Source organism: Anoplopoma fimbria, chromosome 18, assembly GCF_027596085.1.
Source record: "Anoplopoma fimbria isolate UVic2021 breed Golden Eagle Sablefish chromosome 18, Afim_UVic_2022, whole genome shotgun sequence".
NCBI classification, from domain to species: domain Eukaryota; kingdom Metazoa; phylum Chordata; class Actinopteri; order Perciformes; family Anoplopomatidae; genus Anoplopoma; species Anoplopoma fimbria.
The window spans coordinates 10,714,816-11,002,349 of NC_072466.1; the positions used below are offsets into that span (position 1 = coordinate 10,714,816).

The window sequence follows — 287,534 nt, forward strand, 5'->3', positions numbered from 1 at the left end:
TACGGGGGAGAGCCTGGTTGCCTCCTGGAAAGGGGGAGAGGGGTGTGGTGGCTTTTTAAGACTGTTTTTCAGTTGGTATTTTAAAAAAAGAAATGTTAGATTCATCCATTGTAGTAACGATGTGCATACGCTTGTGTGTGTAAAATAGGGTGAGGATTAAAGGGAGGTGGGTTTTTATGGAGTTTGTACAATAGTTGCTGTGGAAGGGAGGTTGGCAAATACTTCCTAGAGAAATCACATGAGGAGCTCCAGTCATCACGGCTGGACAGTGAGGTCTGAGGGGGGTTAGCGGATGAGGGGGGGGGGGGGTGGGGGGAGCTCATTCAGAACAGCTGAAGAAAGGAGAGGGAGGTGGGAGGAAGAGGGAGGTAGGGGTGGTCCTAACATGACATGTGTGTCAGTCTGTTGAAATGTGTGTGGATTCCTCTCTTTGGTTCATACTGGCTGAGAAGCCCTGGAAGAAAGAGAGAGAAAGACGCACAGCTTCTACCCTCAGACTGACTTTACTAGCGAAGACGGAGCCCAGAAGAAAATCTTAAAGACTTAACTGAGTGTGCACAGAAGTGAAGGAAAACAAGAGTGGGGCCAATTTTTAGAAGCCTATTTTTGATTATCTTATCTTTTTAAGAAAGTTTTTTTGGACGTTTCCAATGCTTGGAACAATAACTCTAACGGGTAAGATTCAATTCAATATTGTCTCATTAATTATATTTGTAACAATTAAGAGTTTGCTTCAACTTTGCTTGAAAATATGACTGCTTAACTTTTAAGTGCCAATTTGATTTATTAAGTTGAAACTAGTTATTTAACCCAAAGCTGTGGTGGCTCCTCAGACAATGAGTATAGCTGAGGGCATTGTTGTACTGAGGGTGTGGTTAGTTAGCATTGTGGTTTGTAGATGTCTTGGCTTGGTGGGTGATGGTTTTGCTTTGGCCCCTGCAGAGCCTCCTCATATAGAAAGTAATATATTGCTTGAATTCTGAAGTTTGCTTATTTCATCAACTTTTATTTAACCGTGTCATGAGCTTAACTTTAAAGGTGTATCATCAAGGGTTCTTTCATCATTCTTGTGCATCACCAGAAGCTTTTCAGAATGTGTACAAGAGAACATCCCTCTTTTTCATCCACTTTGCAAAGTAGCCCTGTAGTAGAGAACCTGTTTTTATCGACTGTACTATATCACAGTTAACCATCACTGGCCAAAAACAACTGCTGAGTGCCCTGACCTGTGAAGTATACATCCTCCACCACCACCAAACTTCTTGGTGGGAAAATAATTTCACACGGCGACAGCTGCCAGATAGAAATATATGAAGATGCATTTATAGAAACATTTTTGAAAGCCGGCTTTTAGCTCACATCCCTGTCTGAGTCCGCCCCCTGTGTCCCATCATGTGAAGCATTTCATTAGATTAGAGTGGGATCCTAATTCCCAGTGGGGTTATTCAGCAGCTTAACCACAGAGGGTGAGGGAGGGAGGAAAAGGGGGCGTATGAAATTAATTGCATGCCAAGACCAATTCTTCTTAAGTTCATAACTGAGAGTGATGGTTCAAACTGAGCAGCTTTGGTTTCTGCACATAAATAGAAAACCAAAGCAGTGATATGAAGAGATGTATTTCTGTGTTGACTATATTTTCCTGAATCACATCAGACTTTTACTTGATGTTAATTAGATTAATGGTGCTGCAATGGGTGTTGTTAGTGCCGGTTCCTCCGGAGCCTTGGAGAGACTTTGACCACACCTTTGATACAGAGAGGGAGCGTTGGTGTAGTGTCTGTTGGGGGGAGGGGGTGGGGAGTCTCCTTGCCCTCTTTTTTAACTGACTTCTTTTGTTTAAAGGGTTTCTGCTCCAGACTGATAATTACAGCAAGGATTTGCATATATTTAGCAAAGTTTGTAAATAGTATGTTGAAAGAATAGCTGCCATTCAGCTAACCCAGACCCCCCCCTCCCCCCAAACAACACACAAACACATACTAGTGCTGAAACCGCCACAACAGAAACATTATCTGATCTCACTGGAGACCCGAGTAGATTTACAACGATCGTTTTTTGGGGCTGTGGCGATGATATTTAATATGAGAGCATCGTTTTAACACATACTCTCACACTCACACATAAACAAAGCTCGTCTCCAGCGGGGATAAGTATTTCAACTATGAATGTTTGAGTCAGAGATATGTAACACCCTCTAAAGTGATTTCGGGCTCCGGCCCCAGGGCAGAGCCCCTGTCCCCCCAACCCCCTCAACGTCGTCCCTTCATCTCTTAACTGTCCCCTCATCGCCCCCTGTAGCCTCACCCCTCACACTCACATTCTTTCTGGTACAGTCGTTATTCAAAACACCCACCCTCCTCCACCACACATTAACTGCCCCCCACCACAAACCAAATCAATCTAGGGATGTAGTGTGCCTGTTAAAAAAAAACTTGGGCCGGAAAACAAAGATCAAAAAGACGGGAGAGATGCCAGTAGTCTGTTAAATCAACATGGTTCCTGTTTTATTATCCATGTAGATACACATCACCTCGTCTGGCTTTCTATCAGTCGAACCCCTCCTACACCCACATATTCACACACACACATAAACACACACAGACGTCTTCATTGAAAAGCGCTTTACTGCACCAGAACTACATAGAAAACAGCTTGGAGGAGCTGGTTTAATTATGTACACCAACATGAATTTGCTGCTCATACATAATTGACCTGAATTCTTTTTTTTATTTCATGTGACACAAACAAAAAGTGTACATTGTGTTTGTTGTACCTCTGGTTATACTTTTTTGCCTAACAACTGTGAAAATAACACCTATGTGAGAGAGAGCCCACTGCCATGTGACAGTGTTGTATTTTGTAAATCACCCAGCCTTTTTTTAATTTATGTTAACACTATTTTGGTAAGGTCAGCAAAGTTCTCCCAAGCTGCAGCGTGTCTTGAGAATAGAAAAGTTGACCAACCCCCTTCCTTTATTTTCGGAGGCCAGAGAGGGTTTGAATGCTATTGTGTTTGCATGAGTGTGAGCCTCGGTGTGGGGGTGGGTCCCCATCCATCCTGCTGTTGTGGAATTTGGGTCAAGGAGATTGGGACTTTTTTTTATTTAAGGAGGGGTTGTAGTAGAAGCCTGTATTGTTTGGTTTGAATCTTACATGGGCACAGTTAAGACACAGACAAACTGAAAAAACACAACAACATTCCTGAAGTGCCCTGGCATTTAAATTCAGATTATGTTTAGAGCATCCTAAAATAATTTCCCAAACACAGAGTGAACAGCATAGCTCACATTCCACTCAAGTCAAATCTATACATAAGACATGGGCGTGCCTCACTAATAACATTTGGGTATGAAGGCATGTGCTTATTTTATCATTTATCAAATTTAGTGTGAAACACTGCTGTGTGGTGTTTTTCTCCCTAATTTCGAGAAATAATATTTTTTTTCATTTTAAAGATAAAATATTTTAGGAATGCAGTGCTACTGAGTGAAGTGACATGCCTATAATTTGGGGAAAGGATGTGGACAGATGTGGGCGCTTGGTTTAACATTTTTGTGTGAGACAAGAACCAAGAGTCATCGTTCAGAGATTTAGTTACAAACTGTATCCAATGTTCATAGCAGGTATCATGATGAAAATGGTAAATGGGTACAAATACCTTGTTTATTATTTAGCATTTTTGTGAAGGCGGTACTTCCCACAGTTCTGCATGGTTTTAGGGAGTGCATGTGCTTCTTTGTGTTTCCCAGTGTGTGTAATCGGGTAAGCTGATAGCTAGGCAATAAAAGTCCTGGGAATTTGTTTTGAGAGTCCAGGGGTATCAGATGTGATGTTATCCATACTCTAATGGGATCCAAGGAGAAAGACAGAGAAGGGAAGAAGAAAAGCTTCAAACACTGGCAGGTCGTCACCCCCCTACGCCTTCCTCTGTCAAAACACAGATACACATGGCAGGCAGACGTTTTGTGTATCAGTCGCATGTGTGTTTTTGTGTCTTATCTCAGCTGATAATACAACATGTGTCTTAGATTTACAAGTACTTGGGAAATACCCATTGCAACGGTCTGCTCAATTGTTTTGCTGAAAACATTAACAGTTAAATTATTTTCATTTTGTAATATTTTCTATGGAACTCCCTTTGGGGGATTTCCGTTTTACTTGTTTCAATTCCTAAACTTTCACTTTTTGGCGTGTTTACATAACTCAGGATTAGCTGGGCAAAATTACAATCTAATTGTCTGATAATCAATTTAGTCCTCAAATGCGTGATACAATCTGCTCAGAGGATCAGGATCACAGCACATACTTTCTATACAACATATCTGATTAAATGCAGATGGCAATGAGACCCCCTTCTGTTTTTAATGGAGTTTCTCCTCCATTTTGTAATGACCATAGGGATTTTTTATTGAACACAGATTTATTTCCTAATCATTACCCAGATATAATATATTGCAAATTGCATATCTTAGTTTTTCTGTGAATATAATGTGAAAAATGTAAGTGATCTTTCTGTAACACAGTAGGAGCTGTAAAAGGAGGTAGTAAAACTGACGCAAGAAAACTCATCAATATCTTCCTCAAACTTCATCAAATACTTTTTTTTGTCATTTCAGTTGGCCAGCCTGATGGTGTGGCTCAAAAGGAGGAGGCTCCTGAGACGATGGACACCATTCAGGGTGAAGTGGCTCCTCAATTGAATGGCGAGAAATTGGAGAAAGAGTCTCCTGATGCCAATGAAATCTCAGCTGTTGAGGAAAAAGCAGTGGAGGAGAAACCTGAAGATGCCAGTGAAGTAGGCTTCAAGAAGATCTTCCGCTTTGTGGGCTTTAAGTTCACACTAAAGAAGGACAAAAATGAGGAGAAGGATCCTGTGAAGCTATTGACCGTCAAAGATAAAGAAGAGGAGGTTGGTGTGACTGATGAACCTACCAAGGAGGAAGAGACTGCCACTGCCGAGGAGAAGAGCTCAACTGAAGAAAAGGAGGCTGATACAGAGGCATCTACTGCCGAGGCGGAGGCCATTAAAGCTGACAAAGCTGAAACCAGTGATGCCCCAGCTGAAGACACAGCTGCTGAAGCTACTGATGAAGGAGCTGAGAAGGAAGGAGAAACCACCCTGTCCCCCTTCAGGAAGCTCTTCAGTGGAGGACTTTTCTCTAACCTGAGAAAAAAAGCCAGCATCAAGAAGACAAAAGAGGATGAAGACAAGGAGGCAACTGTTGAGGAGGAGACAGCTAAGACAGAAGACGCTGCTGCTGCTGAGGAAGAAAAGGAGGAGAAAGATCAGGTTGACCAAGAAACTAAGGAGGAGGCACCAGCAACTCCAGAGGAAGTGAAATCAGAGAGTACCCCAGAGTCAGAGGTCACTGTTGAAACCCCTGCTGCAGCAACTACTGACGAGGCCAAACCAGAAGAGGAAAAAGCAGAACCTAGTGCAGAAGAGGAGAAGGCTCCGGCAGAGGTAACTTCTGAGGCTGAGCTGCTGTCATCACAAGAGAAGGTCAAGCCCCAGGGAAGCCCGCTGAAGAAGCTTTTCACTGGAGCTGGCTTAAAGAAGCTCTCAAGTAAGAAACAGAAGGCCAAGAAAGACACTGAGGCGAAGCTCACTGAGTCTGGGGAGCAGGCGGAGGAGCAGCTTCAATCCTCCACTGAGTCGGCAGAGATTCCAAAAGCTGACAGTGGGCCCTCATCTCCCGAGGAGTCGGGAGAGCATGTCCTTGCTGTGGAGGTGAGCCAGAATGAATCCAGTCAAGAGACTGATGGTGAAGTTGCCTCAGATGGAGAAAAGAAAAAAGATGGCATCATTGCCTGGTCCTCCTTCAAGAAATTAGTCACACCCAAGAAGCGTGTAAAAAGGTCTTCTGAGAGCGAAGATGAAGCAACAGGTGAGAAACCAAAGTCAGCCACCTTGTCCTCTTCTGAGAGCGCCCCGTTGGCAGATAAGAGTGTTGAAGAGGAGGTCAAGGAGGATAAGTCAACTGAGGAAGAACCAAAGACAGTAAACACTGAGAAACTGGTCAGCAGCACAGAGGAGCCCAAAAAGAAAATGGACACCTCTGTCTCCTGGGAGGCTCTAATGTGTATGGGTGGACCCAAAAAAAGGACTAGGAAGACCTCTGATTCTGACGATGAGGAGACCAAGGTTGAAGAGGAATCGGCAGCAGCAGAGTTAGAAGGGGAGCAGGTGAGCAAAACTGAGGCTGCCATTGTCAGTTCCCAAAACACAGAGAGTGATGGTGAAGTTTCCTCCCCTGAACCTTTGAGCCCCCCTGCTGAGAGAGAGTCCACCTGGGACACTCTGAAACGCATGGTTATGCCAAAGAATAAGGCCAAAGTTGAGGAAAAGCCTGAGGAGACTACAGAACAAGTCCAGTCAGACAGTGAGGCACCAAAAGACGAGTCGTCATTCTCTTTGAGGAAGCTCTTCCCCGGACGCAGAAAGAAGAAGGCTGAAAAACAAGCCTCCAACGAACAAGGTGAGGAGGACTCTGACACCCCAGCTGTGGTTCCCCTGTCAGAGTATGAAGACCAGGTTGAAGCTGAACCGGAAGCACCAGCAGAACCTGCTGAAGTCCAGATTAAAGTATCCACTGAAGATAGATCCCCTTCATGGATCCCAGCCATTGTTGAAGACGGGGACGATAAACATGATCAGCTGAGTGACATTCCAGAAGAGGCGGAGAATGCTGCCACGCCAAAGTCTGTTGATACTGACATCGCAGAGGGTGAAACTGAGGACAAGGATAATCTGGCTCTCGAAGTTCCCAAATGCATGGGGCGCAGACTGTCCACGGCTGAGGTAAAACCTTTTGCTCCAGCTCCATCTGCAGAAACTACTCCTGTTTCTCAGGGACCTAAGCCTGAGAGTGCACAGGAGGTCATAGCGGCCATACAGGCCGAAATGAGTGAAATTCCACCCCAGACAGAAGTGACTGTTGAAGATGTACCAGTAGAGGTAGTTTCTGTTGAAACAGAGTATGAACCACCAACTGAGATCGCGGAGTCAAAGACAAATGCCATCCTGGAGCCACATTCTGGTGACGAGGCCATGGCTATCTGCACTGGCCTTGGAACCAAGGAGATCGCCAAAGTAGCTTTGGAGAAACCAGTGATTCCCATCGTAGAGCCTGTGGCCGTGATCAGTGATGGTGTAATCACAGAGATGTCAACAGAAGAGAAGCCAGAAATTACAGAGCAAGCAATCGTTAAAGAATCTGCCGAGTTCAATGCCCAACTGCACCAAGTTGAAACCACCGAGCTTGAGCCTGTTGTTGAAAGTTCACAGTGCGTATTGACAGACATTCAAGCAGCCGATGAGAGCCACGAACCGGAGATTGAGATGGTTGGAATCGTCAGCACGGTACAGGAGGAGTCTGAAATCATTCAGCCTACCACAGTGAGCGAGAACTCTCCCAAGGATGTCGTGAGATTCGATCCCATTACACCAACATGTGAAACAGCTGTTATAACACAGAGCATTGAAGTCACTGAGCCATTTGTAGAAACCATGGAAGTGAAAATGGATGTGGAGCAGCTTGTTGCCACCGAAGAAAATACTGTTAAAGAGGTAGTTCAATTTGTGACTGAGGAGATAGCCTCCGCCATAGGTGAAGACACAAAAGCCACCATCACAAAGGAGACTGAGCCAACCATCCCCGTAGTTGTGCCAAGTGAAACAGTTGTAATCTCCGAAACAGTGGTACTTGTGGCCCCAGTCAGTGTGGCAGCATCAGACATGGTTGCCATGGAAAATACATCGGAGGCAGTCTTCGATGAATCAATCCAAGTGCAGGGAACCGAGGAGGAGGGTCAAGTTGAAGAGACTGTTGAGGTCACGATCGCTCAAACAGCAACGCCAGAGATCAGTGAAGTCACTGAGCAGAGCAGCAAGGAAATGGAGGAAATCGTGGCGGAAGTCCAGCAGACCAGTGAAATTGAGGCTCAGAGCATCGCCATTGCCCAGGTTGTCATTCAGGAGGCCATGGATAAAGTTTCAGAAGACACGCCTGAGTCAAAAAAGCCCACCATCCCTACACCAGTCCAGGCTGTAGCAACAATAGAGGAAAAGGTTGAGCTCACCCCTGTTATCTCTGACACCCCAGTTCCTATCGTCTGCGAAGAACAAGCATCAAAGTCACCCAAGCTGCTCCATGTTGCCATGGAGGTCATTGACACAATCCCCATGGAGGTCACAGAGAGCCTTGATGCCTCTGTAGAGGAGAAGAAATCAGAAGAAGGGTTGCAGAAAGCTGTGGAGGTAAAAGTAAGTGAAGAAATTGTCGAAGTGGAAGAGGTTGTGGAGATAAAGGCAGAGAGTCAGACAGGCGGGAGCTTGAACGGGTAGAGGAGGAACAGAGCAAAGAAGACGCAGAGGTTCAGGAACCAGTAAAAGAAGCAGCTGAGGAAGTGGAACCACAATCAGAGGACTCAAAGTCAGAGGCCCCTTCAGAGCAGGACAAAGAAAAAGTGCTTGAGGTTCACATGCCAGTCCAAGTGGTCCTGCAGACAGCACAGGTGTTTGAGGAGCCGTCAGTGGAAGAGGAGGCCGCGGTAGAGTTTGGCTGCAACAGTTCCGTGGATGAAGACACCGACGTAAAGGCTAAGAGGGCTGCCACTAAAAGCAAACTCTCAACGCTGTCAGAAGAACCCCAAGCGACCGCTTCAGAGAAGGTTTCCGCTCCCAGCCAAGTCACAGAGGCAGAGACACCAGAGACAACGTCGGGAAAGTGTGCACAAGTGATGGCGCAGGTGATCGAGGTGATAGAGGAGGCCGTGAAGGAGATCGAGCCTGTGTCCACAGAGATCACAGCAGCATCATGAGCAGGTGAGACTGATCTAACAACATTATTAGTGAATTGTTTATGACAACAGTTTTTTATATCAAGAAATAAAAATGCAGGTAATTAAGGTTTTAAGTAAATGAAATAAGTGCTTTTAAGTATTTCAGTATTGTAAATTAGAGATGGAACAGTAAAGGATGAAAAAAAGGTAGTTATTTTCAAATTCCTTTGTTGGCCTATCAAACAATCTTCTCATAGTGGCTTTTTTGAGACATCAATGGGCCCCACTTTTATTAGGGAGTAGGGGAGGGGATTTGCCCACTGACCAGATGAAAAAGCTTTTGTTCAGGGTATGAGTAACCAGGGGACCTTTGATATCAAAGTAGGAATGCCGCCGTTGACCCCTTTTCTGTAGGCCGGGGTCTTAAAGGGAAGCGGTGTGTGAGGGGCAGATGAACTTGTGCTGAAAGACTGATTATGATTCCTCCGCTCCCTCCTCCTGTTTTCCATCCATCACAGGCTCAGTATGGAGTCAAGAAACCATGTCGGACTACGCATTAGTTAGATTCAATTACAAAGCCTCAAAGAGCTCAAGTGGTGTTTTTCAGTTGTTTTTACAAAATTATATATTTTGTATGTAAAGGTTAGTAAATTAATAGGCAGGAATGTTTTAGTGACACAATGCTGTTATCTGATCCAACCAATGTGGAGGAGGGAGAAACTGGGCGTAGTTCACTTTGATATTTATTAAGCTGTCATGCAGCTTTGCGGCAGAGAAAAGTCTGGAGAGGGATAGTAATGGGAGATAGCAGCAGGAAAGAGCTGGATGAGTTACAGCAGCTTAATAGCAGCAGTGGAACAGCAGCCATTTCACACTCAGTGTGTGCTGATAAACAAACCTTGAATCAGGGTTGTTTATAAAGGTATATAATATCTAAGTGACTTTTTAATGTAATATTTTGTTCATCTCTCTGGATGTATTGAGACTGTCACATACACAACATATATAGACGAGTAAGTTATGAACTGATAGCAGTCTGTCCCAATAATAATAAGCAAACGGTTGTTTCCAGCAGGTTAGGAGAAAGGCTTGAACATCCTGAATCGGTTCATCTAACTAATGTGTCAGTCACTTTTGTCCCCACTGCTGTCCCTGAATGGATGGATGGATGGGGGAATGAATAATATCATATTAGAATATAGTTATTTAATGACATTCTGGTCCGACAACATTACAAAGATGTTTCCAAATATAATCATAATCTCATATGGTTTCTTTTTTTCCAAAGAGTCTTTTTGTTTTCCTAATATCTTGTTTCTGTTCCTCTTCCCCACAGCTGAAGATACAACACTGATGCCTGGGAGACACACTGTACCAGGAAGTGAGTGATGAGAGAGAGAGAGAGAGAGAGAGAGAGAGAGAGAGAGAGAGAGATTAAGAGGCTTCTCCGTGGTAACACACTGAGACTGGGCTCCGCCCAGAAAGACTGAGTCACTGAGCAACAGCTCCACCATTCTCTCTACCTCCCCTTCCACCTGTACTCCAACCCCATCATGCAGCCCTGTCACCGCAACGTGACGTCCCACCACCAAATCCTCATCCACTCAATCACACACTTAAGCATGTCATGTGCCTCAGAAGCATCCCATCTGGCTTGTAATCAGTATGATTAATGTTCAGTGTCTCAGTCCCTTTACTTAGTCGTTTCTGCATATAACTTGAGTCTGCAACCTGGTCAAGTGTGTATCCATTCTTATGTGTGTGCGTGTGTGTTTGTCCATGTATGGTAGGGAGAGTGAGATGGGGTCAGAAGGTGGAGAGATGGAGGATTATTATCTTGTATATTGTATTTATATTTGAGTATTCTTTCAGTCTTTTATTTTTTTATTTTTTTTGTTTGGACATTGTTGCCTTGATGTTTTTAAAGTTCCCACATTAAGCTGTGATACATCGGGTATTCTTTTGAGCACCATTATGACAAATTTAATGGTTGATGCAACAAAACAAATGTGAAACTTGCATATACGTGACCAGTGTATCACAGCTTCTAATAGATTAGGACTCTGTAGCAGTTAAAACTAAACCATGGTACAAGTGTGATTCCAGTGACAGTAAGTGATGACTCTTACTGCAGAAAACAACAGGAGGGCAGAGAGTATGGAGATATCCACCACAAATGCTTTTGACACATTTTCTTGTCACTATGTGTTTTCACTCTGCACCCCAACAAAATACTTAATAAGCTTCATGTAGATAAGAAAAACAATCACTGCCTGATAAACTGTGAAAATGACATTGTTACACATTTGTTCATGTAATAATAAAATAAAATACTATTATAACACCTTCATTTGATCATGTGGCAGAGGTAGTTGGTTAACAGTGACATTCAAAGGATACATTAGCCATTTTTTTTGACACTGGAGGAGTCCGACTGGTTAGAGACGTGCATGTAAGAAACACTATCATGTGTCAAAGTGTTTAAAGGCCATGTTTCTGAGTTACTGTGTTACGTACTTAATGTCTTATTTTTGTCTGGCAAATTTAAATTGAACACCTTCCTTACTACCCTATATTTATGTTTCTTCAAAAAAAAGACAGTGTGTTGATGCCCTCTGTTGCCTACAAAAAATACTGCACCCTTTAGTCTTTAGTTGATGATGTCATTTTGGCTTCAACTGGGTGATCAAGTATGAAAATGTTCAGTCCAGTCTTATGGTACCTGCTCTTATGTCGTGTTCTTCACTCCGTATGATGGCTCAGGTGCATTAAACTGGCACTGGTTGGGGATTTAGAGAGGCACAGACACCGACTGCATGGTGCCAGGAGATAAGATAAACTCATTTAACCTTTAATTTAAAAGCAAAATCGAGTTAGGATCAATCAGGGAGTCATGGTCTTTCCATTGCTCACAGAATAAGGCAGGAGTTGCATCCAATTGAAGTCTAAGTCACAAGGTCAGAACTTCATTTGCAAGTTCATTGGCAAAGTGGGAGATGTTTTCAGGTGGAGGAACATCTGAAACATCTCTGGGGTCCAGTTTTACCACCAAAGCAAACGGGACCTTTGGCTACACTGGTATTTGTTTATGTCCTACCAAATTTACCAAACTTGCACTGTGTCAATCATTCAAACATTTTGAGAATTAACTGTGAGTGCTTCTGTATTAGATTAGATTTAGTTTTTTATTTGACACGAGCAGCTCTAGAGGCCCACTTTTCACTCAGCTTTATAACCAAACAAGAGAAAGATCTGGAAGTACGGACCCGTTAGGTCACCACATCCCTTTGTTTTGACTCTACAAAACATGTCACATCAATTCATGCTTTATGTAGAATTGTATTGATTAAAAAAGGCAGTGAGCTTAAGACTTTTGCTATTGTTGCATAATGTAAAGCATTTAATTGGGGCACCCGCCCACTTCAGCCTGCTTTTTGTAACACTTAACTGTGAACCCGTTAACATTTGTACAGATGTATACCTACTGAATGTACCTAAAATCATATTGTTGTAATATTAACCAATAACCTGCAGCCATTTAGCATAATATTCATGTAGCATGTCATTGGTCTTTTATATTTTCCAAGCTGTTAATAGTAAGGATAGAGAAACTTGTCTATATTTCATTCAATAAAGGTATAGAAAATTGGTGTGTGACTTGCATAAATCCCTGAATAATACATCAATCACTATGAAGATATCAATAACCACCGGGTCAAAGATAAAACATAATGCTGACCCTTGACCCCACACACTCTATTTAGCATTCATAAGCAGTGTTAATAAATGGTTTATAACACACTGCAATGTATTCGTCAACAACTATATATCATCTTCTGGGGCGGCTGTATAAACAGACAATGAATCTCAACATATGACCAATTGAAATGTATTTTCATAGCGAAAGTTGTAATAGCTTACAATTATAATATAGTGTGCTATAAAAATTTTTTAAAAATGGATGGACAAAATGTAATTACTAATCTCCTGAAGCCTTTTTGTTGAGGGATGAGAAAGATGAGACAAAAAGTACCAACAATTATAAAAAAACCATGTCTTTATTGTTCATTCTTCATTAAAAAAAAAAACTAAATTATTTATACAGAAGATTACTCACATTCCTGAGAACACATATTGATCACAGATGGGCATTGGGGAGAACGATCATGGGTTTGAAATAATTGTTTTGATAAATAACAGTGGACCGAAAAGACAATGACCAACTTCTCATCTTCCTGAGATACTGAGATGTTTAAACACCCACGCAAACAAACCATAAGTTACAAGACTGGTGTGACAAAAGAACAATTACAACTTGAGAGAGGAAGGATTTAGACTTTTCATACAGCTGTGCATATTTCTGAGTATCAATTGAGCTCATTTCAGTTGCCTCAAAAAAAAACTTGTATCGAGACAAACAAGAATCCTTCAGTTAGTCAATACTTAACACTCGCAAGAATAAATTCACAGGCATTTGTGTTTTTCTTCTATTTTTTTTTCACCAAAATGTGACGGTATATTGATTTATGGCAAAGATGGTCATATGAATGGAAAGCACACCACACAAATACTAGTGAAGCCACTACTTCAAATTTGACAGCCTTGTCCGTAGACCTGAGTAGACAAATAAGAAAAACAGCTCCATCTAGTGAATTGCTGGGCTCATTGCATCAAAGTACAAAAAACGCAACTTAAACTCCAATAGAACTGGGCCTCATCCTCTCTGTCACAAACCTGTACTTGAGGCTTCATGAAATAGGCTCAAAAGAAAAAAATATGCATGTTAAACATACTAGAGATGGGATTTTTTTTGTATATGTTCAGAAAAAAATACTATAATAATAAATGGATGGAAACTAGTCAATAAATCCTAGAAGACTTCTTTAATAATACTCTCTACAATACAAACATGAATGAACTTCTGGGTGGCTAAGTTAACAACTCTTCTTTAAAATAATATTACAAATAATATTATTATTAGTCCTTTTAAATGTTAAATTGTCTCTGGGATGACAAACTATCACTTCTGTGTCATTTGGTTTTTGCAGTCTAATAGGTTGGTTAGTAAGTGCAGCAAAAAAGGCAATGTTGTTGCAATAACATTACAATGCAGAATTTATTTTCCACTAGAAGGAACAATAACAATATTAAGACAGTTTTACAAGCCTCCCTCAAATATCATTCATATTAATTTTCAGGCTGTAAAGTAAAAAAAAAAAAACAGAAACAACTGAACTGAAGAAACACCTGAAGACAGTGATACTCAAAGATGTTTCAAATTTGCATAAACCTGACCATCTCAGACTGAGAGGTGCCTAGTTTAGAATTTCGTTCCTGAACAACCTGTATAATGCTTCTGTTTTCATTTGAAATTTTTCAGCATGAGAAATAATATAACAGCTTCACATTAACTCAACATGTACGTAAAGATCTTTTCACAATTTCCAGTCATCAGTAGTTCTTAGAAAGTTTCTGTAATCCCAAACAATGGCATCTTTTTATATTCACGTAACACATATGTGTCCAGACAGTCGAGTATACAGAGATATCACCCTGTCATTTCATATGTCTTATTAAAGCTAACTGTCCCTGTGTCACACCGTCATCCCTGCCTGAGTTCATATGACCTCCACGCTGACAGGTGGAGCATTCTTACTCCACCACATCTGCATCATAGAAGATTAAACATGTTTTTCTGCATATTTTCTCCCACAATGTTTTCTATAAATGACTACTGTTGCAAATACTACTTCCTTTTTCCGATTTGTTAAAGAACTAATATTAATGATTAAAGTTCTTATTATTAATACAGAGAAAATGTTTCCCTTTACACAAAATGAATAAGGAGGTTAGCCATAAGCACACATTTGGCAAGGGAAAAGACTGTAAATCCCAAATATCTTTTTTTTTTAAATTCTAACCTATTTTAGCCTATTTCTCAAAGAAATGATAATGCCCATCCCTTATATATAACATAGTTCTAAACCAAATGTAATCCTAGTTGGAAAGCTATTTGTCTACTAATATACATAAACCTTTGCAATATATAGTAATCTTTGTAGATATATCATTGTATTTAAAATTAGAAAAGCATGTCAAACTAAAATGATGGGCTTTTAGGAGTAGATTGAAGCAAATTACATAAAGACAGGATGTAATGTATTGTATCTGACAGCCTCCAATCAAGGTTTGTGTGTCTGAAGGAACACGTTAATCCTTCAGTCAGCAACCAAAGAGTTATACAACATAAGTAAAAATGACAAAGTAAAATAGAATGAAAGAGGCTCAACTGTAAACACAAGGAAGGCTCGTGCTTGTTGTGACCAATTCTTTTAGTGGCCCAACTCTTATTATGAAGAGCAAGTGTGCTTTAATTGGATGTAAGGACACAGGAACCATAATCACACTTAGCACAGTCATGAAAACAAAGTAACAACTAAACAAATAACAACTAAACGGCTGCTGAGAAAGATGCAAATACTGGTCATTACTTTACATTTCAAGTTATTCATTCTGTATAAACAACAGCCAAAACATGAATGGAAGACATTTGTTCTTTCCTGCATATCGGTCAAAGATTGTCTCAGGTCTGAATATGTTGTGTGCTTTTAGCTGGACTCATAATCTATACCTGATCTGCAGAATAAGCCTCTCATTTATGATCATGAAGAAACAACCCTTCTGTGCAGCTCTTAGTCCTCCTCATATCTAGCACAGCAAACTCATCTCACAACATGGCGTGTCCTCCGGAACTGTCTCAGCTTCCTCTTCCTCTTATACTCAACGTCTGCCTGTGCAGCTTTACCACAACTTTAGCTGTTAAGAAAAAGTAAAAAAAAAAAATTGTGGTACAGCCTGACATGTGAGAGTCCAATACCAATGTACACCAACTGTAAAATGATTAGATGACCCAAAGTAAAAGTTACTTCAAATTTCTTTGTTGGTATCTCAGCCTTGAGTCAAACTTTAACGTTATTTGCTTTTCTAATGATGTCGGACTGAACTCCAGAGCTAAAGGGGATTTACTACACTATTTCATTTACTTTTTTGTCATACTCAGGACAATAAATGTCCAAAATACTGAACCCCACCCCCCAAAAAAATTAAACTTGTAAAAAAACAACCACAAAGCTGTTTTAGTAGACTGAGGAGCTCTAACATACATACCCTGACTAACTTAACCTTTAGCTTACCTATTAACCATAATTTAAAAAATTAAAACATACATGTTAAAAAGGACAAATACACAGTTTTGGCACTACTCTACAAGGATTTCCTCAGTCTTTATGGGTTCCAGTGGGGTGCCAGAGTTGGACAAATCAGACCCGTCATCTTTGGAGAACTCTTCACGCTGGAGCAGCATCCCCGCGCCCGTGTTTCCTTGCAGCCCCACTAAACCCCCTTGAGTGAAGCACAAGTGTTTGATCACCTCATTGGGACTGGAGAAGGTGGTCGCACAAATGTTGCACTTGTAAGGCTTCGACGAGCCCAAGAACATGGCCTCCATCTGGCTGCTGTCGTCGCCTGCTGCGCACAGCTCCATGCTCTGTCGGTCCACCATGGTGTAGCTGTCGGCCCCCTGGTTCAGGCACACGTGGCGGGCTGCCTGGTTGGCCCGGCAGAAGCTCTTTCCGCAAGCGCTGCACTTGAAGGGCTTACCCGTGTGGATGTACATGTGCTCACGCCAGTGGCTCTTCTGAATGAACTTGCGCCCACAGGTGGAGCACTCGTACTTCCGCCTCTTCACTTCCCTGTCCAAGTCTGCACTCTCTAGGTTGTCGATGTCCGCAATGTCTGATGGAGGTGGTGTGTCTGCCTGAGAATTCAATCCTCCCACCCCCCAGCTGGAGGTGGACACCTCTGCTCGCGGAGAGTCCGAGTTGGTTCCTGAAACAGGCGTTTGCTCGCTGTCACTGATTATCTCTACTGCTGTAGTTGCAGCCAAGGCAGCCGACCCTGCCTTGATTCCCTTTAGGACCCCCTCTAAATCTAGCATGCTATGTTCTGCGTTCATGGCAGGTGAGAGTGCATTGCTGGGCTCCGCTGGCACCTGATGTAGAGAATGGGTGTGCTGGAGGAGATGCTCTCTTAGCAGGCTTCTCTGGGTGAATCGACTCCTGCACAGATGACAGGAGTAATGCTTCCTAAAGGAGGAGTTCCTCTTCATGATGCTGGGCTTTACATGGAGGATGGCATTGACTGAGGAACCGTCGGCACTTACCAAGTCCATTCCCCCCTCCTCGACTGTAGGCTTGGTGCCACTGGTTGAGGCCTCCATGTCATGGGGCGAGGAAGTTAACTTGGACAGTAAGGAATTGGCGTACGAAGCTGTGGCAGCTGATGTGGTTGGATACTTCCCCTCTGAGCTCAGCTGTTCCATGTCGAAAGGAGAAGAGATCTGCCGTCGAGTGGGCAACCTAGCTGACAGCCCAACCTGTTGGTCAGAGATCTGGATGCCGTAGAGGGAGGTGGAGAGGTTGATGCTGTGCTGCTCAGCGTGGGAATACACGGACTGGCTGGCCTCCTGAAGGAGCGGATAGGCGTGCAGGAATCTGACCCCCTGCTCCAGCCGTGCAGGGTCTATCAACTGGGGTGCGAGCTTGCCTGTGTACATCAGGTTGAGGAGGTAGCTGAAGATATCCGGCTGTATGTCAGCAGCCTTCAGGCGCACACAATCACTGAAAGGATACAAAATTACAGTTAAGTCGTGAATAACGATGTCTGAGGTCTTGATGATATTAGATTATGGTGTCAATTATAAAGGGCAGTGACTGTTCCTCATACTGTTACCATATGAGGAAAAATCAGCTTAAAGCTCAAGTTTAAAGTTTGTAATCTGAAAAAAAAAAGACTGTAATAAGCCCGTCCAATCAATAAAGGCCTACCTACCCGCACCAGGCACCTGAGTCTTCCACAAACTGGACAAACTTGACAGCTGAGTACTCACACTATCGTGAGTACTCAGCTGTCAAGTTAGCAGTTCGTTGTTTACGTTCAAAATAATTTTGGGGGAGTGGCTTTTGAGGGATGGATGAAGGGACAAGCTGTCACGACTTGACGATTTTCTTGTTATATTTAGGTACTTTTGTAGTTACGATGCTTGCTACTTTCATTGAAAAAGAGAAAACACAGGACTGACTTTTTCGGTTGGATGATTTTGAAGAAATCTAGTGTTCTTTTGCTAGTTTCTTAAGATTGCCAATCCTAGCATTAGGGTTATTGGTCACAGGTTGTTGGATTCTTGCATGTGAATAAATCAGTTCGGGGCCGTATGTTTTTCAGATAGGGGAATCTCGCTATAACACATTATCAGGGCAGAAAAGATACCTTGTTTTGATCTTAATGCCCTTACAGACCCTCCAATTTGTCACCTCAATTCGTTCCAATGATCAAACAATGACATTAATTGTGGGTCATCACACTAAAAAGATTTAGGTGCAGTCCAGTGCTCAACTACAGAGAAAAGAAACCCTCCATTGTTTGACAACAAGAGAAGTGAGTGTTATTTTGACATGGCATCTGTTGGTGTTGGCAGCAGAATTTGTTGTTGTGTATATTCTCTGATGTGACAACAGAAAGGTATCTTAGCTTGGTATTGAGCTTGTGTCCGATACACCTATTAATACATTCTTCCTGTACCTGTCCTGATGAATGAAGAGCATTCTGAAGTAGTTGGAGAAGGCAGCAAGGACGGCTTTATGGGCTTTGAAGAAGACATCTCCTATAGCCACAGTGCAGTCGCACAGGAAGCCAAACTCCCTCTGAGCGTTAAGCTGCTGCAGCAGGATAAGACCATGGTTGGCCAACTCCATTCTTCAACCTGCACAAAAGGCGCAAAGACACATACACACAAGCAGCAATGAGTTTCCTGTCTGGAAGGAGACCAGAGTTTATTGTGACCACAAAGTGTCAAGCTGACGGGGGTGATCTAACGACCTTGTAAAGGCTAGCTTAACACAACAGTGAAGAGTCATTTTGTGACGTTGGAGACCATTTATCTAGCACTAATGATGAAGAAAATGATGCCAATTAATGGTGCGACTTAGCAAAACAAAAACATCACAGTCTGATTTGTTTCATTGTATTGTACAAGTGGGTATTTGGACATGTTTTGCAATGTTAATAATTAAGAGTAAAAATCACTCACAACCAGAGTGGTCAGAGAGAGGGTTCTCTATTGATCTCTTATTATGAGAATACCATTCTCACATAATCCCTTTGGTCAATCTTTGACGGTTGTATGGTTAGCACTTAAGTGCAAGCTAATTACTGTGCAAAAGGGTTAATCCACTCCATATACCCCTCTTAATGCTCATCCTGCTTTAATATAGATACACTTTGAGTCAGCTTTTATGGAAATTGAGCTGCAGAGGTTTCTGCCCGCCAATTATCAGTGAGGGACACTGAAAACAAGTAGATGAAATAGAGTTTATTATCACTACAGCTCTTGTACCTTTGAAGACTGTGAGGAAACATCCTTTTGCCTGACATGTTTCAGATGGAGCCCATGTTGTCCAAACTCAATCTCAAGGGACATTTCAGAGCTATGTGCGTTCTGCTGACCAATGAGGTCGGTGTTGTTGACCTCAAGGGTCACTGGAAGACTACAAGGGCTCCGGGCCATCACATGATCAGGGTTTTGGGTGTTGACACACATTCCTAAAGCAGAACTGGTTCTACCCCCCTTCCAGTGGAGAATGAAAACAGCCTGTGGGCAGGGCGCATCTCTTTTCTCCACACCACACTGCCTAAAGCGTGAAGCTACGAAGACGGAAGATGATGGATACCTCATTAGCCAATTTAGCTCCAATAATCAGAATGAATACCTCTGCATATTCCCTGCTGGTTACAAATACACTGATAACCCCCCCTGCACATGTGTATTTCATCAGAGAGGTCAGAGTGCAAAGGCATTGGCACTGCAGCGCTCCAGGAAAAGGCTAGGTTTCCGTATCTTGTGCGAGGGGGATACAGCAACAGCGGTCACTCAAGTTGCAAAAAAACCTGGCCTCTTGTCACACATAAATTCAACATACCTGCAGTTACCAGGTTATTAGGTACAGCCACCAAATAATGTAGTCTATTACAACAGTCCTGCATTAAATCCTGCATTTTAATGAGCTCAACACTTCCTGCTTTTAGTTTCTTTAATGTGAAATAAGCGGCTTTTCGTATAGCCAGTAGACAGTAAAGTAATCATCTTTGGGTTTTGGACTGTTGGTCAGACAAAACTATTTGCAATTTAAAACACACCATGAATATATTTCACTATTTTTGTAAATTTCATAGATTATAAATCAGCCATAATTGCCACAGACTAAGTATCTCTCATTATAATGATATTTATGTCATCACGCATTGACTTAATATCAAAAATATCCCTCAAAACAATTCAGATGCACCATGGCCTGTAAAAATAATCATAAAGTTAAACAAACACCCCCCCAGAACAGTTTTAAAAAATAAGGATTATAACCTTCATGGTTGTGGATTTATTGCAGTTTTACATATATGTACATCTAATAAACAAGACATCATTTTATTAATGGTTGCACTGACCCTTTGACTCTGCTCCTAATTATTCAGCCCTGAAAGTTAATCTTATTCTGTAAATATTATAGTGAGCGTCACAGATCTTTTTTTTAAATCCAGATCTGAATTCAACACAAGACATATATACATTCTTATTACCAGTTGATCCACATCTAATTAGCAATATTTCCTTACAAATATAGCATCATACATTTTCAATAATATAAGCTTAACACTGATTTCTTATTTAAGCTTTTTTATAGCAGTCTGTATCTCTTTTAGGTGTAGTTTGGACTTTTCCCAGTTGTTTGGATGGCCCATCACTTAGTCTTTAAATGGTGGGACTTACATTGACCCAGACATGTTTGTAACTCCATAAAACTCTAGTTTGGTTTGCCTCCTACATTTTAGTCAATTGGCGTCTCCACATATCTTTTAAGATTTCTGAGAGTAGCCTTATGCATGTGTGACTGATTGGCTCTACTATTGATCAACCACACACCTACTGATCCCGTGAATTCAACTAGTATTCACATGATCCAGTCAGTTAGCCACAGTAGCCCACCATGTGTTAATCAACGTCGAGTTGTTTGCAACAATAAAGCACCGCCCCTGATGCGATGTAGACACGTGGAAGAGTTACTTCCGCAGAGAGAGATACTGTTATTCTGAATAAACACCGTTAAAGATGCGTGAGGGAGGTAAACACACTACGGGGATGAAACACGACAATAACACAAATAAAAACACAACAAATAAAGTAGATAAAGCGCTGAAACGGGCACGAGCAGGAGCGCGCCTCGGCTGTTCCTGCCTCGGGTCTCTGTCGGTTGCTATTGCTAGCGAGAGAGAAAAAAACGGACGTGCACGCGAGCGAGAGCGCGCGCACACACACACACACACACACACACACACACACACACACACACATAGAACCCACACACAAGCGCGGGGAAAGCGCGAGCGACGCAAGGGGGATGGGGTTGGTCACGAACGCGTTTCTTTTAACTTCCCCGTGACAATTACAGTTGGTCGAAGCGCACACAAGTATCCAAATAACGTCCCGCTAACGGTAAACGGGTGTGTAGGCACCAACCGTCCTACCTGCTCTCCGGTTATATCCGTGGAGTTTTGCCGTGTCGCCGTTGTTTGTTTGTTACCGGGGACTCGTCCGTCCTCTCTCTCTGGGCTCGCAGCGGCTTGTACTGTTGCTAGCATTCGTTGGCGGCGGAGAGGGTCGTCCGTCGTTGTTTTCCGGTTAGGGGTTTTACGTTACAATCACATGACTGTGGGTGAAAAACAGCCAAGAAGCAGCCGTTGTAAAAAAAAAAAAAAACCCGTTGAGCAAAGGGGCGGTTGGGTTAACGTTAATGTTCCGCACTGTTGTAACCGCCGTGAGACCAACCGTCGCTACACAGTTCTTTTTTTTTTTTTTTGACAGCCGGTGAGTTTTAAACATTAACAGCTAACGGCTACGCTGACTCACCGTGTCTGCCGTTAACCACACGTTAACGACACAGACAACCGACGTGTGCTGTTGACCCTCACCGCCTCTAACCCGAGTAACTCAATCACATCGCTTTGCCCACTGTCGTGTCACGTTTGCACCAGATTATAACAAGTTACATAGTACATTTGTATATATTCAGTGAATACTACGGCGAGGCTGTGGATGAATATTCAGATATTCTCATTGACTATATTTTAACATCTATAAAAAAAGGACGTTTCCCCCTTTAATAACTGATTAACAGACAATTAACCTATACTTCTGAATGAGATAGGAAGATAAAACAAAATGCTACAAAGTATGAGGTCTCTACTAAATCTTCTGATTAGTATGTTTCATTGGTTTACTCACTTAAGTTTTGATCTCAAAGACTAGTATTAGTAGATGTTGACAAAAACAGATAATACAAATTAGAGTTTAACGTTTCGGGTGTAATAGAGTTTAGCAGAGGCCCACAGTAAGTTACCTCAGATAGTCATGTCAAATCATTGTTAAAGCCTTGTTTTCTATTTGTTTAGTTGAAACCTTGAGTTATGATTTGGTTTCTACTGTAGCTTTATCATTTGTTCTATCATTGACACCATAATGTTGGTAACAATGTAATGTGAAAACTACAGTAAGGCCATAAGGCAAGGCAGGTTTACATGTATAGCACAATTCATACATTGAAGCTATTATAATTAGGCCTATAATAGCCCTGTAAATAGGCCTCATTATAATTATAATTCCCCAAAAATGATTAATTGTATGACAGGATTTTAAATACAGGTTACACAAATGTTCATTCTAGACAATATAGGTCAGTGGTAGACACTGGTTTGTAGTTTGTATGTGTCACTATTAGATTATTATGTTTTGATGTCAGACTATGCAGTTTGGCCAGCCCTAAACTTGTTTCTTCTTCCTTTAAATTGTGATTGTGTTGCACTCATTTCCAAGCACCGTATGTGTAAAAGAGAGCAGAAAATAGCAGAGAAATACATAAACTGATGCCAATAGCTACAAATAGTCGTACTCAATCGCTGTTGTTATGAGCTGTACAACAGCATTTAACAAACCTGAGCATAGTAACCTGGGTTCAGCAAACTGAATATCAGGGATTTTTTTTATTTTGTTTGAAAATAGTTATTATAGCCACTACCTGTAGCCTACGCTCTGAATGGGGTCTAAAGATACAGCTGTTATTTTGTGACCCCAACAATGGGTTGCCCGCCAAAAATGCCTGTTAATTGGTCAACTCAAATATCAATGGAAAACCTTATATTTTTTTAATATAAAAATAAGTATCAAAAGAGGAAAGCAGTGTAGGTCTTGGAAATATTTTTCAACCAAACCACACATTGTCTGCACAGGAAGAGTAGGAAGACCTTCGGACAAACGCACTTTGGAGTCACATCAATATTTTGTCATCAGATGTTGCCCCATAGTGTAAACACCAATTTCTTTTTCAAGACCTGTCATTACAGAGTTGCCTTTCAGCCTTAGGACAGGGAGTCCACAGGAGGACCAGATCAAGCAAGTTGTAGCTCTGTAAACGCTTACCGGTCATCAGAGAATAGGTAGAGAGTTTGTTTGTTAAGGTGAGGGGCCGGGGGGGGGGACTGAAGACATAGGAGGGGGCAGAAATGTCTATGCAGCAGGGCCTAAGGGACCCTAAAGTATCTGTCCTGTAAACAAACAATAGACCAAGATCTGATTCTATCCAAAGCAAAAAACAACAACTAATTAGCTTAAAAAAATGTAGGTCTGTGGGGGTAAAAATCTTTGAAAAGCAAGATTGATTGAGACCACTGGTAGAGTAATAATAGATGTAAATGACTACAGAACAAAAGTATGTTTTCTTTGCCGAAAGGCCCACAGCAGGGGTTTATTGAAATAAGCAGATAAACTGTTACCACATGGCTTGTTTTTATCATTAAGACCAATATATTTTTATCAATTGTTTTTGTATAATTATCCACAATTAGGGGAAGTCTGTCTGTCCTGTCTGCTTCTGTACATATGGCTTCCTTATGCCGTATTAATCCTTCTCCTGCTCCTTTTTTCTCCGAGGAGCTTATTCAAAAGACATGCAGACTGGACTTTCACATGACTGCCCTGCCACTGATTTAAACTAAATGGATTTTTCCCTGCATAATGAATTTGAAAAAATAAAGCAAAGACTGCGTAAAAAATTGGCTTAAAACGTAAAAGTATGTCGAGATTTACTCAGATTTATAATTTACATTTTAGTAGCTCGAGCCTGCTGTTGCATTAGAGGACTGCGTGGTGAGCTGAAACACCTGTTTAAACAGCCTTTAACGTTACACCCCCCCCTCCCCTCATGGCCTGTTTTGAAACCGGAGTGGTGAGTCACTCCTTTCTCGGTTTAGAAAAACAGATCCGGCCAGGCTGGGGCCCGGCGGGGGGATGGGAGGCCGGCGGTGGATGGAACACCGGAGGTGGACGCAGCTGGACTCCCACTCCCAAGGACCCCACATCCTGACAACGGCCCGCCGTGTTCCCATAGTGACCGGGGCTGATCTGAAAGTGGGAGAAAAAAAACCCAGAAAAAAACCCCACACCACCAGAATGAATTCATATGCGTATTTTTTTCAAGCGTAGTGATCGTGGGCGTAGCAAATCAATTGGTCATGTTCTTCAAAAAGAAAAAAACATTCCCGTTTACGAACTCTAGAAATGTTAACTCAATGGATGGGCCTACTTTTAAGCGCCATTGTCTTTTATACTTTTATTTTGAGACTTTAGAGGAACGTTCTCTAGATTTATAGATTGATATAATTGTATTACCACACGTTGCACACTACTATAATGGTTCATATATTGACGGATATAACCTCAATATTTAATCAGGGTCTCCAGCAAGGCTCACTAGAGTAATGCCGTCTGTTACCAACACCATAGTCTACCCCTCCTTCTTTTCCCGCCAAAAGCCTCGGGGGTGGGGGGTGGGAGTCTCGAATTCTGTCTTCGTCAGATAGAGCGAATCAATGTCTCCATGACAACCGTTGCTCTGGACGACTTGGGATGCTCGGGGTGCTGCCCTGGTGCTGACGAAACAACAAAGTGGCATGCGCAATGCGGCAGCGCGCGTTCCCTTCTTTGAACCCTTATCCACCCCAAAAATATGAATTGTGAAGTATTTAACGCTGAAGGCTCATGTGTGCTAGATACACTGAGTTACCCCCAAGTTAAACAAGGCGCGATGTATTATCTGTATTGTATCATTTAAAGTATAATGTTCACCCTCAATATGAATGGGACACACAACTTGCCAACTTTCAGTTTACACATTAACCGCTAGATGGTGACATCGCTTCCTAAATGAAACCCAGGTCTACAAACAAATATATATATTTAAATTTAAAACATTTGTTTCCAAAAAACAGAGGACTTCAAGCTTGATACGACCTGCTTTGCCGTGTAACGTCCACGGTAACACGTCGCGCTCGAGCCTCGAGCACGAGCGCGAACTTTGTTCCTGTCCCGGACATTTTATCGATAAAGTTTGAATTTGAACCGACACCACAGCTAAAAAGATGGCGGCTGATCGGACGCTGCATGGAGTTCCCCCTTCACTGTCTGCCAAAGTGGTCGGGTATGTTTACGGTTGATCAACATCTTTTTCACCCTGTTAATAATAGTAATAACGAGGCTAATTAACGTCACGCTGCTGTGTCAAAACGCTGACGACTGTCGTGTTCAAACCAGCAGCATTAGCTTATTGCTAACAGGATCATTAACGTCACTGAGTTAACACATGCTAGCATATACTGTTTACTCAGTCAACTTAAATCTATCTGATGACGGTTTACTTATACCAGCAAGTATCGTTTTGCAGTAGAAAAGTCTACAAAGTAAGGGCTAACGTTGACTTGCTAGGTTAATTAGCTTGCTAGCTTACTTGTGCATACACCTGCTAATGTTAAAACGATAATACTAAGATGTGGCAGTGTGACGTCAATGGCTATATTGTTTCTCTGCAGGTCCTTTGCCTATCTGACTGTGAGGGACAGACTGCCAACCATCCTGACTAAAGTTATAGATACAATACATCGCAACAAAAACAAGTTTTTTGAAGAATATGGAGAGGTAAGAATGGTTATTGATACATTTAATTGTTTTCTTCAACTACTTGTTTTCCTCGGCTCATTTGAAAACCTAAATTTGGTCTTGCATGTGTTTCTTCTTTTTATACAGGAAGGTATCCAGGCAGAGAAGCAAACAATAGGTCTGCTGTCTAAGATGAGGAATGAGCTGCAAACAGATAAGCCAGTTCTTGAACTAACAGACGGCCTGCCAGACACAGAGTGCTGGAATCAGTACCTGCAGAGACAGCAGAAACTGCAAGGAGACCAGGATTTCGTCAGTTGGTTCAAGTCTCCATGGCTCTACGTGGAGTGCTACATGTACCGCAGAGTACAGGAGGCCCTCTGGCTCAAGTGAGAAGTATTTGCATTTTATAATGGTATCTCTTGCTGCTATTTACTGCTTTTTTGATTATTATTATTTTTTGCAGCTATGCATTATTTCACAATATAGTAAGTCTTTGTCTATATATCATTTTTGTGACATTTGAATGCAAAATAATGGTAATTTCAGGTATGAAGTTCTGCTTTCACTCTCAGTTGTCACTTTCCTCATTATTTTAATGAAGAGATTAAAAGATATTGCATCATTAAAATTCCAATTGGTTCTTAATGATAAAAAGGTAGGTATTAGAGCCATAAGTAAATACAGTTTTTTGTTGTTCCTTTATTACCTGTTCTAGTCCTCTAGTCATGATTCTATTTGTGATTTTATTTCAGTCCTCCCATCAGTGACTATGACGTCTTTAATGAGGGAAAGACTCAGAGCTTTTTTGAGTCTCAGCAGGCTATGATGACCTTATGTACATACGTGGAGGGCGTCAACAAAAATATGGAGGAACTCTCCAGGAACCAGCTGTTTGAGCATTTCAACAAACTGCTACAGGTAAGTGTCTTTTGTACCAGCATAAGTTAAGTGAGTGATGTGTAATGTGATGAATGTATGGGGTCATACAAAATCATCTGTCCATTCTAATATTTATCCTATTCAGTGTCATACGTGGACACATTACAAATGTTAGTGTTTAACCTTTTTATTTGACTTTTTCTAGGTTTCTCTATGGGGGAACAAGTGTGATCTGTCCATCTCTGCTGGCCAAGACAACTCACAAAAGACCAGTCCAATAGATTCCCTGAACAGCCTGCAACCCTTCATCTTGGTGAATGACACTAAAATGGTATGGTCAACTCTCATATCAGCTCAGAGGTCTGGAAAATCTGAGAAAACCACTGCAGTCAGAGTGGACATTGTTCTTGACAATTCTGGCTTTGAGTTATTCACTGACTTGGTCTTAGCAGATTTCCTGGTTTCCTCCGGACTTGCCCACAAGGTCCATTTTCATGGCAAATCCTTCCCATGGTTTGTCTCTGATGTCACAGCTAACGATTTTCAGTGGACCATCCAGCAGACCATGGCGGCCAATCACAAGTGGATGTCAAAGTGTGGTGTCCAGTGGAAGAGCCACCTGAAGGAGGGTGTTTGGTCCTATCATGATCATCCTTTCTGGACACAACCCCATGAGTTTTGTGACATGGAGGCTGATGCTCCTGACCTGTATGCGACCCTGCAGGGGGCAGACCTGGTTCTGTTTAAGGGCGATCTCAACTACAGAAAGCTGACTGGGGACAGGGAGTGGGATCACACAGTGGGCTTCGATACTGCACTACGAGGTTTTGGGCCTGCACCACTGTGTAGCCTGCGGACTCTCAAAGCCAACGTTCAGGTTGGTCTGCAGCCGGGTCAAGGGGAGAAGCTCAGCTCCCAAGATCCTGATTGGATGACCAGCGGCAAATATGCTGTCATTCAGTTCCACAGCTCAAAGTCAGAACAGAAAGACTGAACTCAGGGTCTCACTGGGAAGAAGTGGATTCATAAGAACATTACTTTAAGAGGTAGCATAAAAATGAGTTACCTTTAAGCCATACGATCTTTAAGTTACATAAGGTTGTCTTTGTTCCTCATTGATAGTTAGCACTTCATCATGTTTGATACAGAAATTTACAGTAACAGAAATATTTGAGTTATGTGTTTCTCATACTTAAAATGTTAGCACTTTAGATCTTAAATGTTTCCCATGATTTTGAACACAATCGTTTACGGTGACAAAAACATCCTCCGAGGTAACAAATCAAAGTTGCTTTGTATGGCAAATAGCCTATGTGTTGTGCACACTGTATTAAGTCATAATGTTTACAGTTTATGTAGATGCTATTAACTATTTTTGAGTAAGAATTGGGCTTTATAAATCTCTGTCCAGCAATAAAAAATTTGCATGCAGTTGAGGAGAGTGCTGATAAACATTGTGTATATATAGCTTTTTTTTTTTGTTTGTTTTAACTCAGCTCAGATTGTTTTATTGTTGCATTCAGTGTCATTGATATGCATGTATCAAAACATTCAGACAGCCGTTTAAATACAGCTTAAGTAGATCATAACATTGTTTGATAGCCTTTTTGCTCAGTTTGAAAGATGGTGGACTGTTATTGGGGCAGTGTAACAATAACAGTGACAATGTGTGCTTGTTTTGTTTGAAATGGCAACCCAGACCTTCATAGATCAAAGTGGATGTTCGCACTGTTATGTCATCTAAATTCTCATCATCAGTACCTCGGAGGTGACGTTAACTGGATTATTTAACTGGGGGAATGATATCATTTTCATTAATGGGTTTGATTTAATAAAGAAATGCAGAACTGGTCTTTTTTTTTTTTTTTTTTTTTCTAACTGTCCTTCTTTACAAACATTATAGATAGATGTGAGAATAAGCAACTGGCATTGTTATCTAGTATATGAAGCCACATGGTTTATTAATTTGTTTAAAATTGTGCAGCAACACTATTTTAAGCCAATTATTCTCAAAATAATAGTATTCACTTAAGTGTGAGCAAATTCATCTGTTCACAAATAATAATTCATCAGTAGATAGCTGAATGTTCACCAGGTTTATGACATTTATGATATTTGAAACAGGTGTTGAACTTTCATGTACTCGGGGGTCGGTGTGGACCTAGAAAAACAGCATGAAATGCTGCACGTGTGCATTACAATTCCAGAATGAGCTTGAGGAAAACTGAATAGAATCATTAAGGCTGCTGACATGCTTTGTCATCTTCAGCCATTTAGGTGATTTAGTTTTTTCGTTTCTAACCCTTCATTTTCCTGCTCTCTCATTCAACAGTGTCTTCATTTTGTTCCAGGGGAAATGCAAAAAAAAAAAATATGTATCATCAGCGCTACTTGTTTTCCACTTGACCTGACATGTCCTGAAAATTGGGCTGTTTACTCAAGAAAGATGTTGCACAGAGAGGAGAAAAAGCGAAGTCCCTGTGACAAATGTTCAGGTGGTCCTCAGTGGGGAAGGTTGTTGCTTGTGATCATCTTTTTGAATTTCTGGCATTTATTGACAGTGTGTCAGCTGACTGTTTTACACAGAAATATGTAAATTCATGCCTCAAATTATTCAATGGTTTTCTTTATTATCACTTGTATAATTGCATCTGAAATCTGATACTGATCATTTGAAAAAAATATATATAATATAATATATATATATTATATATATAATATATATGAACTCTTTTTGTTTGTAGTTTTATTTAACGCCATAAATGTTGGAAAACAGTATTTAAGCCCACAAAGTTGTTTCTTTTTATCTTGATGCCTGTTCCCAAAACTTGCAAGTACTAACAGGATCCCTGACAGTCACAAACCTAGAACTTTTTTGCCAGCAAACATGAACATTGATTTCTTAAATCTTTATTTGCACAAATACTCTGCCCCTTTGCTTTGATTTGTTTGTATAAAGTGTTCTATTTTATCTGTGACTTGACCTGATAAAGTAATGATTGACTGGTCCATGTGGTCTTATAAAATCCTCCTTTCAATGATATGTCACTAGGAAAATATGATTATTTATTTTTTATATCTGTCATTTGTTTGGTAATGTTTGTTAAAGTATTTAGTTTATGTCATGCACCATCTTACTAAAATAACCATCAATTCCGTAATTTGGGATTGATTGTGTAATTATTGGCTGTTGGAATGAGATTTGACCTCCTGCTCTGTTTGCTGTGTTATGGTGACCTGGCACTAAAACACCATGGTTTGGGTATCGATTTGGTAACATCTTTAATTTGTTTATCCTCTTTTTCAACCTTTCCACTGTTCCCATTGTGTCCAATAAGCCCAGCTAGATTTCTGAGAGTCAGCGAGACGAGCAGAGAGGGAGAGAGGAGACTCAGAAGCAGATGTGAGAATGATTCACGTGTGAGAGGTGAGTAGTGTATCATGGTGGATTTGGGCTTTTTTTTAGCCGGTGTTGTTTAAAACCATCGTCCTAATGTTTCTCATTTCCAGTGATCTGATTTACTGCAGTCTCAGGTGTATTCAATAATATGTCTACAAAAATAGGCCGGTCATACGTCATACTGGTAGCTTGCTGAGTATCTGGTAAACATCTCACTGCTAGTTTACAGATGTTTTTTTTCCATGGGTGCCAGCTACCACCAGCAAAAGCTTTTCGATGTTAGAAAACATTTTATAGCGGTGTTGTGAGAGAGGGGACAGGGAAGTTATTATGGAATCACTGTTTCTCTGTCCATCTTCCTCTCTATCCCACTAGTATGGGAGGAGCCTTTTTTGATGTCTTTTTTTTTTTTTTTTTGCAGCTTGGTGGGCGGAAGCTCGAGGCAGATAGGGCAAAGGGACTGGAAGACTAGTGGACCCTTCAAGTTTCCTGACGGTCTTTGTTGGAATAAAGGCAGGAGAGAGAGAGAGAGAGAGAGAGAGAGAGAGAGAGAGAGCAGCAGCACTTGTCTCCACTCCCCCTCATAGCAATTGGGAGAGCAAGTCTAAATCATGTTGTATATCAGTGCTGTTGTGCTGTGATGTTGCTCAGGGAGAGCCCGGCGCAGAGTAGGCAGCCTTGTGGACCAGTACTCAGACCCAGGATCAGCCCAGCCCTCTCAGAACTGGAGACCCTCTCCCCGCCACATCCCTCGCCTCCACCACGTGCCCACTTCAGTGACATGTACCCTGAAGAGAGCCGGGGGTCTGGAGGGTTAGGCACTGTGGACTTCCTGGAAGGGACATACGACTATGCGGCCCCCACCCCTGCCCAAACTCCTCTTTACAGCCACTCCACCCCTGGCTACTACTCTGCTCCTCTTGACTCCCACGGACCACCCTCAGATGGCAGCCTTCAGTCTCTGGGTAGTGGGCCTACCAGCCCTCTAGTGTTTGTGCCCTCCAGCCCCAGACTCAGCCCCTTTTTGCATCCACCCAGCCACCACTATCTGGAAACCAGCTCAACACCCGTCTACAGGTGAGGAAATACAATTTTTCTTTATCACCAAAGTCGACAAAAGTGTTTGTTATGTGCTTGGAAAGAAGTTATTGTTATAGGCTCTGCATCAACAAGTATGAATCACTGCTTTCATTTTTTAAGAATTATTAAGTTAATTTGGTGAATTTTTGGCCTTTTTCTCTGCTTGAATCTGATGTTTGGTCAGTTTTGTTTGTGCTTTATAGATTATTTAACTGAGAGGAGAAGTGGAATAAATTAACAACAGGGTCAGAGCAAAGAATATTATTCATGAAGAAATAAATGATCACCCTAATTTTACTGTATTGTTTCTACTGACATGTTTTTTCTTAAGGAATTTTTGTAGGGCATTTTGCCACATAACTGTACTTAATATCTTTCACTCACAAATGATGGCATTGGCATTCTGTTCAGTCCTCACAATGCAATTATAAACAAAACATAATTATATAACAGCATTGTTTTTTTAGTCTTTTGCTTCAAACAAAACAATGCCACTATCTCCATAGAAGGGATCAAGCTTTGCCCTGGTTTCTAATTCCAGAGATTAAGGACTTTGTCAAAGACCTTGAAAAAGGAACAATACGTAAGAACAACTGAAGTACATGTACAGATTGCTTCCTGGCTCAGGTGGAAAATAGAACTCTGCTTTTGTCTCTGCCACATTTAAATTAAAAATGGTGAGGTAAAGGTTAGAATTATGATTAAGTAGTTCCTGGCTCTTACATTTTATGATAAAAGATACTTATGCGAGGCATTTTTGACAAAATGTCCAACTGTATTTATTGCAAGAAAGCTAATGTATACAATATTTCATCTGCATAACAATGTATTCTCATTGTCTATGAAGATGTATGAGATAATTAAACTGATACGAAATCCACATCCTGTGACATGTCTAATGTACCATCCAGTCAGCAGTCAGTTTCCAGAGAGGACCAGTGCGGCACCAGTGACGAGTCATACAGTCTGGGGGAGTCGGGGGCTGGAGCGGGGGCAGGGGGGTTTGAGATGGCCAAAGAGACGCGTTTCTGTGCTGTGTGCAGTGACTATGCCTCTGGGTACCACTACGGGGTGTGGTCCTGTGAGGGCTGCAAGGCCTTCTTTAAGAGGAGCATCCAGGGTAGGTAGTATGTCTGCTTCATCCATTTGTGACCAGTGGATTTTTTATTCCCAAACGTCACCTGTTTGTGAAAGATAATGACTGAATAAATGCTTGGATTTAAGTACTGTGTCTGTCATGGAGAATTATAACCATATGAAAGAACAACATTTCCAGTACAATAGCCGACTTGGTAAATGGAGCATGGTGCCCCATAAAAATAGTTTTACTGTCAGTCAACAAAAAAACATTTAGTGTGATTTAATTTAAAACATGTGGAAGTCTTAAAAACATCCACAACAGAGATTATCAGAGTTTGGATGTTAAAGGACAGTGATTTAGTGTGCCAGTAGGCTCATGGTAACTAGTCCAAGTGCCTGTAACCATAACAGAGACATGAGCAAACTGGAGCTTATAAATACGTGTCATAAATTATGATATTGTGAAACTGAGAGATTTTAAGTTAAGGAGGTAGAATTTAAATTTCATTTTAGTTTTTTCTGTTTGTATTTTCACTCACAGGTTTTTATCTATTTTTGCTCTGTGTTTGCATTTAATGTCTTTCATACTACATGTATGTACAAACTCCATGTATGGCTGCCTCTGTGTAAAGATTAATACATCTGTTGTCAGGGGCTTATAGCGATGTTTATAATAGAAGACAGGTCATAAATAAACCAATAGCCATCTCCATGGCAAAGACAGACAAACGTTTTAATTTTGTCCATCTCAGATCCATATAAAATGGGAATAGAGTGTTCCTGGCACCAAATAACATAAATCTAAACTGAACACTGGAGTGGGGGGCTTGAAGTAATAGATTTTTTTTTTTCCCATTTCAGGTCACAATGACTATATGTGCCCAGCAACCAATCAGTGTACTATTGACAGGAATCGGAGGAAGAGCTGCCAGGCTTGCCGTTTAAGGAAGTGTTACGAAGTGGGCATGATGAAAGGAGGTGGGTACACAGATTACCCATCTTTTTCAAGAGCAACCTCTTTTTTTTTAATTTGTTTTATTTTACAAATGTCCATTTGCTCTCATTTTCAAAATTTAGTTGTGTTATTATTGATTATTCTGTATTTTTTACTTGTTTTTTTGTTGGGTAAATTGTTTGATAAACCTTCTATGATTTGTTTTCTTTTTGCAGAATTGAGCTTTTCTGTATATTCTTAAAATGCAAAATAAGCTAATTTGATTGCCCTTTTCTTAACAAATTTCAAAATCGCCATCTATCAACCATGGTCTTTTGCTAAGAGGATTGGCACAACTATGAGAGTTCTGGTGGATGCAGATAAGCTTGAGACTAACTTTAATATGACCTTGAAGTGATTTCCTCTTAAGGAGTATGACTACTGATTAAAACACACCCACATTTTGTTTTCATACTTCTTGAATCACACAGGCATCCATGTAATCTGCACTGCTGGACTTTGTGGTAAAAACAGGATATGAAGTTATGTGTAAGCGATGACTTTTTGTGGTACCGTATGCAGGCATGTATGCAGCTTTTTTCTTGGTTTCTTTGTGTAATTATGTATTAAATTATGTATTGTTTAAGGTGTGCGCAAGGACCGTGGGCGTGTTTTGCGACGTGACAAACGACGGACTGGCACCAGTGACAGAGACAAGGCCTCTAAGGACCTGGAGCACAGGACAGTGCCTCCTCAGGACGGGAGGAAACGCAGCAGCAGCAGTGCTTGCGGTGGAGGAAAATCCTTGCTGACTAACATGCCTCCTGACCAGGTGCTTATTCATGTGGAGACACTTGTTTCCTTGTTCTGGTGAAAATTGTTGGCCAGGAGGAAATTTGGATCTGAAAGAAGCGGTCATCCTCTTGGGGCCATGAATATTCATATACTCACACATAATTACACAGCATGTGGCTAGTGGATTTTGAGATATGTTTATAGTCGCTTTAAAACTATTTGAAGAAAAACAGCTTATATTTTTTTCTCTGTTTCTCTGCTGCTTCCCCAGGTTCTCCTCCTGCTCCAGTGTGCCGAGCCCCCAATACTGTCTTCTCGTCAGAAGCTGAGCCAACCCTACACCGAGGTCACCATGATGAACCTGCTCACCAGCATGGCCGATAAGGAGTTAGTCCACATGATTGCCTGGGCCAAGAAGCTTCCAGGTACTGCTTAGACTGGCAAGGTAGCCACTTCACAAGTTAATACCCTTACATAGTTTTCAGCACTACAAACCCTAGTACAAAGTTACAGTAACAGACATTATCTAGAGGCTTTTGAAAGAGTGACAGATTAATGACTTGATGTTGAGATTTGTCTTTCATATTCATATTCTGGCCTTAATTCTGTTTTGGAGCAAAACCTACAAAAAAATGTAATTGTTAAGACTATCTTGAGTCTTGGTTTGGTGACATTAATGGGCCATTAACATCGAACGTATCCTGCCTGCAATGTGGTCTGGAGGGAATTATTACAGTTGGTTGTGCAACTTTTATTATCGTACAAAATGAACCAACTGTCCTTTTTACACAGCGGTTTAAGAAAAAGAAAATAACTTGTTAGAAGTTATGTCTAACAGTTTGTGTCTATAAATGTTAAGGGGGAAAAAATGTGTATAACTTCCCTAAAACTGAATCTTACATCACGTATTAGATAACATAATGACATGTGAGCATAAAGTTCAATAATCAGCTATAAACAGGTTTTTGTTAAAGTCTTACTTCTTCTTTATTTCAGGCCTGTTGTGATGTTGTGTTGACAGCTGTGTTTTTGGTGGGTCATAAGTGATGATTAAGAGGGATAATGAGTCTATGCATTGTTTTTTAGGAAAGTGTTGCATGTTATACCTTTAACAGACCTCTTGGGATCATTTTCGCAGGCGCCCCTACCCTCCAGATACACTTCTGTCTGTTGCTATCGACAAGGTACAAAAATGATTTAAAAAAAATAGCCCATTAAAGGATAAGAGATGCAGTTACTGAAAACAAACAACACTGATAAATGTCTTCCGTTCACAATGAAATAAAAGCCTCTCACTGCAAACTTAATATCCTTAAGGTTAATGACATCATCAGTCTTTGAGCCAGAACTTCCAGTTTAATAAAGTCAAATTCTTGCTTATGCTCATTGCTTTTGATAGATATGGGAGACCTTTATAGTGGAGGCACACATGAACAAACACACAAATGCAGAGCCATTACAGTGATGGTTATTACAGTCATCACCTTTGAAAGGATTGTTTGGTTAATTCCCTAGCACCCTATAGAGCCTAAATGCAGTAAAGGACAAATCACCCTTTTGCATGTACAAACACACACACACACACAAGCTCCCTAAGTAAAATCAGGTAAATCCTGATTTTTAGGTATAACAACCTTGTGCGTCACTAAAAGCCCAAAGGCACACAGTTTTAATTGCGAGGGGTCCCAACTAGGGTACAGAGCGGGACAATGGGAGTGAATTGGCTGTAATTACATCTGAATCGAGACAGCTGAGTGCCAGCGATAAGGCTTTACAAAAGTGCACAGATTGCAGGTGCCATTCCCTGCCAGAAAACAAGAGCATGCATATTTTTATTTTTGGTGCACAAAAAAAACATTTGTTAATATTCAACACCATTCTGCAGTTAACACCCACCGCTCTAATTAATCAGTAATGATACGAACACAAACAACTGTTTTCGACAGCAGATTTTTGTCTTTTTGGATGATGTCTTTATTTCAAATAACATCTGTGATCAGGATAAAACAAATATTGATTCTCATGCCGCAACATTCTCTTAAATTTCTCTAATAATTTCTCTTAGATTTTTTTTAAAAGATAAAGTAAGATACTAAAAGTTCTTGACAATCCATATTTAACTGAACGCACACAATATCATCCACAGGTTTTTATAGTCCTAATTAGGACGATGAACCACTTATATTTCCTTAGCCCACAAATGTAAAAAAATAATCATTATCATTACTCTAAAACAAACAATAATATAAATTTGATTTAAAAAATGTTCATGTGTTTTTTTATGTTCCTCAAATTTTAAACGTATGTTCCCCTGTGCTGTACAAACAATTTGTGAACTGTGAAAACAAGATGTCTTTTTTCTTATCTTGAGCGCTCTCTATCACTAATAATATGTTATTTTAACTAAGAGAAGAGCAAAAATAAGAAAACGCTTGTGAATCCCAGAAATCAATGAGTGCAACATATTTGGAACGAATTGTAGATTCCCCAAAAAACGAGTAGTCATTTGTTCTTATATCGCTTCCTGGCATGAGGCCCAATGTCAAGTGTTGTTGGTTAAAGAGCTGATCAGGCTTCAGGCTGCTATAAAAACATATTGAATCTACTCTGGGTGTGGATCTCCTTGGTCCTTTTACCAGAATGCTTGTAAGAAAACACTCTGCGTGTGTTTTTCTAGGTTTCCTGCAGCTGGGCCTCCATGACCAGGTGCAGCTGCTGGAGAGCTCCTGGCTGGAGGTCCTGATGATCGGCCTCATCTGGAGGTCCATCCACTGCCCCGGCAAACTCATCTTTGCACAGGACCTTATACTAGACAGGTAGCCTGGAATAATCACCTAACCTACCTTTCTCATACCCTATTTCTTTGTACCTGATTTTCCTCCCTATTTCTTTATCTATCTCTCACTCTCACACAGATCTTAAGAGTGATACATCAGCATTGTAGATTTTCCATTTCACACCTTTCAAGCCATTGTGCCACCCCTACGCGCCTGCCTTAGAGTAAAAGACTAATTACATGTCCCCCACGGAGAAGAGAGCAGCCTCTCTTTCACCTGCATTACCCCTCATCATTACTGTGCTTAGCTGGCAATAGGGCAGAGATTTAGTCAAGGTCTCAATGCAAGGAATGATGGAAAAGGAAGAACGATGGAGGAAGAGATGATGGGAAAGGAGGCGGAGGAGAGAGCGCTAAATGAATAACAGAGAGGACAAAAACATAGAGATGCAGACATGGATTTCTTTTTTGCAGGCACAGCCTGTTCCCTTCAGTTCCCCATGTTCAAAGTAAACAAGACGGCCAAACCCCCGTATCTACCTCGGAGTGAAAAAGACAGGGTGGTGGCATCAGAGACAAGGATGAGGGAGACATGCAGACAGACAGAGCTTTCCCCCTCTGATGTGTCTGATGGTCCCATTTGATTCAAAGTGTATTACAGAGTATTATCTCTAAAACATGGTCCCTGTGTGAGTAGTCCTCACCAAATGGACATGATGACTAAAACGCTGTGGTTCAGGGTTGACAAATTCCCTTGGCTCTCTGTTGTCCAGTTCAATCTTGCACTCTAACCACCGGACATTATCCATTTTTCTGTCACTTTTCAACTTTGCTGACAAATTGAGTGTTACAGTGATTCAGTCCATTTGTTGTTTATCTGGCTGCTCTTTGGATAGTTTTAATGGTTGCAGATGAAGTCAGGTTGGTCAAGCTACTGACGGTACACTGTAGCTCAGATCTAGGGCTTTAGTTTTGTGTGACTTTCAGAATTTGTAATACAAAAGAAAAGAGAAATAAAAACATTCCGCCATGTTTTTCTTTCATTCTGCTCTCCAGGAACGAAGGCGACTGTGTTGAAGGCATGGCTGAGATCTTCGACATGCTGTTGGCCACTGCTTCCCGCTTCCGCCTGCTCAAACTCAAACCTGAGGAGTTTGTCTGTCTCAAAGCTATCATCTTGCTTAACTCGGGTGAGGCAAGATGTGGTAGTGTGTGTGTTTACAGTTTAGTCTCCTTCTTGTGAAATATTGTCAGAGAAACTGTTAACTGATAGCAGAGACACTTCCCTAATAAAAACAGCAGTTCTCTACTATGATTATTTTAATTGCACTCCACTTTGTCGCAAGTCTACATTTTTGTTCCCGAGAGTAAATATTGAACAGTGTAAAAACTACACCCACAGAGGTATAGTGCTGAACTCTACTCAGGCACATTAGGCGGACAGAGTGTTCTGGAAAGGCCTGTACCCTCAATATGCCCGATAACTGTTCTCATGACAACATGAGGCTACACAGAGGCCTATGTTTGTCCCGGAGATTGAGATATTCTATATGGGAAACTGAGTAGACTAAAAAAATACCAACGGGATGACACACCTGGTACAGCTGCTGTGTGGGCAATACTGCATCTGTAATTAATGCTCTGCTCTTATATGCACCTGTAAGTCAGATCCTTAATCAAGTTAAAATAGTTATTTATTTATTTTTAGCTTGAAACTGTTGCAAGTTAAATGAGTTTTATCACTTTGGCACATGAGCACGTCTATATGAGAAGTATAACTCCTACTGAAGTCTCTTTTTAAGAAAAGAAAAGTCCAAATTCACAGTAAGCTGATGTTTTTCCTTTGTCAGGTGCCTTCTCTTTCTGCACAGGCACGATGGAGCCCCTCCACGACACCGCAGCAGTTCAGCACATGCTGGACATCATCACAGACACTCTCATACATCATATCAGCCAATCAGGTTGCCCGGTTCAGCAGCAGCCGAGACGGCAGGCCCAGCTGCTCCTCCTGCTCTCCCACATCAGACACATGAGGTAAAATTGAATTAGAAAAATGTCTCTTTTGTTTTTTACCATGTTAACAGTCTGTCCTTTTCAGCATATTCTGATGAAATACACAGTGGTCATTTGAAGTGCAAGGAGCTTAAAAGATGAATGCTTTAAAACGGGTTTGGTCTCTTTAGACACATACAAGGATGCTCTGTCTCATCTCCAGACTTTTAAACTTATTTCTACTTGCTGATGAGTTGTTGCAGATTTAACTATCGTAGTGTCTGAAATGGTGATTTCAGTCCTCTGTACATGTAGAGGACTATATCGAGTACTATGAAGGGAGTTTTATGGCAAATTGATAAAAACGCTCTCAGGCACTACTCACGTCATTTCCTTTATGTCCTTTGAATCAATTTTTCATGAAATGCTTAACTATATGTACATATACAACAATTTTAAGACATTTTCATAATATATTTAACCATAACCTTTTTAATGACATTTTCTTGACAAACTGTATTTAGAATTTTTTATGACATTTTTATGACATACTATACTATGAGAATTTTATAAAATTTTCATGACATTCAATCCTAAACTTTGACATTATTTTGACATTTGGATGACATTTTAGTGATAGTATAACTTTGACATTTTCATGACATACTCTACTATGACATTTTTTATGACATTTTTACAACATACTATACTATGGCATTTTTAAAAAAAAAAAAATACTATACTATGACATTTCATGACTTTTTATGACTTACTATACTATGGCTTTTTTTAGTCCATTTTTATTACAAACTATTCTATGACCTTTTTTATAATTCTCTTTAGTGACATATTACACTAGGACCTTTTTAATCATGTTTTCATGACAAATTATTTATTTTATTTATGTATGACATACGTTACTATGACATACTATTGTATGACATTTTTCATGACATATTTCTGACATAGTATACTATGATATTTTAAATGACATTTTCATGACATACTATACTATGACATTTTTTTCTTCCATTTTTATTACAAACTTTTCTGTGACATTATGAATTTTGACTTTTTTTATGACATACTATGCTTTGACATGTTTGTCATTTTTTTTTATGACAAATTACACTAGGACCTTTTTAATCACATTTTCACTTTTTAATCACATTTTCATTTCACATCTTCTTAACATACTATTGTAAGAAATTTTTCGTGACATTTAAAGACATACATTTACATCCTGTACAGCATATCTTGTTTTATGTAGAGCATTGCTCTTTTACTTCATAATTATTAAGCTGAAGAACTCTTCATTTTACTGTAGGTCATGTTTCACCTATTTTAATCACATTTGTATAACATACAGTACTATGACATTTTTTATAAAATGAGTATGACATACTACACTATCACCTTTTGAATCACTTTTATACTATGACATTTTTATGAAATTCTATATATACTATGACCTTTTTAATCACGTTTCCATAACATACTGTTCTATTATTTTTATATGACATATTTATGAGACACTATACTAGCTTTCAGGGTAGCTGTAGCTCCCCCCATTAACTGACTGGTCATAAACTGCGTATTTCCTCATCTCCCTTTTATTTACTCTTTATGCAGCAACAAAGGCATGGAGCATCTCTACAGCATGAAGTGCAAGAACAAAGTGCCTCTGTACGACCTGCTGCTTGAGATGCTTGATGCTCACCGCCTCCACCGCCCAGAAAGACCAGGTGAGCCGTGGTTCAATGCTGATGGAGAGCCTCTCTCCACCACCAGCAACGACAACATCAGCATCAGTGGCGGCGGCTCTTCTTCAGGTGGTTCCAGTTCAGGACCCAGAGACAGCCATGAGAGCCCGAGCAGAGCCCCCACCGTCCTGCAGTATGGGGGCTCCCATTCTGATTGCCCCCACATCCTATGAGACGGAGCTTAGCAAGCTTCATCTGAAGGTCATAGATATGTTTAGTACAGAATGAGGATGAAATATAATGGTTGTATCTGAATTAATTTCATGAGATAATTATTTATAAATTAATTGATTTTATAGTTGTATCGGTATATTTTTCTTTTGCAATACTCTAATTCACTACAATTTGAGCGTCAATGCAGTTAATCTTTTATGTTGCCTTTCAATATTATCTGTGATTTTGAGGCAGCCTCTAACAACTTTACAGTACAGCTTATTATTATCAAAACGGCAGGTGTTAGGTCATATTGTGGCACTCTGTTAGCTTTGAGATGATGAGCAGCTCATTTTTCTTTTTGTTTTTCCAGAACCAAAGTGCACTTCCTCTGGGCTTGAAGGGGCTATTGGGCTTTATAGTTACTTTTACATATTAGGATGATCACGCACGTAACTATGATAAAACTGATTAAAATAACTGTAATTTATTTTGTGTGTGTGTTTAAATTCCAATATTGTTAATGACTTAACAGCAGGTATTGTGTTTTCTGTGCACACACAATTTTAAAATAAGATATATTTTGGAAGAAAATTATTCAAATGATGAAATGATCACTGCCTAAAGATATCTCTTTTGAATTTTGAATGGCTAAAAATTGCACTATCAAATCCTAGAACAGTTATTACATAATGAAGGAAGCCAAGCTTAATTGTTGGGGAAATTCCCCCATCCACAGCTTTTGGTGTGTAGTTGGTTTGTTTTATGCTTACTTTTTTTCGACTTTGTCTTAAGTATGTTTGTGTGGCAGATAGACTGAGCTATGAGTGGCTCCAATCTAAAATTAATGCATATATTTTCGACTTGATGCAGTTGTTCAACATTTCCCTTCATAGCTACAACCAGTTCATGTTAATCCAATAATTCAGTGATTACATGTGGAGTCTGGCTGGATTTACACACCTCCAAAAAATGTATCACAATGTATGTGCACATATGTGATTGTTTTTATTTCCTTTGAAAAGGACAGAATTTGGACATATCTGATACGGACCTTATAAGGTCACAATTGAGGAGCTGCAACCAGCAACTATTTGGCCTTTTTGCTTGATAAATGTATAATTTCCAAACAGTTCATTGTCAAGGCTATACTCTTTAGAACTCAAACGATTCAGGAAATGAAAATGTATTTTTCCGGGAAAGAAATGCTAAACAAAAAGATGAGGTTATAGTGTAGTTTCAAGTAGTCAAATTTGGATTTTGTGCCACTGAGACGTGTATGGAAAAAAATAATGATTTGGCCACTTGAGTTGTTAAGTGTTTAGTCTAGTCAAACCTGAACTGACATGTCATTTGTTTACTGTGCATACAAATAAAAGTATTCATGGGGAAAATGTTGTTCATCACCGTGTAGGACCACAAGAGTACACAGAAGTAAATATTTCATGTTTTATTATTTGGAAAGAGTATTCTTCATGAAGTTGGCATTAGCAAACTGTACATACATAAATAACATTTTCATATTTCATAATTTTTTACAGAATCTGATCCGCAAAATAATTATCGCAGTTATTACAAAGCTCAAAATTTCATGTCGCAGCCATCAACTAAAACACTACCAGTGATTGTTTGGCTTTCTTAAAAGCAGGGGACTTTCAAGTGCATGCTCAAACAGAAAGATAAAAAAATAACTGCCTGTATTCAAAGGCATTTCAACAAACATACTCAATTGAGATCTATCATTTTTTCATATTTGTCCAAAATAATTAAATACTGAAAATAAAAACGTGAATAAAAGCCTTGGCTTTTGGGGAAATAAGTCGGCCATCTTGGCTGGACGGTTTCCGAGAAGTACCTTCGACAGTGCTCTTGTCAGTGCTATATGTTTCGATTTTAGCCTTACCACCATTTGAAGACATCATTACGAATAAATTGTTTCAAGCAGAAAACATGAAGTCCATCCTTCAGAAAGTACTCCTGTAGAGCTTATTTCTGTGCTGTTTCAGTCACTAAGTCTGAATAGCGCTTCAAATGTGTCTGTTTGAGACAAACTCTTCACAGCAGAGACTGAATGATTGCTACTCAAACTGCTAATCTACTGTACAATTTACAGGTACAATATACCACACTCATGGTGGTTCTTTAGCTTAATCAATACTAACAATCTATAAACTGATTGAACACTGAATAAATAGTAGCAGCACTGGATATCATGGACAAACAGCACGGTCGACTTTGGCTCCCAACATACAGTATATAAATAGTGCTTTGTTTTCAATGATTTCTCAGGTTTCTTCATAAACCTTAAAAAATAATATACACATTTAGGTTAAAACAACTGAAATATTTAGATTGAGGAGAGGGGTTCTCCAAATCAAGGTCCATTCATTCTGGAGAGTGGACTTAAAGGGTTGAGGTGCTTTCAGGAGAGTGGGTGTGCAATATAACAAAGAGAAGTCTTCATATCACCTCATTTTCACTTCATAATGCATGTTAGCACCCCAGCAGGGGAAGAGTTTGTTGCTTTAGGGCACTGGGTGAAGAGGAAACATTCAGTGGAGTCCTTGGCAAAGCAGTAGGTAGATATTCAGCTGCTTCTCATATGGGCGGAGGTCCATTGGTGTAGCGTAACATGGGGTGGAAGGAGCGAGCAAAGTTGTTGGCATGGTGGCAGCTGTAGTCCTCCTCTGTCATGGGCACCAGGCAGGCCAAGCCGATCAAGAGCAAAAGGAGCAGATGGACGGGAAGCGCGGCCCTGAGGACCCGCAGCAGGAAGGACTGGCCTTTTGAGGAGGAGGAGGTCGACGAGGAGACGCCACCCCGGAGGTCAGAATGGGAGGAATCGCAGCCAGCGGCGCCTGGTGATCTGCTCCGGCTGCGGGAAGACACAGAGTTCAGTTAAACACAGCAGTGAACACACCTGAGTTCACTAGTATTTGCAAATCATGTTAGTTCAAAAGTTGAATTTAAGGTTTTGTGCTCGTCTATACATTGAAAAATGATCTCACCTCATGAGTTTGAATCAGAAATGATAGTTTGATGAAGGATGATAAAGCTAGGACCGTTTTCAGTTATTGAGAAACATTAATTCAGTGTTAATTTTGATTGAGTAGTAAATTAACAGAAATATAGATTGTGAGCTATTTTAAGTGACTTGATTAATATTTCATGTGAGAATGGCTGCTTTTTCTGTTTTACATCAGCATTAAATAAAATGTGTTTGGGTTTTGAAGTTTGTTGGACAAAAACACAGATATTTTAAAGCAAATTTCATGTTAAAAGTCATACTTATAGCGCGTCATAAAAAACTTGACTTAAAAACTTGACTTAAAAACTTAAAAAATCACGAAAAAATAAATGTATCTTATACCATAAAACTTCATAGTATAGTATATTATTTAGAGAATTGTGGCATTTTTCACCTTTTCTGACAATTAATTGACTAAACAATTAACTGACAAGATAATTGTCTGATTGATTGATTGATTATCAGATATTATGTTATAAAAAAGTCATAGTATAGTGTGTTACATAAAGTCATGTTTAGTATGTCATAAAAACGTCATTAAAAAAGTCATAATAAAATGTCATAAAAACGTCAGCAGTAAAAATGTCTGAAAATAGTATAGCATATCATAATCAAGTCATAATAAAGTAGATCATAAAAAAGTCCCAGTATAGTATGTCAGACAAAATTGTGTCATAGTATAGTACGCCATAAAAATGTTTTAAAAAAAAGAATAGTATAGTATAGTATGTCATAAATGTTTTTGTCAGACTATAGTAAGCCATAAAAATGTCATGAGAAAAGTCATAGTACAACATACAGTAATTCTCATAATTGTATGACAAAAAAATGTAATAAAAAACTTAATAGGCTAGAAAGCCATAAAAATAAAATGAAAGAAGTCAAAGTATAGAACGTCATAGTAAATTATGTTATAAAAATGTTGTAAAAAAATGTCATAGTATGGGTATTTCATCAATAACGTCTTAAAAAAGTCGAACTTTTGTATGTTAAAATAAATCTCATAAAAAAGTACTTGTATCGTATGCCATTAAATAGCCATAGTATAGTTTGTCATAAAATTGTAATGAAAAATTGATTGTGTCGTATACCATAAAAAAAAAAAGAACATTTAATAAAAAAAATCATACTAATGTATTAATTTTTTTTTTAATAAAAAGTAATTATATTGTTTGGCAAAAAAAAAGTCATAATATAGTATACTTAAAAAGAATTCATAAAATGTCAGAAAAAAATGTCTGTATTTTAAGCCATAAACATTTCATTTAAAAAGTCATACTATAGCGTGTCAGAAAAAACTTAATGAAAAACTCATACGATGGTATGGTAAAAAAAAATCATGAAAAAATAAATGTATCTTATCCCATAAAACTTCATAGTATAGTATGTCATAAAAACAAATCATTAAAAAGTCATACTATAGTATGTAATAGAAAACGTCATAGTATAGTAAGCCAAAAAATGTATTGAAAAAAGTCATAGTGTAGTATGTCATAAAAAAGTAATTGTATAGTATGTCAAAACTGAAGAAAAGTTATAGTATAGCATGACATAGTGACTGTGTCATACTATTGTATGTCAACAAATGTCAAAACGGTCATAGAATCATCTATGAAACAAATAAGTTATTTTTATTTATATGCCGTAAAAAAGTCATAGTATAGTATGTCATAAAAAATGTCATAGCACAGTAAGCCCTGACAATGGAATGAAACAAGTTATGGTTTAGTATGTCATAAAAAGACAAATAAAACATCAGCGTATTATAAAAATGTCATGAAAAAAGTCATAGTATAGCTTTTTATAATAAAAAAAATTATGCTATGTCGAAAAATTTCATGAAAAAAGTAAAAGTATACTATGTCGAAATAAGTTATGTAAAGGTTTTAGTATACTTTGCAAAAAATAACTCATAGTATATTATGTCGGAAAATTTCATGAAAAAAGTCGTAGTAAAGTATGTCAAAAAGGTCATGGTATAGTAGGCATAGTATAGGATGTCAAATAATTTCATAGTGTAGTATGTCGAAAAATGTCATTAAGAAATGTCAAAGTATAATTTTTCGAAAAAAGGAATGTAAAGGTCTTCGTTTAGAATGCCTTTTAATGTCAAATTATAGTATGTTGAAAAATGTCATGAAGAAAAGTCATAGTATAGTATGTCGAAAAATTTCAGGAAAAAAAGTCAAAGTATACTTTGCCGACATATGTTATGAAAAGTTCCTACTATTGTACGTAAAAAAAAAAGTCATAAAAATGTCATAAAAAGGTCATAGTTTAGTGTGTCAAAAAAGTATATTGAGAGAGAAAAAACCTTAAAAAAGACAAAATATAGCTTATCATAAAAAAAATCATAGTAAAGTATGTCAAAAAAATTACTTATCTTTGTAAATGATATAGGAAAATAATCTGTACTTGCAACAAACCTTGCAATTCTGACATTTGAAACAGGCTAAAACAAAGGTGTTTGCAAATACGACTTTACCCATGTCTGACAAATGAATGACTGGAGAAACACTCAACAGGAAGGAAAGTAAAAATGCAGCAAATAGACCCAGATTCAACCGTCAGAGGGATTAAGAGAGCCACGAAGATGAACACAGAGCCACACATGTACAGTAGACCTACATACGCACACAAAACAGGCACAAACACACTAAGAGAACCACAAACACTCGTAGACTGTGTCTCACTGGGGGGGGACTCTCTGGCTTTAGAGCCGAGTGTGTAAGAGTTCAATGAGGCAGGAGAAATGCCAAATGCCTCGCTGCAGATTTCCACGGATAGAGCCAAGACTCAAGGGAAGGAACAGCATGTTCTTCCTGCAACTCATCCTTGAGGAGGCTCTCTCACTCTATAGCCTTACAATTTGATTCAGGCCCCCTGGATGCTACAATACGGCTGCTGTAAGCACGCATGAGCAACATGTACACATTGTGTGTGTGTGTCTTCATATATGTAGCTCATGGGGGCTGCTTTGCTAAATTTCAGTTACCAAAAGCCCATTCATTTGAGATAGAGAGTACTTGCTTTGCATATAAAGGACAACACTTTTGGCAAGACTTGTTTAGGCTGAGTCATCACCAGGCCTTTGTGGTGTTGTTGGCATTTAATGGAAATCATAGAAAGTTAAATCAGAAATGACAGAGAGTCAGAGGTGGATGAGTTAAGATGTCTGGAGAGGAAACATAGGAAACAAAGTGGGAGTTAAGGAAAAAGGAAAAAAAGCAGGAGTTATTGCATCATATCCTGCTTTCAACTATGAAGAGAATAAAACAGGAAGGAAACATGAGGAGAGAAAAACAGAGCTAAAGGAACAACGGCAGAGGGGTCACCGGGATTCAGATAATGCCATCTAGTGGAGGAGAGTGCTACAGTCACTCACAGAGGAAAGGCAAAAAGTATGACAAGACAATATTTCATGATGCCATTCAAAAAGCAGCAGGGCAAAGCAGTAAAATAAAACATTTAAAGGAGAAAGGGAGCGGCCTGATGTAGGCGATTCCCCTCTCGTTTAAGAGCTGATAACGTGGTCTCTAGAATAAGGGAGGATCATGGAACGCAGGGTTAAAGCCTTAAAACAAATCAATTGAAGATGCTTAAAATCAAAATTATTGAATAATCTCATATATTTTACAATGAGTAAAACATAGCTTATTGTGATTTTTTTATGATTATTGTGATTTTCTCTTGGATTGAATGAATAGAAATCATAATTCTAGTCAGGCAAAGCTTTGGTTCCATCATCCTCCCATGTTTCTAGAGTCCAGGAGAGAGGTACCTGTGGCGCGGGCCGCTCTTAGGGTGTCCTGGGTGGGCCTGACTACTTTTGCCTCGAGGCTGTACCACGTAATGAGCAGGGAGGGGTAAAAGAAAGAAAAACAATGTTTCAGTCAAGGGCAAATAAAGACAAAGCCTCAGATGAGAGAAAAAACAAATAACATAAAGAGCCATAACATCGCTAGAGAAGGAATCATCAACAACAAAAGAGCAGCAACATGATCAATGACGGTGATTGACTTTCAGAACCAAGAAATCTGGCTTCTCTAAACTAAATAAGTTTAAGTTAAAAGAAACTTACAGAATTAAATATGCTTAATCATTAGCGAGAAAATTATAAAACAGAACAAATGTAATTTCTTTCTTACATGAATTAAAAAATGAGACCTGAACTAAGCTATTACAGAACAGTTTTATCGTGTGAAACGAAAAGCCAGGTTTTCTTGTACATTTTTGGCAGATCAACATGGTGTGGGCAAAAAAAGGGGGGATGGGGAGGGGCAGCAAAAAATCTTTTCATGTACATGTTAGTAGAGCAATTGAAAAGGGAAAACATTTATATTATTATATATATCTATGAGATGTCTACTTGGGAACCAAAGGGACAAGGTAAGTTAACTGTGATGTTATTTTGCTGTTTCTTATTGAGTACGAAGTCTAGCCAGAGGGGAACATTATGAGGGGAAACATTACCAATTGTTTGCGACATTGGACAGTCACCTCTGACTCAGGACCAGCTGATCCACAGATCCCTGATTTGCCACCAGGCAACGGTAAGCAATCCTAAAAAAATAAATAAAAACAACAACAGTCACTATGATGTTTGGATCTAAATAAAACTGCTCCAAAAGGAGAGGAAGTTTTTGTTATTTCAACATAAAGTGTCCCCTCGTTCATTCACTCTATATTCAGCATTTTTCTGACCTGCCGTGCGTCCGTGGTCTCCAGTCTCCTCTCCAGCCCCTCCAGGTCTGAGCTGACCTCCCTAAGGAGAAGTCTCAGCCTGTTCAAGATCACGTGCACCTTCTCCTGGGCCTCCAGGCACTCGCTGCCCTGAGCCTGGATCTGCTCCGAGGCCTGCGTCTGCAGCAGCAGTGTCGGAGGTTTAGTGTTGACCAGCAGCTGAGCTGACAGCTCCTGAAGAGATGATACCTTCTGCTGTGAGTCCAGCAGCTCACGCTTGATTTTCTGCAGGAAAGTAAAAGAGACAGAGGAGTGAGCAATGTGGCCAACATAACACACAAGAGAAAATAAAGACCTCTGTGGATTTCATGTTTTTATTTCTATATTTTGAAACATATTTTACTGCTTTTTTTTTTTTTTTTATGATAATAAGTATTTGTTAACAGACAGATACAAAAAATCCTGAGTCCTCTGCACACAAACCTTGTATTAGAAAAGACATACCGTCAGTGTTTTGTGATGAGCTCGTAATGTTTCGCGGCCCAGTTTGGGGGGGATAGGCACCACCTCATTCCTCCTGCGGTCGATGTTCTCCAGCCACAGCAGCAGACCGTGGCTCATCTCATGGAACTCCTGAAATGTTATAATTGGTATTAGCTATGTGTTATGACATAAAGTAATAGTATAGTATGTCATAAGAAGTCATGGTATAGTAAGTCATAAAAAAATCATAGTATAGTAAGTCCTTAATAATCATAAATAGTCATAGTACAGCATGTTATAAAGAGTTATTAAAAAGTCAGAATGAGAGTAATAAACCAGTCTCCTTATTCTTGTTTCATAAATTAAAAATACAAGGAGATGAAAGACGTTTACAACTCAAGACATAGCATTTTTATTTTGTTTATTTTAGTTTGTGTACAACCTTTTAAAAACTATATATTTTTTGCAAAATTCTATATATATATATGTATAGATGGCTGTAGGTTTAAAAACAAAAGTTTATTTCTATTACTATGTACGAAAGAAGGTGCAACATAAAATTTGAGAAAAGGATGCCTATAAAATGTAATTCTTTCCTGAAGGGTGTATGGTTTTTTTTCCCTACCTGGCACTGCATCAGCGCCTTCTGTAGCTCTTCCCTCCAGTCCTCCAGGGAGGTACCTAGCCGATCCCAGCGTGTGTTCATCTCTTTCAGCCTGTCCCTCAACTCCCAGGCCTCCTCAGAGTCAGGACCTGATTGGAGGAACTCTGCGCTGCTCAGATTGATGGACAGGACCTCTGACTTGTGGGCATCCACCCCTTTCAGCAGCTCCTGAGGGCGTGAGTCAAAGGGGAAAGTATTCAAAACAGCATCTACATGTGAAAGATTATTTATTATGACACTGAAGCGTGAACCAGTATCATAATAATTGACGGGCTACAGATAGAGAAAGCTGAGAAAACATGAGGTACCAACAGACATGAGTGCAGGAAGATTAGGCTTCAGAGTGGTGTATTATAGAACAGTGATATCTTGCCGATGCTTTACAGCACCAACAGCTGGACTAGGTAGTGAGTAGTAAGTGTGTGTGTATGTGTGTGGAAAGAGTCGAAGAAAAAAATTGTCAGCAGCCTAGACGTGAAATAGGACATTATAAACAAGTCCAGTGGCGGCAAATTATCGCAGACAAACTGTATTTCATGTACAGTTCCTAAAAATAAACTGTTCCAAAAATCTGCCGCTGCAAAACTGATGGTTGCAATTTCCAAATGTAACCAAAAGGAGTTCATAACAGCTTTGAAGAAATCGGATGAATCTACATTTTGTGCAGTAACATTTATCTAACATTGCTGGACATTAGTGCTCTGATATAGCAATTAAAATAAAATAAACAAATGAAACAAACCTTGAGCTTCTTGATTCTCTGCTGAATGGTGTGTATGTCGGTGCTGAGATCGAGTCCTCGCAGCTGGTTGAGTTCAGCCTCAGACTGACCCAACCAGGCCCGCATGGTCTGCAGATCTGAGATTAGTTGCTGCCACTGCTGCAGGTTCTGCTTTTGCTTGTGCTTCTCACTCAGAGTCTGAGCCTGGATCAACTCCCAGCGCTCAATCACACCTGAAGGGAAACAGATCACATCGATTAAACATGGCTCACACTGTGTTTATAGGAGGGGTTTATCTATCATGACGTGTGTGTTTGTATGTAACCAACCTGCACTCTGACTGTCTGTGCTGGTGGGGTTGTTGAGTCCTGGCATGTCATCCTCGTCCTCAGTCAACTCTCCCTCTGCTCTCTTCACGGCATCTATACTGCCTCGACACTCTCCCATCAGACGCATCTGGAGGGATGATGATAATGATATTCATATTTTGGCTTGAAACTAAATTGAATACAATCCCATGTGCATTTCAGAATGTGCCGGACTCACGTAGCCCATGTATGTGGAGTCGATGTCGGGGCTGGAGCTCCTGACGGTGGCCTCTCTCTGCTGGAGGTGGTATCGCCCTGCATCCAAAGCCTGATCTAGCTGTCTGAGACTGGCCTCCAGCTGGCTCGGCTCACCTGCACAAAGGCCACAACATGGTCAAGAAAAGTAGGAGTGTAAATCTTTCAATTACTTTTCATTAGCATGCTGTTGGTCAGGAGGGGACTGATTCTGTGATGGCATGCATTAGTCTGCAATGCAAAATAAAATAAAAGAACACAAAAGGTTTTTATCATATTAATAACGATATTAGCTGTGGAATTAAAGACCAAAAAACACATGCACAAGTAAAAATGCAGTGGTTGAGATTAGCATTTAGTGATCTGGACTTCAGCATGCAATAATGTAATCTTTACACTTTAATGCCAAGATTGTTCTGGATGGGGGGGGGGAAGACGACGACATGCAGTCTGAATGATGCTTCCTTGTGTTAAAAAAAACGAAACGGTGTTTTAGTCGATTATCATGGCATGCTCTCATATGTCATGCTGTGGCATTCCTTATCAGAGCCAGGGGCCTGCTGTTTCCTACCAGAGGATGATTTCAATGTGTTCTCAGTCAGTTTTATATAGGCCTCTGGGCTTTCTGGGATAACTACATCTGGGAAGAAAGACATACAAGATACACTACTTACAATGTGGGCATGACTGTATGTGATATCAGTGCTAATCCATAAAGATTTGTCAATGAGTTGGCACAAATCTGGATGTTCAGCAAATAACTGGACCTCATTTGAACACTTTTTGGTTAAGATTCCCTTCTTTGAAAAGATACAATAGGGGACTTGTTTTCATGACAGCTTCCACAGCAGCATGTTAACACATTACAATACTGAAAACACAAGTTTGTGTAATAATTTATTGCGTTATGATTTATATTTTTTTAGAGGCAGACTGAATGTCTTGTTTCCTTTACTTGAGAGGAAACAATGATTATTGAAATCGGCTCAACTAAAACCTCTCTAACCATTTCTACCTGATCAACTCTATTAAACATAAATCTTTATTCCAAATCACATCATTACATTATGATTGATTTAAAAAATACACCAAATGAGCACATGACTTTTGTGGCCATAAAACCTACAATATATTCATATTTGTTTCAAGCTGCTTATCTGCATTCGTACACATACTCAATTTGATTTCACCAACCTGACAGCACTGTGGTAGTCGTCCTCAGATACTCATCTTCCTCCTCTTGCCCTTGGTTCCTTTCCCCGGGTTCTCGTCCTCCAGGGCTGTCCAGACCTCTGCTCAGGTCGTAGTCGTGGTCCCACTCTAATGGGATGGAGTCCACGCTGGCCGGGGTGTCACGTCCCGAGCGATCTGCCCGGATGAGGGCGGTCGTTGCCGAGGCTGGACGGCTGGATGTCCGGGGCAGAGAGGTGTCGCCCCACTGCAGCTCAGAGAGCTCGCCACCTTCCTCCATGTCCAGCTCTCGGTCTGAACCATCGAGCTCATCGTCGGCCAGCTGGGAGACAGGAAAATATTAGTGGGAGAAGGAAAGCAAGATAATGTCTTTACAAATACTAGCTAATGGAATGAACACTACTTTCGCAGAAAATCAGAATCTCTTGCCTCTTTGCAAGCATCTGACATATAATCTCTCTTATTAACTTACTTGAGGTTAACGCAAAATATTTCCATTGGAAAAACATTGTTTTATTGTGGGATGAGTTTTTCTGCATGCTACCTGATGTGTGTCGTCTGTTTATCATTACTCACAGGCAGTCGTGTGAGTTTCTTGAAGTATCTGTCGACTCGTCCAAAAACCTCCTGATAGTATCTCTGCAGCTCCTCCAGCTCTTCCTCGATGACGGCTGCATCCAGAGGTTCGCTCTTCTCAATCAGAGCTTCACCCTTTCTGAACACCAGCTCAATCTTCCCTGTGTTCAGATAGATCTCCTGCTGGAAAGCCTGAGAAGCAAATAATGCAGATTATTTAACAATGATATGATAATTTGAAGAGTATTTAGTCATATACTCAATTACATTTTCAAATTTCAGAAAATTCCTTTCACAGTTTAGCCAATCTAAAATAAAGGCCTCAAACCTGTCAAAAAACAAGGTTAGTTGGTAATTTTCCTTAATAATCAATTAACTATTGGTTATTAAATATTGGTTTCAAAATCCACTTATATGACTACATTTAATATTAATTGTAATCTGCTACTTTTTTTCCGACACCAATCATTACATTTTTACTCCATCTCAACAATTTTCATCTAATCGCTAGAACAGAAAAATCAATAATAAACTGCAGAGAATTGTGGTTACTCTAAACTGTTACAAATAGTATATAGTACAAAAGAAAGTATAAAAAACAGGGTATATATTAATATGTTTTGTACGGATAGACGGAATCTTCATTATGAACTAAGATACACACACTGTTCTTGCATCTCTGTTGTGTTATCATGCTATCTTGTTGTGTCATCTAAGGACCATTACTTCTGTCTTACCCTGAGCTGTTTAATCTTGGCCTGTACGTCACACTCAGAAAAGTGCTCTATGTTTGTCAGTTGGAGGTCCATCTCAGTCAGCCACACCAGGATAATGTCTCGTGCCGTCTCAAACTCCTCCCTCTGGCTGATGAAGTGCTGAATAAAAACAGAGAGGAAAACAAACAAATATACGTTATTCCTTTTCTTTATCTTTTAACTCTTACAAATGTCAGTAATTGAGCCTAAACAAAAGTCACAATCTAAAACAAATGTTACCTTGAGTCTGCGTAGGATGGCAGCCACCCTCCTCTGCAGGTTATCCCATCGTCTGTTCCCATCATGCACCATTTCCCTGAGTCGGCAGGATGAGTCAGTGCGGTTCTCCCGGGCCAGGCGACGGTACTGTTTGTTGATGAGCTCTAGCTGGGTCAGGCACTCCTGCACCTGACGCTGGAAGGCCTGCAGAAAATATCCAACCATACACAAGTTAAAGCTCTGATAGGACACACGTATTTGAAAAAACAAATGCAATATTACATTTTTCTCAAAACCTTTTTATGTGCATGCACAAAGAATACAAGTAATAAACAAGGAGTACAGATGGAAAAAAAATCTAGAAAAATGCTTTCTATTCTGGAGCGAGAAAGAAAATGCAAAAAAACAAACACAAAATATAATATTTAAACAACAAAAAAAGTACACTAATTAATAAGAGGTCATTAAATGTTGAAGCTAAAAACCCTAAAATATGTATCAATCTATATATGAAATTAATTTTCCAATCAAGCACACACTGCAGATCCAAATGTTGGTACAGGCCACACAGCAGGAATGTGCATGTGCACAGAGAAAGACAGCAGCAGCTGAGCAGACCAGAGCAGACCAGTGCAGACGAGTTTGTGCAACATGACACTCGTCTCTTTTTTCTATTATGTATTGGTCACACAGAGAAATGTAAATGTCTGACCTGATACTTTAAAAACCTCAAAGCATGCACATATAAAAACAAAACATTTAAAACAAGCTACCAATTCAGCTATGTATGCATGCAAACACTGCAACTGTAATTCACAAGACATTCTGATAACAAAAGTGAAATATAGACAAACCTCAAACTTTTTTAGCTCTTCTTTAGCGACAGTATACAGAACTCCAGAGGAGTTAGGCAGAGCTGCTGTTCTTTCTGAGGTCTTCAGCCAATCTTCAAACCTGTAGTAATCATCCAGAAACCTCTGCCACAACCTCCACGTCTCCTCAATCCTGCAAAGATACAATTATTCAGTAATGTCATAATAAACAATATTATAGTATACTATAGAAGGCAGGGGGATCTGGTTAGAATCAAGTGCATGTGGATATAGTATCATACATCTAAAATACTGAATAGCCAATTCACAACACAGTTATACATGTAAACATCTCAACTATGATCAAATGTAACTCTGCAACTTTGAAAACTCTTAAACCACACCAAAGAGTCACAAGTGCATGCATATGAATGCTGGTATATATGTTGAATTTGTCAAAGAGGCACTGACTTGAGCCTCCTCTCCATGGACATGGCACAGATGTTCCTCCAGCGTCTGTCCAGCCCTCTGGTGGCCTGCTGGATGGAGTCACACTCCGTCTCTGTGGAGCAGGCGTCGCAGTCGTGCAGCAGGACTTCACACAGGTTCAACACTGACGCCACTCCTGTGCTGTGTTTCTCTATGTCCCTCTGCAGCTCCTGCAAGTCAGTCAGAATAATAACTTCATTTTGCCGTACTTAAAGGCCGTATGTGTAGCTTTTCTATAATTTCTCTGAATGCTGTTAAATGTTGCTTGATGTCTCCTGACCATACTACTGTGTTTTGCCATAAATTAATTCAGCAATAGTGTACAAAAGGAACACAGTCAGCCTGCTCAAGTACAGTAAATGTATGAGTCAGCTAACTCTGCAGCTCTGGAGAATGAGGTGGTCAGTGTGGTTTCAGAATCCAGTCAACATTTAGAGCTGCATCTTTGCAGCAGGAAGGATACTGATACTGACTGAAGGCTAGCTTTAAACAAATAGCCAGAGATGTATGCATGAGTCATGCCGTGATTTCCTCCAGTGATTCAGTGCCACTCATTTTCTACCAATGCAGTTTGAGTCACAATATCCTGCTGTTATTTAGTTTTTACAGAAAAGTACCTACTCACATGTGTGCATGTTTGTGTCTGTGAAGGTGCTTGTGCATCTGAATGTGCATGTCTTGTTGTATGCGTGCAAGACATGACGTCATTTCCACATATCAAACATTTTTTAACTCTTAAACAGAGAATGTGCTGGTTAATTTTGCATTCCTTGATTATTTTTATTTTTTAATATGCTGTTTGTGTGTGGTCCCACTTGCCTGCTGCTGGTTGAGTTTTCTCTGAATCTCCTGGTCGTCACAAGTGTCGTAGACGATGGGTCTGGACAGCTCTGTCTCGATGTGAGCCAGCCATGAACGCAGGCTGCTCATGTTTTTATCTAACTGCTGCACCGCCACAAGGGTCTCCCTCAACTTCTTCACCCTAGTAGACAAACAGATTCAGAGAGCAAATCAGAGTAAATAAATGGGACAACTGTAAACCATGAGGCATGGCATGTGATAGGGAGGACTTCCTTGACAGATCTTTGTACAACTTGTTCAACAACAAACCGTAAAACATGCTGTAAATATATAACTGGAAAATCACTGATTGTGGCATCATATAAATTAATATTAAAGGAAATACAGGTTTTAACAGCATGGAAAGTTCATGTAAACATTTTTTTTCTTTTTACAGTATTTGCTTAAAGTTCAGTTTTTTTTCTGTTTTGTTTTTGTACAGTTGTAAATAAAACTGCAAATAATTAAAGAGTAAGCAGCATTTGTTTTAACTTCTGTATGAGGTTGCTAAGCTTCACTGATGTCAATCAAACAATGATTCTACCTTACTAACAGTGACAGTAACACTATCAGGAACTTATTGTACCGACCTATGCAGTGAAACCATGAATTGTTAAAACAACAAATTTAGGAAAATATTTTTACACAACAGATAAACCAGATCTCCACTTGAAGCTAAAACAAAATAAATTAAATAGACATTGCAGAAAGAAGATGTAGCTCTATGTAGCTCTATGTAGAGCAGAAATATACTTAAAACATTCTTATTGTGTGCTGTAGCACTCTTCATAAATAATGGTAGAAAAGATTATTCTACATAGCAGGAGCTGGATAAAAACACATAACATAATCTATTTTAAGAGACTGAGAAAAAAGAGCTTTGCATGAGGAAAGCACACAGAGCTCTTTCGAGACTGTACACTTTTTGTTTACAATGCAGTCTTAAAAAAAACTCTTTCAACATAAATTATATAGTTTGTCCTGCCTGTTGACATCGCAGTCACAATCCGGCAGATCCTCACTCTGGCATCCTGCCATATTATCCGTCCCTAAATCCAAAACCATGTGGGTGCAGAATTCCCAAAGTCAACGTTAACGTCAGGAAGCGTAACGGTGTTGATCCAAACACTCTTCTCTTTCGTCTGAGCACTCCACATGGGACTCTCTCTAAACTCTGTGCATAAGGGGAGGGCAAGCAGGTAGTGGTGGGGTGGCACAACTGTGACTACTCAACTGTTGCTCTCCAAGGTTAAAAAAAGAGAAGCCCTACAGGCGTGTGTGTGTGTGTGTGTGTGTGTATGTGTCTGGGAGAGTGGGAGTGCCTGAGAGTGACAAGTGCTGCTGTTTCTAAAAAGAGACTTACAGTCAGAGGCATGTGCCACAGAGCTGGCCTGAGTCTGAGTATCATACACAGAGTACACACAAAAAGGATTGTGAACAGAAGCAAAGGCTGGGGGCTCCATACATGTGAGCAGACCTCAATGGATAGTGCACATCAAGAAGAAAAGGTTTCCAGTAAACCATATCTGCTGGAGAATAATAGATCCTTGTTTCTTCATAAAATAAAACCTTCAGAAGCTGACAATACATTAATCGACAAGAAACTAAATCTACAGAAAACACTAGATTGTAAAGTATTCTGCACTCTGAGACAGCTACAAGCTGTCTGTCCTGTTGTTTTTAAGGTAAGGACTTATAAGAGACAAAGAGAGTGCAGCTGTCTGCATGAGGTCAGACACTGTCCTCCCCTCTATTCCTTCATCCACTGCAGTCCCCGAGGACAACAGCCGGAAGACTGCTGTGGGGGTGGGGCAGCTGGGGTAGTTAGGTCAAAGTTTGGGGTCATGTCACTTTCAATTCACAACACACTGAAAGGAGGCTTTTATGTTTTCCATATTAAATCAACACAAAAATGAGAAAGAATACTGTGTCTAACTACTATAATCCCAACTCTGGTAAGTGGATGCGTGCAGAGTGCCAAATAGGTAGATGAAGACAAAAGGCAAAAATGTTTAGGTGGGATGAGGAATGTGGTCTCTCTCTTAGTTTGCAGCTCCACTAAGTAGAAGCCCCACTGACACCAGCAAGGATCTCAGGAAATGCCTCAGCAGCATTGTGGTAAAATGAATTCTTCCATCACGTGTCATGAAGCATACCATGGTAACAAACCTAGGCCACGCAGGCCTTCACTGATAAAAAAAAACCCTCTTCTCAACTGGGAGGAGAACGTGAAAATTAAGCTTTGTGACAAAGTTACTGTTCTCTTTTTATCCAAATAATTCTACTGTGAGGACTATATAAACCTTTTAGCATTTATCAGACCACAAGCTACAGCCAAACTAGATGGTTTGTCATTAAACATGTCTACAGTTGTTCTAGTAAACACTTTTTAAATGTCAACTGTGTCCATCCAACTGATGTTATCTATTAATCATGCTATTAAAGACCATCAGTTGTTTGAACCATACTTCTGAAGCACTTTAGGAGACAATAGAAATAGTATTTTACTTAATTTCTAATAAGTATTTTTGGAGTTTCCTCTCTGACCTTCACATAACCCATTCAAACTCTATTATCAACACTCATCAACAGCACTCTGAACCTGCTCTCCAGAGTCTTGTACACCCACCTGGCAGCGATGAGGTCCAGCAGGTGTTGCCAGCGCTCGCTGACTTTGCTGAGTTTGTGTTGGATCTCAGCGGCCTTGCTGTCTTGGCTGGATCTGGCCAGGCGTGCGCCCATTATCTGCAGCTGCTGCTTGTTCTCCTGAGATACACTGATTTCCTCCTGGTAGTCCTGGTAGAGAGACACCAAGTAGGTTACCACAGGGAGGTCAGAGTGTGGTGTACAGTGTTTGTGTGTCCATACAAATCTGTGCATTAGAGCTGTAGATGAGACCACATTAGTAATTCAAGACCAAGTTGTGTCCTTTTCAGAGCAATGCATCCCCAATAATAACTTATTATAATGAAGCTGCATTGAAATATTATTTTGTAAAAAGTATGTTTGTAAACAATCTTCAATGTTCCAAACATGCCATTGACTAATAACAAGTTAATATTCAAACTAGTAATTGTTTGTTTTGTTTATTTTTATATTTAAATCCCAATACATGTACCCTTTTTCCAAGAAATCTTTTAAAAAGTGTTGATAACCCTTGTCGACAAGCTATAATAGTCTAATGCTAATGTATTGCTCTGACTGTTTTAAAATCACAGCAAATAATTAAGTCTGAGGTATGATTTGGGTAGTAAATATAATATGTAAGTAAATAAATCCATCGGTGCATAACAGTGGTTAAGATCTGGAAATGGCAAAACAATCTGGACTCAACACTTCGACTCCGATCGTACTGAAGAACGTCTTCATGCATAGTTGTGTTGTGTTCATTCATTTATATATTTTAGGTGTGTTTTTTTGTTGCGTTAAATTACCTTGCGCAGCTTTTCGATCATCTCTTCAATGCTGATATCTCCATTCTGAGAGACCTTGCTCTCCATCTGTGTGAGCCACTCACACAGCTCCTTGTTTTTCTCATTGAAAATTGCCCACTCATTCAACTTCTCGCTCACCTGCTGCCTGCGCAGGGAAAGCTGAGGGGACACAGGGGAGGACAGAGTGGGGAAGGGAGGATATGTGAGAAAACACATGGAAAGGATTCATTAGAAAAAGAGTCAAAATATGAAAACTATGTGACACTTGGGTGGTTATGAAAGATTGAAAAAAAGAACAGAATTGGTGGAATATTAACTCAAAGAAATAATTGATGAAACAAAAGATAATAATTGAAAAATGTATGCTAAAAAAATAAATACTCAAGACATGAACAAGAATATGCCAAGTCTTGGTAATTCTTCTTAACCTCTCAATCTTAGTCAAACACACCTCACAGTAACACACAGCTCACAAGAACACCTTTGACCCTGAGAAGTGGAAAGTTAGCCACAGCTGAACTCTCACTCTCACTCTGACAAAATGTAATACACGGCTGTGAGCAGTGTTGCTAACAACACAAGTTAAATCCACAAAGTGAGGAAGACACGGCACGTTGGTACACAAATTAGTCTGAGATTCCACAGAGAAAGCTCTTAAATAAAATAACATCAGCTAAAAATCATGGTCATGTGTACTGTGAGAATCTACCTGGTGGCAGACCTCCCCCCACTGGCGCTGTAGCAGCTGGAGGCGTTCCTGTAGGACTGTGATGTCATCAGCACTGACCACGCCCTCCAAGGTGTCCCTTAGCAGGAACAAGGAAGTGAGGTCATCGGTCCAGCCCTCCACACTGCTCTCCAACTCCTGCATCCACATGACATGACAAGAAATGAAGAACCAAAACACAGAGAGGTGACCCATAACCTTAAATGTGAAGATAAACTCAGACTAGCCTGTTAACCTACAAACCAAAGTCTAAAGGAAAACCACAGAATAGAACTACTGAAGCTCAGCTGCAGCTGCTGCACCCTCATAAATAGTGATGAGGAGAAGCAAAACACTAAACTGACAATAAATATTACAGCAAAACGTGCAGCAAAAAGATACAACATTTCTTCTAAATGCAATGAAGTAGATTTTCTGAATAAACAACAAAAAATGAAGAGAAACATGTTACATTCACATATTAAAACAAAACAGCTCCATTCAAGGTTAAAGGCAACATAAGGTAACAGACACATCAAACCTTGCATCGCCTCCTCCTCCGTCATTGTGACGGATTTGCTGTGGTTCAATCATTTGTGGATCTGGAGAAAGTCTCCATTATGCAATAAGCACAAAAGGAAGCACGCACACATACAAAAATATACCCCCACTGCTAGCAGGGATGCTCTCTGTCTCACTCTCATGCGCACGCACCCTCTCCATCTCTCTTTTTCTCTCTCTCTCCCAACCCCCTCTTTTCTATCAGCTGATGCTAACTGTGTGCAGCTATTCTCAGAACCCTCCTCCTCCTCCCTGAGGAGCTCAGGACATGTCTTGCATGTAAATGACATAATGAATACACTGTCCAGTAGTTAACAACAAACTGCAAATTATCATAATGTGAATTTTCACACAAAAATTAAATGACTGCTGTTGGAGCCAAAAGCATCTACCTTTGCTCATTCCAGCAGCATCATTTTAGCATCATCAGTTACATAATAATACTAATTCTTGACCCAAGAAAGACTAGTTTTTGAAAAAAGAATATAGTAAACAAATCAAATGCAAAACTATGAAAAAAACAAGTATCGTTTTTAAAATGTGATAAAGATTAAAAGTGAAAAAATAAACAAAATGTATGCCAAGAGTCTGAGAACAGGACAAACAAGGTCACACAGTGAGACCGCAGTGGAGAGATTCATGGTTTTTTTTTTGGCTTCTGGTCCGTCTGTTTATCTGTTTGTCCCCATAGCAAGATTAAAGGATAAAGGGAGGACAAGTCTGTGTCTGGGTTTGTGAATGTGCGAAAGAGGCATAGATACAAAACAGATAAAAAATATAAACCAGGAAGAAAACACAATTTGAATATGTGTGTATTATATTATTCTCACCTTGCATCTGATTTGCTCTGAGTGCAGCTCCTCGTGGTGGTCAGGCAGTGGCAAGGAAAGCTTCCTCTTAAAGGCCCTCAGCTTCTCCAGTGATGCATTTATGCCCTTCTCACATCGCTCCCAGTTCTATATACACACAAACGGTAAGAATCAGAGCATAAAACACACACACGCACAGATTGCAGAGCTTCTCGTACTCGGGGAAGTTGTTATAAATTCTTCCTGAATCGGAACGGGTAAACTGCAGAATACACAATCAGAAACTGACAGGCATACAAACACACACACACACACACACACACACACACACACACGCACACGCACACACACACACACACAGGTTAAGTCAGGTCACATCAACCATCATGCTGTATTCAGCTCACTGAGCACTGAACCTCCGAACCAACCACATGAAAATAGTGACACAGCAAAAATCCAACAGCCAAGCAAGATAATTAACACAGCTTCATAAAGAGATTCTGCTCCAAAGGGTGCGGATTAAAGCTATTTTTAGAGTTTGAATAATGATCCAATTCAGGAAAAAACTGGGGGATATTTGGTAAGAAATGCTGCAGCAAAGTGGCATACCTGAAGCAAGAGTCATGGTTAAAGAAGAGCCAGGGTAATACAAAAATAACTTAAGGAGCTGCTCTCTCTAAGTGGAAACCAAGGAGGAGAGACAGAGAGAGAGTAACTAAGATCGTAGGAGAATAAGTTTAAGAGGACGACAGGAGGGAACCATGTTCAACAAAAAAGCCAAATTCTCGGACGGATGCATCTTTTATAAAGCGTCACTCAGTCAAATTCATAATTCACTATCACATTCTGCAAAATCTACCTCACAAAGTTCAAATCATTACAGTTCACTGCGCAGTGTTCTGCATGTGTGCATGTGTGTGTGTGTTTATGTGGATGCATGCCCTGGCCTGAAGCTTAATTATCCTTGTGCCATGTGCTATTTTGTAATGCTTCAGCATGTGCACAAATGCAATTTATCTGAAGACAGCAGTGAGTGTGCTCCATAGCTGTCCTTCGATTCTTTTCAGGAGTTAAGATGCAGCGTTGCATAATTCATGTGATAACCTGGTTTCAGTGCTCTGCATATTCAGCCGAGCCGGCTCATTAAGGGCTCACATGCCCTTCAGCACCCTTCACACTGCAGCTCGGTAGAGATACAGCTTCTAGTTAGCCTTCAACACAGACTGTGCTCAAATAAGGCTTCACAAACCTGCAATAGTACAGGATGTCCCATAATACAGCACTGATCAGTGCTTTCTCCTCCCTAAAAATTGCCTAAAAAACTGAAAAACAATCAACTTTTCTAATGGTGTGTGCCAATGAGTGTAGAAACCAAAGCATAGAACAGAAATAGGAAAAAAAATGAGGGTAAAAATTAAATAAAAAAGACACAGTCTTTATGTTATAGTCACATATGTTTTACTTTATCTTTAGACAAGAAAAGACCAAGAGAGCAAAAGACCAAAAAAAATAGTATGAAAACATTTCTTTAATTATTCCAGCTGTAGTTTTGTCTTACCTTGAGCAAGCCATGCAGCACCCTCCTCTGCTGGTCCAGGCGGTGGTGGGCGTGCCTCCACCTCTCCTGAATGTCCATCAGCTCCGTCTGCAGGGTGGACTCGGCCCTGGCATCGGCCGACAGCAGCAGGCTCCTGCCGGCCTCCACCGTCAGGATGTAGCCTCCCTGCTGCCTCTGCAGCACTCGCTCCCTCAGCTGGAGGAGCAGAGATAGGGACAGTGGGCAGAGTGGGTACAGGTTAACTAAGGGAGTCTAAGGTTGGAGAAGGTGAGGGGTTATTAGTGAGAAGTTTAGATTTGCTTAGGACAATTTAGTGTTAATGGAAACATGAAGTTTGAAGTGTGAAGAAGTATTTTTTAAATAGGACACATGTTTGTTAAGACGGAAATAGTGGATAAAAAAAAAATATATATATAATTTAATATGTCTTAAAGTCCTCGTCCAGTGACCTCATAAATAATGAAAACTTTTTAAATAAGCTTTAAGGGAAACTAATTAGTCCAGGGCGAAGTGGGAGTATCAGTGACTGAATCCATCACCACCTCATCCACCTGCGATATTCTTTAAATTCATTTTAATTAGAATTGTGACTTGCAGAGATAATGAAGCATTAATGTTTTAGAAAAAGTAATTTCAGAGATGATTAGAAATTTGATAAGGTGATAAGTGAAGGACATATAAAGCTAGTGTTTTAGCTTACCTGAAGCTGATCTAATAGGTTCCTGGCCTGCTGCAGGGCAACTGGTTCTCCTGGCTGATGTACATCTGGATCACGAGTCACTTCTTGGAGCCATTGTAGCAGCTTCTCTGCCATCTCCCGGTAGTTCTGCCACTGGCGGACCAGACTATCAATAATGCCCCTTCGTTGCTGGGCCCGCCTCACTACACATTGCCACTGATTGCTTAACAAGGCCAGCTTCACACTGAAATCATCTCTGTGAGGGGGAAAAGAGCGAGAGTAGCAGTTATGTGCCTCACCACTGGATACATTTTTACGAGATAGGACATTTTCATATATATAGGATTGTGTTTCTCTGTGTGTGTCTTTACCTGTCGTCCACTTGTCCCTGGTCCAACATATGATGGCCATCACTGATGATGGAGTAGAGAATCTGTTGCCTGCTAAACATCTCTGCCTGGAACAACTGTGAGTAAACATACATATATATATATATGCAATAGTTCATCATACATACATATACTACCTACAAAGACAGCAATCAATGCACATGTATTTGTAATGATTCTCTGACCTCGTGGTCTCTCTGCTGCTCCAACAGACTCAGGTGGTTTCCTGAAATCTCAGCGGCCAGCTTCTGTTCAGTCTGAGACAGGAACTCCATCCATGCTTCACACTTCTGGAGGAAACTCTGCTGTTGGAGCAACACTGCCTGCAGTTTACTGGACAAGGACAGAGGGAAATCGTTGGAACATAAACAATATTAACAAAGAAGAAACTTGTGTTTTAGTGACAACTAACACCTTTTTAAGGAATAGCATTGTTAAGTTATACAACACAAAAAGAGAATGAAAAATAACTAATGCTAAAGAGTGATATTTGAAGGCTTTAGGTACCTGAACCTCTCAGTGAGGTGAGCGGAGTGAGCTGCCCAGGCTCTGTTGAGACTTTGCAGCCGTTTAACATCTCTGTCACTGACTGGCAGTCTGTACACCAACTCGTTAACACGCTCCAGGTCTGGAGACAGACTGCTCAGCTTCAACAGGTAAACCTGGGAATACATTAAACACATTTTCAATAAGACAGTCTAAGGAAAGTAAAGTGAATCTAATTAATTTAATTTACAGTAAAGTTTTTGGTTATAGTGACATGTAATACATGATCAATTTTCGCAGACTTTTTGGTGAAAATGCACCAGATAAGACGACAAGAACCAAGACACCAACATTTTTTTATACCTTCAGTTTTTCCATACGTGTCTGGACCACATTAAGCACTGGTGAGCCGACTGGGTCAGACCCCTTCAGCACTTCCTCAGCCTCCTCAGCCTCACGGATCAGTGTGTCCAACTGCTCTCTGAAACCCTCACAGGCCTGAGATCCAGACTATAAACAGTCAGACAGAAACAGTTAGAATACAGAATAGACGGCTTAACATATTCATATATTGAGGTTTTACATAGAAAACAGTGATGTGTAGGTCACTCCTGCTATGCCCACCAATCCCTGATATCCTACCTGCAGTACTTCCTGCTGCCTGTGAAGGGCGTGCTCCAGCGTTGCTAGACGTTGTGTGAGTGACAGGTGGTCGGACTGGAGGGCTGCAGAGGAGGAGGCGTCAACTTGGCTCTTCAGCTGCTCCCCTAGAGCCTGCAGCTGTTTGAGGGACTGTTGCACTGAGGCCTGGTCACCAAGGCACGCCTGCAACAGTAATGTCATCAGAGGAGAGGCAGGTCAGGAAATGTTTTGCAAAGTTGGAGGAATTCATGGTATTTACACGTACACTTATGGCACAGGGACAACAAGACTGTATTTTCAAAGCAAAGGCAATGAAAGACTTAGTAAAGGTACTCTTGATATATCCAAAATGACAGCGTTTAAGACAAACTGATGCATGTTTTCATAATCAGGTGTTTATCCAGTGGGTTCTGAAAGGGCTCCAGTTCCCAAAGAGAGCCATGTGATCCTTTTGCTGAAGGTTTTGTGTAAAACTTTCTTGTAAAAAAGCTTTCAAGAAAGGACAGCTCATGCAAAACAGCAGTTAAGAGATCTAAACCACTAAATGTCTTCTGTAAGTTTGAATCAGCGATCCGCAGTCAAAATAACAGTCTGCATAAAGTATTAGGACAGTCTGCCTGCAGGCATTGCCTAGCATCGCCCTACAAGCCCAGCGTGACACTGGGGGACCCCTATAGTGTAAATCAGGGGCCTGTCTTTCCCTTTGCAGTCTCCTTTTCAAAGGGCTTTTGTTAGATTGTGCTGTGAATCTACATTCAAGCAGACAATAGAGCAGGGTGCCATTTGGTATTCTGCAGAGGGGATAGAGGCTTTGTGAAACCTCATTGTGAGCTGACAAGCCGCTTTGGAGCTTTTTCACAAAATATTAGAAAGGAGGCTGAGGGAAAGCTTCAACTGTTGACATAATTCGTCTCACATGATCATATAGTGGACTGTGTTACACTGTCCCATCTCTACCCACATCACAGTCCATTATCCAGGCGCTGCTCTCCTCCTCTGTGATCTCCCTGTCGGTGGCGCTCTTCAGCAGGCGATCAGCACGTTCTTCCTGTTTCTGAACTGCTGTCACAATCTGGCCACACGATGATCTGTAGCGCTGCCACAGCCCCAGAAGGGCTTTACTGCTCCTGAGCTGTTCTGAGATCTGCTCCAGCAGGCTGTTCCACCTTTAAAAGAGAAGAAGAAACATATTGTTACATAATTACCTGAGCTCAGAAGCTGCTGCAACTTGATTTGAAGTCTCTCGGGTGACGTGTTTTTGTTATCCCTACCTAATGTTGACGTCCTGGAGGGCTGTGTTGAGTGTTTCAGCCACAGATGGGTGGCACTCTGTCAGTAGCTGTTGTGTAACCGAGCCAAACTTCTTCAGGCTGCTCTCCTGTTTATCCATCTCGTACTGCAGGTTCTTAAAAACACAGAGGACCACGAAAAGTTAATTTCACCTTCAAAGTTTGTAAGAAATTCTATTTATTATCTCAAAAAGAGACATCACTGCCAATTTTCTTGAGGACACTGTGCAGATGTTTCCATTCACACTGACCTGCAACAGTTGTTGCAGTAAACTATCTCCAGCATGACTTCATGCACTAATAACAGATGCTAAATCTTTTCAGTGGTGTGCCACTCTGCACACATCTTCACTCCTCACCTCCAGACTTTCCACCTGTTGCTGTACTGCCTCTAGAGACCCGTTTAAGAGACGCAGCCTGGAGACAGAGTACCTCCCCTCCATCAGGTAACCATTAATCTCCTCTGAAGCTCGCCGGTACAGCGTCCACTGCTCCAGCTTCGACCGCAGGTTCACCTTCATCTGGCTTATCTGATAGGAAGGTTGGGAGACAAATGTTAAGCATCTTAAAGCATATTGGGGAAATAAGCCAACAATCATGACGGTAAGGGTTCCAAGAAGCTCACCATTTGGTCCAAATGAGCCCAGGATTGGTTCAGTCCTTTAAGGGTTTCCTTGACAACAGAGCAGGCTGCTCCTGTCTTATCCTTGATGAGAGCATTTCCTCGTTCCTCTGCTTTCTCTAGATCCTTCTCTTTTTCCTTCACTAATTCCTCCAACTCCTGCAATAAACAAATCCTTTTTTTTCCATTCTGAAAACTCAAACTTTGTGTGGCATCCATAGTATTGGTGTATGTATGTGTACCTGACAGTCTTTAAGTGCATTCTGCACAGATGCCACATCCTCTATCCTGTGTCTCTTCTTCAGTTTGTCCTCCTGTAGTGTGAGCCAGGTATTCAAGGCCTGAACTCCATTTTCATGCTCCAACCAACTTTCCAAAAATCCTTCCAAAAGCTGAATCTAAAATATAAACAGAATTTAGAACAATTTTAGATGTCAGAAACCGCAAACTACAAATATTTAATAATATCCATACACTGTCACTGAAACATTACCTTTTCAGCAATGAGCCCCTGTAATATCTGCCATCTTCTGTTCATAGCTCCCAGCTTCTCAGCAAAGTCTGTTTTGTCACTGCGCTTTCCCTCCACATCCTGACTGCTGATCTGCAGCACTGACTGGTTTACAAAGTCCACTGTCAACTGCTTACAGGTCAAATCTATGCGGAAACCCTGTGAAATATAAATGAGACATGATGTGACAGTGATGAGGAAGAGGGAATAAGAGAATACAAAACATACATAACTACTGAACTCTTTTGTTGTTATCAGAAAAAAATGTTTTCTACCTTATATTTCTGCAAGAAGTCCTGCACCAACTCTGAGCCTACAGCTCCCATGATTTTGTCCCGGTCCTCCTTTATGAGGTTTTCCAAAAGAGAGATCCAGCTCATCAGTTCTGTGATGGCGTGCCGGGATGCCAGCTTCTCCATCTGCAACTAAGATACGAGAGCAGAGGGGTTACAAGGTTACTAAAATACAGTACCAGCTAGTACAAAACCTCTTGGGAAGGAAAATGGTGCAACAATTGACAACCATCAACAGCTACTGTTCTCAGACCTGGTGTAGCTTCTCTTGTACCACAGGAATACGAGTCAACAGCTCCGCCCACTGAGTGTCAATGTGGCCCAATGCCGTCCTGAGACCAGCTGTATCTACTCTCTTCAATCGCAGAAGCTGGTTGCCTGTACTCAGCACAGATGAACGCAAAGACGACTTAGCATCCACCTCTTTGGAAAACTCCTATCAGAAACAAAAAATGACAATGAGTTAAGTTGCAATCTAACCATGCGTTCATTAATTATATAGATGTTATTATTTTATAACTAACCAGGAAGGCATAGAGGTGGTCTCTGACGGTCTCTAGCTCCTGAGGCACTGTCACTGACTGGGTCGTCCAGAACTCCAGCTGGTCCAGAGCCGAATGCAACCAGTGGCTCAACTCTGCTGACTCACTTTGGTACCTGAAGTTTATACACAAGACATAATATGATATTTTTGTTCGGACAGCTTCTGAAAGATTAAAGGAATATTTATTTCTGTATTCAGCCTCAGGGTATCACGACCAGGATTGCTGACTCACATAGCTACATAATTGATTTGATTCTTGGCATATTGTCAAACAAAACAAATTCAGACTATTGTTAGACTCTGACCTGCTCCAATGTTTCAGCGTGGAATCAAGGCGGTGTAGCTCCTTGTTGACCTTGGTAGTGGAGGAGAGCCAGTGATCTCCCAGCTGCGTCAGCTGGTTCTCCAAATCTGAGCAGCCAACAGACAGAAGAAGCCTCTTGCCCTCCTCCAGGACCTGGTACAGCTGGGGCTGATGCTCTGTCAGGCTGGCCTTCAGACGCTAGAGGACAGAGGGATAATTTATATTATCACAAGCATGCTTGACTACAGCTTTCGGGGTAGCTTTTCAGATGACATCTTGATAGTGTCGTGCAGTACCAAGATGCATTTATTTGTGCATCTCCTTGTGTCCAGTGTGTTTAAAGTACCAACCTGGAAGAGGCCGATCCTTTCTACAAGTCTTTCCTCTGTTTCCTCTACCAAGCCTACAGTAGGGATGCTACATTCCACAGCCTCCAGCTGTCTACACACAGCCTGGTAGTCTTCCACAAGCCTGCTCCATGACTGTTAAAGAGAGGAGAAAGAAGAGAGTGGCTAAGTTAATTAATTCTTCACATTTAATTCAACTGAATTGTACTGTTCCTATTTGCTATCATCGTGATTTTTTTGTCACTTATTCCAACCTCCAGTATGCCCTCCAGCTCCATTCCCCTCCTGTGGGCCTGTTTGAGCACACTGTGGGCTAAGGCCATGGTCTCCTCCAGGGCCTGGCTTTCCCTCTGGGCCACCAGACCAGCCACTTTACTGTAGAACGTCTGGGTGAGGATCATATGGCATTCCAGACCCTGGAAAAACTCCTGTATTTAAGGAACACATGGTTGAAAGACAATGTGAGAAAAGAAAGAAATATGTCAGGTTGACAGTGGACTTTGTAAACAATTACACTGCAACCCTCTTTTACCACCCTCCTTACTTTGTGTTTGTCCAGTAACATCTGGACCTCTATGACAGAAGCCACCGTCATCTTCTGATCAGCAGCCATCTTGTCCTGGGCGGTGTCCACCAGGTCTGTGAGGTCATGAAGTGCAGCTTCATACTGAGCCTTGAGAGATAAGCCTTGGTTCAGGCTGCTACGTCTGGAACCCACCATCAGAACCAGCTCCTCATATGCATCCTACACGAAACCATCAACATGTTATCACCATAGAATCACAGTGTAGGGGAAAAATGTATTAATAAATTAGCTACACAGGGAATTTGATGTTACCTGTAGTTTGAGAAGTTCCTGGTTGGAGATTTGGTCAGATTGGAGTCCCTCTGCTCTTGTCTTCAGCTCAGTCACTCTCTGCTCAAACTCTCTCAGACTTTCTTCTACCTCTGATAATGTCTACAAAAGATATAACACATTTAATGAGCATTTCTTCTCAGAAGCTACTAGCAATTCACTGCATATGTGAGATTTTTCTATAGTTTTTATTATTTATATGTATCTGTTCTTGGTCGGTATCATACCTCTATCTGTTTGGACGCAGGTCTGTCCACAGTTCCAGCCATCTTCTGTAGCAGCATGTGTTTACTTTCACCCAGAGCAGTGAACAGCATCCTCAGTTTATTCTGCCAAGGACAACAGAAACAATTTGATTGAGGCAAGTTTCCTATTCACCAAAAAAATGCTTCTTCTGTTTATAAGTTTAATCAAAATCAGACTGGTGGACTGACAGAGTTGCCATTGTACCTGGAAGGTTGAGTATTCCTGTAGCCTGTCCTTCATAGCATCACAGCGTTGTTCAAGGGTGGAGTCTAGCAGCCCCATCCTCTCCTGCAGGCCCTCCAGTGTGTCCTCCATCAGGGCTTGCTCCTCTACTCCACACAGCCGGCCGGCTCCTCCACCCAGAAGGTCTCTACACTGGTTTACCTCCCAGCTCATCCCCTTCAACTGTTTATTCAGACCCTGAACAGAACAGCAAACGTCATTTACATGGCAAATATATTCCATCCAGTAGAGTTTTACTTTTGTTGTCTGTTTATTTCTATCTTTTGTGTCTATACCAAAAAATACAACTGACTTTAATACCTCTAGATTAGAAAGTTGTGTCTCTGTATCTTCAGACAGCAGCACAGGACCAGAGAGCAGCTGATTCTCAGCAGCATCCAACCAGGTGGAAGCTGTTGAAACTGCAGAATAAAGGTCTTGCTGGACTGCTGTCCCTCCGAAAGACGCTGTCAGTTTGCTGTCACCATCCGCCATCTGTGATGAAGAACAAAGAATATTTACTCAGTACATCAAAAGCTGTCCGTAAGAATGCTTTCGTTTCTTATTAATGACACAGAAACTATTCCAACAGGGAGACAATTAGTATTGAGAGATTAAAATAAGGTGGAAAATCTGTGCTTCACCTCACGGGCGATTCTTTCCAGAGACTGACTGCAGGACTCAAACAAAGCTCTGGGAGAGCGAGAGTCTTGGCTGGCAGACATAGTTCTAAACACCACGCTGGGGCTGGACAAACGGGACCGGTGGAGGACCTGGTTACGAGAGTGACAAATAAGACACAAGAGACATACGAAGGTCAGACTGGCAGCAAAATGAAATTACATGAACAGAATGCCAATCAGCCGTGAATAATGAGTTTCAGACAACTCAAATGGGACAACTTAACACTATTTACTAAAAACATCACACTCCACGATGTATGGCATGTGTACCGGGCTAAGCTGATCCTGTTCCATGGAGTTGAGGGAGAGCTGAAGTTTTGTGCTCTGATCTTTATTTAGGTTGTCCCAGCGCTGTCTCATCTGTTCCAAAGGAGACAAGGTTTCGGACTCCAGCAGCACTCCTCCTGGGATGGACATCTCACTGTGGAAGGTAGAGGGGTGAGTCATCGTAAGAGATTGGTCCCTGGATTGGTATTTCACCAGCAAGTTACAATGTAATTAAATGTTTACCCTGCTTTTTCAAATTAACAAAAAAATAAAAAAATCACTTCAAAACAAAAATCACAGAAGCTCCTCATGAATGTGTGACATAGTAATGTTTGTTCCACCTGTGTATGGAATAACAAAGTATGTGTGAGAAGAATAGAGGGAGGAGGAAAAGTACCTGTCCCCATTGGGTGTGTTCTGTTGGCTTAGTAACTCCTCTCCAACGTTGGCTACAGACTGGAGCAGCCTCTTCTGTTCAGCTACTTGCTCCTGCAGCTCCTTGGAGGTAAACATACAGCATTTAAGCCATTAAGAGTTATCTGAGATGGATTCCATTAGCTATCAAGATAATCCGACGCTAACCTAATTCAATTTATTTGCACCAAACATTACAGCCGTTTGACACTTCAGTCAATCAAGATGGAATCAGCTCAGGCATGTTAGATATATAACTATAATAACTATAAAAAATAGTTACTCTTCTTACCCTCTGTCGAAGAAGGTTGTCGTGGTGCTGCTGTGTGCGTGTGGATCTGGCCTGGGAAAGCCAATCCTGGACATTAGGACTCTGGGACAGAGATGAGTCTGGCTCACTGTCCTCCTGCTCCTGCAGTGAACCCTGGAAGAAAGACAGAAGGACTTTAACACTTTTAAAATGCTCAAAAAGTTTAACAGGAGAGAAAAGGACAGGAATAAAGTTTTTCTTTCTGAGGAAAGGGTGATAAAGTTTGTGAGTTTGTAAAAGAATAGAAAAGGGAACAAAGCACCGCTACCAGGGTAGATGTTAACTCTTCAAAATCAAATCTGTATTTTGAAGTATTAAAATGAATATTGCTACCAGTATTTCAAATAGACTGAGATAAATAAACGATTGTAGTTCCTATGCGTTTTAGAGTTACTTTGTGAATTAATGAATATCATTATTTACTAAAAGAGCACATTAAGAGTAGTCTGCAACGGGATTTTCCTTCTATGGAAAAAAAAAATTCAGTGGATATTATAGTATTGTGGAGATTGTTTTACTATACAAAGAAAATGTAGTTGTTTTTTCCAAAGGGGCCAAAGACAAAATGTTGTGTCATCAGAACCACACCTGCTGCAGTACATGTAGTAATAGCACGTGATGAGGTAGCATCCTTTTGTCTGTTGTTTGCGGCCCATTGTGAGACACACAGGCTCTTGTTCTTCCATAGAGGAAAACAGTGGACTTTTATGGAGCATGACACGACCTTTAGTATTTACACAATACTACCATTGATACTGTTACACAGTGTCACATACTGCAACACAGCACAACACAAATCACACAGAGGCAGGGAGGACGGAAAAGATGGGAAATGGAAAAATGTGTGGGAATGCAGAGGGGAAGGGAACTGAATGCGTGGAACAGAAGATGACCATAGACCACACGTGACCTCTGATCTCACCTGTATGCCAACTTGTTTGTCCTGCAGCATCTGCTGCAGCTCCATCAGACTGTCTTTGAGGGAGTGAAGTTTGAAGGTGAGTTGCTCCGCCTCTCCTTTGGTCTCGGCCCGACCCTCCAACAGCAAGCTCTCGCTGTGGACGGACAGTTCTGACAGATACGACACCTTCTGCTCGATCTCAAACAGCATATTCTGGAAAGACGAGTTACAGTTGATATTAAACTCACTACTACCTGAAATGTTAAGTAACCATCTAATTCTCCTCACTCATGTGGAAACCCCTATGCCTACATCATTAAACATTATGAACTATCCTACAGGTTCTGCATGCCAAATGTATCTACCAACACAGAATCTGCACCAAAATGTGTGATCACAACATGTGTAGCAAATATATCTTAGCATTAAAGAGCTTTTCTTGGATGTTTAAATCAGTGGTTCTCTCTGCTTGTGACCCAATGAAATGAAGCAACGTTTACTTGTGGCCCCTCATCACCAGAAGGGAGACCAGTAAAACGGAAGAGTGATGTTTTTCTTTATTTTACTTAAAGATGCTCAAACATGTAAAATCATACATTCATTCCAGTGGTTTAGAGGCTTCCACCAAACATAATGATTGGACCAATAGGCTATCCATAACATGCACTGTATACAAGCAGTATCCTTCAGTATGCTCATTGTTGCTGCCTCTCCTTGTCTTGTACCTTATAAGATCCAGTTATAATCACATACATTTTCAGTTTCCTCCCAAATCCTTTTCAACGTTTCCCACTCACTCCCCTCTTACATTTCCTAACAAGGGAAACAACTGAAAAACAGACCTTCCCTTCACCCCGTCCAGGCTGTATGTAGAGGGTGGTGCATTTGTATAGAAGAAGGGGAGACGGTGCTGTCATTGTGTGATTCACTGAGAAACATGGGTAACCTCTGTTCTCTCTACAATCTCACCACAAAAAAGCCTCTTTATGGTATTCTAACCCACATTCCTCTCTTATCTCACACAATGTGTGGCAGAAAGTTTAGACTTAGTAAAGTATTTGATTAAGCACTGACAGGTTTCTGAGCTGCTTACTGTGTGGTGATTTTCTTGTAGTGTGTGAGTGTTGAAATGAACAGACTATGGTTGTTTAGTGAAGGGTTTACTGCAAAATGAAATCAGCCGCACAAAACTGAGGTGCAAAAATACCCCAAAAATAATGCTATCCTAATGCAGAAACCAGACAGACTTTTATATATATTCTTTCATTCCTTGATTTTTTTCTACTCCCTCCCTGCCTGAGTTGGTCAACTTCAATTCCTTCCCCTCACTTCATCTCTCTTACCCTTATATATCCTTTTTTCACTTCTTGCTCTTTCCATTGGATGAATACTCTAATAATCTACTCTTGTAGACAGTTGTTACCCCCTTGAGATGAAGATCCGCATGGGCCGGACCTTTAGACCTGAGCTCCACAGGGGCCATATGTGAGCTTTAATCAGCTTACTGTCTCCCAGCTGCTTCAAACACACACACTTTAAACACTAATGTCCTTTGTCCGAGTAACAGAACTAACATTGTTACTACTTATAAATCAATTATAGTGCATCATAGGATGAATGTTTAAACATTTATTTAAATCAGTTTTGCTTTTAAAAAGCTCAAGATATATGCTTCCACAAAAAAACTGTCAAGGTACACATACACAAAATATTGTCAGAGACAGAACTTTCTGGAATGGTAGGTTAGGCACGCCAATGATAAGCCCTTAAACTTTTTGTTTTCACTACACAAGTTAATCACAGTCTCTGGATTGTTGATCCAACCATTTAGCCATGGATGCTAATTACCCCTTAGATAAAAGTGATGTCACCATAGAAACAGGATGAATGGGGAAACAACACTTGTTCCTGGTGGAAGAATGTTTGACGACAAATGGGAAGGGTGATCAGAGTGTCAGTGCCTGATCCTAATCCCAAATGTCCAAATCGTAAAAACAGTGTATATGTATTTGACAATAGAGGGCTCCTAGTCTGCTCTGTTTTGAAAATGCCCCATATTCAGTGCAGGTTCTGTAAAGTTAGGCTGGTTTCTGAGAATGAAGTGAACAGTTTTATGCATGACTAAATAGTAACAACAATGTAATACCAAGGGGGTCATTATTTCTGGCAGTGAAGCAGCCAGATACTTCACTTTAGCCTTTGATAACTCCCTCTTGATAAAACAGTGGCCTACAGACTTTCATACTGTGCCTAAAGCAGTGGTAGGAAAGTTTGGGACAACTTAAAATAAATCTGCACATATCAGGACACATCAGACCATCTACGAGGACAGCATTGTTATCCTTGGAAATCTAAACAAACCAAGATCAATATCTTTCAGTGCTCAGTCAACCAGTTAGTCCAGCCTTTGATGAAAACAGTCATTTCATTCTTACCTGACAGTCGATAAGCTGTTCCTCCATATCCAAGTCCTCATTTTGGGGCTGAAGGGCAGAGCATAAAGTGGCACGAGTGCTGAGCAACCAATGGTCGAGCTCCTCGGCCTCGTTGTGGTAACGCTGCAGCGCCTGTTCCTGTCGCTGCTCTTCTAGCTGTTCACTTAGTTTTTCCTGTAATGGAGACAGACAGACATGTTAAATTCCACAGGTGAAACAATTCTGACACTACAGTTAAGTTCAGTGAAAAGAAGAATGAAAGTATACAAATGTGGGAGATGTGAATGAATATCATCTTTAAGCGCGTCACCTCCAACAGCTGCCGTTTCCCAGAAGCCTTCATTCGAATGGTGGCCATCCTCTCTCCCAGCACAGTGAGAGTAGACTGGAGAGCCAGTTGGTCACCAGCCTCCCCGTCGCTGTCGCTGTCTGCCAGCTCCTCAGAGAAACACATCTGCAACTCACCGATCTCATCCTGCAGCATCAGAATCTCATCCATCACAGCCTGGACAGATGGAGATAAAAAAAAGAGCGAATTGGAACAGGGATGTTGCCATATAACAGCAACGTCCCTGTTCCAATTCTGACCGTAGGAACCTTGTTCTGTGACATGCTCCTCCCTCTCCCTCCCTCCCTCTCTTTCTATCTCTCTCTCCCTTTCTCTCTCTACTTTGTACTCTCCTCTACACTGTCCTCTGTGAAATAAAGACAAAAATTACCCTAAAAATATATTTTTAAAAAGTGTGAGCAATGAAATAAAGAGAGAGATCTGGAAAAAAGGAGATTTAAAGACGAAGATATCGGAGGAAAAGAGGGAAAAGACTAAGAAGAAGATGACGAGACACAGCACTAAAAAAGGGTTCGTCCAAATTGCCTGACAGTAGCGTTACAAAAAGGACCTGTAACTGCTGTCGCTGTGAAGTTGGCATAGCAACGGAGAATAGTGCCATGCAGTCTGTGCAACCATTGCACTGGCTAGCACAATATTAAACCCCTCAATCATTCGGTTTTCTCAGAGCAGGCTTGTCTTTTGTCGCTTTGAGTTTTTTCCACAAGAGATGTCTTCTGTCTGTCTGAACATGTACTATTCCTTTCAATGTTATCAATACTGCACTCCACTCCTCCTCTCTCTTTCTATATCACACACACAAACGGACACAATATCCCCAATATCTCCAGACCTCTCTGTCCCCCCTCTCTCTCACCTGGTGTGCAGCCATCTGGCTCTCGGGGCTCTTGTTAGGCTCCAGGCCCTCATTGAGCGCTGCCTCAATGGACTCCATCTTAGTGGAAATGGACTGGAGGGATTCCTGATAGTGTTGCTGCCGCTCCAGAGCCTCGTACAGACTCTTCTGCTTCTCGCTGATCTGTGGTCAGAGTGAAAGGGTGGAGAGAAAAAAAAAAGAAATTAATGATGGCAAAATCGAGATGGTAACTGGAAGAGAAGAAGTCCATTGTGACATGGTTTATCTTATGATAATGTTTGAGTTTCAGTTACAATTTTGGCACTAGTGTACTCTTGCTAAAGATACACTTATGCCTGATTTTGTGATAACTGTCATAACAATCCAAAAGTGTTCCCAAATCCCTAAACTTCAACTGTGAATTGTGCATTGAAGTTGTGAATTGAGTTTACAGTAAGCCACAAGGATTTCTTTAATCAAAATCTCTCCATACTTTTCTAGCCGTGGCAAACGGGAACATAACATATATAAACTTATACTTGTTTTTATTTCCTAATTAATTAAGTTCATAGTAGCTGAGGATGTGATGTACCACGTTCTTGAGTGTTTCCCAGGATCTCTGCAGATCATCCAGGTTAGCAGCACTGGTCTCCATGGACGGGTCGTACAGCTCCTGGAGGGGCGCTCGGCTTAAGGCACCTCGACCCTGGGGCACAACAGCACAGTGAGTGTGGGCCTCACTAGTGTGAGAGAGCAATGGATGATATATGGTTGAAGAAGGTGTGCTGGTTCTCATGTCCTTAAGTCCTCAAACATACTATATACAATGAATTTGAATTGCTACATTTGGAGGAAATTTGCCCACATCTGCTGGGTAAAGGAACATATAGATATAAACTAATATAGAGAGTTGAAATAAAAATATTTTAACATGTTGTAGTTCTCTTATTGTAGGGTTTGTAGTTTAAACTGTAATAGCAACTTCATTCAGTATACCAGGGGTTAATGGTTATGGCAGGTCTAGTATAAGCTATCAAGTTCAATCAAGGTCTGGCTGGCTGAAGTGCAATCAGGTCATTTTTAAATCCCTCCCATCATTTTTCTCTGATCACTTCTCAACTGCCTTATTGAATTTAGTATTCTTTCAACTCTTAGGCTCACATGCCCTGTCACAAGACAAACATACTGGTTGTGGAAATGACAACTTTTTCATTCACTCATTTAATCAAAGCAAATAAAACAAGAGGCAAAATAAATCTGCAAACGTAATGCTGATAAAAAGGGAAAGCGGGGACACACAGCAACTCTCCAGCTGTTTCAGACATCCACTGTGCTGATAGTGGTGATGATGGGAAAGTCATTGTTTGGTGGTGGGAATCAGATGGTGGTGATGGTGAGTTAGAATGTCAATCTTAATAAGTCACATGTTCAATATTCAGTCTTAAAAACTAATATTAATTGAAACAGAAACAACAAAAGTCTGAAAAAAAGTCTGACAAAAGATCATAATTATCATTATTCCAATGCAGGCTCACTTGCTGCATTAATCTTCAGTATCTTGAAATTAAAAACGTAATTAAAACCCTTGCATCCAGCAATGTCATTGGGGTACAAAACCTCTTTGAGACATGTTCATCTGCATTGGAAAACAGTATAATAATCTCATCCTAGTGTCACTTTGTTTTTTTAATTCAAGCAGAAGATGTGAAGACTAAATATTTAGTTTGTGACTCATTAAGATGGAGATTTTGTTGCTGCAAAGGTTACGGTTTCTTATGAGTGAGAATTTTAAGTGTAAAATGTCAAATAGACAGTGGTAGTATGGACGGTGGGCAGGTCAGGTGATGCTGGAGGGCTGTGGAGGACACCAGGGTGGGGTTTGCAGTACCTGGCTAAGAGCGTCTGTGTTAGCCCCCGGGGAGGGAGAGCGGCAGGCAGGGGGAGAGGAGACCTCGCTGTTGGTGCCCTCCTCCCCTGACTCCTCCGTCACAGGGGAGAGAAGTGTGTGGCAGCGGCCGGCTGTCATCTGACCACACATACACACCGCACATCAAGCGCGCACATCAAAAGAAGCAGGTATAGGAAACGGGAAGCGGATCAAACAGAAAACGCCCAGATCAGAGGAGTGAGGAGACAGAGAGAAAGAAAAATGAAGAGAGAGCATAAAAATGAATAGGGGAGTGCAGATTAGGCAGATTGCAGTGAGTACATTGATGATTAATAAGACAGTGAGAATTCAAATAATACTGAGAGGAGACCAGATCACATTACTGCGATTGACATCCAACACTGCTACACTTTTGCCATAGCACAGCATTTTAGAGACATCATTTACTGTACTGTAGCATTGTTACAATGGATTTATCTGGCAATGAGTAAACCACTCAGATTTTTTACAGGATACATCAGGGAAAAGGAATGGCCATTACCAGGAAGTTCGATTACACATTCAGTAAGTGGTACACACAAACACACACCGACACTGGCCACACCACACACAAACCCATATATACTATAGAGAAGCTGTTTCAGAATGGCAGTGATAAAATAATTTAATTTCCATAGTAGACACATCTTGGTTGTAAATGGCATCCAAACATCCATATCGCATACTACATAGCCTATTGATGCTATATCTTACCAGGAATATTTTTATTCTTTAAGAACAAGAATGACTTATACAGTTTGATGCATGGGCACAGTTAAAATCACACTTTAGTTACACTATATTAACAGTAAGAAGAAGTCCTCAAAAGTCCAGAGGAACATCAAGGCCCGCACTTAAACAAAGTTAAGCTAAAGCATTTCATGGCTAACTGAGAATACAGCAGCAGCAGCTGTCCTAGAAGCAGTACAGTTGTCTGTGGGCCTGCATGCTTCAGTAGAGAGGCAGAGCAGCAATGTGAGCCAAGCCTTACTGGGCTGCTATTTGGCAGCTAATGCAGAACTTGGCCGACTAACTCAGGACCTTGTTTTATTTGGTAGACTTTTTTCCCGGGCTTTATGATGCAATGCAATGCAACGAAGAGCATCAGTGTACCAGCGCTTGTGGGAAACCCAGTGGTTTTACATTGTGAGATGCCAACACTGTGGTAACGATGTCAGTGCTAATAACGTTAAAACAATAATAAATCAAGGATAACAGCAGTCCTAGCTACCCATTGATGCAACACACACACACATATCAGGCTCTGCTCACACACAAACACACACACACACATGCAGTGATATCCTGTTTCCTGGCCTGCTTAGACAAAACACACCACAAACAGCAGTAACTGAGCAAGGAGGCGACAAAATCTGAATCGGAACGAAAGACGGGGAGGAAGAGAAGGTAGTCAAGCGAACAGACATAAAAAAAGGGCACATAAGGCCGACAGAATCAGGGTGCTACGATGCAGAGAAGAGTGACACAGCACAATATCAGTGCAGTTATAGACAAGAGTGACAGACAGAATAGTAACACTTTAGGTGTATGGAAGATGAGGGCAAAAAGCAAAAGTAAATAAAAGAAGAGGAACAATAATAGAGAGAAAAAGCCTATTATGAATCTGAATTATTTTATATTTACATGTCATGGACCACTGAATAGATGCACATGAGGCCCTACAGCACAATGTAAGCTTAAATGTTATCCCTGGGGGTCCACATTTGTTAACTTGGAATTTAATTGCACAGACATAACTCTGTACTCAGTAACTGGGAAACAGTAACCTGTAATCATAACTGTCATCCACAGACATCCTCTAATTTGCGAACACTTTAAGCCAATTACATTATTGTTAAATTAACCATAAACAGCCTCTAGAAACTCCAAAAGGATCCCGGGGGTTCTCTGTTTTGCAATTTTTAGAACCAGTGGTCTGTAAAGAAAGGGAGAAGGTATAGCAGCTACACATGCAAACACACACACAAACATTGGCCTGACAGGCATACAGCCATGCAGTATGTACATGTGTTAGTGTCTGGGTGCTTGTGTGTGTCCAAGAAAGGCTTTGCCACTCACCATGACGACAGAGGGGTGTGCTGGAAGCTGCTTGTTGTCACCGGCATTTGTGTTTGCCACAGAACTGGACAGCTCTTCATCACTCAGCTCGTCAATGCCGTCCGAGAGGCCATCCGCCTCGTTGACCGTCAGCAGCATGGTGGCGTGTTTGGCTTTCACTGTCAGCATCTTACACTTGGAGTGGAGCGAGGCGATCTGCTCCTGGTAGCCACGGATCTTCTGAGCTAACTCCTGTCAAAACATCCCACCCCAAACAGAAAACACCACCACCCCCAGGGTCAGGAGAGTGTGGTTCAGTCCACAATGGAAGATCAATAGTTCCTGGTTATATAGGATCCTGGATAAAAGGGGCTGGTTGAGTTGTTTCAGCGTTGAATGTGGTGCCGGTTTGAAGGGAGTAAGTGGAGTGGACGCATTCTCTTCTCTCCACGGTCTCTTGCTTTGGCTTCACAGCATGTAGGACTAGAAACAGAATAGCACTGCCTCACTCTCTCTCCTTTTTTTCTGTCTCTCTCTCTCTCTCTTCTATATCTCTTAGCCAATCAGAGCAGCACAGAGGCGGGTGACTCAGAGCAGCGGTGAAGCCAACAGACAGGATGTTTGGTTGAGAGAGAGACCCTCGCAGAAATAGTTCAAAATCCCTCAGACACTCCCTCTCGTACACATACACAATTGGCAAGTAACAACAGGAAGTGATCTCACTGAGTGCACCCCCTCTTCCTCTTCCTGCTGCTTCCCTCCTCCAACCAATCCTCAAGACAGATTTCTTTCAACCAAAGAGCCGTAAGGAGAGAGGGAGTGTTAAGGGAGGAGGATGACAGAGATGGAGTCAAATTACAGCTATGGTATGAGCCGGCAGGCCGGCTCCAACTCCTCCTTTCCTCCTCCCCCTCCTCCGCCGTCCACTCCCCCTGTCCCGCAGATGGTCAATGCACTGATAATCAGGTCATGTGACAAACTGGGCCAGTAGAGTTGCAGCTTTCTGCTCAGCTTAGAGATCAAACTCAGACATAAACACATGCCAAGTCACTCTGCAGCACTGGGAGAGCAGTAACAAGAAAATATCCACAAACAGCAGGGTTCATATATTCCTTGTCAAGTAGCAGAAGTAGATACAATCAGCCAGAACCGAGCAGGGAAGGTTAAAATGTAATAGGAAATGAGAGCCTCTGGAGAGATTTGATCTGTTTCTCTGCAGGTCTTTGCCTCTCTCAGTCTGCCAGCCCCCTCCTTCCCGATCTCTCTCTCCGCATTGGAGATCAAATGCACTTACTCAGCAAAGTAAAACTGCAACAAGACAGGCCTTACTAAAACATATGAATCTATGCAGATTATATCTACATGTGCCATCAGATAATGGAGGAATGTGTGCAAACTGGGATTGTAGTGGCACGACAAAATATTCTTTCAGACCTGCTGTAAGTGGTGGCACTGCTCTGATAACACAATGTTAAAATAGGATTTATTGTACAGTATTTATTCTAGATTTGCTGGTGTTATAGAGGCATCAAATAATTTCCCATGGTGTATTCGTAAAAAAATCCATATAGATCAATGAGAGAAAATATATATACATTGCAGAAAAGTGATGATGTTGAACTGATGATTCTGACGCCTTCAGTTACAACACAGGCTCAATATCTAAATGACTAACGCTCAGTCTGATTCTGTCATAACAGTTGCCCTCAACTACTTTAAGATATACAGTATGTTTCCTGCTGCTTCAACTTCTCCTTTTATCATGTCTCACACTGTTACAAAGTACAGGAAATATTCAATGACTCAAACCTCTGCTCTTTGATGTTGACGTTGGCCTCATTTGAAACGACATTGTAAGACATCAGTGTATTACCGTCTTTAAATGTCAAATGGCAAGTGGCCTCTGTTCTGTTTTCCTGGTTTGTTAGATTTTATGTGATGCTCGTGTTGTTCAGGATTTATGGTTCAGTCGACGCACCTTAGCTTACATCAAAGAAACTTTTCATGCTAAAGCATACAAGGATATTATAAATAACAGTGTGCTTTGAACATTGTGGCAACAGTTTAGAGAAGGTCCTTTCTCTAAACTGTGAGGCATGTGAGGAAATCCCTGCAGCCAGGTTCCAAAATCTTATTGAAAAAGCCTTCTCAGAAGAGTGAAGGACGTTAGAGCAGCAAATTATTGTCCATAGTTTTGGAACGACATGTTAAAATAAACCACATATGGGTGTTTGACTTATGTTTTAAAAAATATATCACAGAAGAAGTGTGTGTTTTCACTGACCTCATGATGGTGTATTTGAGCCTGAAGTTCCTGTATGTTATTGGTGGAGACGGGCCGGTCCTGAATGATGCGGTGAGCCTCTTCTATTAATCTCTGGAGGTTCTTCACTTCCTGTTCATACTGTTCATACTGCACCACAGCCTCCTGCAAAAAAGAAACCATAAAAGAAAAGCGGTTGAAGCGGCACATTTTGTCAAACAATTGATGAAATGTGATACATATTATTGATCACTGAAGGGAAAGGATCATTTCTCTTGCCTCTCCCTCAAGGGAAGTTAAAGGTGAGTGTCACCTACAGATGTCATCTCTTCCACTCTCCATGTCAGAATGCTTCCATGATATTGATTTGTATATGCACAGCATAACTAAGTGTATTAACATGTATAAAACAGTGTGGCATTTAACAGAATGGGATAAACAAATTATTTTCAAATTTACTAAATCCTAAAAGAAGTCATCTGAGATCTGCTGGTATTGAAGCTAAGAAGTGTTTTAAACGCCTCTTCTGTTAATTTAAGGATTATTAAGTCTGTGTAAGCATAACCTCCAAGATAACATTCATAATATTGCAGTTATTGTTTTAATATGTATATAAGCAGACGGACTCATTGTTCCAAATCTTTAGCTTGGTTAAACGGCCAAGATGCTTTAGGTGTTTGTGCTCCAGATTGTCTCAGAAGGTCACTTGCTTCTTGGTCCAAAGGCTAATCTTCACTACAATGAGCTTAAAAGCAAATTCAGCCTAGAACCGAAGGATAGGAGGATAAGTTGTCTGATGGGGGACTCAACAAAAACACATTCCTGAGACGGCCTGTTGGAACACTGCCGCAGTATTTTGAGCAACCAGTGACAAGTCAATGATGTAAACCTATACAAATCCTCAAAAAGGGTGACAAATTACCAACTATACACCTCAACTGCTACGATGCATGACGATGTTCTGTTCTACAGTTTGTATCTTGACAGATAATTTGATAGTTTTAGGGGGAAAAAAACTAAGAAACAAAATGTTACACAAACACTTCTAAAGCATTTGCAATGTGAGGACTGCCCTCTACCTGCAGGATGTTGCACTGCTGGATGGTGGTGTGCTGCAGTTGGCTGGCTTCTTGCTGCAGAATCTGAGCTGTGCGGCAGATAGGCAGGCTGGCCACTACCTCCTCTGGTATCCGGAGGGCGCTCTGACACTGCTGTACTGCTGCCACCTGCTGCTTGAAGCCCTCCATTTCCACCAGCAGACGCTTATGAAGGAATGAAGGGTTGTTAGAGCGTAATGAGGAATTGTTAGGTGTGTGATAAAGCAATGCTGTGTTAAGAATATGATTTTTTTTTTTTTACATTTTCTTTTTTAATTATTATTATAATTTTAATAGTTTGTTGATGTCATGTTGCAAGTGTCTGCACGCACTGTGTGTATGTGCAGTATTCTCTCCGAGTTTAAATTCTGATCATTAACAAAGCTTTTTTTAAATCTGTGTATTCACCTGTCTCTGTGTAAGCTGCTCTCTGAGGCTGAGCCTGTTGAGGTCTGGTGAGGCAAGTGTGATCTGGATCTGGTCTACAGCAGCATGGAGGATCTTCACCTCCGCCTCCAAAAGCAACATGTCCTAAGGAGAGACAACAGACAGATAACAAAAATAAAAGGGAAGCACATACGGGAGTAAGGAGCAGCTAATCATTTGAGTATCATATACATGTAATGTAGCTTCTATACATAAGAAGAAAAAAATAGATATGATATTTGGATATCCAAAAACTCTTTATTTCTGAAGTGGACCTGCTTGCAGTAATAAATACTGAAACACCAGTCCACAAAAGAATATCAATTTATTTGAGCTATAAATAAAATGGTAGGTATCTCTTTAACACAAATCTCTTCATTTGCAATTTCTAATTGAAAAACATGTATTTCATATGAAAAGAAACTCCATAACCAGTTGTAGCAAAGGTTGTGCTTTGTCTACACTCCAGAAATCCAAACTCACAGGAGGAATTGTAAACACATTTCCAAACACACAATGTTATTAGCAACAATCAGCACCAGACTGTCACCTGGGAACCCGGTGTTTGGCAATCAGATTAAGGTAACAGATTACTGCTGCACCACAACCTTAAACAGTGCATTCCATTATGATGGTGTAGTACTCCATGAATGACCATAGGACGGCACTGTTGTAGCTCCTAAGGGATGTGCACATCTTGTGCACCAAAATGTTTGGATTAAAGAAATCAAATTAGCTACGTTTCTTAATGAAGATAATTTGTTTAGAGAGGCCTTAGACAATTTAGAGGTGAAGCAGTATTGATGTCTGGCTCCTGTAATGCTTGCCTGAATGCGAATGTGGTTTACCTTTGCGGCATCCTGCAGACTCTGGAGGCGAGTCTTGGCAGTTTGCTGCAGCTCCTCTGTGTGTCTGCTGAGGTGTTTCACCTGCTGGATCCACCTCTCCGTCTGCAACACCTCCCCCAGCTGCCCCTCCCTCTCCCCCATTGCCTCCAAGTCGCCATGGAGACCCCGACACTCCCGCAGCAATGCCTGTCACCGTAGGAACATAAATTACAAATCAGAGAGAGGAGCCTTTTGTTTTGCGCAATTATACTAATTAAGGCCGGCCAACACACTGAACAGTATATGACATATCACTGAAAATCAAACAAGTGTGAGAAACTAATTAGCTTTTGTGGAGCGTCTTCATATTTACTAGGTTAATGCAGGGAACATTCATATTTAATTTTGTGGATAAATAAATTTAAATGTATCTGAACCCAATTTTTTTGTAGCAGTTTTCAGACATTTTAAAGCCGTCCCTACTGTGTGACTCATCAAGACTCACCTGGTGTGCTCGAATTTGCTCCTGCAGCTGGGATGCAGACCCCCAGATGATACAACCAGTGACCAGAGATTCTGCCTTTTCAGTCCAGCCCAAAATGAATGCCTTCATACCCTGATATTCCTCCACCTGTCTCTCTGCCTGCTCACAAGAGAAAGACCAAGACAGAAGAATTAATGCATAAAAAATGAATAAAACGCAATGCATTTCCCTGATTCTGGCCTCAAAATTCTGACAACTATATAAAAAATATATGTACTTTTGGTTTGTTCATGCAAGAAATATTGAGAACTTACTTACTTAGGGAAGTCTACATGACATGCTTAACTGAACGGACTTCTCACCTTCTTCAGTCTGTTGGCTCTGTCCTGGACCTGCTGCGTGGTGTGCCGTTGCACCTCTGTCAGTTTGGCCACAGCGTCGCCCAGCTGCTTACAAAGCAGAGGGTTCTGCTCACCAAACTCCTGCACCGCTACTCCTAACTCTACCACAGAGCGACAACAGCACTCACATTCTTCACAAAGGGCCTGCAAGAGAGGACAGGAGAGAAAGAAGGTGAGGTGAAAAGAGAGGAGAAAGGACGAGATGTCAAGTCGAGAAAAATCAAAGTACAACGGTAATATAAGTTTGTGTTTACCATAAAGTGATCAGTGAACCTTACACACTGTTTGTTTAAACAAAAAAACTTAATTTTAAAGAAAGAAAAAAAGATATTTGCTAAATTTATAAGCTTTTAGATTTTTAGATTAGTTTTAAACTAGTCAAAAAATGACAAAGTATCCCTTTAACTTCACACACTCCTGGCCTTGTGGATGTACAGATGGGCAGAGGTGGGAGAGAAAGAAAAAAGTTGGGTCGAAAAGAAGGAGAACAGGAGGAAGGGGCTGTGTCTCCCATCTGTGATACTCCTCTCAGAGGTGGGTCACTGTTGAAGGCAGAATTCCATTCATGCCATTCCAACTCTCCCACACTCATTACCTCAACATCTGCAAAATGAATAGCCAATTTAACAGGGGTTAATTGCCTGTTAATTAGTCAATCTGTCTGGTTGATTACTTTGGTCTCTTCTTTGGCCTCCTCCAGGTCGGCACCCTTGTCTTCCAATTTCAGAGCGATGGTCTTCAGCTTTGCCTCAATATCCTGGAGTCTGAAGCTGAAGTCCTCTTTCACATCTCTGGTCTGCTGCACCTCCCTTTCTCTCGCCTGGACCTAAAGCAGATGGCGTAAATACACACATTTTACTATACTCTATATATCAAAAGATAACTTGCACCGTTTAACAATGCTATATGGTATTGGTTTGGACACACTAAGAGCCCTGCAGCAGAGAAGTAAATTCATACATTAGACCGCACATAACCACTCAAACAAGCGAGTGCCAGCTTTACACTGGTACATACTGACATACGGTCACTGTTTCACTTATAAATTCAGTGTTTTTTAACCCGATTAACTTATTAAACTCACATTTGACAGTCCTAATTTGATACATAAAACGTTAAACTCTAGCCAAAAGAGGTCACCTGGTCTTCAGCGGATCCCAAAGCCAGAGCCACCTCAGCCAGTTGCATGCTGAGCTCAGAAGGCAGACCAGCCTGGAGTTCCTGGTACTTGGACTGCTGCAGCTCTGTCATGCGCTCCACACTCTGACGCCTGCTGATGACCTCACCATGTGCCGTCTACAACACAAACAACATCAAATGACAGGAGGGCAAATCACTTTCTTTTCTGATATGACGGGATACTATATTTATGTTCAAACAAGCCAGATAAGTTTTGCAGCTAGTTGCCGAGGATAAGTCAGTTTGTCCTTATGTGTTAGCTTTGTGTGTGTGTGTGTGTGTGTGTGTGTGTGTGTGTGTGTGTGTGTGTGTGTGTGTGTGTGTGTGTGTGTGTGTGTGTGTGTGTGTGTTTATAGTGGCCTACCTCTAGATCTTGCAGCAGTGAATCCAGGTCTGCAGTGGGACTCAGCAGTAAACCACGAGTATCTTGGATCCATCCTTTGACCAAGCCCAGCTCCTTCTCAACCTCCTCTCTCTCCCTCAACTCCTGGTGAACCTGAGCCCTGCTGGCTCGTACCCGCAACACAAGGCTGGAGAAGCAAAGATTATTTATTTTAAAAGCTGTTAATTAGTTTATACAAAGTCATTAGGTTAATCCTGTTTTTAGTTGGCTTGAGCAGCCTCAGCACTGGGTCACTCACTTGTCATATTGCTCCTGCATGCTTCTGATCTGTTGTATACAAGGCGTCTCTTCAAGTCCGTTCTCTGCCTTTTTTTCCATGGCCTCCTCCTCCTCCTCTCCTCTGAGGCTGCGAGTGTGTTGCCTCAGCAGGGCCAGGATGGACAGCTCCCTCTCCACCTCCAGGCCGAAGGAGTCATGGTACTCCAAGAGGCTCTGGAGCGCTGCCCTGGTGGCAGCCTTCTCAACTGTGCTGTCCGGGACACGACTGTGAAGGTCTTGGGACACAGAGCGCACCTTCTCCATCTGAGGGAAGTTTATGTGCAAAGATTGAGGTTCAGTTGATGCAGCAGATGTAGGGTTTATGATTTACTCTTTACAAGCTAGTAAACATGGATGTAAACAATGTTGAATTTGAAGCATATTAAAAAAAAAAGCTTTATGAGGAAAGAAACACATTCAGCACGTTAGTTTGACCAGTGGTTTTCAACCAGGTGTCGGGACTCCCAGGATGGTTAGGAGATAATTTCGATTGCCAGATGGTTGTGAAGGAAATAACATTTAAAAAAAACCAAAACATATTTTAGGCTTGGGAATGGTTTACATTACATTGCTTGGCCTAGTGATGTAATTTGCCTTGGAATACATTTTAGTGTGTGCGTTTCATAAGTGTGAGGGCAAAGAGAAAAAGTCACTCAAAGCATCAAAAGTACACAGTGCCTGAAGCACATTGGACAATGCCTCGTGCTCGGGAACATCAACCTGATTATTCTGGAGGGTCGCAACCACAAAAGGTGGTGAACCTTTGAGTTACACCTTAAGGTTTGGAGAGACACAGTAAACTTTTTTTTTAAATTTTGTATGTTTGCAAGAACTCCAACGGACACCTTTAGAGATGATTTAAGAGATAGATTTCATGAATTCTAGTATAAAAAGTCAAAGAATAGTCACTTTTCAGCCTACTGGTGGGACTGTGATACATACATCCAAAGGTCCAAACGATGATTAAAGTATACAGTATTCACTATGCTAGTCTGATAGTTGAAGGGAGAAACCAGAGTCTAGAGTTCAGTGAATTACATCATGTCCTGTTGAACAAAGGAGCCATAGAAAACTGGTCAACAACAGGAAATGTGCTATATACTGAATAAGGAAGTCGCCACCATTCCTTTTTTTTTTTTACCTAATTTCCCTTTTAGGAGCATTACTTTATGGGAATTCTTGGGAGCTGACAGTGTACACACTTGCAATAGCTCCCAAGGCGGGAAAACGCTTCATGAGACAATGTTTTGGCAAGAAAACAACTGACATGAGGCCTGTAGTTACATCACACACTGCAACTGGTATTGAGTTGTTGCTGTGGTTGACCTAAATCTGTGAGAGCAAGAACTATTTTCCAGACTTCTGTCTTTGTCAACTGTAAGTGTTCTGTGGGTACAATCAGCTTCTTTGGACTGCAGGCACACTGATGGTTAGTTTTACAATGTACATGTGTATCCTTGAAGCACACTCAGCACACATGCTACCATGCACAGTATCACCCACACATGTACAGTATCTTCTCTTACCTTGTCAGTGAAGTTCCTCCACTCCCTCGCAGTATCCTCCAGTGCCCTCTCCTGGGCTCTGGCCACACTGCGGAGCCTGGTCCATCGTTGCCACAGTGACGACACAGAGTGGCTGGTGACAGCTTTGCTGGACTCAGAGATGATCTGCTCCAGCTCTATTACATTCTCTTTCAAAGCGTTTAGAGGCAACTCTAGCAGATTGATGTGAGCCACAAGAGACTACAGCCAAAAGATGACAACAGATACATACAAGTCATTTCATAAATGCAGTCTAATGAAACATTTATAAAATGGAAAACTAAAATTCTCCCCTAAAAGAAAAAACTCTGCAGACGATAGTGAACAGGGAATAATGCATAAACACTCCACTGTTTAAATATTAATGTGCATCCTCTGCCATGACAAGAACAAATGTTGTAATTTTATACAACAGCCACGTGGGACACAAGACATACAAGATAGACAATTTTCTATAAAAATCAGACAACCCTTTTCTACAGTATCTCTCTTTCATGAGTGTAAGAAAGTGTCCCACCTTATATCTCTGACACTTTTCCTCAGCATGCTGGATACTGACGGCTTTGACTGTAGTGAACACGGCCATCTTGCCCTCTGCGTCATTCATCTGTTCAACTAGTGTCTCTTTCTCATGTTGAAAGGAGGTCCATAGAGCTGTGCAACTGGGAAAATTATACAAATTACAGACTGCTATTAATGGAGCTTTATTATTAAAACATGGATCATATGGACTGCTCGTGTCAGCTGTGTATGCATATATTACTTGGCTCCCCATTAACAGTAATACACACCTCTGCAGCATCTCTCTGTAAGCATCCAGTTGCTCTTTGACTTCTGTATTTCTCAGCAGCATTGCCTCAACTTTTTCTCTAAATTCAGCCATCGCTTCTGCTTTCATAAAATCCTCGAGCAGAGGATCCAAAGTCCTCAGCTCCTCTAAACCAGCTGTAAAGTTATTTTCCTGCGCTGACAGATCTTCAACGTCCCACACACAATCTGTCTGGTTCGCAAGATCCACCCCCGAGCTGGCCCTCTGGAGTAAAGCTGCAGCAGAGTCCAGACATTTCTGCGTGGACTGCAGAGATAAGTGGTTCCTCTGGACCAGGGAAAGCGCTTGATCCACAGCCAGCTAGAATATGCACAAGGTGATTTAATTAACTTTTAAATGCTTTTGCTTCTTTCTACGTGAATTCCTTCAGTTATAGAGTTCATGACTAAATCTTTACAACAAGCATGGTCCTGTCAGCAAAAAATATTTAAGTATAATATATCTTCAGATGTGTAAAATGTCCTGTTCCAGAGCTTTACTTTAAGTTCAGGTAACTTAACTTTAGTTGTTTTTAACTGTAGTATTATATACAGTAAAAAGGGTTGTCAAGCTTTCTCTTAAAATGTCCAAGGTCAAAATTCTACTCAGTGGAGAGTGTCATCCTTACTTTTACTTATTATTCAACATAATGGATCTTTGGGAAATGGTATTTAACCACATTATATCCCTCCAGTTATAAATTAATAATAACTTAAGTACTTATTCAAGTACTAATTCAAACTTCATGGGATCTCTTGAACTGTCTTTTAAATATTTCAGCTCCCCTAAGCCTATTAATATTAATAGAATGGGCGAACAGGAGATGGAAAATAATACTCAGAAGGTTCGAGCCATGAATGATGGGTTCAGGGTATCAATTAGAAAAATAAAGGACTAGAAAATGTCTTTATGATTGTAATTTCTATAAATTATATACACATACCTGTTTTCTGCTTATTCCTTGTTGAACATCAGCTCCCAGCTTTTCCAGCTCCTGTAGTTTCTCTTCTATGTTGGCAGGAACTGTTCTTTTCCCGCTACAGTACCTTTGCTTTTCTCTTCTACCTAAGGCATCTCCCATCCTACATATACTTTTCACTTCCTCCTCCATGATCTTCAGTTTGCGCACTTCCTCATTTACCCTCTCAATGCTGACCTCTGAAAGACTCAAAGGCTCCTCCAATTTGTCTTTGATAGTCCTAAGCCATTCCAACATTTTCTCAGTATCTTTCGTACAATCTTCATTCTTTGTGACTGTGTCACTTTCATCAATAAAACATTTTACTTCACATCGTAAAGACTGCAATGATTCAAGCTGCAGCTTAGTTTCTTGAAAGGCATTGGGATCAAACTTCAGACCAAGGCCTTTAGTTTGTTCGTTACATTCTTCAACCTGAGAGCTTAAACAATCCAGACTTTCAAGCAGCGAATAAACACTTGTGATTCTATCCATGGCACCCTGTTCTGTGTCTGACTTAAGTCTGACCAGCTTCTCCTTCACAGACTTAAACTCTGACTCCAACTTGGCGGATACTCTCCTTTGTTCAACTAGTGGTTTCAAGCACTCATCTAAGTGTTTCATTTTCTGATCATTCATCCTTTTCAGTGTGTTATGGAGATTGACCAGCTGCAGTGTCTCTGCAGCTCTGAATTGCTGACCCCAACTGAGAAACCCCTCCGTTTTTCCATGAAGTTCCCTCACAGCGGGGCTAATATGGAATAAACTTTCGTTAATCTTTCTGTATTCATTAATAAGACAAACAACAAGTTCCTCCTCACTTATACTGATAGTCTGCTTCTCCAGATTGTCAAACTGCTCCTGAAGCTCCTCCAGTGCATTACGAGTGATGTCAAAGAAAGTGCTGAACTCTTTTCGCTCTAAGATTACTTGTTGGACTCTGTCCTTTTTCTCTTTGGCAAGAGCTAGGATGCCGTTGTACTGCTGAGGCAAGGCATTGAGCCTCTCATCTAGGTAGCAATGATCAATCTCGTTCAGAGTAGGGAGGATCTCCTGGCCTATTCTTTGGACGATAAGAAGAAGGTTCTCGTACTCTGAAGCTTGTTCTAGGACATTCTGAAAGTTAGACAGTTGTGTTTGCAACTCCGAGTTATCGTCAATGTTGCTGAAGTTGATTTCAGGGAAGGTGATGGCATCTGCTCGTCTCAACCATTGGCAAGTCTTATCCAGGTCAACCTGGAAGTACTTCCTGGAGGTCAAGGCTTTGTCTAAGTCTGTGAGACGCTGGGTTGTCCTCTGGAGAGCCGTTTCAAACACTGCCTGCAGCTTCTCAAGTCTCGCCACAGTTTCTGCTCTCTCTTTTTCCGTGGCATCTCTTTCTATCTCTCGCCCTTGTATCCAGAGAGATGCCAGCTCTCTCTGGTACGCTCGTAAACCACACTGGACGCCTCGACAAGCAGCAACCTGTTTGGCTAGGTCCTCAGGGAGAAGCGCTATGTGGTCATCTATCAAAGCCCTCCTCTCCTGCTGCTGTATCCAAGACAGTGCTCTCCCAAGGCCTTGTAGGAACTGTGTCCTCTCTGTGAAGGCCTAGAGAGAAATAATTAAACATTTAATTATTAACAAAGTTCTAACAGCTTGAAAAAGACAAATCAGTAATAACATGGGATTATTTTACAGTTTATTTCTCAGACCAAGCGTTTCTTGTTTTCACCAGACTTACAGGTCAGAATAAAGTTAGGTCCTTTAGGAGATAATTAAAATGCTCCTTGCATCCAATACAAAAATCCAGATGTTTACCTTACTGAGGTACTTCCTCCTTTGGGCCACCCGAGCCCCCAGAGCCTCCACTTCAGTCTGGGCTTGTTCAACAAGCTCCTGTAGGAATCTCTTCTCACTCAGCCCCAGTCTGGAAGCCACAGCCTGGGCCTCGCTCACTGCCTGACCCAGCAGCTGCTGGCGGGCCTCCAGTTCTACGCACACACTCAGGTGGTCGAACAGGAAACTCTGGGCCAGATCGGGGGTGGGCTGGTTTTCAGCGCAGAGGCAATAGCAGGCCGCTGCTCCTCCACCCACTCCCTGGCATCCTTTAGCTGGGTTTCTACCCGGGCAAGATCCTCTAGTGTCTGTGAGGAATCCTGGATCTTCTGTTGAATCAGGCTTTCAAGCTGGGCCCAGCGCTGCTCCAGATGACCAACCTAGTGAAAAGCAGAACATCCAATAAAACTGGATACAATACTTATATACTCGATTATCATAACTTTCGATCTTAAGAAGCAGCTGAAGATCTACAAGAATGAAGCTCCACCTGCTGCTTGATCAGCTCCTTGTCTAGCAGGCTGAGTCGCGGCAGGATAGCTTGTCTCTGCTCTCTGAGGTCTTCCAGAGTGGCTCTCTGCTCTTCTAGGTCACTGGAGAGCTTCCTTAGAGCCTCTAGATGCTCACTAGTACTCTCTGTGTCAGCCCTAGGTACACACAGGCATGGATGTAAGGATATCAGGTTACTACAGTGGTATAGTAATTATGCTGTGGTAATAGTCTTGGCCGTGATAAAAAGAAAGCAAAGTTTGTAACACCAGAGGAAATGTGTGTATGTATAGTAATTACTGTATAAATAGCCGTGACATAATTTAATGAATACATCCACTTGTCAATGAATGGGCAGCATGTTTGAAAATACTAATCAAAAATGAAACATCACAGTTTCTACAGAACAGCTTGATACCTTGCGAGGTAGTCCCATTCCCTGGATACTTGGTGGAAGAGTTCCTCCACAGCAACAACAATCTCCTGGTACTCCCCACTCCGCTGCATGTCCTCCCCCCGCTGAGACTCCAGGTCTTCTGCCCGCTGGCCCAGATCCATCCAGCTTCTCCTCAGTCTCCTTATCTCCTCCAGGGCAGGAGAGACCTGCCCATCTGTCATCTTACCAACAGCGTCATTCAAATGGGCTACCTCAGACTGTCTCTCCCTAATCTGCTGGAGGAATTCCTGTTGGAAAGATAATGGAATTTCTAGTCTAGTTAGGTAGTCTAAAAGTTTGCCGAGACCATGACATATACAATTTTTTCAACGATACAGAATTATCAATCAAAATCATTCATCATCAGCATGTAAACAGCAGAGTCGCTGCCCATCTTTTGGCGCAGGCTGAAAACTCACCTCTTCATGAAGTACTACCCTGAGCCTTCCTCGTAGCACTTATTGCATTCGTATTAGTTTGTTGCACTTAATGTATTCGTATTAGTTTGTTGCACTTATTGTATTCGTATCAGTTCGTTGCACTTATTGTATTCGTATTAGTTTATTGCACTTATCCTATTCGTATTAGTTTGTAGCACTTATTGTATTCGTATTAGTTTGTTGCAATTATTGTTTTCGTAGTAATTTGCTTCTGCACTATACTTTTGCTCTGGTTTATGCTTTAAGATGATTGTTTAAGAAAGGAGATGCACTTATGACTTCTGGTGACTAGTAGTTCTCTTGAATACCTATGTTGAATACACTTCCTGTAAGTCGCTTTGGATAAAAGCGTCTGCTAAATGACTGTAATGTAATGTAATGTAATGTAAACCAAACACGGACCTGTGCCTTGTCCAGCTGGTTCTGTGCAATCTTGGGCTCCAGCTCCGCGGGTCTCCTGATGAGGTTCTGAAGTTGCTGCTCTGTCTCTCTCAGCTGGACCTCCAGATCTGCCTTCTGCTCCTCAACGTCCCTCCAGCTGTCTGCTACCTCCTCACAGATCAGCATGCGCTCCTCAATCTGGACACAAAAACACAATGGAATCAATTCAGGAGTATTTCGCCAAATAATATATATTCAAATGAAAGGCTTGTTAAAGCTAACTGACCTGCAGTTTGACCTGCTGGATAGCTGCTGCAGTCCCCCTGACCCTCAGCTGGGACAAGTCACATGTTGAGCACACAAGCTGGAGGTAAGTGTTGGCCTGTTCCTGGAGAGCCCTTTCCTGCTTCACCTGCCCAAAAAAAAGAGTCTTTGAGTTTGCTAAATGACAGCCATTTATATAGTACTATTAACTAAGCAATTCTTCATTTCAGTGGAAAACAACATGTTAAAAGAAATCGAGGCAAGCAATGCTGTACCTGCTGTAGCGACTCCTCCAGGCTAAGAGGAGGATGTGCAGGAGGCTCTGGTTCCTCCGAGACAGAAGTCAACCAGGACTGGCACTGCAGCAGTGTGTCTTGGAGACTCACATGTCTCTGTAACTCATGGTCCAGACTCTGATACACCTGTAAGAGTAAAATTGTGTGATGTAAACATAATTACAAACACAGGTTTAAACATAATTGTGCATGTGCAAGGATAAGTTTAGTATATATAATATTGAATTGCTGTCTATCATCTTGTGTACACATATTTAGTATCCATAGTTATATTAAAAAAGATCATCTGATGGCAGATATCGCCACTTGTCGGGGCTGTTCAGGCATCTAGAGGTTATAGGGTTAAGTAAGGAGAGAGGTAAAAAAAGTGGTTTTTGGCTTGTCTGGTTCGGTGTTGGGACTTCACTAAAGTTATAAGGAAAGCCAGTATAGGATGGTCAAACAAACTACAAATTCTATAACCTGAACAAGTAGGCAGTTATGCAGAGTTGTATTTGACAGGTGTTGAATGTAGAGGCGTCCATGCCCTCCAGGGGAGTGTGGTCTGATTGACAGTGTTAATATGAGAGCCCGAAAAAGGGAAAGAAGGGGGGCATGCATTGGCAGACCGCCCAGTGTATTTGGCAAAGGCTTGAAGGTTGGCATGGTGGCAAGTGGCAGGCAGGATATTAGAGCTGTGTTGTGCTGGGACACAGTTGGCAGCCACCGTAACACTGGAGGCGCAGTTGTAGAGAAGCCAGCAGCGTAGTGGTAAAGTGTGGCTGGATCACACAATGCCAGATTGGATGTGCGAGTGCTGGTGGAGGTGGTGTCTTGGGAGGTGAGCTATGATGACAGAGTAGAGGTTGCCAAAATGACAGAGTGGGCCTGGATTAGAGGGCTCGCCAGAGATACTGAATAGTGGTGTGTGACCACTTTTGGCTCAGGCATGAAAAAGTGGAGTTGACAGGGGATATGCAGAGATTAATATGGGTAGATTGAGTTAGTGATTTTGGCTGGTGGGGTCTCTCTGAGTATGGCTGCTGTTGAGCTCCACTTTGGCAGCCTTAATTGGTGGTGCCCTCTACACTGGCAGTGAAGGGCTGTCTTGAGAAATGGGTTTAAGTGTCAGAATGGGTTAGGATTAAGTGGATGCATGGCTGTTGGAATATTAATAGCACTGATATGTAGAACTGTGTGTCTCTGTGGTCACGTCCATGGATGCATAAGCAATTGTGCGTGCATCCAATGCACCAATATGTATAAGATGTCTTACATTATAAATGGCCGAGAACCATTTAACTACTTCAAATACTGAACACTTCTCAGCTTCCCATCCCATCCCTCCCTCCTCCTCCTCTGCATCCCCTCCCTCCCTCTTTCCATCTCCTCCTCCTCACTCACTCTCTGTGCTGTGCTACAGATGGCTGAGTAGCTGTCTCTGGTGCCTTGCTGGTGAGCCTGGACCTGCTGTCTCAGCCTGCTCTGCACACGGTCACTGCAGCCTTGTACCAGGTGGTCTCCTCGCTCCTTCAGGCGTGCCAAGCGTTCCTCGAAGCCCGCTATTTCCTCCATGATGGCCTGTTGAGGACAAAGTACCAAAGTAGAATCATGTAAGAATGAGTCTCCAGTGGAGACGTATTACAGAATGAGTCTTTCCACTTGTCAATGACACAGGAGGTCAGAGCAGACTGATAGCAAACAGTGATGTCTCATGGTATTAGACAGGACAAAATAAATTAACTTTAAAGACAATTAAAAGAAGAACATTTGTGAATGAAAGTAGCTCTGTTAATTAGGACTCAACTTCAAATGTCTTATAGATACTGATTTTTTTTTTTTTCTGAAACTGAATCATTACGTTTTTTTCAATCCATACAGTATTATTCTATCCAAATTAATTTGATGTCCGCCAAAGCAAAAAATTAAATCAGGCTTCTCAGAAAAAATCAATTGAAATCGAATTTTGCCTACAAGAAATGTAAGCATGTGCACACAGACATAATAGTAATCAATCATGGATTAAACTGTTGTGTTAACCGAATAGTTTTTTCCACAGACGTATTGTGACACACTTTTGCTTTGTTGTTGTAATTGTGTACAGTCATGTAAAACTGAAAATAAATATGATAACACTTAAGACATCTGGTACCTTGTGCGTAACCTGTCACTCAAAAGTGAATCAATCATAATAACAACAAGTAGGTAATGTAATAACATTATTTACGTCAGAAGCAGAACTGATTAATAATAACTTTATAATACCCATATTGTATGATTTAAGTTCCAGGTCATAAAGTAATGTTCCTTGAGCTAAACAAAAACAACATTGAATGCCAATAGCTGAAGTAAATCTTCAGTAGTTTTGCTACAACATGAAGTCACAGAATCATTCACACCTCTTAAACATAGGTAAATTTTACTAAATGTCAAAGATTGTTTTATTCATTATAATAACACCAACAGTAAGATAACAATTATAACAACGACATCAGTCTGAATTTTTGAAGATTCTTAGTGGGCGCAAGTGAGCACTTTTGTTCTCTAATCATGGCTAATTACTGAAGCTCTATGATATGCCACAAAAAACAGCGAAAGATCCAGAGATGTGATTGGTCACCTTGTGCCTGGACAGCTGTTGAGTGGCTGCCTCCAGGCTGCCACCCACAGTGGGATCAGGAGTCACCATCCTGCTGGACATCTGGAGCAGCCAGCGCTCCACTTCCTGGAGCTCGTTGTGGTAAGCTTCCTGTTCCTTCACCTGGCCCTCCAGATTCTCCACATGGGCCTGGACCACATAATTCACAAAATGTGAGTATACACACCATCAAACTATACTGATTAGAAACAGCACATGCAACAAACCATTACAACCACCTTCCTGAAGCAGAATTACATGCCCTGTATTTGTGTTTGCGTCAACTCATCTGCAAAGTCTCCTGCATGGAAAGAGCAATCATTTTTTGTATGTTCTGTGTATCAAACCTACTGTCATCTGAGCAAAGGTTCTCACCGTGGCAGTATGACAGAGTTCAGTGTAGTCCCTTTGCATCCTGGTCATTTTGTCTCTGATGGAGGGGTAGTGCACGGAGGCCAGCAGAGCATCTCCTTTCTCCACCACTGACCTGATGGATTCATCATGGGACTGGACCATCTGCAGCAGAGCCTGGGGACACAGTCAACATGTTTTTTCAGAATCTTCTAATGTTGAGTGGAGCCCATCTGCTGCAGTAGGAGTTATTATTGTTGGATTAGATCATTGCTCAAAATTAAAGTATAACAAAATACTCAGCATTTATGGAAAGTATATTCCATTTTTGAGCTAATGGATTTAGACAAGCAAGGACACTCATGTGGTCCATTAGGCTAATAGTATTCAGTAAGGTCCTGCTGCTATTTGGACCCAGCAGTGCAAATGTACGCATTATACATGTGATTTCAATTAAAATACAGTTTGTTTGAGAAATGACATAGTTGTTGCTTTACCTTATACTTAGCCAGCAGTGCTCTCCGTTGGTACAGTTCAGCCTTGGGCTCCAGAGGGGTTTTGAGCAAAGCCCTGGTCTCCACCAGCCACTGGGCCTGAGCCTTGTATCGGTCCTGAAACTCCTTAGCTAGCAGCAACGCCCGCTGTAGAAAGCTGTGCTCCTGCCTCAGCCCACCTGCGAGCTCTTCTAGCTGGGCAAGACGAGCCTCCACCTCCCCTCCTAAAATCTCAGCTCTAGTCTCGTCCAGGAAGCCTGCTGCCTGCTCCGCCCGCTCCCTCAGTGATTTCAGGAAACTGTGACCATGTTGGAGCTCAGACTGGAGAGTCTAGGTGAGAAGAGAGCAGAAATACAACTCAGCAAGGCTGCTGCTACAGCTTTATCACAATTGCTTTATATTTTATACATAATGAAGCTTCTTTGTTCTGATCTACCAAAATTGTAGCATGTATGCTCTAGGATGAGGGGAATCCGACTATTATAGTTTTAATGACTCTGAGGTTAACATTCAAACACAGTATCACTGATTTCTTTGTCCTTCACCTCCAGTGATGCCTCAGTCAACCAGTCCAGCCTGGCATTATTTTTGAAAGGCTTTGAACCCATCAGGTAGGCTGACACCTGCATGTTGAGATGTGGAGAAGACTTGGAAGTCATGTTGTGGTGAAACCAGAGTGAATAATATGAAAGGAGGTCCCAATTATATGGACCCTTAACGGGCAGCGGTAGCTGCAGGGGTTTCCAGGGCAACCACAACACACCCCACACAGACCTCCACTCGATGGGACGCCATCTAGCTTTCATCATCAGTCTATTATTGCTTGAGTGGAGGGAAGCTTCACACTGCAACAACCCCAGACCTCCAGCTACTGCTGCTGATAACATAATATAACAAGGCCTGTGTCTGTACGCGCACGTTCATGTTTGCTGCCTAATACGAAGCTTCCATCATGATTATCATTCCAGTCACCGATGTGCCTACAGAAGGACCTCCATAAGAGACACTATATCTAGTCCATACAATTATGTGTGGTTTGACATGTGAGATAAAACAAGGAAGTCTGCAGTAATTGCCATTTGCAGTAGATTTTGTGATGTATGATTATATATATAATCATACATCACAAATAAAACATACATGATTAAGTAACTCCACTCCATATTAAAACATCTGCTGCTTTCGCACACCTGTCATCGAATCAGGTTTTCCACATGTTGAATCATACTCGCAAGATTAGAATTTATTTTTCCTGAATTGGATTTGGTTTCCAAATTGTTCATTTTACATTCAAGACTGTTTGAGGCACCATCCAAACCTCTGAATGATCTTCACTTTTACATGAACAAATGCTCACATTTCAGTTCAGCGAGGACAAAATAATATGTAAGTGGTCTTATACAGTTTTGTCACACAATCTGTATGAAAATAGCCACTTATGGAAAGCTGGAAACCTCATTGAGTTGTGCGAATACTTTGATACAGAAGACAGTTCAGTCTGGTGAACGTTATATGTGAGGTCCTGAACACAGTGTGCCATTAATGCTGTAGCTGTCTTGTACCATGTCAGACCAAATTATATATGTCAAGTGACTTGTGCACCCGATGTCAATAATGAGCACTAGTTTATTATTCTGCATCAATTCTCAGGCTCCATTAGCTACTATAATTCACCTGTGCCGCTGACAACCATGTTCATCAGTTACATTTTTATCACTAACACCGGTTAGACATTAGTAATGTGACCCGGTGAGCAGCAGTTAGCTCTGCGGTAATTGTCTCTCTGCTTTGAATGTGTGGACTGCAGCAAACTGTAGCCCAGAAGTATCATATTGTATTCTGTACAGGCAGAAATCTCAGGGAAAAATGCCCTTTAACATTTATGAAATGCCAGTGAAATAAAAAAAAGGGAAGAGTAAGGCAGTGAGGGGCCCCTAATTAGGAGCAGGATAAACCAGTTTCTTTTTTTGCATTTTTCTTTTTTGCATATTGCCCTGTATTCAATTTTTAAAAGGAACCAGGGAATGGAGGATGCTTTTAAGAGCACTCATGGTGAGAAACTGCTGTATAAATAATTTTTTTAAATACAAATATAAAACTAAATGAAAAGGTTAAGAGGCACTGGATGGGAACAGAGTCAGGGAAAGTGTAAGATGTGAGGAATTTTATGATTTAAATTACAAAAAGTACAAAAATACTGAAATTGCCTAGTTCAAGGGGGAAAATTATGCCTTCTGAAATGCATATATGTCTTATATTGGTACATTATCACTTTACATACATTTTCAGAGCTCTTAATGAAGTTACAAGCACATTTAGGCCAACACTACTACTGTATGACTCATACTTTTACAGTTTCAACTCAGAATCAAATGAAGTCTAAATCCAACTAATGGCCCTTGACACAGCTATTGACTACTGGTCTTTTCTGTCAATGCATAATCATCGCAGCACACTGTAAAGCCCTGTAGCTCTCACTACAGGAGAATGGGTAAGTGATGGAGCACTAGCATATTATCTGCAGTGCTGGAAGGACTCATGTGGTGACAGCATGTCTTCAGTCCTGGTGCAGAGACAGAGCATCGATCCCAGACAGGGATTACTGCAAAGCCCACACCAGATGATGTATTGTGAATGTCTGTGTGTGTGTGTGTGTGTGTGTGTGTGTGTGTGTGTGTGTGTGTGTGTGTGTGTGTGTGTGTGTGTGTGTGTGTGTGTGTGTGTGTGTGTGTGTGTGTGTGTGTAAATGCATTTCTGTATATGTGTGTGTGTGAGGAACACAAAGAGAGATGTGATGTAGGGATACATAAAGAAAGGCAGTGGAAAAATGTGTGAAACCACAGAGGATTCATGGGTAAGAAAGTTTGCTGCAGCTTGTTAGTTAGTGCTTTGGAAGGGATCTTGTGATATGAAGCGAGTGCAAGAGGAGAGAAATGTGTGTGTGTGTGTGTGTGTGTGTGTGTGTGTGTGTGTGTGTGTGTGTGTGTGTGTGTGTGTGTGTGTGTGTGTGTGTGTGTGTGTGTGTGGTGTGAAGCGGTACGGGCACTGCATCAATTACAGTGTCTGTGCCAGCAGGCTCCTGACACCGGCGCTTCTTCATCCTCTACTTCACAGTGGGAGGTCTCTCCCTGCTACCACGCTTCCTCTAAAGCGGCACCCACTTTGTCTTCATAAAGAGCGGATCGATACACAGAAACTCATCCAATCCTCTACACACTCAATATGAACTATGCCAAGCAAACAATGCTGGTGATTTTCTTTTTATTGCGGTCTGTACATGTTTGAACAGGGCTACTTTCCTCCTATATCCATTTGACAAAAAGACCACAAAGACAAACCTACAATTTTTCCACTAGAGTGAGTTTGTACAGCTATATCCAAACACTGATTGGTTTGAAAATGTCCTGCAAATTTTAATGGCTGAGCATATTTTAGCTGCCAAAGAAATCTGTACACTTGATGTTCCCGACAGGTTTGTATGCCACTTGGCAGAAAAAAAGATTGCACAAGGACATTTTTTGCTGGCTTAGATATTGGACTCATATGAGTTTTTTGCTCAAATTCTCCACTACAAACATGAGTCTTGCTAACTCATCAGTTTGCACAACGTCTGTGCTGATTTATTGCAACCTGTTCATGGAGGTGTAGTAAGTGCCGCACTGCACCTTCGATCTAAATGCCTTACTGCCTTATTGAGGTTCAGAACTGTGGCTGTGAAACCATATAACACCACAAGTACAGTACATTTTTTGGTAAATAAATCAATACCTCTAGTTTTTTCATCTTCTTCTCCATGGCGACCCGGTCAAGAGGCTCAGAGGTGTCAGTTAGTGCTGTGAACGTCTTCTGAGTGGAGCTGAACCAGTCAGTGAAGGACGTGCAAAGATTCTCAGCCTCTTCGATGCTCTTCAGCTCCTCATTAAGCTGCTTGATGGTGTCCTGGAAAATGATTGGATGAGAGGTCAGAGGTTGAGTTTAAAAAATCTAGATATTTTTTAAGGACGATAGCAATACAAACATTTTTTTAAATGATTGTACAGAATGCTTCATACTTCCTATACCCTTAAAAAACATTAAGCTCATCATATGACACGTTTTTGTTGTTGTGGACCAACTGACTATAAATAAAATAATAATGTGTATTTTGTGTAATGAACACCAACTTTCAGGCCGATTAATTTTATATGGCTGTAGATCACAAGACTGAATAACTACAGTATACTGACATTCAATAGAAAGTCAATATTTGCCAAATATATTCAGATTTCTTTAAGCTTACCTAGGCAATTAACTAGTGGTTATTGATACCATACTGTTTTTACATTATAATTAATAGTATTAACAGAAAGGTGAATAATCCTCACTTCAACTGCTTCCCTTTTGTTGTAAGGTTAGAATTGTTGTAAAAACTCTTCAGACTGTATTTGGTCAGGGAACAATTCCGGAAACATGGTCTGTATTCCTTCTTTTAAGCTGTGAGATGTGCCTCAGCTGTCTTACCTTGGCCACTAAGGACCAAAAGCTCTCTGATCAACCATCAAAACAGAAAAATATCTGCCCCCCCCCCCCCCATCTGCAGAATGTCAATAGCTTCACTACAAGGCGGAGAGGGTTTTTTATTTTTTGGACGCATTATCCACTTGACTGAGAACTTCAGTCAGTAGCACCATGAGAATGGAGAGGTTTTTTTTTGCAGGTTTGACACATTATTCACTCAACTTGCAAATCCTGTGGTGTGGCGAGAAGTTCCAATTAGCAGATATTGCTGAGTGCACACCTTTTCAGACTAGACAGAGGTAACAGCTTCCCACCTCAAACCCATGTGGCCCCCACTTCACACAGTATAATTACAGGCGTCCTTGGTATGAGCGGGATGTCATGTGTCTGCATATGTATGTACCGGCATGACCGTGAGTATATGCATACTTGAGTCAATTTTGAGAGGGGAAGGAAGGGGTGTGGGTATAACAGAGACAGATAAACAAAGTGAGGGAGTGGGACGTGCACACAAAAACTCAGCTGTGTTACTGAAGGTGTAAAAAATCAATGTAGTGCAGGCAAAGCTTTTCCACTCCTGGTGCCAAGTGTGAGATTGCCTTCTGTAGCGTTTAATTATGGTCTTAGCCCCAGACCAGAGGAGCGCCATTGATTTTCCTTTAGTCCTCCCCAGAGGAGCAGACAAATAGAGAGGCTAGATCGGAGTGTACAAAGCAACACAGGCTGGGCTCACAGGCATCACCCTCAAAGCTACTTCAATGGGGTGTTACAGAAACAAAGTGCAAACTCTCACTGGAGCAAGTTCCTTGGTGAGAGATAAGCATGTGTGAGAAGCCCACTGCGGGCAGAGACCCCAATGGCAATACACACACAGCTTCACATGTTTTTAATCTATCATTGAGACAGTATAACACAAAAAGTATTAAACCAATACTTAGACCATTTAGGCCTAATGTTTTGCTATTCTTAACTCATAATGACAGATAGGTAGCTTCGAACTAAATCGTCTGGTGGCCAAGACATTAAGTATTGTATGTTTCTGGAATTCCTGACCAGCAGAGACTTTTTAACCGCAATATATATTCATCATAAAGGTTTTGTTTAGCATAGATACTATACTTAGGTTAGGTATCTATGAAACTCAACATGGTAAAGATTTGATATAAAAATCATTGAGCAGCAGACAATAGAGATTGCCTTACCTGTATGTTAAGCAGCAGAGAATGGTAGCGGGCAGTGAGCTGGGTGGCAGTAACGCTGACACGACTACTGATGTAGGTTTCCTCCAGAACCTGTTGGGCCAGAGAGGAAAGGCCATCGACTTCTCCCTGCCGTGCAAGCACTCCCTCGAGACACCCCTGTTCAGAAGGGACACAGAGAAGTGTTTAATTAGTAACATGCTAAAGAAATCCAGTGAAAAATATTAATGACTTGATGGTCTATTGTGTTATTTTATTAAATAAAAGGACAAACAGGGGTGAAGGGAGGAAGAAGAAATAGCAGATAACTACACAAACAACATATGGGGCCAAGGGGTCTGTCTCATGCTGTGTGTGTGTGTGTGTATGTGTGTGTGTGAGTATGCTTTCCTCTAAATGCAGGGAGGGAAAGCACTGTGACTGTCTGACATTCTGACACTGGCAGGAAACCTGCTCCAAAGGGAGGTGACCCAGAAGGGAAATATTCTTATATTTTGAAAGGCATAATATTATAATTGGCTTGGTTTTGGTTGTGGCTGAGTTTTGATTTGTTTTAATGTAAAGCTCTTTCAAAGGATTATTTTAGCTCTTTGCTACTAATGGTCTGAAATTAGTACTCTCTTGTTGTTTAAAATATTGATTTAATCAGGTTTTTGCTGAATGAAGATATTTGTTACTGTATGTGTATACCAGGGAGAGAGAAAATGATATTTGCAGAAAATATTACAGGAGGGGATAATGAGTAAAAAGAAAATAAATAATTCAGAATGTGCATGGACATGTGTGTTTCAGATGCAGCAACAGTACAAGGACTTTCTCTAACCTTGAGCTTCTTCAGCTGACTCTCCTTGGTGCCTCTGTCTGACCGCCGATGACTTCTGATGTTTGCCACCTTCTCCATCTCCTCCAGCCACTGGGCCAGGCTCATGAACCTTTGGCCCATCTGCCTCAGTCGGGTCAGTGTGGAGCTCAGCTGGGTCTGAGTCTCCTCGAGATGGCCCTGGTAGGTCCCCCACTCCTGCTGAGCAGTGTCCAGCACTCTGTCCTCAATCTGAGGTATACCCCAGGGGATTACTCTTTCTCTGCTGGTCAGCACAGAGGAGAGCAGAGACTGGCCATTTGAGCAGTTTTCCTGCAGGAGCTGTAAGGGAAATAAAAAGGGAGGAACAATGAAACTATGTGACTGAAGAGTTTAGAAGTGGTTGAGATGCAAAAAGTCCTGGGTGTCCAAGTCCTTGTTTGTAAATTCTGTTTAAGCCTTTAGTCGGGTGTGATGTCAGTTGTGTGTATGTTTGAACACCAGTAGTAGGAACATTTGTGACATTAACGTTATGAAAAACACTCCTCAGTATCAATACCTGTAGCTGTTGCAGTGTCTTCTCTAGTGTTTCCACGTTTCCCTCTGGATGGGACAACGAAGCCAGAGTGGCCTGTTCCTGCTCCAGCCAGTCCTCAAACACATGTAACCCCCTTTGATATTCCTGATGGACCAGCACCAGCCCTTTGGCCTTACTGACCGCATTCTGTGAAACAATAGTTTGGAGATATTACTGGAAAGAAGGGGCGTTTATTCATTTAATATCCCAAGAGCAGTGGGCAAAATATAATTGCCTGACTACTGACTTCAACTGTTTGAAACGGAACAATTGAACTAGATGTTACAATGATATCTGAGCAGCAAAAAATTGTGAACTGTAATGTACTCTGAAGCTATAAATACAGCATTTGTCTTTAAATCTGTAAACAAAAGAGTGAAGCATGTGTAAGGAATTAAAAAGTGATTATTATATAATTGACCAAAATGCTCAACGTACAGGTAACACTCACAAATAATTTGTGGGAATATAAATATTCACAAAAAAATAATTTATTATTCAAATGCCTGTAGAGGAAAAAGTTACAACGTATGTTGTGTGCACTTTAAGTACCTTGGTCTTTTCTTTGAGGCCGCTGTATCTACACTGTAGCTGCTGCACCTCCTGCTGGGTAGTGTAGTGTTCCGCCATATTAGACCCCTTTGTGGCAATGGTCTCCAGAGGACTGCTGTGACTCAGTACTTCTTCATAGAGAAGCTGGAATAAAACACATGCACACACTCAGTGTATTACATCTAACACCACTGGGAGGCTCTTGGGTATGAATGTATGAAACTGCATGAGTTTAGAGGTGGGCATTAAATAAAAAGGAGTTATTTGAAATGTGGGAAAAACATGGCAGCTGCTCTATAAAAAAGTTTAAAAGTTCTCTTAAAATAGCAAGAAACAGGGCATACAGTTGTACATGCTTCATTATTTAGCGTATGTTTTGTGGAGTTTAAGTAAGTAGAAATAAGTTTACAAAACATATTCCAGATTTTTTAAGGCTAGACATTAATAGCGAGGTGTGATACCTTGGTCTTTCCCAGGTTAGCGGTCTTGTCTCTCATCTCAGAGTACTGTCTGTCTGAGCAGCTAAGAGTCTCCTCAACCCGGTCCATCCACATCACAAACTGACCCACGTCCTCCTGATAGCTGGTCCATTGAGACAAGGCGCCCTCCAGCTGGCTGTTACATCAACATTATAATGTTAACACACAGTGAACAAATGTTTCACAAAAACACACACATGCATTTCAACCTAATTAGCCCTGTAACCTTTCAACCTATTGAAATCCATCAAGTTAAACTAGACAATTCCCAGGCCCATTTATCAATTGACTGACAAGATTGATTGGTTCTTGATCACAACCTTTTACACTGAATGGAGGCAGAAAGCAAGGAGTCCCATGAGTCTTTGAGGTCCTGGATCTGTTTGCGAATTACTGGGACCCCCTCAGCTGACGTGTTCCTCTGGACTGCTTCTCCCCGCGTCAGAAGCATCTTTAGCTGGATCTCCCTCTCCTGACGAGCAGCCAGTAAGGCCTACGGACAGAGGTACAGGGACAGACTTAAAATAACTAAATATACTAAATAAATAATCTGAATAAATGTCTTTATTTTGGTTTCCACACAATTAAAGGAATGCAACATGTTCTCCAGATGGTTGTATTTCCAGCAAGGTTCCTGGGACATAATTTGGTTCAATGCACCGCTATAAAACTGAATTATCCCTCTGTGTCTAGATACTGCCAGATTTCCCAATTTACTTAATTTGTATTTGGGGTTAAAATCGGACACATAATTATAGTTCCCTTTCACTGAAAATGCCAGCATTAAATGAAGCAAATTTATTGCTGGGGAAACATGGACAGTAATCCAGTAAAATCAAACAATAGCCAAATCTCTAATAAATGTGGTGTATTCCTCTGTGGGATCTCACAGCAGTCTTGACCCTACTTACTTCCAGCTGTAACATCCGGTCCTCTAACACACCCTTGTCAGTGGTGGTGGAGATGCATGTTTTGAGGATCCTCTGGGCTTCACACACCCAATCCTGTAGCTCTTTAAGGCCCTGAGAGAAGAGGCGATGCTCTCCTACAATACGTTCAATCCTGGAGGCCTTGTCCTTTAGAGATCAGAGCACAACACTGTTAACACACTCTTCTTATAATGGTTGTGAGAAACAGGTTAGCAATGAGTTGAACACAATTGTTTAGTGTCTTCATATATTTCAGTTTGCATTTGAAATTACAGTCTTGTTTTTCTTTACAGACTTCTATTGAGACGATACCACATCCACATTACAGCACAAGCACAATGTATTTTTTTTGCAGTCATCACTCGTAAATCTTTTGTGTAACTGTAGAGTGGAGAGAGGTAGAGCTACAATAACTATCTACAAGTGGCGATTTTAAATGGTTTCATTCCTGTTTCCATGTCTGGCAGGGAAGAGGACCTAAAAATAGCACTCCACTAGCTAGCCGGCAAAGTAAACACATCTCATTCATCATCGTTCGGGCACTCTCATTGTCCCTTTGTAAGAATGGTGCTCTGTTGTCAGTGTAATGTTTTGCTCTACACTGTATCAAATTAATCACAAGAGTGTGACCAATCTAAAGAGAGCATCAAAAAAGGTTAGATTCTCAATCACTGACACATTTCAGCTCTGGCATTTCAGAAGTGCTTCAGTGCATAAAAGGAAAAGCTCCACAGCCATGGCCTTTTGTTTTGATGATGAGAGTGCAGCGGCATGGACCTTTTGGAGGTGAAAGATTGATTATTGTTCTCAGGTAAATTACTGTGGATACAGAGACCTTCTTGGACGCAATATTTTACTTTTTATTGCAGCAAACCTGACTACGACTGGGGAATGATGCATGACACAGCAAACAACAGAGAACAAGAAGGCTCACACAGTACAGGAATCAAGCTAGGCACATGTCGGCATGCTGCAGCATTTCTCAGACAGAAGCACAGATGGATTAAAGAGACAAGAAAGGGGGGTACAAGGCGGGGGCAGTGTTACCTTGGTTAAGTTGCTGAGGGCTAGGAACTGTGCTGACAGCTGGGATACACGGTGGACGAAGCCCTTGCCGGCTGCTTGTCCCTCCCAGAGACGGTGAGCTCTTTCCCTCAGCCTTCCCAGCTCTGCTTCCCGACTGGCCTTCTCCTCCAGTACACACTGGGCCAGTACGAAGCAAGAGGAGGAAGAGATGGAGATGGATATGGAGAAATTAAAATGAAGGAGCAATAGGATTAGGGTAGCACAGTTGGGAAGGAGAAAGAAATGGAGTACATTGAAGAGGATGGTTGCATGTAAGCACCATTGCATTTTGAGTCAAGGGGAAAATGAAATGACAAAAAACATGACAGCGATGACAGAAAAGGGAGGTGTGAGAGGCACAGAGGAAGAAAACAAATTTGGGTTAACATGTCAGAAGAACAGATGTGGCAACAAGAGCACATCAAAATACATGGATAAAGACAGGGGAAAAGAACATCATAAAAAAACAGTATCAGCAGTATTTCTCTTGATGTTCATTTTTAAATAGAAATGTGTTTAGACACCACAGCTGAGGTCAGGAAAAGAAGACAAGCCTGATAAAATTCAGTGATGGAGGGGGGGCATATATGTGAAAAAGTTAAGAGGATTTTGCCAACACAGGTTCAGACACTGAAGCCTGCATGTAATGTATTGTACTTCAGGTGCTGCGAGGAGAAATTTAATTGCTTGCAGGGCCAGACAAAAGGCATCGAGGAGGGGTGCTACAGTGGGCGACAGGGTAAATACAAAAATAGCAACAACGATAAGAGCAGAGCTTTGAGATGGGCTTGATATATTTTTTCTCTATTGTCAGTTTTATCCTTTTAACGCTCCGTGCCTCTCTTCCTTTTTTGTGTCTGCCAGACATGGCAGAGGCTGTTATCGCATCTTGAAGAGGGCTTTTTAGCCACGCAGCGCTTCAGCTATGACAGAAGGAGAATTAATTAGATTTCTGGACTTTTCCTCTGACTATCTATTTTGATGCGATGGTGCTCGACAAATGTAATTAGTGTCTTCTCTTTTCCCAGCTGATTTTAGATTGTACTTCAGGGATGCATATCTGATGGAGAGCTACAACTACTAAGTATCCTTGGAAAATCAACTTAATATTCAATTTATGGTGTAATGATGGGGCTTACTTGAGTTAGGAGAGGAAATGAGAGAGCAGCTGAGAAGAGGACTGTAAAAGGCACACTCTCAGTGTGACATAATGCAATTAAACAGAAAATGGCTCCTACATTGTGAAAACATATTGCTTAAGGAGCGGCCATAAAACGCTGTGAGACGGCCTCATAAATAACCACAATAATTATAAGAGGTACTCAATTTCAGGAGAGCTTTGAATGTGGACGGTAGGAACATGTCTTTACAAATATTTGAGCTAACTTGCTTGCATTATCTTTGGAGGGGAATCATATCAGATTTATGCCCTCTCAGAGGACACATCTCCGAGACGACCTACCATGCTAAGATTTGAATGGCTGAAAGGGAGGGTGCTATCTGTAGGCTCACATCATGTGCAAATATTGTACTGAGAGATTAATGTATCATTGATATGAATAAGTGCCACATGCACATTTAAAGAGTTTACTTCCCAAAACAAATAGCAGAGGGGAGACTAAATCATTGGGAGGACCTCCAGACCGCCAAGAATAATATGTGTCCTCACCAATGTTGAAAGGAAACTTATGCCCTTGTACAGTAAGGTATCAGAAGTCCACTGGTTAAAGAAACCCAGACAGAGTAGATTGGTGTAACTGTGTATGGAGCATGACTATGGGCTCCACAATACCTGCAGTTTGCTGAGCTCCTGTTTCTTGGCTGGAAGGTCGTGAAGACGAGCACTGCTCTCCTGAACTCTGACCTCTGTGCTGTTCAGCCAGTCCTGCAGAGGCTCAGCACTGGCCTCAAACTCCGTCATCTGGGACTGCAGGTTCTGGAAATACAACAATATTATAATATAACTATAGAAGTTCTGAATGTGCACAAATTGATACAACTTTTATTTTAGTTTATTAGAGTTAGTAAAATTAAATAATGAAATCATTATAGTCTGGCGTCAGGTCTAAAATGCATATCAAATCCATATTAATATCTCTATGTATATAAAACTTCTGTATGTAAACTGTTAATAAATAGCCAGACAGCAGGGAAAGAGACAAAAACATAGAAACACTGTACATAAATACTACGTCTGCATTCATTTTCACATCCAAACTGTACAGTTAATCTTTATTTAACAAATGTCCCTCTGAGATCCAAATTGTCCGTTTCAGGGGAGGGCATCAGAACAAAAGTGAACGTAAACAAACCTTGAGTGCATCCTCCCTCATCTGCAGATTATTCATCAGGCTCTTCCAGTCTTCTCTGGCGTTTGCCACCTTGGCCTTGATTCCCTCCACCCTGTCTTTGGACACCACAGCCATCAGCAGCTCCCCACTGGCTCCTACTGTACTAAGCCTGGCCTGGCCATGCTCCCTGTCACTCAAGAACTCCTGTGGGGATACACAGACAAAGACAAAGGAACTGTGACTATTTAACACCAACACACACACACAAAGGGAGGAGGGTGTGACAGTGAAAGGACGGGGAAAAAAGAAATGGACTGAATGACAATCACAAACTTCTTTTTGTCTTCCACTTCTGAAGCAATGGCTGATGGGTAACTGAAATCAATATGGCCAATGTCTACATAGACAACAGATTTTTTTTTCAGAATCCCAGGGTCTCACTTTACTTTGTCAAAAGCAGTAATTAGACAAGTCATTACTAATTCCATATGCGTGGGCAGAAGGAAGGGCTTGACCCAGGCAGGCAATCACAGATAAGGACAGTACAGGGAGGCAGAAATGTGTTGGTTTTTACATAGCTCACAGAAAATGCACACACACACCCACACACACACCCCTCCCTCAGAGCTGAGTCGATGACAGTAGCGCAGCAGGGACCACTCCACCATCTGTGCAGTCAGCACATCACTTACACACACTACTGCTTCAGCCCCCTCAAAACACACACACACACAGACATTTGGTACAGTACAAACACACACAAACATAGAAAGTCTTTCTTCATCCCTGCATCTCTTTCTTTTCTCTCTCTTTTCTCTGTTCATTCACAGTTTTTTTCACACTTACTACCATTCTCCCCCTGCCAATGTTACTATATACCACCAATTAAGCGTGACACAAAGGATGCCCCCGCCCCACCCACGCTGGCCCTCCTGGAGGTCAGCCATGTGGAAACATTGTTCCACATTCCTCACCAAGTCAATAATAAATAAAACATGCTTTGCCTCTTTATTCCTCTCTCCTTCACTGCCCTGTACTCTATGACATTCCCACTCATCCTAAAGGCTACACTAGAAACTTCTGAAGAAGCACAGAAAAGCTCCCGCACATCACTTCCCTTCTTTGACATGCTTTTAGAAAAGGACGTCTTCAAGTAACACTATGTTCTTTTGACACTCTTCATGTGACTGTTGATTTAATAACCTTAGCTCAACATGTTCTACCTGCACTAAATAAAAAATATTATTATTGTTATACTATAATAAGTTATGTGCTTTATGAGTGCAGAATTATCGTCTTACTCTTTAAACTCAGCTCAAAGCAATAATGATTCCCTGGTGGTAATGTAGTGGTCTACATGTTCAGGTGTCTGACAGGTAATTAACTGTCTGGTGCAGAGATGTGGGGACTACCTTTACTTATGAGCCAGGGCCCTGGGGTGCTCTAAAGACACTGCCAGACTGTTACACCTGCCAGCCTCTCAGAAAAAGACACAGACTTCTCAGAAATAGACACACGCAGATATTTGAAAGAGAGTGGCACAGAACCCCACTGTGGGGCTTTCTCTTATCCCTCTTGGCTATGAGCCCACTTTAAGCTTATGCAGCCAACGGCAGGTCCACTCCGACAAGCCCACCAGAGGACACTCAACAGTCGGCATGTCAATACAGACATCCCATTGAGTAATCTCCCATTGAAAGTGGATTGATTGTTCAACTATTACATGATTTCACTTACAACTATTCCTTTGTGGGAGCAAAGCTTAGCCCACCGAATCCATGCAAATAAATTCAAATTAGCTGTAGTTGGCAGCAATGGCAGCCCAAAGGTGGAAGAAAACAAAATTACTTTTATGACAAGAAGATTGGTAATTTAATTTCCTCAACAGGCTGCTTATTTCTGGTTTACATAAGTGAATAAATAACCCTTCCCTACACATAACTCCACCATCAGCAGCTACTTGCTCTGAAATCATTACTGGCTCACTGCAGCTGGTTAATGGGCAATAGTGTGAGACTTTATGGTCATTCTGTGTGGCAATCAGACATGACAGTTTGCTTGGGTATTATTACCTATTTTGCCAGTAAAATCATTAAAAATGTAGGTCTCTCTCAACAGCCAAATTCAAAGTTATATTCAGCGACATTCAAATAAATATCAATTCTACTACTTTCTATCCCTGAATAAAATAACAAAATGTGATTCAATCTGTTTATTTGCTGTTCTGTGTCTGGTAGGTCTGCCCTAGGGAAACTTCTCTGCTGCACAGGAGTGATGCACTTCATGTTTTCAGCAGCAATAAAGATAATCAAAACTGGGTTTAAGCAGTAATAGCTGAAAAGGCTGAACAATAGTGTGATTTCCGAATGATATCTGTATTGTAGAATTCAAAAACACCATGGTAAAGACCAGACGTTTATGTCACCAATGTTTTTAGAACATAGAAATAAATGAATAGATAATCTAAATAAGAGCTGGGAAAAATATTTCTCTTACTTGGATCCTCTGCAGAGCGGTGACGGCCTCAGCGACACTCTGTGGCACATCAAAGCATTTGGCTGTACTGATTTTGGCATTGACCAACCACTGCTGGAAGTCTCTCAAGGCTGCACGGAACCTCTGCTCCAACAAGCGCTCCTTATTTTGACACTCCCGGGATGCACGGAGACTGAGACTGGGGAGACAAAAGAGAAAGTAAGGACTGATTTAACATGTTCACAGTTTGAAATACATCGATAGAAATGAACAAAGAAAGGGAGGGGTTACAACCAGAGGAAGTGTTTGCTGTCTACTGTCCATGTGCTCATCAAAACAAAGAGGATGCATGTGCAGATGCTCAGATACTGTAAATCCTGTCTTCACATGATGCGGGGGAGAAAGTGGAAGCCTGGGAGATGTGCAGGAGTGAGAAGCTGGCAGGTGGAGAAATGGCAAAGTGGGTGAAGTGGAAGGAATGAGCATTGGGGCAAAGAGGGAGAGTGGGGGATGGTGGTAAGGGTCACTGTGTAGGAGGGGGTTGAGAGGCAACATATGAGTGGGGCTAGAGTTCACAGGGGTGACAAGATGGAGACAACGAGGGTTGACAGATTGATGCTCTAGGAAAAAGGGTGAGATGGAAAGGATATGGCAGGGATACTGTCTGTGAGGGGAGAGGTTACAGTGATGGGTGATTATATATTAAAGGGATAATTTGACATTTTAGTAGGCTGAGTTTAATCACCACAGACTAATCAAATGCTGAGGATTCTTTGTGTTTATCATATATCCATCAGAATCTATAGCTGCAACAATACAGACTCTGTGATAGTAACAAGAGGTATTTGAATAAAAGTGAAGGACATTTATTTTACTGTATAAAAAGGATTTCAACAGACATGTTGAATGAAATTGATATTTAAAAGTTTGAAGTTCCTCTTTAAGTGACAGTTTAGTGTCTTACAGAATAAATGAATGAGGAAGGTGGTATTAGAGAGTAACTATGAACCGCAACAATGTTAGCTACATTTTAAGGTCAATCAATTGGCAGACGACAGTGTTAATATTGGACAATTGTGCCTAATATGAAATGAAGTTCAATGGCAATAGATGTTTTGTTCAATGCCAGTGTTTTTAAAACATTACCTTTCTTCCCTATCTTCACATGGCAACTACACTATGGTTAAGGTTAGGGAAGGATTAGCAAACATTGAATGCAGGTCTTTGATTGGACACCATCCCTATCTCCTGTATAAAAGTCACCCATGTACAACATGCACAACCTCAACCTTCACAACCTCAACCTTCACACCCTTTCTTTTTGCCTTCCTATGTGCTGCACAGGACATACTACACTGGTTCAGAACGAACTGTGCAATATGGCTCTAGGGATTCTAGGGATACTGGCCCGTGTAATGTATGTATAAGATAAAATCCCTTCCTTTATACCCCAGGCAAAATGGGAACCTTAATTGCACAGACAATATTCATTAAGTATGCAAAATCATAATGTGCATAAAATACAAATGAGGAAGATCTATGTCAACAAAGGAAAGGAGCCACTGGGTTTCATACATATCGGGCAGTAGGTGAAGGTTAAAGAGGTGAGTGGAAGGAGGGAAACAAGGTGCGCAGCTGTTTAAGCAAGGGTTACTGTCCAAAGGGAGGCATGAAAAAAAACAACAGGGAAAAACAAACACAACCTTCTACCGACACACACTTTAAGGCACACAAACACCCCTTGAGTTTTAATGATGCGATGAGAGCATGAAAGGGAAGAGCAGCGTGGATGGCATGAGAGTGGAAGAGGCACTTTTTTTTCTGCTGTGCCAGACAAAATCTGGCATGTGCTATGAAAAGGATGGGGGGAGTAACTACCTTTTCCTCCTCTCATCTACTCTCCTCTGACACTATTTTTTCACTCTGTCTCTCTCCTTGCTCTTTTTTCTGCAGTGCTTAATGCGGGACAGGTGCAAAGAGCACACAGGCCAAGTCTATTACAGACTAAAAAGCCCAGTGAATGAGGAAGGGTGCTGTTTTTGCCAATCAGCTGCCAAAGCCAATTACCCGCCAAAGCATCTCCAACAAGTTGACCTCCCTCAGGTTGTCTGCCAATAAATGTTAGTCACAGTGCCATACACACAGTGCCCTCACTACCGTGCAATATCTCAGAAAGTCAACATGTCATCTATGCAAATGAAGTAGATAAATGATGTTACAGTAGTTGTTCATACTTGTGTATGCATGTGTGTGTGTGTGTGAATGGTTTTATGAATGTTCTCTGCTGTTCTTTTGAATAAGTGTTGCATGGTGTGTTCACAAACAAGCCCTAGCTTGAACAAGCAGGCAATTAGAGCGCATGGAAAAAAAGACCATCCAAATGTATCTACGGTAATTTCCCTCAAATCACACTCAGCCTTGCATAAAATTGAACTGGAGAAAGACAAAAAACAAAATAAACGCAGAGAACAAGCTGAGGTGAAGGGAAGGTAGTTAAATGTCACATAGCAACTTGTGGCTCTGGTGCTCTGTGTCGCCTTTAGCCTTCGTTTAGCCTCCCTGACACATGTCACAACTCAGTGTGCAAGATGGCCACACACACAAACACATGCCTCTCATACAAATAAGCTTGTAAAACTGACACTGCGCAGTAAGACAAGCGGGGGTTGTTTGCTGTGTTATTGAATAAATAAGCATATTATGCATGGTCTGTTTTGTGCATTTTTCTTATTATGTGCAAGACAATTTACCAATTACGATTACAACAGGGCTTGGCAAAATGGTTGAAATCTCTATCAAATGTAATTAAAGATATATTCTGAGTGTCCGATATTACCATTTGGTAAAAACACGCAGAAATTATATAAAGGATCTAACCAACATTCAAAGAAATTATACAATTATGCAAAGCAGAAATGTTCTACTGTTAAGCATTGCATGAAACTATTCCACAAATTGAGTTAGATTAAGATGGTTTTAAGTACAGCTTGATCTGAATTTTTCACAATAAAGTGGTAAGATCATAGCACCATGATATAAATCTGCTGAAAGTCCATGGATGGCAATATGATGTATCGATCAGTCTAAGCAAACAGGTCTCAGTTTCATTTCAAATCCACATAAAGAAAACAAACACCAAAGAATTTTACACTACACACTGTTTACTCGAGCAGAAAGACTCCTCTCACCTGTTGTGCTGTTTGATAAGTGCGGTGACCCGGTCTGACTGTGAGCCCAGGTCTCTGGAGTATCGCACCAGGTCGTTAAGTTGGCCTTTCAACTTCTCTGCCATCGGCTCGGCGCTCTGCAAGCCCTCCAGTATATCCTAAACAACACAAAACAGACACCAGCTGGCTCAGACAGAGAGTGTGTGTGTGTGTGTCTGTGTGTGTCAACGAGTAACGAGCACTGGATCTGCATGACAACCTTCAATAAGTGCACTCACATTCCTATTCACACCCTGGCTTCATCTTCTCAGCTCTTCTCTCACACACACACACACACACACACACACACACACACACACACACACACACACTCCAACACATACTCACAGTGCTGCCTGTACAATAGCATTTCTGTTCTTCGCGCCGTGTGGCAGGAAGAAGCTGCGGATAACGTTCTCCCGCTCTCCTCAGCGTGCCTCACATTCTGGACTAACACAGTCATGAAATCCTGTCCCATGAAATGTGTACAAGCCCTCTCCCTCTCCCTCTCCCTCTCTCTAACGCTCGTTTGCTTGTTCTCTTTCTGACGTATTACCAATAAACAACCCTCCCCTCCCTCCTTCTCTGTTCTCCTGCACTCGTTGCTCTCTTCTCCTTCCCTCGTCCTAACGTTCTACTACTTTCACTTCCCTCCTCTCTCCTCTTTCTCTCTCCCTCCTCCCACTCCTTGCACTCTTTCCCTCTCACACATTTTTTTCCTCCTTCTCACTCTCTCACGCTCTCTCCCAGTGGAATTCAGCTGTCAGCCCTCACAGATGCAGGATTGGTTCAAACGCACACAAACGAGCGCGTAACGAAAACAAGGCTGGACACAGGAAGCAGGCTGGAGGAGGAGAGAGAGAGAAGCGGAGGAGGGGGAAGACTCCTCCTCTGTTCTTTGACGGCCCCAAATTGAGAAAAAACAGAGAAAGACACGGCCGAAGAAGCTGGGGAGGAGTATGAGGCAGCACATGCTGGCATGGCCTTGACAATACAGAGAAATTGTCACACTGTAAACATCCTGTGGATGTTAGAAACAGAGCAGCAGGGGAGGTGAGGAGCAAGAGCATCTAAGAATCAACGCCTGCAGTCGGGGAAGACATCACTGTGCACTTGAGTTCAAACAAGTCAGAGTAGGGAAAGGGGAAAGAAGCAGGAATTGAAAAGAGGAATGTTTGCAAGGGAGAGATAGTGGGAAAGAATGGCTAAAAAAAACCAAAAGGGGGAGGGGTAGAGGGTACAGAAGACAGAATGAGGAGAAAACAAGAGAAAGTGATGGGATTGTAGCTGTCACTCCTTCCTCATCCCAGTAAAGCTGATTTACAAACTAATCTGTTTTTAGGATTTACAAATGGATGTGTTAATTACTGACAGAGAAAACATGGCTGAATGCAGAGGATGTAGCCTATGTCTGCATAGGGTGTGTGTTTGTGTGTGTGTGTATATGCCTGTGGGTACTTTCCATTAAACAAGGCTAATCACCTCTAAAATTAACATAGTATGGTGATGCATAGTAGCCAATATCACAGGTCGCCAACCCAAATCTCAGTCAAACAGAAGAGTTTTTATTCTCTATTATTTTTTTAATTAACTATTGTGAGCAGATGAACAGTGAATAATTCAGACGGCAAACTGCCATTTGTTTAAATGTGGTGCTACTATACCTTAGCCAGCTTCCATCCCTCCACTGCTTCCTCGCCGTTGCTCCGCCCTTCAGCTTTAACCAACTCCTGGCTCCACACCCTCAGCCGTCCATCCAGCTCCTTTAACTCATCCTCCAGCCGGGCTGTCAGACGGTGGTATTCTTCCTCCGAGGCTGCAGCAGCAGCCAGGGCCCCCTCCAGGTCGTCCCTGGCCCTCAGGGCGGCCCCCTCCCACTGCTCCAGAGCCTGGGACAGCGCCCCCAGCTGTCGGTCCATAGCCTCGCAGCCACCCGCTGCCGTGTGTTCCGCCGTGGACGCTGCACTCCGACGCACCCGGCTGAGGCGCTCTCGGCCCTCCAGTAGCTGACACTCCACACGCTCCTGAGGAGATAGGGAAGGTAGATAGGAGACGAAGTTGCTACGGAAACTGTGGCTACGGAAACAGCAACCTCCGATTCTATTTAAAGCAGCTTATGTCTCCTGCTCTATCACTTTCTGTCTTTATCTCTTTGATTCTGTCTTTGAAGCATTAGTTATGATGTCCTGTATTTTCATTTGCTATCTCAGTATTCTCTCACTATATCTTATTTCATCCTCCGGCTCCATCCCTCTCCGCCTCCATCTCTCATTCTGTGTAGAAAGGTAGCACTTGGAAAGCAGAGGGTGTGAAAAGCAAACACTCGAGTGTAATGCAATAGCAGTGAGCTGGGGATTAAAAAGGCTGGAAAATGGCAGTTGATCATTTTTGTGTGTGAGTAAAAGATATGAACATTAACCTTGAGACCATGAATGGGAAATTAAAATGGTGCAACTAGCTTGTGTATACAACAAATTATATTTCCTCCTCTACTGAAATGATTCACACCATGACTCTACAAACACAGCACAACATAATGTGATAATAAGGGCCCATGTGTGAAATTTAAATGGAAATCAATATCGCCTCACATATTTTCTCTCTGTAATTGGAGAATTATTGAAAAGGGAAAGCCTAGGCATTAATTGCACTGCTCTTCCCTTTTTACCTTTTTTTTGTCAGTAATAAACCAACATAGTGGCAATAAAATGTGCCAAGAGAGGTGAAGATATTTAGCTGTGATATGGGAAAAAACTGAGAACCAATTCCAATTCCCTACATAGTTCGCCTAGTCCATTAAGATTAGATGGGTTCAGATAATTCAGCAATCAGTTACCTTAGCAACAGTTAACACATACAAAATCCTTTAACTAGGTGTAGTTTCACCAATACACTACACATCCTGTCTCTTTGACATTCTGTCTGTAAATATTAATTTCAGTTATTGTGTTTTTCTACTGTTTTTATTGCTTATTTATAATACTTGTTTTTTTATTTTTATTTTTTATTTTTTATTTTTATCTTGTCTTTCTTTACTATGTCTCTTGTGTGCACTTTAACTCTATGCTGCTGTAAGCCTGCAAATTTCCCCGCTGCGGGACTAATAAAGGATTATCTTATCTTATCTTATCTTATCCTTAAGGAATGCTGTGGTGCAAATTCAGAAAAACATCACTTACTGTTACACTTATATAACCTGATATAAAAAAGATACTGTAATCCCAAATTTCTCATGTATACTTATGGTGTAGAATACCAATGAATATAGAGGTCATATTTCAATACACATGTAATAAGTGACTAATTAAGAAATGTCAAAATCATCATAACAACCTAAGACAAAAGGGCCAGTCAACACATTTGGTCAAAAGTAGAAGTAATCAAGAATTTCAGCAATAACTAACTCCTTGAAGTGCTCAAAAATAAATGTAAATTTGAACATCTGTAATTCCAGGACAACGGGGCAAACTCCATCTGCTGATAAAGATTATGTAAAATGATAGAAACTACTTTGAAGGCACACCTTTGCGAACTCTACAGCACAATAAGCTTGTCAACTCTCAGATGTGGCACATTATGTATCTGTCAACGTATAGATCTGAATTCTTTTGGGGGGATTTCTCAAATTTTGAATTGTTTTTTTGACAAAAGTGTACAAAGAAAACAAAGGGAGTGCCAGCAGCATCAACAAGGGAATTTCTTTGTATGTTGACAACCTGCCTTACCCTCACTTCTGACAGTTTCTTTTTGATGGAGGCCGAGTCTCCTGATGTATCAGACCAATGATGTAGCTCTTCTCCAGCACTCATCAGCCAATCAGTGAGCTCCCTAACAGCCTCCAGGTACTCTTGGTGTTCCAACACCACGGCCTGCGCTAGACGTACTCTCTCCTAAAGACAAAGACAATGGACACAATCAGTCAACAATGACTCTCTAATAACAAAGCACTTACAATAGTTGGTGAGAATAATACAATACATTGGTAAGGTCAACAGTTTCAAGGTTTTTTTAACCAAATATAATAAAAGATTAAGTAACGTTATACCTCCACCAAGGCTGTAAGGTCATCAAACTGCACCTGCAGCTGGGTGCGGGCACCATGATTAAAGCTGGCATCGCCAGTCTTCTTGAACAGTTCTCTGGCTTTTTCTTCGAGGCTAGACAGAGCCACCTGGTGATCTTCCAGATCAGACAGCAGAGCTCTGAGCCTCTCTAGCTGGGAGGCCTTTTCTCTGGGCCCTGGCTGAGGGGTGAGAGGGGCACACACCTCCCTCTCTACAGCCTCCATCCAGCATCGCAGCTGGGCAGCACCCTCCAGGTATCCTCCCCACTGCGACACCGTCCACTCTAGTCGACTGGAGGAACAAGAGAAGATCTTTGTGTTATTGTCTGTGACTGACACATATGGAATGAATATTATGAATAAACAGAGAAAATATGAATAAACATGGACTGTATCCTTCATGTGGGCAGGGTTTTTAAACCTGCTTAAAAAACAAATCATCCCAGAAGATGTTCAATTTTAATTGATTTAAATACTTTGATGTGTAAGTGATATTTAGTGACATACAATATGCAAATGGATAAAAATGTGTTATGTGAAGAAAAATAACTAGAGACCATTTTGCGATGGCATCACACCAGCACCTTCCCAACTTCCTACTCCACTTCTTCCTGGCACTTCCTACCCCACTTCCTCTGGCAATATAATAAAATAACGCCTGTAGTTTCTGCTACAGTAGGTGACTCCAGGACCACATTTTGCCATGATGACTCACAAGGTTAAAACAATTCCAGCGTCACTGTCGCGGCTGGTAATAATACTATTTCCTTTTTGGAGTAAGTAAGTAGATCTGACATGTTTTATACAAATTAATATGTAGTCTGGTACATAAAATCTGTATATATAAACAGGTACAGTATATATTTCATACTCATGATATGGCCAATAGTTCTAAATACTGGCTGTTATACTGGTTTAGTTCAATTATCCTCTATATGCTCCGGTTTAAACCCACACAGGTGCAGATAAAAACTATTTTCCTTTGCCATCTGTTATCGCTGCATGTACAAATAACACCAATATTCCAACACTCACACACTAACACACCTCTATTTCACCTGCTACCCCCCTTACCCTTAAAACACAAACACACCCCATATGTGACCCACTGTTTGCCATCCACCATTTAGTCCTTAATGAGATAAATTTTTTCTAGGAGGGGCCATAATTGCTCAATTAAAAGCCAACACGGACAAAACGAATGTATGTGCATGTGGTCATGCGCGTGCACAGACACAAAAAAGAACACACTTAATCAAATACATCAATCAGAGTTACCAAATAAGACAAATACTGCTCATTATGTATTTAACCTAATGGTAATTAATGGCATTGAGACATCAATCTATCATGGTGAAAATCTGTTCCAAAGAGAGGATTTTTTGTCACACAGGTAAATGGCCTCTAAAATGTCCAGGGCTAAATGTTTTAATGGCACAACGAAAAAACAAAAAAGAAGAATAGTTTGCAGTTCACAGTTCTGCAGTTTGCGCAGTTTGCAGTTTCTGTAAATGAAATTCTACAATGAAATGATGACAGAATGTTAAGTTAAAGGAAGGACCTCTTCTTCTGTATGGCTGTAATTGCACACATGGGGACTAAACCATCACGTTATATTTTAGGTTAAGGAACAAGGTGAGCAGTCTACCTGTGGCAGCTCATGGCAGTCACAAGAAGTGTGGCCCACGCATCCTCCACTTCCTGTAGCTGAGAGCGGACCATTTCCTGTCCGGCGGCTCCATAGCTGCGCAGGGCCAACTCACCCTTACCCATCGCCATATTCAGCTTGACCTCCCCCTCCCCCTTCAAAAGCAGGATGTCCTGTTCAAACAGATAGGGGTCAGAGTGAACTGGATTTAGACATCAGAATTATTGATGAAAACGTTCTCAAGCAAACAGCTCCCTCTTGTGTTAACCAGAACAACTGAAGGCTGTAATAGAAAAAAATGCTATTAGAGTAGATTAATAATGTAAAGAACAAAATAAGTGTGAGCATTCTTAAAGATTTGCAAATAACATATACAAATAGTCTAGTGGTCAAAACCCCCTCTCACCTGCACAGTCTCCAGCCTCTGCTCTAACTGCTCTTTGCTCCCCATGGTGCTGTCTACTGTACCCAGTCTCTCCTGGATCTCTTCCAGCCAGGCCCAAACCCCTTGAAGGGTCTCTCCAAAGGCCTGGCTCTCTTGGCAGCCTCGCAGCTTCTCCCTGGCTGCCTTCAGCAGGGCCTGGTGCTCCATCTGGACCTGGCCTGTCACTCTGACCTCTCCTCCTGACCCCCGGCCTGCTTCAGACAGAGACTGGGCCTCCTGGCTGAGATGCTCGATGGAGTCCCTTGAAAGAGACAATGATATGTTATTGTTGCAAATACTTAACAGCTAATGGCATCTATAACATATGGCCTCACACACCCACATATACACACCTTCTTGCAAGCAGCTCCTCATGGAGGTTTTCTATCCTCTCCAGCTCTTCTGTGGTGTCTGGGGCTCCTTGCTGGCACTCTGCCCCAACAGGCTCTCTCTTGAGGCTGAGATCCATCTGCTTCAGCCAGTCTCTTATACCCTCCACACAGTCATTAAAGCTGGAGAGGAGATGCAGTTACATTTAATTCAAATTGCTTTGCATAAACTCATGACACAACAAGAATAATGACTTACTTTTTCACAAGGTCAATACTCTCTTCCAAGTCTCGTTGGCTCTGAGAGCAGCAGTCCAGGTAGCTCCTCCACTCTTTCTGACAGGAGGAGAGATGCTCTTTGACCTGTGCTGCTCCAGCTTTAGGCAGGTGGAGTTGTAGCCTCTCGGCTTCCTCACAAACCTTAGAGAAACACTCCTTACACTCAGATGTCCGCTTGACTGACACCTGTGGATGTATAAGGAACATGTTGCTAATAATGATATGTCCCTGCTAATTTAGAGAAATAAAGATCCACAACCCTCAGAGCTAGACTTATAACACTCTTCATAGCTTCCTAAGAAGTTGTATAAACATTATAAACTCCGGGAGTATTTGTAGTTCCAGCACAATTCCTATTAGTAAGATGATGTAGTTTGTTCAATACAAGCCCAGATTTAGTTTGGTCCAGTGAAGCATTAATGATGATGTACAGTATTTCATGATGGCATTTTGTAGAAGACAATAAAGTTAATTACATGGAAGATATGAAATGAATTGTTACTATTATATAATCATTACTTCTTTAATCGATTAACTTTGTTCTAAAATTATTTTGGTGTGTCAAAGCTTGATAGCATGCTAGTATCAACAAGTGAAGTTAGTTAAAACTGAGTGACTTGAACATGATTTTATTTTGTTTTAACTCAATGCTCTGACGACAGCACATAGAGAAAAGCATAATAAAAGTATGACATATAACAATACCTTTAACCGCTGCAATTTAGCTCCAAGGACAGCAACATCTCCAGATTGGTTTGAACATTCTTTCAGCTCCAACTTCAGATCTGTAAGCCGAGAGTGGAAGTCTTGGACGAGCTCTGCTTAGAGAGGAAGAAAGAACAGGTAAACTAAAAGCAAAATAAATATATGGTGACAAGTCGAGGAAAACTGATGTGCTAAAATAAAGGCTAAGAAGATTTAAAAGTGAAGGGACGCGAAGGAGGAGAGTGAGAAGAGGAGATGTGTTGAGGCAGATGGGAAGTGTGGGCGTGTCCAGGCTGTGCTGTGCTGTGCTGGGTTGCCTTGGCAACAAGCCCAAAATGACTCCCTCGAGAGCAGATGTGACAAGAGCGACATTAGTCTCCGAGGCACAGGTGTGTATCTGAGCAATGAGAGCGCACCGGTGTACCAGACAGTGTGTGTCAATGGAGTGTGGTCCGTTGTGGGCGGATTGAGTGTGCTCTGGGGGAAAATGTAGGATAATCAACAATAAATCTGTTGCAGCACTAACAAAGGACATCACATCATGTGCACTGTTTGATTGGGTGATTATGAGACTTTAAGTGCTATAAAAATCAATACTTCTCCTTATAAGGGAAGAAGTTATAAATACTGTTACATAAATCACTTGATGTAGTTGAGGTAAAGAACATAAAAGCCATCCAGGAGAGGATTTATTCAAGCATCAAACAGAGACAATCCAGATTAAAAACATACTCCTCAAAATCAATACTACACATATATATCTATTACCGTTGAAGTGGAGCTGTAGCCCATCCTGCAGGCTGCCCTTGGTCTTGGCACAGCGCTGGGCGACAGCCTCCGTTCGCTTGGCAATGGAGGTGAGGTCAGAGGAGAGGCATGACAGCTCCTGAGAGGGATGAGACCTGCACAGGGCACTCAGAGCATCTCTAGCTGAGTCCATGTCTGCTCTCTGTTGCTGCACAATGCTCTGCAAGTCCTGTATATGAATAGTGAGAAATAGGAGGAGGTATATTCATAATTGGGGTTACAGGATGGTGGAGAGGGCAGAGACAGTGACATGTTCTGCATCCACCTTGCAGATGTGAGCTACAGCTAGAATTACTGTCAGCGTAGTTATGTTCTTATGTAGAGTCTGACCTCTGATCTCCTAAAGAGGGTCATAAATGAGGTTCGCCCTCAAAAATGTTCTCATCATTATTGCCTCACTATTTCTTTATAGGCATTTGAAGAGTACTATACCCAAGGTGAGTGCTCAGAATTTAATTTGAAAGAAAATTTAATAGCCGATGGCATCACCGATTGGATATTTTCACATTGTGTGTCCTCATATAGTGCATGGTTAGTAGAAATATGAAGCAACAGGAATTGCAATAGGAATAACTTTTGACTGTGTGGTCACTTTTGGCACAAGTATTATACTATATATACTGTATAAAATGTATAAGAATTGAATTATTGTGTTCTTGTATCACATTGAAGGAAATTATAGTGTCATACCTTAACTGTACCAATGTCTTCAGGAGAAGTAGCTTCAGTGAGGTCAGATAAGGAGCCCTCAACTGCCACCAGCCGATCGGCCATTTGAGACATGAGGTCCTCCAATCGCTGCTTCTGGAAACTGAAGTAGGTCAGAGTGTGTTTGGCCTGGTTGTACACCTCCTGCGCATGGGCCATTTTCTTCCTCAGGTCGGACTCCAGGACCTGGTTCAACAAAGAAATTAAACATCATCATATAACCATAATTCCCACATAAACAACATACACACAATGTGATTTCAGGTGTTCCTCATGTTCCTTTATTCCAATTTAGTTTTTATTGATGATTTCAACATTTATAAACATAAAAAACCCACAGATATTATATTTATATATATATTTCTTCCACTCTCTTCCATCTGTGCCTCTTGCAAACTCAAATGATGTGTCAGTTTTTTCTATTTTGTAGAATCCCAACCCATTGTTTCAGGGCAGGGGGATCCACTTTACCCTATTTCCTTGTCATATCTTGTATACTAGCAATCAACAATATTTTGACCAGATACCCCTTCGTACATGTTTTTCAGTTAAGATATCCAAATAGACTATGTATATATGAAGGCCATCTTTTGCAAAAAAAATGTTAACCATTTTCCAATACATAAATATTTTGCAGCATTTAGCAAATATATGGGAGTGATCTACATGTAGTACTCCAAACTCTACATATATGTAGGTCTTGTGGTTTTATTTCCACACCACTGGGAGTATTGTAACAGTATTTGAAATCCCTGGCCTAAATGACAATGGAAAAAATATTATTTTGCTTTAATAATTTCAGCAAAATCCTCCCGAATCCTGCTCCCCAGCATATTTACCTGCATCTGTATCGGGGTTTCTTGCAGTTTGGCTCGCTCCTTCAGCTCGGTTAGTCTCTCCTGCAGGGTATCCAGCCTCTGCTCCCTCTTTTCAACCTCAGCCTGTTGATCAAATTGCTGGACATTTCAATAAAATCCCAACCACTATGAAGTCACTCTGAATATAACACCACCATAATCATTCATACACTCTTTCACGCAGACTGCCCAGAGTGCTCTGACCTGAAATGTGGCAAGATGGGCCTCCGTCTGCTCTTTATCACTGAGATTGGTGACACTGTCTGTGAGATCAGCGATGGAGTTGGCAGCCCATTGGTTAATGTCCTGCTCCATGGACTTGAGGTCGTTCCACAGTGCTACATAGTAGCCGAGTCTCTCTGTGTTGGTTTGTATTCTCTCCGAGACCTAAAGGAACAGAGACCAGCAGTCTAAGTACAAAACAGGATACGTCTCAATCAACAGGAGACTCAGGAGAGGTAGGATCCCTCTCCCTCTTTGTGTTTACTTTTCTCTCTATGTAACAAGGGACCGTATGCTTTACTGGGAGATGGAAGGAAAACGAGACTTAATTGGTTTGACAGATGTGGGGATGAGAAGTGAGAGAGAGGGACAGAGAGGCAGATAACGTGTCTAGACTTGTTTATATTTCAGTCTCATGTGTGACAGCTGAGCAGCCAACTAAACCTCTCAAGAGGAAAAAATGGAAATACAGAAATAAATATCATTAAAAGAGGAACAGCGCAAGTTGCAGAGCTGGCAGAGCTGCAATATGGAAGTCATTATTGATTTTCACATAAAAAAACACCACAAATCCCTTCATAGTCATTATCACATTTCACTTCCAGACAGAATTCATGAAGTACGGCGTGTCAGGATGAGGACAATTCATTACTGTCACAAAACTCAAAAGGTATTATTTAACAATTATTTAAAAACAGCCCAGTGATTTCAGCTGTCAGAGCTTCTTTACCAAAACAGTTACATGGCACAGGATGACTTCTATCATCTACCACTCACCTCCAGCCACTGGTCTCTTAACGTCTCCATGTCTCTCTGGATGGAGCTTGCATCAGAGTTGGGAACCTTCTCCAGTTCTCTCTGCAGGTCCTCCACAGTGCTGATGAGCTGGTCCATCACCTCCTGTTTTACTCTCAGCTCACCCTGGACCATGTCATGCTGAAGGGACATAGAAGAGTGCAGAGAGAATGACAACAGACCACCACTAGAGGGAGAGATACTGTACAAACAGGTGGGAAAGAGATGGTTTATTGTCTATTGTAAAATCATACACATTACAGTCTGATACTTTTAAAACAATGGCTACAGAATTACATTACACAGTGCAGTGATTTTAAGAAAGGGAAAAATTGTAACAGCCAAGTGAAAGCTGTGAATCTTCAACTCTGGTATATCAGGATAAATACAAGTTAAATACAATCAGGACAGTGGATGTTATATCTACACGACACATATGTGTTTTAATGTATGAGTCATAACCAGAAATTTAATTTAAGCATATGCATCATTTGAAAAGAAAAAAATGAAAATGTAATTATTAATAAATAAAATGGTACTGACTCGTGTGAAAGTCCTTTTGGCCTCCTGAGCGTTATGGTTGTGGTCGGGCAGATTGTGAGCAACAACCTGAGCGTTCTCGACGACAGTGGTGAGGTTTGACTTCAAGAGTTGGAACTGGCGTAGAAGATCTACTATAACTCCACTCTGTTCCTGACTGCATAAGAAAAGAGAAGAAAAAAGTCAAGTCTATTATTTGGCATATTACGCAGTGGTTTAATTATGAAAATACAACAGACTCTGTAAATGCTGTATACTTGTTGTGTGAAAAACAAATAGAGCAAAGGAATTTAAATGAGATGAATAATTCAAAATCCCTTTGTCGTCCTCCATCCCTACCCATTGGTGATCAGAGTCCTGACACTCTCCCAGGCTGTCTTCACCAGAGCTACCTCCCTGAGAGCCTCCCCAGCCAGCTCACTGTCTCTCTGGGCCAGCTGGCTCCCCTTCTCCTCTAACCACCGCTGGGAATGCTGCAGGGACTGGAGCTCATCCTCCAGCTGGACGAAAAAACGCAACCTGGGAGAAATAGATGCAGAAGAAAACAATGGGGATTACTAGCCTGATCCAACATAGTATATCAAAATTCTCAGTTTAAACAAGTTTAAAAGATTTGGATTTATGGTTTGGCTTCATTTATACATTATATTCTCAGAGTTTGGCTAACAGTAGGTCTCTGAGTGAAAAGCTAAGAACACGCAATTTAACCATATATCCTACAAAAAAGCTGGTATAGGAGACTTTTCTGCAGGTACACAAAAACAATAATAATGGTATCTTCTCTGTTTCTAAATCACATTAATCTAGTCAATTTGGCTTTTAATACAAATAAAGGAGATGCAGTGATATATTTTTATTATAATTTAAATTTGAGCCTCAAGATAAAAGTTTTTCAAATATCAATATTTATGCAGAAAAACTAAAATTTGCTCCAAATAAGAAAATAAAAATGCCTAGGAACCTCGGCAGAGGGAAAAAAAGTCATTCTTCAGTTTAGACTGATACCAATATTGCTTTTTCAAACCATTAATTCAGTATCAGCTGATACAAACTATTCTGATGTTAAATAAAAATATAATAATGGATCCATGAGCCTGATTAGCATTTACATACCTGTTTTGAAAAGCCTGTACAGAGCTCTCTCTGGCCCCCTCTTGCTGCGCTTCATTCTCCAGTTTCTTCAAATTCTTCATCACCTCCTCCCTCCTCTCCCTAAAGGAGCTCCATAATGCCCCCAGAGCGTCTGCTTCACTCTGCCTCCATCCCACACCTCTCTGCACCTCCTCTAGAGCGATGGTGAGGGCCACTGCCTGCCCCCTGCAGGACGTTCTTGCCTGAGGATGGCTCACGTCTTTGGAGCCCCGCCACTCTGCACCACTCAGGTTGAGGTGTGCTTTGCTTAGCTGCCCATCTAACCCGACTGCCTCGGCCTCAAGCCTGGCCACGTCAATAGCCCCTTCCCCTATTCCATGGTGCAGCTCTTCAGCTTTTGAGCGGTCCCAGCTCCCCCTTCCCTCCACCGCCTCGTGAAGTCTGCGCACAGCCCTCGCTGCCGCTCCATGCTTCTCAAGAAAAGCTTTTAATTCAGTCAGGCACTCTTTACGGAGGAGTAGGAGACGCTGGGATTCATTGAGGGGCTGTAGGCAGTCCTCTCTCCAGCCCTGGAGCTGTTGTTGTGCCTCTGAGGTGGAGCTGTGAAGCAGGGAGGATTCTCTTTGCTGAAGAGTGTCTTTCAGCGATGCATGTGCCTGCAGTTGCACTTCATGCTCCTGTATCAAGATGGTTCAATAAGACAAATTTATATTAGCTCCTACAATAATCGATATAAACTTGCTTACAGTAACTACTCTCATGTACAAAATCTATAAAGGGGCATCATTGTTGACAGCAAAGTATTGATTTCTCACCTTCAGTTTACTAATTGCAGACTCAAGATCAGCAATTTCAACCTGGGACGAGCTTCTCAAGCCAGACAGGAAGTTTTCACTCTTTTGGGTCAGAGTCAGCAGAGACTGATCAAAGTGCTCCAGCTGTGACAACTGTGACCCCAGCAGCTCAAGCCTGAAAGAGAGGTGAAATAGGGATTAAAAACACAACAGTGATTATTGTTTTGACAGGTGTATATTTAAACAAAACAAACAACTTGGGGGAAAAAAGCTGAACCACTCAATTTATGAAGGCCATTTATGGAGAGATAAATAAAGTTAATTATCTGTATGATATTATAACAAGAGAATTGCCTGTGTGATGTGCTGTTCTTCACAGAGGTGCATCTTTCCTGTAGTTGTGCAAGATCATTGCTGAGCTCTTGGATACGAGCTTCGGGCGCTGTGGGGTACAGACACAGCGCAAGATTCACAAGACCCTGCAGAAGAACCTCGTAGGATGCTGTCTCCCCCTGCATTTCCTAGAGGAGTTAATAAGAATTAAAAAATGATGCCACACAAAAATAGTCAAAAACCCATTATGTTATTGGTTAGTGAAAAATAAAAGTAAGATAAAAACTCTAAATGCAGATGGGGGTGGTTAGTGAGATCAATCAAGGAACAGTAAAAGGACTTACCTGTACATTTAATAGTTCATTCCTAAGCTTTATTTTGTCTGCAGAAAGCAGGTCTGAGTCTGGACAGCAAACCGACTCACACCTGCTCAGCCAGCTCTTCATGGACGAGCTCTCTTTTTCAAATCTGTAGATACAAAGGTGGCACTCAGAAAATAGTATTCAAATGAAATACAATTTATGCAGCACTATTCTTAAAATGAAAAGAATAAATACTGATCTAACAATATATTCATAGTAGTAACCTGTGATCTTAAAGTATAGACACGCAACCAAGCACATACATACACACACACTCACACACATACATACACACAGTGATACAGTTGTGTGTTATTTTGTTATTATCTGACCAAGCCTCAGTATCAGGGTCATAATGTGGCAGCCTATCTTTTCAGAGCACCAAGTGCTGTAAGTAATCCCTCATACACACACCTGCAGGGAAGAAGATCGACTGCAGAGAGCCACACATAAACAAACAGACACACATACGTAAACTCAGTTGAGGTTCAGCATTAAATTAAATTTACTTAATCTAAAAAAAAGTGACTGACTGGATAAATACAATAAAACAAGCACCGAAGCTGTAACTCTATAAACAGCTACCACGTTTCTAAGACAAAAGAGTGAGAAACAATCGCTCCAGTCTATTGTCCAAGTCTATTGTGTGATCAAAGAAAGTGATAAGAAAAGCATATTATTAGAATAGAAAGGCGACGGCTGACTGGAGGACAGAAAGATTGAGTCCAAGACAATATCTCGCTCATCTCATCACACTAGGATGAGGGAGTGATTCAGGGAATAAAAGAGGAAATTGGCACAGGAGGAGGAGGATTCAGCAGAAAGAACACATATGCAAAAAGAAAGGGGAAATAGCATGGTATTTATGATTGTAATAAGATGTCTGTGTGACGCAGGACCAAAACTGACAGGAATCTTTGGATCAAAATGATATTTTTGAGCAGGTTATAGGTGTTGGAGGGACACATACTCACAAGGTACAGAGTCAGCCCAGCAAGGCATCACAGCAGATGGCAATACATCATAAATATAATCAAACTCATGGAGACTAATTGTCTTAAAAGCTGAATAGGATAGCTCATGTCTGGATATCCAATAGTAAAACATTCAGGTTTTTGTTGAGCAAAGCTAGAGTATGAGATGCATGAGATTAACACAGACTAATGCTCTCTTTCAGATAAATGTAAATGCAGATTTTTCCCCACAGTTTCTTTTTGCCCCTATTTAAAAAAAATATAAAAATAATAAACATAGGCACATATAACTTCACCTCTGCCACAGTGCTAGAAGGCTCTGTAATGTAGATTGCTTTTCTGATGCCTTTCCCAAAAATTCTCTCTGTTGCTTCTGGAGGTAAGCCACCTCTTCCTCCAGCTGGCTGCCCTCTCCAAGCCTCTTCATGGCCGAACACAAAGCCATCAGCCTTGGGTTCAGCTGCTCAACAGCCTGGCAGACCTCCTGGAGGAAACGGACATGAACTTTTCATCAGCTCCGCAGAGGATGTTTAACGTCAATGGCTTCAAAGTACTCTTGAACATAAATCCTACAAACCTAATAACAAACAATGTGCTAAATTACTTAATACAGTCTCATACTGGAGATTACTGCATAACCTGATAAATAATCTTAAATAAATTGATTAAACTACGTTCACTTTTAAAAAAAAAAAAAAAGAAACTACACAAAAAAATCACGCAAAAGATACACCCTTCAGATTCCTGAGGATTTAGTTAAGTCAACCCTCAAAGTTAAAACCATAAATCCATATAGTGATGTTACATTAAGGCATTCTTTGTGTTTTTTCTTACCATATGATCCTGGAGGCTCTTGTAGGTCTCAGATAAAGATGAGCAGTATGTGACTGGACAGTCAAGCTTCTCTTTAAGGTCAGTCATTGCTTTTTTGACCTGATAATAACAACAGCTTTAATTATTCAAAAGTATATTTAACAGGTGGCCCAGCAAATTCTTAATTACAATCTCCGCACCTAACTATTCCATTATGTGTTGCTGTATACCTGTTCAAGGTTATCGTTGTATCTCTGCCAGTACGAGGCGCTCTGGTTGAGCTGTCCTCCCAGCTGCTCTACTCTCCCCATCAACTCTTCCCAGTAGCGCCTCATCTGTGCAAGTCGAGCCCGGATACGTCCAGCCTCTCCAGGGGTCACAAACCTCGACAGGGCCTCACAGTCCACCTCCATGTGGGCCAGAGCTGCCCTTCTCTCCTCTAAACCTTCTGCCACAGCCTGTGGGGATGTAACAGCAGAGGAATGCTGATCAGGGAAAGCATGGGAGGCACGAGTTTTTAAAAAAAATACAATAAACAAGATAGAACAGACAATGGTATGTGTTATCTTCATAAATTCCTTTTTCTATGATAGATAAAAAATAACGTCTCTTCATGTTTATAGATTTCTAGAAATTCAAACACAGAAGTTGGCTAGAAAAGAAGATTGCCTAAGCTGTTTCTAGAGGCAAGTGTTTTCAAACTCAGCTAATCAAATGTCTGCTGCAGGACTTCTTAAACCCTGTTATCCCAAATGTTTTTGACATTTTTTTCTCCTCTTCTCCGCCTCCATGAGATTAACAAGGCTGAGGTCTGGAAAACCAAGATTATATATTTTTTCCAATATGATCAATTCATTTTCTACATCCTAGTCTTCACTGCAGCTCCTCTGACCCAATTTCCCCTTAGGGTTACGTTCAAATTTAATCTTATTTCATCTTAATCTTAATAACCCTCAGGCCTAACTGATACTGTAAACTCCAGGCTAAAGGCCAGACAGCAATTTGACTCATCTTCTTGGGAGCTACTAAATGATGCATATTTATTCATGGATATCAGAAGTTGATTGAAGAAGCTGTGAAACTGTTTAAGCTATGCAGCGTGCAGTCAGTATTAGATTTAAAAAACAAGGTAAAGACATGCATGACATACCTCCACTGTGCTGATGTGTTTATCCAGAGGATCTAACGAGGAGGTGGAGGTAACCCCCTCCACCTCCTTCTCTTTCTCACTGATCCACAGAGAGAAGGCCTCTGATTCGCTGCCGAAGCGCTCCCACCACATACACATCATCTCCAGCTGGACAACACTTGGAGACACAAGATTAGACAAAAACTGTTTTGTAAAATATACTGTATGCATATCTAGATGTACTCTAGGAATGAGAACAAACTGGCACACAAGTAAACAAATTTAGAAAAGGTGAAAATTGCATCAACCTGAAATTATGACTTTGAAATTTGAGGAAGTTACAGTTTACTTCGTTATAATACAATTGGTTGGGAGGCTTGGGATGAGGATCGGACATACTTCTTGTTGAGGTGGTCTCCAAGTTGTGCGAGTGCTTCTCTGGTGGTGTCAGCCTGCTGTAGAAGAAGAGTGTGATTCTTCGGACCAAGTTGAATTTCTGCTGACTTCTCTAGGAGGAAAGCTGCACGCACAGAACACTCCTCAACCTTTGTGAGGAGCTCCTACAGACCAAAAAAGAAATATATTGTATTAGCAAATACAGAGCATGCACTACATGCATGTACTCACACACTTATTGTACATACACACCTTGTTCTGCTCCAGTTCAGTTTTCAGGCTGTCCAGGCTGTTGAAAATAAGTTCCTTGTGCAGCTCATTGCTGGTATTACTGATGAACCTCCAAACTGATTCTCTTTCTGCTTCAAAACTCTGCCAGGAGCTCAGAGTTGCCTTGATATGATGAAGAAACAGTGGATAAACATGTGAACACAGAGTTAATGGGAACTGTAGTGTTTGGTTTCATTCAAAGAACTAAACGGACAAAAATAGTCTCTGGCCTTAATTCAATTATATCCGACAAAAATTTTACAAGGAACAAAAATGCATTTTCTATCCCTTTTTTCAATGCATACTCATCATCTACATCAATCTCTCTCTCTTTAATTATTTAACGCTGGTGTAATAAGGTCTGTCTAAATTTGATCTCTAATTTTGATTTATTCAGAGGGACAGACACCAGAATCTTTAACATTCATCCCTGATGTTTTGGAGTTTTGATTTAAGGTGTTTTACAGTGGTTTTCCCTTTTTGTTTTTTTTAAATGAACTTTTAAATGAACTAACTGGACATTTTCATGCGGACACTGTTGATTTTATGATCAATTCGAAGACAGTGATAGAATAGATATAAACAAATCGCAAGAAAACAGACACAAACAAATTAAACATACCAGATAACAATCAATATCTGATTAAGGTTCAACATGGACCAATCAATGATGGCTGCAGGGGTCTGTGTTGACACTTACACATGCAAACATTAGCATACTGACAGGTGAGAAAAATCCAGACTTGGTCTTACCTGCAGGTTGTGCTCTTTAGCCCCCGATTTGTGGTCAACATCTGTGAAAGCTCCCTCCAGCTCCCGTAGAGACTGAGTGAGCCCCTCCCCTTTCTGCAGCTGGTGGCAGTGGGCCACCAGGAGCTCTGCCTCTCTCTTGTTATCATGCAGGCGCTTTAGATGGTGCTATAACAAACACATAGAAATGAAAACAACATGTCAGATGACAAATTCGTTTTTTGCAGCAAAATGAGCATTATTAAAGTGGATGCTTAACACTATGCTGAGAAGCAGTGTTTTCCTGCCCTCTCCGGAAGAAGGTTTTAAGCCTGTTTTAACAATGATCCAAAAGTGTCCTTTGATGCACCTCTATCTACATCATTTCGTTGTGCAACCATGTTGTACAATGACAATAAAATAACCTTGTGACATGGTAACCATACAGTGTTGGTTGGCGCAGTGTCCTGGAGTAGACAGCACTGAAATAATTGAAACCACTGGAGGTCAGTAAAGCTAAGACTTTAAAGGGCTCTTAAGTTACTCTTCAAAATATTTTTTTTTTCATTTAAAAAAAATATATATTTTTTTATATCAAATAAAAAATATTTATATCACTTAAACCACATATTAAAATAACTAACTAAAATTAAAAAATATATATCCTCTGGAACATAAAATACCTCACAAGATACAAAAAAAATAATAATAATATGGTTTTGCTTTGAACACAAAGCATCAACTGATTTCAATGTCATCTGATGTCTCCTTTTGATTGAAGCTTCTGTAAATTAAATATCTGCACACAGTTGACATACCCTCCTTCTCCTGCCTCACTACACACACCTGGTGAATAAGATAAAGTTGCTTGGCCTCCTCCAGGTCCTCAGCATCCAGGATCCTGCTGGTCTGCTCCTCAGCCTCCCTTCGCACTCTTAGCACCTCTTCGAGAGCCCCACGCACCTCCTCTCTCAGCTCCTCGTACTGGAACATAGCAGAGCCCTCCTCACCCCACTGTGAATAGGGGAGGCAAAGGTGAGACAGAGTGATTTTGTTGAAATAACACAGGATAATGACACATTTGAAGCATTTGGAATATCTTAGAATACCTGACAGAGTGAAGAAACGAGTGCCCGCAGGTCAGTTGAGAGTTTGGCCAGGGCTGTTCTCTGTCTCTGGACCTCCAGTTCAGAGCTGACCTCAGACAGTCCAGCAAGACGGCTCTTAAGCCACAACAGGCTCTCCTCTCGGGCATTTACTGCTTCCTGCAGTGCCTGGAAATGGTGGAAGCACAAATAAGGGAATGCAGGTTTCCTGAGGCTGAGCTGTATTGAATCATCGGCTATTCTTTGTGCCTACAGCAACAAATAAAATGTGCTAGCTCACCTGAACAGCAGCATCAACATGCTCCTGATGAGTGGAATTTCTCGCCATCTCTCTCAAGAGCCTCACCTGCCTCCTCTGAGATGAGAGCCAATCAGAAAGCTCACAGAACCTAGAAAAAGGAACAACTACTTTGAAGCCCCTTCAGTGATAAAAAAATGTCTGGACTGAGTTTTTGTCAACCTTTACCTCTCATTCCATGTTTTCCACTTATCGGGGTGATGTTCCAGTTTGAGGTGGGTGCTTTTGATTTGCTCTGTAACCTCTTCTACAGCCCTTCTGGTGGAGTCTAGCATCCGATAAGCCGGGTCGTTGTCAGGCAATTTATGACACAGATCCTCCATGTTTCTAATCCTTTTCTCACACAAAGTCAAAGATTTGCGTTCCCTGAAAAAAGTCTGGAGATAAGATAAAAAGAAATGTTGAATTTAGAATGCTCCAGGATGATGATGAAGATGACATTAAGTGATTTTCTCTTTCTCTTTCTGTCACTCCTGGTTTTAATCTGTTTCAAGTTTCTACCAAATCCGAGGCTCACTCTGTGCTCTTTGATCACTCGCTCACTGGTGCAGGTACCAGACAGGGCTTGTATTTCTCTGTCCAGCTCTGCTCTGCAGTCGTGTATGATCACAGCTACACGACTTTGTTCCACCTCCACTTTCAGACGAAGCAGGTGAGATGGTACCTCGCCCTGGATGTCCTGTGATAATGAGTGAGAAGGAACAGAGTATAGGAGACATGTTAGATAAGATCTACTATAATAATAATAATGAGTTACAGTCTTACATTGTATCATTTACAAAACTGTCAGAGACATAATATCCTCTCGTGAGACTGTGAGTAAACACTGAGAGGGTTGCATTTTAATCGAACTAGTATAGGTTAATTGGAAACAGACTGGAGGGAACTCTATCAAAGCCGTAGGTCTTCCTGGTTAAGTTAATGAAGTATCAGCTAAGCGCCTCTAGAGATGTACAGTAATTAGTGAGAGCGTTAAAGCATTGTGACCCCTGACCTTCCAGTGTTTGTGCAGCCTGCGGACAGTTTCCTGCAGCCCCTGCTGCTCCTCCTGTGGTAGGATGTCAGTCAGCTCATCACATGCCTTCAAGAACACACTCAGCAACCGCTGGTCCAGTTGTCCCAAAAAATCCTGTGCAGAATAAAAAATACAAGCGTTGTACTAGAATCAATTCTTGAGTTTACATTCATTCTTTTTTTTTGGTTTGCAAGACCAAACAACAGAATGACTTACAGATGTATTTTGAGTTCTGTTTTGCTGCTGTTTTACACCCTGTGACTGTTTGTCTTTGTGGTCAGGAGAAGATATAGCAGCCATAGCAGTGTTCTTTTTTCTACAGATGAGCTACAGCACACAGGTATGGGTTTGATCTTACATTGTGTTTCTTCAGTAACTCCTCAGCGTCTCCAGTCTCTCTCAAGCAGCCCTGAGCTTTTTTCAGCACTCTCTCCAGCTCCTGTCTTGATTCCTCAAACCTCCTCCTCAGGCAGTTGTTGGCCTCTTCCTGCCTTCTCCATTCCCCAACCTCCTTTAGCAAAACCTGAGAGGACGGACAGTAGGTAGTGGTGATTGTAACTGGTCTCATCGGAAATAGAGTGTAATTACATTATTTGTTTTACGCTAAGCAAATGAATAGTGAGGCGCACACCGTTGCCTCCTGGGTGTTTTGATGTTCTTGTAATCCAATTAATATAATCAGTGATGAGTTAATGCTGTGTCTCTGTGGCATTCTGGTATGTGAATGTGTACAATTATGTTTAACACTTACCTGAGCCGAGCCCTGTATTTCAGTCACTCTTTTTTGTAGCAGGGTCAGGTCGACGTTTCGGAGCACCTTACTGGTGGAGAGCGCCCTCTGCAATGTGTGGTGATTCCTCTCAATCACTGACAGACAGCGCTTACAGCTTTGCTGCTGATTTAACAAATCCTGAGGAAATTGAGGAAACAAAGACGGCAAATACGGAAGAGCGTTGATAAGGGGGCATTCAAATATTTCAACCCTTTTCTTATTTATCAGCATTTCCCTTACCATCAGACAAAAAGGTTATGTATAAAGATGTTGTAAATAGAAGATAAATATAATTCCAAAGAGCTGGGAATATTAGTGAAGGAACAAATTGACACACCAGAGAGCAGATATGGTTATATTTGAATTGGGGCCAGCAGGCTCACACATAACCTATTAGGACAATTTCCTTTTTTATACCCTGAGTCCTATTTTTGTAGATTTTGCCATCATTCCTTTTGCTTATGATAACATATTACTAACCACTTTAAGTCATGAGTCATATAAGTGATCAGACAGACTATAAACAAATATCCAGTTCAATCAAAATATCTAAACCACTAACTGGATAATTCAATTAAGGTATATGTACCTGAAATACCCGTGCTATATATCAATTTTACTGTAAAACTGATTGTGTGCAGAAAATGACGATGAAAATTACTAATAAGACACCCTATTGTAAAAAAAATGTTTTACCTTTAACCAATCATGCTTCTACTTTGTAATCATTTCATTTCAATCTATTAATTGTCATCATATCTAACCTGCCACTTTTGCTTTTGCTGGGTCTGGGTCTGTGTGTCTGCGTCTCTGGCAGCCGAGGTGATGCGACTGGCCCGCTCCAGGGCTTGGTAAAAAGCAGTGATGTGTTTCTCCATCTCTTCCAACAGTGGCAGAAGGACATGACACTCCCTCACAAGGGAGGGACACCGCTCTCTCACCTGGAGACAAACAACAAAGGCCATTAAATAGTGACACAGAATGTGACAACAATGTAAGACAAGGATATTATTGAACAAGTCTCACCGGAGAGAAAAGATAATGGTGTTGCTTTGAAAGAACGATACATTTCATACAATTCTCATGTGTCTGACTTTAATGACACTTACCTTACTCAGCTGACCTTTGGCCGTTGCCATAGTTGCCATGACCCTGGCAGCCTCTTCCTGTGGTGCATCCTTGGCAAGGAGCTGAGCACTGCGGGCAGCCAACTTGTATTGCGTCTCCATGGCAACAACCTTTTGCTTGGTATTCTGAAATGAGAAGTGGAGGCGAAGGGTCATCTTGAACATCCTTAAATTAAAAGGACTTTCATCAAAACTGCTTTTGGCAATAAAAAAAAAGGTAGCAAGGTTGTCTGCAGCTCTTACTTCCAAACAGCAGTGACATAAAGCATTTACTAATTGTTTATCTGAATGTTTATGAGTGCAAGTTCACTAGGAAGTAAATCAACTGGGATGATGGAATCCTTTTCTGTAGTATGTTAACACCAGGGGAGTTGGACTTTTTCTAATGCGACCAAAGTAATTTAAATGTCATAATTTGCTGTTATGCAACTTGCCAATGAGTCTCAAGCCCTTTTCATTACAGTCCAAATGTAAATGAATAAGTGATCTAATCAGCGCCTTAAATCCTGCTTGTGATTCTCTACCTACTGATTTGAGACGTACTCACAGAGCTGCCATCAGTGTTGTTGTAACCTGGATCACCTCAACTGTCTCAGAGCTAAACTGCTGACCAGACGTAGGTGGTACAACATAATCACTATCTATTAACAATAAATTGGGTATTAATCCAGATTTTGTAATGTTACCAACCTAATACATATGTAGAAAATGTATTAGTGATAATTTAATACTATCAGCTAAATCAAGAACAATCCCTGGTGTTTTTGTGCTGTAATTATGCAAGTCTGATCTTAACGTAAGATAGATGGCAGTTTCATTTTCTCACCTCCACGTCCTGCAGAAAGGCTCTAACGTTGAGGAAAGACACCTGGACAGGAACATTGAGCTTTGCCTCAGCTGAGTCCAGCAGCTCTTTAAGGGCATTCACAGCCTTTAGATAGTCTTTTCTCCACTTCTCCAGCTCATCTGCATGGGCATACTGCAGTAAAGAAAAGTTGATACAAAGTTTAGGATAGATTTAACTATGTATACAATATAATCAATTTCATGTTTTTCTCTGACATGCAGTAGTATTAGTTGTTGTTCTGTTTGTTACTTGTTTGACTTTGAGGAAGAGTTCTCTCCATCGCCCATTCAAAAGAAGTAGCTGCTTCTTGAGATCGGGCGACACGGTCTCATCACATGTTTCAATGAGAAAATTCCCTGCGTCGTTCATGGCTTCATGCTGATCCATCCAGTGGCTGAGATTCCTGAAAAACTCCTGGATGAGAGACAAGACTCATTTAAAATGACAGAAAGAAACAAGAGCGAAATTAAGAGAAACAATGAACAACACACAGAATGAGTGTCAAAGAAAGAACAAAGAAAGTTAATCAAAAAAGAGACAAAGAAAGGAATTCATAGAATGAAACAAAAAAAGGACAATAAAAAACTGGGGTAATTAGCTGTCTAATCCTCGGTGGGGATGTGAAACCGAGGTAACCATGGAGATGTGACAACTGGAATATCCTCAGTGGCTTGTTGTAAGTCAAGGAGATCATTTGATACTTGAGTGGAGACTGCTAATAGGATTCCACTTAGAAGACCAAATGCTTGAAATTGGGCTGACGTGGATTTGATTACTACTACTTTGAGGCATTTGAGTCCATCAAATAAATGTATGAAGAGACTCTTAATCTGTGGACAAAAAAACTTTGAGTATATGAATGGTGGGGTTTCCTTACATATTAAGAGTCAATTTCATACCCGTTTTGTATTTTCTGGCTGCCTCAGGGCTTCCTCTGCATCCTCCAGCCAGGCCTGTAAAGAGGCCACCGTTGAGCTGTACCTCTCCCAGTTGGACAGCACCTCCTCCAGCATGCTCTTCACACTGCGCACTTCCATGGTCAAACTCCTCCACTGGGTCACCACCTCCCGCATGAACCTGCGCACTCCCATCTCACCCTCGTCCGCTGGAGGAGTGACAAATCAACTTTAACAACAACACTACTACTCCTAGCACTGCTGCTACATCTACCACTATTACTTTAACTGCAGTTGTTGCTAACAATACTAGTCATACTGAAACAGTGTACACAGGAGGAATCGGGAACTTACTTATGTGATTTCCAAGTTGATTTATATGGATTTTGTTTCTGGTTTAAAACAGATTATGCCCAATGAAACAAAAAAACAATTTCTCTTATAAAAAAAGGTTGAATTCATGAGCAATAAAACAGACTCTTGCTCTATTCACTACGAGTTTTGCAGCCAGAGTCTTACTCGGTCTGGTATGACAAGTGGCACATAGTTAATGTGAAGAGAGGTATTGCTATGTAAATGTTACTATTAAGTCTGTTTGATGAACTTTGGACTCTTCTCTACCTGTGTTTATCTTATACTACGTTTAGCATTTACATATAGGCTACTATTATTGTCACTTATGAGCGCTGTTTAGCAAAAGTTACAAAGCCTCACTTTGAGGCACTGCACATATGGTACACATATTCATAGAAACACCAGACGAAGGGCCCATGAAGACTGATGAAGCTACCAGCCTTTGCTGACAACTCTGACCTCAAAACTCTCACTACAGGGAGACGTGTTATCTTTGCTTGTGTGTCCCATTTCACTGGTACAAACGCTCTGGTCTCAAAAGTCCTGTACCACAAACTATTGTCAGCCAGTGTGGGGCTGATAAATGACTCCACCTAAAACAAATATCCAGTTTCAAATACACATTAATCAGATAGTATTATAGCTTTGAATGGTAGATCATTACATATCAATCCCCTTATCCTCCTCTCCTGTCTCAGTTTAGTGTAACCTCAAACTGGCCCTTTAAAAAAGATCTGAATGATCTCTCACCAGCCAATCAGAGCCCAGGGTGCTAACTACCAGCAAGGCTCATGTGGGTATGGTAGTGACAGTGGGGGGTAATTAATTTGCGGGGTCGACCAATCAAGCCTCAAATGTCCTGATTTCCTGCCATACCTCACTTTACCGCTCTGCATACCCTAAAGCAGCACAACCCTGAAACTTAATGAAACCAACAAGCTAGCTCAGTTTGCGCCCAGAGACCTGCGGAAGTGGAGCAGCCCCTTACTAGCAAATGGGGTCGTATTCCCCACTGAGAGCTGGGAGTGGAGGAACCTCATTTAGTTGTAGCCTGCAGACTCTCCCCATCTACCCAGCTTTAAAACCAGACAGGGACAGACAGAGCTAGTGGAAGAGAAAGTCTCATTGGTTGTCGAGTTATTGACAAGGGACATTAAAGGTGAGCTGTATGTTCAATGTATACAACAACCATAGCATTTATACAGAGATACTTATCCCTGTAATATCTCTCTAGTTGTATTAGACCATTGTGGGCAATCACATGGCTTCAATCACTGCATCACTGAGCAGGACTGCTTCGTTGCAATAGTGAATTGTTATGTGATTTTGACATTGAAATAATTAAGTATGTTATGCATATAGTGTGTTCAAGGTTGTTCTTTTCTGCTGCATACAAGATCAGGATTTAACCTTCAAGTTCAGTTTTAATTAATTCATATCATAATGTAAAATGACTTCTTTCACAGAGGATTTTATCTGCATCAGCATCTCCTAAACGCATTTATTTAAAATGTATCAGTAGGGTCCAAATTTAGGAATACAGCTGTTAATTAAAAAAATAATAACATGTAGATAAAAACATATAGCATGCCCCTGATCCAACAAAGTTATACTGTACGTCGCATATCAAATAATACATTTATAGTATTTATTTAGATTTCTCACCTGAGCTGTCAGCATTGACATAGACCTCAGCAGACTGTTTCAGGGACTGGAACAATGCCTCGTAATTTTCAAAGAAATGTTGCTTCTCCACAAATGACTGATGAAGTCAGAATCAAAGAGGAAAATGTCACCATGTGTGCATAATGAAGCATATACAGCAGTAAAACTAGCTCTCATACACTATACTATCTGCATAGGAACCCTAAAGATTCCATTAGCAGTTCATTACATCACGTACAGAGTGAATAGAAGCATTAGCTTACAACATAGTTGTGGAGCATCAGTTCCACCGACTCTTGTCGGCCGTATTTTATGATCCAGGATTTGAGCTTGGACTCGGCTAGAGTGAGGAAGCCTTGCATGTGGTGTTTGTTCTCCAAGAATTCCATTCTAGACAAGTGGATGCTAGAAGATGTGGAGACAAAGTTCATCCTAAAAAACACAAAGTTTACAAAGGATGTCAAACATACAGCTTGACCCACATATTCTGCTTCTCCTCCAAAAGCAGAATGTTAAAGCATGCTCTGTGAGGTTGGCAGGTGTCGTGATTACCTCTCAGCCATGTCTTGGAGCTGGTCTGGGGGAACAGGGACTCCATCGACACTTCTGTCTTTATGGATCCTCTGAAAGACCTGCTGGTGACTTTCCAGGCTTTTCAACACATCCTGCACAGTGTAAATACATAAATCACATGAACACAGAAAAACAATAAATAGCTAACCCTAACCCTATTTTAAAACAAATAAAAATATTGTAGCATTGTACAGCTCTCAATTCTAAATTTACTTTATTTTATTTTATAATATGTGTATTGGCTTTCAGTTTTCATACATATGTCCAATACAAATTCCTTCATTTTAAAAACAAAGGGAGACAATGACAAAAAATGTATAAATAATTGGCAGAGAATTAAAAACAAACAAAAACACAAACACAATGAAAATGAGAAAAGCAAAGCAAATACAATGTGTCCAAAATAATTACAATGGCAAATTTTATAGGACGATATTTAAAGCTTAGATTCAGCTTAGTTCAGGAAGGGACGCCACATAATACTGAATTCTTTTTAACTCAAGTATGAACTGAACAAAGTCATCGCCCTGTCCAGCGCCTAGTTTTCCTTTCTTTCTGCATTTTGCCTCTTCTGTCTACACCTTCATGCTAACCTTGTGCTGCTCAAGAGCCCTGTGGACAACGTTAGCTGTCATGTCGTGTGCCTGATGTATGATGATCTCTTGTCGCAAGGCTCCTTCAGCCTCATGCAGCCACACCCCCACATTATCCAGAGGAGCTGGCAGAGACCTGTCCAGCTGCAGATGCCAGTCCAGGAGCTGAAATAAGGAACACAGTTGAGGAAACAGAGAAATACTATGAGCAAATTGTGATTGTCCAACTCACTGCATGGCACAATAACACAAAATTGTATTTATTACCCACATTAAAGATCAAAAGTGAAAACACATTACAGATAAAACAATTCCAATCAAAAGCACATGCTGAAAATAAACAGACAATTAAACTAATTTATATAGATTGGTTTTGCTTCTGTTTGTGTCTTAATTGAATAAGCTGAATTATTAATAAGTAGGAGACAAAATGCCATTAAACCCTTTTCGAAAAAACAATAAACTACTAACAGCGCCTGGGTCCGTTAAGTCTCAGACCGACTGGAGATTGTTGCCCTGGCACTCTTAAACCCAAATGCAACCATGACATCCTCGGTTCAAATCGGTCTGGAAATCTTTGAGGAGGTTGAATGTCCATCCAGCTTCTCTCACCCTATTTGAGACTCTTTCCCAGGCCTGTTTGACCAGAGCCTGATCCACAGTCAGTATCCCATCCTTCTGAGTGGACTGCAAAGCTCCCTCTAACGACTTCCTCCTCATCTCCAACTGGACACGCAGACTCTTGAACAACTGAAAAGAAAGAAGACGTGAAATATGTATATAATTCACAGCTCCAAAAATATTAAACTCACAGTATGCAGACATCAAAACTAGTGCTCTCTGAGGGGTCACACAGTCTTCCCATTGGTATCCAATCAGACCCTCATCAAATCTGTGGCTAACTGTTTCTTCACTGGCTTCATATTCGTCGTATAATGTGCAAAGAAAATGAGGGTATCCCACATGCTGCTGAATATGGAAAGTATCCCGAGGCTTGGTGGAATAAGCCAGATTGACTGAGAATATGACGGCTGCTGTCTGATCCCCACAGTGTAATGCCACTGATTAAGCTAATAATAGGAGCGTCTGTGCTCAGTTTGCCCAGTTTAAACTGCACACACATCCAGACACACACACACACACACACACACACACACACCCACCCTGAAACTAACCTGGTACTGTTGAGCGAGATTGCCCTCAGTCTCCTGAGCCTGTATTGCGTCTCTCTCCAGCTGGTTGAGCCACATTTTGAGCTCCCTCAGGCTCTTTCGCTGCTCTCTCTAGGAGGCCGGGATGGGTGAGGGGTTGTGGGGTGAAACATGGGTGGAAAGATGGACATGGAAATTGGGATTTGCGATGGGAAATAAAAAACAAGTAAAAGAGAGGACGAAGGAGTGTAAGGGAGAGGGGAAAACAAAAAGACAGAGAGAAAAAGTGATTAACCAAATTAATGTTTGAGGGATTGATGAAAGGGAGAGGGTGAAAGAGAGGGCATGTACTGTTAAACATGTGTTCTCTTAATCCTCGGTGTCTCCCTGTAGGACAAAACGTCAAAAAACCCACAGCTGCCAAAAACACTCAGCTTAAACAGGGTACTTTGTCGGAGACCCCCTACTACCATTTCATAGGATTTTAAGTCACCATGACGATAATACTGTGCTGCTCAAAAGCTTGTGAGATTGTCTATTCAGTTTGAGAGCTTTTCACTCTTAGTCCATTCAGTTGTATCCCTTCACTTCAGCTCCTGTAAGGATATCAAACTGTATTCTTCATGACAGTATTCAAATAAATTAAGAAAATGCTGAAGGGGACTTTTATATGTTATATTGTACTCAACTTCTGTAAATAATATAACAACAATCATTTCAGTTGCAATTTATTTTACAAAAATAACAAAAATAACTTTTGTTTTTTAATGTGAAAACACCAGGGTCTATTGACCTTCTTTCAATGAAAGAGAATATTAAGGACAAACAGCATTTTAGGAAGAAATGTCAACAAAGAACAAAGCAGGTGTGAAAAAACCACCTAAAGCTTACTCAGCGTAAGCGTTGGTAAGAAAACCAAACACAGGTCGACACTAACAGCCTGTGGTTAGCATGTCTTTAAATCACATCACTGTTCTTGCCACTGTTAACCTTAAAAACAGGCATCCTCTATTCACAAGCTTTCCATCAAATACGCTGTGCCAATGCACACTGCCAATGCCAGAGGCTTTCATTGTCATGCTAATGGAACCAGGAGTCATAGCGGGAGGTAACGTTAATAAATGGTAATATCCCGTCTTATAATACTGGACTTCCTTTTGTTAGCATGTCTCAGAAACCCCTACGGCAGGAATATCACATCAGGTAAGATAAAGAGCCAATATTAGCATATAGGCTTTATTTTGACACGGGAAAACAATGTTTAATCTCACTCATACACTGTACAGTAGGCAGTTATACTGTAATCCAATAGTAGAGCCAGGAAAATAAGCATTAATCACATTTATATGAAAACCATGAATGTGCATGGGTGCTAATTGCATTGAGCTGCACAAAAAATGATGGAAAACCTGCCCCTGGGACCTTTAAGGTACTCTATAACCTACCTCCAACATTTCCTCTATATCGCGAGGAGCAAGACCATGCTGTGGGACAGAGGACAGGACAACAACCACAGGAAAGCAGTCACCACACAAAAACACCAGAGAGACAAAGACAAGGAGATACGAAGAGAGAGATGTGCAACAAGGAAAGACATCAAATAAGCAAGACAGTAACTTGGACATGGAAAAAAGCCTCACCCACTTTGCACTTAGATGGTTTAAAACAAGCATTAAACAGTATTTAGAAAGACAGCGCTTTGCACACAACACTGACTTAACAAAGACAAAAAGCCATTAATGTATATGTCATAGCTGAAGTTTGACACAATAACTGTGACATCTGAAGAGAAGGACAAAACACACCGGATTGAGATTGAAAGAAGGGAATGAATGGCGTATCGAGACTGTGATTAATCTGACAGATGGTTACCTCTTCTTCTTGCTGTCCGATTGAGTCGCTCTCTTTTCGATCAGGGTGATGCTTCAGGAACTGGGCTATGTATGTCATAATGGATTTCTCATCTGGCTTGTCTACATCGACATCTAAGGAGAGACCCAAATGAATGTAATCAGAAGTCATATCAAGTCGAGGCCAGCTGATAACAGCACCACAGTTTCTCTCATAGAGAAGAATAACTGGAATTCATATGTTTGACTGACATCTATTCAGAAACAGACAACTGCCACCTTAAATGAAAACAACCTTCAGCACTTTAGATCAGTGTCCACGTTTTGTTTGGAGGTTCAACTATGCGGAACCTCATGGCCTAATGGACCTTAATTATATTGATGTCAAGCTTGATTTGTTAGAGTTCATTGTGAAGGGCAGGCATGAAGGGGCACAGCTGGTGTTTGAAAGTGAAACTGATGTGCACATCTGATGCAGTGAAAGATGCACACTATCAGTATTCTGAAAAAAAACAGCTGTATATGATGAAAAGGTCATTTCTTTAAAAGACAATATAGCCAAGAGAAAAATAACAAAAGGTATAACAGAGGCAAATTAATGTAGAATTAATTTGATCCTATGTTCAGGTTGTTTAGTTGTAGTTTTCATCAACTTAATGACAAAGTCTATAGGAACTGTGGTAGAGAATGTAATTTACCCTCTGGGTCAAGAAGTTGTGGAACGCCAAGCTCTGTCTCAGCCAATAAGAAAGCTTCTTGCAGATTTTCTCGGTTGGGCCTCCTCCATACTCGTTCCATGTCAACTAGATTGGGCCGAAGGGCATGGATAACTGCAAAGAATGCTAACCCTGTGCGCCAACTGGGACCAAAGTCCCTCACCTCAATGCCCAGACGTCTGTAAAGAACAGAGCATCACAATGTCAGTGCAGATGATAATGGTGGGGTGCATTTAGCATATTTTGTTTTAAAGAGAAGGATAATTGTAAGGGAGACTACGTACTTGGTGGCTATCTGCTGGACCCATCTTAGTAGGGCCTTTCTGGCTCCGCCCTGCAGAGGTGGGAGGGGTTTTCTTTTGACAGGTGGGCTGCTGGTCTCAGTGCTGCTGGTTGAGCTGTCCAGTGAAGAAGTGCTGCTGGACAAGGCTTGAAGTGCTGGTAGGCTACTGGTTAGCTCTTCAATCTGAAAAGAGCAGGAAAGTATTCAGGCCATCATACCTACTACATTGTGTTTTATTTATTATTTATGCATGCCTGAAGAGCTGAAAATCATTGTAGTAGTACTTAATAGTGCTTAATAATTACTTTTGTGATTGTTTTTTGCAACAGATGCAGATGACGTCCTTTGGTGATTTTTTTTGTGATCCATATAATGAAAATGTAACACATCACCCAAAAATATGTATATATTCTGTAACTATGAATGTAAAGAACAGAAATTCAATTCACAAATGATCACTTATTTAACAACCCAGAGACTTGACAACAATATCATCCATGTGTTAAAAAAAAATCTAAATATGTGTATGACTTGGGACAACAATCACAAAATATATTATTATACTTCAGCCTAGCCACATGGTCAGTTGTTGAGGATTTATTGCTATACACACACATAATCTAATTCTCAGTTTCTCCTCTCTACTCCCAACAAACTGAGGCTGCTGACAACTCAAAATATCCATAAACATCAGTGTGAAATGAAATACATCAAAATGTCAGTAAGTGAATAAGCACTTTTTCTTTATTCAATATCCGTATGTTTGCTGGAATAGCAGACATATCTGTGTGCTTTTGTTGCTAAGAGACTGTAGAGTTGTGATTAAGTTATTGTTGATCTGTGCATGTCTGAAATGCCTGAGGTACCAACTGCCTGTTTTCGGTGGGGATGCTTCGGAAGATTGATTTCCCCATCTTAAATTTCTCTATAGTTCAAATGACTTGGCTAGCTAGAAAAAGTTATATTTAAAGCATTTTGTTTTCTTAATAAGTACTGACAGTTTACAAGAAGGAACTGATTTAGTCTTTTGCATATTTCTCATTGGATATAATACTTAGTTGAGGATGTGCCATTCATTTGTAAGACCATGCTGATTGTTTATTGACAGCAATGTAGTTTTTAGTTTGAAGTGATAGTGAGCTATGAGTGGTGATTTGATTATATCGTTGTCTAGGAGATAAGATGGAGTTACCACAAACTTTCTTCTCCTTGTCTTGTCTCATTGTTTAATTTTAAAAAGTAATATCTTGAATTATGTACATTGCATTTGCTAATCTGATAAATAGCATTTGTGTAAATCAATTTAAAGCAATGTTACCTGGAAATAGAGGATGATGGTCCACATCAACCCCAACACAATTGACGGCCTTCCATCAACAATGTCTGTGGAGTTGATGTTCACAAGCTTGATCTGTTTTAAAACACAATATACAATAATTACATATCTCATAACAGGACCTAATCATTCTAGATTGGAATCAATTCCAGTTTGTTCGCTTACATTTCGCTATAATCTCATTACTATGGATTAAGTACACACACTTTCCCTCACTCTGTCTGGAACAAAAATGACCAGGATACAGTATCAGCATAATCCTCAGTACTACTGCATGCAGACAATTCTGACCCTATCTGATCAATGTCCTGAACAAACCAGTGCAGTAACGTTGTGAATACTGACCGGAGATCCTCTGTAGGCAGACTGGAGGGCAGATAAGAACAGAGGAAGAAAGAGAATGAGCACGAGAGAGCATTTTGATGGGTCTGATTGAAGGAGGACGCATCATTGACTGTGAGATATCACATACTCTAGCATCTCTGAGGTGAGATAAGTTGAGTGGTTGGCTGAGAGGAGAGATCTATCACCGCTACACAGGCATCAGGGATTATATCCAGCAGAGATGGGCAGAGAGAGAGAGTGATACAGGGAGAGAGAGAGGCGCAAGAAAAGGGAGAGAGAGACGGATATATCTTCTGATATGATCTTGTTTTCTATATGACCACACAGAGGGTTATATTACTGTGGCGCTGCAGCACAACAGGTCATCATATGTTAATACTAGCCTCTCCGTATGTGAACAAGCATGGAGGAAGAGATTGGGGGCAGGCGAGGGCGCCGTGGGGAAGCGTGGGATAGTGGCTGATAAGAATACATGCAGGACACGGTTACATATTAGAAAACACAGCAGGTCATAACAGCAACTCAACAAAGTGTTTTGTGATATGACAGCACACACCAGTATAAAAAACATAGGTACCCATACAGCTGTAGTTGCATTGGAACCAACAGAGTGTAGGAAACCGGTGTAGTTGCAAATAAATTTGATAATTCATTTGTTAAGTCATTTATCAAACCAAACAACCAACAACTTGCTGGTTCAAGCTTCTTAAAATTGCAGATTCGCTGCTTTTCTTTGTTTTATATAACTAAAAAGTGAATATCTTTAGGTTTTGGGGCATTAGTCAGACAAAACAAGCAATTTAATGTCCCAGTGAAACGCAAGTTAGAAGCGTCTTTCATTTCATCTCAACTTTAACAACGTCACATCGGGCTCTAGGGATAGTGATTTGCCAATATTTTCTGTCATTGTGAGGTTTAATAGATTAATCAACGATAATAAAATATATATATATATATATATATATATATAAATAATAATCCTTAGTTGCATACCTTGTGGATATTATAGCTATGGGTTTCAAACTGCCAGTTAAATACATATATTACAGGGTTTCAACAGTTTACAAATATGACTGATTAAATGGCAAACATCATAATTCCACTGCACACTTTTCTATGAGGAACATGAATCAGGCGTCAAAGAGATTGGGCCTCTAAAGCAAAATGTAAATACGGATTTACACCCAGAACATATTTACATTTAATTTTCTACACACATAGATTTATGCATTCACACACACATATAGACGTAGACAGCAGAGTGCCCACTGACGTCTCATCTCCAGACTGCAGATTACTGGTATAGGATTTATGGTTTAACCCTGTCACACTTGAGGAAGACAAATCAATGTCCCTGCAGACTCCAGCTCATACTTTATTTATGTATATCCAAGGACGAGCTGGGTGAAGCTTTGAGAATGTTTTGCTAATCCCACGGAGGGGCAGTTGATGAAGTTAGATGATTACATCCAAAACTAAATTAAGCATTTTTGGCTGTAATTCTGTCGATGAAGCTGGGAAAAGGAAAGAAACTGAACTGGACCGTAATAATATGAAGTGGTGTGGTGCGACCGGCAAATATGTTGGATCAGTTAAGTGTCAAGGTCAGGGTCCCATTACTACATTTTATAGACTTTGTGATCATTTATAGGAAAATAAACAAATGAATGCTTATTCAATAAAGACAAAACATAGCAAAAAAGGTATCAAACCCTGTGTATGAATATCAGAATTTCTTTCTCATTTATTTATTCAACAACATATTTGCAGGGATGTGAAAACAGAACATATTGGTGTCAGATGAATTAGGATTGTGGAAAGGTGGAGAGAGTAATCGGCAGAGACGAAGGGGAAACAGGTCACACTAGGTCAGGCTTCAATGTTTGCACCTGCGGGGCAGCAGCTGAGCAGGGGGAGCAGCAGGATGGGTAAAACAAAGAAGAAAAAAAAACATAAAAAGAAGGCCCTGAACTCTTACCTTCCTACCCTCAAGGAATTTTAGAGCTGTACCGATGTTGGTGACCCAGTGGATCCTCTTTAGCTTTTTGCCTGGCTCACATGGCTGGAAGGCAAAAAGAACAATGGAGATGGGAAGAAAGAAATAGAGAAACAAAGAGGTTAAGAAGATTAAAGATAGTGTGGATAAAACAAATGGTGCAGTTGAAAAGAAAATATGTTATATTGCACATGTATGGGAATTATAGTGGAAGAGCACACTGACTACAACACAGACACTATGTATTCTGATATCTGATTTCTCCTTTAATCTTTTTTACTGTATTTGTGTTGGCTGATAAAGTGAGAAAAAAAAACAGAGGTCCAATCAGAGCCTTGTTTGACTATAAACAGCAGGATCAATAGGACATAGACAGCTTAGACCTAAGGCAACATGGGCCAAGTAAAATCCTAAAGCTGTGTGTGTGTGTGTGTGTGTGTGTGTGTGTGTGTGTGTGTGTGTGTGTGTGTGTGTGTGTGTGTGTGTGTGTGTGTGTGTGTGTGTGTGTGTGTGTGTTTGTGTGAATGTCTTTGTCTGAGGTGTGAACTATGATCTGTCCTTGTTAATCTTGGCTTTTCCATTCAATTCAAACATCCTAATAAAAGCAGATCAATACGCATTTCCATGCAATTGTGGCTGAGTTCCCATGCACTGCAATAAGTCTGTAGCTGTTTTGAGATTTGCAGCAGCAGCACCACTGTTTGTAATTGTATAAATAAAAACCACCCAAAAATATTGAGTCCCTCTGTTATTTGACCAGTGTGTTCCTTGTTATATCTGATCCAGTTCTAATTTAATCCAGAAAGATCAGAAGATATTAAGTGTTTGAAGTCACATGCTGTAGAAATGACCGTGAAACTCACCAGTTTTTGTCCAGAGAGGACTTCCAGCAAGGCCAACAGCAGCACTCCATCCTTGATGTCCTCAAACAGGTCTGTCACCACCAGTGGTGGGACACGCTACATGAGTAAACAAGCATACCCAGGAGACTTCATTGTAAAAATGTTTTTCACTGTTCAAACAATATGAATGATGTAGTGCCTGTGGGAAAGGAAAAGGTTTTATCTTTTGACAGTGAAAACCGAATGTTAAACAAAATCTTTTTATGGTGTGCAAGAGACATTTCTAAATAGGTGCATGGGCATAGAAAGTAATAGAAAGTAATATAAAGTCACTGTTTACGTAAATGTTGCATGCAATAAACTCACACAAAGGATTTTCAGTTTTCCTGGAATGCTTAAACTGCTTGGGATTTAAGTCTTAATAGCTCTTGCAATGTACATGAAATTATGAGGCAAGAGATGTTTTTGCTCAAACATTATCCTACTCTGAGTAGCAGAGAGCATAAATAAACCAAAATACAATAAATATATTACACTGTAAGACGTTAATTTAAACTTGTGAAACTTGGATAAAGGATATCCTCGTAAAAAAATGTGCTTCAAGCCTCAAATACTACTGACAGATGGAGTAAGCCAAAAGCAAAGGCTCAGCAGGCTCCGAATGGGGTCTTCAAATCCTAAAATATGCTGATGATTTCAAACTGTATCCCTCTCATTGACTTCTTCCCTGACCTGACACAGACTTCTAGACTTGGGGAAATCCACATATCTCTGTTTCTTGCCAGCGCCACATCAAGGATTTCTCTTAAAGCACAGTCACATGCTGGGGCTGAGGAGAGGTTTAGGGGGGGGCATTCATACGAGCGAGCCATTCACAGGGAGATTAGCGGCAAAGGGAGTGAAGGAGAAAGAGAGAGACGGCATAAGCAGTGATGTATGCACGAGTGTGTCTGTGTAGTACGTGCAAGTTGAGTGTGTGTGTGATGGAAGAGAGAGAAATATACAACCCTCAACATCGGGGATTCACGAGAGGGGTATAATTGAGTAGAAAGAGTGGCAGCGAGAAAAATGATAGAAGGCAAAGAGAGAAGGGACACCAACCTCCCGTCTTTCAAATTTAATTAGCAAATACAGCAGCTCTTCTCCCTAATTCCTCTTCTAACGTCATTTCATGGCTTTGGATATTAGAAAATTCAGACAGCACTTGTACCCCTATCATAAAGTGACTGAAGAAACACTTACAATACAAAGACCCCTTCAAAGGGATCGATTATACCATGAGCTAATTGAAGTTAAATTTACCTATTTGTTCATTATAATCCCAAAGCTAATGAGGAAATTTCTGACTAATTACAAAATGAGAAAGTAATATCCATTTCCTCTGCTCATCCATATGAGCTAAAAAAATGAATCAAGGTCTTAATGAGCTAATTACATATGAGTGTCTGGGCCATAATTGATTGTGAGAAGAGGAGTTTTAGGATGTGCGTCTGTCTGTGCTCTCATGTTATTCCCCTGGTACACTTGACTCAGTGGATTCCAAAAGATCAACAGAATGAAAGACAGAGGGAGGGGCGGAAGCTAAAAGAGAAGACTGAGAGGTTTCATTTTGAACTGCAATACATCCAGTTTGATAGAATAATTCACACCAGATGCCCATTGTCCAAATCATCTGAAGGTAAAGTTATTTGCAAGTTTCTGAAAGCGTTTCATTTATTTTGTTTGTAAGTAAAAAGCAACAATTTAAATAACTTTTAGAATCACAGTACGTTGGTTATACTTAGGCAAAAATCCTGCATAAACTTATGGCACAGGATGAATGTCTCTTTTATATCCTTTTGACTGTTAATGAGGGCTATCAGATGGAAATGGCTGAAGACTAACCCTGCATCAAAGGATGACTGGACTGCAATTTGACATTAAAATAAATAGTATGGAGTAATTGTCCTTTACCTTAAGACTAAGATTTGAAAATACTGGAAAAGTGGATAAATATGCTTAGAAGATATCTCCCATTATATATGTGATTCAAAGACCCTGTTCCTCTGTTGTGCTGCTGGTGTCAGTCCTCTCTTTTGTTTGAAGATATCAAATTAACACTATATTCTACAATTAATTCAAGCATTGTGGGGCCTACATTATATTTTAGGGTCATTTATTATTTTATGGTTGAGAACAAAAAAAGTCTACAGTCATGCTAGGGGCTCTGCGATGTTGCACTTAGGCACAGCAGTGTTTCAAGGTTAAAGCTAATGTTAGTGTGCTAACATGCTCATTATGACATTGCTAACATAATATTTATAAGGTACATGTTTTACTCAGCCTCTTAGTTAAGTGTGTGAGCATGATAATGTTCGCTTATTAGCACTTAACACCAAGTACCGCTGAGGCTGATGGTAATATCACTAGTTGCGGGTATTTAGTCATAAACCAAAAGCTTCGACAAATTGAAAATTTTACCTGCTGGTTACGCAAGATGGTGAGTGTTAAGATGAGTTTTTACAATTCATCATAATTTGAACATGAATGTTTGTAGTTAATTTCACAGCCATTGTGGTTTGAAACTAGAAGAAAAGTCAGGGGGTCTTTAAAGTCATAAGAATTCATCATCTGGGAACCATGAATGTCTTAACTTAATTTTACAAATTCAGGAAAACTATGAGAACATGAGCATAGTTGGAAGGTTGGAAATGTAAAAATTATGGAAAACATCCTTGCAGCTAAGTTGGCTGAGGCACATACTACGCATCATGGTGTGCTGGGTTTGAATTTAGTGTGCATGGAGTATGTCATCCACTCAATCCCCTTCTTGCCCCACGAAAGAAAGGGGGGAGGGGAAGTAAAGATCGAAGGAGGAGCGGGGAGCCTCACTTTACTGCTGCTGTAATCTCTAAGAACACTTGGTTCACTGATTACTGTACTTAAACTGTTTGCCTGGAAAAAGCCTGAGCGACGATGAGACCTCAGCCGCTCACCAGTGGTCACTTGGTAATTAAGCTTTAACCTTCTCAGAAAGGATTTGTCAAAATGGAAACTTGGGGCCCACTGACTGAAACCTCCCCCCTTTTCACTCCACTGCAGTGCCGGGTGTAACTTTAAAGCCTGATGCTTACATGAGAACCAAAATTCTACCATTATGAGAAAAACTCAAGCAATATCCTCCAATACACTATAAATGTAATGGAGGGGTCTTAACAACATCACTCTGTATTTAAATGAAAGAAACAACTTTTAAAAAGTACTGCACTGCTGCTCTCTTACAGTTTATACCTTTGGTCTATAACTGGGGACTTAATCTGGTGAACTACTTCTGAGTAATGAGAGTCATTAATCTTCTGTATAAATTACCAGCACCAATACGTCTTCTCATGGAAACTCTTTGTCAGAGATCATAAGACCTCTTTTGTTATACCTGTGGAGTGAAAAAAGTAAGGGGGAGGGGAGTGATAGTGGAAGGAAGCCCTCATGCTCTGCCTCAACTCACCTAACGATTAATCACATACCTTTAGGCACTGAATTAAAGACCTGTGATAACTGAAGTGGCCTAATCATCTGCATAGCCAAGGGCATGATCTATCCTTCTGAGAGCAAAGCTAAACCAAGCTTCTTACCTCTCTATCCTCCTGACTGTCTCTCTCACACATTTTTGTCTTTTTAATGGGTCTTTGCAGAGTATTTACAGATGTGAAACAAGCCCATAAGGTGCCATTTTTTTCTACAAGTTTACGGAATTACATTTTAAAGAAATGGACCTCCTTATTACAACAGATCCTGCACACCTGCTGAATTGACTTTTAACCCCCTACTCATCACAAAGCTCTCCGAACATTTACCAAGCTGCCATGACGACGAAGACATTTTTTGAAGACAAATATAAGCCAATCAGTGTCACTATGGCAACGTCAGGCATCAGGTGAAAGGGTAAGCAGTTTCATGATGGTCGAGGAGGAGGGGCGCAAGTAATTTGATCAACACGGTAGAGAGAGAAGCATGGGGCGCAAATACCAACCCTTTCTCTTCTGATGGACAGGTGTGATAGTATCACTTATCTATTGATTCGTTCCGTTAATTAAAGTGAACCCAAATGGAATCCAAATTTAATTTCCTGGATCTTTGTCAAACCAGTTTATTGGTGATTTTGTACCAATAATTGGGCTTCAATTTCAGGACTGATGGTCCAAGTGGCACGACGTTGTTGCACTTTAGGTAAATTGGTTCTCTGTACGATATTCAGAGCATTAATGTGCAACTATTTGCTTTGTAAAGATAAAGTGGAGTAATGTCTACCCGAGCAGGTAATGGAGTCTCTCTCCCTCTGTGTGTGTTGTAATCGGAGCTTCTCTTTGCTTTGTTGACATAGCCGAGCCGGCCACACGTGGCTTTTAGTGCATGATAGTGATTGTGGGCGTTCCCCATTGGCTAACTCATGGCCATCACTCTGCACTGCGCTCATGCAGCAGATACAGCTCATAACACCGCCCTGACCAACCAGCTCCCAGGCAAACAAAGGAGACTCCAGCCAAGAAATAGTTTGGCACATAACCTCCTGTAAAACTGCAAATTGTAATTTTTGTATGAATTATCAAGATGTAATGTTTAAATAAATAAGCATAAGAGGGCCCCCCCCCCGCCATCTTCAGTCTTTTTACTAAGCGAAGATGCTGGATCCATCTACACATTTACCATGCAGATGTGAGAGTGGTAATAATCTTTTAATCCAATTCTCAGCAAGATAGTGATAATTGCGTTTTGCAAAATGTTGGGACTATTCCTTAACACTATCTTATCGAGACGTTTTGCCCCGAATCCTCATCATCTTTCCTTAATCACTCAAACCCCATCATTTTCAGTGACCATGAAATAGCAAAAGGACTGTGGCTCTGTTGCATCAAGAATTACTTAATAAATAAACTATGTGCTTACCTAAATGTTATAAAAAATTCAAGGAATTCAAGTATTGGGCTGTTTGTAATTTTCTGCTGGCACAGTCCTGAGACCTGATATTTAATATTACGTCAAGGTTTATTCCCTCCTGAGTGGTTTTCAAATGAATTTTCTGCTCCACGTCACCGTGGTTCAAGGCCTCCACAGCTGTCGTAATCAAATAGGAAACCTTGAAAGCAGCGTTGCGGATTGAAATAACGCTTAATTGTGTTGCACTGTGCCATATTTGCCTTGTCCACCCGTTTCTGACACACTATTCAAGCAGTGATGGGTTAAATTGTGGAGCCTAATGCAGTATAATATGAAAATTACACGCATAAGATTGCCCCTCGGCATGCAGCTGCATCAAGTGTAATTGTTTAGTATAAGTGACAGATATACTGTTGTCCAAGCTCATTGAGGAGGCAAATGAAAGGCATTTTTTTTACTAAAAACTCTTATCCTGAACAATCTAAATTGGCTCATATTGAGATAGAGGGCTTACAGGTTACCAAGACTTCAATTATTGACAGTAGCTTGCAGGGAAAATAGATATACAGTGTATTAAATGCTCCAATGTGAAAGTGATAATTAGAGTGAGAGTAAATCCTTGCTACAAGCTATTTGAGATTGGAGGAATGAAACGGAATAAGACAGGCATGCGAGTAAGAATGACGGTGTGTGTGGTCTTAGCTGTCCCATGACCAACCCCAGGGTGTGTTTTGGCAATGGAGCAAATGTCACAGAGAGCACAGTGGATGTAGAGTATAGAAGAATAAAGTGATTGGAAGTGGAAAAGCAATGAGACGGATAAGTTTGCAATCCACACTCACCAGCACCAGTGTTTGTGTAAAGGCACACACAATGCTGGCAGCAGCAGTGGGAATCAACCAGACTCTCTTACCTTTGCCAAGTGGGAATTGATCCATTTTGTGAATGTCCTTTTCTGCACAGCCTCCTGCTCATCTGTAAATCAGAGCCCAGAGCATCACTATCAGTCACATGCAATATTAAACAAAGAGCGGATTCAAACACAATCTTCTCATTGTCTATTGTTTTGAGAGTTGATTGGCTTTGCAGAGCTGGTTGGCAACTCTAATTAACTTTTATAATATTACTGTCTGTCTCAAGTGTCTGAATGAAGTCGCACCACATCGTACCTTACACTGATGTAGTAAGGAAAGGGCATTTGACATTTAAAGATGACATTTTCACTAGCTGGACTCCTCTTCATGTGGACAGAAAATCCTGCTCTCAAAAATGCCCTTTCGTTGATAGAAGGGCCGTAGTTCTTCCTATGCAATGACATGTATCTCTGCCATGATCTATAAGAGGGTGTTATTCATTTCTGAACACAGTTCAAGCATGCAATATGTTGCTACAATACTCACACACACACACATAAAGCCAGTCTTACTCCAAATGTACTGATTTACCTATATATAAAGGCAGAACATTGTGGTGGCTACAGTGATAAAAACCCATTTAGTAAAGGCACAATCAATAGCATAGATATCTGCTGACGATATCCCCTAAAAAGCCACTTAACTTAAATGACGACAAGACATAAATTATCTTCCTCTCATGTGCACAAGCAAATATATAGTGCATATGCAAACACACACACAGGCACATAATATAAAGGTAGTTTTGAGAATTGTAAACATATGTTCTGCAGGTATTACTGCTGTAATCTTTCCTTCCAGATTCGCTTTGGACATCAAAACTCATTGTTGCTTGCAGCCCATGCAATAACGACTGCTGCGACGGTTACATCTGTAATCGACAAATTCATGTGCAGCTCTCACATGAATCCCATAATAATGTACACAAACCAGATGTATAGTTTGCTTGGGACTCTAAGGATCCAATCATGTACAGTGACTGACAGTTGTGACAATGGTTTTTTTTCTGTGCCACAGAGCAATATCCTCCAGATAAGCATGTTATCAGTAAGAGAGGACGTCTGACTCAGTGCTTTCCTCTACCTTAATGAAATATGCTGACGGGTTGATTACACTCAAGTTGGTTGGTGTGTCACAAGGTACTGTGGGCAGACGTGAACAGTAAGGGTTGTGTGTGTGCATCAGAGAGGAGGGGGGTGGGAGCTCTTCATACATAATGCAGATCCATTCACACAAAGTCATACGTGCCACTGAGCAGGTCCCTGTTTTATAAATTAATCTTTTGATTGGGTCCAGGAGTGATCAAATATTGATGGGCGGTAATATTGGATGAGAATAAGAAATATTTAGCCCCCTCATCCTGGAGCAGGAACATGTGTGACGGAGAACATGTCTGCACGAGCGTGGTGCCAGTCTCTCAGTCTCAGGGACGAGGTGACTTTGAACTCTGCGCACACAATATCCCACTTAAACACACACACACACACTCACACACACACACACACACACACACACACACACACACACACACACACACACACACACACACACACACACACACACACACACACACACACACACACACACACACACACACACTTTCAATATCACAATGGGAACAGCCTCCCCAGCAACCAAGCCTTGCAGCAGCGTTTTAACACACTTGATTACTTTTCGGCTCGTGTTGGTCTGTACCATCATTAGTCTCTTCCGCAGCCCACTTTGACCCCCACAGTGACGATGACCTTAATGAAATATCATTAAAATCTTGTTTGTTGTCTCAGTGGCTGTGTCTAAGGACACATTGTTCAGCAACCATTCTGACCCAGCCTCTGTTATATTTCCCAAAAGGAGAAGAGAAACAGAAGGCAAATCCAAAGAAACATTATGGTAATGTATCTTGCAATCTGATCTAATCTATCACACAGTGAGAAAGAATGCTGAATGCATTGTTTCCAAATACAGACGTGCAGTCAGGCACAACACCACAGGGTCAAACAGAGAGATAAGAAATCAAACATTTTGACAGTCTGCCCGCTGTGCCGTAACACATGCAGTGAGCTGGTACTTGTCCGCTGGGTATGCTTGCTTCACCTTCTGCAGGCTCTGAGCTCGGCATCCTCTGCGCACACACTCTGCCAAAGTGGAAACGCCCCCTTCAAATTTCTACCTATTTCACTTAACACACACCACGTCTACAGCCCCAAAAAATGTCCCCTGCAGGGAACATTTAGTAAGGAAAATACACTGCAAAATGCACACACACGTAGGCACATCCAGTCCGTACTGCAGTGCCACGCTAAATCACACACACACACACACACACACACACACACACACACACACACACACACACACACACACACACACACACACACACACACACACACACACACACACACAGACACAGCGTACTCTACCACACATTCAACAAAAATACACACACTATGTACTTGGCTTCATTTTCTCACACTCTCCATCAAAGTAGGGGACACACATTCATGCAAACTGTCTCGCACTTACCGCGGAGGTATTGGAAAAACCCCGTCACCAGGTTGAGCGATGTGTTCTTTTTCGGGGAGCCTTCGCCCCCTACTCTTCGTGCCATCCTGTACCCCAGACTACACCTCGATTCCTGCCAGTTTTCATGAGGATGTTGAGAGGACATTCACGGCAAACCTCCGAGAGAGGCTATACTTGCCCTTGCTCCTGCCCTTGCTGCCTCTCCCCCTTTTTTTGGGGAGGCGTCTTTTAAAAAGCTCCCTGGAGCACTAGACCTCCCGAGATGACGGAGGTGAAACTGTTGCTCTGAAGGCAAAGCAAGGAAGAAGGTTTTACCCTCCTGGTCTCCTTTCGTCTCGCTGTCCTCTGTCCTGTCCTGCAGTAGCGGGCTGCCGACTCAGTCAGACTCAGTGTTTTTCCTGCCTGTTAAGCAGCTTGGGAGTGTGATGTGAGTGTACGTGTGAGACTGTTCGTGTGTGTGTGTGTGTGTGTGTGTGTGTGTGTGTGAGTGAAAGCAGTGCAGTGTCGGCTTGCCTCAGCATCAATCTTTCTTGCTTAGTCCCTTTCTCCCTCTCTCTCTCTTTCCCTCTCACATACACTCTCTCTCTCTCTCTCTCTGTGTCTTTCCCTCCCACGTTCTGCCTCTCTCTCTCTCTCTCTCTCTAAATTTCTCACTGTAGGCTGCGGGAACAATCCACTTCCCTCCACTGGCCAGCCAATCAGAGTGCGTGGGAATGAATGATGTCACGGCAGCCCCGTACTGATGTGGAGAGGGAGAATTGACTGGTGAGGAGGGTGGTGGGTGGGTTGAAGGGGATCATTTAGCAGGTTAGGAGGGAAGGAAGTGTGAGCTCTACTCTGACAGCAACGCACACATATGTTCTATCACAATATCGGGACAGACGTGCAGGAATTCCCTATTTGTTACTGGCACTCTAATACCCCTTCTCTCTCTCTCGCTCTCTCCCTCTCTCTCTCTCCCTCTATTTCTCTTTCTCCGATCCACACAGATACCATGCATTGTTTGAGGCTTGCAGCTCTCTACTCTTTAGAGCCTGGAGAACCAGACTATCACGGGTAGTCGTCCTGTCTGATCTGCTACTGTACCGTCTTCAAAAGGTCTCTGCTTTCATCTGAACCACCGTCACATACAATACATCTGTTTGTTTTTCTCACAGGGAGGGAGAACTGTATTGAACAGAATACAACAGAGGTGAATACAATATCTGTGGATAGGTTTGTATGAAATACAGAAGGTAAAATACACAATCTACTCAGCAAGATAAGGGTTTTAAGTGTCCTGAACAAAATAAACAATATTAAGAGTGTTTTAACCTTTTTCTTGCTCTGAATGTGTGATCTGTATTGCAGTGGAAATTGTGCTACTGCTTGTAAACTTCAGCATCAAACCAAGCGAAAAACAAACACTCCAGACAATGGTAGTATTGTTCACCCAACTACTCTGAATTCAGCTTCTAAAGAGACACTCTACAACCGCAAGCGTTACTAGAGCTGTTACTAGGAACTGGTCAGGCCAAAATTCCCCCAACCCCCTCCACTGGTGCAGTCAAATTATAGCAGAAAATACTTTTGTTGCAGTATGTTGACTTTTCACTGTCTGATTTATATCTTTTTCTGTCTAACCTATGCTCTCTTTTTCAGTTTGTCTATTTTACTAACATTTTGTCTCTTATATTCTCTTACATACACACGCGTGCGCACACACACACACACACACATATGCGTGCACACAAACAAACACACAAGCTCTGGCAGTGATAAAAACACTTGGCTCTTCTTTGAAACCATATTCAGAGAGTTTTCAAGAAAGCAATATTCAGGCCGAATAGCCTGGTGGGTCTTATATCAGCCTTAAAGATGAAAGGACCATTCATCATTGGTGTGATTTTCCCTTTTGTTCTTTGGGTTCCCCCCATAAGGGATTTTAATTATGAAAGTCATCAATAACCAATGGCAGCTGTCATCTGCTATCTGTCTGCTGATAATCACACTGCTGACACCCCCCTTTAACAGCCCTGAAACTGGCCGTCACATTGCCATCATGAGCCTATTCCAAAGACCTGTCTTTGAAAGGATTGTCCGTTTTAAATATCTGTATAGTATGATTACTGTGTATTTGCCTGAGCGTATTTATGTGGTTCAGGTATTATAGATAAACTGAGAGCATAAGCTCAAAGAAATATTCATGCAGTCCCATTTTTTGTATTTACATATACATAGCCTTTATTTGCGCACTCTTGACTATAAAAACTGAATTTTATGCCAGTGGAAAGCAGAATCCAATGTCACATTGCACACACTCTCAACTCCTACTCAATAACATTTTTGCAAGAACAAAACTACAGCCAGAAAAAAAAACGACAAAAATCTATGTTCTTTACTTACAGCCGTTTGTGCAGCCCACACTGTATCGATGATTTAAATAATGGAACAGACTGTATTGACCGATGACCCCTTGCGAAATTTGCTTACATTTTTACCAGTCTCCACGTTTAAGGTGTTTTTGTGTCTGATAAATCGTTCCTGCAGAGCTACACTTCAATTCAGTGTGAAGGAACTATCCAAGGTGCTGAACCTGTCAATGAGAATCCTTTTAGCCTGATGAATTTGGTTTAATACAGTAAATTTACATTTAAGAAATAGAAAATGAAGATACATTATAGACATGCCGGGACTCCAAATAGTGTAACTAAAAAAGACAACATTTCTGTTGGTATGTTTGAAAGATTTTTTTCCAGTTAGCAGCCGTATGGCAGAAAGTGAGCAAGCTGAACTTCCCTGGTGAGCCAAACTGTTTAGAAAAACAACCCCGGGGCAAAATCAAGACAAGATGGTGAGGATTCATGGGACTTATTAGGTTTCACCATGGGAGTTGTAAGAAATGCAGGGCAAGCAGGTGCATTCACGCACACACACCCACACATACATACACACACATAAACACACAATAAAATAAGCTGAATGGAAACCGCTTCTCTTCTATGTATGTGCAGGAATAAACCAACAGACTCCTTTAGGCTGCAGACCTCAGGAGTGTTACAAGAGAGCAATGGGAGGGGGGTGGGGTGGCTGGTTGGAGGGTTAAAACAGACTGAACCTCAGCTGGTCTTGATCCCTAATGGCGCCCCTGGCAGCCATACATACACCAGATCCCTCTCTGAGGTTGTCAAGGTTGGACGTGGGTCAGCACCCGACGCTCACACAGGTATGTCTGCGGGGTGTGTGGGTTCCTGAGGAGAGGAGGAACAGCCTCTTTTTCAGCCATTAAAGGAAAAACAAACGGCCTACTGGAGGGTGGACTAGTGCTGTTTCTGCTCATATCGTAATCTATTCACCCCAAGGATATTTGGGTTTTCTTTCTGAGCAGCCAAGGCTTCTTATTGAGCCTTATAAGTGTGTAGAGACACAGCGCCACCTAGTGGATAAGTAAAGCTTTAAGTATGTAGTTGAAGTTCTCTTTGTAAGTCTGGTGTGAAGTACAGTACAAAGAGAAGAGCAGACAACACAAAATGAACAAGCTCGGCATAAACGCAGCTCTTACAATGCAGCCAGCGAGACGCCCCGCTCTGTACTTGAGCATCTCTGATCTCTCTTAATCTATTAATGACTCCTCAACTAACCAGCCGTGATTATGGTCTATCAGAAATGGACTGGCACTGCACACATTACATTACATTACATTACAGTCATTGAGCAGACGCTTTTATCCAAATCCACACGCAATGTACAAGGTTACACACTCTGCTGCCAAGTATTATTTATAAATGCATTAATTCAATTATATTATCTTGATATTATTCAAGCTGGTGGACATTCAAATGAAAAGAAAAGTACCATGAAAGCATGAATAGCTCCAGTGAGTCACAATGGCAGTGTTGATACCATGCTGCTATACAAGAGCCTGTAAGATTTATTTTGGGATAATGCATTTTCTTCTGCATTATAACATTAATGGAGCCGGCGTGTTAAAGCTATCATGCACTAAATGGATGTCTTTGTTGTGTACTAGAGAGGTAGCCTGTAATTGCTCCATACATACACATTCACTAGCACACACCCAACACATGCAGAAACACAATCAAATGCACCACACTGACACACAGAGTGATTTAACAGGTTTTGGTGGCTTTTCTGCCCCTCTACTCCCCCCAAAAGCTTCTTTATCCACTTCCTGAATCCAGCTCTTCTCTTTCACCCCAACAATCCCTAATTTAAAAAACCCTTCTCAGCACTTCCGCCGGAGTACTTTAGCCCTTACACTCAACAACACCCTCTATCACACCCTGAGCACATCCACTCAACCCTCACATGCCTATTCAGCCCCTCCATTCGCCATCCCACTTCATTGACAGCACATTTTTACCAGTCCCAACATAAGTGCCGAGACGGAAGTCCAAATGCCAGCTCATTAGCATAGCTAATTACATTTCAGTAATAATGAACCACATTAAAGAGAGTAAGAAGGGGGGAACAAGTCAAAGTGATTATCAAAACAACCCCTTTCCTCTTTCAAGCACCATCACTCCCTTTTCAGCAGCAGATGTGCAGAGAACGCACTTTGTCGGTGACAGAAATGCCCAAATATCAGTATTCATTAAAGCAGGCCACTGATACAGTAATTTCAGCACCTGCAGTACTGACACCCACATGCACGCACACGCAAAGCAATAACAGATAACCATGCCAATGAATGAAAGTGAAAAAGTAAAGGTATTTATAATGTGAGTAAAGATTGAATAAAATACTCATCATCTAGGGTTGAAAAATATAGAAATTTAAATTATCAGTACGATTCAATTCAATACGACAGAAATGCTGCAGAAATCAAATACTATGATGTGGCAAAAAGGTTTTACATTGTGCATTATTGGATTTCAGCTGCAATTTTTGTCCTACTCTTCAGGGACTCTTTTATCAGGTAAATACATTCAGCTGAACAAAACCACATTTTAACACTATACACTAACAGACTGGATATGCGGCTGATACAAAGCATCTATTCCACCGGAGGTACCAGGGGTCATATCAAAACGCCACTCAGTGGCACTAAGAGCATTACAGAGACTCAATTTGGCTTTGAAAAAATATTTTCAGCTTGATGTTCCTCTGCTGCTTTCTCTATGAATGTGTGTGTGTGGGATGATTTGGTGTGTATGTGTGCCTGTGTGATGCTTTGTGTGTGTGTGGGTGCGTAGCAGTGGGTCAGACAGTCTAAGCTCTTTATCCAGGTTCAGTGGCCCGCCACACATTACAGGGACGAGTAAAGTGAAAGGACTGGCGTCAGCACACTAAATAAATCACTGTGGCCAGAGCAGTAAATTCAGTTAGAAGTCCCGTCTTTGCTGTGAAATAAAACTACTGACTGGAACAGAGCCAAAATCATCTACAAATTCTTGTCGCACACAACCACTTGTGTGTTTTTATTCTTTTCCAGATGGGGCCATTTTCTGTCTTACTGAAAGTAAATCTGAATTATTTTTTGCAACCAGCAGATGTATTCCTTTTGTCTTACTCTAACAACAACCACCTGTCCAGTTAGTAATCCCATTCTGTTGAGGCATTATTAATTTCCTTTTAAATTTCCTAAACGTCGCCTGAATGCTCACTTTTTCTCACTGAACATTCCTGAATTATTAAAGGCAGGAAAACAGGGTTTGTTGGGTCAGGTGGCAGGTTTTGTTTGTGTCTGCAGCCTGAGAGTGATAAAGGGCCCTAGGGGACGGATGTCAGCATGCAGCACAACAGGAAATAACATTTCATACCCACAGCACCTCCATTGCTGTGTTTTCTATTGAAGGTAAATGAAAAGGGATCACGGACTCCCTCCTCAAGGGAACTTGGAAACATGTAACTGAATCCAGTAGGAGTTAACAATGACACAAAATAAGTAAAAAAACTGAGAAAATGCCGTTGGATTTTATTAACAGGAAAATAAAATGAGTGAAGAAAGGTTCAGTCTAGTTTAGGTGTATTTTGAATGTCAATGCTTTATTCAGTGAGAGACAGATTATTTAAAAATATACCTAAAGCTGTGATAAACCCAAACCCATCTGGAATAAAAGCTGGGAATGACTTATTTCCCCACTTACTCAGGTATGCCGATATCATCACATTATCTGGCCAGCTGACCTTTTAGAGGTCGGGTCATGACAATCTGACCTCTATTTAAGAATCTTTGAGTGCTAAATGGACCACCAGAGGCAGAATTTCTACCATCCAATCACATTGTGACAAATGAAAAAAGGAAGAGAGGTGTCTGTGGTTGAAAGATAAGAGCAAGCATAAGACTCAAAGTATTACAGACAGAGGCAGACTGTGTCTTGGGGTGAAAAGCTGAGGTGTCAGGATTTTATCTGTGAGGACATTGTTCTGTACGTCCATCAAAACTATCTGATGCCTCGATCTGACAGAATCAGAGATGTTACAGAAATGCTGCAGAAGTGTATCATGGAATCAAGTGGCCTAAAGCTGGTACTTTGCTCCACATTAATGGTCCATACTGGGTAGACAGTACCTTATAATGCCTGTAATTCCTGAAAACATTCCTTTCATTATATCTGAAACCCTGCTTGTATTGCCTTACATTTTAGCCAATCTGTCTTGTGAAGTTCAGCTAAATCAACTGACATCCAACATGGCAGCAACGCAGACACAGAAATGCCCAAATAATGTGTGATTTTTTAAGAGAAAAAAGAATCAATACTGATATTTTGCTTCGCTGAACTCATGTTGGAAGACACCTTGACCTTCATGAAGGTGTGAGCTTTGAAAGAGGGTTGAAAGTAGATAAAGGCGGGCCCATTCTCCATATTGGATGGGTGGGACCCCCAGAGACCTAATCTTGTGATATGTCACTCAAACCTTCACGGACTGATCTGATCTTCAATAGAAGCTGTCACTGAGAAACTAGCATGGACTTAACACACTAAATACCTCTTAGTATACAGGCACACACACACACACACACACACACCGTTTTATCAAACAGTATGTCCTGTTGCAGTAACAGAAGCTGAACAAGACATGGCCAATAAGCCCACAGGGCGAAAAAAGCCTGTGCTGGCTGTCATGCGACAAGTCTGGAAAGACAGAAATCTGGAAAGACAGAAAGAAGCAGCAGAATAAATCACTCATGCTGCAGCTCTATCCCACACTGGCCCTACTGCCACAGTTCTGAGGCTACAACAGAGTAATGGCTTCATGTTAACGCTTTGGCGGCCTTGAAGACCTCATTTCTGTGTCTGTTTAACCATTTAGCTAAACTGCTGACTCCCAGTAGTATGATAGAGGGGGGGGGAAGATGCATCACAGCTATTTTTAACACCAAGTGCTTGTTTCTGTGGCTCTGTCTCAGCGTGGGCACGTGTGTGTGTGAAGCTGCGGTAACCAGAGCCGCAGACGATAAATGGTGGTGTCAGAACTAAACAGGAGGCTGGCATGGCTCAAGGTGACCGTCTGCTTGGTCCTTCCTTGGCTGCGGCCGTAACCAGAATGTCGCCCCTGGCAACAGGATGTCACCCTGGACCCGTGCCAACCGATGGATTTGTGCCAGTCCCACCAGCAATCAGGAGCTTAAAAACTGGTGTGTGGGCCGTCTCTCTCTCTCTCTCTCTCTCGCTCTCTGTCTCCCCCCTACTTGTCCAGTTTCATTTCCTTGCCTCTCTCATCCCTATTTTATCTGTCTAATATGCTGCTGACTGCTGTTGCCTTTGCCTTTTACCCTATTCTTCACCTTTCTTCCTGCTCAGCATCCTCCTTGTTAAAAAAAAACAGAAGGGGCTTATACAAATTATGCCATTCTGCAGAATTTACTTAAATGCAGTCACTTTGCCAAGAAAAACACAATACGCAAAGCCTTAACTGATTGAGATACCCAATCTGCTGCAATCCTCTTCTGTATTATTTGATCAAAAGCAAATTGTCAGTAAAGAATTACACATCGCCTACACACAGAAAACTCAGCCAGGTGCTCCAAAACACAATGAGACTTAGCAAAAATGTTGGCTTGATAAACTAGCAGACGGTAAAACCCAGAGGCGTAGGTGGGAATGCATGCCTCTGCCGCCCATGACAGAGAAAACAGGTGAGAAATTGAAATAGGAAAAACGGTGCATCACTTTTCTCATTAACGAGAGACAACAAATGGGCAAATTCCACAGCATATGGAGGAGTTCAGGCTGGGAGGTGTTCAAAGCAGACTCCACGTTCTCTGCCATATGGTGTCACTAATTGCTGTTTTTTCACTGAGACATAGAGGTAACACCAAAAGAGACGGTTGAAAGAAGAAAAATACAAACCCAAAACTGGGGCAAAAGTTTTGATTGTTTTTGATGTCGCACGGCTTCCAAGTTGAGCCTAAAGGGAGTACAGTTCATTTTATTGTTTCTGGTGATTTGTGGAAGTGGCTAATTTGAGAACATATTCCTCTCTGGAGAGGAGGAATAAAATATGTAAATCTAATCAGACTTTATAAGACATAAAAGTATTAGATTACCTATATTTAACTCTGAAGTGGTAAGAAATTAGATTGCATTCAAGTTCTCAGCACTAATGTGAACATAACGTGTAAATATATTACATTTCTGAACACACGTCCCATTGGAGATTACTGCAACCTTGGGAAATGAAAAGCAAGCCACCCTAAACAAAGGTAACATTGATTTAATTTAAAGATTTTATTTGTGACAAAACTCGTGACTACCTATAGAAAAACAGCATGATACCAAAGTCAAGGAACGCACGCATATGTTATGGTCTGTTCTCTTTATGCTATGCGCTGTTCCTTTTTGATATTGACAAAGCATCTTGATGATATCATCACAGGTTCAGCTCTCGTCTCCCAGGAGATGGATGCCAACCAGAAGTGTGGTGTACTCAGAGGAGAGCATATATGGCATAATGAGAGATTTGTGGGGGAAAAAGATACCGCAAATCTAATGACACCACAGGCAGCATCTCTACGCAAGACTAGGAGCATGTCATTCAATAGCCATTAACATTGCCTATGTGTCTCTTTGATAAGGGCAAATGCCAAGGCAGTATTGGTTACCCTCAGTCCATCCTTCTATAAGCATAACCACAGCAACGAGACCCATCTTATCTGAAGTACTTGTATGCCACTAGACATGAACAATAAAGCAACTGTTGGTAAAGAGACTGTTTAGTGTAATTAGATAATGCAAACACACCTCCACCCACAGCACCGTGTCAGAAGAGTATTTTTGGAACAAGCCACACTTGAGACAAAGAAGCATTATTTACAGCTCACGTAATTTACTGTGTTGTAGTGTTAAAAGATAACCCTGAATATATCTACAAGCAATGGACTCCATTATTACTACATATTTATTTATTTCATTCATTCATTCTAATTTCTTCTTTTATTTTATTCTCTTAGTTTATTTTTATCCTATCGATTGTTTTTATTGTTTTATCTATTGTACTGTTTTATCAGGGTTTAAGTCTTACCTTAGTTTGTCTTCCATTGTTGGGCCCCATTGTTCCACTTTCTTTTCTTGTCTTGCTTTTGCTGCTTTGTCTGTCAAAGCACTTTGTAAACTCTTTTTTTAAAGGTTCTATATTAAATTTTTAATATTTAAAAAAAAAAAAAATTGTGATTTGTATCCTCATACATAAATAATAGAACCATTTAACACCACTGCAATGTGATGAATTGTCTGATTCTCTCCAAATACTATATATAACACATCAATCTGTTCTTGCACTGGAGAGACATGTTAAGGGGAATTTCTAAAATTAGATCAATCGGAGTACAATCGGGAATCAAAGTGTGCACCAACACCTGCACACAGTGATGCAGAGGAGCCACGTGGCTGGTGATGCTGTTCTTGGCTTTCACACAATCTGCCACCTCAGAAGCCACACAGGGAGCAGCCATATTGGATCCCAGCTCTAGTGTCACCTGACTTTACTGCTACTTTGCCAATGTCATCAATCTGATCCCGTCAGTGAGGGATGTATGACTTCGCCACACAGGGACAGACTGTTTTTACGGTGGAGGGTGGTGAAACAGTTCAAAAAAAGATACACACACATTGTTTGACTAGGAAGGGGAAAAGACTGACTAAATGTTGATATCTGCTGCAAATACAGTGTACAAATGAAAGTTAGAGCAGAAGTGACAGATAAGAGAAGAGAAGCAGAATTGCTAGTTATAATGGTTCAAGGGTTAAAAATAATTTTTAAAAATGGCTGTAATTCATGCCAGCATTATCGCCACAGTAAGCTATATGAACAGAAGTCTGAGCATACAACTGTCCACATCAAGGACTGGACTTGATCCTGTCAGCTTCTCTGGGGATTAGCTTACTGTGCACGTGTGCAGGCATGTAAACACAGACACACACAGCAAACAAGCTGCAAGCATGTGCACACATACACACCCTCAGTGAATACGTACAAGAACAATGCAATAACATGATCTCTCACACGGTGGCTCACTTGATCTCATTAACTCTAGTTGTCCCTTTTCCACCCAAAATATTTGTATGGCATTAAATCTGCCATACTGCATAGTTCTCTGCACTGACAGTTGCCTGCATCTCTACTTGCAATCAAAAAGGAAAAAAAACTCTGGACTAGGTAAAACCAACTAAAACACTGTGAGCAACTAAGAGTTAGACAAAACATAACTGATAAAAACCTAAAAATGTCCCCAACGAGCTTGAGTACTGCATGCTGTGATATTGCATATCCCTTTCTGTTATGTTCTTTTCATACCACACGTTTATAAGCCATTTGAACTTGAACAACAGCCCTCCACAGATAAGACTTACAGGGTCATGAGCAGAACAGATAAAATACATGTAGAACCTTTTTACAGAAACAGTAAATGGCTTGTACTGTTTTGCTGTGTCATGCCAAGCACTGGGTCACCTCTAAAAACGCTGCAAACCAAGGTGGAGCAGTGTGAGTGAGTAAGCATTTTACACCTACCTTGCAGCTTCTGCATCACATTGGCAATATCCCGAGTAGTGTGTCCATAGTGCCGGGGTGTTGCCATGCTGTTGTCCTGAGGTCACCAAAGTCACGTCCCAACTCCCATGCGTCACCCCGGCAAAGGCTCTGATGCTGTGATCAGGACTCAGATTGAGCTGCAGTAGTTTTGCATTTCCCACTGACTGCAGCCTATCGAGGCTGAATCTTGTCCATGTTGCATGCTGTGTTTCTCTTTTCAAGTCATCCCTGTTGCAGTAGCAGTCTGCAATCCTCTCACTCAGAGAAGCTCCTCCCCCAATGATGACGTAAGGGCATACTGTATGTGTGTGCCAGCAATCACATACAGTAAGCCTGAGCCTTTTACTTCTGCAGACAAGACAGCTTCCTGGTCTTCCTGCGCTGCCACCTGCTGTCCAATCAAAAGGGATGGCTCTTCCTTCTCTCTTCAGGACCAATAGCATGCCAGGTATCTTCCCGTGCCAACTGGTGCCACTGTAAGATGTGTGTAGTGTCTGTGAGTGTGGGAGAGAAAGTGTTGGTCAGCAAGTGATCGACAAAAAAAGGAAGAACAGAGGACAGAATCTGCTGCAGCAAACCTCGCCTCTGATGGCCACAACACGTCTTTCTGTATTTGGACTGAGATATAGCAGTCATACTATGTTAAAGATAGAATCCCCCCTAAAACAGAATTGATATTGTAATTATTCTGTGAATAAATCAGAGCATGAGGTCTTGAATTGATGATATCAGGTGAGACTTTCATGGGTTGCTAAAATTGAAATACTGACTTATTTTGTGGGCTGTTTTGTGGGGCGGCTGTGGCGTAGTGGAGAGCAAGGTAGTTCTCCATTCAGAGGATCGGTGGTTCGATACCCGGCTTCGGCAGTTGATGTGTCCTTGGGCAAGACACTTAACCCCAAGTTGCTCCCGAAGGCTTTGCCAAAGGTGTGGACTGGATGTTGCATGAGTGTTAGTTAGAGTCTGATGGTGGCACCTTGCATGGTAGCCTGTCATGAATGGGTGAATGATATGTAATATACTACTGATTGTAAGTCGCTTTGGATAAAAGCGTCTGCTAAATGACTGTAATGTAATGTTATAAATATGATCAACTGTAGCTCTCGTTTCAGTTTGTAGTTTTATTTGACTGGGTAGTGGAAGTAATGTATACAGTATACATGTTTATATATATACATGTATTGATATGTATAGTGATTTACGTAAGATGTATGAGTGCATAAACATACAGTATGTATTAAAGTACAAATACAGTTCATCTATCTTGATGGAGTAAGGTAAATGCACTTTTTCCTTTCTTTCAATTTTTTTTGTTCTATTTTATTACAGTTATACCTTTATTATTTTAATTACTAAAATTGTAAATTGATGATGAATCTGGGGTCATAAACTGAATCATGACATAATCAATGTACTTAACTGATAACGATAAAGTATTAAGTAAAATATAGTTTGATTTGGATGTCAGGTTTCCAGCTTTAACTCACCATGAAGTCACCGTGTTTAGTTTACTGTGGATTACTCAATCATTCACTGCTCATTGGGCAGCTCCAGGATTTCTCTCATGACATCATTTCGGTATTCCGTTTCAACAACTTTTCTAAAAAGAAATGGGAATTTAATGCAACAGGGGATTTTACCTTTTAAAATAAAATGTGACCGATATGAGTAAACAATCAATTAAAAAAACACCCCTGCCAATAAAACATCTCTCCAAAAGTCTATTGCCGATATTTGCTACTGCACAGCAGATCAATGCCACTCTTTGAAATGCAGGAGGGAGGTGTGACGGACCACTAGGCTCTGAGCACTTATCACGATGTGTAATCCCATTAGACAAGTCCTTTCATCATCATCTCAGGAGAGCTCTTAGAGGAGCTGAAAGGGGAGCTGCACTGCTCCGGCCTCAGCCTCGTTCAACAAAGTGAGGTACAGAGGAGTGGGCATGGAACGTATAAAAGCTGATAAATTATTATTGATTGCAGATCTTCTGCTCAATTTGATCAATGAATGACACTCACAAAAATGCACAGATGTGGTGCATGGCGATTCGATTTGTTGTGATGACAGTGTAGTGCAATCTGCTTTGAGGATTAATTTATGGAATGGCTTTATGTTAATAAGATGTTCACATTAGAGCAGGTGAATGAGAGCGACTTTATGGATGAGAATCTGCAGGAGAGAGGAACAGCTCTCCACAATCTATTTGTGAATCCAGATTTCTTGATCTCTGCATTGTGGAGGCTCTCTTTCAAAGCTCTGCTGTGTACTGTTTGTCTACAGTGAATGAGGAAGTATGAGGTTTACCGGGAAAAAACACAAAATGATTTGAGAAAAGGGGTGATTATTTAGATTGAAGAATTGTTGCATGTGAATCATTCCCAAATTATTACCATCATTGGCATATCTCACCGCCAAATAAATTATTTGCGCAAGTTTCTCAATTAAAATGACAGCACATTATGGACAGAATATGGCATATACAGGACAAAAAATTAAAAAATTTCAAATGATATGCCTACCCAATCACAACTGTCATAGGACAACCAGGGGCAAATCAATTCACTTGGTAGTTTAAGCTCAACCCACACAGTAACAACTAAATCAGCAATTCATCCCAATAAATATATAAATAAAACATCTAACCATTTTGAAGTCATGTTGTCAGAATCTGCTGCTAGACTTGCCAATGTGATAAACTGTGGGATTTAGTTGGATTGGCTCGCTCCTCTGCAGCAGAGACGGACTGCTGATTCCTAAATTTTTACGCAGCTCTGCTGGGGGTGACCTCTACCATCCAGAGCCCTGCAGGACCAAACACATTCAGCAAAACAGAGAGCAGACACTGCTGCAGCAGAGGGGAGCAGAGAGTGGATACAAAGCACAGGGGTCAATAAGAAATCTTCCTTTAGAAAACCAGACCCATTCCCATTAAGATCCGTTTTCTTATCTAATCAATGCACAGGCAGAGAGCTGGGACCAAGACCGCCATTGTGGTAATCTCTCCCATGCATAGTCAGCAGTTTTCTAAAAATCTCATTATAAAGTTTGTCGCCGACCTGCATGTCAAAATCAACATAATGCCAGAGAGAAATTATTTATGTGCTGCAAAACTCACTCAATAAGCCATTTTATCTAGTATTAACTCAGATGTTTCCTTAAACAAAGGGGACAAATCTTTTTATTACAAGTGATGTTAAATAAGTTATACTGATGTTTGTAGCCCAGAGTATTCCAATGTTATCAGACATTAAAAAGATGTGGATTTAACTCACAACTGCCTTCCATTGTTTTCTTAGGGGGAAAAACACATGTTTTTGCAAACCTAGCAAAAACATGACTTCGTATCCTATCTTATGTCAACGCAGACCAATCCTCACTGAGCTGCACATATGTGATATCAAAACTGCAGGGTGAGTTTTCTGCTAGAAACATGCGGAGGATGATGTTGTGTATGTAAACCATACAATAATCAGTACTTATAGCCCACCACCCACACTGCTTAACACGTTGAGCAAATTGAATTCAAATATAAGATGTCACTTTAGCTCCCTATATTATTTCTTTAGAAAAACACAGATTGATCAGCTTACCTGGATGTTTTTTTTTTCATGTTGACTATTTAAAACAGGCTAGTTGTGTTTGCATGTTTGGTGGACGGGTTGGGAGTTCTCTGAGGCTTCCAGGACACATGATGAGATGTGCTATGAAGTTATCCTGGAGTATTGCTCCCTCTACTGTTCAAAGAGGGCACAGGGAGACCACATAAAATAGACTGTCACTCCCTAGCGGTTGACTCAGCCTCTACATCAAAATATTACTGACCACAGTGGTATTTATTTAAATGTATAAAAAAAAAAAAAAAAAAGGTTCCATTTCCCTTATCCATGTCCCTGTAATTATAGTTTCTGCATATGTGCTGTCCCAGAATGGCACACTAAAAAAAGTGAATGAGATGTTGATTGATCTAATCTATAAATAGAAACTCCTCACTGTTCTGTATTTTGTTTTTACCACAGCAGTAATGTATCCTTCGTTGCTTCAAGTCCTAACAGAGATCTAGTTTCCCTGTTTTAGATGTTAGTTCCCACCACTCTGCCCAATGACATTTTGATAAGGTTATGAACTTCAGATATAAAGCTAAAAGAATGTGTCCTCCACCTATGAGCCCATTACACTCCAACTACTCTATAACAGAACACAATGGCCAGTGGCCACACATACTATTTTTTAACCGAGTGTTATGGGTGTTTGCTGGATATTTAGGACAGGTTTTACGGCAGAGCCAACAATTAAAGGAAGTTCAGGCTTTGGTCGGGCTATTTTCTCTCTCTATTTTACATTGAGAAGGGTGAAGGTAGTCAACTTCTAAGTATAACTCACTCACAAAGATTTGTTTTTTCACTGAACAGGATTAACAGGGAGACTTGATTAATGCTGAGGTTGAATTTAAGGTGAAGGTTATGATGAAGTGATATCCAAAACTCGTGGGGCAAACGGGGCTGCTCTACATTAGATGCATACCAACATGACTACACGCATCCTTCCTTCTGACTATACTGATGACATGGCAGATTTGGCTTGGAGGGGATTAATATAATGCTGACTGCGGAATTAAGAATGAGCAACACAAAGAGCTTCATTTTCATTCACTCTATCCTGCTTTTTGAAAGTAAAATAATTGGTGCATTGAAAGAGTAAGTGGGCTGCTTTTCTATCTTATCAAACTACAATGTTTATACTGGACCACTCCAACTGAGAAAACACCAGATATCCAATGCAGGCACCACTGACACTGGCCGACACTGTGGAAAGACTCTGGAAATCAGAACAGGCAGATATCCACACAGTATGTTAAAAGAATATGCCAGGGCATCATTAACTGAATATTTAAAGCACTTACAGTATTGTGAGCATCAATTCCAGCTGTGGTTTTGTGTTAAACACCAATTTCAGGCCTGTAACTGACATTGCATCTTATGGTGAAGTGTTCCATGTGGTCTCTGTGGTGGAAGGAAAAAATATATGAAAGATTGAAATATTTATCATTTCTGAAAGAAACAAAAATATTGGTGAGTGTGGTCGACTTTCCTTTGGTGAAAGCTGAAGTACTGAGTCTCACAGTACTTGGGTGATACCATTTTACATTAATCAATCTGAAGGAAATGATGGGAGAGGAAGTGATTATAGCAACACCCCGTCTCCCCACCTCCAGGATCTCTGTCCTGGATAGATAAGCCACTCCTGTTGCTAATTTCAAGCAGGAAAGCAGGAAATGTGACAGTGTAGCTTTCCGCTTCCATAAACAAGACGGCCGCCAGAGTTAGCCACCAGTCCTGTGTGCCTCTGGGCTTAGACATACTGACAGGGAAAGTGAGAAAGGGACGAGAGAGGGGAAAATTGAGAGAGAACAGGAAAGAGGGGAGGCAGAAAGACAGGAAAACCCATCAGAAGTAAAGAGAGACAAGAACTGACAGAAGAAGAGAAGGGAGAAGGAGGGAGTAAAAGACAGACTGAACTGAGTATCAGTCCCTCTTCTTCTCCTTGAAATCATGGCCGTGAACAACACAAATCTCTTTCTGGAAATACTTCAGTCGTTTGATGCTGGTGAGTTTTTTCTAACTTCCCTTCTCTTTTAGCAGGTCTTTTTTTCCTGTGGTCTCTCTGATCTGCACTTTTGTTCCCTCAGGAATCTTAGCTTTAATCACCTCTGAAACAGATTGTGGGCATGATTCCTTTTGAAGATTACTTAATTTAAACTTTTGCAACTCGCTCCAAATCCATAAGGTCCAGACATGTTTTCCTAGTTCTTAGTTTTCCTAAATGTCATTTCCAGATGACTTTTGACCAGTGTCTCCTTTCCCTTTTCCCTAAGTTACAGAAAAAAAAAGAAACTGCTGTGGAAATATGGGCTGATATAAATGTGGGTTCAGTCTTTTAGTGCTTAACTGTATTTAGAGGAAATTGATTTGTTTTTGCTGGCAGCAGTCCACAGGATTTGTTTTAGCTGCTGCATTCTCTCTCTTCTCTCAAGCACGCTTATGTGGGCACTACTGCTTCCAAGACAGAAGCAATGAGCAAAAAGCCAGTGACTTTTTTTGTGGAAATGCAATCAGTTCATTGTCTCCAAAAAACTTGCTCTGGCAAACATGAAAGAAGAAAGCCTATAATCGATTTGTCAAGAAACTGCTGGCAATCCTTTATTTGTTACAGACAGATGTTTGTTGTAATATTGGCTAAAATTCCTTACATTCCCAGGGGATAATAAAAAATAATATTATTAAGGATTAAGTGCATTTTGATCTTATTGCATGTGCATAACTATTATTAAATTCTTGTTCCTTACAGTGAACCTGAAGGTTAAAAAAGTTGATTCTGCAGGAGAAGTGTACCAATTAAAAAAAAAAAAATCACATAGAAACAAAAAATATGTAGTCTGTTTGTTAAAGATCAATCAAAAATACATATTGAAGCACAGTTCATAAAATATCCTATTTGATATGTTTCTCTTTTCCCAGTCCCTCTGATCATAGCTTTCTGTGTGTCCATCGCGGTGGGCCTGGTCTTGGGGGCTTTGGTTTACGTGATTTTGACCTGGATGTCCCGACGCAAAGCAGGCTCTGCCAGCATCACCCGCCGTCTTCCCCGCCAATCACGCATGTCTTCCCGCAACCGCCCAGGCTTTAACCGCAACAGCAGCTACGACCGGCGCAGCAACAACAGTTTGGTCAGTGCTGCTTTCAGCTTCCACCGCCAGACTTCCTCCCCAGATCACCTCGATCCACTGGGGCACAAATCCAGCTTCAGGGCCTCCACCTTCCACCCTCTGCTCCAGTGCAGCCAAATTGCGAGAGAGGCAGAGGAAGGGAGCCAGACCACGCTTCCTCGTACGCCGACTCTGACCACGTCAACTGGATCAGCTCAAACAGAAGCCCGGCCAGCTGCCACCCCACCCAGACCTGAGTCATTTTGGGGGAACAATGGCCTGAGGGGTTCCCATGCTACACAGACCCCACCTCCAGCTTATGAGAGCATTATTAGAGCATATCAGGAAACACGCACCTGAGGAGTGAGACAACCAGGCTGACTCTTAACTAAATGAGCCCAGAGTTTTTAATGGATTTACAAATGATATTGGACTAAATCTGTATTGATTTATATGACAAGGTGGAGCAGAGAGAAGTCAACAAAGGACATTAAGGTAAATTGTGTGCCCTGCTCAACACAATAACACTCTGAAACTAAAATCATTTTTCTATGTCTTTTGGTTTGTTAGTATATATCTTGTGTTGATGTAAGCATTCTTCCCTTTATTTTTTTTTAATACTGATTTAAAACATTCAAAAACATGAAAAGAAATGATTCCACCTCAAAATTAGCTGCCTGTATAAAGACATACAAATGAATACTGGTGTCAGGGCATTTACGCTGCAAGGCAAGACTTCTCCTTTGCCCCCGCTGCAAAAGAGAGATAAAATCTATGCAAAAGAGAGAATGATTGTGTATGTGTGGCTCAAAGGAAGGCAAATGTTTCTGTACTAACTTGTATTTAATAAACTCTGCCATGGATGTATCTATGCAAAACCTAGTGTAGACGGCTTTAAACTCATTTGATGTTTTAATTGCTGTCTGACATGTGTTGTACAGAGCTGTGGTATGTGGGGGTGCGTGGTATTCAAACTAATTTAGTGTGTCTGTGTTGCGAGTACAGTATGTGTGAGCTTGAAAGAAATATACAGAATGTTGGGTGTAAAAAGTTTTGTTGTTAAAATGATATCGTAATTTACTGAACTTTGCTCATAAATGAATGCAATAAAAGCTAGAATGAAAAGCATGAACACTGATTTTTCTATACAAAACCCGTGGTCTGTAGGGTGTCTGCTAGCACACACAAAGCAGTGGCCTTTCTGGCATGGGGCAACACAAGATATGGACATAATAACATGAACACCTGCAAAATATTGCAACAATACAGAAGTCGTCCAAATAGAATGAATATTACCTTAAAGAAGTTTCTAAAGATCAATTTTTGTTGACTGTTTTAGACAATTTGAGCATTTTGATATTGTGGTGTTGATGTACAGTATTGCATTGTGATGTTGTGTATTGGTGGGGCCAGTAATGGAACTACCTTGTCAAAAAAGAAAAAGAAGGCAAGAAGGCAATTAAATATATTACCACTGCAAACTATGGCTTCATGTAAATCAGTCGGTACCAAAGGCACATTATCCGTCCGAAAATTATAATCACTACAATAGTTTGAGTTGTGTGATTGTGGTATTGTATTACATGTTTGTTTTTATTTATTGTTTTGTCCACTCCCTTTGAGCAGACAGTCCTGGTTTTCTGTTTCTGTTTCCTAATAAAACATATTCAACTTTGGCACAGGACGAAAGGAGCAAACACACATCATCAAATTAACTCTATTGCAAGTGGACTACATCCAATGACGTCACGTGCACACTTCTGATAACGTCAGTTGCCATTGATGACGTATTATTTGTGAGACAAGTTTTCGCGGCGCAGCAACCCGCGGAGAACATTCCTGTAGTCCCTTTTGAAGTGTGTCGAGAAATAAAGGTAATGACATGAGACGGTTAACGTCAACTTCAGCCAGCTAACGGGGCAGTAATCTGACGCTGAAGCCTTAAAGGTGAAACGTTATCCTAAAAGCTAAACCTTGAGCAGTGTTAGCTTACGGTTAGCCTAGCCTGTCCCGTTGTTTACTTTAGCGTAGCTTGGTTTAGTGCAACATAAAGATGAATGCTAGTGGACGTGTAAGGTTACATGGTTTGATGACTTCAGTCATTGTTACAAGTTGTTTTAAATCTGTCTCCAACATACTGGTGACGTGCAGGCGGAGGATGTCCGGTGCAGCTCTGCGGTTGATCCGCTGTCGGAGGCTGAGCACAGCTGGACCTGGAGTGAAGAAAGTGCTTCAGTCAAAACATTTAAGTAAGTCATTACGAGACAGAATGGGCCTCTGTGCATATTGCTCATTCTGCTGGTTTATCCCCTCCGTGCATAGAGGTCACTACAGTGGACAGCTATTCAAATGTTGTTTTCTTGTATATGCATGGGTTTTGATGGCATAAAATAAGATCAAATAAAATAATCCTTTATTAGTCCCGCAGCGGGGACATTTACGGGATTACAGCAGCGTTGAGTATAGTGCAAAACAAGAGACATAGTAAAAGAAAAACAAGATTAAAATGAAATAAAAAAACAATTATTATAAATAAGCAATAAAAAACAGTAAAAGAAAATCCACAGTAACTGAAATATTATATGTACAGACAGAAAACTATTATAGCTAGAAATATAAATTGCACAGTGTATTTTATTGCACATGTGTCATGTGGTCTGCTGGGAGCAGAGTTGGTTGTGCATAGTTGCACATCAGCCACTACAGTGAGTGCTATTGTAGTGGCTGATGTGCAACTATGGCATCAAAACCAATGCATATACAAGAAAACAACATTTGAATAGCTGTCCACTGTAGTGACCTCTATGCATGAAAGGGTTAAAGTACATTTAATACATAGATGCAACCTTTATGCTTTTGGGAGCACATCTCCAAACCCTTATGTAAATGGCTTTCTTTTCTGCTGACATTTAGGGAAGGTTGCTAAGGTAACTGGGGCAGTTGTCTCGGGGTAAGTTAAAGTATTTACATACGTACTTCTAGATCCTAGACTTGTGTGAAAAGATCTCTCCCTGTAAACCACAGCTTATCCATTACCTTTGTATAGGGGCTGTCTTTTTATCACTTACGAAGTGGTGGCCTTGGACAAGGCTGTGACCATTGACACCAGTGCAATTCTTCAGGAGAAGTACAAGTCTTACATCTATCTTAAAGCCACTCCCTCAGATGAAAAGGAGAACCTCACTGCAGGTACTGAATGTAATCTACCTAGACTTCAAGACTAAATTGGAAATGATCTTGTGTCGCTTTTAAACACCTTACAAAACTGAAAAGAATGAGACCCATTTTTAGATTTTGTTTAGTTCAGATGTTTGTTTTTGGACTTCCCAGACCAGCTAGATAACATCTGGAATATGCACGTATTTATTTAATGAAACAATCAACTACCAATCTCTACTGAGATACAAATAAGCAAACATTACTAAATAGCATCTGTTCTCTTGATAGTGTTTTTATAGATATTAAATTATTATTTTCTAGGTAATTGTTGTATTTTTTCACACTGTGTTTTCCAGGGCTTACACACAAAGCAAGGAGGGAACTTCATAAAGCAGCAAGGCGGTTCATGGAAATATCATCTAGGGTTTTGCTGCAATCACTAGACGGTAAGAAAACCAAAAGTTTTCATTATATCTTAAATTTTACAGTTTGTGACCATAGTACTGCCCCTCATATTTCTTAGACTGGAAAGCAGAAGTTGCTGCTAATAGAGGAACAGATTGTATTCTCATAAAACTACAGCTGCCCACTCATTTTTATGTGGGGTGTGCACATTAAGGCTAAAGGAAACACCTGCTTTCCACACTCACATCCTGTTTTGATATCTCCTAGTTCTTACATTCATGTGCATATTGTGCAGGCTGTAATATAAATGATTTATTGTTTTTGATCGCCTTATACTACCTCTGTATTAATCACTCATGACTTTTAATTATAAATGCACAGATTTGTTTTTATTATAGAAATGTTAAATCTTTTTCATGACTTTATATTCCCACAAGAGTTCTAATAAATCAACTTTTGACTTTTAAAAAATGAAAAGCTGCCAAGTTGATGACACAAGTTTTGAAACCACAAGGTTTGTAACTTCTTAGCTGTGTAAATAATCTTAAAGTGGTAGTGTAGATACTGGTAGCTAGTTGTGGTAAATAGAGTTTGACTGAATTTCATTGTGCCTTTAGCAATATTTGTTTACCCTGTATCCACCTTATACTGGAAATGTTCACCTAGTCAGTGAGCTTTCTGTTTGTATGTCTTAGAGCACTTCAGCCATGTTGATGCAGACCCACACGAGGTGGCATTATGGGTCTTACTGAAGAGAACAGGGTCAGCCAATAAAGCCATCAGACTACAAGCTGTTCAGGAGCTTGCAGAAAATCACCACTGGCACGGTAAAATACCCCAAATTGTTGCATATAACTTCAGGTTCACTGTAAACCTGAGGTGGGAATAATTCACACCTGTTGTCAATAACGCAGACTACCAGTACCAGACAGCAGCCCAGGTTATAGACCAGCGAACAGCAGTGGGCCTGGCCCGGACTCCTCAGGTAGACCTTCGATTCTTCCTGCGCTCACCTGCACTGCCTCACCTGGAGGATGTAAGTATCTGCATAGATTGGTCTATTATGTAGGATACCTCAAAATCTATTTTACTTCAAAGTGCAAGCGACACTAACTATTCAACAGTATAGATTGCTTACATTAGATTTACTTCATATAGGTTTAAAAGATGATGAATAAGATGTTTTGATTTCTTCACAGGGTTTGTCGGCAGAGGATGGACTGAGGCAGCTGCTGGCGTCTCTGCCTCAGTCTGAGGTGGACAAATGTGTTCAGTACTTTACCTCACTGGCCCTCAGAGAGAGCACCCAGTCCTTGGCAGCACAACGGGTAATTGAGACGGAATGATGGACTCAGGCATGCACTTCTGAATACAGTCTTTTGGAAAATGACTACCTAGAAAATAGACCAGCAGGAGAACAACGTTTTGTTTGTTCAAAAGGGTTGAAAATTAAAATCTTTCAATCCTCATACTAACACATGCACTCTCTTATGTTGCAGGGTGGTCTGTGGTGTTTCGGAGGTAATGGGCTACCTTACGCACAGAGCCTCACCTCGGTTCCCTCTGAGAAGGTGGAATCCTTCTGCCTACAGGCACTGGTACAGCACTCAAAGGTAATGATAGCAACCACGCATCTAAACATGATCTAGTCTTGGGGAAGTTGTCCGATTCCCTTTAATGAACTCATCATAGTTATCGGTTAAACACAACACAGAACTGCATTCAACAACAAATCTTGTTCATCTTCCCGCAATATATAAAAGTAAAAGCTCGTTCATAATACAAAACACCTTTTGTTTCAGTTTGGTTAATTCAGTGGATTCTTGTGGTTCATGGTTGGAGGGATTGTTGCCGTCATCCAAGTATTTATAGAAATAGAGTGCTTTAATTGTATACACGGCACATTGAACTGAATTAAATTTAATAGTTTTCTTAACAGAAACAGCTATAACCTCATCAGTTAATTTGGTTCATTACTTGGCAAAAATCTCAGTGGAATAACTCCTGTTAAGGCTGGTTGATTTTTAATTGCTACGCAAGGTGATAAATGTTCTGAACTTACTGAAACACATCCGGTTTGCAGGTCCAGAGCCACTGTGACCACATAGTTGCCAACGGGGGTCTGCAGCTCCTCCAGAGGGTTTATCAGCTTCGTAAAGACTCCCTGAAGATTCAGAGGAACATTGTCCGTATCATAGGAAATTTGGCACTCAATGAGAATGTTCACCAGGCCATATCCCAGTCCGGTAAATCTGCAACTCATCTGATTATTCCATAGAGAGTTCTAGTTATCTGTAATCTGCTGCTTCCTTCCTGCTGCTGTCAGGCTGCACAACCAGCTCTGCTCCCAGCAGACCACATGACACATGACAATAAAAACACTGTGCAATAATAGTTAAAATAGTTTTTTTTTCTGTCTGTAAATATTATATTTCAGTTATTGTGTTTTTCTTGCTTATTTATAATACTTGTTTTGTTTTTTTCTGTGTTTTTTTTTAATCTTGTCTTTCTTTACTATGTCTCTTGTGTGCACTTTACTCTATGCTGCTGTAAGCCTGCAAATTTCCCCGCTGCGGGACTAATAAAGGATTATCTTATCTTATCTCTTATCTTGACTGGGTGTACTGAGTATGATGTGTGGATAATACCAATTGTATTAACTGTAAACGTAACAACAGATGTATAATACATCCAATATGTTTCTTTCTTTCTCCCTAATCTTTATCACACCTTCAGGCTGGGTATTGGCCCTGGCTGAGATGATGCAGTCTCCTCATGTCATGCAGGCGTCTCATGCAGCCCGCGCTCTGGCCAACCTGGATAGTGAGGCGGTGAAAGAGAAATACCAAGACGGCGTTTATATCCTTCACCCACAAACACGTGGCAAGTAGGAAAACGATAAATTCTATTGTTACCTATTTTTTGAAAGTATTAGTTTAATGTTAATTTGTATGTAAACCAACACTTGACAATGTGTTAATTTCCAGCCAGCCAATCAAGGCAGACGTGCTCTTCATCCATGGGATTCTTGGGGCAGCTTTTAAGACGTGGAGGCAGAAGGACCCAAATATTTCAGACGAAGAGAAAGAGGCAGAAAGCAGGGAGGACTACACAGAGTGCTGGCCAAAGGTGAAGAGTTCACCTTATTCCTATCATTACTGTGGAGTACTGTGCATCACCATTAAGTGCCGTTGCATGTCATCCTGCTACATTTATATATTGAATCTTTAAAACAACTATGGATCGGTCTTACTGGCTATAAGGGAGACTCAAAAGTGTTAGTTAATTAAATGTGAGGTTTCACAAAGTTTTTGAATTATACTAAAAAGATGAATCATCTCTCACTGTTCTTCTGTGTTATTATGTACTCTTTTATTGACAGTCGTGGTTGGCTGCCGACTGTCCAAATCTGAGAGTACTATCAGTGGAGTATGATAGTCACCTCAGTGACTGGGTGGCAAAGTGTCCCGCTGAGAATCAGAGGTGAGGAAGCTGTAGTTTCTTCATGTGCCCACTGCCGTTTAAGTATAAAATATTGTACCATTGGGAAAGTGACTTTGGTTACTTACCAATAGTAATAAGCATATTGTTTGCACAACTCATCCAACATCATGACTATTTAAAGCTAATTAAGCTCCAATTCTTAATGAAATTAAATGTTTAATTATCCAGTATTTATTTTGCCCACTTCCAACAGACTCAATAAGTGAGCTCTTGATTCATTCTTTGGTCTCTTCAGGAAGTCCTTGGCCTACAGAAGTCGTGAGCTACTTAAGAAGTTAAAACTTGCAGGAGTTGGAGAGAGGCCTGTGGTTTGGGTAGCCCACAGTATGGGAGGTATTCTATCAGAACTTTCCTTCTACATACACTTCAGATTTTTACTCAAACCCCTTGAACACAACATGAAAAATGTTTTGACTTGGTCTTATTTTACACCTGTTCCTACATGTGATTATATGCATCTACTTTAAAAGTTGTGCTTATTGTCTATTTGTTTTTTTTCCTATCAGGATTGCTTGTGAAGAAAATGCTGCTGGATGCCTCAGAAGACCCAGATATGCAAGGACTGTTAAAGAACACCAAGGGCATTATGTTCTACAGCGTTCCTCACCATGGCACCTTTATGGCAGAGTACTCGGTCAATGTCAGATATCTTCTCTTTCCCTCTGTAGAAGTCAGAGAACTTTGTAAAGGTATTTGGTTAAAATGAATTACGAAGTCCATGACTGTCTGTCTTTCATAGAAATTGTTCAACATCTATTGTAAGTTGTTGTCCATGTGCTTTTAAGACTCACCAGCACTGCGCAGCCTCAATGAGAACTTCCTGAACATGGCCAAGGAAAAGGAATTCAAAGTGCTGAGCTTTGCAGAGACGCTGCCAACAAACATTGGTCCCATGATCAAGATACTGGTGGTACCACCACAGTCAGCAAGTATGTAACAATTATGCACACATGAAATAAGAAGTTAATCTGTGATGTACAGCTTAAATATGACTGCATGTGCAAAGAGAGTACAGATCTTAAAAGCAATATGTCTTTGAGCTCTTACCTTTAGCCTGCTCTGGTTTGGTTTCAGATCTTGGCATTGGGGAGCTCATCGAGGTGGACGTAGATCATCTCAACATCTGCAAGCCAGAGAAGAAGGACTCATTTCTTTACAAGCGCAGCCTTCAGTTCATCCTGGAAGCACTGCAGAGCTATATCAGCCAATAACTAAAATATATGAACTTAACACACTGAATAAACCTACTATTTACTTGAAATGGGGGGGACCACTGGCACATATCCCCTCAAAACTAAATGAAAACATAACTGCCTCTCCTTAATGCACACTGACATTAACAACCACTAATGTGATCATAATTTGATTAGGAATATTTGATATCTTTTTTACAAATTGAGCTGTCAGTTGTGATGAAAACTTTTGCTCTCCTAGTCATCCTCCTAGATTGGTCTCTCTCACTAGTGAGTCAGAATTTTTAAAGATCATTTAAATTTTTTAAGAATATGATTACAAATGTCAGCTCATTTAAATTTATTGTAGATTTTATTCTTTATGGCACTTTTTTCCTTTTCATCTTTTGATTTACCAGCTTCATTTTTGACACAATATGCTCATACAATATTTAGTTAAATATGCACTGACATGTATTTGCCACACAGGCTCCATAGTACTTTTGACCAGAGTGGTTTACGTTTTTTTATTTTGTAATAATTCATTTTATTCTAACTACAGTATGCCAGTCATATTGTCTGCCAAACAATTTTCTTCCTGAACTTTACCTCAAATGGAACTGTATTAATATTAGTTCAGGTTGCTTTATTTATTTGTACTGGACTAACCAAGCAATGGGTTATACATCTCCATGTGTTTCTAGTCCACATTGCCTCTAGCAATGCTGACAATGAATAAATATATGAAGTTGGAGTCGGACTTGTCTATGTTTTGTCATCTTTTTCATCTAAAAGCCACTTTGCACTGCATATCTTATTGCATATCTCATTTAATTTTACACTTTTTGGTGTAAATCTCTTGAGGCATTAAGACTATTTTGCGGAATTTTATACTGGGCTTTTATATAATTTACCCACCACGACATTACACTCATTCATCATCGTTAAATACAGTATATCTTTTTTAGAATGAATGATAATAAACTGCGTGTATGCCACATGCGCAATTTTTGGATCGCTGAAGATTGTCCCTCGGTACAGACCGTACGTCACCACAACGCTATGAAACGAGGACTACCTACAGCTATCAGGTTGGTGAAAGTCCTTCTCTTGAACATATCTATGTATCTCCCCTTTATTGGTGGCGTATTCTGTTCAATACTTTGAAATGGCAGTACTTAGAATAGCCGCGGGCTCGTGTAACGTACCTTTGAACTAATGGAAGGCTAAGTAGCTAACCAGTAATCAAAGCTAACGCTAGCAGCTGTGTTCCTTAAACACTTCACTGTGTAAACACAACGAGACCTAAACATGGAAACTGTTTAAACTTTGGTTTATGTCTACACTGGAATGTATTGTTCTGGGTTTGCCTATTGCTTGTCGTGTTTACGCTCAGAAAAGTAACACATCTTTGTTTATTGTGCTGCAGGTTTTGAACAATTTATTTGCATCGACTGCTGATTTTCTCTGCACCTGTCAACATGGTCAACGTACACAAAGGTGTCCTTGTTGAATGGTAAGGAAAACTGTTAATCTGCCCAGAAATATTTGTCTAGATAAAGTCATTCTAAACATTGATTTTCCTCTAGTGATGCTGTGCACAAAAGGAGACTTAATATTTAATAAAATGTAGTGATTAACTGATTCTGTTAATCCTCATAGTTGTGCAGAATGTAATGATTTATGAATCGGTTTCCTTCAATACCCTCCGCTTACTGGACCAGTGATCCTGCCATGAAACAGTTCCTCCTCTACCTGGATGAAAAGATGGCCCTGGGAAAGAAGTTCATCCTCAAGGACCTTGACGACACACACGTCTTCATCCTCGCAGAGGTGGTTCAGACCCTGCAGGAGAGAGTTGGCGAGTTAATGGACCAGAATTCATTCACCGCCACGCAGAAATAACACAAAGTAGTCTTGCTTCTCGGACTGAAGGCTGTTTAGGAGTTTGTCCTTAAATGAACATAGTTTGCAATGTTTTAACTGCAGGCTGAAATGGCGCAGTTGCTCTTTTTTTGTTACAATAATGTGAAAAGAAATTATTAAAAAAGCAAAAAGTGTTCAACTGTGTGACCTTAATCTGTGCTGTCCTTCAATTATCTCCATTTGGAAATGTATTTAATGCATTTTATTGTTTCTTGATCTTGGTTTAAGTTGATGATTTCAGTTGCCATTTTTAGGTCTGCTTTGGTTTAAATGGATGGTTTATGAAGTCAGACAAAATCATTGAACCAAAGTTGAGAGCAAGAATTAAATTTGGCACTTATAGTTACCTTTTTACATCATTTTGTTCAGCATTTAACCCCAAAACATTGCTTAATGCTTAATGTTCAATTACCATGAGAAATGTAATTATATACGAGTAGAAGAATATAAGCAGAAGAAAAAAAAAAAATGAAGTCAGGTGGTGGCCAGAGACCATTTTTCTCTCCTTATTGTTCTGATTTTTCTCTAGTTTTGCCACTGCCCTTGTCATTTCTGGTAGCAGTCCATTCATGTTGAACAGGTAGTCCAGCTCCAGGATGGCACATCCATACAAGCCTTCACAAGAAGGTTTTTCTGTGTCTTTGGGCACAGTCTTTAGAGCGTGGAGGGGGGTACTATGAGACGGGCCATTACACGAGGAGAGCTGGACAGGGCTGTAGAAGGGCAACAACCCAGCAGCAGAACCGGTATCTGTTCCTTTGTGGGATGAGGAGCACTGCCGGGCCCTACAAAATAACCTACAGCGGGCTACTTGTGTGCATGTTTCTGACCAAACTGACAGAAATAGACTCGATGAGGGAGGCATGGGGGCCTGACGTCCTCTAGGGTGACCTGTGCTCACAGCCCATCACCGTGCAGCACGATTGGCATTCACCAGAGAACATCAGTATGTGCATGTTTTACTATTGACGTCCCGTTCTCTTCACAGATGAGAGTAGGTTCACAATTAGCAAATGTGACAGATGTGAAAGAGTGTAAAGACGAAGTGGCGAACGTTCTGCTGCCTGCAACATCATTCATCATGAGTGTGTAAGCAGATCCTGGATGACAAAGCCATTGATGCCATTTACTTGCCTTCACGTTCCCCAGACCTCAATTCAATTTAGAACCTCTGGGGCGTTATATATCCGTGCATCTGAGCCATGTAGCCTGACAGACTGCCCAAGAGCTCAGTGATGCCCTGATAAATTAACAATATAATTGGCAGAGAGGGCAAACACAGTCCCTCTGAACAAACTTTAACTAAATAATTGTGGGGGTATAATACTATCACGTTAACTTCTTTAGTAGTGGGACACAAGATATATGACATTGATTCCTTCTTTTATTGACACTAATACAGCTTTCCAGCAGGCAATATCTAATACTTAAATGTTTTCTACTACCAAACAGCTTAAATGGAATCAGAGTCTCCCCATCAGTTCCATTTCCTTTTAGGATCTGCTTTATCTTTTCACACATTATCAGGGGAGAGCGCGAACGCAGTCCCCCACTACCAGAAATTATGCAGTCGAGATTCCCACATTTGGGGAATTCGCAGAGGTCAGCTCAGCCGGAGTGCAATGGCTAAGCCTCGCCCTGGGTGAACCACCTTCTTGATCATGGTATCTCCCCTGCCAGGTAAGTATGAGTTGTACACCTCGGAGAGAGGGGAGTCATTCAGAGACATAGCATGTAAAATGATGGTCTAAAAATAACAGAACCCTGAGACTAGAAGGCAGGTGATGATCTATAGGAATTTATTATCAATGTAATACTTTTGTTCTTAGTCTGAACATAATTATAACATTTAACTTGAGAAGAAGTGGTGCATATCCCACCATGCAATGCTGTTTTTCCATATCAAAAGTCACTAAAAATCACCAGTGTTATCTATTTAACTCCAACAAATTAGTAACAGCTCAACGGCAAGGTAAAATAAGATAAAGCTTAATTCATCATGCAGCCAAACATTGTTTGATTCACATCCAAAAACAGAGAAAAGTATAAAAGCACACAATTGTTTTCTCACATTTCAAACACTTCCGGTTTCTTTTCTTTGCTTACTGTTGCTAGGCAATGACATACCTGCTACTGCCACCTATTGGTCTGGAGTGTGAACCATGCTGTTTATTAGACACATCTTCTACTCTTAGTTACTAACAGTAGAAGAAACAATTTAGATAACAGACAATTAAGTGCTTACATATTAAGAGTATTTGCCTTTGTTTTTATGTCACACAGAAAGCAGACTGCGGAACAACAGCAGTAGCAGAAATTAAGCAAATGATTCTCGCTTTTAAAGAATGAGCTGACCTGAAACTGTTGATTTATATTTGACATCCAGAGGGTTTAATCCCTAATCGGTACCAAACATACATATGATATCAAACTTTTGAACGTTATAATAGTTAATGCTGTTTCTGGTAGCTTGATGTGTTATTGCCCAATAAGCACCCCGAAATAGTATCCTTATATTAAAAACCACCATGACAGCTTTCATGAAGGTAGAACTGTGAACTTAAATTATATGATTTAACATTTAGTATAGATATTTATATTGACAATGAACAAAATACAAGACTTTAAGCATTAACGTTTTCACAAAGACACATGGATCTCTGTCTCCCTCTTTTGTCTGAAGTTGCAGTACGCTATACTTTAATAATAATAATAATAATAACTTTGCTTTGTGCTCAAGTAACGATGCATATTTCAATATTGCATGTTAACTGTGCAAATGTGAAAAAATCATCCAAAAAATCATTGTTGATAATGACTGTTAAACCCTCGACATGTGGACACCCATGGGACAGACCTAGTGCATTTCACTTTACGGTATTTGTGTTTTCAAAATAAAAGTTGTACTTCTCAACGTCGCAATATCGACGCGTGTTCATGAATAAGTCAAAAAGGTCAAAGGTCAAAACTATTTCTAATTTAGGGAGTAGACATGTAATGCTAAACCACACAAGTTACAATAACAGTGGCTTTATGCGAACTTCACCGTGAAGTCGAACTTCAAAACTGCAGGCTCGGAGAACATCGGAGAACATCGACATGGAGCTCGTTAGCATTAGCTGGCCTACAGTTTAGATTTATTTAATGACTGCATTTCAGGAGAACATCGACACTTAATATTGACGGTCAACTAGACGCAATAACGTGAAGTTAAAAAAAAAACTTAATTAACCAAGTCCACGAGACAGTCATGTTATGTGACGTCACGTGTATGTTAGCAGTGGGCGCTCACTTAGAAAGTTAGTTTCGTGATGTTGAACACTAACAATACACGGTACAGCTAAAGGTAATGCAGACATACTGTGGGGAACAATGATATGAGACACGGTCCAAAAGGTTTGTAAAAGCATCAAGTACCTGAACTTGTCCTGTAGACAGACAGCGAGAGACAAACTAGTGCGTCATCGTGACGTATGGATTCTAGAACGTGAATTCCCACGTGTTCTACAATCGACCGGAAGAGGGTCGGAATTCACACGTTTTAAGTTTTGTTTCATAAAACATTTGTAAGGTACAATTTTTTTTACCAAGACAATGAACATCTACTAGCATATAAAGTTACTGCTTTTTTATAGTTTATTTTATAGGTTTTTTGTCTGGAGTGTGACTACCGCAATTAATGCTACAGTTGCCATTTTTTAGCATCCTACTAATTGATCGAATCAAAATAAAACAATTATAAAGAACAGTAAGAAAAAAAGTGTTTTCCTCTGATTTACATGATTTATAAAAGGCTGCACTTATTGTATTCATATTAGTTTGTTGCACTTATTTGTTGCACTTATTGCACTTATTGTATTTGTTGCACTTAATGTATTCGTATTAGTTTGTATTAGTTTGTTGCACTTATTGTATTCGTATTAGTTTGTTGCACTGTATTCATTCATTTAGTTTGTTGCACTTATTGTATTCGTATTAGTTTGTTTCTTATTGCACTATATTGTATTCGTATTAGTTTGTTTTTGCTCTGGTTTATGCTTTTAGATGCTTGTTTAAGAAAGGAGATGCACTTATGACTTCTGGTGGCTAGTAGTTCTCTTGAATACCTATGTTGAATACACTTATTGTAAGTCTCTTTGGATAAAAGCGTCTGCTAAATGACTGTAATGTAATGTAATTTAGCTCTGGTCACTTGAATTTAGCAATTTTCATCACACTTTATAAGTTCAGTTTGGAGAATTTGGTGAACAAACGTTGATCACAACATTCAAAGTTTGTCATTTTGTTTTTCAGCTTTAAAAAACAAAAAGTTTTCATTCGGTTCTTTTATTCTGAAGAAACGCGAGCGGAAGTCACCATGGTAACGCGGTTCCGTTGGTAGCGACACACAACGGAGGCCGCAGTAATGGACGAGTATCAGACAGAAGAGGAGGTGGGTCACACACTTGAAACTATTTTTTATTTTTACATTTTTATTTGTTATACTGAACTGAACTGTTTCGTTTGTTTCAGACTGCGTTCGTCGTTGAAGAAGTGAGCAAAATCGTTAAAGAAGTGAGTAAAAAGACGCCTATCGGTTTATCCGCGGAGTTTAAATGGCCCTTTACGTTGAGCGACCTGTTGGTTGCCATGGGCACCGGCCCTAACGTCACTCTTAGAATGCATGCCATAAAACAGATCCATTCATGAAAACGCCTTTTCTACTACAATGTATACAATCTTGTGCTGTGTGCATTTGATTGATTTATAACATCTACTTGTTTTACAGTGTAGCAAGGCTGATAACATGTATCACACTGTGTGAGGTGATGGGTTTGTTTAAACTGTCTCTGCAGTCAGTGGAAGCAGCCATAGGAGGAAATGCCTACCAGCACAGCAGAGTGAACCAGTGGACCACCAGTGTAGTGGAGCAGTGCCTCAGTCAACTCAGCAAGCTCGGGAAGCCTTTCAAATACATAGGTACATGCACTGCTGCAGGGCAGTCATAATACTATTATGGTTCTGGGCTAGGTAGTTGGTATTAAAAGACTGTGTCTGTTTTCCCACAGTAACTTGTATCATCATGCAAAAAAATGGAGCAGGTCTGCAAACAGCTAGCACATGCTTCTGGGACAACTCTACTGATGGTAAAATACAATATTCATGTAATATAATGTTTTCTCTTCTCTCAGCAACCATCATTGTGCTCATGAGCCTTTGGGTGCTAAGCTTTCAGAGACTGGTGGCATTTTGTCACTTGCTTTAAATGTGTAAATATTGAGATGATACTGAATGTATTGTGTATTACACCCAACAGGTAGCTGTGCGGTGAGATGGGAAAACAAGTCCATGTACTGTATCGTCAGTGTTTTTGGGCTGGCCATCTAAACCAACTACAATGCACCTGAAGTGGTTGGAATCTGTATGATGTTGTGTATTTTTAAAAACCAGCATGTTATGTTTGGTCATGTTGGCTATAATTTAATAAACTGTTATATTTTTACATTAAGCGCTAACGGATTAAAACAATACTGTGCTGTATACACCTTGCTTTATTAACATGTGACATGACAGAGTGCTACATGTACAGCTTTCATCTTATGAAGCAACAACAATTGTAGGAATTTCCAACATACTAGGACCCACAACAACCTCATTTAACCACTACATTCACACTGAAATAATCAAAAATGTTCATTTATGTCAAATCATTTTTACATTTGAGACGGCAGCCCATGTAAAAGAAACGGTAAGACAAGGCACCATCTTGATTATAATACATATTCACATGAATACATGAAACACATTTGTTTTGGTTGTTTTTGTCCATGATTTCCAGTTTTATGAAATAATAGAAAGGGCAGCAAATCTCACACTGTAAGTAATACAGGGAAAGTTATGGGGAAAAAAAAACAAAACGACTGCTTAAAAGAAAGTGTTCCACATAAGGCAAAATAGATTTGGCCAATGGTATATCTACGGTATGTGTGGAGATAAGAAATATTTAACTTGATAAGTCAGTAGTCCTCTACATTCGTTGTGTAAAATCCAAGCAATCCATCAAAAGCCATTCATCCAGGTAGTCAGATAATACAGTATCAAGTCGTCACTTTTTAGCTAAATAAGTTAAATTCTTAAACAAGGGCAATTACAAAGCTGCTTTCAGAGGGAAGTGGTAAGAGAGAAGTGAGACCTACCCCTCCTAAGAATCTCACTTTAAAAATAAGAAAACATGCCTGAGGAAAAAGAGAATTTGTCAGCAGCCAACATTGCTATGGCACTTTAATTCCCGTCCATCACTCATGTCAGTGATAGTTAGCCCAAAATGTGCGCTAACGGCTGCTACAGCATAAGCTTACTCTACTAGAATGTAACCCAGCTTTGTCCAGATATATGCATTCTCATTTTTCTCAGACTGTCAGTGAACAGAAAGTAACGGCAAAAACAACAAAGTGCAATAAAGAGACAGTAGTGGTTCAAGGCAAAGCATTCAAAATAACTTGATTTCACACACAAAAAAAATCCCCAAATTAATATTAGCACTTTACACAATTAATTCTATCTAACAGGTTGTGAAGATATGTTATGATGAAAAAAAATTGGCAAACGTGTAAAAATTATATCATTGAACATCATTTTGTTTCCTTTGTTTGTCAATGAGACGGAAAGCAAAAACAATGAAAAAAGGTGGATGGCTACTTGCCCCAACTTTCAGTAAAATACAGTACATTCAGTAGACATGAAACTTTTTTAAAAATATAATTATGTACACGTACAGTATATAATTTCATATTACCAATGCAAGTACTCCTTATTTACACATTCACAAGATAGTTGATTGTATTGTATTCCCATAGTTTCCAACAGGGACACAACAAGCCAATCAGAGACCTGATCAGTCACTGTCACTCTCATCCTGGTACTTGGCAGTTGCCTTGATAGCACGTCCGTTTTGTAAAGGCATGTCTTCATAATCACTCCTTTACAAAGACAAAGAAAACATAAGCTGGTTTAGGCAAGATCACACAGAATACTACGTCACAAACTGTAAAGTAAACAAATGCTTACCCATATATTACTTCATCATCCGAGTCATTTAGCATGGAGAAAGCAGGATTATCCTTCAACTGGGAGTCTGGGAAATTAAACAAAATCATTTTGGTTAATACATGACGTCATCTTTATTATCTACTGAATTTGAAACTGTAGTGTATTACCTACCATAAAGTGCATTTTTGGAGGGGGAATACACAAATGCCAATGTGTACAAGTAAAAGTTGAGTAGACCATAGAATGATAAAAATTCAGCTGGTATGTCTGGAGTTAAGGAACATTTTTCTCACTATTTAAGACATCAACATGGCATCAAACATGTTATACTTAAGTGAAATACTGGTTGAAATTAAATATTTTTTAAAAAAGATATAGTTTTGGTAATGAGTAGACAGTTCAGCGACAAAGTTGTCCTGGAGAGCCTTTGCGCCAAACCTCAGGTAGAGAATGACCATGCTGGAGGAGAAAGAGCAACAAGATCGACAGGATGAAACTAACAACAAAGAGCCTCATAAAACTTTAAAGAACTCCCACACACATACAAAGCAGGTTCTTTTAGGTTTTGGATTTTCCTTAAAAACACACCTTATAACAAGGACCACAAACGTCAGAGCTGTCAAAAACCTTAGCCGGAGATCTAGTGATTAAAAACACACAGCACATTAATGTTATCATACTAACAGCTTTTAACGTGAATCAAACACAGAGAGGTGTGTCGTGCTGGGATACCTGAGTAAGGCATGTTCTTGAGTTCAGTACAAGCTCTGACCACCAGGAAAACCAAGTAGAGGATGTAGAAGGCAACTACAATCAGGAAGAAGACCTTCATGCCCTGGAGAAACAACATGGGACGTCATTAAACTGCTGGGGAAATTAAGACGCAAACACCATGTGTACTAAATATAACAATACACCTTTACCACAACCTGTACCATTAAAACAGTCTCACCTGGAAGTTCACTATGTCTACTTTATACTGATAGGTAGGGTCTTGGAGTTCATTAACCCTGCAAATTAAGAAGAGGAGAGCAGATCTTTTCAGTCCTGTTTATATTCATAGTTTGCATCAGGCTTTTAGTGGCCAGTGGAAACAGACTTACGTTTGCCATATGCCCAGTGTAACCGCTGACAGCCACAGAAGACCTACAATAATCAGCTTAGGCAGGTAGAACGTTAGACATTTCCTCTCACCCTGTGGAGACAACATAAAAACACATGAAATAAGATTCATAATACGCTAAAAAATGAGAGGAAACCAGTTAAGTACATGTGTAGTACTGGACCCACCTGAACCCTGATTCCATGATAAACACAGAGCCAGAAGAGCAGCAGGGCGCACAGGAACAGAGCCTGGAAGAACGTGTCTAACATCCCCGGAAACCAGCTGTTCACCAGGAATGACAGCGGGAAAAATGGATCTGAACAGCAAAAGCAACAGAACACACTAAGCAACACACCTGACATTGAAATTGGACTTATTTTACAAAGGAAGGAACAAATGTTACATTGGCAGTTTACACATGAAATCACAACAGTTTGGCTGTGAATATAAAAAAGGTGCAGCTGTAATGGTTAAAATTAGCTATAATGGGGAAGCCAAATTGTACAGGTTGTATTTTATGGGTAAATATGACTTGAGGAGAGATAATACTGAAGCTCACCGTTGTAGAGTAACAGCATCGGGAGCAGGATAGACATCCACTTCTGTTCTATGCCCCAATCCCTCATAGAAAACTTCCTCAGTGAGTGTGCAAACAAACACTAGAACAGGCAAAGAAAAAAGTTTCAGTTATGCATTTGTCAAACACAGATTTTAAGTCATTGATTTAAACTGGTTATCTTTTGTGTACTGTCATGTTTTTGTCTGATTGCAATACTGGTAATGTGACATTTATGACGATTAAGAACTAATAAAGTAAATTGTGCTCTTACCGTCACCATAAAGGTCAACACCACAAAGACAAACCGGAACCAGATCTCCACTTGAGAAAAGGTGGGGTTGTACGTTTTCCACTGAAGAGGAATTTTAAAAACAAGAACAGAAGCAAAAGAAACAAAAAAAAAGTAAAAAGGCTGTGCTGACATGTGAGCACAAGCTATTATGAAAAAATGAAAAAAATACAACAAATAGACAACATCAGATTGTTTAATGAGCTGGAAATAGCAGCAGATTATTTTTTCACTTACCACAAACTTGACCTTGATTTCATACGTGATATTTTCAAGGCCGTTGAAGCTGACCATGACCTGGTACTGGGTGTAGTTCAGATAGCCAAGATGGAGCACAATGATCTCATCACATTTCTGTACAGAGAGACAGGAAACGCTGAGTCACTTTTTGCTCAGTCAACAATCCAACTGTAGTGTGCATCAATAAACTGCTCTGAGGATGTCACTGTGTTACGTGATGATCAAAATGCAATCCTGCACTCGTGGCTTAACTGGAACCTAATTTAATACTATTAATGACTTCACAAACACACTGCTCTGCTGGTTGCTGCCGCCTGAATAAATCATTTATGACAATCCAGCATACAGTGAGAGAGGAAGGTGGCTGGGTTTGCTGATTGAAACTTACATCCCCGCAGTGTAGCGTTCGTGATTTCTGGTGCACATTGTTGATGTGCATCACGCTGGCGTCCTGCATCACTCCCTTTAGCTCAACATTGATCTCGAATGGCTGCTGGAAGTCTCCCACTGACACAGACAGCATTAAACAAAGATGTTGTTATTAACCAAAAACAAGTATGTTTGCAAAATAATTAAAGAGAATGCTATTTCTTTCTCTGAGGTGAGTCATATTGCCTCAACATTCAAGTGTCATGATAACTGTTGTTATTTGTAGCTCATTCTGTGGTCTTACTATTGCTGTGTTCAGCCTGCATCACACAGGTGAGCCATAGCTGCTGGTTGTAGGTGGTGAGGGGAGGTGAGACTAGATTGAAGGGCCCAGTCTGAAAAACATACAAGAAATCAAATAATGAATTTACTAATCATTATAAGGGATACTTATCAATGGAAGTCACTATAACACACAATATGTTATTACAGTGAGAAAACATCTTTGCTTGGATCAAATTAAACGTTACATCTGTGCGTCTACAATGTACTGCAAGACAATCCACTCATACAAGCAGAAAGACATGCTCTTCAAATGGTTAAAACATTTTTTTAATCAGTTGTATACTGATGAAATGGCATCAGCTTTACAGACTTTGTTATAGAAAAATTAGAGATGAGATTGAGAAACATTCAAAAGGGGGTTACACAGGAAAACAGACACAGACACACAGACACACACACACACACACACACACACACACACACACACACACACACACACACACACACACACACACACACACACACACACACAACCAACCAAATGTAGGGCAAACAAAAACTAAAGACAAAGACTGAATTGCCAGAAAGCAGAGCATCTGTTCAAAGCTAATTCTGCATAAAAACATGTACTTGTGCATTACGGACAGTGGTAAAATCTGCAAACATCGCACAAATTCATCATCATGAATGTGATTGCATTTTTGCAAAAGTTAAGTGATTTCATCTATTCCACCCATCCCTGACAATTATATCAAATATGACCGTGTCCAGCTTGCTATTACTGTAACATACACCGTTTAAACCTTACCTTAACTGAGAGGTTTCTGAGAAGTAACTGATCACCACTGTGCTCTTGCTCAGTAATAACCTTGGGACCTACACAAATGAAGAAGACACAATGAATACATGTTTCACAAACTTAACCACTGGACCATCCAGTAGTGTCTAAAACACAGTTTGCATTCTTTAAGTATTATACTGTAAGTGTTATCAGAGCTAGATAACAGTAGGTGATGGAGAAAAGCTGCAGTTTAAAGGTCTTCTGACCAACACCCAGCTTGTGTCCGGGTTGCAGACATACCTGCAATTCCAATGAAGATTGTGAGGCCAAAGCAGATCAGGAAAAACACGAAGACCAAGACAAAATGTCTTTTGGACAGGGTGTAGAGCCGCATGGGGGCCAGTCTGTCAGAGGGAGACATGCATTGGAAATTGAACACACTACAAAAACCACAAAACAGAGAGAGTGACGTGTGTTTCTTCTGTGGGTAACGTGGTTAGCTGACTGTAGTTCAGCTGAGGGCATGTCAACACTGCTAGCTGCCATGCTAGTTTAATGCTAACAGTAACAGATGGTAGTAAAGAGCTACAGAGTGGTTCTAACACAGGCCGCTGACACGTCGTGAACCTCGGCCACACGTCTCACACTTACTGCTCCATGTCTCTCGGTTCGCGGTGCCGGTGCCGACAAGAAAAAACGGGAACCAGTTAGCAGCGAATCCACATCCGCGTATCAACATCAGTCTGCGACAACTGGAATGCAACGTCATCGAATGGGCGGGGCCTTGGTCACGTGGTCTCCTCCGTTCAGGGTTTATCGACGCTCTATCTATTTGGTCCGTATGCGTCGTGCGTAACGCGGTTGCGTCATACGTCAAGGCTGATTTTTTTTTTTAATTTCTAATGAGCTAAAAAAAATAATGTAATAAATTATTATTATTATTATTTTTTTTTTTTTAAATTTAAACAGCACATACATTTTTAAAGTATGCATATGGTGATTTATTACCGTTTAATGCAGATGTAGTCTGTGGACAATTCACACACTTGTTGCCTTTGATGGGAATGAAAAGGCCCCTACCACGTTTAAAGATTATCCAAACATTTAGTACATTATGAAAATAATTCCCACTGATTTGTTTTCTATTTCAGGACTGCTCTAGCCCTTTAGTCTGGCATCACATACAATATAAAGCGACAACATACAACACAATACACGAGTTTAGATTCAAAGAGCCAAAACCTCATGTTTATCTTCCATCATTGCACAACAGGCTTCTATTATAACAACTGTTCCTCTTCAAAGGTGCACATTGCTCAAAGCCTCAGTACTGAAACGCAGCCATTGACCCACCTGTAAAAGCGATCATCCCGGTAAGGCGTCAGGTCCTCCTTCAGCTCGCTGTAGGCCTCCTGGATCTTCCTGCAGAAGTGTTTGAGCTCGGTGTACAGAGGGTTCTCCAGGCCGGACGAGTAGTCGGTGTCCATCGTTACATCGAGCCGTCTGGCGGCTGAAAAATGGCGATGAGGGGGGAAACACAACACCCGCAGCCCGCAGAGCTCCGCACAGTGACAGCTCTGTATTGTTACGTCGTTTAAATGAAAATGCAGCCCAAGCTGTTTTGTTTGTGTTGGTTCAAAGAAAGAAAAAGCGTTAAAAAAAACAAAAAAAAAACTGGGGTGGCGGAAGCGCATAGAAAACACACGGGAGGAGGGTCACGTGATCTGAGTTCAGCACCACGGACAGAGAGAGAGAGAGAGAGAGAGAGAGAGAGAGAGAGAGAGAGAGAGAGAGAGATGCCTCTAATGACAGCAGGGACACCACAGACATCAATGTGGTCAGTAGTATGTGTGTGTGTGTGTGTGTGTGTGTGTGTGTGTGTGTGTGTGTGTGTGTGTGTGTGTGTGTGTGTGTGTGTGTGTGTGTGTGTGTGTGTGTGGCCCCAAAGACACACTTGTCCAAGTATGTCAATCTTACACTCAACCCATCAATGACTACGTTTACAAATCACATTTACAGCATTTACTTAATAAATAAACCCAAGTTAGCGTCTAGTTGGGGCGTGGAGAATCCTTAATCGAGTAGCTCTTATACTATACATTTCTTTTTTGTAATCATACGTTTCTAAGTCTACGGCTTTGTTTCTTCTCAGTACGAGCAATATGAAGTCACACTTGCGAGACACTAAGAAACCTTCTCACATATATGACATAAACACACAATATTAAAATCGTGAGTAAGGGTGTCATCATTATGAGACGGTAAGTCAAAACTGTGTTTGAGGGTCCTGATATTGTGCATGCTCATTCACTGGCCTGACTTACTGGGACACTTTAATTGAACTGGGCCATTGTTAGAGCTGCTACACGCAGGTTGTAACCAAGCTGTATCTTAACATGTAAGAGGATGTGTATATGTTTTTAAAATTCTGATTAAAGGCTTTTACGTTTTTGCCAAAAGAGTGCCTTATACCTTTTTTTTTAAGCTTTTGTGTTCCTTTTGTGTCCTCTATCAAAGAGTACCTTTATTGCACTTGTTTGATCATCAGGGCACTCCGGTCCTTTTCTTTTTTTGAAGGCATGTATTTGCTTTTTGAGACAATAGAGCCACATTGTGTAAACTCTAGTCCAGTCCAACAGCCTGCTAGGTTTGGACAGTGCCATCTCTTAATTCAACAATAATAATGGATCTATTAAGGAAACAAGACTGCATTCTTTTTCGGAAAACAATGACATTTTATTCAAAAGATGCGTGACATATACAATTATAAAATAATTTACATGGCATGCCTTACTATCCATTCACTATAAACGTTCAGTCACCAAATCAGACTCTTTTCAAGTGTTTTTGTCATTTAAGTCTACATCTACAAATACAAAGCACATACCTTCTATAAAGAAAAGCCAAATCCTATATTATCTACAACAGGTCATCTCAGAAAATCAGTTTAAAGTGAATCCTTAACCTAAGTCCGTAGGCATTTCTTAACATGAACTCAGTGGCTTACACTTGTGAACTTCTTTGAACGATGTTTGTGTACGTGTGTGTGTATGTGTAAGAAGCCATGACCACACACATTTAAAGATAATAGATTTAACACTGATGGGATTGGTAGACTGCACAGTTGAATACAGACACACCTTGACTTGACAGTTACACTCTACACAACTATTCTACCAACTACACTAAACTGGGCACTTACTCATTCACATCTTTTCCATCCAATGCAAACTTCACAAAACACAGAAAAATTTGCCCGTTCCCAAACCCCCCCCCCCCTGACCTAACCCGAACTTCCCGTCTCACAATTTGGGCTACACACAATTTATCAACACAAAGCAATGTTCAGAAAACTCCACAATATACAGTATATATAGATACTATATCTCCTTCAGGAAATAATCTCATAAATAAAATGTACAGACCAGCAACTGAGATGCTGAACTAAAAGAATGGTATCAAACTGTGGTCAAAATTGATGACAAAGTATTTTTCCCTCCAAATAAAATATTGCACAACTAACACAAAAAATGGATATTTTCTTTATGACATGCTCATCTTCTTTTCATTTTATAGGATCAAAGAGACTTTTTGAAATTCTTTTTTTTCAATCAACATCCCTACAACGCCCATCTGACAGACATGCATCTTGTTGTGATACAGAAAGATCACACTAAAAAGTTTAATAATCTCATCAATTCAGAGACCAAAGCAGAGCTTGTCCAAGGTGAAAGCTTTTGTTTATATGAAGAATTACATTACAATTCCTTCTAGGCCCATTTTTTCTTTTAACTATACATTTTTTGCAAATGCATATTTTGGCACAAAGGTTAGGGGTGACACTAGTCACACCTGCCTAATATTACTGCCCTTCTTAGATGTTTTTTTGCTATTACCTTAAACAGATAAAAACCTATTTATATATATTTGCAATGTGCCTAATCATTTATTTTGCCCATGGATCTATCAGCTGGCTTCGCTCTGTGTCCTTAGCTCAACACAAATACAAGCTTGACTTGCTGAAAAAACAAAACAACAAAAAAAACAGCTTTTCAGATTTCAGTGTCAGCTTACTAAATGAACAGATTTCAATAGCTTCATCCCTCATTGGAGTTCTGATTTCAAATATTCAGCCACAATGATTTCAGCTTAACTGTTAACTTTTTTTTGTGGTTGTAGCTGTTGAGTTAAACAGCTACAACACAGCGTTGCTCCACACCTGAAATTACACTTAAAACACAGTGAAAACAGGCGTAAACAGACATCCGCCCAAAGTCACCCACGTCTCTTTACAACATTTACATACGACTGATATGTATTTACATGACTTCTGAAAAGAGTATGTAATGGCATAGGTGAAATATACAAAAATATTTCCTGTACCTTGTTTACATGTTTTAGTGTGGTCTTAAAGAGCGGGGACAGCCCCCTGTCCCCCCCCCCACCCCACCCCACCCCACACCCCAACTACACACTCACTTCACAGAAGTGACAGCAGGTGACAAATCACTTCATGCCAGAGGTTAAGTTGTTCAATCCAGGCCTTGGCAACTTCTTTTGCGCCTGTGTCACCGTATGTAGATATTTCACTAAGTGCAGGACATATCAGTCAAAGCTTTTCAGTACACCCCTTCCACCTTAATTACCCAAGACTACACGGCAATATTCAAATTCAGCCCCCGGTTCTCCCAAATAAAGCAGGTACGTTGAAAACCATGTTGACAGGGTGTGAAGATTGTACATCACAAACAATGACAATAATGTTAAAATTCATATCGGAATAGATAAGGAACAAAATGTACATATAAATTAATCCACGTAGCAGAGTAACACTTCTTCCTTCAAAGTCACAGGAAAATATATGGAAAAGACTGCAGTTCAACTTATCTGTATTTACTACTTGACCTCCCCACGTTTTTAACAGTGACACACCTTTTACTACAGTGAAATGTGTGACCTCTTAGTAGTGCTCCTAAATGATGCATAATATCTAAGCCTCAATTCCAACCAAGATGGATTGAGATAGTAACAAAAGGAATGGCAGAGAGCAGAAACAAAAATACCCTCCTACCCTCCATGATGTTTAGTCATTTAATAAAATCCTAAAAGCAAAAGCAGTATAATAAAGTGGTAACTGTTTCACTGAAGTTTGTACAGCAATGGATTTCAGTGCCCAGTAGTACCTGTACGCTCTAGGAAAAAAACACAACGGTGATCTCCAGAGTGTGGTTTTCAAGTATTACTGCTGCTTCTTTTGAAAACTGCACCTTGACAATTCTTCTCTCAGTTAACCGATCGGTTATCATGTCTACAAGCTTCTTCTAGCTAAAGCAGCATTTATTTGCATGATGATTACCTAAGCTCAGCTCTTTGGCCCTACATGCATTGCAAGGTGCCACTGACTGCCAAACGGAGCCAATCGGAGGGCATCCTTGGCGATGCAGCCAATGCTTATTGCACCAACTCTAGTGGCAGCATTGTGTAGTGCAGCATGATTGTTTCTCTCTCTATGACCAGGGCTGATTGAAGTCTTCTCTCCAAAATCAAAGTTTATTAATCTCAAATGAAACAACTGTGTCCCTTCAACAGATTGCATTTAAATCCCAGATATAACTCAGGGTAAACAGGGAGGGGGGACATCTCATTTGAGGCGCTGTGTAACGTTTGCTAAAGCCACTGCAAATGCCTGCACAGCGGAGAAGGGATACTGAAAGTCCAGGATGTAGGCATTGCCATCAATCCTGCCGAACTGCATCACCTGTGTAGAAAAACAAACAAACAAAAAAGTTAATACAGGGTGTAGAAGCTACTTTCAAAAACATAATATCCTTGTGCACACAGTATTTCACTTGAATACTTGTAATGGTCATTTCAGTTTACAGAACATGCAGTAGATAATATTCCTTGTACAAGAGCTCTCTTACCTGTCTGCCCTCCAGTTCAATTTGAAAGTTCTTGGCAGACTCCTGTGTGACGCGTCCACCAAAGTCCAGCTGGTAGACCTGCGTGGCTTCATTCCACAGTGGCTGCTTGTTGGCCATGACATACACAAAACCCTGGCTGCCCAGCCCTCGGTCCTCCTTCTCGTTGGCCTTTCGACACTTGATCTCGTCCAGCTCACTGGCAGCCCTCAAGTTCCTCTTACTCTTCCAGCCCTTCTTACCACTCTGGCACTGATTGAGCAGCTCGTCTCCGCTGATGAACAGCTCCGGCTCACTTTCTGAACTGTCTTGGAACTCGCTATTGGCAGTAGCCTTATTCAGCTTCTTGGTCTTCAGCTGCTGCTCTTTCTGTCCCTTCAGCTTCTTCTTGTCCCTTCCTCCCAGCCGCGGACTAGAGATGAGCGAGTTGAAATCACCTAAAGCTCGGCCCTCCTTTTTCAACTTGCTCCCTTCAGCCAAAGGCGGCACGTTAGCCTCCTCAGCGCGCCCATCAACCCGCTTGCGGTTCTTCTTGCCGAACTTCTCAGACCGCTGTGGAACAGGGCTCTCAGTCAAGGACAGCACCTCCTGAAAACCTTCCCCAGCCTCTGCCATGGCCTCTTGTAATCCTCCATGGCTCTGCAGCTCTGCTGGTTGTGGCGGTGGGGGAGGTGGAGGGGGAGGCGGCGAAAGAACCTTTTTGTCTACTGCCATGTGGGAGGCTTTGGGTGGTAGTGGCACTGCAGGGCTGGGCATAGGCGGGCAAGAATTATAGGTACCCCAAGGAGTGTGAAGGGAAATAGGGGGAATGGGGAGCCCGGCACAAGAACTTCCTCCTGGATACATGGGTGGGAGTGGGCAGCAGGCTAGGTTTGCAAGGTTTGCAGGGTAACCAGGCGGTAGTACAAGGGTTGCATCCTGTTGTGGGAAGGGGACCGGTGCAACCATCTCCTTTGGGGAGGAGCAGGGGCGTGGTGACCCTGGCATTGGCTGTAGCTGGGCTCCAGAATAGACAGATGTTGGAGGGTACTGGAGAGTGATTTGGTAGCCTGCAGCTGCTGCAGCAGCTTGAAATGACGCAGCACTTGGGCTGGTGGGGGACTTTGGAGAAAGGACAAAAGGCAGCCTGGACACATCCAAGTGCTGAGCTGGGCTAAGAATAAGTGGGGGTGGTTTGTGGGGACCAGGGGGTCCGGGGGGTCCAGTGGGATTCAGCCCTGCTGTCCGTTCCTGAGGAACCCACACCTCCTCTGTGGCAGCTGGGTCCCACTGATAGGGAGGTGGGCGTTTGACAACCAGCCCCGGTGCATCATTTCCTCCCAGCGCCAGATTCCTCAGTGACTGGTTGAGGCTTTCATCCTCAGTAAACGCTGAATTAATATAATCAGCCCTGTCTCTGTTACCTCCTCCTCCTGCTGAAGAACCAGATCCTTCAAGAGAGCTCAGCAGGCTGTAAGAGGACTGGGAGGACAGAGTGTTAGCGCTGTTGGAGTGAACAATTACTGTGCTGTGTAGTGCCCCATTCCCTGGAGGGAAATCCTGTCTGATAATAGTTCCTCCTGCTATTCCATTAGTGCTCCCTGGGGCAGTGCTTCCAACACTAGATCCACTGCTACACTGACTGCAGGTGTATAAGGCTGTTGGCACCCTCTGCTGGAACGAGGCTGCTAGTGCACTATTATTTTTAGCCTTAGGAGGCAATGGTCTGGGCGGCTCCAGCATCTGGGAAACTTTTAGAGCGGCCTCTCGGCTGTTCCTCCTGAGAGTGGCATGGATCAGACTGCTGTCGAGCCTCTGTCCAGGGTTCCTGCCGACAGCGCCGTTCTGATTGGCTGGGTCAGGGTATGGGGGCGGGTCTCCACTGGGTATGGAATAGCGAGGTGCTGTGAGTCTGTTGAGTGTGGCAGAGGTATAGGGCAGCTGGATCTTCTTGTCAGCTGAGTTGGTGGATGACGAGGAGGTGACCCTGAGAGTGGCAGAGCTGCCAGGTCCCTGGAGTGTGTAGACATTCTGATTGCATACAAGGCGCGTGCGTGGACGACATACTTCCTCCACATTCCCACTGCTGTCAAATGTTGTTATCCTCTCATATCCCAGTGGTGTGGGGTACTGCGCTTGTTGCTGACCTGAAGGATAAAGAGATAACTCTCCCTTCTTCAGACAAAGGTCACCAGGGGGAGGAGTCCCACTGGTGCTCCCTCCTGTTCCAGATGCCGGATTGGAGGCTGCAGCGGCGGCTGATGCTGCTGCAGCAGCAGCCACAGCGGCAGCCACTGTCCCGGGGTAAGGGGGCGGGGGGTTCATCTTGCTGAGCTCCAGAGGTGCACTGAACACCACTGTATCACCCTCAGCCAGCTGTGGAATTGACCGAGTGGTTTTGATTTTAAGTAGGTGCTCGTGTTCCCCCCCCACTGCTCTCTCAACCACTAAATCAGCAGGTGTATGAGGGATCTGTATCTGCAGCGCCCCCTGCTGGAGCTGGTGCACAGTCGCACCCGACGGCTGTCCTGATGACATAGAGGGAACAGGGATTTGAATCTGAAACTGCTGTTGCTGAAGTTGATGGTGGTGGTGCTGTTGTTGTTGTTGCATCTGATGCTGCTGCTGTGTTTGCTGTTGATGATGTATTTGTTGCTGCAGTTGCTGCTGAATTTGTTGATGCTGCTGTTGTAGTTGTTGCTGCTGCTGTATGTGCTGCTGGAGCTGATGTTGATGCTGCTGCTGCATGTGTTGGAGCTGCTGCTGAATGTGCTGTTGCTGAAGCTGCTGCTGCTGTTGTAAGTGTTGGTGTTGGAGTATCTGCTGCTGCTGCTGTTGGAGTTGGTGCTGCTGCTGTTGAAGTTGCTGTTGCTGCTGAAGCTGTTGGTGCTGGTGCTGAATTTGTTGTTGGTGTTGTAGTTGTTGTAGTTGTTGGTGTTGCTGCTGCTGTTGTTGTTGTTGATGGTGGCTTGGTTGTTGTTGATGGTGGCTTGGTTGTTGTTGCTGTTGTTGTGAAGGATGATGAGAAGGTGGAGGCCCCACCATAAGGCGACTCATTTCTAGTCCCCCAAAGATGACCTGACCAGGACTGGTGTACCTGGTGGGAACAGTGTACTGGGCTGTCAGGATGGTGTCCTGGCTTTGGTCTGACCCACCAGCAGCGGCCCCAGCAGGGGTTGCTGTGGGATTCGTTAGGACATCCAGCTGAACATTTTGATTGGCTAGGAGTGACTGGACCAGACCAATGCTTTGGGCGGGGGACATGGCCTGGGCGGGACTATGGATGGGGGCAATAGGGATGTTGACGGTGCAGGGCGGGTTGTCATCTGTGCTACCAGCAGGTCCCGTGACAGGCAGGTCGTCTTCATCCTCACTGAACACATTGGGACTGAAGACGGGCAGATTGATGTAGTCCATGGAGATTTTCCGCACCTCTGGCAGGTAGATGGTCATCTGTCTGGGCTGTAGATGGAGGAGGCTTGTCTTATAGATGACTGAGGGGAGCGAGACAGAGTATGAATGATAAAAATAAAGGCAATTGAGAAATTTGGCTAACTAAAATGAATGATGACATCTATTTATTAATTAATGCTAAAGGTGAAGTTGGTGATTGTTACCTGCACCCAGATTAGTTGGCAAGAATGTGGCGAGTCCCACAATCTTGAACTTTGTTCCCCAAATATTGGATGTGACCTGAGCAAGGTAATTTTGCTGCAAAAAAATAAAAGAATCATATTATTTTCTATGAAAACATTCACAACAACCTACAGAATAAATATAATTCTAATAGTGAAATGTGTGAGTTTATCATCAAACAAAAATCTTCCCCCAGGCAACCTGGTCAATCCATAGCTGATGGCCCTCACAGGCTTCCCACAATCCAACACTGCCAAGTGTGTTTGATTTAATTATACATATTTAGCACCGTAGATCCAGGAGAAAATATTGATTCAGTTAAAAAAATATGTGTTACCTGAGTGATGTCATCTAGAGGAAATTCCCTCCGTGTTAGACTAGGTGACCCAATTGAGGGTTTCCGTATAGGTAACCGTGGTGACCTGGATATCTCTTGTGTAGCGCGGGATAGTTTGGGCGATTTTCTGGGATCTATGTTGATCCTGTTGGAAAAGGGACAAACTAAGTCTCTACAGAAGAGGTAGCAAATACAAAAAGAAGGTTTAGGCATGCAGTGAACCAAAAAACAAGTGTAGAACATTCCATTACACATTTATGTTAAGGGTTAACAATATAGGAATTAAGGTTAAGAGTTCAAAAACTGCTGGAATGTCGCACTAATGACAAACTATATTCAGGGTAAATTCTGGTATTGCTATGTATTTGGCAGAAACGTTAATCAAAGCGATTAATACACATTTATTTCAAAAGTGAATATTGTTATCTTTTCATGCTGTTGAAAGATAAAGCGACAGCAATCGCAGACATCTGCATGCATGCTTAGGTTGTCTGTTGTCGCAGAAGCATCTAAACAACAATGTCGGAAATGAAATGTTTAAAAAAAATTGAAATCAGTACAAAAATAGTTTCTTGATTCAAACTGAATAAATATTTAAAGCAAACATTGACTTGATTTATTTATTATTGTGTGGAAGGAACTAAATAACCTCTTGTTCATTTTAAAAAGACCATTGGCTGCTATGTTTCATATAAATAAAGAAAATATAGTTAAAGATGACATGCTACAGTTCACACAGGTCAGGTGTCTGGTTACCTGGGCAGTTTGGGGGATTTGCTACCCCTGGATATTTTTGGAGATTTCTTGCCAACCCAGTCGTCACTCAGCTCGATGTCACTGGAGTCTGAGCAGTTACAGCTGTCAATCATGGCGGATATCAGACTGTTGCCATATATCTCATCTGAGGAGAGAAAACAAGATGGCGGATGGAAAGAATGGAGTTAATTGTGAGTAAATAGATTGTAAATGTGTAGATCTCAAGATAAGGTTTACTAGTGGCAATATTTGTTCTATCATTTTCAATGATGAAGCAAACCTTTGCCACCTTGATGCTTAAAATCATACTTTGAAACAGCAATATTATGAACATTTCAGCCAGAATCAAATGGTATTATCCAGAGGACTAAATCAGCGAGGAAAGACAGAAGTACAAGCATGAGATGCTCCACAAACTGTCAGTCTTTGGGAAATATTACAATAAAGTTGGCATTGCAGGAAATCTATTTTAACAACCTGGAGACAGGCACCTTCATATTGTTTACAAATCGTGAAGGCGGCAACAATGTTCAACCATTTCTACAGATAAACATTTAGACCCATTTAGTCCAAACCATATTTTCAGTAGTCTCAATTCCTCTCTTACTCATTCATATGGAGTCTCTGGACCACTGCAGCTCCAGTTTAGGTCAAGCTAATTTATTTGATGGGCATTAAAGTGTGAACGGGCTGGAACCATTTCATGGCTGGCTTCATTTATCACTGTATGGGCAGGATGTGGGTTGATTTATGAGAAACCCAGGGGCCATCAGAGCGCCCATTAAGCAGCTTTTAATTAACATGGGCCCAGTCTGCCCTATGTGACTAAAACATACTCACTCTCTAAGTGCCAACTCAAGAAACTCAAATAACTGGAAAAGTACTGGAGCCGGAAACGTGTCTGTGAGGAATACATTTAGCCATTCTGTTTGAATCTTTACAAATGGTAAAACATGTATTGTGTATGTGTTATGATTTCAACACATTCAAACCCAATTTGATTGTTATTATCAAAAACAAAGTTAAAAAAAGGGTTCTTGAACATTTCCAATCAAACTCAGTTTTACAGAGGGCATTAATAGCTCATTGAACAAGGAGATGGGAGTAACGGATTCTTAAATACTTTATTGTTATGAAAGTTCAACTAATTAAATGTAAAGATATTATTAATAGAAAATAGAAAAACATATTGGAATATCAACTATTGTTATCTCTGCTGAATCAACATATATGAGGGCATGATTTACTCGTCCCTCCTCTTTTGTGTCTTGTTTAGGGAGGTAACTTCTTTAAAACTCATGTGCCACCTTTACCCATTTAATGATAAATTAATTCATCTTAACTCTTATATATACCCCTGGACTTTAATAGCTCAATTAAGTTTCAGCAAGATTTCTGCTCATGGTCAAAACTGTTTGCACGTTCAAAACATGTACCAAATATCGGTGTTCTCTGAAAAATGTAATATTTTGAGAAAAACAGTTGTAATATTAAGAGAATAAAGTCATCATATTTCAAGTTGCCAAAATGGAGGAACATCTGTTTTACCTGTTTTCCCATCTGTCTTGGGGTCCATAATGACAAACTCTGGACGCAGTTTACTTATTCGTCGGCCTTTGAGGATAGGCACGAGACCTCCTAGGTACTCCAGGTAAAGAGTGTAGCAGGGCCCCCCCACCTCCGGGTTATCTTCCGTACGCTTCATTGTACAGTGCAGACGCTCGTTTCCAGCTGTTGGGTAGCTCACAAAATCTCTCATGTTGTTGGGATCAGGGATGGGGGGCTGAATGAGAAAACATGGGTTTGCAGTTAAGTTCATGCTAGCAAAACAATTTGAGTTGGAGTGTACTGCTGTATAAATTTATCACGCTTAGCTACAATTTGCCTGGGTTTATTTGGAGTGTAGACCAACATAAGAAAGCTATGAAAGCAATGCTGTGCATAAAGTACATTTCCAGGAAATCTATACATTTTATGATTTTTTTTATGGTTGTAACACCCTCCTGATGTTTGTTACCTTGATGGTGGGGACAAAAGCAGTAGTGACGTAAGAACAGAGGCGGGAAGGCATGGTGAGCTTGGCAACATCTTTTTCCTCCTTCACTGCTGTGGCGATGCCCTGCTGGCAGATTAGCTGCAGGCTGGCAACGCGGTGCTCCACTCGCACCACATAGAGCGCCGGGCCACAGGCCAAGAACAGACGAGAGTCCCGGTGACCCCAACACAGCGTAGTGATGGGGCGCTGCAGGGTGACGGAGGAGATGCATTGGAGGGAGAGGAAGATGTGTTTTGTCACATTTATTACATCCTTGCTAAATTTCAATGTCCAGCATTAAATATGGGTTAAAGTGAAGGTTTCTGACTGTTATGGTTCTGATTTAAGTCTTCACTGAACTTGGCATATAAAGTACATTTCTTGAGTAAATTCTAAAAACAGCAGTCTTCCGCAAAAAAAATAAGCATCTGTAAGTTTGTGTTGTTTACAGCAGTCAAGTTTCTAAATTTAAACAGTTACTTTATGTTAGTCTATTACTTCACTACTTACTTTCCAAAGAGCCTTAAAAAGTATTTTGTCTAGGTTTTTTTCTCAAGCTAGTGACATCTTAGGTCTACTAATACATATTGAGTCTTCTCACTGGAGGAAGGGAAATACAATACGTGCATTTCTACGGTGACCCAGACTACTCATTAGTCAGGTTTGATCCTGTTAAAGTTGATCACCTGTGCTGGTGTGTCCAGTGTGTAGATGTGTTCACCCCGAACGTTGTAGAACTTAACAAGTGCGTTCCTGGTGGGGGGAGGACAGGAGGGCTCGGAGGAGAGGATGGTCCTCTCCATCCCCGCCACTGCAAGGATGTCCCCCTGTGAGCACCACTGGACCACCACATCTACAGCACAAGTCACGGGGGTAAAAGCCACCATAATGTCATTCACATTAACATATGGAGGCAATTTAGATAAAAAGATAGAAAACACAAAATTCCTTGAGACATAATTCGTAAATATGTAGAAATAAAAGACTGAGTGATGAAATTAAACAAAAGAGAGAGACACAGTCGCTGGAACACTTGGCCGTGCAGTAATGATAAGACACCCACAAACCTTTCAGACCGGTGCGGATGAGGATGGGAGAGAGGTCGTCATAGTTGTTCATCAGGCTGATGTCTCCAGAAGTGAAGCTGACTGTCAACAGTGGTTTCTGGCTGTGCACTGGGAAAAGACAAAAGTACACAAAACAGCGTAAGCAGGTAATGTGAGAGCAACAAAATGACATGTGTGACAGTTTAAAGTACACGGTGCAATCTGTTAATAAAGAAAATTATTCCTTGGATGTTTTCACATTTAAGTGTAGTGTATTTAAGGGAAGTGGATAGTGGAAGTCAATCAATGTCTATCAAGGGAGGACTAGTGTTAAAATTATAAACTCCTGTGCACTGAATAAAATACAATAGTTAACTCTACATTAATATTATCTGGGGGTTTAACTTTATATGGCACAATATAGGGAGTAAGTCACAATCTAGCCTGACATGAAATAAGGGAAGGGCTGAATCAATTAGTCAAAAGACGAAAAAAATCATTTCGTAAACATTTTATTAATGTATTCTATTTTTCAAGCAAAAACAGCAAAAATGGCCCAGTTACAGCTTCTTAATTGTGAGGATTTGCTGAATTTCTTTGTCTTATGTGATGGTAAACTGAACATCTTTTTTGAAGTGCTGGTTCAACAAAATAAGCAAATTTGATGGCATCACCTTGGGATTTAGAAAATTGTGATGAGGCTTTACCCTTGCATTTTATAAAGGATAAGATGATTAATATGCATTTCAAGATTAGGCATTTCATAAATATTGTCTGTCTGTGTGTGTGTGTGTGTGTTCTTTTGTGATTACTGTAGAGGTAGGTGGGGGCTGTTATAGGAGAGGCAAGGACAGTTCCATATCCTTGGCAGTTTCCACTGTGTCCGATTCATGAGAACACACTATTTCACTAACATGCTCAGCACATCTCACAGCTGCTGCACTTATAACTGCAAACAAGTGGCATTCTCACTCAAACTGCTACATATTAAACATCCTCAGACAGGCACCCATACGTTTTCCATTGAGACATCCTTTAGTCTGTCCTCTCACCAGCAAAGACCAAAATACCAACATAAATGAAATATCTACCTCTGAAATTGACTTTCAGCCCAATACAGTAACTACTTCTCTCTAATAATCAGTTTACAATGGCTTTTGCATTTAATGACATATACAATGCTGCTGTAAATGCGCTGTGCTGTGCAGTGCAGTGATAATGGGTCATCATCATATATCATGATAGAGAGATCTGGCAGGCGGATGAAGAGGCGGTTGTCGACTTGAGAGATAATTTCTATTGGGGCTAATCAATTACTATCGACTGGTTAAATTAGTGAGTTAGAGCATAATCAGTGTTCCAGCAGAGGCAAGCACTTTTCAGCTTTACCACGTGGCCTGTGGTGAAGTGAGGGGGGAAAAAATAGCACAGCAGGAGGAGGGCAGACCCTCACCAATACAGCCTTAGCAACTGGGACTAATTAGGCTCTAGAGAAAAAAAGGCAAAAAGACAGAACAGGAACCAATAAAAACGAGGCAGTGAGAGCAGCAAGACGGTCGGGAAAGCTAATCACATACAACTCTTCTCTTGGTTGGCTGTTCACGATCCAGTGTACCAGATACACACTGGCCATCTACGTATTGGCATTAAACAGCGAACTCACCAGATACACTTAGGCTCATTGTTAACGGTTCTTAATTACTACTATTGTATATGTCTGTAGGCTTTTATCAAAGGAGAGCAAACATATAAAACAGCTGACGCGACCTGCATCATTAAAAGATTAACAACATTTTTGGAATCATGACAATCTGAACAGTAGTTAATTGGAGGAAAAAGTGTGTGTATGGGGTCGGGAGGGTTCCCTATATTTTACTCCTCTTTTTCTCACTCTCCTCTTTCGATATGAACAGGCCCTAATGCTAACGATAGCGTGCAGTCAACTGTCTCAACGCAGCACACAAGTACATGGGCTTCATCCTTGACATTGCAGGTCAATTTATTATAGGGTAGTCGTGGGGGATTTGGGTTAATTAATCACCATTGAAAATACAGTAAGAACAGACTTGCACTTTAATTGCACAGCTGTACAAACAGCTGGTGATGTTTTCAGATATTTCAAAGAGATGCATTCAAGATGATGTATTCCCTTTCCAGGCTTCCTACCTATAGGCTGTGATTGTCCACTTGAGTACACTGTAAGTGTGTCGTACATGAAGAATCTAGTAATGGACACCTTTACACTGTGATATCTGCTGCTGTATGGCAGGGGTGTTCCTGCATAGGGAATAACTAGGTGGCCAACTCAACAAAACTCTTGACAAGTGTCTTCATGAAAAATACTATTTTTCGTACGTGTTGCATTACGCCGATGTGGTGCCGCTGTATTGTAATCAGCATAGTGAGCCGGGAGAGGCACTGCCAAAACATCCAAAGAGGAAGAAAAAAGAGCCGTCCGTCACAGACACTGAGTGAGTGATGAACTTACACCATCAGTCGTTGCGCTTTTAAAATACATATGTACAAATGTTTGCGATCAACCATATGAAACATTAAACGTTGATGAAATCATTATGGGTTTCCTATTCAGATGTTTTAATATAGTCTTATGTCGCCAGCTGGCACTTATGTGTGCCTCAATGCAGTCTTGCACTGCGACTACACCAGTGTTTGTCAAAAAATTAAGTATATAATAAAGCTTCCTAATAAGTTTTGAAAAAGTATGTGAGAAGAAATTAAATAAAATACAATTATATTTTAACCTAATTTTTGTAATACTTTAAAGAACAGGAGGAGATCGACCTTTGTGTAAGTTATGTTTTGCCAGTGGAATCAAATTCTTATACAAATTATTACTGGGGCCTCCACAGAAACTTGCAAATTAACATTTAATATCCAGGGATTCACATTATAGACACCACTGACTATCCCTGTAACAATTTGGCCACAATTTGGCACACTGACCATAAACAGTCAAGGACCTGTGTAATGTGTGCACATGATTAGGATGGTTCTTCCTCCGCCTCATTTTGAGCCAAGAAAAACCCTGTATGACAACAGCTACTGCAGCATTAAGAGCAAACAGGAGGTCGAGTAGCAACGTCAGCTCAATCCTCCTCCTCCTCCTCCTCCGCCACCTCTTGCCCTCCATCTTTCAACGCATCCCGCCCACACACCTTCCATTTGGTCACACTCTTTTGTTTTAATGCATCTCTCCCTCCCCATTTTAACTGCTGGCAGAGATGTGGAAATTGGTTGAATAGTCACCTTCCCTCTTCTAAAGCTTCATTAAATGGCTCGAATCGCCTGTGAGATCAGCATCACAAATGACTTATCCTTCTAATGACTTGTCCTTCAAACTATAAGCTTCATTTAATACCTTTTGCACTTCAGGTGAAAAGTATATTCCAAACAAAATACAAGTTTTTTTAAGATAAAATGGCCTGACAAAAAAGCAACATGTATAAAGTAATTTGCCAGAGTGTAGCCAGAGTCTGTCATTTAACCAGTAGTTAGAATATTAGGACTTGTTTTTATTTGTCTTATTAGAAAAATTGGAGGTGTGACTGCTTGTACCCATATTTACAAGCTCCTTGATTACAGCCTTTACTAAATGAACAAACCCGAAGTTGTAGCGAGTTAACAAGTATTTGTTGCCTCATTCAAGAACAGAGTATACAACTCTGTTTTTCTCTTTTACATGTCCTTCATAGATGATGTCAATGACTTGCCAGAGAATCCAGGCGCAATTTATGTCCACATGTTCGTGTTTCAGAGTATAAATCAATCCTGGTAATACCAGTGGGGCGTAGGCTACTATTGACTGAATATAGTGCAGAACTACCAGCCATAACTTGTGTCCCTGCCTGGTGCCCCAACTTTGGAAATTTCTCCCCGTCCCTTAGGACTAAAAGCATGAGGAAAAATTGATGGAGCAGTAAAAGATGGAGGTAAAAGGGGGGAGGAGTTAGAAGCCAACAGATGGTCCCACATCTGCTTTCTTCTGCACCGAGGTACCTAAGTATGAAACAGCTTAACTACTCCAGCCCTGCACTACCATCCTTATTGCCACAACTCCTTACCAGCTAAAACTATTTCTCTCCAATTCTGCAACAGATTAAACACTTACATCATCTAGCTGGACGTGTTTCAGCGCCATTTTTTTTGTTGTGTACCGGAAGTAGCCACAAAGAGCCGTCTATTCAAATTTAAACCCCACGCAGCTTACCTTGCAGTGGGGAGTAGTCGTCAGAGTCTGTGTCGCTCTCACTGCTGTCCTCCACCAGGAAACTGGGATAGTTCCAGGACATGCTGACGATGCCATCCGACTCATGCAGCAGAATGTGGGCCAGCATGCGCCCATGGCAGTCCATCACTATCACCTGTCCATCTGCAGTACCAAACAACACCTAGAAATGAAATAGTCAAGGGTTATTAGGAAGAAGAAAGAGAAAAACAACAGACATTTAACTTAGACAGAAGGCAGACGGAAGAACAAAAATAGGGAAAGGGAGGCACACTTAGAACTAGACACAGAGATGACAGATAGAAAGCAAAGAAAGACAAAAGAAATGCATATCACAAGGAAAATAACTCTAGCTGTAAATGGAATGAAGGTGATGAGCGTGGGATGAAGGCGATGAACAAAGGCAGAGACGAATATAGAAACTGAAAGTTTGATGATGTCCAACCTGAGCTGACAACTTAACAGCATGAAAGCAAAAACATAGCCTCACAAAACCACATCACATTCAAGACAGAGAATGGTTGCTGTCACTCAAAGATGATCTCCCTCAGGGCCCGTCTCTGCCTTCTGAGTGACAAGTCCACATAATAAAAGTGGAAAAATGACAACCTAAAACTTCTACTTCTATTAGCATTCAAAGGCTGGCATAGTGCTAGGCGGAAACGTTGAACCTGTCACAATTCTGTGGGACGTGCGCGTGTTTGTTACCTGCTGGTCATCGGGAGTCCAGATTCCACATGTGATCTGGCTTTCCAGGTTGATCTCGGAGGACCAGTGTCTCTGCCCGCTGACTGATCCCACCAGTACAAAGCCATCACGGTAGGAGATAAGAGCCTGGGTGCCATCATGGGACCAGGTGAAGTCACTCACCTACAGAGCACCAGAAACATCAGTTAGGAATGAAATGATGATGATGAGACGCTAGCTTGATTATGATTTGGAACAGCTGGTAGTTATCTGACAAATCCACCTTTTTTCATAAACCTAGACTGTTGTGAACACCATCAGAAGCCTCTGATCTCATTTGAACTGTCATTTTAAACTGAAATAATTATTACATTTATCAATAAGTTGATTCGAAAGTTTTCATTCAACATACTCTAAGTTAAAATAAGAGGATTTGCTGCTTTTTTGTCTTATGCTAGTAAATTGATTATCTTTGGGTTTTGGAGTCTTGGTCAGATTGAGGATGCCTCCGCGGGCTCTGATGAATTACATTGGGCATTATTTTTTCTCAAACTAATCATTAGATGCTGCCCTAAAGTGAATACTGTAAAATGTTATGAGATATCTATACTGCACGATTGAGACCCTGGTCTTCATTAAAAGGCGTTGAAGTGTTTTTGGTGCCCTTACTATCTAAGAGGGCAAAGATTAGAATTTAAAACATTTGAGATGTTTAAATGAGCACGGCCTCGACGAGCCAGTAGCAAGGCATTTACACTTGTCACTAGTTTCTTCACAGTATTGTGACCAGTGCTGTCAGAATACCACATAATAAGGTTAATGAAAATACATGCCCTCCTGCAGACTGTTAATACTGAAATGGTCTCGCTCAACTGAAATAATGACATTGCTAATATCAGTATAAATTAATATACTTGTAAGAAATAAATCTTAACCTCCAAGGGAAAAAGCAAAGGTGGTATTTGAAACTGCATAGGCCATGTATTTAAAGAGAGAATCTATTGTTTAGACTGTCATCTACCAACTATCTTGATCACAAAAGATAAGATGGGACTTCAAAAGGACAGTACACCACCTCAGTGTTTTCAGATTAGTTGGCTGGAAGGATGACACTGGTATGTTCATACACATCAAAGGATATATTCAAAGTTATGTTATTTTAGAGAAAACTTGAAAATTACGAGTTATATATCATTCATAGCAGCATGTCATAAAAATATAGATATATTATTTATAAGCCACTTTGCCGAGCTCTAATTCAGTGTCAGAGTAAAAATGCACTTTTTAATTATTGATTTAGTTCCTGTCCCATTTCTGTGTAATGTATTTTACCTGCGCTCCACGGTCATTGACCAGCTCCACGGACCAGCGGCCTTCATACTGGATCCAAACAAAGATCCCTCCATCTGTATCACAGGTAGCCAGTTTCTGGAAGGGCTCGTTCCATCGCACCAAGACCACCTTAAAGAAAAGGGACAAAAACAATGATTAGAGAGACTCTCCTGTGTCCTTATGATGGCCATTGTTTGTGACCCTGTCAGTGTTTTGTAATAAGATAAGTGTTGTCAGAGAGATAAGCAAATTAATTAATTCAAGATTGGGTTTTGTTTAGTACGGCAGGCAAATCATTTAGCAGAGGCCTTCCTTTGACACAGCTTTGCCCTCCTTAACTACGACAGATAATGTGAGATGATCAACAACACAGTGGCTTGTCAGAGTGCCCTTGATCAAAACTCTGAACTCTTGCCTGCACACTCACTGCAAGTCGCTCTAAATTGGGGCGTCAGCTGAAACGCCTGAAATCCAGAAAGTAAAATCCAAGTTCCCACATTTCAATGAGCTAAATTTAGCATTGAACCAGATAAAAATATATCACAAAGTGGGTTAACCTCATTTTGAAAAAGCTGCAAAGGAGCTGCTAATATCCTGAATATTGCAAACAATGAGATTCAATAGTGTGGTCTAACCAAACCACACTTTTAACACGCATTTCTGAGTGTTCGTCCTGTTAGGGACTTAACACTTGGTGGATAGCTGATGTTATGCATCTTTAAATCACAACTTATGTCTAGCTTTATTTCATAGAAAGCATTTAGTTCTTCCAAATGTGAATTTTGTGATTAAAGGGATATGTAATCTGAAAGAGAAAGTGATGAGATGAGATGCAGAAAAAGTGTACTGATGCATGAACGTCTTTACAGACCATAGACAATGCCATATTGTGGGCATACAGAAATCCGTATAGCCTCTAACACCAGTGACTCACGGATAAATGGATTTCTGTATTTGCCCAGAGGTCAGTAGATATAGACATGGATCGTCATTTGCCTAAGGAATGAGTTTCAGAGGAAGAAAGTGTTGATCACTGGCAGAGAACCGTATAAGTTAAACTGTCCATAATCAATTTCTTTGTCAGCGTCACCCATCTCAAAAGGCACCCATTACGATCTCCATCCAGCCCCCTTTCCCTGTGCGTCTATCTGCATGGTCTTCTATAGCGTGACTCAGCCTATTCCCAGCGGAATAATCCTCAACAGAGAGCAGCTCTGCTCTCGCTGAGTGAAGCACGCGGGCTGTACACGCTCAAACACACGACACAGGGAAGGTTTAACTGGGGCTTACGCTCTCTGAGTGCAAGTCCAACAGATCAGTGGCTGAGAGTTGGATAAGCCAGACAGTCTTGCTCTTTTTCCCCAACAACACCATCCCCCTCCTCAACCCCCGTAACAAACACACAGTCCATCTGTCAGTGCTCCAGCTGAACAGGTGTTATTAATTATTAATCAAACGTTCACACAACATTTTTGTTTTACTTTTGTTTGTCTGAGAAGAGAAGGGTACAGAAAAGTAAAAAAACCAAAGTAAACAATTATTTTCCCTCCGGTGGCCTCCAGGCCAAATGCGGCCCGTCAATCAGGCCAGACTGGTCTGCCGATCTGTTCTTTTTACAAAAAATAAACTTTAAAACCTGACCAAAGACATCTTCATAACTTTGACAACGCACGGACAGACAAGACAGTGCAGCACAGCACAGTGCACCAGCTGTTCACACCATCAGGGGGAAAGCGAGAAATACACAAACCTATTATATTATTATTTATTCCCATGCATGCCGATTAGAGTAATCTCAGTCAGCAGCACAGCATCTTTACATAGGAAACCTACTGAGGTTTTGAATGAAACCTTGAATGTCTGGTGTGGCAAGCGGGAGAGTGTTCTGACAAATAGACACTGGCGCTATATAACTCTATATGGACACTCAGCCTAAGTCATTTATAATAATAATAATAATTGGATTATCAACATTATAAATGAAGCTTTGAACTTTTAAATACAACCCTTGTTTCTAACTTCTCTTCTTGCGCCCATAGACTGTATAAAATATGGACGTAGTCTCCAATACATCACCCAAAGGTTTCTGAAGAGCCGCTGTGAAGCTCAAAGTGACGACACAGCCTAACTCGCGGCCAAAGTACAGTTGTGATAAAGGAGAAAATGTGTATGTGTGTGTATATATAAATGCAAAACTAAAAAGCTACATAACAAACACAAATTAGCAAAAAGGAAAAAGGTGATGGTTTATAATGCTAGAGAGCGGTCAAGTGGGTCAATTTACCCACTGAAAATAATAGCTAAGGGAAAAGTGTTGCCCCCAGGCCCTTAACTTTCTGGAAATGCGTTTCTCCAATTCTTTGGCATGTGCCGGAGTATTAACAAATGCCACAACACCTACCCTGACCATGAGACTCCAATTTCGAGAAAATAGGAGACAAATTGTCAGATGCCAGGCTGGAGTTAGTTTCATAATCTCCTGTATTTGGTGGAAGAAATCCCAGGTAGCTTTAATCCAGGTTTTACAGTAAATTATCTAGAAAGCATTTTTTTTTAGTGCAATGCACATGAGTAATGCTCCTATAAATTCAAGTTCAAAACAGAGTTAAACACAAATTATGTGAACATTTTCCAGTAGAAGTGGTTTCTATGCAATAACAGCAATAATGCTGAGGTAACTCAACCGATCACATTTATTCTACAGGGTTTTTCAACTATTCCCCATCAGCAACTGCATTGGGTACTGTTAAATGTCTGAAGTGATAATAAACAGGGTTATCCTAGGTACACTTAAAGTGATCTGTCCCACACAAACATGTTTATATGAATACACCATGGGCAACCCTCCAGCGTAATGAGTGAACAGTGGGATTCATCGCTCTCCTGGCCCTGCTCCCTCAGCAATAAGGTGTCCTGTGAGTCAGATTTACTGTGTTTTCACTCCCAATCCCAGTGGTATAAATCCTAATGTTGCATCTGTAGGTGTGTACCAGCTGGCAAACTCACAGGAAAGAGGACACAACTAGACCTGCCCAGTTGCAGGTCTGCAGCTATGTCATTCTGACTGAGTAGACCATAATCACGGGGCATTTAAAACGTCCTGCCATCTATCATTCAGCCACAGCAGTCACCTGATGCAGCTTACAGTGCTCAGTGGGCGCAAAGCTGACAAGCTTCAGCAGTGGTATTGGCGAAGATAACAAATTTCCATGCTCAAGGATTTCATTGGGGGAATACAAATCGGTGTTGTTACTCCACTCATGCACGGTCTGCAACCTTTGGTGAGCAAAATAGATTTTCCGGATGGTATCATACAACCTAATACAGCTCCAGCCAGTTTATACACAAGGTGTTAGATCAGGTAGAAGCTCCAGTTTTCAGAATTCTAACATCATTCATACACTATGCATAAACTAACAAAGAAGGGCCAAAGAACAACAAAAGAAAAGACAAAATTAGCATAGGTTTTACACATGCTGTCTCTTGCCTTTGTGCACACTCATCTGCAGCCTCATGGAGGTGAGAATAATTTGTGTGCGTGTGTGTGTGTGTGTGTGTGTGTGTGTGTGTGTGTGTGTGTGTGTGTGTGTGTGTAAATTTAGCTCAGCGTGGAGATTAGTGTGAGCTGGTCAGGCATCCCGCGAGGGGGACAGCTGAGCACCTCGCTGTGACGCAGCGATCCGGGAGATCAGACGTCACATGGAGACAGACAGGATAAGAGTGAGAAGCCACAGGACAGCAAAGGGCCACAGGGATCACTGGCAAGAATTGGCACATGCACATATACAAACACACACACAAACTTGATCTTCATCATCTCTGATTATCACGTGCTGCATGGTCAAAGACAAGTATCGAAAAAAATGAAACACTATGCAGCAGGTAATTAATGCCCATGTGCTCAAGGCCCATTCAAAGTAACTTAGAATGACATATAACAGAATTTGACATTTTAACAACGCAGCGTGACAAAGCCTAAAGCCTAGAGATTCATCGACTGGTCAGAATGAGTGGCCATGATCAAATTTACACATATGCGGCGCAAGATGGTTCACGTCGCACGCACAGCGGCACAGACAGTAAACAACTTTAATCTCAGCCACCCACACTCACACATCCACCCCCACACGCCAATTTATCAACCTTTTCACTAGAAGCAACAAATTAAGCAACTTATTTAGATCAGGAAAAAAGCGTTTATAAATGCCATTCAAATATATTATATTGTAAAATCAGAGTAATCAGCGTGATTATGAATGCCTTATTTTGTAGTTCTAAGAAAGAAAGAAAGTCAGAATTGGCATGGGTTTTGTAATCGCAAAAAAAAGTCCAAGAAAATTGCAATCGGTGCATCTCAGCTGAAGCCACATACTTCAAGCCAGGCGAACAAATACCTAGTAAGAGAAGAGCAGACTACATGTTTACGATCCCTTTAATGCTGCCCTTTGGCCGGCACATGGCCATTGACAACTTCTCCTTGGGAAGTTGGCAGCGTCTTCGCTCCTGCAGTGCCTTGCTGTTGTCACTGCAGCCCTGGCCTCTTGCTGGGACTTGGAGACTGGGAGCTGAGCTGACCCCAGCAACTTAACTGAGAAGACTAAATCAAATCAAGGGACAGCTTTGGGTTACATAGGAGTCAGCAGAAGTGAGAGGACACTGTGACAGTGCAGTGTCACAGTGGTGCAGTCGTGAGCACTTGGGTCCATGGCAACACAAGGCCCTGGCACGAAGGATTTTTTTTTTAAGTTTACAAGCGAGTAGGATGGACTGGTGGAATAGGACCAAAATGTTTCAACAGTATAGCTTAAGATCGCTTTGTCACATTTATTTGTTTTGCTCCCATCTATACATGTAAATATCCAAATGACACTGCATGCAGCACGATGAAACTACACACGCAGTACACATGCACTCAGTAAAGCTAGGGTTTATAATCTAAATACGCTACAAAATAAGTCATAGTTACACCTATTATAAAATAAAGTGGTTTATTTCTGTTTAGCAATCATCGTCACACATTGAAAATTTCACTCACACTTGACTAATGAGTGAAGAACAACTAGAAATTCAAGACCACCTGGCCGACAATAAAATCAGATGCACTGCAAGCAAGCAGGAAGGAGAGACTCTCCCCTTTCTCTGAACAACCCCCTCTACCATCTCCTCTGATTCTGGCTCTGACGTGATATTAAATCAGACGCAAAACTCAATTAAAGGAGCGTTGCATTGTGCTGATACAAAAGCAAGGAAGCCAGAATAGGCAAAGAAGGGCCGGAGTGATTTGCAGCGTGACGGAAAGGGCAACGGGACGGGACCTTCAGTGGAGGTTGAATCTGAAATGTTTATGAGTGGAGCAAGCATGTGATAAGTTATAAACCCTTGATCAATACCAATATCCGATAATAGCATTTACATTGGTTATCACTGGGTGTGAATGATGAGAAGCCTAAGAAAAGAACCAGCAGGCAAACCGTGGCTCTGGGTGTTGGCAAGGTGGACATACTGACCTTTCAGAGCAGTTAAATGCTTGAAAATCCTGTAATTCAGTATTTAATGTTTTGATTATTATCTTTCCTCCCTACGCTGTTCTTGAACAGTTGCTGAGTAAATGGCTGATACGGTACTGACTTTGCATCAGATTCAATGTCAAAAGATAAATAGAATGATAATTATAAGCCCTTCACTGTTTGTCCATGCACACTGCACAAATATTAGTTGCTTACAATAATGTCTCAAGGATGTAACTGATGCTAAATTATCTCTTTTATACCAAATTTGCATACGTTTTCCCATGGTGCTTCCAAGTTTTGACTGCTATCGAACACTGTGCTTTGCGTTAGAATCAGAACGAGAGGAGAAATGTGTCCGTTTGTGTTAGGTAAATACTGAACCTCTCTGAAACAAAAACAGCAAACATAAAGTAGCATACAAAATGACACACATAAGAAGAGCAGTCTGGTGCTTAAACTCTATTTATTTGTCTTCACAGCAGTTTGGTGTTTAGATATGTCAATCTGATCGTTGACTACAACGTCGCTCATAGCAGAAAGGTCCTGCACTGTACAGGCCACGCTGTCTCTCTTTGAAATTTTCCAGCGAGCAGACAAGTCCACCTGGATCTGTTCGAGCAGCCGAGCTATTATGCAACATGTCCTCTCCAAGGATGGATTAGCACACTAAAGCCATTTCCACTAAGCACATTTGGTGAGACCATTTTAATGCGGTGAAAGGTTTGCGTACTCTTCAAGCCAGAGCAGGACTTCTAATGTCAAGAGGCCAGACAAAGAGAGAGCAGAAGAAAGTGCTTTAACGGAAGACATGTAAAGGTGGAATAGTGACCAGCACAGGGGAGGAGACCATGATATAGGGAAGAGGAGGATTTAGAGCTGCGATGCCGAGGGGGAGGACGACTAATAAGACAAGGGAACACGTGTCACATGGAACAAGCGTCTGGACAAAGGTGGTGATGAAGTGAGAGGCAGAAATGCAGCACAGCCCATAAAAAGTGATGACTTTACTCTAACTTTCCTCTGCTTGTAGGGCAGGAAAAATGATGCTGCATTATTTCTGTCATGCAGTCCATTATTATGGTCCATATTAAATCTGAACAGACAAGTTAGTTGCACTGCACCACAGAAGTCATCCAGTATCCTCTTCCTCCTCCCTGCCCATATAAAAGAACTGTGCATGTCCCGGATCAGTGCTGGTTCTTGAACTAGGCCATCTAAACTGACTTATTTATGAAGTTTCGTCAGGAAACAACTTTTAAAGCATGAAAACGTCATGCTGCACGAGCGAAAAAAAATGAGTCAGAGCGGGAATGGTGGTGGGGTTCATCTAAGAGTGATTAATTCCCTCGGATCTGTGATGATCAGCGGCATTATTAGAAGAGTGCACAGACCACATGGAGTTTTAAAGTCAAACATGTTGAGAGAACAACAACCCCAAAGAAGCAGCACTGGGAGTAGAACCAACATGGTGGAGTGGTAAACATGAGCTGGTTTCCCCTGGGGTCACCTGTCTCTTTTGGATTAGGGCCTTAGACAATTATTCCCTTTCTGTCTTAGTGAAGAGCCTCAAAGGGGAAAACCAACAGGTGGGACTCCTACCTCTGGGCAACATCCACCACTAAGACTCATGGGAATGGTAGCGAGGGGTGTATGAATGGGTGTCTTCAACAGTTTCAGCAGACACATAAAACTTCTCATCCATCACTAAGAAGGGGTTTCAGTCTCAACATCAGATTGTTTATTAGTGTTCTACTTTCTCTCACAGTGTAAATGCTCAAGAAATTAGAGTTGCACTTTATTGTCTAACTGTGACTACGTACTGTATAAAGAACACATAAAGAGCCTGTCACACAAGACGTGATTTGCATTGCGCTCGCCACTGGGTTTAGCGTACACGATGCAACGAAAGTCATTGGAAAGAACGGATTCAGAGGGCAGTGGTGCTGTTGTCGCATTCTTTGTGAAAGGCCATTAAGAGCCAATGATGTTGCAGCAAAAGAAGGCTTTTAATCTTCAAAATAAAACACCAAGCTGTTAAGATTTTATACTGACAATTGAAATAATTACTTTAAAGAAAAAAACATGCAACCACCTGACAAGAGAATAAAAAAAATCTACAATGGAACTGTGTTGGAAAAGTTGATATTTTCACTAGAAATAAAAGCACTTCCCTCACATAGTACAGCATGTATATATGACTGCGCCGTAAGACAAATGGCACAGCTAGCAGTTGATGGGATTCTGACGGACAATTTTTTCAAACTCGGTGCTGCGGCCATCATTTCCTTGTCAACATGATGACAGTCATTGTCAAGCCTGTCTCGGATGTTCAGCTCTCATGGAGAATGAATGGACTCCTAGTGACTATCTGCTCAGTCTGTTCAACATCTGAGAGCACTAGAATGGGGGGGGGGAAAAGCACTGGATTGTCAAAAGAGGCGTTGATCTATTCTGATGCACGTCCCAGAGGGATACTGTGCTGGATCGCAAGTTTAGTCACTTGGAGAGACGTGGAACTTTCATCTATTTTAAATTTTGTTTTTTTGTGTAATGCAACTGTAACACCAGCTGTTAAAAAGGTCAGAAGCTCTGTTTAGAAAAGTATTAAAAATAGTATCAGGACATTTGAGGATACATTTTCTTTTCAATACAACTTTTTTTTGTCTGGATGATTTATTTTTAGTCCAAAAAAAGAAAGTTACTTAAACAGAAACTTATTTTGTGTTGTAATACAAAGTATTGTAACAGCCATAATGTGAAAAAACACTCTTTATCAACAAAACAATAATCCAATCAACCCAATGATCAATCACTTCAAATCAGTTGAAAACAGAAACCAAAGCAGTCATGTTAAATAAATCAATGGCAAGCTGTTCTCTGTTCTACATCATTGTAAACTGAATATTGGTGGGTTGTTGACTGATGGTCAGAAAAAAAGCAGTTTGAAGTCGCCACATTGGCTCTCGAGATATGGGATTGTCATTTAAAAAAACTTTAGCTTTGTCTCTAAAATAAATAAAAAAAATAATTGGCAGGTTAATAAATGAAAATAATCAGTTGCAGCCCCAGTTGAGAACAATATGTCAGACAACCACACAGTTAATAAGAAATCGAATAGGGCCACAACTATGATAATAAAGTAATAGAATGAATGGATGACATGGAGAATAATTAAAAGCACATCAACAAAAACACATTAAATTAGCTTTTATAGATATGTGATTTTGTTTACTTCCAAGTTGATATTGAGTAGAACAATAACAACAGTATGCTGACTTAGTCTGAGCCCTTCTGCTTAGCAACCAAGCTCCATGAAAAACACAAAACATTGAATAGAACTTAGTTTCCTTCTGACACCCACTGTGAAAAGATGGCTGTGGGAGACCGAACAAAAGGAGCACGGCACCACACACCTTGCTCCCTTTGAAGCTGTTACCTTGTTATTATCTCTCTCACCCTGGCTGAAGAGGAATTAGACACAGAGGACGACAATCTGAGATATGTTACAGGCCTTGGACCTGCAAAACCTTTTCATTATCTGAAGAACATCATGAGAGTCTTATGGAATAGGCGCTCCAACAGGACAACAGCTGAGTTTCACCACAACCCAAGATGCTTTTTTTTGCAATGAGTGCAAACTGGGAGGACCCAAGTGTAAATCAAACCCTTTATCCTGGGAAAAGGCAGAGCAACACTCAGGGATACGGTCCTCCACCCGTCTGCCCTCTTCTTAACAGATGTCTGACAGCTTAAGATCCGCCCTGTACTTTACTACATTGCCTGTATTGGGCCGAGTCCAAAAGACTTATCCATTCAGACGCTCACTTACATTAGAATGATCACAGGACACTCGGATCTATACATCAACAGGAATAATGGCCAAACTTAAGGAGGCTGGCATGAGTATTGATCTTGGCAGGACTGGACTCCTACAGGATGAGTTCATGTTGCATTTTTCTGTGTGTAGTCATTCATAACATGACTTGAGCTAATTTACGTGAGAGGACGCTCATCACCAGCGATGACAGGTGTTCAATGACAGTGCTGACGTTTAAAGGACAGGACTGTCAGGGGACGTAACTGCTGAGCGTGCAGCTTTTTGTGACGAGGAAAGGTTACCCATATGTATTGACATGGCATTTTTAAAACATTTTCAAATGATATAATGTTGGTTTAAGGAGAGTTTTTTTTACCTGTTTTTAACATATTGTAATACCCCAACAGAACTGGAGACTATATTACCACACTCATAATCTATGATGTTGGACTGTAAAGTGCAAACAGCATTCTCTCCTCTCCTCATCAGACCTGGGATGGAAAATTACGTGGGCGAGTGAACAGATCTGTCATAGCTTGACAAAATTCATTAGGCAGTGTGATTTCCACCACTGTCAGAAACCCCAAATTATGCATAGGATGGACGAGTGATGGATTTTGCATTTCCCGAGGCATTTATTTATTGCTCCATATCAAATATAGAGTGGAAGTGGAGAGGACATTACTACTTTCATTACTGGTGCTGGGCTGAAGGCAGTGGGAAAGTGTGCAATTCCCTCCCAGTTGCATATGTGCTTAAAGTGAAAAGCATTTTGATAGATGCATAAAACTTCACAAATATTTATCCAAACAGCATTAGAGTATAGTTAGAAACACAAAGCTAATACAAAGCAAAATTATGGATGCAATTCTTTTGACGCACAAACAGAAAGGTGCAGACGAGTGGGAGCTTCAATTTGTCATAATACATTTAAATCAGCCCAAATAGGAGCATAAAGTCCAATTCAAATATGAAAAAAGCAGATACATTTGAGTTATATAGGTTAAGCCTCCTCCACACTGCATGCACCAAAATAATAAAAGGGAAATTTCAGTACTTGGACCACATTCAAGTGGGCAGAGTTAAATGACATTTCTGCTGCGCTTCAGTCACTCTCTGTAGGGATTCATCCACTCTCCGCTCAGCTGCCTTATGGAATGCTGACACAGCACCTCGCTCCATCTGACCAACAGCTACACTCACTAAGAGAGAGAACGCAACCTGTTTGCAATCTACTTGTGCCAGCACTGCTATACTGACGGGAATATTCATATACGTGGCGGGCAATAGACCTTGACATTACTCATCTGATCTTTCCAATGATAGAGAAAATGGCCCTCGGTGCACTATGGGAAACTTTGGAGGGTATAACCATGATGAGAGATAAGAGCAATGCCAGAGGGTGGAGCACTGAAATGTTTTGACTAGGAGCAGCAGGGACATCTAATGCAGCAGTGTCAAACCATGAGCTATGCAGGTCTTACTTCTAACCAAATACGCTAGTTAGTTACTATTTAAAACAGTGATATCAACTGCTGTAGAAAGAGTTAAAACTCTAAGCGTGCCATGGCACAGTTTCTGACACCCCTTTAACTAAAGTGAACCATCTTTGTGCCAGACAAGATGATCATTGACAAACACCTGCCCTAAATAAGTATAAGGACTAGCAGGACTCTGAACCTGCAGCAGTGAAAAGGAAAAAGTGAAAGAAAATCTTCGACGGCTCTATTCTTTAATCACATTTTTGTGAGCCCAGAGTGAAACAGTTTGCAGCCATTTGCATTCCCCTGCTTCCCAGATGTATGGGCCTAAGGAGGTTTAAGCAGACTGTTTGAAGGGGGATCAATAATCTATCATTTTAGGGATAAATGTAGAGAAACACATGTTGTATGTATTTGCATGTAGAGTTTGAATTAGAGGAAGGGTAGATGGGTTAAGTAACTCATAACAAATGCTGTGTCGCTATATTTTTAATACACTTGTATGTACTTGTTATGCCTTTAATAGAATAAATGTAAGATATTCCGTTTTTTCTTAAATAGATTTTTTTTAAATACTTGTTGAGAGTCAAGCATAGAAGAGCACCCTACACTTATGGCATAATTGTGATAAAATTCAATGTAATGATTTTGAATATTTAAAAAAAAAAGGTTAATAAACAAAATATGATCACCATTCTGAAGAGCATCACTGAAATGGACTATTACTGCTTGGTGGGTCTGTATATAAACCTTTACAATGAGTGCCCTATTTTAGCAGGAATGACCCTAATACGCATTTCCCCATTAAACCCCTCTTACCTCGCTGTTGTGTCCTCTGAGGTTGAAGTTTACTCTCTGCGGGCTCGGCCGGTCCCGTCTGCAGTGGCTGGACGTGAACGTGACCCCGACGACTCCTCGACCGTTCCCGGTAGCGAGCCAGCCCTCCTCGTAGTAGCGTTTCCTGCACACCGGCTTCTCCTTCTCGCTCTTGGGCACACGGCCCTTCCAAGACAGGCACAGGATGTTGGAGTCGCTGCAGAGGACCGGGCCATGCTCCACGGCGGCGAACATCCCTGCAGCTCTCTACACCTACTAGATTAAAAAAAAATACCCGGAGGGAGGTGGCACGGTTCTTCGGAGGGGTCGGTACCGTTAGGAGCACCTCTCCTCCGCTGAAGTTGCTTGTTTAGTGTCGGATGTGAGACAGCGACAACGGTGCATAGTACTTGCGCTTTCCCTCAGCTGTCTCGGTGATTTGCAATACTAATTAAAGGTGATCAGTGAACTCTTCCCAAAAAAAGTACAAATGAGGTCACAAAACTGTGGACTTTAGCGAAGCCGTATTGAAGATTTGCTATAACTAAATGGGCTGCATACCCAACAAAAGGCACTCATTCAAGTTATTGTGATGCGTCTGATCAGCGAGTTGCCTTGTTGATGATGTTTGAACGACAAGGCCACAGATGAGAGTACCGGATAATTACTTAGAAAACCCACTGCTGCAGATTCCAGACTCCAGTCATCTGATCAAAAACAAATATCCCACAAAAAAAAAAACTTCCAGTTGATGTTAGTCACGTTTCTGTCCAGTTCAGTGTGTCATGTCAGTGCTCCGTGTCCTCCTCATGCGACCCCAGTCGTGTGTGTGCGAGGAGGAGCAGGGACTCCATCAGCTGTCAGCCCACAGGAGAGCCGCTTCCCCCAGTAACGTCATCACGTCAGCCAATCTGCCTTTACAACCCGCCTCGGGGATCCCATGGAGGACTGCTGGATACAAGAAAAAGAGGATGTCGTTATCACAGAGAAAGTTAACAATCTTGTGTTTTTATATATATATATATATATATATATATATATATATATATATATATATATATATATATATATATATATATATATATATATATACATATATATACTGTACCAGTCAAAAGTGTGGACACACCTTCTCATTCAACTACTTTGAAGAATCTAAAATATAAAACATATTCTGGTTTGTTGAGCATTTGTTTGTTTACCACATAATTCCATATGTGTTCCTTCATAGTTTGGATGTCTTCAATATTAATCTACAATGTAGAAAAAAAGTAAACAAAAAAAAAAAAAAACCATTGAATGAGAAGGTGTGTCCAAACTTTTGACTGTTACTGTATATATATATCCAAACTTTTGACATATACACACAGTACATACATATATATATATACATACATATATATATATATGTATGTGTATATACACATACATATATATATATATATATATATATATATATATATACATATATATAGTACATACATATAGTACATATATATATATATAGTACATACACATATATATATATATATATATATATATATACACACAGTACATTACATATATATATATATACATACATATATACATACATATATATATATATACACACATATATATATATACACACACATATATATATATATATTTATACACATATATATATATATAATATATATATATATATATATATATATATATATATATACATATATATATATATACACACACATATATACATACACATATATATATATATATATATATATATATATATATATATATATATATATATATATATATATATATATATATATATATATATATATATACACATATATATATAGAGAGAGAGAGAGAGAGAGCGGGTGACAGGGTTGAACAGGGTACACGCGGCGGAAGCACTCACCTGCCACGCACTGCCGTTAATTTAAATATTAATGCGCCGACCCAGAATTAAGCATCACTTTCCGTTACTCACGTCGTGAAGAGCGATCACTTTGGTGCGAGGACTATCCTGCTCGGCGGAAGGATATTTAACTCCTGAATTATTTAGGAGGAGAACCATGTATCATTTTGTCTCCCGTTTAATTAGGCTGAGCGACGAGGCAGCAGGGCGACAGTGAGAGAGGAGCATCACAACACAGTGTGACCAAACAGGGAGGAGAGGACGAAATGATGTAAAATATAGTCCCGACGGACCCGCAGACCGTTGAGAACCGTTGAGAACTAACGGACGTTCAGACTCGCACTGACTGTCAATAAAACGAGATCCGGCTGATGTGGTCAACAGTCACAGCCCCAAACAACAACCCGTGCGCTGCCTGCTAGCAGCAGATAGCCTCGCTCCTGGGTGTTGGGTCCAGGCAGAGAGGGCTGTGTGGGCTCCACAGCGGGGTCAACCTCCCCGGGTTGACTGTAGCTATCGTCTCTATATATCCCCCCACACACCACCACCACCACCACCTCCTCCACAAAGAGCAGCCAGTGGTAGCTAACCGGCTAACCCACAAGCTAGCTTGCCCGTCAGCGCAGACAGGCTGTGTCCATCCAGGCTACGGCTAGCACGCTAGCAGGCTGTTCCTCTAATTTCTCAGTATGGGGATGTGGGTTTTCATAATGCCCAGAGGTCAGGGGCCTTGTGGGCAAAGCGGGCAGTTCCTCCCAGTCCTGTCGCTATCAGAGCTCCATGTCCAGTGGAGAGCTTACCTCTGCTCCGCTGCTCTTCCTCTCCGCAGCCCGCAGCCCGCTCCTGTGTACGCTGGCTGGGCCCGACAGCTGTGTCACGTGACCGGCACGTGATTTAGACCAATTAAATGATCCCAGCCTACATCAATAACTGTGGTGGGTTTTACTTCTTATATGCAGTCCGTGGTGTTCACTTTAAGTTGAATTTAATCTTTTCACAAATTGAAATTAATTTATTGTAAAACATTTTTTTTTTTTTAAACTCAGTTTTTAACATTAGTCCGGTTAAAAAAATATAAACACATGTTTTTCAAGTATACAGTACCAGTCACACCTTCTCATTCAATGGTTTTTCTTTCTTTCTTTTTTCTACATTGTATATTATATATATATATATATATATATAGTTGACTTACTGTATATATATATATATATATATATATTTATATATATATATATATATATATATATATATATATATATATATATATATATATATATATATATACAGTACCAGTCAAAAGTTTGGAGACACCTTCTCATTCAATGTTTTTTCTTTATTTTTTTTATTTTTTTCTATATTGTAGATTAATATTGAAGACATCCAAACTATGAAGGAACACATATGGAATGATGTGGTAAACAAACAAATGCTCAACAGAACAGAATATGTTTTATATTTTAGATTATTCAAAGTAGTTGAATGAGAAGGTGTGTCCAAACTTTTGACTGGTACTGTAACTCTGAAGCATTTGACTATTATTACTGACGCATTGATGGGTACAACAATTTAATGTTCTATTAAGCTAATTTTCCTTTTAGACTGCTACAACGACTTTCCTCAAAGGAAGAAGAAGAAGCGTGGATTCTTTGGATTATTTGAATAAAAACATATTTGATATATCAATGTGTATTTATATTTAAAAATCTGTTTACCAATGAGGGTTGTCCTCCTCCGCACCAGTAGTGGACACTCCAGGGCTGCAATGAATTAGATGGGTTTTACATGTTCAGATAATAATTGACACGTGTACGAAAGTATTAAATGTAATGAGAAGTCTGTTATGAAGTGACAAGGGGCTGAGAGAAAAGCATCGAGAACCATGTACAGGGGACTGATAGATATGAATTAGGTTATGGGTGTGTAGCGTTTGGATCTGCAGCAAATACGTCTCTCAAAAAGTCAGACAATATTCAGTACCCTCGTAATTGAGGCTATGTTAGAACCATTCCAAGTAGAAATGGGGATAAAGCTATCTTTAAATTACTGGTTATTTTAAAAAGACATACTAAAATTATCCAACACAAGATACACTGAAACCCTGTTTGGAAAAGGAGGGAAGAGAAGTTAAACGTTTTAGCTAAACAATAGAGCAGAAAGTAATGAAAATATAAATAAATATTAGTCCCCTATCAGTAATACAACCGTAGATAGGCCACTACCAGATAAGGAGTTTATTTTAAATCCACCAGTGATATACTTTCTATATCTATGTCAAATTTACACAGATGCTAAGGTAACAAAACTTGTATTTCAGTCATATTTCCAGTTTTTTATATATATATTTCAAGCTTTATTCTTTTTTTATATTCTTTATTTGAATTAGTGAACATGTAGAATCTCGATTCACCCTCCACACCACTTGGTGGCGCTAATGCGTCATAACGTTATTTGCAAACCGCCATAAACACCCAGAAAGCAGAAGAAGAAGAAGAACCTCTCCCACCTTCCTAAAACATGGCCGCCCCCATGGCTTTCAGACGAGAGTTATTTTCTCTAACAAGGATACTTAGAGGAATCTCACACTCGGTACAGTAACTAAACATATTCCTGGATTTGTACAACATCCGCTCACAGTTAACTAATGTGACAGTGTGAGAAGTAGACATCTTGCAGTTTGGTGGCTGACAGCGGCTGTAGCATGGTGGTTGTATGTAAATGTCTTCTCTAACGTTTCTAATGTGCGTTTACTTACAGGGACCGAGAGCTTTGGCTGCCTGTTCAGGTCACAGGAAATGTAATATAATCAGGTATGTTACAGTTTCCCTTCTCCGCTCGTTTGAAGTCTATGTAGTTTATAAAAAACACATCAGTGAGCTGTTTCCCACAGTATATCGAGGCAGAATATATAATGTCAACTGACTTTAATCTTCTTATTTCTCAACAAATTGTGTAAGCAGAATTTCACATGTTCAAGTTAATTTATCTACCACGCGCTTAAATTTAATTTAAGAGCACTTTATTTGATGTAGTAAAAGTAAATGCAATGACATTTGTAAAATCACAAGTGAAACAAAAAGAATAACGAAAAAACACAATGGCATTTTAAATAGGATAATGTGTAATTATATTATTAATAAGGCTGCATCGTTTGAATCAGTCTAACATTTTGATTAACAGTGTTTGTAGCTGTAACTGATCTCTTAACAAATTAAATGATCCTCCGACACACAAGGAAGACAAAGGATGTGTCAAGCTTTCTATGCTCTTGTTTGAATTTCCAACATATGATTTATATTCAGTGGACTGAAAACAGGACTCGGTATGTTAACAGTTTTGTTTTCTGTTCCTGCAGGTCCCATCTCCCATTGGCATCCAGCACTTTCTTCCACACAGCAGCAGTGTTTTCATCAACACCTTCATCAGTGAGTTATCAGTACAATTTATTCATCATTGTTTTAAAACTCTGCTCAATATTGACTTAAAACAAAAAAGTTAGACGTCCACTCACGTGCAATGTATCTTGTTTCCTGTTTACATTTGTTTCCTTGCAGATCGCTGTCACAGAAGAGCCCGACACTCTGTTTCAGAAGGTCTCACTGTTGGTCAAAGGTCATGACAGAGCCGTGTTGGACAGCTATGAGTTGTTTGCCACCATGGCAGCTAAAGAGCTGGGCATCACCATCAACAAAGTGTGAGTACTAAAAGAGTTAAGCTGCCACGCAGGACACCAGCAATGTTAGCCATATATTATAGTATATTTTTTATCACTGTCGTTATTTTGCTGATCTTTTTTTTTCTTTCTGCCACAGTCATGAACTTCCCAAGGGCATGGAGAGGTTTACACTCTTGAAGTCGGTTCACATCTTCAAAAATCACAGGGTCCAGTATGAGATGAGGACACACTACCGCTGCATTGAGGTGATAAGCCTGAACATTGCAATTTGTGTTTGCTTAATTCAATAAGTCACAATTTGATATTTGGGGTATGTGATGATACTGTCATGAGTTCAAGATGTCCAAACTCTTGGGTTGCAGCTGTCTCGTATAACAGGCTGCACAGCACAGGTTTACCTTGAATACATCCAGAGGAACCTCCCTGAGGGTGTAGCCATGGAGGTGACAAAGGTGAGCTACTGCAGAGTCCGTTGTACACCCAAAACAATCGCACCTGCTCAACCTAATTGTGAATTGAAATTGGTTAATGAGTTAATGAATTTCCCCCCCTTTTTTTCATGTTATCAGACCACGATGGAGAAGGTTCCAGATCACATCCTTGAACCCATGTGGGAGGACCACCCCATTGATGACAAGCCCAGCCAGTGATGAGCAGGGGTTGCTAATTGTTTTCTCAGGAAAACGTGGACAAACTGCAATATTACCATATGGTTGTCATGGACCCTTGAACTATTCATCATATAGATTTAAACATTCTCATCAATACAGAGTTGAACACCATAGAAAATGGGCCAGCTATAGAACTTGCATTCATCCTTTCAACATGTGACAGGCGTTTACTGGCAGTTGCATGTTTTGTCTTTTTCCGTTGCAAAAACGTATGGAATCCATTGTATGTTTATTTTTTTTCAATAAATAAATTCTGTATTTAATGACTTTAATTCACCTTTTTGTGCAGTTATTTAATCAGAATTATGATTTTAATAATACTTCGACATTAATATTACAATGTTTTGGTTTAACTGTCTGCAAAGATATTGGATTAGCATGTTATTCTGTAAGACACAAGACCCGAACACAAGACATTTCTGTTTTGCATTTATTTAATTATTAGTACACAAAAATCTTTGAGACAAAATGGAAAAGAAAATCATACAATTTCACATCCATCCAACAGTGAAAACAACATGGAATACTTATCCTGTGATTAAAGGCTACACAGTTGTCATTTTAAGGAGATTTCCTGGTTAAAGTCCCCGTATTTATTATCATGGACACTTTTCTACCCCCTCCCACTCTCTTTCTGTATTAAAACGAGTCGTCATACAGAGATGACACTCAGACATAAATCATATACTGCAGTGTGTCATCGCCACAAAGTAAACTGGTGAGGAGCTTTATCTTTTTGCGACAGAGAAACTTCCAGCTATTCCACACAAATCCCATTATAAGGGTCATATTTAGATAGATCTGGCTATGTATAGTTGCAGGGATCCAGTCCGTCTTACGTAATAATTATGTGCCTACTTGATGTACCTCACATGGTTACATAGATATTGTTAACACTTCACCGAGACAGCAATTACTGTAACACATTTCTCAACTTGACTTGAGTACATTTGCACCTGTTTTTTGTTTGGATACTGCAGGTTTGAAAACCTCAGCACTGATCGCACTGAAATCAACCGTCCCTTTCTGGTCTATGTTTATCAAAATATGCCAGACCAATTTAGGTTTTTAAAATTTCTTATGATATTCTTACATGGCTTCTCAGTATTTTTACGAATTGGCTCATAATAAATTAACTAATAAGATTTAATCCGCCCATCACTACTAATAGAATTTAACATTTAGGTGTCCCAGGAAGCCAAGACAGTGTGACATTCAGCAAGCATGAACAATACCAGAACCTAAAAGATAATGTACTATTAAACTGAAACAGACAAAGCTTATAGGCATTCAGCCATCATTAAATGTATTATTTCTACCGTTGCCTTTGATACTGACATGTCAAAATACTTAGAGCAATAATACTGATTTATTGACTTGTCTTTTCCTGCTTATTCCCTCATGCTCCTTGCATTACCACAAGGTGTACTTACTGTCTATTCTTGTTTAAGTCAAGCAAAAGTCTGAACTGTATTGTTTGTATCCATTAGGATCCATTAAGAGTATCATAACTTATTTACCAGTTGTCTTCTGAGTTTCGAGAATCTCCAGGCATCAGAGAGGGAGGGGTTTAGGGATTAAGACACAAGAGGAGACTCACCGGTTCACATGAAGTGCCGGACCTCGAATGTGACACGCAGTTGATGAAGGAGGGGAGAGATGTGAGGAAGGGCCTGGGTTCCGGGGGCCCGGGAGGTTACCTGTACTGTGTGCCCCCCTTCAGGAGACAATAACAGTCAGTCTGTTATAATCAACCAAAGGGAGAAACGAGAAGGGACTGCAGAGGCTGAAGAGGCAGCAAAATGTATTGAAAGTGCTGAAGAGATGGAAAAAGACAGACAGAGGAGAGGGAGAGTGCAGCAACTGTTGCGGCTAATTTTTTAATCAGACTAGCTGTGATTAATACCTTCTGAGGTATTCTGAGTGGATCAGAGAATAAAATGCTCTGTCATCCAGAAGTAATGAAAAATACTAATAAGAAATGCATCTTCATCTTCTTCAACTTTGCTTTTTGCATTAAAGCAGCGTTTTGTTACATCTTTAAAAAGGAAGTAAGCCTGAATTATCACATTATGGAAAAAGAGCTACATTCATTCACAATACCTGCAAAACATGAGGAACATGAGTCTCAAATGCTTTTTTTTATTTGGTGTAAACTTTATTCAATGATATGGTGTCTGTACATTATTCATTTGATAATGTGTTACTACTCTTTTCTATTAAGATACGGAAACTTTATATGCACATACATACGAATACGGCAAATTTAATTTTTATGAAAATGTGCAGGAGTACAAGGGAAATTAGATATTATAAGAATATTAAACTACTGACAATATCTAATTATCGCAAGAAAATAAGTCCTGGTTCATATCAGAGTGTTTATCCTTTGCAGATTATGTCCTCCTTTTAGACATGCTACCACTGAATTTGAGCTGTGACTTGAAGTTCAGTCAAAAGCATTTCAACACTTTTCAAGTAGAGCGGCTCCGAGTCCTCCAGTCAAATTAACACAGTAACATAAATGGTGATGGACTGAAGTGAGCAAAGTTCATTTTCAAGTTGCCAGAAAGCGACATCATTAAGGGGCTGTTGTCCTCCACACTCATCCAAAATATATATAATATTGTGTATTTTTGCAGTGGTATTTACATGGATCAAATGTTCACTTTCAAATATAAAACCTGTGTTACTGTGCCACTGTGTACAGTAGTAGTTCTCTCCCATATATTACAAATATATTGTAAATTAAAATGACAACTCTCAGACTTGTTTGTGAGTAAACAAATAAAGAGAAGTAGAGTTTATTTTTAGTTTTATTATTTTTTTCTCCACGACTATGTCATATGTCTTGACGGTTTTCATCAAACACATTCACAGGTTCACAAAAGTTATGTTAATTACAGTGAATAGAGTATTCATAACAAAAACTAGACACAGTAAAGAGTAACTTCTTGTTCTTAACTAAAGCAAATACAAATGGAATTTGCTTTATAAAATCTACAAGAAATCTATTTCAATATAGTACTCATTTATGATGCCAATTCCATTTTGCCATTACAAGATAAACTGCTGAAGACAAACATGAGTGTTCCGAACAGCAATACTGGTACCATAAAATAGCTGCACATTAACTATGTAAAATATAAGATTAAATACTCATTAATACTTAACAAGTGGAATATTCTTCTTGAAAAATGTGTAGGTGTTAAACAATAAGTACTTCACGGCTTGGTGAGGTTATAATACATAAAGTTTTCTATGTAGCTATAGGAAGGTTAGAGAGGTCCAAGGTGTAACGCTAGCTGAGAGCTGTTATGCACTCTTTTATTAATATAATTCACACATCTTTTCCCGCTTAAAATATACAGTGTCACCCTTTTTTCTTTATTATGATCTAGGAAAACTTCTTAAGGCTCACAGGGTGACTGTAACAAAAACCACAGAACATTTAATGAACTTTGACAAGAATTTTCCTCCCTTTGAGAACAGCGGCTTCAAACTTGTTTTCAAACAGCTTTTTCTCAACATTGTTAAATAGTTCCTACCATACCAACAGTATTTATTTAACAAAGATAACACAATGCCTTTACATTTTTAAAGTTGTGAGGCATTTTACGTTGTCAATTTCACATTATTCCTTTGCCAGTAGACAATATCGATAAGCAGACATTTGGCCACAGAGTTTGTCATGAAGCTACTCAGAGACTTTTTGTTACACATAATTTAGGGGCGTTTCATTTACTGCACCACCTCAGGCCCCTTCTACATTAACAAGTGTTTGGTTATAGTTTTAAGGGCAGGATGTGTTAAAAGTGTCGGCCACCAGGGGGCCCTGGCCACCTCTGGCCTCTGCCAGGTGGAGGGTGAGGCGGAGGAGAGACCGGTCCATTGTGGTAGCTGTGTAAAAGGATAAAATCACACATTGGATTCTTGGCTTTGGCCACTAGGGGGCACACTCTGATAAGAGCAGCCATCTATACTATTCCTGTGTCCTCCCATTTCAGGTATTATGTACCTATCAAAGGCGATACAGTGTAAGGTATTTTCCAATTACATTATTCCATGCACTATTTAAGAGTCTGTCTTAAAATAATTGAGCAGTGATTATCATTTTTATCTACAACCTAAGTTAACATTCTTGGACCATTTGTTGTAGTAGGAAAGATAAGTTGGGCAATAGGCTATGTCATTTATTCTATCTGAAAGACAAACTAAAAAAGAAATGTGATAATTAGACGGAGGTAAAAAAACGAAAGAAATTTAGCTATAGTGAAGCATTAGAAAGTGAAAAGGGACAGACAGGACTGTGCATTGTGTCACAATCTTCAGTCTTGTAAAGGAATGTAACTGGTGTCAGCATGTCTCAAATACTCATCAGAGGAATTTAAAATCTATTCGGGAATTTAAAAGCGCACAAAGAAAGCGTTAAGGATTGTGACTTGCGAAAGCTTGGCGTGATATTAATATTCAAACGGGTCTTACCCTCTTGGGCTGCGGGGGTGGAAGTGGCGTGGAGGTCCAGGGGGCAGCATGCCACGGCCTCGCGGGTGTGGTGGACGCCCTCTGAAACCAGGATGACCTGGAGGGGGAGGGGGGGGATGGGGTCCGTGCCTAGAGACAGAGAGAAGTGACACAGCGATACAATACAGTTTTATATATATATGTATACATTTTCAGTCAGAGGAAACCTTTTGTAGTGATACAGATGAGCCTGTGTTGATGCAAATGTAGGATCAGTTGAGTGACAACACACATCCACCCGTTCAAGGCTAGTGATTCGAAAAGTCGAAAGTGAAGAGATGAATTGCTCAAATGTATGGTTACTCAGTCTACAGCACGGTACATTAATACAATCATGAGGATCTTTAAAAAATCTTAGACAAACAACCTTTTATCAAGTTCATTTAGCTGCCATGGCTGTTTGTGCATGTGATTGTGTGTGCGGTGGTTACCTGGGCATGGGTGGGAAGGGGCCTCTGAGATGCATGGGAGGTGGTGGGGGAGGAGGAGGAGGGCCCATGCCCATTGGTCCACCCCTACCACGATGACCTCTGTGGTCTGGGTAAGGTCGCATCCTCCTCATTCCTCTGCAAGGGACCGGCAGGAAGTTCAATTTACCGAGAAAAGTTAAGCATTTTAATCTAAAATACAGCACGTATTAACAGTCTCTGATATTTCTTAGGTGTAAACCTCATTGACGATCTCAAATCACATTGTTTTTTTAACCTCAAGTACATGTCCCTTATATGATTTAAAACCACATGATTTGTTTGCATTCTAACCAATTCATTTTAGCAAAATTTTAAAATTCATAGTGAACACCATGTACAATTCAAATGTCCTTACCTCATGGGTGCAAATCCATTCATGGCTCCATCTTTCCCTCGGTCCCTCCCATATCCCGGTGGATCAAACCCTTTCATCATGCCCCGCCCACCGCGAATGCCGCCTCGACTCATCCGACCCCCTCGGCCGCGGCTTTTAAAGCCTTGTCCCCTGAGGAGATTTAAAAAAATATGAGGAAAACTGCCATTCTGCCACTAGTCCAAGTTCAGTCATATACAGGCAACTCTGTACACTGGCGAAACCCAAAAGCAGTGAAGTACACCCACGTGATAAGTAGCCTTTGCCTTTCCTTCACATGCAGTTTAAAAAAAACATTGTGTATCCATAAATACAGTATCAGGCTGTTAGGAACCATAAGACTGACCTAAATTTGTTGTCCATTAAGGGTCTCTGAGATTCTTCCTTGGGATTTTTTGAAGTTTCTGTCACCTTTTCTTCCGTGTCTGCATCCATCTGAAATGATGAAAAAAAAAAAATTCTAATTTGCATGAAATAAAATATATATTCTCGTGTTCTCAACATAAAGGACACATACAACCTGCCCTGACACAATAGAGATTTATACATACAAAATTACATTTAGCTTCCACATGCCAAATGAATTATTCAAACTCTGCAGAAAGTAAAAAAATTGGGCCTTTAACAACTTAAAAATAGATTTCATGCAGAAATTGTAACTTCCCTGCAGCTATAAGGTCAAGCATGACATAAAGAAATGAGAGCCTCCATCCAAAAGATTTATCTCGTATGAAGAAAATAAATCATTCATCAGTAGATCCTCCAACAAAGACTTGAGTCTTGGCAACGTCATTTGACATTCTGTACACTGGCTTTATCTTGTCAACATAGTGATACACAGCGATAGACATCTTTAACATCTTTTGCTTTCCTGCAATTACTCCTGTTGTACGAGATAGTTTTTGTTAATACCTATACAAACAAAACATGTTACGGTATGTGTTTAGGTGTGTTTGTGTCTACAATGTGACTTAAGGCTGTCAAAATGTCACTCAGCAGATCTTGGAAACATGAAACCTCAGTGTTGCATTCCCTGCAGTGCTCCATCACACTGGGTGTGACTGACTGTGCATGTCTCATAGTGAAGTAGGTGACAGGTTTACAAGTTTAGCACTGACAGGACAACTGCAAGTCAAAGCTGATAACAGGAAAATTATTAATAGTCCTTAAGCCCGGATCACTACTGTAAAACGCAGCATCTATGACGCTGCTAGACACAGTGGAGTGTGGAGAGTAGACTTTTGTGATTTAGGGGAACTAAGCAAGAAATATTTGGAGTATTTGCATTTTTTGGAGTGACTTCCAAAATTTTCCCTGAGGGAGCAACCGAAACAGTAGAACAAAAACCTCCGTAAGGTGCTATTAAATTGTTGTTTTTTTCCCCAGAGTGTCAGAAACTTTGGCTGTAGATTCAACAAATCCTATGAGCTTAAGAAGTCCCCACACTGGCCAAATACCCTTTTTAAAAGATCTGCATTATAAGATAAACTCTGTAAGGATACAATAAAAGTATTGCATAACTGTTAAGTTCTTGTGGGATCATTTTTTATAGACAATAAAGCAGATGACAAAAATGCAATATGTTATGGTGAGGTCACTATATGTGTCCCATTTACTCTCCCTGTAGGAATATTTTTTTTATTTCATCATTATTATTCATTATGGTCTTGGTCTATGGTCTACCAGTAAACAAAAAAAGTCTATGCAGGTCTAAAAACACTTGTGTTTAAAGATTTGGGATAGTTGTTATCCTTCAAAGACAGTTAAAAAAAGAAATCCTAATTCATGCAACTGTGTTGTTTATATCTACTGTTTGTAAGTTGTTTGTCCAAAACTTTCTCTTAACTGTATGCACATTTACTTTCCAGTATATAAAGGAACACTTAGCTTAAATGAATGAAGTCTAAAACAAGAGCCCTGCAATGAATCCTACCTTCATGAAGGTTATATGTTGTAGCCTGTTTGTGGTGGTGTTGAATTGTATCACTCTGTACTGAATGTTGTAAATAATGTTTTGTGCATCAATGAGGGGTACATCTTCTCTCTTCACATCCATCTATCTTTAACTCTATGTTTGTCTTAAATGTATTTACACAGATATATACATGAAGCTATAAAGACAGCAGCCGTGCCATTGGGAACTGTTTTACAACTGTTATATTCAAGTAAATAAGCATGCAGAGCCAAAAAGGCACGTCGAGCGTCACGGAAACCTTTGAAGCTGATCCCGAGAGGCGGGTGGAGCTATGTGAGCTCTTCAGTATGAAACCAGGACCATCAGAGGGGACCTGTGCAACACCTGAAGTCTGCACAGGAGACACTGCTGAGCAGGGGACAGGGCTGGAAGGGCCCTGTTTCTTTTCTGAAGTAAACATCGCAGAGCTCACCTGACATTTTGATATTGTGCCTTAAACTTTTGCTTCAACAGTAAACCTTCAACGTTTGATCAGACTCTTTCCTCATCCAAAATACGCAATAAAAGCCTAATAGCGAGGGTTAATTAGTCATATATAAAAGGGGCGTTCCTCTGGCTTACATATGTGTCGGTGCTCCGGTGAAATATAGAGAAGGGACTTACTTCAGATGATGATGGAGGTAGATTCAAAATGTATTTCAATGCCCCTTCTAGATAATAAAAATAAAATTATATAATAAAAATAAAAAATATACAAAATTTCCTACAGCTTCTGGAGCTCTTTTGCAGTTTGAAATGGCGGCTCCGTCAAACTAGACCACATTACCAGGCTGAGATTTCTGTGAGAGGAAGACGGTATGCTGGGGTTACGCCCACCGGGACGAATGCTGCTGTCTGATTGGCTACTTGTTGCTCTCAATCAGCCTGTGTTCGATGTTTCAGCGTTCTGATTGGAGGAATCGGATGACGTTAGTTCTAATCAGTTTGACCACTAAAGAAGGTTCATTAACTAACTGGCCAGAAGAAAACAGATCTCTAATTTATTTATTTATTTATTTGTAGAAATAACCTGACACACGGTGGATGTATCCAGTGGATTTGTTCAACAGTGTAATCTTGCTATACCCTTTATTTTACAGTGGATAAAAAATATACTTAGAATTGAATAAACAAATGAACTCATCATTTACAAAAGACAAAAGGACAAATTATTGAAAAGCTTTCATACACAACAAAACTGTAATATCATGCAGCTAACATTACTTTATTCTAAAACACACCATAAACCAAATACAACTAGTATGAGGTTTCTCTAAGTTCTCTGTTAACACAAACATATGGGCTATAGAGATATTCGTCATCAGTAAAGTTATATTTCATACCAATTTAGATACCACAAGTGAAACATATACATATCAACAAAACAGCAAACTGTATTTCCAAACAGTGAATTCATAACTGCATCACAGGCAGCCTCACGTGGGCTACACAACAATTGCCAAGTGCCCGCTAAACAATATTTACATCAAGGAAACGGCAAACAATGGACATATTAAATGTAATTGGATGATTAAGTTATCTCAAAGGATGTTGTATTTCTCATCAAATATATAAAACTAACTCCATCAAATGTCCAGATGAGAGTAAACCTGATGCGTAAAAAGTCCAATGTGCGTCCGTTACGCGCGGGTCAGGATGCCCGAGAGCTTGTTGATGTATTCAATGGTGTACTTGAGGGTTTGTATCTTGGTCAGGGGTTGGCCTCTCTTGCTGTAGTCCGGCGGCAGGTAGTCTCGGAGATGGTGCAGAGCCTCCGCAAGGCTCCTCATCCGCATCTTCTCCCTCTCGCTGGCCTTGGAGCGTCTCTTGGTGGACATCTTGGGTTTGCTCATCCTCTGCGCCGTTGGAGTCGTCCTCCGGCCCGAGAAGCCGAAAGAGAAGTCCTGCATCTCCTGGTTCCCACTGGAGCAGCACATCTCCGGAGAGGAGCACATGGAGTCTATGGAGGACTCCGGGGAGGTGGACTGAAGTGAGTTCCGATCTTCTCCAAAAGAGCTCTCATGGCTCTTCCACTCAGACAGCATTTTAGCGGTGACAACCTCCAGGTCCATGTTAGAAATATCCAGAGACTTCCAGACGTCCCTGCAGCGCGGATGACATTAGGGGGTGAATGACAGGCCGGTTCTGTGAAGGTGATTTTGGCCAAAGCGTTTTTATATAGAAGCAGATCTCCGGAGGTTTATGGGTTCACAGCTCAGGCGAAAAAACAAAAAGTTCAAAGAAAACCTCAAGTGCCAAAATGCGACCTTCCCGAAGGACGTCGTTCGTTATCACTGGGGTGTGAATGTGGCTAAATAGACAGTTAATGTGATGGAAAGAAAAATAATTAGATTCCTTTTGTGGGAAATTACTCTTTAAAGTCTGCACGACGGTAATTATCAGTTTGATGTGATGCGTCTAATGAAGGAGTGAGGGGATGCTGTTTCACCTGAGAGCTTCACACCTCTCTGCTGGGTCAGGCCTGCGTGTGTCTTCAGTCTGGGAGTTATACAAACCAAACACATAAGTCAATACTAACTTATCGGGAATACAGCTTTCAGTGCACAATAAAAAAAATCAGAATAAGCTAAATTATTATCCTGGAATGGGTGTTATTCAAGGGCAAAATAATTAAATATTTCACAGTTCTGTCCTGAATCTTAAAATTCTTATTTACCTTTAATATAATACACCTGGAGTAATGGTACTTTTGTTTTCTTCAAGTGTGATATTTGCACTATTTGGACAAGAAAAATACACGACTCAACAAACTTTAGGAGACGAGTTGATTTGCACTGGAAAACAAGCAGAACCATCCTGACAAACTGTTATATTTCCAGCACTTGCTTGAGGATAAAAAAAAAAAAAGCTTTAAGTACCAGTACTAGGACTGAGTTGTTATTTGGGTAGAGGATGCAGCTGTCACCAAGCTTCTGCCAGACCTTTCATGTCTGAAAAGGTGTGTAAGGCCTCACTCATGATCAAGGGGAACAACGCTGGCTGGTTGTAAAACCAATGGCTCATCGTCCTCTGTGTCCCGCTAAGCTGCAGTGCCTCTATGTGGAGCGACATTTCAGCTTGTCAAACAGAAGTGGGAGGAAAAAAAAGCACATGTGGTGCTGTAACATGGTATTACATGAAAACTGTGCTAATCCACAAGCTTCCCCACCGATTTACATAAACGGTTCCTTTGAGGATGAGATGAATAGATTACAGCAAGGCAAATTTTAGTGATACAAAACCTTTATAAAAAATATATATTTATTGTAACAATTTAATTTGTTGTTCATTGGCAACACAATCAGTCAAGCTTTTCAATATCAACATATTTTGCATAACATTGTATAAAATCTAAAGGCACAGATTCAATAAAATATTGTGAAAAGTTTAACTCAAGGTCAGATTTTATGCTTTTTCTGGAGTTTTCAAACCACATCTCACTGATAATCAGCATGTTATACTTACAACTGTTTAACCTTTGCCCCCGTTTTACAAAAACAGATAATCTTAGGACAGCAGTAACAGGTTGTGTTTTTCTTGATAATTTCACTTGACGTCAACAAATGTCTTTTTTAGTCTGATCAAAAAAGTCCAAAACCCAAATATATACAAGCTATTATACCGTGAAGGCAAAGAAAAGCAGCAAACGCTCATATTTGAGAAGCAAGAACCATAAAAAGGTTGACTTATTTACTTGTAAAATTACTTAAACGATTATTTGGATGATCAAAACAGTCGCTGATTCATTTTCCGTCAACTGACTACTAGACTAATTGTTGCAGCTCTTCTGTAAAAAGTGGACCTTGAGATAAGACTTTTTTGGTCAATCTCCATTTCCAAGGTTAAGAATAAGCATTCACATTCAACATGACACAGCTGACATGTTCTTGTCCATCGTCCTGTTATCGTCCTGCTCACTTCAGGAATTTCAGCCTCAGTCTCTCTGCCAGTGGCAGCGGACTCTCACTACAAACCTCTGAGTCATCACTGTCCAACACAGTGACAGGTGACGCTGGAGTCTGAAGGAACACACCGCCATCCACATTAGCTGGTGTGACATCCTGGCAGCTGCTTTTAGTTGATTCAGGAATGCCGTTTATCCCGATATCCGCACCGTAGCGCTGAGGTTTTGGTTGTAGTAACTGAACAGTTTGAGCTGATTTCGCTTTTGGTTTGATTTTTTTAGGTATCAGGGGGAAGTCTGAGATGAAGCTGGCCTTGATCCTGTTCATGGGCTTGATTTGAGCTTTTCTTTGAGGTTCAGACTGCCGGTTCTCTGCATCGCTTTCCTCGCTTGATGAACACACGCTCATACACACTGTCTTCTTGGTGGTCTGTGGCACGTTCCTGTCCTTGTCACGTTGACCCGGGTCAGAGTTGCACCTCAGTGGTGGGACGGCTGACGATGAAATGGCTTTTCGGACAAATTTATATTTCTCAGGAGGCTTTTTGGTGTCATTACATTTGTCCTTTGTCTTAACCTGAGCTGCAGGCCCCAAGTGCTGTTTTGAGCTGTGAGTTCTTATTTCTGCATTCTTTGTTGCACAATGCCTTTTGTCCAAGATTTGCTCTTTTTTGTCAACAACAGGTTCCTTTCCTGACAATTTACTGTCAATTCTACCTTTACTGGGGATCTGTCCATTTGGTTTTGAGTTATGAGAAGAAATGTGTTTGAGAGGAGCCAACTCATATTTCAGTTGTGAGACCACGTGATTATGTCCCTCCAGCGGGCTTATAACTTTAGCTGTGTTCCTCATGAGCAGCCTGTCCCTTAGAGGACAGTCTGTGTAGCACACCTCTGGAGCAGATCTGGAGTCAGCTCCTTTAATATCACCTAATGTTTTCTGCTTTGTGTTTACGTCCTCCGCTTCCCTGACATCATCGTCTGTGGTTTTTCTCAGTTTCGCCTCAGTGTTGTGGTTTGTAGCTGCTTGTTGAGCTGGAGAGGACGTGAAGGATAAAGCATCCCAGTCAATATCACTCAGGTGTAGAGCGTCAATAACAGCAGAGACAGATGGTGAGGCAGCAGCCTCTGATCCTGCACGAAAAAGAGGAGTCCTGGGGCCGTCGCCCAGACTGCTTTGGTCTTCTTTTGACTTCATACGCTGTTTATGGTTCACCGGAGTGTCCAAAACCACCACTTCTGGTTCATCTGTGTTTGAGATGGCATGGATCGATGGTAGTGCAATTGTGTTTGAGGCACTCTGAAGGGTCATCTGGGCCAAGAGGTCTGAAATACCATCGGAGACATCAGATGGCTTCTCCTTTTTATTCTTTGGCTTTCTCTCTGAAAGAAAAGGTTGAGACTGGATGTCAGTGAACAACTTAAGGATTTCAAACACATTTTTAACTAGTGAAAGGCTGCTGTGAACATATTCACTCTGGTATCTCTTGACTGTAAAATTCTTTAAATCCCAGTGGTTAGTGTTTCTACACATCAGGAAGTGATGCTCTACAGCAGTTATGACCCCGGGGGGGGGAGCGGAGTACAACCTGCATAAAGTGACAGCGAAGCCTGTGAGACAGACACCTCTCGGCTGCATCAAAGCCTTTGGTGTGAACCAGCCGAGCTGCCAAACTCTACATTTTCAGGTGTCAGAGCTGCTGCAATAGACAGCCTTGAAAAACAAGTCAGACCACCAGGTGCCTTTGATCAGGAGCTTGTCAAGTCTGTGCGGGGGATGCACCCGTTTTTGTTGTGAAACAATTAACTACATTTACATGGACATGGATAGTTTTATAAAAATCTTCCCAGAAAAAAAGCACTTATTGTTGTATGTTTATGTACTAATATGCATTTTGCCTGCAAGTGACTATAATAAAGGATTGTCTTACTTTTGGTCTTGTTCTCTTCAGCTAGAGCTTTGTCTCTCAGGTAGCTCTCCACCACCTCTGGGAAGGCCACACGGAAGAGAGACTCTTCCTCCACCGTCCTCACCTCATGTTGATCCTCTGCAGGCCGATCCTCAGGAAACACGTAATGTTCTGCAAAACAAAAAAACATCAAGGTCAGGTCTGAATTGGTCTCAAGAAGTATCTTGTTACCTTATATAAGAAAATCAAAGTCAGAATCAGAGTCCAGTCTGTTGCCAAGTCGGTTTCATGAACAAGGTGGTGTATTGGCGCATAACATATACATAGTAAGATAAATATAGTACAATTTAATAAAATCTAAAATTACATTTAATTTTTTTTAATTAGGGATAAAGGTGACTACAAAAAACATATAAAAGTACAAAGGAAGTTACTTGTATTATAAAAGTATACATGACTATAAAAGTGTATTGGTTTTTTTTTTAACTGTAATTTTCTTGTATTCCATATTTATGTTTCAGAAATGTGGCTCTTTAGTGACAAAAGAAAAGGTTCAACCAGAGACAAGTATTACTACTTTTTGTGCACCACTTTTATTCTTCTTAACAATTAGTTTGATTATAGATTATTGTGACCATTATATTTTCAATTAATCATTTGGTCTATGAACAACAATTCCATCTGAATTTCCGAGAGGCCAAAATTGATCAAATATAAAATTTCTTGTTTTGTCAAACTTAGAGAACAATCAAAAACAAATATTATATTCACTATAATATTAAATGAAATAAGCAAACCTGGAACTGTCAAACATTTGGCATTTTCTGCTTGACCTCAATGATTAATCGACTATCAAATAGTCTTGATTCATTTTCGGTCGTTCAACTCATTGATTAATCAACGTATTGTAGAATTTGATTACATATGTCTTTGTAATCAATTATTTCAAGTACTGTTACTTTAAATTATACACTTATTTATGGTTAATACAAATTTAAATCCAATATGTAATGATTTGAGTTGTATTTATTTTAAATAATACAATAGAGGAAATGAGGAACCCCATTCTGAACCAGCTGAGTGAGAGTTTCTCGGGCCGGTCATGTCAGGAGGGCTTGTTAGTGAAGAGGACTTTGATATGACAGACTTCCCAGCCTGAGAGGAAGCCAGTTTAGCACCTGGTGGCTGTTGTGACTGATCTGTCACCTCTGGACCCAACCTCACAGCAAGTCACTAACAGACAACCCGGTGACGAGCACCCCGCACCCCAACCTCCTCTCAACGCAGCAGTCACTTCACTCAACCCAGAGGATGTTTTCTTAAATATCGCGATCTTCTAATATGAGAAAAAGAAGACTCAAAGATATGTTCATGAGATTTATTCTGACCTGGTGTGCTCCAGATGATCTCGAAGCAAGCGACGGCATTCCTCACCCTTGGTTTCAATATTCTTTTGAAGGAAAAATGAGTTGTTCTGTGTTATGATTGCACTAAAAAAACAAACTTTTTTACTACAACAATGCCACTAAAGCAACAGTTTTGGTGTTGTTAAAAATTGAAATTGGGCCTGTAGGACTACCTGATGGGTTTGATTTGGGAGGTCATTTGTCTTCCATATTTTCTGTTCAGCAACTCTGCGTAGGTCATCAGAACTAAAACCTTTTCACTGGTGTAGTGCTTCGGCCACTCCATCTTGTCATAGGCAAATTTCTGAAAAACACAAATTTTTACTTGCAACTAACTTAAAGATATAACTAACGCACTGAACAAATAAATAAATAAATAAATAAATAAATAAATAAATAAATAAATAAATAAATAAATAAATAAATAAATAAATAAATAAACCTGTTACCTGCATCAACAGTATATTTGGCTGTCTCCTCTTAAAATGTGACACAGGCTTATCCTTGGAAATCAGAAACTCATGAATGATCTGCAAAATGCAATGAAAGTTTTAAAAACCATGAGGTGTAGATTATTATATGAATGAACACTAACATATAAACCATTGCCGATGAAAACAGCTGTACCTCTGTGAAAGGGAACTGTGGACTTGCCAGTGTTTTCCTTAAAAAGAAATTAAAAACAAAATTAACAGATTAAACATAACATGTAAACTGTCCTTTAAAATTGTTACGTCAAAAAACTCCAAGCCAATGTTGATGTCTTTAGTCTGTTTTTCTTTTTACCAAAAGTACAAAAACCAAAAGATATCAGGTTTACCATCACAGAAGAAAACCAGAAAATATTCACATCTGAGTAGCTGCAAACAAATATTTTTTTGAAAATGTTGCTCAAAAAATGCCTTGGGTAATAGTAAAATTGCAAAACTGATGCTAATCAATTAACAAACTAGTCATTAACTAGTTATTTCAGTGCTTGAGTAGCATTATAAACAATTTTACCTCCTCAGACTGAGAATGATGATTGATAGACTGACTATAATACGAATAGTCTTGATGTTGCCTTTATTTCCCTGCTAGTCATTCCCCTTCCATTTTGTGCATTTACATTTACTACTTTTGTAAAGTCACATACTTTCTGATGTTTGCCTCAAAAGACAAGTCCTGTCGGGCCTGTTCATAGCGGTGCCAGTCACAGGGACACTGGTAGTCAAAGTCCTGAGGTTGACAGAAATGTTTACTGTCGCAGAGCACACAGCCGCGACGTTCATGTGCCTTCGCTGAGCCTGAAAAAGGGAGGAGATTAATCAAAATCAATTTTTAATAAAACAAGACGAAGGAGAAAACTAACAAAAAAAACATCCAACACGCTACAACAACTTGGTTGTAAAGTCAGGAGCATATTAATAATAATAATAATAATAATAATCAATCCTTTATTAGTCCCACAATGGGGAAATTATTTCTCTGCATTTAACCCATCCCGGAGGAGCAGTGGGCTGCAATGAAGCGCCCGGGGAGCAACTTGGGGTTAGGTGTCTCGCTCAAGGACACCTCAGCATGTTGCCGGTAGAGGGGTTTGAACCACCAACCTTGTGGTTACGGGACAAGCGCTCTACCTCATGTGCCACAGCCGCCCCGGGTTTAAGAGTAACCCATCTCTCACATACGTGTATATTTTAACATTACAGGTTAAATGGCTTTAAATCAGCCATGTGTGAGACATGTCCTCTCAGGTACAACCCCCCCCTTTCCTTTCCACCTCTTATCTGTAACAGGAACAGAGGTCAGAGTTCAAAGCAGGGCACCACTCACCAGGATGTCGACATATGTTGCAGTGAGGAACCTTCTTCACTCCCTCAAACACATCTGCATTCTCATCCTTCCACTGCATAAACCTGAGGTGATCAAAGACAGATTACAAGTGCACAAACACAACACTATATACACTGTTTGTGTGAGGCAACGAAGAAATACTGTTAATGTACAATCAAATGGCAAGAAAATAATCGGTGCTTCCTACCTCTGCAGCAGTGTTTCTCCTTTCAGCTTGTGGATAAGCCTCAGAGCTTGCTCTTTACCGACACCTAGAATGCCCTTATGGAAGAAAGGCATTGTACAGTTAACATTAAGTCATTCATAATGGTGATTTTGAGGATGCAAATTTCAGATTAAGAAGTCCTCCGTACTTTAGGAATATAATCACAGCCAAGGAGGATGGCCAGACCAACTAGATTCTCTCTGGAGAGATGTAACTCTGTTTGTACCCTGGATGTCCTGTAACAGTCCACCTGTGGGTCCTGGAGGGAAAAGTGAGAAACAATATTATGCAGATTAGTTTGGTAACAGTAGTAATAGAAAGAATTGAACATACAGATTTTTTTAATGATGTAATTGACTAAATAAATATAAAATGAAAATCACAAGTTATCATATTGTATGCCTTTAAGTTTCCTCTTTTGTTTTACCAGCAGCCAAATGGATATGGAAGTGAGAAAAGCAACCATGTATTCGTATTTAATTTATAAATTTAATAATGTTTTACCAACTTCCTCCAGATGTTGTTCACCATAGATGATTAGACTTTCACAAACATACCTTACTGTTCATATTGAAGTTCCTGTAGACGGTCTGGGCTCCATACAAGAAGGCATCTCCATCGTTAGTGATGCAGCCGTCCACCAGGCCCTGTGAGTCCAGGTAGGCACACATGGCCTCAGCCTCCCCAGCAGCTGTCACCCAGGGAATCCCCAGATAGTCCAACATGTCTGCACACTGCAGATATTAGAGAAGGAAAAGAGTGCATTCAAATTGTGTTATTTATCATGACTGTGTCTGAAATGCAGATGAGTAAAGAAGCAACTAACCTCTCGAAGTACAGCTTTAAAGCGCCCTCTGCTGGTGTTTGTTGTAGTCTTAGGGGCAGCAGCCTTTTTGACTCCTCCAAATCTTTTCTCCGTCCTCTTGCTCATGGTTTCTGCTTTAATTTTAGGGGCTTCTCCTTCCATCACAAACACAAGCTTTACTCCCATCAGGGTGAGGGATGACGCCCTGAAAAATAAATTCCTGGACACAAAAGAACATTGTGATCAAAAATATACAGTTTTAAGCATTTAAACAGTATGAGGGTTTGATTAAAGAGCAATCTGTGACATCTACCTCAGGTGGGGCTTGGTGACTTTCCCCATCATTGCTTGGACATGCTGGGCCTCGCACACCCATAAACTCAGGTCCACCGCCAGCGTCATTCCGCTCAAACTGTACAGCGGAACCGACTCACGAACCGGCTCCACGATGGACCACAGATCGTGAACACCCATATCGACCCCAAAACCCCCGTGTTCTTCAACTCATTGAACTGAGGGGAGTACGTAGAAAAAACGTGAACGCGAAACAACACAAAAGCAACAGGACGACAGGATTTCAAACAGCGGCGCCGTTGGGCCGCGTTCCAATTCGTTTAACATCTCTGTACTACGCTGCCTTGTTGCTGTATTAATTGTCACAACATGACAAAAAAAAGTAAATTCGATGTTTAGATTTAATATATTTCATCACAAGGTTCCCACTGACGTTAACATAGCACGTATACTCTCGATTCACTTAATATTATAACAACAAGGCGCAAATAAAGGGAGCAGTCTCGCGAAGTCGGTCGAAGCCTGACGTCTTAACGTGAACGTCATATTAGAGCGCCGCTCTAAATGCTTGTTGCTATGGCGACAGGCTCCTGTTTACATCTCGTTCAGACGGAGGCCTTCAACCATGGACTCAAAAACACACATAGAAATTGTCGGCTTGATTAAAGAACATCATTTCCATGTTGCCAGAAGTGTTGCTGAAGTAAACAGTTAATAAACAGTTATTTTATCACAGTTATTTGGCACAATTTCACCTGAATGTTAATAACTCTTTTATTATTTGACTCTGCACAACAGGGGCTCAAGCAGAAGTTTCCTGAGGCCTTTCTCCATCCAAAGATTCAACCACTACTGGAATTTGACTGGCACACATATCTGTCCCAAAAGAAAATGGTAAGTCATCTGTTTATGTTCATTTAAAATCCTTAAACTCATTAAAGCAGAGGAAAAAATAGACTTTAAAGAAATGACTGGCAATAAGTCTCTCACAATAAGGAGCTTAGTAGTATTATGTGTATTTCAGATTGTCAAATAAATATAAAAAGCCAAACTTCTAACCATTCAGGGGTGGAGAGTTGTGAAGAGAAAAAAATATAATTAAAGTGTCAAGCCCTCATTGTGCAGAAGTATGGCCTGTGTCAGTGTTGCAGTACGACTGGGTTATTATATTATTATACAATACTAATACTAATACTAATAATAATACATTTTATTTATAGAGCGCTTTTCAGAGTACTCAAAGATGCTTTACAGACATTTAAAATCAGCAATAAAAACTTAAAACACACAGCATTAGTCAGACATTCAAAGCAGTTTTGAAGAGGTGAGTTTTGATTTCTTATTTGAACATTGAAATAATAAAATCGTATGACTATAAATGCATTGTGTAGACAGCATTCAAATGATGTAAGCAGAGCTCATTTGAATTATTTGTGCACTGCTAGGCATTGTATTTTATAAATGCTCATATCTTTTGTATATATAATCTTCATACTAATAATTTAAATACTCAAGTAAAGTAGAAGCACATCACACTTGTACAGTACTTGAGTAAATCCATGTGTTACTCTCTACCGTTGCTGTAGATTGGGATGCTCTACTTCACAGCTAAACACCCCTACACAACACAGTACTGCTGTAGTTTGACGTAATGGTTATTCTGAAAGGCTGAATCACAACACATCTGTTGTTCAAACCCTTGTGACTCAAGGAGCTGCGTGGTGAAGCGTGGCAGTACTCCAGCAGCCTGATGTGCTTTCTGAACGGCCTTCTCCTTGGTGATGAGAAGGATCTCGCATGCTGGGCCAAGAATCAGTGGAGTTTCTCTTTCACTCGGCCACAGGCTTTCTGTATGGCTCTCGCTGAAGACTACTACACCAAACACCTCCGGAACAGTGGGGCAAGTCAACACCGCAGAGACAAAAATAACAAATTTAGGTTACAAAAATATGCACCGAAAGTTATTTTCTTTTTGTGGTGGGTATCAGGAAGCTGTGCAAACCATTAGGCTCCAGTCATAGTTACAGTCACAAGTGGCTCTTCTGGATGAATATTGCTCTACAAAAATCACTTATTCTTTATATTTGTTTCAACCTTGAAACATTCAAATGAAAAGAATACACATCTCTGTCCTTTCATTACAGCATCAGTTTGTCTTCATGGACATTGAAATAGCAGGAGAGGCAGTCGGGAAGTTATTGTTTGAGGTGAGGCACAAATTCATGTAGTTTCACATTGCTTGCACATACCACCTGCATTATCTGAAACCTCTGACTTTTGTAAGTATCCTTCATAGTCAAATGTGACAGACCATTAATAGGTAGTGATACAATTGCTGATATGAGAAACTGATTACCATTACAGAATAGCAGCATGTTAACAAGGCACATTGTCCTCTTTCTTCTCAGCTTTTCTCAGATGTCTGTCCAAAGACATCAAAGAACTTTGAGGCTTTGTGCACAGGAGAGCGAGGTCTGTCACAGAGCGGCCTCCCACTTTGCTACAAGGGCTCTGTGTTTCATCGGGTGGTGCCTAACGGCTGGGTGCAAGGTGGAGGTATGGTCCACATTTGTCTTGTAACAATGTTAATAACATACATGAATAAATGGTTAGTACTGGGATTTTAAACTACATACACTGTCTCTGTTCCCCGAACAGGAATAAAGCATTGAATTCCTCTTATTTCCTATTCACAATACTCATTACAGCCCAACCCATGTTTAGATTACGACAGCAGATAAAGTTGTCAGCAAAAAACATTGGGTGGATTTGTTTTACTGTGGTCTAATTTCACAGTACATGTATCTTTCAATTTTGTAGATATTTCTCCAGAAAGGAAAGGTGATGGAGGGGAGTCAATCTATGGACCAACATTTGAAGGTAAAAAGCATATAAACATTCCAAGACATCCACAGTATTGCCGTGAGAATTGTTCATGTGTGTATATTAGTGTATTCTATTGTCTGTAAATTCACCTCAACATGTGTCCTTTTTTCCTTTTAGATGAGAGCTTTGCCGTGTCCCACACTAGACGGGGAACTCTAGGAATGGCCAATAAGGGTCCCCATACCAATGGATCCCAGTTTTACATCACCCTGCAGCCAACACCCTGGATGGACAGGACCTATGTTGCCTTTGGGTTTGTATAACACCTATTTCATTTCCCAATGCTGCAATATTTCAGATCTCTTAAACCGTTTTACCTATTTTACCTAATTTCTTTATTTTCCATTCTAGTCATGTGGTTGAGGGTGTCGACGTCCTCAGGAGATTAGAAGGAGCTCTGACTTGCAATGAAAGACCAAAGTATGAATGTAAAGTTACAGATTGTGGAGTGTTAAAGTTTTAAGTTAAGTGTTTAAATATTTTTTTTCCCTATTTTTTGCTTGGAATCAAATAAACTTTAGATACATATGACCGACATTTGCTTCTCTTTTGTATTTACTTGTAATTTAGCATTCTGATTATACTGTGCATGACTCAGATAAAGTACGTTTTCTGTCTTTATGTTGTCAACTTGCATTTTCTCATCACATTCACATCAGTTACACTGTGTATGTGTGTGTGTGTGTATATATATATATATGATTTTATACTGGTTTCTTTGTGTATTTGAGAGTAACATTTACTCACAAATTACTGACAGGTAGTACTTACAACATACACAATATTCATAATGTATTCTATTTTGAGTTTACCAAGAGTACAACTTGCAGGTACTGAAATGCTGAAAATGAGGTGGGATGACCTGAAAATATTAACATGTAATTTGCACAGCGGTGGCCAACTCAATTTCTGCTCTGTCTTTGTCAATAAGAATATTTGAATATGAATTTAAGAGAAAGATGAAGAGGTGACAGGTGAAACTTCAGTGTTAAATTGAATTTTAGCTATCCAGAATAGATTTATGACCTATGACTAAGGCTACAGAATGATATAAATGAATGGTAAATTAACCGGTATCTGTCTTTTTTAAGTCAGATAGAGATATCCTCTTAATCAGACTGAATTGTCATTTTGTTTCACTTAATTTATTCTATGTGAACAAACAACTTTTTGCAGGCTAAGATGGCCAATCAGGTGGCCAATCAGGCCATGGGTGTGAGAGGTTATTTTTAGTGTATTAATATTCAGTGTTTTGCATCACGGGTGTACTTTCAATACAATACACTGTGCAATTATAGTTATAATAGTTTTTTCTGTCTGTACATACAGTACCAGTCAAAGGTTTGGACACACCTTCTCATTCAACTACTTTGAAGAATCTAAAATATAAAACATATTCTGGTTTGTTGAGCATTTGTTTGTTTACCACATAATTCCATATGTGTTCCTTCATAGTTTGGATGTCTTCAATATTAATCTACAATGTAGAAAAAAAATAAAAAAGAAAGAAAGAAAAACCATTGAATGAGAAGGTGTGTCCAAACTTTTGACTGGTACTGTATACTATTTCAGTTATTGTGGATTCTTTACTGTTTTTTATTGCTTATTCATAATACTTTTTTATTTTATTTTATCTTGTTTTTCTTTTACTATGTCTCTTGTTTGCACTATAACCTATGCTGCTGTAATCCTGTAAATTTCCCCGCTGCGGGACTAATAAAGGATGATCTTATCTTATCTTATCTTATTTTATCTTATCTTTTTTTATCTTATCTTATTTTATCTTATCTTATTTTATCTTATCTTATTTTATCTTACTTTTTATGAGGACTTGTTTTTTTTTGAGTGACATCTCCTTCAGCCAAACCTAGAAGTTACATAGAAGTGACCAGTCTGGTTTAATTGATAAATCACCAATAAGCTGCTTCTTCCTCTTGGGGGTAGTTCACGTACACTCGGGTTTTCCCCACTCCTGTTAGTGAAAAAAAAAAAAAAAAAGTGCCACATGACCTGTCAAGTAGGAAGTAGAGAGCTAGCGCCGAGCAGCAGCAGCAGCAGAGACCAGAAACGCAAGACGAGGAGCAAGCTGAGCAAATCTCCCCCACAAGTCTCACTCTCGACGTTTCTCTCCGGACACGTTTCCCCGCTTCTGGAGCAGAAAGAGCCGTACGTGGGCCGCAGTCATGTCCCTGAAGGTGGTGTGTTTCGCTGTAGTTCTGGCTCTGATCGGCGCATCAGCCGCGACGGACTCAGGTAAGTTTGCGACCTTTTGCAGCTGAGCTAGCGGCTAGGATCCGCTAGCGCTTTAGCCTGCAAGCACACAGTGTGGCCGTGCATTGCATTTACATTGTTTAACCTTTAATGTGTGTCTCATGGAGTGAACTATAAGAGGATACAGGAGTGACTTATGGAGGCTGGTGTAACGTTGACTTTAGTAGTCAGATCCAGATGGACCAGGAGCCAGATCTGCTTGTTATGTAACCTCTTTACTTGTGCCTCCTTCTGGTGTCACATTTTAAAATGCATAACGTTGTAATGCTCTGCTGTGTTTGTTTGGTGTATGATTTGATTTATTTTTGGCTAGATCCCTTTATTTTTTTATTTTTTTAGCAGCACTATTATAAAGCAACATCTGGAGAGCTTATTTGACAGTTTAATTTTCTACCACATGCAGGAAGTTACCATTGTTAAAACAAATACCCATACTAAATCTGATGAATTTCTTCTTTTGCAGATGGGTGTACAGCCAAGTCGTGTGATTTGTGTGGAACCACTGGCTGCCAGTGGTTGAACTGCACAACATGTGAGTATCTGTCATAAATGTGTGGCAGGTTGTGGAGTGAATGGCACAGGTTGGTCTTTGTGTGTCCTAAATCGCACAGACAGCTGGACTGCTTGGACACATGATTCCTAAGGTATGGAGAGAATGTATCGCAGTGGATGCTTGACTTTTAAATGATGTCATCTCCATTCCCTAAAGCCGGGGCTGTATCGTAATCGTCTGGCAACACTAACAGACGGGCTGGTTTGGGAGTAATTTACTGGCACACAGCTCTGTAGGGTGAGAGGGTCTAGGTTATTGCGTATACTCACTATTTCTCCACGCAGTAATTTAATTTTAGAGGATTGAGACGGCAGGAGAGGCAAAGCTAAATGTCTTTTGGAGATTTACGCTTTACTTTTGTCCGGATTTTGGTTTTGCTGCCTTTTGCCCACATCTCTGTAAAGCCATCCCAGAATTTAATTATGATAATGGAAATGTCCGTTTAAACATGAGTGCTCCGAGTATGAGAAATCTCTCTGACTATTGCAGTGGAGGCTGTGGAGAAATATGCTGTAGTGGTATTTTTCAAACCAATTTCGAAATGTGCTGGTTGTGATGTAGAAATAGTCATCATTCAGTAAAAAGGAGTTGCGATAGCAAAACTGCATGACAGATTGTTTCCTGAGTCGACCAACGGCTCCCCTTATGGTTTGTGTTTCAAGCGGGAGAGGAGCTGCTTGTTTTCATGTTGTTATCAGTGTCAGGAAATGAGGTTGCAGGTTTTATGAGTAAAGCAGAGATCAGTCGACATAATCTTATATCTTAAGATTGCAGGTTTGTCACTATTTCATTCAGCCGATATGAATAAGATTGTGTGATAAACCCTTATGATTATCTGTCCAAGTGTTATGTGAGGTAAATGCTACAGTAGAACAAAACTGGAACAAAACAAATGTTGTGATAAATGACCATATCACCCTAGAAGGAAGTGCTCCAAAGTTCTCACACACACACACACACACACACACACACACACACACACACACACACACACACACACACACACACACACACACACACACACACACACACACACACACACACACAGGTCTCAAGTGATTGTGTAGAAGATGAACAGGAGAGGAAACGAGGAGATGTGTGACAGGAAGCCTGCAATATCCTCACGCTGGGGAACAGAAGGACGGAGAGGATAACGGCATGAGTTAGAGGAAAGAGTGTGCAGATAGGACAAAAAGATTAGTTTCATGTGACTTGTTGTTCTCATAATGTTTGCCGCGGCTGCAGTTCAGGGCAAAAGTGTACAGTGATCTCGTCGTACATTTCAGTTGCCTTTTTTGGGGGGCTAAAAGAATAACTAATAATCTTAACTGTATTACTAGTTGGTGATCTAGCATATACACATTCATCAAGCTTTGCTCCAACGACCGTTCCCTCTCATGGTAGTTGACCTGTTTGACAGTTTCACCAATGAGGATCTGCGATTCTCCCAAAGGGTGTATAGTGATTTGTTGATCCCTCACCCTCATTCTGCTTTGGGTTTACTTAATGATTCATTAAGTGGTTAAACAGGACAGGTGAGACGGCTATTATGTAACTCCTCTCAGAGCCAAGGGAGACAGGATTAGCTTGTTGTATTTCTCAAGGGAGAAACCTGCAGCAGTTTACAATTACATATCATGCACATGAGGAAATAACAACACCCACAAGCACAAAAAAACACATCTATTGAGATCTGTTCTCATAGTACGTTTGTAGTCATTTGCATGAGTTTTGATCAACAAAGTCTGTGTTTTTATTCTGCAAAAGATTTGATCAGCAGTTATTTTTTACCTTGATCATCTGGTGTTATTGTACAGAATTTGAGGAGTCATTGTTAAAAGTTTCAGGGAGGTTTGGCTGTTTCTATATTGGTTGTGTTGGGAAATGTGTCTTTCCTATCCAAAGACTCTCCTTAGTGCTGTTACACACCCGAACAAACAACTCACCCCAGCCTACTGCACAGGATACAGCAGGCTCAACAGTGTCGAACAACACTGACTGCTCACAAACACACATCCGCACACACCAAGAAAGCCGAGAGCTCAAACCTTTCACAAACCAAAGAATGAGTTTTATATAAACTCAGCAAAAACCGGGAAAGGTCAGCTCTGGCCAGTCGAGATGGCTTTTCTGAAGCGCAGCATAACCACACTGCTACCACAGTGTCATTATCAGATTTATCTTCGGTTTAGAGAATTTGTGTAAACAAGCCTTTGGCGTCAGAGGCCATTTTGCCTGCAGCCTGGTGTTTAAACACTCAAAAACTTTACACGTGTACATGCAAGGTCTGTAGCGCCTCTAAGTAAGAGGTTGTAGTCTGTGACAAAGCTGGTTGAGTGCTCTTAACCAAGACACTGTTTTCTGTGGTACGATGAGGCGTTCACTCACACCTTTAGCTCGAAAAAGCTGTGGATGTACCTCGTGATGATGATGATGATGATGATGATGATGATAATGATGTTGTCACCATCTTGGAATAGGGTGAGAGTCAGTCCTAACTTTCACAGCTGCCTGTGAGATAACAGCCCTCTAAGTGAACTACTGGGGAGTGAAAAAAAACCCTCCTCCCACATGCTTCAACATACATAGTGTGACAAATAATGCAGCCAACACTTTTGAAATTACTTGATTTCTGATGTTACTAAATCACAGTTTGAAAGTCAGTGAGTCATCAAGTTTCCAGCTTTGAAAAGTTTCACTCTCTGAGTTTAAGATAAGTGAAGCAGCTTATTTATTGAGCTAAATTTACTTCCTGGTCAGTCGTAGCAGGACTGCTTAATGATGTTTTCCAGCAGTTTATTCAATTATGAGATCATACATTAAACAGGGAGAAGCTGCATTGGCAACGAGGAACAATGGTGGACAGAATAGCTACCGAATACCACAAACAAAACCCATGGCCTCAATATAATTGAACCAACAGCCAAGCTACACAGTCAAACAGAAACTTTACAGCAAGGGCTCCACAAACTAATAATTATGTCAGCCGGACATTTGGTAGTTTCTTGTCTCCAAGGCCAGAACACAAAGATGCATTCATGACCTGCCACAAAACATAGCCCTGTGAGCTGTGGAGAACGTAACACAGGCTGGTGGGTTATTTTTGACCCTATTTGGAGAAAGCCAAAAGATGCTTTCAACAATGGCTGCGGCCTTACTGTTAAAATTGGCGTATCTGTAATTTATGGGCGGCCATCTGGTGGGAGTCGTTACTTTGGTTGCTGTGGATCATAGTATTACAAGCAAGGAAGGTATAGGAAGGCGTTTTACAGCAGCAGGTGCCTTACATTGAGTAGACACAGTTCCCTTTATGATGTTCCTGTAACCAGGACGATAATGTCCCCATATGCTCATATAATAAACAAATTCAAGAGCTATTTTTTAAGCATCACAAAGACGAGGTAAAGGGCCTTTAATGGCCTCCCTTGTCACTATAGTTATTATAAAAGCTTTATGGGAAATATTTTTCCACGTCTGAATCACTGTATCCATGACCAAAAGTTTAATCCTGATATAGAAAACACTGCTCAGCAGCTAGCGTGTAACAGAATGAGTAAGGTTTTTACATTGTGGTTTTTAGTTTACAGCATGTGAACAGGAGTGAAAAAACCAAACTAATTAAAATGATGCCCACTGTGATGCAATTTGGTATTCTATTTATTATTTTAGGCATATTTGATAGAAAAAAGAAGATTGCTCAAAATAGTTTCTGACGTGTTTAGCCTGAAAAAGAGCAGTAAGTGATATAACTGGGTGTGAAAAGCATTTATAGTCACAAGGTGCTGTCTGTCATGACTCATGGTTTCCTCACTGTGATGCAGGCAGAGTTTGTCCGTTAAAGGAAACGAACAAATTGATAGACATGTCTGTGTTGTTTAACTTATAGAATTTAATTTTGCTATGGTTAATCCTGTCTGTAATTCATTCAAATTCTGTTTAAGGTTAAATAATAAATAACTATATCTTGATTTCCTGTGGAGTATTTGGGACAGGCTAGACTTCCTGGTGGGGCAAAGTCCCTTTCCGTCATGGTTAATCAATAATCAGATTTTACAATAGCAGAGAATACACCTGGATGAGAAAACTATGAGTCACCAAACTGAACATAAAGAAACCAAATATAAATGCCTCCAATGCTGTGGTGGAATCAAACTAAGTCAATTGAATGAAGTTCTATATGCAAATACAATTATGAGGTGCTAGTATTTGACACATTTCTGGTACTTTATACTTCTCCCTATCCTCACTATATTTCAGAGGGAAAGACATTTGATTAATTTATAAGTAATGCATTGTGACTGATATAAACTACTGAACAGTGTATAACATTTTTAAAATGAGCTCAACCTTGACTAGCTACAACATTAAATTGCTTTTTACATGTTTATAAATGAGAAGTATTATCCTATAGTAATACAACTGATAAGGGCTTCTCTATTTTACTTAAGTAATATTGTCAATGCAGGATTTCTGCTTTTAATGGATTATTTCAACATTATTGTATTGATACATTTACGTAAAGGATCTGAAAATATTCCACCACTGGTCTTAAGTAAAAATTTTCTAGAGCACCAATCAGACATTTCATTTGTGATATTTTTGTCTCTTTCAGCAATCGGCTGTCGCAACACAACTCTGGCAGAAAATGAGAACTGCACCCAAGCTAGCTGCTCAGGTAAGTCAAACAGCATAGTAGTTTCAAATATCAGAGCGGAAAGTAACATTTTGTACTAAACTTGTTCTTTTAAGCCTGAAGAAAATCGGCAGACTCCATATTTGTATGCAAAGGAAAACATTATATAATCTGCCGATTCCTTTTGGGCTTAACTACGTTTTAACTGAGGTGTCCCTTAATGGTCAGTCTCAGCACTTTGGCTTCGTCGCTTTCGGCTTTGTTGGTGTCCAAAAGACTAATCTCACCTGAAATGTTAAGGGAGCGTTGTGTACTTTCTGGCCATTGGTGTTTGCGTGGTGTCTCCTGCTTTCCCCCTTTCACCCTGTCCCGGTGTTGGTTCCCTGTCCAGCTACTGATAACACAACAGGCCTGGCTTCAAGCACCTCTGCGTCTACATCCTCTCCCTCTACAGCCTCCCCACCCACTGCCACTCCTAAAGTCATCAGCCCTCAGCCCACCTCAGGTAACCAGTCCCTTAATACCCTCTGCTACAACCTGCTTGAGTCCGTGTCTTCCAGCATATAAGGTTTAAAGTGGTCTTGTTAAGAGTTTTATTGAGATATCTTAAAGAGAAGTTAAACTTTATTGATCCCCAGTGGGGAAGTTCTGTTGTTGCAGCAACACAAATACAGCAATAGTACAAAAAAAAAAAAAAAAAAAAAAAAAAAAAAAAAAAAAAAAAAAATCAACATTCCCTTTGAAACTATTTATGGTCAGCTTTTTTCCGATCATGAGGGATTCACAGGAAACAATGTAATCCAGCTATTTGCCAGTTATTATTGACTAATCTCTTCATTAAAACATATTTATTTCTGCACTGTAAACAGCAGTGTAGTATTTCTGACAAAAGTAGCTGCTCAAGCAGCGTTTACTTAAGTATTAATAGGTACTTACTAATGTCATGAGTAACTAGGTGTCTGCAGTTCAACCAGGACTGAAATCTTAAGGTTTACAACTTCTACATCTTTAAAAGTAAAATGGCCTAAAGTCAAACAGTGTAAAGTTTAATGGATGTGTTCTTTCTGTTACCCACTACAGCCAATTCGACCATTAATTCCACCGTCACCCCCACTCACAATGGTAGCATCACCACCATTACGACTCCATCCTCCACTTCTAGTAAGTTGGAAAATTCTGACATTGTGATGGAGCAAGAACATTTTTCAATCTGTTCTGTAATTTACATAAACAACAATAATGACATATTTGTTTTCATTTTTCCTTTAATCACAGCTGGAACCACCACAAATGGCACAACAACAATTGCCCCCTCTCCTGCCCCTCACAAGAACACCTTTGACGCCGCAAGCTTCATCGGTGGAATAGTGCTGATCCTGGGCCTGCAGGCCGTGATCTTCTTCCTCTACAAGTTCTGCAAGTCCAAGGATCGCAACTACCACACCCTCTGAAGCGGCTGCACTTTTGGATCCAGATCACTTTACCTTTCCCAACCAACTAGAACCTTGCAGAGAAGACTCCCCACTCGGCATGCACTCTTCAGGACGGACTCAAACAGTGTTTTCAAGCAGGTTTTCTAGATATTTGATGTTTATTCCACTTGTGGTTTAGGCCTGTATAAGTCCTGCTGTTGTAGTATGTCTTAAGACACACACACACACACACACACACACACACACACACACACACACACACACACACACACACACACACACACACACACACACACACACATAGGCCTGTATGTATGATCATTTAACTAGTTGAGGGGGTTTGTGTTATTTACAGCTCCTCTCCTCCTGGCTTCCTCAATTATATACACCACATGAGAGTTAAAGAATTAGTCATGTATCCAAAGTAGCTTTCCTGTTGACGCTTAGGAGTAGTACAGCTGCAAACTGGCCGCAGGTACATCTTGTTTATATATTTTTTTGGTCTTGATTTGGAAACACTGTTTGAGTTCACAGCTGTTCTTTAACGTGACGACTGTGATGATTCAGTATTGCTTTTAGCCTGTTGAATCGTGGGTAGGTTCCCTCTCCCCCGCCCCCCCGAGCAGCTGCGTCGTGTATATGTGTTTCTTACGTGATGTAAAAGTGGTGGGGTCGCCTACAGAGGAATAAAAGCAACATCCAATCATCTGACGTCAGACTTAGAAAAAATTAGCAATCCTTATGGTAAACAGTCTGATCTTGGTGTCTCCCACGGCATTTAGGAGTGCTGTTCGTTTTCTGCTGTTGACATCCCTGCGGAAATCTTTCGCCAAATACTAGTTGTAAAAAAAGAGAAAGGCAAAATAAACTGCCAGAAGAGCAGATCAATGCAATAAATCCCATATCAAGTACATTTCCCATCCTTTAATCTCCCAGTTATTTCCTCTTTAAAACTAACCACTCTGACTGCTAATGTTAAACTGGCCCTTTGCCCAAATTATTTGTGGGGAAGTCAAAAAGGGCCGTGGTTTAAAATGAATGATTGTAGAATATTTCAGAAATATTAACAATTAATTAGATTAAATAGTGTTTAATATGGAGAACGGGGAGATAAAGAAAAATGACATGCACCTTCTTGATGTGGACAGTGATGGCAGTGAAGTGCCTTTAATGTCCAGTATGACTTAAAGAGAGAAAAGGAAGAGGTTGAGTCTTCCTGGTTGAGGCCCAAGCGTTATCATTAGTTTGTTTTTTAAGAAAGAAGAGGTATCGCTGTGCTGATATTGGTGAGAACAGTTGTATCCCAGCTGGACTGAAGAGCCTTTTATTTTGAAGAACTGAGTAAATAGATGTCATTTGAGGGCCTTGATCAGTCGAGATTGAAGTTTTTCCCTATAAAGTAGAGGACTATATTCAGTACATGAAACCTATGGTCTTCTCACTGGTGACTTTGTATAAATGAATATTTAAAAGTGCTTTCCTTTTTTGTCGCACCCAATACTGCTCCCAAATATCCTCCCACCTCACTATTTATGTTTCAGAACTCAATTTCAAAACATGAAGGATGAGCTTGTAGGACATTTTGGGTCGCTGTTCGGTGCTTTAAATCAGGGAATGTTACTTTAAAGAAATGGCAAACATATTGGGGCTTAATTTAAAAAAACTTGAGTATTGCAGAGAGTGCATTGAGGTAAAAATGTTGGACTGTTTGTTTGTTCAATTGAGCATTGCACCTCTGATTTCTGACTTTTCCGTGTAAATGAGAGGATTGTGAGTGAGGTGCAGAACGAAGCAGCCGCGCTAAGGCTCATGCCACGTTCTCTAATTAGCTTGCTGCTACTTGTGTGATTTAATTTTTTTCCCCCATTTTGTCCCTCCTGTACATAGCCGCGTCCTGTTTTTGTTTTTATCTTCTAGATTTCAACTTGAAGAAAGGCTAAATGAAGGAGCGTTTATCAGCACATTTTTGCTCTTAGCGGCTCGTCCGTGTCGAGAATGTTTTGTTAAATGCCTTCTTTTCATTATTGCATGCTGGATGCTTGGAGTTGTGACTTTTCCTCCCATTGCATACGCTCTTAAAGATTCAGACCATAAAAAAACCACTTGATTATTTGTGATTACCCATATACTAGTTGAAAGAATGCCTTGAAACAGTGTGCTTTGAGCCAATGTCCTCAGTTTTGGCATGGAAATTGAGCATTGCACTGACAAGCTTTGTTTTGTAACTTTGTCTTTGTCAATGTTTTCATGGTTCAGCCAAAAAAAACTTGCTTGAATAAATACTCAGTCTTGAATATTTACTAAATAATGGATGAATAATCACCTTGTTTTGTATGGCCACAGACTGTAAGGAATGTATGAGAAATGTTACAAATGTTTAGTTTTTTTCTTCTTCTTTGGCTTTCATAATTTAGGATTACATGTTTCCTGCTGCTCACCATTAACACGCCTTTTAACCTAGTCACCTGGTGGCATTAGGCTACAGCCCAAAGACCCAACTATGGCGAGAAGGCTCCAGAGTTTCGCCTCAGCTGTGGAGAGCCTTCGCCCAAATTAAGAGAAATATTTGCGTTTTATTCACAGCTGTTGAGTGGACTGACGCCTAACCACTGAATCCAGTCCAGAGTACTCTATGCGTTCGGCATGGTGGCTGCATTCCCTAAGAACACAGCGTCATGTGTTGACATTGTGATGTCATCTCTGGTATCCATGTTTACCGATAGATCTCCATTGTGTTGCCTCTCCGCAGCTTCAACTACAAGTTACCAACTCAGTCAGTGCACCACTTAAGGAAAAGTGCCTTATTCAGTTAATACCCATATATAGTTGTAGTTTGTAAAATGATACGACAACTCTGTTAAATAAAAATGGGACTCAGCACTTTCAGACCCCTGTGAAGTGGTTTTCTGTGTTGTATTCTGCTTAAATGTCTGTTTTGTCATGCTCAGCCTTAACTCCTTGTTGCCCACAGAGCGTTTGCTTCAGATAAACTGTCCAGACAATAACCAGGCTGCTTCTGTTTGAAAAGTTAGTTTGTGAGATGAATCTTGCACGTAATGGTTGGCCCTTATCAGCATTTATGTGCCTACATTTCAACCAATCACACAATAGAATTATAGGTGTTTTAAATGCTGCTGAATGGCTTTAACCAGCTAATGAGTGGCATAGTTTTCAAATAGATGACGCCTGGTTGTAGCCTGGTCAACTTATCACCGGCACATTGTAATAAAATAAGTGCAACGTTTCCTCCATGATGCAAACAGTCATGGGATGACTTGAAGTCCACTTGGGTTGTCATTTTCAATTGATTAATTGAATGACTTGTTTTCTGTCCAGTTGGATTTAAAGTTTGCTTGGTCATGGAGGGTTTCCCTCAGTTTTCAGCATTAGAGCAACGAGTAAAAAGCTTTTTGATTCCCTCTTTTTTGCCTTGTGGCTTATTTCTATGTGCACACACTGTAGTGCCATATATTTTACCTTTTGTGTCAGAGGCCATCAGTCTTGTAGGTACGATATCTTTGGCTTCGCTCCCACCACACTATGACACACAAAGACTGTACATGTAGACACTTGCAGGTGCCACAAAAGTCTCCTGAAATGTTCTGTGCTTATTTTTTGCTAATCTTTTTTCTCTCTCAAACCTTTTTATTTTGTGCCTTGTTTTCTAGTGTTGCCTTTAGTTCACGATGTAAAGCCAATAAAGTTTGAATATTGTTAAACAAATCACTGTATTTACCTTTCATTTGGCAGCAGTGCCATCTTTTCTTGGAGCAGGTCATTTACATGACAAATCACAAGTGGGACGATGACACACAGCCAGGTCTCAGGTCTCAGGCTCCATTGCCATGGTTACAATTGAACAGCTAGTTGCCGGGACAACAAAATGTATCAAATTCAGGCTTTGCTTTGTATTCCCCAACTGCCCTGTGTGAGCCAGTGCCAGGTCAACAACTTATCGTGTTACAGAAGAAAACAAAAGCAAAGCAATGCTGAACGAGCAATTTTATCAAGTTGTATTTACAGTATCTTAAAATGTAGGTGACTCAAAATTCAGCAGTATTTACATATTCAATCTGAAATTGGCAACAAATATAGTTCTTTGTGTATTTTGTTACCTTTGGACAAAGGCTATGCAAAGTTTATCCAGACTTTATGCAAAGCTAACAGGCTGCTAGAGATGTTAGAGTTGTATCTCATTTAATCTCTTTTCATTTACTAAAATACCAAAATAAACTGGCTGTGGGAAACATCAATATGTTTAACATAATCAGATTCTCACGACATTTATTTCAGATGTTGTACATCCTGGTTCTGCCCTAACCCAGTCAATACCCTCCATCTTCATTCTCTTGCTGGTAATTTAGGGTTGGTTTGGGACCCTCCATGGGCCCCGAAGATAAATCTGAGGGGCCACTAGATAACTGAAGGCATAACATAGAAAAAAAACTGTATATGTATAACATGTAATTATGTCGTTTAATTTTAAAGAAATACTTCCTTAACTGGTTATGACTGGTGACTAGTAGACACTGCTTCGTTTTGAGGGGTCACAAGCCCAAAAAAGTTGGTAGCCACTAATCCATGACCATTTCAGTGACACTAGACTTTGGACGTACACAAACTAAAAGCCCCACAATCATCCACCGTATTGTCACAGCTTTTCCTGAAATCTGCATACATATTCTTGTCTTTAATAAAGTTTACTGAGCAGACTAGAACATCAAAAAGGTTCAAAGTTTATAGCAACAATGCAACATTATTTGCTGTCATGTACCATTGATATCTGGGTCAATGAGAGCCAAAACCAAAGAAATCCCCCCTCTGTTCAAAATAGTTTGTTCTTCACACTGAGTGTTTTTCGCTGTGTTGTTCTGTCAGGACACATGTTCAGTGTCCAAGGTCACAGCAAGGTTCTGCAGATGCAGCAAAAACTTTTAGCTCTAAAGGAAACGTTAGAGCGTGTGTGTGTGTGTCCGCACACTCAAGAATCACAGTCTGTACAGAACTACATTCTTGAACAAGGTGTGTGCGTACAATATGTTTTTGTGCTGAGCAGACTGTTATTCTTCCAGTGGACAAGTGTCCCCAGCTGGCACAGTTTCCCGGAACCAAAGAAAGTTTTAGGGAGGTTTTTTTCGTGTCCATTAAAAAAAAACAATCTGTAACCCTACATAGTATCTGCTGTTAATGGACAGAGACCATCTCTTATGGGGCCTTCCTGTACAAAGTGGAAAATCCTTCATTTCAGCTAACTTTTCCAACATTTCACACACTGAGATTTATTTTCAATTGTTCTCCATGTAAACATCGAACTCAAGGAATTAAATTGTAAGCCGTAAATTCATTTTACACTTTACGAGGTATCTTTATCCCCATCAGATGATAGCTGTTTTGGGAAATCCTTTACAAACACGCACAACAAATGTCTTACAGAATCACATCTACACAGCCCTCCTACATACACTGCTCTCCGAACACATTGTTGCTATTTAACACCAGGCAAAGAGGGGTGAGCAGTCACAAGGTATCAGAGCTGCAGAGTCAGGAGAGATGTTGTATGTGGGCATGGAGGGGGCTTGACTTGCCTCAGCTAACCTGATTGCTGTGTCCAGTCATGCTCTGTAATCTAATATGGGAGCACAGAGAAACAATGCAATAGATTTAGTCTCTCACATAGGCCAGCTCAGTCCATTTAACCATGCCGTGAACTCAGAGTCATGCCAAGAATACCAGGACCAAGCAATTTTAGCTAGATCATTTACAGAAAAAAAAGGCTGAATGCAAACGGCAACATAACAATCAGCTGTTTTCTACTCCCATGACACAGAACCTTGGGCAGGACTGTTAGGGATGTTGCATTGTTTGAATTTTAGTTTTCAATATAACAATATCCGACTAAACAACCACTGTAGAGTTGGTGGTAAAGGAAGTGACTGACATTAGCTTTATGAAAAAAAGAAAAGAAAAAGAAAGCTTATTGCACATCAAAAATGTAACCTAATGAGACACTAAAAATGTTTACCCAAGGCCTGTTAACGAGGAGATAATGCAGGAATGTTATGAGGGAGCTTCACATGTGGTTATTAATCCCATAAAAGGTAGTTGACTCAAATAAACAGAGAGCAAAGAAAGGTGACCTGTCATCTGACCAGCCTCAAATTAAGAAGAGTGATATCTATCATTGATATATTTAGAAACATGTAGTTGTTTTGGCAGTTTGAAATAGCAAAATCCTGTGGCAAAAAGCAGTTCCTCCCATGAGTGCAGAGCGATAAAAACCACATCAGTTTGTCCTGTGGTCAGGGCAACATTTACTCAGCTGTCCAACCTGCTGCTGTAAGAGTCTACAGAGCTTTTGGTCGATCTGTATGACAGTCTGTTCAAGACAGAAGGAGCTTGATGCTGCACGTAACATGATACAGTTATGTCTTATTATTATACATGCAACTGTATGTTGTGTGAAAAGCCTTCACATTTGTCAAATAGAGATAGGATGAGCACTGCCACCTAGTGGTTCTAAACATGAAGTCCAAATGATGGTGCAGTGTTGGACGAAAAAACATTTTTGTTGGCAGAAGTAAAACGTACACAAACATATTTTTTAAATATGCAGAGAGAATAAGCTTTATTAAAATGTGAAAATATTAAAAATAGATTACTCCAGCTACATTTGAGATGAGACAGGGTGAGGTCATGATTCATAAACTTTTCACCCTCTAACTATAAAGGACCCTGTATGTGAAAGATTTCATTTAAGTCCAACACCCATTGCTTAAAAGGTTTTATGAGTAACACATTAACAACCCCTTTGTGTATTCCCTCTTTTCACTACTAAAAACATCCCAGAGGCCATTTGAAGAGTGGGAAAAACCGGCTGCTGGGAACCAAGGGGAGTCTTGTGGTTCGACCAGCTGTAGTATCAAAGCCTGAACAGAAAGGTCTTTCAGAGAACCTCATGTCTCCCAGGAGAGGTCGTCTTGTTTTAGGCTGTTTCTGAACTTCTGTGTATCTCTAAGAAGCTGCAGGTTGTTGTGAGTGGTTCCACCTTTCTTTCCCTTATTCATAGCCTTAACAGGAGAGGGAACCGGTGGTTTGATCCCCCTCAACTTCTTGGCTGTGTATTCCTCAGCACATGGCTGGCTCTGAGTCAATTGATGGACCTGTACAGGAGCGGAAGACAGCAACATTAGAAACCTAAACTACGTACATAATTAGGGATGGAGATCAGCTGACACTTGACATACTTGGATGCCGCTGGACTGTACCGAGTGATGGTTCACATACCGTCTGCTGGTGTTTGCGGAGCTTCGTGATCTGAGCTCCCTTCTCCTCCATCTTGGCGACCAACCTCTCCAGTTCTCTCTGCAGATCCTGCCTCTGCTCACAATGTTGGGTTGCATCTATCTGATGCACCAACTCTTGATGCTCACTGACAAAAAACACAACCACAAATTATTAAATGTGTAAAAAAACAAATGAAAAAGAAAAAAAAAAACCTTACTCACAAGCTCATTTGTCCTAGCTCGTCCTGCAGAGCCAAGAGCAGGTCAGAAAGTGAGCCCAGTGGCTGATCTGCTCGTACGGAAGAATCCCTGTCAGGCTCGTGAAAAGTTGTGGAAGATGGAGCAAAGTCCCTTTGGAGGCTTTTCTTGGCTCCACAACCAGTCCTTTGCAATGTGCTCACCCATTCACACAGTTGGGGCTGATGGTGCTTCATCATGTGAAGTATACTTTGTACGTTGGCGTGGACTGAATGGCTCGGGCTTGTCGACTGTGACATGGAGAGAAAATTAAAATCAATCAAAAGAAATCAAAAAGGGGAAAGAGTTTATAATAATGCATGTTTTTAGAGTAAGTGCACAGCATCAGAACTGACTTACTGTTCCTGCAACAAATGGCATTGTTTTGTGCCTTGGGCCCCTTGATGATGGAAGTTCAGTCTGTCTGGAGGTTTTCTGAGGTAAAAGACCGCTTTTATTACAACTATGTGCAAACAAAGGGTTTTTTCATCAACGAAATACAGGCAGTTAATAAGCTCTATCAGTAAGAAAGATACCTTGGTGGTCTTTTTTGATTTCTTCTTTGGCTTTATTTCTTCAGCAGTTGGCACAGACAATCGAAAGTTGATGTCCAACTCCTTCTGGAGCTGTGGACATGGCAATAGTCTGGTTTAAATCGGTCATTTGTCTTTTTCAAGATTCTTTGTTGGCATGTTACCATTTTTAGACAATTAGTTTTATGCAACTTCAAACAGACTAGATATCTTTAATGGGAAGTAAAATTAATTGAATTTAGATTTTTTTTTAAGATTGCTTATTTTTTCTGCATGTTGGAGTTAAGGAGTACAAAAAAAAAATAAATATATATATATATATATATATATATATATATATCGTAGATTTTGTCATTTTTGAGATGATCCAAGAAGTGTGTGTGGACTGACCTTGTCAGCTTTTTCCTGCACAAGTTTACGCTCATGCTCTTCTTTCAGTAGTTTTTGTTCCAGAATGGAAAGCTTTTTCTGAAATCAAAATAGCATTAAAATAATGTCATTCAGCTTGTGATGATTAGTGGTAAGACTAATCAAGTGTAAAAAAACTGTGAACAACCTCTGCCAGAGTTTGTGTCCGACTCAATTTGAGACACTCTGATTCTAGTTTCTCCAGCTTATCCCGCTGAGTTTGGGAGTTTGAGCTGCACGGCTGCTGGATTTGCAGTGAAGCCTAGTGCGGATATAAACAGAGATTATACAGTTATTTAGGAACAAACACTGTTAATTCTATCTTGTTTAAAAAATATTAAGCATGTTTTACAGAATCATCATCATCTCTTTATAATATATTAGGATTATAGTTTTAGGGTGTGATTTTAAAGACAGATTTGTTTCTTTTGTTTGTAATATTTTGGTGCACCTGATTCTCCACGAGGACATTCCTCTCCTTCTTAGCATTTTCAACCATCTTCCTCATGTAGTATAGCTGCTTCTCAAGGACTTTACACCGAGCCTCTGCAGACTGCAGCTTCGAGTCCAACTCTGTTATTATAAAAACAGACACAACAAGTGAGAAAAAAATCTACAGGAAAGACTGTGCAGAGACAGCAGCTGCTCCGTCTGCAGCTTCCATCACTTACCTTTCTTGCCAGGGTTATCTGTTGTAGGCAGGCCAGCTGCTGGTTGACTGGGCACCTTGTAAGAGTCTGTGACCTCTTGATGCCTCTGAGCATCATGGGAGAATTGACTATAGGTCTTCTCTGCTTGCTTCCTTTCCAGCTCCAACCGCCTGATTTTCTCCTGGAGGGTCTTCAGTGCATCAACAACAGCTGAAGAGGAGTTAACAAGAACGGAAAAGCGTATATGTTATTTGTAGCAGGTGGACATAAATGGACTGTACTTGTACAGCGCTTCTCTAGTCTTCCGACCACTCAAAGTGCTTTAACACTACATGTTGTAAAACAAAAACATGCTATGAGACAACAGCAGATTGAAATAAAGGCTGTGCCATACCTGTGCTGTCAATATTAGGTTTGGTCTGGGACACCCGAGGGCTGGTCATCTGTGGGTCCATGCTGATGGATGAGTGGACAGGGAACTCAAGCTGTCTTGCTATTGACAGTATCCTGTTTGGAGGCTGGTAATAGCTGCCAATGTAGCTGTTTTTTGAGGGTGAGTCGAAAGTCTGCAGGAAAAAAGAGGAAGTATATGCAATGAATTCACATTTCTTGCATATGTGGAGCTGACACCAGACAACAGTAGCTTTCAGCAACAGGAGCTGTTTTGTCTAACCAGCCCACCGTTGAGCCCATACAAGCTTAGATTCAAACGTGCTGACAACCCATTTGTTTACAAACAACTCTGTGATACTGACTTTTATTATTATTATTATTATTATTATCTTAAAGCATTAAGCAGAAACGCCCTTTGCAACTGCCTTGGTGTAACTGAAGCTAGATAAACGTACGTAACAAAAACATGTGGAGAAGCTCCTCCAGATAAGTAAACAATGGCGAAAGTAAACAACGCCGAAGCTAACGCGTTAGCCACATTCGCAGCTAACGGATGATTCGTGAATGTTACCTGGTCGTGATGAGGCTCCATGTTGAGGCATTGAGGTCGGTGATGGTTTAGAAATGAATCGTGTGTTTATGTGTTAATGTTATCCGACTGCTCGTGTTTATAGCTGACTGGTTTCTACGAGCGACCGGGCTGCTCAGCTGGCCACAAGCTTCCTGTCACATCAGGCGGTCCGGACTGTTCAAATTTCCCTCCGACAGTAGTTCCGCATGCGCACTGTCTCCTCCCCCATGATCCTCCCCATGCAGTCTATGATCCTCCCCCATGCAGTCTATGATCCTCCCCATGCAGTCTATGATCCTCCCCATGCAGTCTATGATCCTCCCCATGCAGTCTATGATCCTCCCCCATGCAGTCTATGATCCTCCCCATGATCCTCCCCATGCAGTCTAAGATCCTCCCCCATGCAGTCTACAATCCTCCCCCATGCAGTCTATGATCCTCCCCCATGCAGTCTATGATCCTCCCCCATGTCAGTCCCTCCCCCATGCAGTCTATGATCCTCCCCCATGCAGTCTATGATCCTCCCCCATGCAGGCTATGATCCTCCCCCATGATCCTCCCTCATACAGTCTATGATCCTCCCCATACAGTCCTCCCCATGCAGTCTATGATCCTCCCCATGCAGTCTATGATCCTCCCCCATGCAGTCTATGATCCTCCCCCATGCAGTCTATGATCCTCCCCCATGCAGTCCCCATGCAGTCTATGATCCTCCCCCATGCAGTCTACGATCCTCCCTCATGCAGTCTATGATCCTCCCCCATGCAGACTATCCTCCCCCATCCTCCCCATTGATCCTCCCCCATACAGTCTACGATCCTCCCCCATGCAGTCTATGATCCTCCCCCATGCAGTCTATGATCCTCCCCCATGCAGTCTATGATCCTCCCCCATGCAGTCTATGATCCTCCCCCATACAGTCTATGATCCTCCCCCATGCAGTCTATGATCCTCCCCCATGCAGTCTATGATCCTCCCCCATACAGTCTACGATCCCCATGCAGTCCCCCCCCATATCCTCCCCCACAGTCTATGATCCTCCCCCATGCAGTCTATGATCCTCCCCATGCAGTCTATGATCCTCCCCATGCAGTCCTCCCATACAGTCTATGATCCTCCCCATGCAGTCTATGATCCTCCCCATGCAGTCTATGATCCTCCCCCATGCAGTCTATGATCCTCCCCCATGCAGTCTATGATCCTCCCCCATGCAGTCTACGATCCTCCCCCATGCAGGCTATGATCCTCCCCCATACAGTCTATGATCCTCCCATACAGTCTATGATCCTCCCCCATGCAGTCCATGCAGTCTATGATCCTCCCCCATACAGTCTCCCCATGCAGTCTATGATCCTCCCCATACAGTCTATGATCCTCCCCATGCAGTCTACGATCCTATCCCATACAGTCTATGATCCTCCCCCATGCTGTGTACGATCCTCCCCCATACAGTCTATGATCCTCACCCATTAAGTCTACGATCCTCCCCCATGCAGTGTACGATCCTCCCCTATACAGTCTACGATCCTCCCCTATACAGTCTACGATCAGTCTATGATCCTCCCCCATACAGTCTACGATCCTCCCCCATACAGTCTACGATCCTCCCCCATACAGTCTATGATCCTCCCCCATACAGTCTATGATCCTCCCCATACAGTCTACGATCCTCCCCCATACAGTTTATGATCCTCCCCCACTTCCCCCAGACTGTTCCAGACGTTTCAATGTCTAAGTGTATTATCAATCTTAATATAAATACTCGATGATATCTTTTAAAGGTTTTATCACAGAGACACCATCTGACACTTTGACATAATGTAGTTACATTAGAATACTCCCCCTAAAAACAAGCAAGAGCAAGATTAAATAAACTGACTGAATACGTTAAAATGTAATGAAACAAACACGTTGGCGAGTTGGATATTTGTCATCATAAGGATGCTTAAAAAAGTGATCCGTTGTAGATTAAGTGCCTTCAAGAAAATATAAAACCAATCGAAAATATAAAACTGTCTGAAGTCGTGCATTCAGCTATGACAGATGAAAATATTTTTTGCATTGGTTTGGTTAGAAGAATGACTTACCAGTAGGCTTTTGGACAATTCATATTTTTAGAATAGTGCATTTAAGTTAAGAAAACAGTCCTTCCAAAGTTGAGGTCGACACAGATCGCATATTGTTACATTTGTTTTATCACTCAAACATGGCAAATGTGATATGTTTTTCTTTCCAACAACACACACAAGCACACACACATACAAATCCCCTAAAATCCCCAGGACATGACCTCAGTGCCCTAGCTATGGCCTTGATTGACGTGTGAATAAAAGACCCTCAAGGTCTTCAAAATGGGAAGGTGGAGTACATCATATTATGAGGAGACATGCCCACTTTCACAACAAAAACAACAACAATTGTTGACACCATTTTCTGATCAGTCTTTACCCAGAAAATCAATCAATCACCCTTTAAACAGTTGCACAACAGTATTCAAATGGCCTGCTAAAGCCAAAAACAGCATGCCTGCAATGTGGCAGGTGTGCTGCACTGACAGAAAGGGGACATTTTCCGTAGAAATTGTTTAGGTTTTGGGGTTACCTCTGCAGATGTATGCATCTTTTATACATTCAGTTGTTTTTGGTTTATCATGTTGTAAATAAAACACCTTTATCCCTAAAAAATAAATAAATATAACTTGGTTCACACAGTTGTTTGACCTTTCAGTGTTGAAATTGATATTTGCGTGCTTATAGGATTTATCTGGCATTGGATGTCTCAGTGTGTAGTCTTGGCAGAAACGAATCTAATGGAAATGTACAATCTCTCTCTCTCTCTCTCTCTCTCTCTCTCTCTCTCTCGGCCTGCTGACAAACAAGAGAAGGGGGGGCTGCTCTGTGTATGATGGGAGATGTAGTTCTTAATAACAACCAAAGAATACGCTTAACGAACCAAGAGAATTCAACTCCCATAAAACCTCCCCCCGGTGGCTTGGCAACGCCGCTCCAACCAATCACCTGTCAGAATCCTCACAGTACCAACCTAGAATGCCCAAGACGTCCTCTCATTGGCTGGCCTGTTCTGCCAATCAAATGTTTCCCCTCAAGTTGTTGCCTCCTATCGCTTCTACCGTGGGACTATCGTTACTGGTCAGTGCTGTGCCAAGACGTCCCGTAGCAGAAGACCTGCACCGAAGAATGTGGATAAAGTGAGTATTTGAGAATGACACTTTTTTGTGTTTGGTGCACAGTGAGAGGTTTCTGTGCAGGAATGTTATTATGGCCGCGTATTTGTTGTGCTTTACTGGTGTCTTTGTTAGCCCTGACTCTAAAGGAAGCCAGGGAGGGATTGAATGGACTCACTCACTGACAAGTTGCGTATTTGTGCATTTTCAATCATAATATGGCTAATAATTAAATATAAAGTCATGCACTGTAAACCAAACGTCTACTACTTTTAATTTCCGGATTATGGTTTGTTACATCAGTAAATAATCTGTCTCTTTTTTTTTCATGGAAGTTGGTTGCAGACCAAATAACAACATTACCATTTAAAGCGTGATCTGGGTTTAAATCCCTGTAGTCCAGTTTAAAAAAAATCAGATAACCGATTTTTGGTTTTTTATTCCTTAATCTGCATATATGATTTGCAATATGTTGAAATATACAATGTTTTTGTCGACCGTCATAGTTTTCTCCATACCCTTTATACCCCCTAGCTATACCTTTGATAAGTGATATGGGCTCGTTAGCAAGATATTAGAAAAACTATTGTATTTTTGCATGAATTGTATGCATGAATAACCAGACATCACTGTTTGGTTATTTTATCCATCAACAGTTTCTTATGTTATATCAAGAAGAAGTACATGGATATTCTAGGATGTACAATATATTGCGATAAAAATACTATATTGATAGAGGAATTACCCAATTGCATACCTCTTTTATTGATGGGACATTTTACAGTTAAACTTGTAAGTGCTCCATTGTGGACAAAGTATGTAATTGAAAATTGAAAACACATTTTTGACATTTACCTTTTGCAATTTGTTGTTACTTATTGGCTGAAATATGTGCTGATATGATATATCAGTCATATTTTAATATCGACAATAATATTATCTTGCCATTTTATCAGCTGGGCTCTAATTCCTGCAATGCTGTTTGACACAAATACAATTATAGGTGCATGCTCACCCATAGTTGTCCATCAGTATAACATCAAAAAACATTGTCAAAGGTTTTTTTATTTATTTATGCTGTGACGTAAAAAATGACTGTTTCATGTGTTATTTTTGTTGCATAGCCTGTTGTGAGACAGCACAAACGTTAATCCTACATCAAAAGATGGAAGTGCAGGTCCAGGAGTCTTTGGGGAGATGGAACGGGTTGGGCAGCCGGGATGCCATCTCCAGATCTGAAGCCATGGAGAACATCCGCCAGGACGTCATGAGGAAAGTGGAGGCCATCAGGCCGATACCACCGTCAGCCCCAGCCTCAAGAAGCCCTGCCAACAGTGACCTGAATGACATCCTGGCTCACCTCCTCATGCTTTCCAAACGGTGTCCCTTTGACGACGTCAAGGAGCGATGCATTCGGCTTCTACAGGGCGTCCAGGTAGGAGATTCATACAGCTTATAATGTGATCCCAGTGAGCATATTGTTCTATGTTGCATTAAGCTGCACAGGGCTGTCACATGTCCTCCCATACTAGTGCTAATGGTATTGTTCTGTTGCCATCTGCTCTTCTCTTCGCCTCTTAATAAGCATTGCAAACATTGTGGTTGAGTCAGAATATCATGTTTAGCCAAGTGGATCACATTCAATAACACGATGAGACACCATAAACTAATTTACACTTAAACATTACAAGAGCCAAGAATTAACTGATCCAGATCTCAAAACGCATAAATACACGCACAGAGCAAGTCCAGAATTTGTTTAAACAATTTCACTGGTATGAGTTTTGTGTTACATTGCAAGGAATGGGGCTGGCTGAAGGGGGGAACATCACACCAACCGGCGGTCTGTCACAGCCATCTGACATCAAATCGGTCTATCAGCTAAAATCAATGTCAGTACTATCAGTATGCCGTTGCACTTTTTAATTTTATTTCAGATATGGTGGGGTGTAATTTTGATTCATGTCACAACGTGTAGCCAAATTTGATTCCGAATTCATGTTGTTGTCAATTCTTTCTGAACCTGCCTTAGTAAAAGACATGGACAGGATCTAAAATACATGTATATTCATGGTTAGTATGTTTTGATTAATAATGTTGGCACTAAAGTATTTTGGATTTATTATATTTTGTCCGTTAAAATTGTCCTTATTTTCTTGCAGAGATTTTTTTTTTTGATTTATCCCGGATTCACCATGGTGTAAGCTGTGGCCTGTTCCACTTAATGAGTCCTCTAATAAGAGACAAAACTAAGCCTGACAACTTCTGACATGTTGTTATTCTGAGGAAATAGACTGTTTGGAAGTGGCATTAATTCCTGTGTGTGTGGAAGTGTTTTTGGAAGATGGTGGAGAGGGGCAGAGAGAGAGATGAGAGAGGGAGAAAGCTGCTTTGCGGGTTTAGCGGTGCACCATAGTACACACCGTCTGGTATTTTTGAATTATGCTAAGCTGCATTTGCTGTGGGCTTGCCAAAGGGTGCAGTTATGAGCCCATTGTGGAAGCTCATGTCTTTCAAGTCCCCATTTGAAGACCCCCCTGACCCACACACACACACACACACACACACACACACACACACACACACACACACACACTTTCTCACGTTGTCAGGGATGGAAGGGGGTAAGGGGGTGGGGGGGCTTTGGCTCAGACGGACCTCTAATTCCAGCAGATCTGCTGATTAAAGGCAAAATCTTTGAAAGCACAGACAGTCCTTTCCTCATGGCAACCCCCTTCCTCTAAAGAGGAAGGCCTCCTGCTTGGTGAGAATAATGACGCTTAATATCCTCATGGCTTGCAAAAATTTGGCCTCAAACTATGTTTTGCTAGTTTATTGCTCCATTGTGCATATTTACTGTAAATAATAGCACATTTTATCATCTGTAAGAGAAAGTCCCATAATAATTTAAAAAAGGAGGAATGCCCTTGTACTTGTGAGTTTCGCAGGAAAACATCTAATCCTAAGCACACATATTAAGTAAATGGTAAAAAAATAAGTCTTAAATAATATGTGCTAGTACATGAACACTTATTCCCTTTCCTATATATTAGAGCGGCCAGCTATCTTAGCTTAGCATAAGACTGGCTCTCTCTGCATGTAAGAAAATCCGCATACCAACAACATCTAAAGCTCACAAATGAGCATTTCTCTTAATTAGCTTGTTTTTGCCAGATCTGAGATGGGAGCAATTTGATAGCCTCTAAACGCCTCTCAACATGTCGACAGCAAACTGGCGGCTCATAGCGGCCGGAGCTAACAGTGCTAACAGTGCTAACAGTGCTAACAGTGCTAACAGTGCTAACAGTGCTAACAGTGCTAACATCACAAATTAGAAAGTGCTGACAGAGCTAATTGTGTTTACCTGAGGTTGAACCCGAGGCTGGGTGCTATGTTAACAGCTGTAACCGCCGTATGAAAGCGTTGCAGAGCATCCTCATAGGAGAAACATAGCAAGGAGAAACTTGGATAACAACACACACAGAGGAAGAGCGACGTCATTCTCTGCTTAGGTAGACATTACTCCACTGTAACTTTACACAGGAAATAGTTTTTTGCTGTTATATTAATGTTCAAAATACAGCTCCTGTAATCCATAAAAAAAAAAGTGTAAAAAACACACTTTCTGGTTTTATGGGGGGTTTATGTGCTAAACTATTTCCTGGCCGGGTGCGGTAACCAACAGTTGTCTGCTGGTTGCCTGGAAACCTTGTGGTGACAACAAGACATCATGACTTCACCTTACAACTTAAACTTTTTTATTTCATTTTCTATGCACTGAGCCAGAATAGCTGTTTCTCCCTGTTTACAATCTTTGTGCTAAGCTATGCTAACAGGCTTATGGCTGTAGCCTTATATGTAGTGGACAGATATGATAGTGGTTCTGATCTTCTCATCTAACACTCTTGGTTACCAAAATGTCAAACTATTAAGAGAAGTTTTTTAATACACCCTGGCAAGTACTTCAATAGTTTATTTTATATTTTGCATCTGTTACAATTATTTTACCATATCCATTAATAGTTGAGGAACCATATGTTTAAAATAGAGATTCAGAAACATCTATCATCCAAGGCCACAGACCCTCTCTGGTCCTACCAGTTAACTCATTAGCCTTTTTTTATGTAATCTGAGTCATTACTCTTTATTTTTTTTAAACCACCATGTGAATATGCAGGTCAAGCTGTGTTCACAGTTAATGGAATGGGCTTGAATGTTTGCTGTGTTATGTTGCCCCAATATTTCTGAGGTCAAGGGTTACGGGGCCGAGGCTGAAAATAAGGTTCCGCGTGGGTAGGGGTCAGGTTCCCATATGCCGTCCTTGTTTAAAGATCTGCCAGGACCTCACGGAGCTTAATTGATCTGGTGCATATAGGAACACAAGATAACGACGGTGAGGACTAATGCACACAAACCAAGAGAGACAATAGTGTTTGTTCTGAGTCTATGAAAGGGGTGGGCAGACTCCATCGTCCATGTTTCTCTCCGGTCACCATGTCCCCTCGCTGGATGAAAGGAGCCCAGTCTTGGGCGGCTGGACAGAGACAGAGAGGGGTTTCTTTGTGTTATGTAATTACTCCATTGAGTTGGCCCTCTACCCTAACTTGAATTAAGAGCTACTCTCGAAAGATCAACCTTTTCTTGTGATGCAGGCTGGTGCTACTCAGATTTCAGAGACTCCAGCCTACAGAGATGAAAAGATGTAATGAAGAACGTACAGTAAATACCACATGGAATTAGTGTCTCCTTGAATTTGAGTCAGTCCACTTCTGATTTCACATGGTCAACTGGCAATTCAGTCAAGCCAATTTTAGGTCTAACTTTTTATGCTCCTAAGACTCAGTTTCATGACAAAGTTGCAGAAAAAATTAACCTCTTACTTTGTAAGTATTGCAGCTTGTTCTACTACTAAGCCTATTCTAATGTCCTAATGCACAGTTCAGCAACAGAAGCACAGAAGCGCGAAGCCCCGGTTTGTGCCTCTTATGTATTATCATAACATTCAAGTCACAGAGATAAGTATCTGTTTTTCTGAAGAGAAATCCCTGGCAATCTTTCAAATAACCCGCTGGTTGTTTAACAACATTAACTGCATTCTTGAAGGTATTTCCAGAATTCTCAAAGACTCCTTTGTTCATAAGGATAAATATTCAATTTGCTGTTCAGTAAAGAAGATTTTTAGGTGTGAATCTTATTCGTCTCTAATGTTTCCTAATGCGTCAAAGACGGTAACTGTTTTGTTCAATTAGTATAATGTAAACCAAAATTAAAATGTTTAAATATCGGGTGTAGTTATCTGTTATTTTCCTATATTTCATGTTTTCTGGCTCTCAATCTAATTCTACGAAACGAAAGCAGTAGACTTAAGTCAACTTGTTGTTCTCCGATAAAGGCTGTAAATGTTTCAAGCTTATGCTGGTCCAAATTGTCCCACATAATTATTTAGCTACTTATGGACATTTAGGCTGACTCAGCAGCCCCTGCAATAAACACTTATGTGTGATTAATTAAGTGAAATGGTTTCCTGGATCTGGCCTCCCAGAATAACCCAGAACACATTTGTTGATCTACATGGAAAGCTTGGGAGGGTCTCCAGGCCCTCAGAGATGACATCAGATATTGATCACTTTGCTTTTCCACAATACTTTAGTTAATGGAAAGTGCACAAGGTCATTGTCATACAGGTTGTAAGTGTGTGCACTGTCTTTAAATCAGTGTGTCAAGACAGAGAAATGCATGGTTGGACATTTACTGACATAAAAATCCTCATTTGAATTTTCATTTTTATGTTTTCCTCCCTTCTCTGAGGGTTTAAAGTTGGTGTTGTGTGGTTTGTAGATTTGGTTGGCTCTCTAAAAGCTTGTCTGTATGAGCCTGTCTCAAAGGTGGTGAGGCAATATGAACAAACTTCCCTTTTCAACCTTGACAGACAGGAGTGTGGACAGATGCAACCGTGCTTTTCAGAGAGGGCAGAGTCAAAGTCCACTCGTAGACAGTAACGTTAGTTCAGAGTTGTTAAAGTTTGAGTTCACTGTCACAGGGACATTAACGTTCTCTCCTTTTCTTATGCTTTTGTGCATGAATGTGTGTGTTTTATGTACCTTCCTTTGTGTTTCAGTGTACTGTATGTGTTTGTGTGCATGCCTCCAGTCCTCTCCGGGGTACATCAGCTTACTCTGTAAATAGAGTGAGGAGGGCCCATGGAGAGAGAAAGACTTGTGGTCTGGACAGATCTGCTGGATTATGGGCAATCTCTGCTCGAACCAGGTCAGACAAACTGCATGTTTTGAGGGGGGAGAGGCAGCAGCAGCAGCAGCAGCAGCAGCAGCAGCAGGCAGTGACCTTTGGCACAGTAACTGTACAGTGCTCCGTGGATATGGAGGATGTGATCGAGAAGTAAAGCTGTGGATTTACAGATGCCATCCAGCTGGGCAGGAGTGATGGGACAGTGTTGATAGGAGCCGGTGGGTGTGTGTGCACTGGCAGTGTGTCGGTGTACTGAAAGTCTGTGGGATGTTCAATCTAAATAAACCACATTAAACTTTATGTTGCAATCATATTGTGGCCACTAAAGGCTTTTCTTTACTACTTGTTTTCTGCCCTGGTGATGCTGATAGTGGCGATATTAGCTGCACAATGATGTAGCTCCTGTTTGATGCATTTTAGCTTATTTTCTGTTGCTTTTCAAAGTTTTTGTTCACTTTAGGGCTGAAGTGATTAATTGATTAATCAATGATTCAGTAAACAGAAAATAAATAGACAGCAATTCTGACAATTGATACATCATTTCAGCCATTTCTTCAGCTTCTCCACTGTGGGGGTTGTATGATTTTCACTGTTTTATATCCTTTTAAACTGCATATCTTTGGGTTTGTAATAGTTGGCTGCACAAAACAAGACAGTTGAAGACATTTTTATCCTGGATAAGTGTATTGGACATTTTAAAAACCAACTAATATTTCATGAATTTATAGTAGATTGCATTTATTAAGTAACTCACGTTCACTGCACAGGAAAATACACTGTGGAAGAATCTGAGGATGTTTTTACCATCGCACCAAATGCCTGTTTTGCCGAGATATTAGAGGCCATTTCTAACATGCTAGAAAAAGCACACTAACACACAAGCCCCCACTTTGATCCTACAACGCAGACCCCCACTTTCCAGTATGCTGCCGGCTGTAGACTTGGGAAGACTAGTGAGGAGGGGGAATGTGGGAAGTGTGCAACTAGGTCACTGTCAATCCTGTTGTAAGCCTGAATACACCATTGAAAAAAGCACAATTTTCCATTTCTATATAACACATACACAAAAATGTCCCAAAAAATAATGT

At 40.8% G+C, this 287,534-nt stretch overlaps 17 protein-coding genes and 1 non-coding gene across 24 annotated transcripts; 10 read left to right on the forward strand and 8 right to left on the reverse strand.

Annotated features, from left to right (window-relative positions):
* Window positions 1-430: 430 nt before the first annotated feature.
* Window positions 431-12,449, forward strand: akap12b (A kinase (PRKA) anchor protein 12b). The gene is given in 4 exon segments (XM_054618684.1): window positions 431-675; window positions 4,617-8,327; window positions 8,330-8,827; window positions 10,121-12,449. Coding segments are annotated over 3 exon segments (4,230 nt in total). The 5' UTR covers window positions 431-650; the 3' UTR covers window positions 8,824-8,827; window positions 10,121-12,449.
* Window positions 12,450-12,841: 392 nt separating this feature from the next.
* On the reverse strand, window positions 12,842-21,891 carry zbtb2b (zinc finger and BTB domain containing 2b). The gene is made up of 3 exons (XM_054618950.1): window positions 21,421-21,891; window positions 18,424-18,604; window positions 12,842-17,462 (listed from the first exon to the last, which is right to left on the reverse strand). The coding sequence occupies exons 2-3, from the start codon at window positions 18,594-18,596 to the stop codon at window positions 16,043-16,045; spliced, it is 1,593 nt and encodes a 530-aa protein (XP_054474925.1). The 5' UTR covers window positions 18,597-18,604; window positions 21,421-21,891; the 3' UTR covers window positions 12,842-16,042.
* A 3,221-nt stretch (window positions 21,892-25,112) lies between these two features.
* On the forward strand, window positions 25,113-28,613 carry armt1 (acidic residue methyltransferase 1). The gene is made up of 5 exons (XM_054618614.1): window positions 25,113-25,424; window positions 25,813-25,918; window positions 26,027-26,268; window positions 26,635-26,800; window positions 26,967-28,613. The coding sequence occupies exons 1-5, from the start codon at window positions 25,366-25,368 to the stop codon at window positions 27,753-27,755; spliced, it is 1,362 nt and encodes a 453-aa protein (XP_054474589.1). The 5' UTR covers window positions 25,113-25,365; the 3' UTR covers window positions 27,756-28,613.
* A 1,490-nt stretch (window positions 28,614-30,103) lies between these two features.
* On the forward strand, window positions 30,104-42,132 carry esr1 (estrogen receptor 1). Its single transcript, XM_054618183.1, has 10 exons — window positions 30,104-30,188; window positions 30,583-31,238; window positions 32,153-32,361; window positions 33,183-33,299; window positions 33,903-34,087; window positions 34,322-34,475; window positions 36,728-36,866; window positions 37,883-38,016; window positions 38,677-38,860; window positions 40,451-42,132. The coding sequence occupies exons 2-10, from the start codon at window positions 30,802-30,804 to the stop codon at window positions 40,752-40,754; spliced, it is 1,863 nt and encodes a 620-aa protein (XP_054474158.1). The 5' UTR covers window positions 30,104-30,188; window positions 30,583-30,801; the 3' UTR covers window positions 40,755-42,132.
* A 1,180-nt stretch (window positions 42,133-43,312) lies between these two features.
* Window positions 43,313-161,208, reverse strand: syne1a (spectrin repeat containing, nuclear envelope 1a). Its single transcript, XM_054619084.1, is given in 150 exon segments — window positions 43,313-43,609; window positions 47,544-47,602; window positions 48,236-48,325; window positions 48,467-48,730; window positions 48,950-49,078; window positions 49,554-49,760; window positions 50,335-50,546; window positions 50,643-50,769; window positions 50,860-50,993; window positions 51,448-51,516; window positions 52,071-52,389; window positions 52,644-52,835; window positions 53,381-53,518; window positions 53,639-53,821; window positions 54,472-54,622; window positions 54,901-55,088; window positions 55,738-55,900; window positions 58,388-58,554; window positions 59,193-59,351; window positions 59,902-60,057; window positions 61,290-61,415; window positions 62,827-63,021; window positions 63,527-63,761; window positions 63,877-63,971; window positions 64,080-64,227; window positions 64,402-64,556; window positions 64,744-64,890; window positions 65,023-65,205; window positions 65,984-66,188; window positions 66,294-66,427; window positions 66,671-66,841; window positions 66,937-67,092; window positions 67,176-67,331; window positions 67,427-67,603; window positions 67,720-67,869; window positions 67,991-68,173; window positions 68,262-68,394; window positions 68,587-68,783; window positions 68,936-69,067; window positions 69,187-69,360; window positions 69,477-69,677; window positions 69,771-69,890; window positions 70,016-70,117; window positions 70,239-70,454; window positions 70,578-70,751; window positions 70,901-71,029; window positions 71,210-71,360; window positions 71,604-71,704; window positions 71,913-72,044; window positions 72,853-73,044; window positions 75,267-75,440; window positions 75,577-75,771; window positions 76,472-76,633; window positions 77,043-77,156; window positions 78,339-78,476; window positions 80,457-80,687; window positions 82,720-82,863; window positions 83,778-83,960; window positions 84,204-84,326; window positions 85,070-85,255; window positions 85,554-85,691; window positions 85,895-86,077; window positions 86,607-86,759; window positions 87,074-87,229; window positions 87,477-87,642; window positions 87,754-88,037; window positions 89,300-89,518; window positions 89,835-89,979; window positions 90,109-90,446; window positions 91,069-92,673; window positions 92,884-93,101; window positions 93,104-93,281; window positions 93,392-93,548; window positions 93,809-94,074; window positions 94,669-94,845; window positions 94,934-95,059; window positions 95,187-95,333; window positions 96,591-96,767; window positions 97,807-97,974; window positions 98,200-98,352; window positions 98,673-98,999; window positions 102,438-102,608; window positions 104,369-104,524; window positions 105,189-105,506; window positions 105,724-105,888; window positions 106,294-106,437; window positions 106,755-106,908; window positions 107,093-107,265; window positions 107,684-107,848; window positions 108,749-108,904; window positions 110,559-110,702; window positions 111,079-111,261; window positions 113,554-113,731; window positions 116,721-116,857; window positions 118,403-118,762; window positions 120,464-120,628; window positions 120,784-121,093; window positions 122,450-122,622; window positions 122,856-123,135; window positions 123,227-123,385; window positions 123,462-123,667; window positions 124,187-124,299; window positions 124,955-125,162; window positions 125,684-125,887; window positions 126,541-126,642; window positions 126,763-126,945; window positions 127,558-127,716; window positions 128,119-128,272; window positions 128,455-128,634; window positions 129,229-129,884; window positions 130,023-130,176; window positions 130,356-130,522; window positions 130,679-130,802; window positions 131,967-132,154; window positions 132,505-132,603; window positions 132,714-132,941; window positions 133,634-133,790; window positions 134,012-134,172; window positions 134,261-134,401; window positions 135,032-135,130; window positions 135,854-136,021; window positions 136,117-136,281; window positions 136,394-136,502; window positions 136,580-136,788; window positions 136,929-137,090; window positions 137,406-137,540; window positions 137,785-137,949; window positions 138,178-138,336; window positions 138,963-139,139; window positions 139,308-139,451; window positions 140,152-140,304; window positions 140,422-140,586; window positions 141,072-141,249; window positions 141,308-141,326; window positions 143,088-143,184; window positions 143,351-143,519; window positions 143,640-143,752; window positions 144,254-144,418; window positions 144,866-145,003; window positions 145,429-145,536; window positions 146,850-146,888; window positions 147,277-147,389; window positions 147,953-148,149; window positions 148,255-148,436; window positions 149,572-149,664; window positions 149,935-149,955; window positions 151,913-151,996; window positions 152,794-152,889; window positions 158,600-158,661; window positions 161,124-161,208. Coding segments are annotated over 150 exon segments (26,529 nt in total). The 3' UTR covers window positions 43,313-43,332.
* Window positions 161,209-177,423: 16,215 nt separating this feature from the next.
* On the forward strand, window positions 177,424-179,178 carry myct1a (myc target 1a). The gene is made up of 2 exons (XM_054618353.1): window positions 177,424-177,707; window positions 178,619-179,178. Exons 1-2 carry the CDS (start codon window positions 177,653-177,655, stop codon window positions 179,164-179,166), a joined length of 603 nt encoding a protein of 200 aa, XP_054474328.1. The 5' UTR covers window positions 177,424-177,652; the 3' UTR covers window positions 179,167-179,178.
* A 1,420-nt stretch (window positions 179,179-180,598) lies between these two features.
* serac1 (serine active site containing 1) lies at window positions 180,599-187,800 on the forward strand. The gene is made up of 17 exons (XM_054618352.1): window positions 180,599-180,680; window positions 180,958-181,055; window positions 181,720-181,756; window positions 181,853-181,995; window positions 182,322-182,411; window positions 183,066-183,197; window positions 183,285-183,406; window positions 183,570-183,698; window positions 183,870-183,983; window positions 184,454-184,616; window positions 185,107-185,257; window positions 185,358-185,499; window positions 185,753-185,853; window positions 186,110-186,207; window positions 186,381-186,563; window positions 186,660-186,803; window positions 186,949-187,800. The coding sequence occupies exons 2-17, from the start codon at window positions 180,965-180,967 to the stop codon at window positions 187,083-187,085; spliced, it is 1,977 nt and encodes a 658-aa protein (XP_054474327.1). The 5' UTR covers window positions 180,599-180,680; window positions 180,958-180,964; the 3' UTR covers window positions 187,086-187,800.
* A 265-nt stretch (window positions 187,801-188,065) lies between these two features.
* On the forward strand, window positions 188,066-189,108 carry gtf2h5 (general transcription factor IIH, polypeptide 5). The gene is made up of 3 exons (XM_054618354.1): window positions 188,066-188,137; window positions 188,476-188,562; window positions 188,771-189,108. Exons 2-3 carry the CDS (start codon window positions 188,528-188,530, stop codon window positions 188,949-188,951), a joined length of 216 nt encoding a protein of 71 aa, XP_054474329.1. The 5' UTR covers window positions 188,066-188,137; window positions 188,476-188,527; the 3' UTR covers window positions 188,952-189,108.
* A 1,388-nt stretch (window positions 189,109-190,496) lies between these two features.
* LOC129107645 (U1 spliceosomal RNA) lies at window positions 190,497-190,660 on the reverse strand. Its single transcript, XR_008531894.1, has one exon. It is a non-coding gene; the product is annotated as a U1 spliceosomal RNA (small nuclear RNA).
* A 1,296-nt stretch (window positions 190,661-191,956) lies between these two features.
* On the forward strand, window positions 191,957-194,353 carry dynlt1b (dynein light chain Tctex-type 1b). 5 transcript variants are annotated; one of them, XM_054618124.1, is made up of 6 exons: window positions 191,957-192,176; window positions 193,266-193,404; window positions 193,485-193,526; window positions 193,808-193,931; window positions 194,021-194,098; window positions 194,269-194,353. In XM_054618124.1, exons 2-6 carry the CDS (start codon window positions 193,378-193,380, stop codon window positions 194,337-194,339), a joined length of 342 nt encoding a protein of 113 aa, XP_054474099.1. In that variant the 5' UTR covers window positions 191,957-192,176; window positions 193,266-193,377; the 3' UTR covers window positions 194,340-194,353. The 5 variants fall into 5 exon arrangements, with proteins under 5 accessions (XP_054474099.1, XP_054474100.1, XP_054474101.1 ...); XM_054618125.1 differs by having other exon boundaries at window positions 193,310-193,404; XM_054618126.1 differs by lacking the exon at window positions 191,957-192,176 and adding an exon at window positions 192,431-192,543.
* A 108-nt stretch (window positions 194,354-194,461) lies between these two features.
* tmem181 (transmembrane protein 181) lies at window positions 194,462-201,210 on the reverse strand. Of its 2 annotated transcripts, none has more exons than XM_054618123.1 (17): window positions 200,983-201,210; window positions 199,930-200,033; window positions 199,657-199,724; window positions 198,868-198,958; window positions 198,583-198,701; window positions 198,192-198,308; window positions 197,937-198,017; window positions 197,666-197,765; window positions 197,292-197,422; window positions 197,105-197,196; window positions 196,954-197,011; window positions 196,734-196,836; window positions 196,590-196,641; window positions 196,378-196,460; window positions 196,173-196,262; window positions 196,020-196,086; window positions 194,462-195,931 (listed from the first exon to the last, which is right to left on the reverse strand). In XM_054618123.1, exons 1-17 carry the CDS (start codon window positions 201,114-201,116, stop codon window positions 195,847-195,849), a joined length of 1,575 nt encoding a protein of 524 aa, XP_054474098.1. In that variant the 5' UTR covers window positions 201,117-201,210; the 3' UTR covers window positions 194,462-195,846. The 2 variants fall into 2 exon arrangements, with proteins under 2 accessions (XP_054474098.1, XP_054474096.1); XM_054618121.1 differs by lacking the exon at window positions 200,983-201,210 and adding an exon at window positions 200,281-200,403 and having other exon boundaries at window positions 194,464-195,931.
* A 2,895-nt stretch (window positions 201,211-204,105) lies between these two features.
* tulp4a (TUB like protein 4a) lies at window positions 204,106-234,004 on the reverse strand. The gene is made up of 14 exons (XM_054618937.1): window positions 233,938-234,004; window positions 231,232-232,179; window positions 219,605-219,733; window positions 218,294-218,455; window positions 217,568-217,748; window positions 213,361-213,468; window positions 212,980-213,146; window positions 212,276-212,500; window positions 211,807-212,041; window positions 210,259-210,403; window positions 209,503-209,647; window positions 209,147-209,240; window positions 205,554-209,023; window positions 204,106-205,387 (listed from the first exon to the last, which is right to left on the reverse strand). Exons 2-14 carry the CDS (start codon window positions 231,481-231,483, stop codon window positions 205,271-205,273), a joined length of 5,430 nt encoding a protein of 1,809 aa, XP_054474912.1. The 5' UTR covers window positions 231,484-232,179; window positions 233,938-234,004; the 3' UTR covers window positions 204,106-205,270.
* A 1,591-nt stretch (window positions 234,005-235,595) lies between these two features.
* On the forward strand, window positions 235,596-237,742 carry mrps10 (mitochondrial ribosomal protein S10). Its single transcript, XM_054618884.1, has 7 exons — window positions 235,596-235,726; window positions 235,895-235,947; window positions 236,493-236,562; window positions 236,692-236,831; window positions 236,950-237,058; window positions 237,176-237,265; window positions 237,383-237,742. The coding sequence occupies exons 1-7, from the start codon at window positions 235,655-235,657 to the stop codon at window positions 237,461-237,463; spliced, it is 615 nt and encodes a 204-aa protein (XP_054474859.1). The 5' UTR covers window positions 235,596-235,654; the 3' UTR covers window positions 237,464-237,742.
* An 8,703-nt stretch (window positions 237,743-246,445) lies between these two features.
* Window positions 246,446-246,901, reverse strand: msgn1 (mesogenin 1). Its single transcript, XM_054619133.1, has one exon. It carries the CDS (start codon window positions 246,875-246,877, stop codon window positions 246,446-246,448), a length of 432 nt encoding a protein of 143 aa, XP_054475108.1. The 5' UTR covers window positions 246,878-246,901.
* A 1,194-nt stretch (window positions 246,902-248,095) lies between these two features.
* LOC129107144 (flap endonuclease GEN homolog 1) lies at window positions 248,096-255,693 on the reverse strand. The gene is made up of 13 exons (XM_054618545.1): window positions 255,185-255,693; window positions 254,893-255,091; window positions 254,624-254,800; window positions 254,215-254,325; window positions 254,049-254,122; window positions 253,841-253,923; window positions 253,161-253,311; window positions 252,653-252,689; window positions 252,475-252,555; window positions 252,199-252,329; window positions 252,008-252,069; window positions 250,641-250,790; window positions 248,096-250,092 (listed from the first exon to the last, which is right to left on the reverse strand). The coding sequence occupies exons 1-13, from the start codon at window positions 255,343-255,345 to the stop codon at window positions 248,720-248,722; spliced, it is 2,790 nt and encodes a 929-aa protein (XP_054474520.1). The 5' UTR covers window positions 255,346-255,693; the 3' UTR covers window positions 248,096-248,719.
* An 81-nt stretch (window positions 255,694-255,774) lies between these two features.
* ppil6 (peptidylprolyl isomerase (cyclophilin)-like 6) lies at window positions 255,775-258,514 on the forward strand. The gene is made up of 8 exons (XM_054618549.1): window positions 255,775-255,868; window positions 255,964-256,059; window positions 256,877-257,065; window positions 257,310-257,372; window positions 257,574-257,721; window positions 257,986-258,045; window positions 258,169-258,304; window positions 258,403-258,514. The coding sequence occupies exons 1-8, from the start codon at window positions 255,791-255,793 to the stop codon at window positions 258,512-258,514; spliced, it is 882 nt and encodes a 293-aa protein (XP_054474524.1). The 5' UTR covers window positions 255,775-255,790.
* A 1,578-nt stretch (window positions 258,515-260,092) lies between these two features.
* cd164 (CD164 molecule, sialomucin) lies at window positions 260,093-270,664 on the forward strand. 2 transcript variants are annotated; one of them, XM_054618550.1, is made up of 6 exons: window positions 260,093-260,304; window positions 260,786-260,854; window positions 265,488-265,550; window positions 265,900-266,013; window positions 266,589-266,669; window positions 266,784-270,664. In XM_054618550.1, exons 1-6 carry the CDS (start codon window positions 260,235-260,237, stop codon window positions 266,957-266,959), a joined length of 573 nt encoding a protein of 190 aa, XP_054474525.1. In that variant the 5' UTR covers window positions 260,093-260,234; the 3' UTR covers window positions 266,960-270,664. The 2 variants fall into 2 exon arrangements, with proteins under 2 accessions (XP_054474525.1, XP_054474526.1); XM_054618551.1 differs by lacking the exon at window positions 265,900-266,013.
* Window positions 270,665-273,569: 2,905 nt separating this feature from the next.
* cep57l1 (centrosomal protein 57, like 1) lies at window positions 273,570-277,244 on the reverse strand. The gene is made up of 11 exons (XM_054618547.1): window positions 277,017-277,244; window positions 276,447-276,618; window positions 276,074-276,262; window positions 275,854-275,975; window positions 275,551-275,664; window positions 275,385-275,462; window positions 274,998-275,087; window positions 274,822-274,896; window positions 274,447-274,712; window positions 274,226-274,370; window positions 273,570-274,101 (listed from the first exon to the last, which is right to left on the reverse strand). Exons 1-11 carry the CDS (start codon window positions 277,035-277,037, stop codon window positions 273,895-273,897), a joined length of 1,479 nt encoding a protein of 492 aa, XP_054474522.1. The 5' UTR covers window positions 277,038-277,244; the 3' UTR covers window positions 273,570-273,894.
* Window positions 277,245-287,534: the final 10,290 nt, after the last annotated feature.

Coding starts and splice junctions, on each gene's coding strand:
- gtf2h5 (XM_054618354.1), top strand. CDS start 188,528: ATGGTCAACGTACACAAAGGTGTCCTTGTTGAATG. Junction 188,563..188,770: donor AAAGGTGTCCTTGTTGAATG/GTAAGGAAAACT, acceptor TTACTGGACCAG/TGATCCTGCCATGAAACAGT.
- cd164 (XM_054618550.1), top strand. CDS start 260,235: ATGTCCCTGAAGGTGGTGTGTTTCGCTGTAGTTCTGGCTCTGATCGGC. Junction 266,014..266,588: donor CAGCCCTCAGCCCACCTCAG/GTAACCAGTCCC, acceptor TACCCACTACAG/CCAATTCGACCATTAATTCC. Junction 266,670..266,783: donor GACTCCATCCTCCACTTCTA/GTAAGTTGGAAA, acceptor CTTTAATCACAG/CTGGAACCACCACAAATGGC.
- ppil6 (XM_054618549.1), top strand. CDS start 255,791: ATGGACTCAAAAACACACATAGAAATTGTCGGCTTGATTAAAGAACAT. Junction 255,869..255,963: donor TTGCCAGAAGTGTTGCTGAA/GTAAACAGTTAA, acceptor TCTGCACAACAG/GGGCTCAAGCAGAAGTTTCC. Junction 258,305..258,402: donor AGGACCTATGTTGCCTTTGG/GTTTGTATAACA, acceptor TTTCCATTCTAG/TCATGTGGTTGAGGGTGTCG.
- serac1 (XM_054618352.1), top strand. CDS start 180,965: ATGTCCGGTGCAGCTCTGCGGTTGATCCGCTGTCGGAGGCTGAGCACA. Junction 181,056..181,719: donor GCTTCAGTCAAAACATTTAA/GTAAGTCATTAC, acceptor GCTGACATTTAG/GGAAGGTTGCTAAGGTAACT. Junction 183,407..183,569: donor CACTGCCTCACCTGGAGGAT/GTAAGTATCTGC, acceptor ATTTCTTCACAG/GGTTTGTCGGCAGAGGATGG.
- myct1a (XM_054618353.1), top strand. CDS start 177,653: ATGGCCGTGAACAACACAAATCTCTTTCTGGAAATACTTCAGTCGTTT. Junction 177,708..178,618: donor ACTTCAGTCGTTTGATGCTG/GTGAGTTTTTTC, acceptor CTCTTTTCCCAG/TCCCTCTGATCATAGCTTTC.
- mrps10 (XM_054618884.1), top strand. CDS start 235,655: ATGGCCGCCCCCATGGCTTTCAGACGAGAGTTATTTTCTCTAACAAGG. Junction 236,832..236,949: donor GGCATCACCATCAACAAAGT/GTGAGTACTAAA, acceptor TTTCTGCCACAG/TCATGAACTTCCCAAGGGCA. Junction 237,059..237,175: donor CACACTACCGCTGCATTGAG/GTGATAAGCCTG, acceptor CTTGGGTTGCAG/CTGTCTCGTATAACAGGCTG.
- LOC129107144 (XM_054618545.1), bottom strand. CDS start 255,345: ATGGGTGTTCACGATCTGTGGTCCATCGTGGAGCCGGTTCGTGAGTCG. Junction 253,312..253,840: donor CAACATATGTCGACATCCTG/GTGAGTGGTGCC, acceptor TCCCTTTTTCAG/GCTCAGCGAAGGCACATGAA. Junction 252,556..252,652: donor CACAGTTCCCTTTCACAGAG/GTACAGCTGTTT, acceptor TGCATTTTGCAG/ATCATTCATGAGTTTCTGAT.
- cep57l1 (XM_054618547.1), bottom strand. CDS start 277,037: ATGGAGCCTCATCACGACCAG. Junction 276,263..276,446: donor ACCTAATATTGACAGCACAG/GTATGGCACAGC, acceptor ACTCCTCTTCAG/CTGTTGTTGATGCACTGAAG. Junction 274,713..274,821: donor TGCCATTTGTTGCAGGAACA/GTAAGTCAGTTC, acceptor TCCATGTCACAG/TCGACAAGCCCGAGCCATTC.
- msgn1 (XM_054619133.1), bottom strand. CDS start 246,877: ATGGACCTGGAGGTTGTCACCGCTAAAATGCTGTCTGAGTGGAAGAGC.
- zbtb2b (XM_054618950.1), bottom strand. CDS start 18,596: ATGGAGTTGGCCAACCATGGTCTTATCCTGCTGCAGCAGCTTAACGCT. Junction 17,463..18,423: donor CTCTTCATTCATCAGGACAG/GTACAGGAAGAA, acceptor GTATCCTTTCAG/TGATTGTGTGCGCCTGAAGG.
- dynlt1b (XM_054618124.1), top strand. CDS start 193,378: ATGGACGAGTATCAGACAGAAGAGGAG. Junction 193,405..193,484: donor AGTATCAGACAGAAGAGGAG/GTGGGTCACACA, acceptor CGTTTGTTTCAG/ACTGCGTTCGTCGTTGAAGA. Junction 193,932..194,020: donor GAAGCCTTTCAAATACATAG/GTACATGCACTG, acceptor GTTTTCCCACAG/TAACTTGTATCATCATGCAA.
- tmem181 (XM_054618123.1), bottom strand. CDS start 201,116: ATGGACACCGACTACTCGTCCGGCCTGGAGAACCCTCTGTACACCGAG. Junction 198,309..198,582: donor GAACGCTACACTGCGGGGAT/GTAAGTTTCAAT, acceptor CTCTCTGTACAG/AAATGTGATGAGATCATTGT. Junction 195,932..196,019: donor GATGATGAAGTAATATATGG/GTAAGCATTTGT, acceptor GTCTTTGTAAAG/GAGTGATTATGAAGACATGC.
- esr1 (XM_054618183.1), top strand. CDS start 30,802: ATGTTGCTCAGGGAGAGCCCGGCGCAGAGTAGGCAGCCTTGTGGACCA. Junction 38,017..38,676: donor TATCATCTTGCTTAACTCGG/GTGAGGCAAGAT, acceptor TTCCTTTGTCAG/GTGCCTTCTCTTTCTGCACA. Junction 38,861..40,450: donor TCCCACATCAGACACATGAG/GTAAAATTGAAT, acceptor CTCTTTATGCAG/CAACAAAGGCATGGAGCATC.
- tulp4a (XM_054618937.1), bottom strand. CDS start 231,483: ATGTTCGCCGCCGTGGAGCATGGCCCGGTCCTCTGCAGCGACTCCAAC. Junction 219,734..231,231: donor TCAGAGGACACAACAGCGAG/GTAAGAGGGGTT, acceptor CTTTTCTTTAAG/GTGGTCTTGGTGCGATGGAA. Junction 205,388..205,553: donor TTGAACTGGAGGGCAGACAG/GTAAGAGAGCTC, acceptor TTTTCTACACAG/GTGATGCAGTTCGGCAGGAT.
- armt1 (XM_054618614.1), top strand. CDS start 25,366: ATGGCGGCTGATCGGACGCTGCATGGAGTTCCCCCTTCACTGTCTGCC. Junction 25,425..25,812: donor CTGTCTGCCAAAGTGGTCGG/GTATGTTTACGG, acceptor GTTTCTCTGCAG/GTCCTTTGCCTATCTGACTG. Junction 25,919..26,026: donor TTTTTGAAGAATATGGAGAG/GTAAGAATGGTT, acceptor CTTTTTATACAG/GAAGGTATCCAGGCAGAGAA.